At 38.6% G+C, this 288,358-nt stretch overlaps 1 protein-coding gene across 7 annotated transcripts; it reads left to right on the top strand.

Moving 5' to 3' along the window:
• Positions 1-102,459: 102,459 nt before the first annotated feature.
• CCDC85A (coiled-coil domain containing 85A) lies at positions 102,460-279,450 on the top strand. Of its 7 annotated transcripts, XM_081068065.1 has the most exons (7): positions 102,460-103,529; positions 111,005-111,965; positions 241,630-241,706; positions 266,149-266,283; positions 269,257-269,376; positions 273,178-273,276; positions 277,657-279,450. In XM_081068065.1, exons 1-7 carry the CDS (start codon positions 103,269-103,271, stop codon positions 277,744-277,746), a joined length of 1,743 nt encoding a protein of 580 aa, XP_080924191.1. In that variant the 5' UTR covers positions 102,460-103,268; the 3' UTR covers positions 277,747-279,450. The 7 variants fall into 7 exon arrangements, with proteins under 7 accessions (XP_080924191.1, XP_080924193.1, XP_080924192.1 ...); XM_081068067.1 differs by lacking the exon at positions 266,149-266,283; XM_081068066.1 differs by lacking the exon at positions 273,178-273,276.
• Positions 279,451-288,358: the final 8,908 nt, after the last annotated feature.

Genomic DNA, 288,358 nt, shown 5'->3' with positions numbered 1-288,358 from the left:
TTTGGACCCACTTTTCCAAATGGCAGTCAGCAGCTGTCCTCTTCAGATAGATAGGTGCTGCCTGAGTTACCACAGTCTCCACCCATCCCTAAAGCCTTGGATCTGGTCTGCCTTATTATTTGCATTCCTGCCTGGACTCTATGGTCATTTGCTTTTGTAACTTAACAAACTTAAATCCCAGAAGGTATAATTGAGATAGCGGCTTAATGAAATACATGACTTTCCCATGTTCGCCATATAGTAAACGTCAATATACGTGAACTGCATTTTTTTATACTGAATTAAGATGATGAGAAAAACATTTTAAACTGATGCACTGCCAGTTTATACTTGGGAGAATTATTATCTTTTCCTATATCAGTATTTGGATGATATATGAATCTTTGTCTAACTTTTACTTTTTCTAATTAAAAGTTATAAAAAAGGGTGAAAGCAATAAAAGTGCTAACGCTGATGTTACAGAGTTTGAAATCATTCAGTGCAATACTTGTTAGGCTTATTTAGCCACTCATTAGGATTTAAGCTGGAAACATAGAGAGAATGTGTCAAATGTAGAAAATATATCATCAAAGACCAGGTCTACAAGAAGAGGTGTATTTTCTAATACTTTAGTTTTCTAAGAATACAACCATTCAAAGAGCACATAAGTCTATTATTGTTCCACTTTTCCTCTTTCTAGTCTGGTAGGAGATTTTAGGAATATTGTATGCGTATAATACATACTGCCTGTGTTTTGTTTGTTTTTCAGAGTACTATTATAGACACAAAGTCTTACCCAAAGGGAACACATTTCATTGGTAGATTTCTTTAGGGTCTGACATAAGCCAATGGAGGAGATTTTTTGGGAACAGTTATTGAGTACCTAATCGGTGCCAGGCCCTCTTGAATTGTCAGATGAGTCTGGGAAGTAGATATTGTTCCTGTTTGGTAAGGCAGGGCAGTGTCTCAATCGGCCAAGGTCTATTTCCTGGCTCCTCCAGTCACTTGCTCTGGACCTTGGGCAAGCAACAACTTTTCTAAGCCTCAGTTTCATCATCTGTATAATGTTTTGTAGTATTACACGAAGTATTGTATGCTATCACAGTTAGTACAATTCCTGGCACAAAAAAGAACTCAACAAATGCTGTCTATTGTTATTTAGAGTAGAGTCTTGAAGTTCTTCCATTTTGAATAGCTGCCTACTCTTCCTCCGGGTAGGGCTGTGCTTAGCCTCCCAAAGCAGAGTTGGACACTTTATGTGTCAGGTGGCCCTCTCCTCCCTTCAACGATCATGCGAGGAAATTGCTTGGAACTGGAGATCGGCTTTTTGCCACTCTGGCTCCATCTTTGGTTGCTCCCTTGATTACCCCAATCTTCTGCACAGCTTGACTTTCAGTCTACTGACTCTTTCTTGCTTAAAATGAAATGAATTACCCCCCTGGCACCTTTCTCCTCAGCTGCCTACCTGCTATTTCCAAATAAAGTTCAAATGATTTCAGTGTTTCAGTGAACTTTTTAAGGTGAAAACATGGAACTGATAGTCCTCAGCCTGGCCAGCAACTTTAATTAGATTGACTGTATAGTGTACTATTCATTAAATGCAGAGTTATTTTTAGATGCATGTGTTCATTAGTTCTCCTGAGCGTCTCTTCCTTCAGATTTGTAAAAAAAATTTAAAAAACCCAAGTTAATTTATGGCCTGGTTAGAAGTCATTAACACTTTATCTTCACCTTCTTCAGCAAAATCACTCATGGGGCTTCTCTATTGCACTTGGGAAATAAAGCTGCCTTGCTTCCCCTAGTGCATTTTCTCCAATGATATCTCCCAAACACAGCACACTAAGCTGTGGAGATTTGCTCCAAATACTCTAATGTTAGATGCTTTTTGAGCATATTATAGAATTCAGTTCTCAGAGCTACTGAGCCATTTTAAAAGCACAGACCTCTGCTATCTGTGGGGGAATGATTCACCCTTCAGGCCACACTCTGGCAATTTTATCCCCAGGGCCATCTCTAATGTCTTGGATCAAATTGAACTTAAAAACGCTCTTATAAAATCTGACACAAGATTATACCAAGTAAATATATGTATGGGATCATGTATATATGAGCCATATATGTACCTTAAAAGGATAGGTGAATCTTCAAAAAAAGACACCTCCTGTATTATTCCATCTATATAACATTCTCAACATGATCTGGTTATAAAGATGGAGACGAGCTCGGTGGTTGCCCCGTGTTAGGAGTAGGGTGTGAGTATGAAGGGTTAGACAGGGAACACTGTGGTGATGGATCTCTTCTGTATCTTGGTTGTGGTGGTAGGTACACAAATCTTTACATGCGACAAAATTTCACAGAACTAAATACACGAACACAAAGAAATATGAAAAGGAAAACAATCTCAGCGAGATAATTATATGTTATAATATGTATTAAGTCAAATGTACGTAAATACAACAAATAAAGTAAAAAGCAAAAAAAACCATCTGCTAAGATTTGGAACAGACTTATTAGCTGTAGCTGGACAGGCAAATTAACATGCATTTAATCAAGTCGTATTTATACTCAATGTCAGTTGAAATAGGTTCACTGAAGTCTTCTGCTTTATTATAGTTTTCAGTATCTATTAATGAATAATAGTGCATTTGAATTCCGTACAACTATGTTATGGTTTCAGTACCTTGCATTCTGCTTCGGGCTTAGTCAGTAATTTTATGTGGCTCTTCCTATGATTAAGGCATACAAATCTTAAGTTAATGAAGGCTTTTATTTTTGTTGTTTTTGTTTTGCATTAGAACACAAGAGAGCCTTAACGCATGAGTTTATAAATGCTCATTCCTGTTGTGGACATTAGCCTCTGTGTGGTCAGTCATCAATAACGTAGAATTTATGGGAAATCTCTGTTTTTTCTCTCTCCCTTTATCACCATCACCCCACTTGGATACTACTATTGACTCTGATTGATTTTGAGGAGTGTGGGGGTAACTGAGAACACCACCTTCCTCTCTGCTGCTGTCTCTTGATTTTCTTGGAAACATTAACTCTTTACACATTCATACCCAGTCTTGATAGACTGAGAGGAGTTTAAGCTTATTTTGTGGCAACCCTCCCCCCACACACTTTGTGTACATTGTCTCCCTCTAATGATCTTTCACACAAAATTCCCAGTGCCTTCATGGAGCTGGGGTCCTATTTCTCATAGTGGAAAGTGTTCTGATAAATAAATAACATGACAACATGTTAAATCATCTATAGCCAATTCCATCTTAGGTGAGTGTACCAGAAAAAAATAAAGCAATCTATTGCACTAATTTATTTAAGTGATTCTTATATTTAAAATACCAGCATTTAAATATGCCCAGGAAAATCTAAATAAATAACCCATTGGTATTAAAAGGAAATTGGGGCAAAGATTAACCAAAAGGAATGAATTTCTAAAATATATAGAATTTTAGTGACTATGGCACCTGGGAAGAAAAGATACAATTTTTTTAGGGGTACATGGTTGTTTCCGTATTATTAAAGGTATGATAGTCAAGTAAGTAATTGCTTAAATCAAGTATGAAGCTCTTCTTACCTTTGTTCAATATGTTGAAATTGTACCAAGTATATGAAATAGACTTTGGGGAATATGTTTGCAAGTCCTCTGATAGCAGGGACCACGCCTGTTATAGGTTTGTGTCTTAGTGCTATTTAGTAGATCTATAATATACTTAACATATTTACTAGTAGATATTTATAAAAATCAGCATATTTAATGAGTATACTGATAGCATAAAAAAATTTAGATGCAAACTTGCTATTGTACAGGTGAGAGCAGTCATTGCTACATTCCTGTTCTCAGATGTCTGATTCTCCTTAACTAACATCACACTCAGCAATAATATAGCATTAGCTGCACTGTATTTTTGCCTTGATATTCTTTAAGAGATCACTTGGAATATTAATGTTAAACTTATATATATGTATAAACAATTCTGCTTTATATCCTTTTATCGAACGTGCTTCCTTGCTTAAGAAGAGAACATGTGTGCTTTGGGAAAATGCCAATCTGTTCTATAATGAACATCTACCGTTCTTGTTCAAAGAGAAAACAGATTTTTGATACACAACCCATGTTATTATCAATAATGTTTTCACTACATTTTGGGGTTTATATTTCCAAGTTTTATTCCCAGGAATAGAAACACAACCATACATTATTTTGCTCTAAAAATAATCCTAAACTCTGAATTCTAAAACTATAGAAGAAAAACTTTTTTCCGTTTTTATTTTTAAAAATCCATGTCACAAAACAGTTCAGCAAACTTTTTCTCGTAAAGGACCAGACAGTAGTTATTTTTGGCTTGGCAAGTCAAATGTCAGTTTCTGTTTTAACTACTCAGCACTGCTATTGTAGGGAAAACAGCCAGAAAACAGCCATAGACAATCGGGAAACAAACGGGTGTGACTGAATTTAGCCCACAGACCTTAGTTTGCTTACCTGTTCTACACACCATTAAAGGAATGTCAACCAACAAAACAACAACAAAATTTTTTTGCTTTATTTTGTGGAGAAAGCTAGTGTGATGGAGGAGATTCACCTGGAAGCACTATTGAGATCTCAAAATATTTGCAGTAATGGATGTTTAGGAGGAGATTAATAATAAACCTGTGAAATTTGCTCTGCCGGGCACATAGAGTGAGCACTACCTTCAAACAGAAAGACCAGGTCATCTGGGGCCCACGTGAAAGAATAACCCAGTTTTAGTGACATCACTTAGTCAATGTCTGTTGGTCTCTTCCAAGGTGATGTGTGTAGAACAGATGGTTAACTGCTAGCACAAAGCTAGAGCTTTTGTTTGGTTACTCATTGCCACCTATTTGGGTATCAAATGAGTATCAAAATGGATACCATGGGCACTCAATTACTATATTAGATAAAGGAAAAAAACCCAGCAATCCACGGTTCTTCCATTTAGACCAATCTAAATTGATTATCCTCATCATCTTCCATTTACTCTGCCACGTGTCTCTCTTAAACCATAATTTCAGGAGTAAAAGTATTTACGCAGTTTTGCTGAGTTCAAGGATTTAATAATGTGCTGAGCAATATATCATTCAAGGAGCTGACCTGCAATTTTCTGGATGATAATGGAAATGTTAATGTATTGTTAGCCTTCTTATTTTGGTCTAAAGTGAGCTAATAACTGAAATTATTATGTTGTGGCTATGAAGTGTGCAGGCCAAAGGGAAGGTGCAGAAGTTGAGATCTATTTTTCAAGGTAATTTTAATATTGGAAGAATGAATGCGAAGGAAAGAAAAATCCAATTTCATATCCTTTCACTGTTAAAAGGGGCAATGGAATAACCAATTTCTGAATTCTGTAATACTATTCTTTAGACAAGTTTATCTCAAAAAATTTCACCCATTAATCCGTGTCTCCTGTTTATTAGAATAAGACTTGCTACTGTGAAATCTAAGATTTAACTGAATGAAACACCCCATTTCTCTGGACTTGTTGTCAGTCTCTGCCCTGATGCCCTCCCATTGCCCTGGCATTCCATAGAGCTGTCACCTAGTCAGTCACCTTGGGGCTTCTAGCTCTGTACCTGTAAGGCTCATAGGGAGTTTGAAGGACATTAAGAGAAAAGATGAAAAAGGGACCCTGAGGTGGTGCCCAGGAAGTGTCCTGTTGCTTCTAAACCCATGGGGAAGGTCTGTGACATGCATTCTTAAGTAAAGGGTATCACCCCTGCCCCTGTCCAGGGGTGGAGGTGGGGGATCAGTGTTTGAGACACAAAAATTTGAAGCATTACAATGGCTCATGGCCTCCAACGAGTATATACAGATATACAGTATATCTGTGGCCTTAAATTGTCAAGGAGGAACAATTAGGAAAAAAGTTTAAAAAGACTTCTTGGAGGAGTGATAATGAAAAAGGGTTGAGAAACACTGCTCTATGAGGAAGGAAAGCCCCTTTTGCCTTTTTTCTCCAACCTTTCCAAAGCACCTGAATAGACCTGGTTCTTCAGATCCCTGTGTGAGAGAGCTGAAAAACCAGTCAAACACTAGTTGCAGTGTTTTGAGCTCCTGTATAGAATGGGATACATAGAGCTATTTTTAAGGAGAGACTCTAAAAGACATGAAAATTTTGGGAGCATTTTTATGCTGGCCAGTTTTACTGTCTTCATGAGAAAGGATCGGGCTTTTCTTTTCCACCAGAATAATCTCAACTTGAACTCTTTGCAAATGTCAAAATTCCAAATAACAGACCCCCTTCTCTGTTTCAATGTGAGGGGAAAAAGGAAAATCAAACACACAGCTAATTTTTCCTTGGTCCCACCTTCTCCCCCTGTAAGGGCGATAAGTTTAAGTGAAAATTGAGTGCCCTGGAAGAGTGAGGACATTTTCCTAATCCTGTCTCCTTTGCTTACATTATCCCCAACTCTCCATTTCTGGGGTAAACAACAGCTGTGCAGTGTGGAACTTGCGCAGCTGAAGGTCCAATTAACAGAGTCTCAGACTAACATGTTCACACTCAGAAACCTCTTTGGAGACAGGCTACTTGGTAGTTACTGAAAGGATATTCTCACCTCTGGGGCTGGAATTGTCAGTCAGGAATTGATAAAAAAAAAATAATAAAAAAGCAATGGTGAAATTTGGGAAAGACATTTGAGTCTAATGATCCCTTTTCTGTATGACATATTTTTGCAAAGTGAATTGTTCTATGGAATGGGAGAAGATTAATTTAAGGTCAAGTAGATATGTATCAGTGCCAGGCACTGCTCCCAGCATTACCGAGAAGTAAAAAGCAGACTGGGTGTGAAGGAAATAAGAAAGGATAAGTCCAACTGCAATAAAAACAAACAAACAAACAAATAACAACGACAAAAAACAGAAGTTGAGTGTGCCCTAAGAAAGGCACAAGAATTACTGTGGGTCATCAAAGAATAGTAGATCACATCTAATTGGAAGGATGGGGAGAGGCTTCCTGAAAGAGGTGACATGTGAGGTTGTCTGCAAACTTGGGTAGGATCCGAAGGCAGGCTGGTGGGACTCATATGCCAGGGGGAAGGGAGAATATAATCAGAAGCTCGATGCTGGGAAAGCACCAGGTGTCTTAAGGGAACAAGCAGCTGCTTTCTAAACCAAGCAATTCCAGGTGATATTTGAGAGCACAGTTTCCTCTGGGGAGGGCAGAAACTGCCTTGTAATTGTGGAGGAAGGAGCAGAGTTAGCAGAAGATGTGAGGTTAGGCAGAGCTCTTCAAAAGGGCTGGATGCAGTTCAAGGCCAGAGCAGCTCATTCTGCAGTGACCCCCATATGCATCTGAAGTTTGAAGGGCTGTGTGAGCTGACCCCTTTGATTGCAGTGCCAGACATTTTGATGTTCTTGTGACAGACCCAGGACTACAGGGGCAGACGCAGAGCCTCAGAGGGAAGGGCTCCTTTCTCTGTCGTTACTCAGAATTCAGAGAGGCTCTCTGAATCCAAGAGGAAGTCCTAGAGGAAATGTATAACTTCATGTTGGATGGGCCCTAGGAAGCCAATCTGGAGGTCTCTGGTCTTGCTGGTGAAGTAAGATTCATCTCCTAGTTTTATTGGGTGCCGTGATCAAGTCCTGACCTCTCGAGGCTTCCTTTTCCCAGTCTGGTGGGTGATGCTATTTATTATCTTCCCTAGGTACCCAAGATCCAGTTAGGATCTAAGGTGATCACATTTGTGAAAGCACTTTGAACATTTTTATTTCTAACATAGTATGAACTGGTAGTTTTGATTCATAGATTATAAATTTTTTTTATATAAGCTCTTCGTTCCATTGGTCTAAAATATAGAATCTGAGCAGTTAGGGGTCATCTTAAACTCAGATCGATAGAATGTAAACATTGAAAGGGATTTTGGTATCATCTAGTTCTCCTCACCTGTGAATGGCAGCTAATGATAGTGGGCAAAAGTGTAGATGCTGGAAATAGATTGTGTCTAAATCGTGATACTAGTTACATGACTTTGGGCAAGACTATTTTAACATTTCTTTGCCTCAGTTTCCTTATTTGTAAAGAGGAGATGCAAAATGCTTTCTATCTCCGCTAGCTCATAGAGTTGTTGTGAGGATTAAGTAAATAAACACGTGTAGAGACCTGAGAATCTGCACATAGTGCTATAAGCACTGTTATGGCTTGTTCCACTGCCTCGTTTTTCAGATGAGGAAACAGAGGTCTAGAGAAGTACAGTGACTTGCTCACGGCATGTATTTACTATGTGGCAGGACCAGGCTTAGAACATGTTTGTGTGACCCTAGTTCAGTGTCTCTCTACTTCCACTATCCTCGGTTTATTCAGGATTTGCTTTTGATGACAATTGTAAAATGAAGAAAAATCGCCAGAATCTTTCAGATATCTTCAAGGGGAAAAATAATCATGTGTCTTCAGGGAGAAGGAAAAGCCCTTCAGAAAGAACTGTGTAAAATCTGTCTTACACATAGATTAACACTGCGTACGTTGCCTGAGAGCCCATCACACTGAATCTCCTCCCTATGGCTGCCTTTTCTTGTCCACCTGAGGCACTTACATCACACCTGCTGATCAGGGTCTCTGGTATATTGAATGCAAATGACACAAGGTTCTCCCTGCGCTATTGGATGAAACAAATTGCAGACTGTTGCCTTAACAGTAGTCTGTGTTTCTTCATACTCATGTTCTAGACACCTAGCTCGGCATCTGATAGAGACTCAGTAAATGCCCACAGAATTGACGTGGAACAAAATAATGTTCAGCTTGTGACATTGAAGAAAAGTTGTACTCACCCAGGCTCATGGTTACCTCCCCGAGACAGTCATTTTATATTGTTTTTTAGCCTGTCCTGGGACCCAAACAGGATCATTCTTGTGAATGAAACAGGATCGTTCTAGTGAAGAACTCATTCTTGGGTCCCTGGGAAGTGCCTCTTGACCTCTTCGGGACCTTGATTTATGTATCCGTGAAAGGGGAATAATAACATGCATAGCAAATTGCACATAAATGAGCATCTCTCTGCAAAATGCTTAACCCATAAAGATGAGACATGCTGGGAGGCATGGGAGATGTTGGGAAACAGTAAAACAGCAAGAAAGCACCACCTGGCGGCCTGCCCCTGTTTGGATGAGGAAGTCAGCCTCAGGGAGGAGGCTGCACAACTGCAGAGAAGAAGGGCTTCAACCCTTCTACTCCTTAGAGGCTCAGGAAGGGCAGGTGGCCAAGAGGTCTGGGACCTGGAAGTGGCATATCCCTGTCCTGCTTGCCTATGCCAAGGAACAGGCACATGACAAAGAGTCAGTTGTGACTGTGAAGCTTCCTCTATGTTCTACCATTTAGTACCACTTTTTCTACAAAATGAAAACAAGAGAACCCAATGGCTCTGTGTTTCAAGAGAAAAGAGCTTTAAGAAATAGTAAGAAGCTAAGGACAAGTGCTTGAATTTCTTGTCTACAGAGGAAGAACGTTCATGTCAATTTTGAAATGAATGAAAGCATGTGACCTGTTGTGTTGCCAGAAGCTTTGACTTAATACATCTCAGGCACTTTGCTTTCGATTTGTTACTGGCCCGGAAAGCACTAAGGAGTGATCTGGCAGGAAGGTGATACTTACTTCTATTATCTCCCTCAGCCAAATCCAAAATGCCTACAATGCCATCATTAGAAATGCATTGTTTATGACTTTTATTTAGGTATCTTTCTTAACAGATCTGGGGAAAATATGATTTATTGACGTTAAAGCTCCTGTGTGAGATAAGACCCTGAGGAGCTGGCGCATCTGGTGATGATGGGGAAGGAATCAGAAAGGGGAGAAATTGTGCAGAAAGGAAAAAAAGAATAACAGGAAATTTCCTATGGTTTACGTTGTGTGAAGCCATCACTCTCCCTAATGCTTCTTAAGCCCCAGCTAACCAGGTTAGAACCAGCTTTAGGAGTTGACAGCCCTGCCTTCATGAAATGTCTTTCTAACCAGAGAATACAATTGATCCTTTTGACTGTAGTTTATAGTTGAGGAAAGGGTAATTTATTTTATTTTATTTTATTTTTTACCATTGAGGGTCACTGCTGTCAACCAGCTGTGTGGAAGATTTACCAGTAAGCTCATGAGCAGAAAAATGACTCAATATGAAGAGTGTGGGGGAAGAAGGGCTGGAGAGGCAGTGAGGTCAGTGCTGTCGAGGGAGACAGAGGACTGGAGGTAAATATGGTATCTGGTTGCTTTAAGATCACACATGAGTGAATCTGAGAAATGGGCAGAAACAATGTCACTACCTCTCTCTCGGGGTGGGGATCAAGGGTATACTCTCAATTCCCCTTATGGTCATCAAAGTAACTTGGACAAAGATGTTGAGATGTTCCCACTGGCTAATGCTGACAATGAGTCACGGGGCACTTTCAGAGGATCTTAGCTCCTCCCTCAGAAGAGGCTCAGGCTCTCTGTGCGTATGTTGAGATGAACCACCAGCAAAACCATCATGTCCAGGGAGCTGAAAGTCTCTTTGACTGTTGGTAGAACAATGGCAAATGCGTCCATCGGGCTGGTGGCTGGCTCAATTTTTGGAGCCCATAACAATAATTGTTTTTTTTAATTCCAGATTGAAATAAAGAGCTGAAATCTCGAAGTGGGTCTTCAAATGAGGGGGCAAAGTGTTTTCATTGTGTAGTTTCAAAACATCTCTGCTCTCTCAAATTATTTTAGAGTCTGCCTTTCTATAAGAACAGAGAAGCAAAGCGAAGAAACTAATTTTAATCTGACTTAACTCAAGGCCACAGTTGGTGTTTGAAGGGGAAAAATTAGAGCCCCAGAGACTTCATGGAGCCAGGAGCCAGAAAAGCTTCCATTTTCTTCTCAGTCTTAAAGAACACACTCTCAAAAAAAAAAAAAAATGATTGAAACCTGGGAAATTATGAATATTAGTTTAACTGAATAAGAAAACCACTGAACAACTACAATTTTCTGCCATTTTTTTTTTCTATTTAAGGGATAGGAAATGTTTTATGCATTGGGTTTTCCAGTTGGTTCCAAGAGTATATTATGCTAATAGATAGCAGCTTTACAAAATAAAAAGACATTTGGCTTTCTAGTCTGAATTTCATGCATGGGGATGCATTCCCCACTATTATATCTCTGATGAAAGAAAAGAAGATTGAACATTAAAAGCTGAAGGTCATCCATACAGTTGTCCCAATAGCAATCTGTGTACCTTTAACCCTGTGGAGAAAAAGTAATTACCCTTTGGCTTCTGGTGACCTCAACTAACCTTTGTTGAAGGACCAGAGAAAATAAAGGCTGACCATCAGCCTGCCCTGGCTGCCCTGGGCTTAACCTGCTGTGTGAATGAAGAACAACCCAACAATAGGATGAGAGGATGTTGCCATAGAAATAGCCTTGGACGAAGGAGCAAAAATCAGAAATTTATCACAATTAATTGTTTTATTAAGAACCTCCCATCTTTTGGATTATTCCCAGGGGAGGGGGGAAGATGTGCTCTCATTTAGATTTTACGAGAGAAAAAATCTGCTCGAATAAACGAAGCAGCCCATTCAGCAAAACCATCAAAGTTGTGGCTATAACTAGGCAGCGTTTGGAGAGATGAAAGGATCTATATCTCCATGTAATCTATAAAGATGCAAATACAAACAGCTAGGACGAGGGCCTAGAAACCTCATGCTACCAGGCGAGTCATTCAAGGTTCAGGTTTGGACATCTATCTTTTAATATTTTCAGTGGACTGTTGCCTGTGCTTCTGTGCTTTGGTAAGGTCTAGAAAGGACAGAGAATCACATTAGATAGTGTATCACTGAACAGAAATGCAATGTCACATTTCGTTGTCCTTATTTAACATTTCTGTTAAATAGAAACCAAGTCCTATGCGTTTTTAAGGTGAGCTCATTTAGATTAGAAAATAGAAACTTGCCATCCAATTATGATCAAATTAAACTACACTAACCCAAGGTGCTCTGACTGCTGTAGACTAATTGAAGGAAAAATAAAGTGAGTGAGAAACAGTTCTTTTATAGAGAGCCTACAAGATCTCTCTTAGGTATAAACAGACTTACTTAGACGTAATATTTATTTTAACAGTACAATGTTTTCATTTATATTTATTTTAGTTTTCATTTTTATTTTATTTTCATGCAAGGATAAAATTGGACTTTAGGAAGTAAAAGTGTTTGGAGTGGATGTTTTTGTTATTCTCTCATTTATTTTTATTAAGTAGATTGATGAATTGTTAAGTAAATGAGAACCTTTTCTTTCTTTCTTTCGAAGGATGCTAGAATAGCAATGTGAAACGCTCATTTGTTGTATTTCCTAAATAGTGAGTTTTTTATGTTAATCAGTTTTCAAAATAATTTGAGGTACTAAAACAAAGCAGGCGGTTAAGCTCAGGTATTGATTTTCTTTTTAATGGGTATTTCATCAGTGAAATTGTAAGCACCGATGGAGGAGAATAAACCATAGCAGGTGTTCTCTGAAGACCTCTTTTCCAATGCGAAGAGTGGCTTTTTTGTCATGGTGTAAGATGCCAACATGAGTGTCATTTATGTGTTTTAACTTCAGATGTTTATAGGAAATTTGTCTTGTATTAAGGAGAATGACTGTTCAGCTTTCGTTAGAACTTGGAAAGTTATGTTTAACGGATATAAACTTTTGAAACAAAAAGATGTTGTTGGCACTTGTTCACTAACAATGAAATCCAGTTCTTGGGCTTCTTGTTTACCCACCTCCTGCCTGCAGTTATTCTCTCTCTCATTTTGTGTGCCTCTCCTATTGTTAGGGCCAGGATTCTCTGTTTGCTAAAACACCAGGTACCTGTAGCCATAAAAGCTTTCTCAAAAAATATAATAGACGGCTAGACTCATTAAACACTCTCTGTGGCCTTTGTCAGGCTTTTAATCTTTTTCTCTGCTACAGATAACAGTTTTTCTTAAGTGGCAGCAACACATCTCTAAAAATAAACCTGCATCAAGGTCCGGCTTGTGCTTACCTTGTAGTTCAGGAGAACCTTGCCTGTGATCATGCTTCTTCATTGCCATGTGCTTTAGTTTTTTGGTGAGCCCATACCTGCTTATAAGATGCTAAGAACATTCCTTCCGGCTGAGGGGCCTGCAGCGTGGACCTTGGTCTTCAGGGTCCCCACTCTATTTGGACCATCTCCAGGTTTTCTGTATTTTTAACACTCAGCTGGGCAGCTTTACTGAGATAGCAGAACCAAAGGTGAAGGCGGTAAGGGGTTTCTGTTGTTTTACCTGTTTCGGCAAATAGAAGAGTGAGAGGGAGAATGAGAATCAAAATCAAAATGTGAAAAGAAGGCTCATCCATCCTTATGTGGAGGCAGCAGATATCTGCTTGGTTTTCCTATTCAAAATGATTATGCACAGTTTCTGCTGGTTTTGGCTTAGCTCTATATTACAATTACCGAAAGATATTTCACTACGTAGTTAACTTGTGGAGTGCATGTTTATTACTCTAATTTTGTTTAGAAAAAAGACATCATATTTATTTATTTAGTTTACACAGAAATCTTTCCAAAACAATTTTGTGAAGAACAAGGTAGATCAAATTTCTGAATGACTAGATATTTAAATTAAGACATGAGAGTATTTATGATTCATAGTTAATAGTGCTTCAACTTAACTGCTTTTCAATAACACCCATAAAATATGGTATTAAAGTATGAAGAGTCATTTAAAAAATGAGAACTACTGAGAATAGTGCTTTATATTTTTCTAGTTATCTACTCTTCTAATCGTTAATCTTATGTATGCACACTTAATTATGAAATAAACGTGCAAACTATGCAAGGTAAATGAGGAACTAAATACAATATGCCAGAAATGGGAAAGATAATTATGTACCAGATGAAAGAAAAAAATAGATAGTAAATACATAATGTGGAAAAATGCTAAAAATTACCATCCAGTACACTTTCAGTATATGTATTTAAAAACCAACATGGACTTTTGTTAAGAGAGTTTAAGATGATTTTTATAGGATTAACATAGATATTTAAAAACAACGTGGCATGTTGTCAACAGATGTGAACCCACTTTGAATAGGGCAAACACACATTTTGCAAATAACATGGCATTTTAACAGGCGAGTTTACAATGTTGAGTTGAATGGATACTTTCAACTGTAGGGGCAAAAAAAAAAAAGCTATTTTCCTAGCTTATGAGTGCTAAAACTGCCACTTCCAATTTTAAATAGACATTAATAGTATGGTATTATTTTGCCACATTCAGGATTTAAAATACTTTTTTATGCATTATGTACAGTGTAATGAATCACGTAGAATACGGGATGTTTTATGGGAACACCTAACTGTGACACTAACGCTGTGGCTGGGTTAAAGGACGCAAACACATAAAAAAATTGCATGGCATCAGTGTTCCTCAGAAAAGGACAAAATTCAGTCTTCTTCAACAGACTGATGGAAATATAATGCTGCCAAACTTCCTCTAGTTTCAAGCACAATATAGAAAGAAGGTAACTTATAATAATAAATTTAGATCTGGTTAAACACATCAAAAAGCAAAAATATTCAAAAGAAATTATCAAATTTGCCTTTTACAAGTCGACCACAGTTCACCTGACTTGAAACAGGGAGTAGGAATATTTGCATTTATACATTTATATCATGTGATTTTAAAGCAAATGATTAGCTTACTTTAAAGTCACAACCACCAGAATTCAATATACAACAGTAGCATATATCCAGCCGTGAAGTAGCTGGGTTTGGTGCTATTTGCATCTTCACACCACAAGCACAAAACTACTTAATATCGAAGCTCTGAGCAAGAGTTATCAGCAACCTTAAAGTTACCTTTAGAATTAAATACCTTTAAATGCTGCAGGGTCCTGGATTTCCAGTTAACCAAACTACATTTCCAGCAGAAACTCCTGAGGCATAGAGTAGTTCTCATCTGTAAGCCCTTCTCCGCTGGTCTTCTTATGAAGCGGTGCTGGAACGTTTTTTTTTTTTTTTGTAATCCTGTTGATAATTTGACTCTCTGTCAACTAGTGCTAGTCGACCCATCACTAGCCTTTCTTAGGGTGGAGATGACTGGATGGTTGAAGGACTGCAGGCCATACATCATTCTCTCCTTCTCAGTGTACCTTCATGTGAACATGGCATCATGACTCTGAGAAAAGGAGGGAGAGCTGAGCCATCACATATTCCACAAATTGCAGGCTTTCCCTGGGTCCTGCAGTGCTGGAGAAGGGGATTATTACCGCAGAAAAAGAAATCTGGCTACACTGTAAAAATTATCTCTGCAGTTCAGCTTGCCCCCCACCTCCCCCAGCCTCTCTCTCTCTTTCGCTGTCTCTCCCTCTCTCTTTCTCACTCTCTGTGCGAGTCCCCAGCTGATTCAGGCTGTATCCATCCATACATAAATCATTCCCCTTATTCTATTGGTTACATGGTACATGGCAAGTATTGATTTTTTTTTCCCGTTGCCTCATTGCTGGAGAACACTTGGTTTTTGTGAGACAGAACAAGAAAAAAACAAAACAAAACAAAAAAACCCCACAAAAACCCTAAGCCACACAAAAATATCTTTCCCAGAGTTTTGTCTAGGTAAAATATAATCAAGCAGATTTGTACCATGTTACAGATAAGCATGTTCTAAAAAGAGCATACTTTTGGGAGGCCCTTTACTCTCTCGTAGTATATCCTGTCTCCAAACAAAAAAGAATTGTTACCAGGTCTGAAGAGCTATGGGTTCAGGAAGTTGGAATGATATACAGTGAGGGAGAGGCTCTCTAATTGTGCAGGGCAAGGAGACATTTAATTAATCACTGTTAACTCAAGAAAAAAAAAGAAAGTTTAGTTTAAAACACAACTCACTCAAAACACAAGAATAAAGATGCAAAAATAATGCCCCATGGCTAAATAACATGTAGAGGACAGAAAGAAAGAGTTGTTTATCTAGGTTTATTTTGTGTGGTGATAAAATGTGCAAGTGTGCCTTGTTTGCGTGAAGTATAAAGATAGCACGTGCTTCAGCTGTCAAAATATTGTGTCTTTTAATACTCAGAGAAAGGACATAGCAAAAAAGTGAATGTCTTAGTTTAGGGTTCTGACATTTGAGTATGAGAGATAGAGCGCTCTTCAGAACCTAAGTTAAAATACACAGAAATCTTAATATCTGACTTGTCACAAAGACCAATTTGTTTTAAAGTGGTAGTGTTTCTGGGACTGTATCCAGCGGGGTTTATTCCTGAAATATCAAATTACTTCTTTATGAGGTAATACTATCCAAAGGATTGTCCCAATATACAAGGAGATTGTCAGAAAGAGGATATTGTTATAAGATGGTTATAGTGCAAATATAAGGCATGAAAAGACTATAAAAAGCTCATTTTTTAAATTTTGTAACCCTATGTGACAGTTGATTATCAATCTAACAAAGGGTGAGGTTTAGGAACAAAAACAAGTCAGCATGTTAAACAGGTGACAGGATATTTTGTTTTGGGTTCCACTTAGAGCCATCAACTAACAAATTTACTACGCACAAATTGCAGATGAGAAGTTCGATGGCTTCTTTAACCTATTTTATGGCGAAAATCTTCCTTTTAACCCAAAACATTTACTCTGTACATAAATAGAGTCTATTAAGTTAAACTGTCACCAACCTTAAAAATCAGACTAGGATTTCTCCTCTTTTGCCTCACAACAGCTGTGTGGGGAATTTTTTCTGTCTTTTTCCCTTGTCACTTTACATCATGGTGCTTGTTCCTTGGTTCACTTTAGTCTCCACGTTAGTGGAGGGGAGCGGCAAGGGGCATGTCTGTGTGATGCTGTGGCCACCCGTCTGGGTGTTGGGCCCTTCTGTGCACAGAGAAATACATCTGTCTCTTTTTATTGTTGAGATCCTTTTATTGAAAGATTCTGAGCGTCTCTTTTTGCATAAAGTACTGGTTTATCTAACTTGCCATTTCAAGGGAAATTCTGTGAAGATGTGAAAAAAGGCCTGCACGGAATTTTGTCCAAATTAATGTTTTGATGTTTTGTTTTGTTTATGTGGTTGTTAGAGTTTGGGGCTCCAGTCCAATTGCATGTGGTCTCAATCATCTCACATCCATGTAAGGTGCCTCTCTACCCTACCCATGTCGTGAGAGTCCGTAAAGGACTTGGAGCAGTTTAGATTTAAAAGGGAAACAGACAAGAAAACAACAACAAAAGCTGTCAGAAACCCTTTGAACCCAATCTCTTCCTTTTCTCTGCCTTATCCTTCCCTGACTCAATAACTTCAGCAAATGTTTATTAACCCCTTACTCGGGGCTGGTGATTTCCTGGGGCAAGGGGCAGTTGCCAAGCCCAGTGCTGAGGCCATCTCGCTGCACACGGAACTCCTGGGCAAACACAGGTATGCAAGGTGCTGTCCAAGCACAGGAATTTCACTGACATGAGAAGCTTCTGTGCTGCTTCTTCGTGCTCTCTATAGGTTCTCTAGTAAAATCATATAGTTACATCACGTCCCGAACACCCCAAGAGGTCTTTGTTTTAATGGTTTATCTTCATTAACTATAGAGAGATTTTAAATGACCAGCACAGAACCTCGCATGCAGTTGCACACTTAACAGACATTTGTTAACGTTAGTTTGAGACAATGTGGGCCCCAAAGGAAAAGTTTAGAATCAAAGCTGATAATTATTACATGGTGAGGGAGAGAGGTGTATTATTTTATATAATTCTCACAACTCTGTTTTTAAGTACAGAATTGTATTTTTATGCTCATTTTAAAGATGAAGAAATTGAGGTGGGGAGAGGTCAAGTAACTTGTCCAAGGCTGTTCAGTTAATAAATGGGGGATTGGGGTTTCAGACTCTTACTGCTCTTAACCATTACCCAGTGTGGAGTGGCAGTGGTGGAGGCCCTTTAGTTTCAGCTGGGATCCTTGAGAGAGGGCATCACTGTGGAAATGGCTTCTATATTAGCCCTGAGGTATGTTACATCCCATAATTTTTGTTCCCTCAGAGTATAGTTTAGTGCATTATGAAGAGAAAAAAACACCATATTTTAAATCTACTAGTGGAAATTGCTATTAGAAGGAATTTGTTTGTGAACTTTTTAGATATGGATATCACTTTTGGGAAAGAAAATATTTACCTATTAAGTGATCTGTTAGGATAGGTCTGGATGTTCGTGGATGGGTTTACTTAAGGTGAGGCTCTCAGTGGAAGTGATAGTGACAGGCCGCAGGAAGTGGGAATCCCAGGCAGGACCCAAATACTGTCTTTGAGGATAAGTGACTTGAACAGCAAGAGGCGAGTACACTCAGTTGAATTCATAGGTTGTTTTTTTTAAATTAAACTTATTGAGATTACATTGGTTAATAATATTACATAAATTTCAGGTGTACAACGTTATAATTCGGTATCTGTATACTCTATTGCGAGTTCACCATCAAAAGTCTGCTTTCTGTCTATTACCATATATTTGACCCCTTGGACCCAATTCACCCTCTTCCAAGCCCCCTAGCCCTCTCTTAACCACCATTCTGTTGGTCTGTATCTATGAGTTTGTTTTTATTTTGTTAGTTCATTAATTTTTTGTTTTATATGCCACATGAGTGAAATCATATGGTACTTGTCTTTTTTAATCTAACTGATTTTACTTAGCATGATACCCTCAAATTCATAGGTATTTAAGGGAACCAAAACACTACTCTTTCTTATTTCTCTTCTGCTCAAGCACTGCCACGTGAGACAATAAAAACAGTGAGTGGAATTTACCTGAGATATTCACCTGTAACATTATTTCTTGACCTCAAAATGTTTTAGGTGGGAGGAAATATAGTTGTGGAGTAGGTTGTTTACCTTGTTTGCAATGAACCTCTTAGAGGCAGAAGAAGGGACTGAAGTGAGATTTTCCTGCCCGTATCCCCTCCTTCTCAGGGTCCTCACTGATAAACAAACAAACAAACAAACAAACAAACCATTTATATATGTATTAAGGGCAAGAAGGTAATTTAAAATGTAGCAAATAATACTAATGAAATAACAACAGAGTGGAGGCATTATCCGGCATGCATTTTCCTTCCTTTCCATTAAATTTGTGTCATTGTTTTCAATCTTTTTTTGTGTCCATCTGACTGACATAGTGGCCAATTACAAAACTGAGATCTGTACCTTATGACAATAGCAACCTGTGAGCACACCCAAATTAACGCTGCTCCCAGCCATTTGCCTGCTCCCCAGCCCGCATGAAGCAGGAGACTTGTCCCAGTCAACAAGGGCTGTCCAAGTCATCAGCATGCATTTCATGGCCTGGGTGGTGTGGGCAGCTGGTGGGGGAGACCACCCAACCTATACCCTGTGCTTTAAAACTGGACCTATAGGAACTAGGGAAAGGTTATTTTACCTGAATTTACTGCTTAGCAACAAAGACTTTACCTCCAGAGAATGTTATTCTATGAGTTACCAAGTAACTGGCTGTGACAATTACCAAACAGCTGGCTAACTAATTTACATACCCTTTAACCCCAACCAGCTGAACAAGGAACCATGGACAGCTCTCAAACAATAGGCATACATCTAATATTTTATTTAAGAGCTAACAGAAGCCACAGCTGTATGAGTCCTGCAGCCACGTGGATTTAACTACTGTGTTTCCCCAAAAATAAGACCTAGCTGGACCATCAGAGCTAATGCGTCTTTTGGAGCAAAAATTAATATAAGACCCGGTCTTATTTTACTATAAGACTGGGTATAATATAATAATATAATATAATATAATAAATATAATAAATATAACAAATATAATATAATATAATAAATATAATAAATATAATAAATATAATAAATATAGTAAATATAATATAATATAATATAATATAATATAATACTGGGTCTTATATTAATTTTTGCTCCAAAAGACGCATTAGAGCTGATCGTCCAGCTAGGTCTTATTTTCGGGGAAACATGGTGTTATAATTTGGACATCCAGCTCTCCAGGATCTGTGGCATTTGAGGGGTTGTTGAAGCAGGGGAGACACAAAAAATAATTTCTACCAGAAGGCTACCTTGTGGAGCTTTTGGGGAAAATGCTTCTTATAAGTGAACACAAAGTGTAAGGTTTTGTTAGGAACGAAGAACCTGCAAGACAGTCATTTAGAGAAAGGCAAAACAAAATCTGGTGCTTCCCAGTTTCATACTGATAAATGTTGAGTTGGCCTGGCTATGGAAGTTACCACATGTACAATATTAGAACCTTCCAGCACTGTTAAATGTAGATAAGTATTTAGCACCATTAGATTGGATTTAGATAATCTTTTTCTAAACGGCCCTATTATTAACCAGGATTACCTACCAAGTAATTTCTATTCTGGCCTCTGCAGGGAAAAGAAAATGAAAAATAACAAGCTCCATTTGTTTGTATATATTATTCACATACACGGGTTTAGGAGTTTTACTTACATCTAAAAATACTTTCCCCTGTATCTGTGAACCCCCCAAATGTCTAAATTTTAACTTGCAGGCCTAAATGTTTTCTACACACGAACAGCTGTAGAAGAAGAGCATATTGGAATGTTGAGAATAATTTAGAGGAGACCCCATTACAACCCCCCAAGCCCCCCCATCCCTTCCACAAGACCTGCTGACGGCACCTGAGAGAACCTATTTCTAGGAAGTGGAATCACGAAAGGCTGAAACCTGTCCTTGAAACACAAACATCCCAGAATCTCCACATCAAAGCAATGAATGGTGATTTTTTAAAGCTTTGCTTCTGTTTCAGTTGTGCTGCTATGATGTAAGACATCTTTGGAACTCTTCAGAATTAGTTTATTATCACATAATAGATCCCATCATCTTAATTTATAGTCACATTTCATTTTGGACCAATTAGATAATCGAGCACCTAGAATGGTGTCTGGCAAACAGTCATCCTCAATATGTAACTGTGGAATGAAGGAGTGGATGAATCCAGCCTCATCCACCCATCTTATTAACCAGAAGCTCTAAGTGACTTTAGCTGATTCAAAAACTCAAAATCACATCCACTAGATGACGATTTGCCATTTTTGAGATTTTTTTCCAGAGGAATCTAATGTTCCTAAGAAAGCACTTCATTCTTTTATTCATTGAACAAATGTTTATAAGCTGTCTTCTATGAGCAGGTAATATCCCAGGCCTTGCATTACAATGGTGAACTAGACAGAAGTACTCATGACTTTCAGCAAGGGGAGACAGGAAATAAACAAATATATAATAAAGTTTCAAGTCGTAAAATATATCGTGGGATATATAAAACCAAGAGGAGGAGGAGAGAGGGAAGGATGGAAGGACAAGTGTCTCTGAGGAGGTGTCATGTGAGATGAGGGAGCAGAACATGTGAAATCTGGGGGAAGTCTTTAAGGCAAAGGAAGGGCAAATGCAAAGATCCCAAGGAGGGGAGTCATGTAACTATGATAATAAAACACGATTAACATAGGCAACTTAAAGTCTAGCATTTTGGGAGTAATTGCAGAGCCCCTAAATGTATCTATTTTGTACAAGAAAGATATTTACTGCATGCATATATTTCAGGAAGCATTTCTTGTAAAAATCTTCTTAATCCAATCCTAGACCACTATGATTGTTACTAAATAACTTCTCAGTAAGCATTCTGAAACTTTTTTCTTATAAAATAATCTTTGAGATGCTGAGTCCTTTGAAACCATGTAATACTTGCAGGGTGCTTAAGACATACGTGTTGTGTCACACTATCCTGCATGGCGCCATGCTGGAGTTGTTTGTGAGTTTGTCATGCTTGCCCAGTAGACTGGAAACTCCCAAGGGGCATAGACCCCATCTTCACCTTTGTATCCTGCCCACTACCCAGTGTGGAGTCTTCCACACAATATGTACTCAATATATATGTGTTTAAAAAGTGCAAAAATATAATAAAACACAAAATATTTAGCACGCAATCAAGCTGACTCCATGTCTTATCATAGATTTCCACCCTAGTGCACCCACAGCAAATGCTGTGCTGTTTCCTTGGAACCATGATTTTGGAAAGATTCCATTTGATCCAAAACAGTGTTGTTTTTTGGTTTTTTTATTAAGTATCTCTCTTCAGTACCTCTTACTCCATCCTTACTCCATGAATTTCTCTGCCTTTGATGGCTTGTTCCTTTCTCTTAGAGAGTTCTTATTGATAAGTAATCCTTTCTGTTTTGTATGGGCCACAGCTAACAAAAAAGGAAAAATCGGATGCCACTTACCAGAATAGTGCAATAGCAGAATTTGACAACCTGAGGTTTGTTTAAAATAATGTACTTTAATAGATCAATGGCCTCTCATCTGTAAAAGATTGTCTGAAATTGTGTGTTGAGTGCTAAAATTTGACAAGACAGTCCTAGTAAGTACTAATGTCTCTAGGATTTCACATAATTTTTTCAGACCTGTACATTCTAAAGATACTAGCTTTTTTTTTTAGATTTATAAATATACTGGTTACTTTTAGTGATAAAATCCCTTTTAACAAGTTTTGAAAAATAGTTCAAATATAATGTATTTTCCATTAATACACAAATCTCTGGGTGTTGCCTACCTATTTCCTCACCAAGTTAATAACTCCAATATGAATAATAGCTGCCATTTATTAAACCCCTACTCTGTGCCAGCCACTTTATTTATTTCACCTTTATTTCTTAAGCCAACTGCGTGAAAGATGGTCACTCTCATTTTAAAGATGTGGAAACTGAGGCTCAGAAAAACTTAATAATTTATTCAACTAGTGAGTAACAGAGCTGGGATTCAAAAGCTGTCTGCTGGGGTCTGAAGCCCATATTTTTATTGCAGTATGTTACAAACGTCTTATTCTTTTTCTTCGTAAAAAGTGTTTTGGTATGAGAACAATTTGAAGTCTCTAACCACACCCCCCCTCACACACACAAAGAAAGAATTCTTTGAATTTTCAACATTTATTCAGCAAAACATTTCTTGAGAACCTACCCTTCCTTATGTCCCATGGCTGCTGATGAAACGGCATTAATCACATAGAATACTTCCCTAAAAGGAATTGCAAGTGTAGTTGGGAGGACAGAGGCATCTACAGCCAATGAAAACACACTTGGGATGAAGATTATAGTAGAGCTACAAATTCAGGGCTAAAAGACACAGGTGAGGAGTTTTGTTGGGACAATGGGAGTTGAGGAAGGCTGACTGTTTCCTTCATGCCTTTGAGAGATGAGGAACATCCACTGGGCAGAGAAAGCCTGGAAGGATATTCTAGTCAATTGGACCACAAGAATGGCAGAGCAGAAGAATGTGGTGGGATTGAAAGTTGGGTCATGTCATAAAAAGTGACCTGAGAACTCAACTTAAATTGAATACTTGGAGATTAGTTTCCAACACTTTTGGCATTTCTTTGATCTTTTACTTTCTTTCTTTCCTGATTACTAGAAGTATGTATATTTGTTGTGGAAACTTTGGAAAATATAAACTAGAATAATAAATCAGGAAAACAAAGTATCACCCTTGTGTAGTATTGCTAATACAGCTGTGATTTTTTTTCTTCACGTATTGGAGATGATTTTGACCATAAAACTTTGCAGTAGGTGTTCTTGCTTCACTTGTGATTATGAACTCCATGTTAACATCACATCTATACACATACCATCAAATATACACATACCATTAAATGTATATAGATGTATCTTTGGTGCCTGCCCATCCCCTGTCCCTATCTGTGGAGTTGCCTTGTACCTGGACCTACAGAGTAATAGGTAGGCCTCACCAGTTATATGTCTGAGAGACACCCTTGTGTCCAGGGCCATACCTGGCTGAACCATGTGTAGATACTTCACCTGAGTTGGGCCTATTATATCTTCTTCCCAGAAGTTTGAGACTAAGGCACTAAAAGACTGAATTAGTACTGTGGTGACAAGTTCTGGAACCTGACTTAGCACCAAGGCCAGTTAAAGCCACATGTGAACTGAAATTATAGAGGAAGAGTAGGCACAGTTTACTTCAGAAGAGAGAGTGGAGGAGGTGTACAGAAAAGAGACCATGTGGACAGAGAGAGATGGAGATGAAGAGCTGCCTAATCATCTTCCCAGTCCCATGAGATCCAGCCATACTTCCTGTACTTCATTTCAGTTAGATTCCCCAAGTTTTCCTGGCAATCGTTTGAATAAATACTCATTCCTATAAACCAAAACATTCTTAACTAGAGCAATTTATTTAACTATTTTTTAAATCTTTAGGTTGGTTTCTTTTTTTTTTTAATTTTTACTTTTGGTGTTTTGAAAAAATATACATGTTTTAGAATTTTTGATAGTTCTATATTTGATCTCTTTTTTTATATAAATGTCTAACTATTACATTGCTTTGTGCACCTGAAAATAATAAAAAAAAATATTTGATCTTTTCCTTTGTCATTACTTCCATTGAATTTCAACTTAGATATTCTTTCCCTAATCAGGGGGCAGGTAAAAATTCACCTATTTTTTGTAGGGTTTTAAAAAATGATAAAACCTTTCACATTTAAATCTAATCATGGGGAATTAATTTTGGTATATGTGTGAGATGAGGCTCTAACTGAAAGATTTAAAAAATGCCAATAGCTAATTACCATGTTTCCTGGAAAATAAAACCTAGCCGACAATCAGTTCTAATGCGTCTTTTGGAGCAAAAAGTAATATAAGACCCGGTATTATTTTACTATAATGCAAGACCTTGTCTTATATGATAAGATATGATATGATATGATACGATATGATACAATACAATATAATATAAGACTGGGTCTTATATTAATTTTTGCTCCAAAAGATGCATTAGAGCTGATTGTTCGGCTAGGTCTTATTTTGAGGGAAACAAGGTAGTTGTCCCAGAATCATCCATTTCTTTCTCATTGACTTGTGATAGCTCCTTGATTGTGTATGTTGTTCATATATATTTCACATGGGTCTATTACTAGGCTATCTATTCTGTTTATTCAAAAGAAAATGTTTAAAAAATAAAGAAAATATTTCTAGCCTATGGACACTAATAAGCCCTAGAGAAATCAATTGGATTTAGAGAAAGATGGTATTAAGTTAGAGGATTTAAGTTACCAAGTCATTTGATTTCTTTGACTTTAGCTTTCAGGACTCTGAATGACAAGTTGATATTTATATTGGAATACTTCCATCTTCTTTCTGGGGCAGCATGGATAACTGACAATTTTGGTAATTCCTGAAGACTCAGTATAGATTTTATATTATATAATTTCAACTTATAAACTTGTGTTTTATTAAAAAAAAAAAAAAAACATGAAACTATCCAGCATTTTAAGAAGTGCTAGTTTTGATCACCTGACAGAGATGACAATCTCATACTGTCATTTTCTCTTTGTGCTTCCTTAGTAAATATGTTAATTGTTAGGGACTTTCTTACCACTGCGCTTGGGGCATTAGTATTCTTAACACTGTGCTCCACGCAGCTACTATTACCAATTGGTACTACCTAGTAAAATGTAATCTATTTTCAGATTAATTCTAGCAAGCAATATAAATTCCAAAGTTTAAAGTCAAATAGAGAAGCTACATTGTGGAAGTGATGGTGTACATTTAGGGCACTATTCTTATATATTTATTTATTTATTTATTTATTATTTTTTACCACTGTCCATAATAATGAAGACATTTTACATTTACATTTAGCCGTGTAAAGAGAAAAACAATTGGATTAAAAGACTGATGCATTTTAGGAATAATATGTTTTACGCTAATTCTGTAACACTGGAATGAAAATAGGTTAGCATTTTTAAAATATACTTTTTGTTCAGAAATAAATCACTCTGGTGTTTAATATTCTCAGAGATTGGTATAATCAGATGGAATGATTTTTGTCCCTACCTTTTTGTGATTTATCTGAAGGGAAAAATCCACATTGTTATTTCCTTGAACTTAAGTAACCCCTCAAAGCTGAGAATAAACCTCAGTAGAAATTTGCCAATATGTAAAAAGAACTTTGTTCCATCATCAATTTTCAGGTCAGGAAATACTCATTAAATTTGTGGTAGATTTATAGGTTTGAGGATTATCATTTCCCATTATGCCTAATCATTATTAGTTGAGAAAAAAATTCTGGGCTATAATCTAGTATTTGCAAATTGCGTGACTGTACCCAACTTATTTAACTTTCTAATTTGAAGTTCTACGATAGGTTTGTATTACTTAAAAATCTATGCACTTTTTAAACACTATGCCGAACTTGAATGCCTATTCTTTTAAGAAATTTTGATAATTTGAGTTTCAGTTTTCATTTTTTCTTTTCTCAGCATTATATTCTGTGTTCAACCAAATAAAATGAAGCGATGTTAAGACATATTAAACCAAGCAAAGCGAAGGGATGTTAGGGGACTGTTAAACCAAGCAAGGTCTAGTGAAGTTAGGGTTATGCTCAGAGGCTGGACGAAGATGGAGAGTGGAGGAAAAATATGGCAACCTGTTATCTGAAGCAGATTGCACAGTGTTACATTGTATCCTCTTGTTCTTTAGCATTTGGCTTTGGCATCTAAAGTGGGCAGAGGGAATATTTGTAGAATTGAACACCCATTTTTCCCACTCTTATTAGGATCCAGAAATTTCTAAGAGTGCCCCAGAAGTATTATCTTAAAAGTACATGCTCATGGGAACAGAATTTTGATCAACGATAAGGGTGACAAATAAAAAGGAAGTCTCTTTCCATTAAGAGGTATTATCAATTCCCTCTGCTAGAGGTCCAAGTTGAAATGTCTTATTGTCAGGATGTCAGTTTGGCAGCTTTTTCTTTTCTGGCAGTTCAAAAGTGAGAAACTCCTGGACTTAATCAGCACTCCTTATTAAAGAGACCTACTGAGAGATTTATGATGCTTGGTTCTAAGATAAGCTGATATCCACAGAAAAGGGGTGATGCTGGCAGGAAAAATAAACAGACAGTTGGAGATAGTTAAGAAGTATCTGCTTCTACAGCTAAAACGGTGTATATGCCAGACTTGGAGAGTTCCAGTGAGGTGGCTACTGACCTTAGGGTTGAAGACCATGGAAATTTGACCTGCTGTCAAGTTTTGGTCATTGTATGAACTCATTGCCTCATTGGTTGAGGATTAGAAAGTTGAAATTATAGACAACTAAAGGTGTTATATAATTCAGCATGTGAATGAGAATCTTAAAAGTACATGGTCATGGGAATAAAATTTTGATCAACGATAAGGGTGCCAAATAAAAAGTATGTCTCTTTCCATTAACCATAGACCTATTCCCAGAGGCCACCAGCCATGATATTTTCTGTTTTTAGCCCTTTCAGTGGTTATTATTATGACTCTAAATATCTATTTCATAGAACTTTACCTATCTATTTCTTTGCTTGTAAGTTCAAGCTGGTCTTTTAAGTTCTTGCTGTAAAAATAACTAGAATGACCGTTTCAGCTTGCATCTACCACCCCTCTTCCTTTCTACCCTGTACCTTCTCCATCCCCCGTTTTTTGCATTTGTGTCTTCTATTGGTTGTACTTCTTGTGCCATCAGCTATACTGAGTAACTACTCATGGTGTAAGATGTGGTGGAGTTGAACAATCACTCCTACATTCTCTCCCATCTCTTCCCCTCCTCTGACACCTGCTGTTAGTCAGTTGTACCGTTATGTTTGCATTGTCAAGGTTTAAAGCATGTACATTCTGAATGGTAGCTTTAATTGTTTTATGATTTGTCTATATATTGATTCTGAAAACCAAAAAATAATCACGAGCATTGATAATATTATGATATTGCTCAATATTATTCACTGCAGAACCAGATGTGACTATGGAGGCGATGTAATTTATGATCTTAAATCAAGGCTGCTTGAAGTAGAATATTTCAAGTTCCAAGTTCAAGATTTTCCTTCCAAAAATTCCATAAATTTCTTATAATCATGCTTCATATTTTTGTCATGAATTCTTGTGCAGTGTTATATTTTTCCTGGAATTTCTAGCTTCCTGTCATTTTTCTTGTTGACATCAGAAGCACAAACCTTCTTCATTATGTACTACCTAAAAGCCAGCCCACAGATACTTCAGTTGGCTGTATTAGTGTCTGTTCCCTTCCAGGTCCCTAATTTCAGGTGTTTTTTTATGGAGTAACAGCTCCCACCTTCACTGTAGCTTCTCTTGTACTCTAAGTAGTGCCTTTTCCTCCTTTCTGTTTAGAGTAATTTCATATACCATTTATCTTCAAGAAAATTTTCCAAATATTTGACCTACTTATACCCTAAATTCCAATTCTTAGAACTTTTATGATTTTTATTCTTTTTGTGCAATTGTCATTTCAATGGGTTTGAGAAAGGAAGGGAGGTAAAATATTTTTGAGGTCCAATGTATTGAATTGAAGGCCCCCAATTTTTTATTTACTGGCAGACATTGATATCAAAAGGGAAAATCCACATCTAAAATTTAAAAGCTTTTCCCCAGATCTTAACTTAGAGAGGAAGCATTTACTTTTATGTGCATGAAAGTTATGTTTTAAATTTGGAGTATCCTTTCCATGTATTTGATCTCATAACTGACTTGGAATTAAAATGCTACCTGAAATTAACGGAGCTATAAAAATTACTGGTGTTGCATTGGCCCTATGCAGGTATCACATCCTAAGAACTCAGAATAGGACCTCATAGCATCATCAAAAAAAATTCAATGTCAACAACTTCAGAGTTGTCTGGGAACAGAGTACAGTTCTTGATAGGGACTTTAAATGCAACATGTAAGTGGTTGGATTCTAGAAACCACGAGAGAGGGCCAAGGAGTTTGGCTTTTCTCAAACAGGGATCTTTACTGGAAAAAGAGCATGTGTTGCAGCTGGCAGTTTCTAGGGGTTTCAAGCTATTGAGGATTTTGTTTTCTCCACCTTCAAGTATAAAAACTGTGTCCTAATAATGTGGACATTATTTTGTAAAGTTAAGAGTCCAGAAGAAAGGTGATGTTAGCTGTGGGCTTGTTATATACGGCCTGTATTGTGTTGAGGTGCATTCCTTCTGTACCCATTTTTTGAGACTTTATCATGAAGCGGTGCCAAAAAAATGCATACACATTTTAAGAAAGGAAAAAACGGCATTAAAATTGTAATACTTGACATATACCGATAACAAAAAATGAATATAAGTCATGTTTGACTTCTGCAATTACAAGAGGTGCTCTAAGTGGTTACCATCATTTGTTATTTTAATGCAGCTTTTTTTTCCTTTTCTTAAAATATGTATACATTTTTTGGCAACCTCTGTGTGTGTGTGTGTGTGTGTGTGTGTGTGTGTGTGTGTATACTCATGCATACCAGTAGTCAATGATGATATGTGTATATATATGCACACACATATATATATACATGTATATAAGTACATATATACATGTATATTTACATATACATATACATGTGTGTGTATATATATATGTATATATATATATACATATATATATACATATATATTTCATCATTGACTCCTGGTATATACTTCCCACCTTTGGTTAAAAGTTATATTTATATTGGGCTGACAACAAGGTTAGTAACTGTGTTGGTTATCATACCACTATCAAGGAAGACAGAGGAATGTTCTTAAACAAAAGAGCCTATCAGTTGTGATTAACAGTATTATGTTTGCTCTGGGTTGAAGATTTTACAGTTTGGAAATTTAAACATTTTTTATTTTTATTTTTGTGTATTAATAATTACCCAAGAAACATTTACTTTTCCCAGTTACAGCTCATAGTTAATGAGAGGCTCATAAGAGACAACAGACATAGTTTTATATAAACAGATTATGCAAAAAATAGGTATTAGTTCTTTCTGAGAACAGTTGAACATTTTGTTCTTTAAAATTAAAGATTAATTTATCCTCTTTTCTAATTTAATGAAATAGTTTTAGGAATAGTGACATGAATTCAGTTTAATTATTAATAGGTAACATACATAAGGTATCAAAGAATCTCTCCATCAAATGTCACTCTCTTACTGACTTGGTGAGAAATGGTGATTTTGACTGTCATGCTGACTTCTTTGGAAAGCCTGTGCTGTGATGCAGTTTGCCCAGAGTTTCGCTTTCCCACAGACTCTGACATTTGTACGGTTTGTTTTCCTTGATCTTCTCCCATTCCTGACCAGTGCTCTCTGTTTGCTGAATGGAGCCGATACTGCAGATTTTAAGTGGGTCGAAGTGGGATAAAAATGCATCTGAAGCAGTGGTTCTCAGACCTGACTGCGCATTAGAATTACCTGAGGAGCTTTAAACACATGCTGAAGGCCAGGCCCATCTCAGAGATTCTGATTTATTAGTCTGGGGTGAGCCAGCTATTATTAGTTAACAAAATCTCCCCTTCTGATTCTAAGGCACAGGCACTACAGGAAACCACTGTCACATTGGTCCTCAAATTTTGGAGTGTACCAGAATCAGCTGGAGAGCACAAGGGAAGGCAAGCGCTGGGGCCTGGCTCCCAGAGACACTTAATCTAGAGCCGTGGGATGGGCCCATGCATTTACTTTTAAATATATCTGACTAATTTTGACACAGGTGATCTGGTGACCACATTTTGTGAAACACTGTTTTTAATAAGAACTTAGAAACAGCTAGTATCAATAGGGTAGTAGCCATGTGGGGACCACTTCATTACATGGATACAGAGCCCATCAGCGAGACACAGTTTTCAATACTCGGGAATTTATTTTTATTTATTCATTCAAAACAGTGTTTCTAACACCTCTCAGTTCAAGGCACTGCGTTGGGGCTGCAGGGGACACAAAGGATTCATCAAACACAAATGCTATTCACTAAGTACCTATCGGCAGATGGTACCGAATATAAAATTCTAATTCATAGATTGCATAAAACTTTACTTTTGAAGTTGGTTTATAAAGGTGAAAATCATAACTACTCACATTGCTAAAGAGGGCAACACTTTGGAGACCAATATATTGTCTTCAGTATACTCAGCACAGGTCATGGTCCTCCAATTTTGGGACAGAATGCTGCTTCTACAGTTGAGTCTCACGTGTGGCTGGCTTTCATTTAGGGATAATGTCTGAGAAAAATATTAGGTTGGTACAAAAGTAGTTGCAGTTTTTGCAATGATTTTTAACCTTTCACACTGCAATTACTTTTGCAACAACCTGATATGTCTTTAAATACTGGAATCATATTCAGTGCATGGAACATGGCAAATTCAAAGCTCCCAACTGAGGCTCATTCGAGCATGTGCTCCTTGGATGGGATGGAGTTGGGGGTGGTGTGTGTGTTGGGGTATTGCCTGCACTATTTAAATAGGGTTCCTTTCTCACTCATGCTGTCACTTTCTTCATCTTTTGTTTGTTTATCTAAATTTTCTTAAGGTCTGGGGGTGCCTGCTAATACGAGTATAAGGCCCTGTTCTATGAAGTGAAAGGTGATGAAGGCAGAAACAGGCAGCTCTATGTCAATTAAGAGAAATTTTAGCCAACTTCAAAATAACCGTAAAACTTGCCAAAGAGAGAAAGTTTACTAGGCTTTAATAATGTCAATTTATGAGGAATAAGGTACAATCTAAGAGTAAGGTTGTTTGGGGAGATTAACTGGAAAAGTCAAGAAAAATACCAAAAGATTCACAAAAGGCAAAGAAAGAGTAAGACATTACGAATGGAAGATTAATGCATTTCTCTCCAAGGGCTCTAAAATGAAAACTAAAAATAGAATAATTGTGTTTCACCATAGCCTTGCTGACACACTGCGATGAAACAGACCCACAGGAACCATCCCATTATGGCCAAGCAGGGAATTTCTAGGGCTCATCACCTTCAAGTCCCAGTACAATTAGGACATGGCAACTACTGCCAAGGCCTCTAAACCTGAAAATCCCTTTATTTTTGCATCCTTTGTACTTTATGTCACATAAACATAGATACAAACTACTTCCATCCACATACAGCAGTCTTCCCAGGAACACTTGGCAAAGCTCAATCAGTCTTTCTCTGATACTGGCTCCACGGACGATAACACTCAGTGTCCACGGTCTTATGTGCCTATGAGGTTCCACCTGACACTGAGAGTATTAAAGAAAAAGAGCCCTGACTTCAAGAAAAGGGAAGAGGCTTATTTTCCTACGTACCTTGTTGTCTTACTTTGGAGCTCAATTATTTTACGTTAACTTTGGGTGACTCATACAACTGGCCACCCCTTACATTTCAGCACTTGGGATGAGGGGAAAAATGGAGGCTCACAAACCATATGTCTACACACATGAAGGTTTTAAATCAAGCTAACAAACTGTTGCATATATTCTTTCTTTCTACTTTGACAGATATACCTTCATAATGACAAAATAGAAATAATGTGGGTGAAGCCATGGTTTTTACATAATAGAAAGTTGGCACCATGTTAAAAATGACTAAATTTAATTATTGTGCATGTTTTGGTATTCTATTATTGGCCAGTGATATCTGAATGAATAAAATATATACAGATTTCATCAGTTATTCTATATTTATTCCATAAGATAGATTTTTCTCTTTATTTTAGCAAACTCACTAATTATGTTGTTATATTTAATATCTTTTATAATTTAAGTGCTATTTGTAGAAATGAGCTAAAGTTTTAGAAATAAAATGTATCTGTACTCAAAAGTATATAATTTCATTATATTTTGGCAAAAATATCAATTAGAATAAATGTAAAGATAAAAAATTATTTATCATATATGTTTTAAAAGTTACATTTATACAAAAATTGAAAACTTATTAAAATAAGTGAAAACAAATTATAATTAATGAGTATAACAAATTTTAGGTAAAGTTGGCATTTAAATTTATTTTAAGACTTTGGCTATTTTTATAAATATAAAACTTCACAATTCTAATATTGAATGTTCTTTTGGTTGGCAATATAAAGAATTTGTAATATACTTCACACATAATTCAAAATAAGTTGTATTATGTCCAGATCTATGTAACATAAATTTAAGAGTAATAAGAAGTACTTAACATTATGAAATATTCTTTAACTTCTGTCTGTGACTATTGTAAATATAAGTGCTAGTTGTACCTCCAGAATCACAATTTGGCACCTGAAGAGAAGGAGTAACTCTTAGATACATGAGAATCTATTGCATGTGTTCTAGAGGGAAAGTTTGATGAGGAAGTTAATTTATCCTTTCTGTTGCCTAAGCTGCTCAAATACTCTGCTGCTCAAATACTCTGCTCTGAAGCAGTGTCCATTTTGACCTTTGCAGAGGCACAATCCATAAATCTTTACAGCATCTGTATACAGTTGCCTTTTGTTTTGAGGACATAGGACAAGAGACATGGAGAAGCCTAACCAGTGTTAGTCATGAAACAGCAAGTTCAGAGTTCGGGGTGTAATTACTGAGTGTCAAGTCCTGAATTGTGAGAGAATCTCACGTGTCTCTAATACATTTAGTGTGTGTGTGTGAATGTGTGTGTCTGTGTGTGTGTGGTATACCAGGCCCCTAAAGGGTCCTGGTTGGGGATTTCACAGACAGCACCCTGAAAGCAGGGAGAGATTCTGTTTCATTAATCTTTGTAGCCACAGTCCCAAGCTTCTTGCCTGGCATTCGATACATGCTCAGCGGACATTTGGTGAGTTCAGGGATGATGCACTGTCTGGGGAAAGCTTCGGGAAGTGTTGCCTTCTCCTTTTTTCTAAGGTCATGGGATATTCACATGCTAGGTCTATTTCGAGGACACAGATTCAGACCAGGGCAGGTGCAAATGTTCTATTCTGGAGCTCAGTTGCTGCAGACGATCTGACCTGGGGACAGCCCATCTTGATCCTTGGTTATAAATCTGAAACAGCTTCCTTATATCTCCTCAGCTGCATGTTATATAGATTTCCTTCATTTCTTCTCTTTCTTATTCCTTGTACTAAGTTTTTTGGCCAGGGTTTATACTTCTGGGAAGAAAAAGAAATAAAGCAGCTGGTGAATTGTCTCCCTCTTTCTGAATCCAGCTCAACTGCCAGTGCCTTCCCCAAGCCTCTTCATGAGCCTCAGAGATGAAACCTCAACAAGCTGCGTCTAGACTGTGGACGGTAAACCAAGCACTGGGCAAAGAGCAGGAAGGCTTGGATTCTATCCTTTCTCTGTCATTCACTAGCTGTATGACCTTGACTTAACTTCTTGGGACTTCAGAATCCTCATCTGTGAAATGAAGGGATTTATACAAGATCTCTAAGGTCATATCTGTGCAAAATTATGTGGTTTTATTTTAATAGAATACTTGAGTAAAATATCTTCTAGATTTTGCATATAATGATGAACAAGGGCAAGAACCTTTTAGGTAGACTGTTAGGTGGGTAGACAGTGAGTTGAACAGATACCTCTGATGTTTCTATGGCTCATGGGTTCTGGCTAAGTGATTTTTGTTCATTAACTTATTGCGAAAAAGAAAATCTACCTGAAAATCATCCCTGTGAGATGAAGAAACCAGAGTGCCTGTTCGCAAGGGGCATGCAGATCCTTTTAGTAGAGTGTGATGATTGGTGTTACTGCGAGTTTTTCTAAGTGCAGAGAGAGGCACAAAGAACAAAGGGGTTTCTGCCAAGGAAAAGGGGTGAGAGTGATGTCCGTGAAGGCCCCCGGGTGAGGAGATCCTTGAGAGCAGTACTAGGCTTATTTTCATCTTTAAGCTCCCCAGTAGCACAAAAGCTGTTTGGGCGCAAAAGCTTTTGATAAGTCAGCTCTTTTGAGTAAACCCATATGACATCAGAGATTGGAATTGCTACAGAGGTTGACCAGTGAGTGTCAGACTTTGTTGTGGGCATTTGATTCATTTCCTTTTCTATGGCAGCGGATGGTTCAGATTTCAAATGGTGCATGTTTTCCTGCAGTGGGCCCAGGGGAGGACATACTGTTGAGCAGAGCCTTAGAGATGGATTTACTGGCACACTGTTCAAGCTCTTAGATTGCTTGTCTCATTAGCAGTGGTGGGAATGGCTATGGGTAGAGGCAGGAAGAGGCCAGAGATGCTTGGTATGCAAATGATTTCATAGTCATAGGCTCAGAGCTTTTCGAGGGAAAAAGTTCCCATGCCTGCTTATGAATCATTTCAGCCATAGAATTTAGTAGTGAGTTTGCATCTATTTTCAAGAAATATTCTATGAATCCATAATTACTTAATGCCTACTATGTAACAAAGACTGTTGTAGCCACTTAACAAACATTTGTGGAATAAATTAATTTCATGTAACTAATAAAATGCCAAAGAACAACCGAATAACTTAGTGAGCATTTGGTTGCTATGAAATAGATATGAAAAATTGATTAACCTCTAACCACACATTATACAAATGCATTCCTTCCTGAATATGTAGCTTCCCAATGCCATCCAAGGGAACAATAACTTTTGTTTTTGTCAAATATTTACTTGTTAAGTAAAAGAGGAAACGAAGAGATTTGTTTGGCTTTGCATCTCTACTGGGTACTCTACTTTTAGTGACCTTTTCCTATGGTTTTTCTCTTACATCAGACATACATATTTGGAACCACCTATGCAATACTGCAGAACTGGGGACTAAAAATTAACATTTTAAATAGATTAAAGGTAATAGAACCTCCTTTCAATATTTATGCTGTGTGTGTTGGGGGGCGGCGATAGTGGTGGTTATAAACCAGGTGAACTTTCAAATAATTTTAGGACTATAAGAGGGCAAAAACAAACATAGAAATCTTTTGTTGTATTTGGAATATTGGAAAAGGAAGAAGAAGAGACATAAAAAGTTCTGATGTATTGTTCATTTCTTAATTTTTTTATTATAAGGATATAATATTATTAGTAAATGACATTTGCAAACTGAAGTTTTCTATTATGAGTACTTTACTTTTATTTGTCACAGAGTAAAGAATTTATCAGCTCTAGTTTTTAGCCACCTAATGTACAATTGCATTTGAAAATCCAGTTACGGCAAAAAAAACTCTATTTGTTGTATCAGAGAAAATTGTCTCCTCAGACATCACCTAGACCAAAATATCACAATTATGGGTCCAAGGTCTCCAGATCAATCCAAACTCTACCTTTTGAACCAGCTATTTTTCTTTCAAAGCACTCATAGAAAATTTGGATAGGACCCAGTGGAACAACATTCCCTATCTGAAAATGGCCAAAGCAATTCTCAGAAACATATTGGACAAAGATAAGTGTTACCTAGAAAATGAGAAATGGAGGTAAGGAAACCTATTTAGGTCATAGTTACCTCAACCAACTTGTGCTTTTATGGGCAAGGAAAAAAGCTGATTGGAATGGATTTTTAAGGAGCTAGTCTCATGTTTAGGTCAATTTACTGATGATGCTAATTCATTAAACTGAGCTTAAGGGCTACGTCTGGACCCCAAATTCCTCTACTTTCTTTGACTTTTGTCTTATCCTTCCTCATTTTTCTGAATTAAAAATTTCCCCATCCTCTCTGAGTTCTGTTTTCATCACCATTTGCAGCTGGCCTTTCCTTACCCATTGGGCATTAAAAACAAACAAAAACAAACAAACAAAAAACCACTCCCGATGTTTACAGGTATTTCTGGCTGAAAAACGAGGCCACAAAATAGAAACAAGGTAGGGAAAGGTAGAGGGAAGGACACGACAATAAGTAAAACAGTCTTTACTGATCGGATTCTTAAAATCAGATGTTTGGAAGATAATAAATAAGCTTCTAAAATTATGCAATTTAAATTAGTTGTGTCATGGTGGTGGAGGTGCTAAATCAAGGTCAAAGGTAATTTGTTCACCTGGGATCCAATTAGAAATTAAACAACGGGCATTTAATTTCTGAAAATAATTTATTTGTAACAAGTCTAACCTAATCTAAGCTAGGTTTTTACCTGCAAAAGCCATGGTATGAGTTAGGCTTGGTATGTAGTTTTAGGATCTATTCTTTTGTATATAAAAACCCCTAAGGGGGGAATAAAAACCTGTTCCCAGTGCCCTTTGCCCTGAATATAAACCTTTATAGTATTTCTCACTTGTGGATTCCAGGGTCCCCCGAAGAGAATGCAGTACATAATTTGATGTGGGGAAGAGGACTGTTAACTGATGGTGTCAACTGAGAAAAAAATGGGCATGCTTGGAGGAAGAGCTAAAGCAGCACTTCCGCATCAGAATTACCTGGAGGGCCCCTTAAAACATACATATTGCTGGGCCCTGTCTCCAGAGTTTCTGATTCAATGGGTCTGAGATAAGACCCAGGAATTCACATTTCTAATAAGTTTTGAGGAGAGACTGACACTGCAGGTCTGGGGAACCACTGAGAACCATTTCTCTACAGTTTAGGGAGATTTGAAAAGGTGAAAGGAGTGGGGCTGTTTGTCACAACAGAATGAGTAAGATCCATTCATGTTGTGTGCCAGCATTTTAGTACCAATAAAATTTCCCTACTTTTCTATTCTGAAGTGCTTTGTCTTAAGATGAAGATGGTTCCCTTTGAGGATCAGGTGCAGTGTGCCTTCTTGATGTTCCTCTTCTAGGAAAAGTTCAGTCTATTTGCTTTCAGGCTGCCTGTGCTCATAAGTCCATGAGATACCATCAGTGGGGGTCACTGATAACTTGGACACAACAAAGCTAAGGAAACTGGTACCCAACAAGGGGTCCAGAAGACTGACAGACCTTCTTTTTTGTATCCCTGTACTTTTAAGAAAGCATGTACTTTGTTTAAACAATTTTGTCTAGTTTTGGAATTCTCTTTTGAAGCTCAGAATGAGTTGGTGAGATAAACTATGTGGGGGATAATTTATAAAAGGTGTCTGATAATATAGGAGAGAAAAAAGAGCTCCTAGTGTGAGAAAACTAAGGGGAGGTAATAAATGTGTGCTCTGCCTTAGAGATGATGTGAAAGCATTGTGGCTTGAGGGGTTTGGTTTAGGGTGATAACATCTGTAACATCAGAGAAAGACTGAGTTGGGGCAGCAGAAAAAGTCTATTTGAAGAAAAAATATAAAATGTGAAATTGAGTGTCCTCTCCCTCTCTCTTTGTGAGTGAGTGTGTGTGTGTGTGTAGAGACTGAGCAGTTCTTGCTGTCATATCATAGTTGGAATGTCAGTACTATGCTGATTTCACCAACTCAGGGCTGTGATCTTCTTTGAATTCTTTCGGATACCCAGAGATCTAAGCCAACTGTATAAGGGCCTCTTTCCAAGGTGCATAGTTTATCAGTTAGCCTCCCAGGCACCTGAAATACTTGAATTTCTCAGTGTGTTTAGAGGTTTGAAGTTCACGTGTATCAAACCATGAGAAATTCCTCACCGCCGTTCCCCCTCCCACCCCGGGTGGTTATACCACCTGGGTCTCAGGTTGCAGTTCCCATGCCTGAAGTGGCACTGTCATCCCTTCTTTTTTAGCTGACCTTGGCAATGACCTAGGGGACTGAAACATTAAAAAGAAGACGTTATTTTTCCTAGAGGATTTGTGATTAGAAGAGTCACTGTAGCCTAGACTGGGAGGGAACTTCGCTAAGTCCGGTGACCCACATTCTGTTCATTGGAGTTACTTGAGTGAACAAGTACATCTTTTGAATATAAATGTACATTGGGATATTTGGGGCTATTGCCAGTCATCTTGATACTGTTTGCTTTAATCATATCAATGCTTAGCTTCGTCCATTAGGACACTGAAGTTTTAAATTAGATAAGAGAAGAAAGGAAAAAGAAGAGAGAAATGCACAAGCTTTTGAAATTAGTCACATTTTAGGTCTTCCACTGCAAAACCCAAACAAAAACAAAACAATTAATCTGCTTGCTCCCATGGATAGATTTTATTTCCTTTAGTTCTTTGGAAGGGATAGTTGAATGTGGTTCGAGTTTGACGCTAATCTTCAAATACTATCAGTATTCAAATATATCATGATTTATTTTGTTTTACAATCTCTCTTTATAAAGTACAAACATGATATTTTATCTCTAATTTAAATGTGTTCAAACCCACAAAATCTGAGGCACACACACAAAAAACAGCCCTTAAAATTCCAGTTAGTTTGTTTTTTCCAGAAAGTGAAATTGTGATGCTCATTCAAAATATCAGAAATAAATCCAATTCCCTTAAAACACAGAAGGGCATTCCAAAAATATACTAGTTAATAGATACAAATAAAATCTCAGTAATAAATTCCTAGGGAAAATACAGAAGGTAAAGTGTTTATATTAGTTGTTATTTATTGCAATCTAAACTTTTATTGAGAGAGAGAGAGAGAGAAAGAGAGAGAGAGAGAGAGAGAGAGAGAGAGAGAGAGAGAGAGAGAGAGAGAGAGAGAGACTGAGTCATTTTTCACTTCCCTGCATTTCTACTAGACCCAGAAATACCGCTTTCTCTCCCTAAGAGGCCAATATTGGAATATTGGGAGGGAAACGTCTGTCTTCCTCTCCTCACTCCACATCTGACTAGTGGACTTGGGAGGAGGATAGGAGCACTGAGACCTCACTGTGTCTTATTTCAGAACCACCTACCTGAGGGTTGTATACGGTCTCCTTTTCTGCAATGTGTAGCAGCCTGCCCTGGATGGGGATCTGTCAGACGATTTTGTCTCTATTTGGGCCAATTAATTAGTTACAAAATTTGGCCAAGATCCAACCTCATTTTTCACCCAGCCTTATCAGTTTATGACTGATATTGTATTTTGACTATTTGACTTTTGTGTCTTACTTCTCTTAATGGGTTCCAAATTCAGAGCAGATTTAGGGTGGTGAGGAGTCATTACTCTAAAATTCCTCCATGAGACAGTACTGCTGAGATTCCCCAAAGAAAGTTATTTTAAGAATTTCCCTTTATGATAAGGCTTTGATTTTATTCCTATTCCTTAGCTGTGTCCATGAGTAGAGAACAGAAGGGATGTGAGAAGCTCATTTTTCATTTACTCCTATTTCACCTCGTCCTCACGCATGCCCCATGACAGTTACTTAGATACAAACTGCCTCTCCAGCTCTGTCTTCCTTTCTCCAACTCCACACCACTTGGTACTTTCTTTTTCACTGTCTTGCCCTTTTCTTAATTTGTTTCTTTCCCTCTTAACCTATACAAATTTCCTGGCTCACAAGACCTTGTTTTGAGCTAAGTGTCATTATTTATACCCCTCCAATGGGATTTATCCAATAGTGCTTTTGCATAATTGCCTATATTGGATTGTCTTTTGTGTTGTCTTATAACATTCTATTGTTATATAATACAGCCTGAAAACTCTTTGAGGGCAGGCTCAAAATGCTTTGCAAATGTTACGTGCTTCATAAATATTACTTGGCCGATTTATCTTCTGGATATTCTTTGTAGTGTCATTTTCGGGTAAATATTGAAATGTGTCACTAGAAAAATGGGATCTCTGACAGGTAATTGATTAATTTCAGCCAATGGTTTTAAAATTTGCAAACCCTTATTAGATATACTCTCAATAAGTTGCTAATGGTGATTGACAAAAAGGAGTAGTTGCTTCTGTTTTGGCTTAATATGAATAATAGTGACATTCCTGAGCCACGCAAAACAGTAGTCATCAATCTAAGCATATTTTAGATATTATCTCATTTAATAATTACAAATATGATGCTGGTTCTCATTACCCTTGTTTCACTAGAGAAGCTGAGGCTCCAATATATCACCTACTTATAGATGCCAGAGCTGGGATTTGAACTTGAGGTCTCTTTACTCCAAAGCTTAAGCTTTTAGCCACAATGCCATGCTGCTATGTATAAAGTTTTCCCAAACTCATTCTTAAAAAGGTATTTGGCCATTCAGCAGGTGTTCTGTGCTCTTCAGCTGTGGTGCTAACCAGAGGGAATGTTAGGATGACAGTCTAGTGGTTGAGAATATTGCTTTGGAATCAGCTGCACCAGGGCTTGAATTTCATTTTCGTTACATAAAAGCTGTGCAATCGGGAGTGAGTTCCTTAACTTTTCTGATCCTCAATTCTATCATCTAAAATATGAAGATATTAATTGCAAGACATGAGATGATACAAACAAAGCAAAATATCTAGCACAGCACCTGTAAGTACTCAAGAAATGTGAGCTATAATTATTACAATTACAATCCTGCTTCAAACTACCAAAGAGTGCATCAGTGAAGGTTAACGAGGAAATTAGCCACTAGAATCTGGTGTAAAGGAGATTCTTGGAAAGACTGACAGAACTGCACTCTCTCCAGGGGCTTAGAAATATATTAGCACATCAATATTTTCTAAAAATTTTACTATTTTCTTTAGATGTAAGAGTAATTCCATGACACCTACCAGTGAGTCTAAGAAGGCTCAAGCAGATCAATTAAGTCATGTACATGTGGATGTGAGACAATATGGGGAAAGAAGTACTCACGAGCAAGTTAATGTGTGACTCACACAGCCTCCCCAGACACTTCATTTCCTCCTTATAGGGCTCTCTCTGGCTGAGCCTTGTGCACTGTGTGTGGAGAGCTCAGAGGCATTTGGATGGAATGCTGTCCACAGAGAAGAAGTAACAGCGCAGTCAGGACTAAGAGCTTTCACTACGTGGTACTGCGGAATTTTGAGAGTTTTTTGTTTTCTTTTGACACTTTTTTTGTGTGTGTTTCTTCAGGTTCTCTGCTTTGTTCATTTGCTAAATGAGCTTAGGGCGAGGATGACTTTATGTTTGAAAGACTCACACAAGAAATAGCATCATCATCTTTGGGGTAAGCAGGTCTGGCTTGGAATCCTTACTCTCCCCCTCACCAACCTCGTGACCTTGGGGAAATCCCTGACTGGGCAGAGCCCCTGCCATCTGTAAAGTGAGGATCATAATGAGGCTACTTCTCCTGAACTCTCAGGGTTGTCCTGAGGGTAAAGAAAGGTACATGTGTGAAATCCTGAGCTACGCAAATATTTTACTGAAAGAGCCATCACACAGCTGCTTTGCTCCTTTGTTCCTCCCTAGATTCTCTTTTCTCTGTACACTAATGAATTTATGAAATATACTCTCTTGCTTCCTGTATTATTTCCTCCCCACCTGACCCCCACCTAAGTCTGTGAAAAAGAATAGGAAAGTTTCACGATTGACAAATCTAACCAACATGTTTGTGCTGTTGGCTTTCATCAGCCAAGTTGAGCATCTTGGTTCAGCTACAAACCTGCTACCCGCTCTACCCACAATCCTTCTGGAGCTTCATTCTGTGGTTGGCTGGGAATGTAGCCTGACTGAGAACACTTAGTTCTGTTTCGTGCACCCCAGTTCCAACCAAGTGTCTTTTCAGGGTAATTTACTGAAGTGTGCTTATCAGGCAGGAGATAATGTGTTATAGATGAGACACAAGGCCTGGAAAAAGAAGTTACTAACCTGAGGATAAGTGAGGAAGTAGGATACCAACCTTTTCATTACACTTTTCATTACATGTTGTGTTTCCATAAGTCCACTGAAAAGGGAAGAACAGGAGTGAGCCACGGCCTGAAGAGAGGGGAAAATTAGAGGGGTAGACATTAAATGAGAAATAGGAGTGGCTACTTATTTCCTTTTCCAGTTGTAAAAACATTTATACAAACATACATGCGTCTTATAATATGCGCATGATAAAGTGTACAAATAGCTACACAAGTTTCTCAGCTGCTCAAAACAAAAATTCTTAAAGACTTACCTAAAATCAGAAATATCTGAAAAAAATTCTTATCAGGTATCTCTGCTCCACCTCTAACTCTTGCTTTAATTTAATTTTTTTTGAAATTTAAAATATCACGGAAAAGAGCAAAGATGAAATTATAATAATCTCTATTTCCATTACTTCAAATGAACTATTGTTAATATTTTGGCACATCTGCTTTCAGTCTTTTTAAAAATAAAAGTAGTTCATCATTATGTGTATAAAATTATAAATGCTATTTTGAAATAAAAATTATTAAATTTAATGTTACTTCAATGTGTAGAAGTAAGACTAGAGGAAGCACTGAACTTCAAATACATATTTCCTCATTTCAAGAAATATTATTTGATAAAAGGGCTTTCTAAAGTGAAGAAAACATGAAAAATATTGATGTTGTAATCAAAGTATTTTAAAGTCACGTGTTTTAATTTTCAACACTTTCAATTTACTCCCTGCTATGAAAGAATAGGGGAATAGTACTATCACACATTTTTACATTTTCTCCTTTACCTTTCATTTTTGTGTTTTATTATTATTTTTACGTTGTTTGGGTTTATGACATTGCATTTTATTCTGTAACCTCAATTTACATATATTTGATGGATAATATTTAAGTGGATTGAATTCTTATTATTAGTCTTTTTTTTTTTTAAATCATACATTGTCTATTTCTGAGTTTCTAGTTTTCTTTAAAAATGAACTGGCAGGTTTTCATTGCCTAGTTCTTTTTCAGACAGGCTCATGGGTAGTATGCTCCCTGAGTCCTTTCACAACTCATAGTGCTTTTACACTTGATTGCCATCTTGGGTATAACATCATTGGGTCATGTTATTTTCACCTAGGAACAATTGTTCCATTGTCTTACAGCTTTCACTGATCAAAGGCAGCCTGATTTGAATTCCTTGTAGGTTATTTGCTTTTTCTGTTCAGATGCCTGAAATTGTTTTATTCCTGAAATTCAGGAGCTTAACTAGAATCTTTCTTGACAAAGAGAATCCTGCATTATATTTTCTCATAACACATGTTTTTTCCAGTTATAGATAATTTTAACTTTTCTTCCTTCAACTCAGATAAATTTTCTTGTATTTTATTTTGAACACATAACTATTCTATATATTAGGCTTTTCCAGGAATATCAGTTATTCTGCGTCTTTTATACAATCGTCTTTTTGTCATTGCTTTAATTTATCTGTTTAAGTATGCATGTACACTAATTATCTCTAGCCTTTATTCTACGCCAGTAATTTGATTATCAGTGGTATTTTTTCAGCTCTTTGCTTTTCTAATTCATTTATTTCTTTAATTATATTGCTTTGGTTTTCCAATTTGTTTCCATAGATCTTCAGTTTCTTTTCTCATAACACTCTTTTTTTTTTTTAAGATTTTATTGGGGAAGAGGAACAGGACTTTATTGGGGAACAGTGTGTACTTCCAGGACTTTTTTCCAAGTCAAGTTGTTGTCCTTTCAATCTTAGTTGTGGAGGGTGCCGTTCAGCTTTAAGTTGTCCTTTCAGTCTTGGTTGTGGAGGGCACAGCTCAGCTCCAGGTCCAGCTGCTGTTGCTAGTTGCAGGGGGCGCAGCCCACCATCCCCTGAGGGAGTAGAACCAGCAACCTTGTGGTTGAGAGGACGCGCTCTAACCAACTGTGCCACCTGGAGCTCAGCGGCAGCTCAGCTCAAGGTGCCATGTTCAATCTTAGTTGCAGGGGGCACTGCCCACCATCCCTTGTGGGACTCGAGGAATTGAACTGGCAACCTTGTGGTTGAGAGCCCACTGGCCCATGTGGGAATCGAACCGGCAGCCTTCGGAGTTAGGAGCATGGAGCTCCAACCACCTGAGTCACCGGGCCGGCCCCTTTTCATAACACTCTTGTTTCATCATTTTGTCTTTGACCCAATATTGAATTGATATTCTTGTTAAGATGTTTTGTGTCAAGAAGCATTTGTGAGAAAAGTTCCTTGAGACATGTTTCTTATAGGATGTTTATTTTTGTTTTGCCTTTGGATGTTTTGGATAGCATGCTGCCTTCTTCTCACTAAAATAAAACAAAAAAATTCTCCCCGAATTGAATAGAAATAAAAAGCCCGCAATTATGTTGAGACAACTGCATGTTTTGATTATTACTTCCTAACCAAAATCTCAGAAACCAGGAGAGCAGAAGGGATTTGTACATAACCAAGGTGAACACTAGCATCTACACAGAAAGCTGACACCAACTCATCAAGTGTTTCCTCATCATGTTTTGTTAGTATTCTATTCCCACTCTGTTCCACACCCAGGCATCTGGTAACTTTTGTTCATATTGAATTAACCCAGACTGACAAGAGCTATGACCTTCACAAAAGGGGATAGATGGTGGATCTTGCCTGGCCTTCACCTACAACAACTCCTGTCACCCAGGCCTCATTTGATGGCCTTTTATGACACCGTCATTTGTAAAATTGTCCAATCTCTTAGATATTCATTCCCATTCATTTAGAGATCCTCCTTAGATTACCTCTTAATTAATGAGTCTCACACATTTATTGTTCTAAAATCACCTCCCTGAAATATCAAAGGCAGCCTCCCCAGCCCAGTGTTTGGGGATTTGGCTACCAAACTACATTTTCCTTTTGACTCATAATTTTATAGATTCTGCCCATGTCTTAGCTCAGTGGATCTTTATGCCACAGCCTTGCCTGCTTCACATCATTCATTCATTCATTTGTTCATTCAACAAACATTTATTTGGCTCCCTCAAAGTGCTGCTGCTAAGGGCAGGACCACAGGGGTGGTCCCTTTCCTCATAGTCATTAAACACTAGCAGGCAAACACAGACAAGTAATAGGTAAACAAGGAAAAAAATAGGTAAACAAGGAAAAAACAAGGAAATAAAAATAAAATACTTCCAGTGTAATAAAGTATGAATAAGTGGAATAAAGAAAACAAATAGAAGGCTGAGATGGAGACCATTAGGGAGAAAGTTGTCCACATTAAGGAAGAGGTCCTCAGCTGGGAAAGAGCTCAGAAGGAAACTGAAATATAACTTGGGTGGCTATAAACTAATGAGATTAAGGGAGAAGGGCAGGGTATGTGGGGGGTGAAGGGATGGGCTGGGGCCAGATCATGAAGAGCTTTGGAGCCTATCAAAGGAATTTGAACTTTATGTTAAACTTGTTAAGAAGTTGTTGAAAGGTTTTACTCATGGCAGTAACATAATCTGACCTGTGTTTTGAAAGACTAGATTTGCCATCAAGTGGAACATGGGTTAGATTTGGAAGAATTTAAATTGTTACATGCTAGAAATCTTCTTATAGAGTAAGCAATTTACCACATCCAACAATACTTTTCGCATCAGAAGCTAAAAAATATCTAATTGACTGAGATTAGGTGCCCAGAAATAAATGCAGAGTTAAACCTTCCTAAGGGAAACAGTAACATATTCATAGGGAAAATACAAAGACTTAAGACTTCTATGATATTTAAACTGTAATCAAGTAATATTAATAGCAAGATAATGAAATTAACCACCTTCATTTATGAGAACTCAATTCATCACAATACCCAGTGTTCTTATAGTTTCTCCTCAATGTTCTCACAGTTAGGAGACAATCCATTTTCATTACATGTGTTAAATTTTGTGCTCTTCTGAAATGATACTCACTAATGGGCTGTTTCAGCAAATATAATCAAATTGTTTCATTTACTTAGCATGGAAATTCAAGCTCCGTAGCACAGTTTTAAACAGAAAAAAAATTGCTGACTTGGCATATGCTGATGGCTTTGCTTGACTCTCCTTAGACTGAAAGCAGGTAAAGAGTTTGCAAATAATTTTTGTAATTTTATATGGAAAATATTACAACAGCATGCAAAATGTTTAGTAGTATAATGATTTTTGCTTAAAGTACATGTTCACCAGAATCTCCTTTATGACTTACTACCCTTTGGAAACATTTGAGAAAGTACAAAATTGAAATTTTGTGAAAGCTTGCCTTTGATAGAAAATTCTATGTACATTAGAAGGGGAAAACAATCCAACTTTCCTTTAGTTGTTAAAATAGGAGAAATGTAAAAGCTGCAATAAACTACCGTGTTTCCCTGAAAATAAGACCGGGTCTTATATTAATTTTTGTTCCAAAAGACTCATTAGGGCTTATGCTCAGGGGATATCATCCTGAAAAATCATGCTAGGGCTTATTTTCTGGTTAGGTTTTATTTTCGGGGAAACATGGTCGATGCATGAATAATGTTTCTTCTCTGGTAGCTCATGATTCATGGATCCCCTCACTCAGAATTATTGTGGAAATCTAGGCCCTTCAGGGATGCATGAAGAGGATAAAAAATGCCCCAGTCTCTTTTCTTGCCCTTTCTTGTGCTTATCAAATTTTATATTTCCTTTAATTTGGTGTCATAGCCACGTGCATATGTAATGCCTAAAGTATGTTGGTCTCAAAAAGCCAGGAATAATGGAATGTAAATTTAACCACCCAAAAGGATATGATATCAGTCAGAGTAAGAGGGTTTTACAAACAGAAATGGTCATTTACCTCCACTTTCAAAACCAGAACAAATATTTGCTTGAGTACCTGTTGAGCTGGCCATTTTGCCAAATGGTACATATAAGAACATTTGCAATGAGCCCTGAAGGAAAAGCAACCCCTTCCAGAACGATAGAAGTCAATGAGCAAAGCTCTTTAGAACTATGTGAGAGGGTGTGTTCCATAGGAAATAGCAGTGGTTACTGCTTCTCTGGGTTTTTGTTTTCCTGGACTCCTGGTTAGACCTGGAAATCTGTGGACCCAGCCCTGGTGGCTTCTTAATAAATAGAATAGCACTGGATTGTATCTCTAGGAACTGGAGTGTTTGGCAGGAGGGAGGTGAGCGGATGGCCCCCTGTGGATTATTAGGTCATCTTTATGCTATGGCTTCCAAATTCACGTCTGATCAGGTTTATGAGCTCCTGGCTCACATATCCATCCACCATCTTGACACATCACACCTGACAGACATCACAAAATTAATGTGTGTGTAAAAAAGGACATTTGATTCTGTACCCCCTGCTTTGTATCTTCCTTATCTTATTAATGACACCTTCATACATTCACCCAGTGACTCCACAGAGAAATTCAGGAACCATCCTTGATAATTCTTTCCCTCATCCTACTGCCTCCTTGATAATTTTTTTCCCCTATCCTATTTGCTTAGTGCCCTTCTATCAGCAAATCCTGTCAATTCTCTCCTCTAATTTGGAAATGTGGCTGGAAGCTATCTACTTTTTTCCACTGGTCCTGGCCACCATCATCTCTCATTTAGATTAAGGCAACAGCCTCCAAATTTTCAATATGTTTGCTTCTTTCCAAATCTAACCCATGTTCCACTTGATAGCAAAACTAATCTTTCAAAATACACATCAAGTTATGTTACTGCCATGAGTAACCTTTCAACAACTTCTCAACAGGTTTAACATAAAGTTAAAATTCCTTTGATGGGCTCCAAAGCTTTTCGGGATCTGACCCCAGCCTATCCCTTCACCCCCCACACTGCCTGCCCTTCTCCCTCAAGATCATTATGCTGTAAGGGGGGAGAGGGCTGGTAGATGAGGGTAAAGGGGATCAAATATATGATGATAGAAGAGAACTGACTCTGGGTGGTGAACACACGATGTGATATATAGATGATGTATTACAGAATTATACATCTGAAATCTATGTAACTTTACTAACAATTGTCACCCCAATACACTTTAATTAAAAACAAAAAAAAATCACTAGGCTGTAGCCACCCAAGTTATACTTCAATATTTCAGAGTCTCCTTCTGAGCTCTTTCCCAGCTGAGGACCTTAATGTGGACAACTTTCTCCCTAATGGTCTCCATCTCAGCCTTCTATTTGTTTTCTTTATTCCACTTATTCATACTTCATTACACTGGAAGTATTTTATTTATTTCCTTGTTTTCCTATTTCTTGTCTGTGTTTGCCTGCTAGTGTTTAATGACTATGAGGAAAGGGACCACCCCTGTGGTCCTGCCCTTAGCAGCAGCACTTTGAGGGAGCCAAATAAATGTTTGTTGAATGAACAAATGAATGAATGAATGATGTGAAGCAGGCAAGGCTGTAGCATAAAGATCCACTGAGCTAAGACATGGGCAGAATCTATAAAATTATGAGTCAAAAGGAAAATGTAGTTTGGTAGCCAAATCCCCAAACACTGGGTTGGGAGGCTGCCTTTGATATTTCAGGGAGGTGATTTTAGAACAATAAATGTGTGAGACTCATTAATTAAGAGGTAATCTAAGGAGGATCTCTAAATGAATGGGAATGAATATCTAAAAGATTGGATAATTTTACAAATGACGGTGTCATAAAAGGCCATCAAATGAGGCCTGGGTGACAGGAGTTGTTGTAGGTGAAGGCCAGGCAAGATCCACCATCTATCCCCTTTTGTGAAGGTCATAGCTCTTGTCAGTCTGGGTTATTCAATATGAACAAAAGCAGCCACCATGTTTTGTTTCGTTTTGTTTTAAACCGAGAGCTGAACTAAGTGTTTTATCTTCCCAGCTCTATTTCGTGGACTCTCCCTTTATCCTGGTTAGGGAGTAAAGACTTGAGAGGTTAAGCAACCTTCTGTAGGTCACATTAAATGAGGAAATGAGCTGGGGAATGAAAGCAGTACCATCACCAGCACCCTGCTCCTACCTTCTGTCCTGATTCTAATTAAAATTCAGCATCCCAAGCCCTAGGGAAAATGGCAAGAAAGAGACATTTGCCTTTAGCTTATATTTCTCCATCCTTTACCGTTTTAAGTCGTCCTACTGAGCACCCTCATTTAGCAGGAATGAGACCTTATAAGTCATTAACACGTTAGCATGAATTAGCCAGTGACCTTACAGGGAAACCACTGACCTTTGTGAGGTAAAAATATTTTGACCAGAGGCCACTTGTTCCCCCTGAATCCCAGAATCAGAGCTGCTACTCTCGGGTCCATGCTGGCTAATGAGTATGTGCAGGCAGAGGAGCTCAGTAAAGACTGACTGATTTATTGATCAGCGGGAGCGAGGCCCAGCTTAATCTTCCCTTGCAGCTGCTCCTTTCCTTCCCTATTTCTGGAGAACTGTGTTTGGCCCCAACCAACATCCACGCACATTGTGCACCCCACTCTTTGAACTGGGCTTAATGGGAGTTTGGTGAGAAACATCAGAGACCCCAAAGAGGAGGGGCCAAACCTGTAGCCCCAGTGCTGAGCTCCTGGCAAGGCAGGAATCTCCATATCACACTACAGGAAAGCTGGTCAAGGGCTTTCCCACTGCCAGAGAGGGGCAGGGGGAGCAACCTTAATCGCCCAGAGAAAGGACCCATCGAGGCAGCTCCAGATTCCCCGCATCTGTGTATGAAGACATGAAGGAGCTAGAGAGGGCTCACAGACCCTGTTATGTGAGAGGAGAGGTGGCACTGGCACTTCTGGCCCTTCTTGCATATGGGCTGAAAGGGAGAGATGCCAACATCAGGGTGACATGCCAGCTGGTAGGTGGAGAGTGCCTGGCATCTGGCATGGAGCTGGGCATGCAGAGCCTCATCTGGACTGAAGGCTTCCTGCCACCAGGTATAGTGTGGCTGTGGCAAAAATGGAAGTGATGGTGAGATTGCTCATCATCAGGAATATTTGTCTTCAAGGCCACACTGCACATTTTATGTTTAGTTCTGGGGGCTGCACTTTGCAAAGGACCCATAACAACTAATACATACACATACCATAGTCTGGAGATGGGGTTTCACACTCTGTCATATGAGCAATCATGGAAAAACTGGGGCTGTTTATGCTTGGCCCAAATGGGATCTAGAGAGTACCTGACAGCCAACTTTAAATACCGGTAGAATTGTCACACAGAAGATGGTTTTGACTTGTTCTCTCCCCGGTGGTTGGCTGGCATTAGGACCAATGAAGAGAAGGTGGAGAGAAGAAGGATGAAATTCTAAAGGAGGAGTTTTCTTATGACCAAAGCCATATGAAAGTGGGGTGGGCATTCCCACGGGTGTGGAGCTGCTCATCTCTGGGGGCATTCAAGAAGAGGCTGAGGGATAGCATGGCATTGTATAAGGTGCTCAACATCTGATAGGAGATTAGGCTAGACCCCCTGAGGGCTCCAGCAATGCTCAGGGGTAGTGTTCCAGGAAATCAGCCTGGTAGCAGCGTCTGTTTGTCTGGCAGGATCAGGATGTTGAAGTCAGGAATCCACAGAACTCTCTACCTGTGCACGTCCTTGGCTGTTCTGCGGGGAAAGACCAGCATTGAAACTCAAAATTAGCCTTTCAGCATTGGGCCTAAAAGGTGATTTCAGAGTTCATTTCCAAATGTCTCTAAACTCCAAGGCATGGAAAGACAGTCTCAGTAAAAGGAACTTACCTTTACTGAATATTTATCATGTTTTACCCCTGTGCTGCCCCATACTGTAGCCTCTACCCATAAGCACTTGGCATGGGGCTTGTCCAAACTGAGATGTATAAAAAACATATAAAATTTCGAAAGATTTGTTACAACAAAAAGAATTTAAAGATATCCCATATGTATTATATTTTATATTGATGTTGTTTTGTCATGGTCGTATTTTGTAATATAAGTAAAATTAAGTTCACTTGTGTCTTTTCTTTTTTAAAAAAAATGAAGCTACTAGAAAGTTTCTCAGGCTCTATCATATGTGTTTCACATTATATATCTGTGGGGCAGTGCTGCTCTAAATCCAGGATAAGTATTTCTGTTCGTTATCTTATTTAATCGTCACAATGATTCCATGAGTTGAGCACTGTTATTACCTCCATTTTATTCATGAAGATGCTGGGATTTAGGGCAGTTGACTAACTCCCCCAAGGCCACACAACTAACAGTTGCTGACTTGGGATTTGAACCCAGGTCCCCCAGACTCTGTGACCGTGTTCTCCTTCTGCTTTATGCTGCTATATTGACATCCTCTTTAGGGAATTGGTGCTATGTTGTAAAATGCTGAAGGAAGGAGCATGAGAAATGATTGTGGAAATGCTGACAGAGGCTAAACTACATGATTAAAAATGCAACAAGGCCTCTGAAGTGCGTGCCGTAAGGCCAAGAATGGACAGTGAATCTGGCTCTAAGTTCCACTGCAAAATCATATTCTCAGAAAAGGGAAACTGCACACCCGGAAGCCTAGAAATGCACATCACTCAGGGAATTTTAAAGTTTCAGAGAGTGAGGGGCATTCCAATGATAGAGGTTGCCCAGGTCTGAGCTCTGGGGGCTGCATTCAAGCTAAGGCAGGAACCCCTTCTGCCTCATGAAGAGCCTTAGTATGAAGCCTTTTGTGGTGTTGTTTCACCAAACAACCTGATGGAGCAGGGAGGGGAATGGTAATCAGGGGGTGTCCTGGGGAGAATTTAAACAGCCCCCTCAATTCTGGCTCAATAGTACTCTCATAAGTGACCATCCTGTATTTGGAATTGCTTTACCTGATTCAAGAAGGCATTTTCTTTCTTTTTTTTCTTTCTAGTTAGTGTAATGAGGGATAGTTGAACCTGTGTGGAAGGGTTCTTCACATTTCTCAGTACCCATAAATCCCTCCCTCTCCCTGTCCTTCCCCCAGTGCCTTCCTTGAGGAGAGAGAGACTTGCTTCCTCTGGCTTTGTTATACCCCAGGGTGTCTCCAAGCCAGGCTGTGGTGGGCTGAAAGCTGCATTTGGGGGGACCCTCCAGGGCTGTGCCTCAGGAAGCTTTCTTCCTGGAAATTGTCTGCCCAGCACTCACACTTAGGAGAACGCCATAGGCTGTGGAGGGCAGCGAAATCAATGACAGATAGGCCTTCTGCCATTCTGAGTTAAATAAATAAGTACACCCCCAACTCCCCAAATAACATTCAGTTGTGAAGATTCATGAGACATGAGGCAAATGGCCTGTGCAAATGTCTGACTGAGGGGAGAAAGGAGACATGGTAATGATTTCACCTGTCCAAAGGGAAGAGGAACTGGTGTTGGAAGGGAAGTGATTGACTTATAATTAAACTAACTGGGGACCGTGGGGTGTGATCACAGAAAATTACTCAAATTTCCATAGCCCTGGAGCAGCAACAAAACCCCTAAAGCCCAAGGCTCTGAAGCAAGTTGGCTACAGTCACCTCTGGGTCTCAGGAGGACGTGGGGCACTTGGAGCGGGCAGTGGGATGCTGGCTGGCCTGAGAGGTTCAGGGCAAAGTGGCATTTGGGATTGTTTTAGGGACCTAATCACCCAAGACCATGGAAGGAGGTGTGGGAGGCAGGGAATGAGTCAGAGGGAACATTTTTCAAGCATGAGCCATAAAGAAAACTTGAGGGTCTCATCCTCCCAGCTCTCGGACTCTGGAATGGTATGGTGGGGCCTGGCAGATAGAGCAGATGAGTGAATGACCCTTAGCTCAGACCCACAGTTCCTTCAGTTTTGCATTGTGGTCTGTGAGAGACAATCTAAATGGAACTTGAGGGAGTGTAGCTCTTCTCCTTGATGACCTCAGAAGGTTGGGGCTGTACCTGCAGACATGCCATAACAGACCTGCCTGCTAGACATTTATCCAACCATTTTAGAAGCCACTTTTATTTCTAGTGCGTTTCCACTAGTAATATTGTTAACAGTAATGGCTGTACCAATTAGGGGTCAGAGCAGGATGGGGTCAGTCCAGAAAGGCATCTTTTGGCCAAACGTTGCTGTACTAGATGTCCCCTATCATCTGTGCCTCTGTTTCAGGGGCATGGGGAGAACAAGGCTGGTATACCTCGGAAGATAACTCCCAACTCCCATTAGCCCCAGAAATTCCATCAAAGTTCTTACCAGAGACCTAAAGAAGAAGGTAAATTAATACACTTGACATTTTAGCCTGTGTATTTTCCCAGCCCACACAGTAAGTAGTTAATGCAAGTGGAAAAATATCTGAAAGATGTAAATGATGGCTTTGCAGTTATGGTTTTCCAAGGACCATTCATTGCATTTCCTCTGAAACAGGCAGGCAGTGGTAAGAGAGACTTATTGAGCTAAGTGCTCAGCAGATGCTCCTGCTTCGTTCAGATTTTTTCCCTTCTTGCCATCACTAGGGAAACACCCATTGAGTTATGTCAATTCAGCCAGAAAATACACAAGTCCCCCTTTTCTAATAAAGGGGGCACATTATTTTAGGCTGCATAGGTGAGGCTTCTAGCGTTCCAGACAGAGGCTGAGCGAAGCTTGTTGTTTGACCACAGCTCCAGTAAAAGAGCTGAAATAATAGCAATGCTTTGAAAGCCTAATGTGAGATGCCCAAATGGCATCTGGAATTCAAAAGGCCTTAGAAGTTAAAACTAGCTCATCATTCCCTCTCCCCCACACCTACCACCTCACCTCTTACTCAGAACTGTATGGAAAGTAAAACCCCCACGTATCCAGCTCTGCCACACAGTGTTAGAAAGAAATGTGCAGAGCAGGTCACATTATTTCTAATTCAGATGAATGACCCCATTCAGCCCTGTCTTCTTAGCAGGAAATTAGAAAGTGTAGGAAGGAGCAAATAGTGATTTATAATGTGTGACTCTGGTTATTGGCAGTTGTGCTCGTTAAGAGCTAAAATATTGTTTTGATATAAAAGAGTTGAGCTTGACTTATTTATGGGATAAAGTATTCTGCATAATGGGGGATCCCTTTTACAAAGCCAGCAGGTTATAGACCCATAAGCTTGAGGGACAGGAGAAATGACTTGTGCCCATTTTGTGCTTGCCGCAGCTCTGTCAGAAACAGTAATTTGGGGGTAACAGGCTGGTGGGGTGTTGCACTTTTCCTGTACTCTGCTGGTGATTCCATATCTCTATTTCCTTCCCTGGTCATTTCTCCCTGCTGGGTTTAGGTCTGGCCTTTCCTTCTCCACATTTACTTCTTCAGGGAACATATTTAATTTGGGGGCTTCATTTGTCACCTACTTGTGTACAGCCATGACCCTTTAACCAAGTCTCATTGTCTCCCCTACTCCCCCAAATGCACACACACACACACACACACACACACACACACACACACACACTTCCATTTGATTCACATAGACCTATGGGTAAATTCAGACTCATTGCTGTCTCCATTCCTTCTCTTAATTCCATTCCTTCTCTTAATCCCCATTCATAGCCACGCATATCCATTCTTTCCCTCCTTTGCCTTCCATGTCTTTTCACTGCTCCTTAATCTTTGGATTCAGCCCCTTTCCTCCATTTTCACACTCAATATATAAGGTGGCTCAGGCTCTTATTTAAGAGAGAGAAATAATTTTTCTGATTAAAAAATCATGCAAAGCCTAGTAAGTAAGGTAGGGTAGTAAGTAGGGTAAGTAAGCCTTACCCTACGAGGGTGTATTTTTTGTTTAATGCTCCAGAGGTGTGTCTACACTCAGATTACGTACCAAAATAGTGTGGATGAGAATTGAGAAAAGTTGGATGAGCTTTAGAAATAAGTGCATCTGAGAAGTCATTTCCAAACCTGGATGGGTATTAGAATCTCCTGGGGAGATTTTTAAAAATGCCGAGTCCTATTAAATCTGAATCTCATCTACCACTCTCCCTCTTACACGCCCACCTGTACCACTACTCTTGCTTTTCTTTGAACTCACTGAGTACATTCTGCCTCAGGGCCTTTGTACTTCCTCTTTGGAACTCTCTTCACCTAGATATCCACATTGGCAAAATAGAATCCTTCCAGCTGCCTACTTTTGTTTATTCTTTTGTCGTTCTTTGGCTCTCTTCTTACATTAAGGATTTATTGTTTCTGGTCGCTTTTCCCTCCTCTGTACTCAGCTCTGAGGGCAGAGATTTTGTTTGGGTTACAGCTTTATCCTCTGAGCTAGAAAGAAGCTTCACACATAACAGGCGTTCCATTAATGTCTCCTAAATCAATGAATAAAAATGGATCAGAATCCAGGAGGCTTGTTCTAGAACAGAGGTGTCTAAACTTTTTTCAACGTTTTTTACCAAGGGCCATATGCGGTAAAATACATAAACAGCTGGGCCACTCACTCGAGGTGAAGTATGTATTGCCTCACCTGGTTTATTTAAGTAAACGAAATATATTGTTGGAATTTGCTGCAGGCCAATAAAAAATGGATTGTGGGCTGCAGTTGGCCCGCGGGCCACAGTTTGGACACCCCTGTTCTAGAACAATGGTACTTAAAGTGTGGTTCCTGGAACAGCAGCTTTAGAATCACTTGAGGCATTGTTAGAAATACAAATTTTGGTCCTTCACACCATTCCTGTTAAATCAGAAGCTGGAAGGCAGCCATGTGCGTTTCAACAAGCCCTTCAGGTGATTGATGCTGGATAAAGCTTTGAGAACCACTGCTTGAATATACTGTTTGGGTACCACATTATCTTTTGCACTTGCTACTACTTGTCAAGCCAAAAAAGGGAAAACTTTGCAATACTCATATTTGACATTTACACTTATCTTAGACTCTTCCCTAATTGTTTCAAGTGCTTTGGTTCAGAAGCTGGCTTGTCCTGTGGCTGTCAAGCATCTAGGAAGAACTCAATACACATTTGTTGGCTTGTTTTTGTAGTATTCCTTGGGTATTCCTATTTTTGGCTCTAAGTGACAGAAGGAAAAGAAAGTTTAGACTCTTCCACTTAGAGTGAGTACAAGTATATCTTCTATTGGAATATAGGAAAGACATTGATTAAAAATATTTGTATGTTGGTTAATTTTGACTCATGTCTTATTATTTGTTAAAAGAGTATTCAAGTAGTGAAGACCATGAGTTTAGGAGTGAGATTTGGGCTGGATCAGGCCTTAATTGGTAAAATGGGTGAGAATATCTGCCCCGGAGGATTAATAACACTGGCACATAGTTGGTACTCAAAGTAGCTATTAATAATAATAATATTAACAATAATAATATTGATAGTCATTTTATAACACAATACATAACACTTATTAGGCTGTTAGGCTGGTGTGTGTATGTGTGTTTGTAATTATTAAGGCAGAAAGAAGACAGTGAAAATTATAGTTTAGAACAGTGATTTTTACACAGTGGTCCTAAGACCACCAGAAGCAGCACCACCTAGGAATTATTAGAAATGCAAATTTCTGCGCTGTACCCAGATCTACTGAAACAGCTCTAATAGTTGACCTAGCAATGTTTTAACAAGACTTCCAAGTGAATCTGATGCATGCTCAATTTTGGGAACCCTGCTTTAAAATCAAACACACACACACACACACACACACACACACACACACACACACACTATGGTATGTCTCTTCTGGGAAACAATATATTAACACATAAAAGGACCATGGTAGCCAATAACTAGAGAATTCCTGCTAAGGGACAAGTCAATAGGGTCCGAGTCATTTGAATTTGGGAAACAGACCGAATTCCTATATCAAACCCATTCAGTGGACTAGCTATCTGACAGGTCTTTGAAAAATGAGGTCCCCAATAACAGCCCTGTCTCCCTCAACTGTTTCCTTGGCTTGCAGCAATTAAACTGCGAGCAGGAAACTGGACCTGATGTCCTATTAACCCTTCGTCAGCTAAAGCACAGAGGAAATTTGTCTTGTTGGAGAAATTTTCTTCTCAACTGCTTTCCCTCCCACCACACTGCAAAGGAGAACTGTCTCCTAAAACATCTTGTCGAGCTTCCAGCTTCTGCGTCTGTGATTGAAACAGCTGGGTCAAAGATCAACAGAGGTGAAAGGTCCTTACACACTAAATGCAGCCGCTGAATCTCCTTGTGCTTCTCCTTGGTGTCATGAAGACAAATAGCATTAAGAAAAAAAAAATTCTCCCAATGAAGTAGTTCTCATTTTCATCACCCTCCAAGCATTTCTTAATGAACTACAGCTCAATCATATCTATGAACCTGATGGTTTTAAATCCTAGCGTGGCCTAGCTAGAAACAATCAGAACTAAGTCGATTAAGCCAGCTTTCTTTGTGCCTTTGTCCTTGTGTTATTCAGTTTGGGCTTCTACCTCAGTCCAAATCCTCATTGCTACCATTTATGACAGTATCAAACAGACGTGTAGTGATGTCAAGCCAGTCCTTCGGTGGAAGGCAGGCCTGAGACTCTGGGCAGACACTTCCTGATTGTCGATAATTGTGGTATCTTTGTCTTTTACAAACACTTATTGCTTTTTATTATGCACATGTGCTTTATAGATTTTTCTCTGTGAATTTTGAATTATAGACCAGTATCTCCCACTTGGAGGTTCCTCAGGGGACACAAGCTAATTTGAATATGAGCTTAAGCGAAAGGCAATTGGGATCAAAATCTTATTTAAGCCACATTTGTTAGAATCCAGTAACTCTTTATTAAGGAAAGACAATCCTGCTTTGCTGTTTCTCAGTTTCTCAAGTTGAGAAGAGTTTTGAATTTGGAAAACAGAATAGGGGCCAACCAAAAGTATCCAAACGATTACCTCTTTAATGATGATAATCCCTGTATTCAAACCTAGTTAATTTTTAATGAGGTCTGTATGGTCCTCAGCGTAGTGCTTTGCTCACAGTAGGTGCTTAACACCTTTTTATAATTCAGTATTGTTTATAAATGTGGGTTTTAGCCACAAAAAATGTAAAAACCAGAGTGGACATATGAAAGATGGAGATACCTGATTTTACAGTAACATTTAGTAATCAAATTTGTGTTTCTACTCTGTTGGTGCAGATGATGAAAGAAGGATTTGGATTTCTGATTTTAAATGAGAAAATGTAGGTAAAGTAGCTAATACAGATCCATTCCTATCACATAAGTGCTCGATGAATGTGACTTTCCTTCTCCTCTCCCTCTCAGGTGGGTGATGGCCCATCTATGTGCCAAGTGACAACCCCGCTAAAGGGTGGGCAGGAATTAAAACTGTGGTCAGTGGTTCCCCACCATGGCCTGTGAACCTCTGTGGGCAGGCATGATTGCAGGAGGGGTGGATGAAAGGTTTGCAGAGTTATCTACACAACACTTTAAATCTATATGTGCACTGAGCATTGCAGCTAGACAGATTAAACACTGTCTCTCACACAGAGTTCCTACTCTTTCTCAAATATTTATAGATACACTATTGTGGTAAATACAACACATATTTATCTGTAATCATTACAAAATGAATTACAGTTCTTTTGCCATCTGTGTTTTCTCAACTGGTATCAAATGATGTCTGAGAAATGTTTTGAGTAGAAGAGGTATTCTCTGATTGAAAAATAGCTTCCCAGGCATGATCTAAGACCTCATGGCCTCTGTGTAAAGAGCAGATTGCTCAGTTCCGTCCCTGACAGTCTGGATTAGAATCTCCCTGGCAAGGAACTGCAAATCTGCTTTTTAAGCAAAGTTCCTAATGCTAATTTCTCTGTGCATTGAAGTTTGAGAACCATGAGCTTAAGGGAACTGGAAAATACCTTCACACAATCAGGAGTCAGCTTCAGAAAGTTAAAGCTTTGTTTTTTTAAGTTTTACCCAAAGATGGACAATTTCTTTCCTTTTTAAATCCTTGCATACTGCCCAGAAACTTGCTAGATTATCTATCAATCATGTCAGATAGTCCACTGTCAATTTTTAAACACCGTATTTCTGCTGGAACTATAAAACCAAAGAAAAATGGTTTGGGAACATCTGTGGATTTGGTTCACAACTATTTGCCTTTGTTGGTGTACACCGAAATACCATGCGAATTAAATGACAGTGAGCACGGGAGCTGGACTACAGATCTGAAATCATTAGCAACTCCTGGGAGCATTCACCTGATTTGTGTGTATTTAAATATAATCTTCAATAAAATTAGGAAACCTATACCACCATCTGTGTTGCCATAGCAAAGTGCAGAGGCAGCAAATATCTGGACTCTGTTTTGACACCCCCTCTCTGCTTGCATGGCAGCTAGACATTTCTAATCAATTCCAGCAATCTTTCCCCTCAAGCCAGGATATTTATGCCTCAGAACCCTGTGGCCCAGACAGCTGTTAGCGGATGGGATGACTGGATGACAAAACCTATTTGCTATGTCTTGGGTGGTGAAGGGCATATGTTCTGCAGTCAAATGGGCTTAGCAGGTTCAAGTCCCAGTTTTGCCACTTTGAGGTTGTGAGACATAGAGCAATGTACTTACGATATTTAGGGTTGTTGTGAAGGTAACAGAAAGAAGGCATGTAAATCTCTTCATATTCTTAACATATAGCGGGTACCCGATAACTTTTAGGTGTTGTTATTTTTAATACAGTTTGAAAGGATGTGGTGATGAGGCCGAGGAGGAGAAAAAGCCCCATTTTGAGGGACCACTTGAGTTGTATAAAGCAAGTGTGGAGGTTTTTATAGCAGAGTGCATCTTTATTGCAACCACCGTATCTAATTATGGCTTATCTGGCCCGATTTATTGAGAGCTTAATAAATTCCAGAAAAAAATATGTTGCAAGCACTTTATGAGGAGTAACTACTGTGTTTCCCCCAAAATAAGACCTAGCCAGACCATCAGCTCTAATGCATCTTTTGGAGCAAAAATTAATATATGACCCAGTATTATATTATAAGACCGGTCTTATATTAAAATAAGACCGGGTCGTATATTAATTTTTGCTCCAACAAAAGAACAAGACAAACAAATGAGAAACAAAAACTCATAGACAGACAATAGTTTAGTGGTTACCAGAGGGTAAGGGGGGGTTGAGGGGTAGGAGATGAGGGTAAGGGGCATCAAATATATGGTGATGGAAGGAGAACTGACTCTGGGTGGTGAACACACAATGGGATTTATAGATGATGTAATACAGAATTGTACACCTGAAATCTATGTAAATTTACTAACAATTGTCACCCCAATAAATTTAATTAAAAAAAAATTTTTGCTCCAAAAGATGCATTAGAGCTGATGGTCCGGCTAGGTTTTATTTTCGGGGAAAATAATTTAATCCTCACAAGAATCCTATCAGGTAGATGTTCTTATCCCCAATTTATAGATGAGACACCTGAGGCATAAAGAGGTTAAATGACTCGAGAGGTGGAGTTAGGCCAGTGCTATTCAAAACGAGGACCCTGCCAGCAACAGTAACACTGAAACTTGTGTCAAGTGCAGATTCTCAGGCCTCACCCCTGACCCCCTGAGTCAGAAACTCTGTGGGTGGACCTGGAAATTGTTTTAACATGCCTTCCAGGTGATTCTAAGGCACATTATACCTTCAGAACGGCAAGCCGGAAGGCAAAGGAGATTTGCAGGATGAGGAGAGTAGGAGTGAGATTGTGACCCAGTGGAGAGCAGACCTGATGACGTTAGAGAAGGCTGGTTCTCATTAAGGAAGGGTAAGTACCTCCCTGTTCAGAAACTTTTTTTGATTCCTAGATGTATTTCCTTCAGTATCCATCCTGGAATTCTGTGTGTATTTTTTCCTGTTAATGAAGAAATTGGTTGATTTGGGCTATTGCTTTTTTTTTTTTAACTTTGTGTTACAGGTTCTAAGAAAACAGGTTCTTTCTCTCTCTGAATTATTTATAAGCTAGAGTGAAAGGCGCCTAGCCTTTTAAATCCATGCCACCTTTAATTTATACCGCAAATGTGAGTTCTTGCACGTCGCCTCTCACGGGTTCTTCCTTTTTTCATAGTCCTTCAATTCAGTTCAATAACTTCTGAGTCAACTAGAAAGGTTTTGAGCTCTATTTGCTACATGAATATGAAAGAGCCTTGTTGGAGGCCTGCAGCATATAATAAAAATTACAAGAAAAACTTAAATGTATATGAAGCCCAGTGCCAAGGATCAGTCATTTCTTCATTGAATCTTTGTAATGATCTTAATGCGGCCAACACTGTCATGATCATCCCCAACAGAAATGGAAACACTTAACAAACACTTAGCTTTGAACGGGACCTAACTGGCCCAGTATGTGAGCAGCAGGGCCAGGATCCAATCCCAGGTCTGTCTGACAACAAAGCCCATTCTCTTGGCTAAATGTTTTATGTGACAGAGGAGGAAGGGATGACTAGATTCCATCTGACTACTGTTTAGCTTTCAGAAAGAGAAAATCCATTTCCTTGTAAGAGGTTCTGCTCTTTCAAGTACTGTGGGAAGAAACTTAGCACTCGCTGACTTAAAAGAAGAATGCAAGTCCCAGTGCTCTTGTGTGACATCTGGGTGTTTATGAGCCTATGGTGTAGCTTGAGGATGAAGATGAACTATCCCAAAAGATTGCTTGTATTTCCCCAGTGACCTACAGTGTAACTTGTTCTTTTGAGGAGGAGGAAAGGAGAAAGCGATTTTTTTGACTTGTGTCTGCTGCTTTACTGTCACCTTTCCAACAGATTTGTTCTGCTCCTGAAAACATAAGCTAGTAATACATAAATACCTGGTCAGAACAAGTTAAAAAAGACAAACAAAATCCAGCCAGGTGTTGCCTTGTATCTCTGGAATTTAGCCAGACTTTCTCTAGTTTTGGCCATGCAGCCTTTCCATAGCTTGCTTTTTGTTTCTCCAACTCCAATCCCCTTATGACTGCATTTTAGCTTCTTATATTTATCCCAGACTTCCTTTTTCTAACAAACAATTTTGGACCATCATCTCTAAGCGTCATTCTTGGCACCCTTTGGGCATCCTTATGAGATTTGCCTCGTGCCTATGCACATCTGTGGTAGGGAATGTCGCTGAGTTGTAGTACCATGTTAGAGAAATAAATAACCCTCACCAGAGGGAGGGGATCAAGTGCCTGAAATGGTAGAAATTTCCCAGCTCTCAAGATCTGGGCAGTGGTTCTGAAATTTCAGAACCATCTGGGGTCTTTGTTAAAATAGATATCCTCAGGTTCCACTCTCTCCTAATTCAGATTCAATACGTCTGCAGTGGAGTCCAGGAGTCTGCATTTAAAAGCACCTGGGTTGTCCATATGCCTCACATTGAGAAACAGAAATGCGGTGGTGGTATTGTGGTGTTAGACCATGTCACATCCAGCCTTTGGATGGCAGAAGAGTTGTGGAGGGCACTACACTGAGACCCAAACTGGGACAGTCAGAGAGCAGTTCAGGAGCCAGAAGAAACAAGACAGCAATCTACATTCTCACACTCTTCCTCCCTTTTCTGTCCTTTTCCTACTTCCACAACCCACCTGATTGTAGTAAAAGGTTTGGGATGATACAAGATTAAGGTAGGCAAGTCAGAGCTGACCTGGGATTTTTTTATCGGAATGTTTTGGGACACCTATCTGTAAGAACAAGATAAATCTAAAGCTTCTGGTGGTCTTCTTGGCCTTACATAGGGAGACAGCACCTTAAAATGAAGCCTGGACCAAAAGGAGAGAGAGCTTAGAAATAGCAAGGGATTTCCGAAGACATTGTCTAAACCTCGGGGCCTATATTCCTGGAGTTAGTTTGCCCTTGAACTTCCGATCTATGTAAATTCCCTTGATGTTTAAGTGTGAGTTGAGTTTCCGTCTCTTGAAGCTGAGAGTCACAGCTCGATCACTATATGATTCTTGCTAATGGATGTTCTGAGAAGGGTTATTGGGGAAAGAGAAAAGAGTAGGGCCCTTCCTAGGGAAGGAACCAACATTGAGATGGGCTGCAGAGTTGTGAGGGCAGTTGGAAGGCACTCGACACCTGACAGGTCAAGAGGGTAGAACATGGAAGAGGAGTGAGGTGAGATGAACACTGTTTCTCTTCTTTGCCCTGAGATGTGACTACCTGTCCTTTGAATTCCTCACTCGTGGGTATATAAGACTTTTTTGCTTCCATTTCCCTGCACATCACCAAAGACCCAGCTAACATGTCATCAGAAAAGCCTTGTGCGAGTCAGTGTTTGAAGCTGTGAGCAACAGCTGGGGTGGGAAGTAGAGAGCGGTGTGTTCTCAGGGCCATTCTGAGGAGCTGGAGAGTTGTCTGTATAGAGGGTGTTCTGTCAGTGTTACCTGGGGCAGGCCTGATGGCATAAGAGCAACAGAGCTTGGAGGAGATTGCAAATGGGAAAGTGGTGATACTATTCCTGGATCCATGAGAAACAACTTCCAGGGGCAGCAGAAGATCCAAAGAAGCAATGTCACAAAAAAGTCAGTCTCTTAGCATTGTTGTCCATGCCAGTCTTTCAGATCTGGTGAGTTGATTAAATGATCCCTGTGATAAAACAGGTAAATATATAGTCACCAGAATTCAGCACTTAAATATTATTGGTATTTTTAAAGCCTACAGATTGAGGTGTTTCGGTTCTGACTTGTGCACCCAGCGTATGTTAAAACAATTAAAAATCAGTTTCATCTTCCCTCTCCATCACCCCCCCCCCATTTTTCCCCACGAGGGCTATATTATAAACCTAGTTTGCAGTCCCAAGTGAGAGCTCGGTAATCAGATTATGGGCAGGAAATGAGTGTCCTTTGTGAGTAGCCAGAATATTTCTGAGTTGCTGTTTGGGTGGGGGGTGGGGCTGGAGCATACATCATCTGAACGTGGGCTGGGCTTAGCAGCTGGTTCTTTACTGAGGCTATCGCTTATTGCCATGGTTCCCAGGGGCAGCTTCAATAAGATCTCAGGGAAGGATAACTGGGAATGGAATAAATGCTGCAGCTGATAAATGCAAATAAAAATCTGCAGGATCACCTGCCCAGGAGCAGGATTTGAAAGCAAAGATGGAAACTTGATGCATTTAGTTAATAGACAGGCTAGTTGTAGGAGGGTAATTCCATTGTTAGACATTCCCTATCATCACCCTCCTGACACAGTAACAACTTTTTTTATTCCCTCTGAAGCTGGATATATAAGAGACCAAAAATATCCTTAGCATAAATCATTCCTTTTCCAGCATTGGACAGCCAGTGTCTCAAACTCAGTCATCGAGCACGAGGAAAGTGGAGACCATCACAGATTTACATGTGTTTAATGGATAAAGCAAAAGTGGGGACAGATTTCCTCTGTTTAATCTCTGCTGTAATTAGATCATGTGGCTATTGAAAGAAATAGGCAGTGGAAGGTTTTGGGGGGCAGGGTTAAGCAGATGTGTTTTATTTCAAAAAGATTGAATGAATTTTATCCCAGAGAAATATAAGGAAGGCAGAGCAAATGAAAGAGGCACTGGAGGATATAAAAGGTGTTTAATCAGAAAGCTTGTCTCATTGCTTGGATGAGGACCCTTCCCACCAGGAAGTGTATTTCTGAACCTGGGGGTTGGAGCACTAGTAAAAAAAAGCGAGACATCGAGGTACCAAAGCGCTGACTCAGATACTTCTGGAGAAAGCACTGGGCAAGAGACTTGGTTCCATTGATACTAGAAAGCTGGAATTGCCTGGATCATTTCTATTAATCCCGTTTAGCATTTTTTCATGCAGTGATGTCTCCTACCTGTGTCTTCTCTCTTGAAGTGATAATAATGGTCATAACTTTATTACACCAAATGGGGTTTGTCGGAGCTTTCCAAATACTATGCTGCTGATTGGTCCGAGGCTGGAGATGTGAATACAAATAAGTCTGGGAATCAGTACCTGGGAATATAGTACCTTTCTTTCTAAGAATTCAAAGTATTTACTTAAATCCTTCTAATTATTTTGCTCGCCTAGGTCATGCTTGTCTGTTTTTCTTCTTGAAGTTGGAAATCATGGGGCCTATTTTAAAACACAGTTAAGGGCAGTGTTATGTAGGAAGAGGTTCTTATGATCATAACTGTCTTCCTCATGGTTTTATAAACTTGTTCTGAGGAGTCTGAATACCCTAAGAGGTGGGCAGGGATTACTCCCATTTTAATCTGGAAAGACTTAGGCTATGGGGTTAAACAGTTAGTACCAGATTCTAGATGACTTGAGTTTCAGTCCTGAGTCACTGTAGGTGAGGTGGACATTGCCCAACTAAGTAACTGGGGAATGGATGAGGTTTTACGGGGCTCAGGGTGAGGGCTGTGATTTCCTATCAGAGCCCGTGCAGGACTCTAGGAACCCAAAGGACAAGCCAGACAAAGCGTGCACTTAAACTCTTGACAATGGAAGATGTTTAAACATCATGTCTACCACGGCTAAAGGCTGGGACTAAACACAGAGTTCAGAGCCCAATGCCTCCCTTTGGGCTCTGTAGCTCCTGCAACAAGACCTGCCTGGGCCATTGTCATAAGCCTAATGCCTCTTTATGGACTCAGCAGCTCATTTGATTCACAGACTTCTGTGGATGAATCTGAGAAATGAATATTTGTTGTTCTCTTTGGCTTGTAGCATATGAGGTGGCGATGGCAATCTTTTCTTCTAAAAAGTGGGGATAATGTATCAATCCTATAGGGTTGTTTTAAGAATTAAATATGTTAATACAAGAAAAGTGCTTAGAACAGGAGAACAAGGATCAGCACACAGTAAATATCAGTAAATATTAGGAAAAAGAAAAACTTAACTATTACTTTAGGCTGTTGATAGAATTGTTGTCATCCTAGTTTGCCTGTTCCCATGGCAGTGTATTCTCAGGCTGTGGAGAAAACATATTGAAGGTTAAACTTAAAGTTATCCTGAGTCGGTGAGGGCTTGCCCAAGGAACCCTAACCTGGTAGCCAGATGGCATAGTGTCCCCACCATTTACCCGAAACCTATGTTGTCATATCCTTAGTATGTTCCAGTATAACATGCTGTGTCCATCAACTAGCAAAGCTTCTGAGCCCCTAATTTGTACAGTGGCCTGTGGGTGAGGCTTCCACCACCAGAGGGAGCTGAAAGAGCAAGTCACAGAAAACCCAACTCAAAGTGGATTAAGCAACTAAGAAACTTAATTGCTCATAGAAATAGAAGTCTAGCAGATCATGCAACTCGCTGATCTCCAGAGTTATCACGGCCCAGTGATTTTAGAGTATAATCCAAAACTCAGGGCTTCCCTTCCAGCAGGGGAAGAGGAAAGCATTCAAGGTAAGGATTCGGAATGTTTCTAGTTCCAATGGTATCAGGTAGCCAGTCCTGTCCCAGACCCTGCATCTGGGCTCAGGGCAGCAAAATCAATCCTGAGGAGACCTATACAGGTAAGACTAGGGTTCCTAATTGACTGCCAGGCTTAAAGCAGGGCCTGGTTCTTTATAACCTGAGTCTGGTGAGGACTTTGCTCACGTTCTTACTTTTGCCAGAAGGTAAATTCAGATTTGTAAGGGCTCATGTTTTCCAATGCTAGAGGCCTTTCCCATCTTATGTATTACTGGTTCTTTTGTTTGCCAGTGTACCAAAAAAAAAAAAAAAAAAAGAAAAATCTTCCTACAACGTGGGCCATACTCTACATACCATGGCAAAAGCAACCAGCTAGGAGACAGAACACAAAAGCTGAAAGTAAGTAATATGTCTTTGAGTTCTATTCTTTCCAAAACAATTAAAAGTGGATGATCAAATTTCAATGAGTGTGGGATATTTGGAAATAGCCTTTCCAAACTGGGGGGACCCACAAACAACTATTGAATGTGAGGATAATCCAGGAAATGGATGCTGTTGGGGAAGGATTATCGAAAAGGAGACACTGTTGTTTCTCTCATGTAGCCTAGAAACCCATCCTGGGAGTATTTTCCAGAAAATGATTTTCCAAATGGTTTTATTTTTCCCCCTTCTTCTGCTTCCCCTCCACCCTGGTTCAAGCTGTTGTTTTTCAGTCTAGTTATGTAGTACACAGCTCTCCCTGGCTGCAGGGAGAGCTGTTGTTCACAATCTTAGCTGTAGAGGGCGCAGCTCACTAGCCCACATGGGAATCGAACCAGGGACCTCGGTGGCATTAGGAACACAGTGCTCCAAACACAAGAGCCACTGGGCCGGCCCTCCAAATGTTTGTTTTTTAAATAGCAGTGTGGCAGCATCATTTGGATCAACCATAATCTCAAAATTTCATCATTTTGAAGGGTAGCACTTAATTTTAACATACAACAGTCCAACATGTCTGTATCAAAACATTCGAATTATGACTTTATACGTAGAACCTAATTGTTTAAAATTTAGAAAAATCAATGAGTATTTTAGGTGTGTGTTTCCTATAAAGTTCCTCTTATTTATCTGTGTTTGATAAACAAATGATTCCCACGTTGTCTTTGTTTATTTTCTGCACTTCATAGGCAGAAGGTAGTAATTGAAAGTTGTAATGGGGTGCCACCTACTGGGGAAATAAAACAATAGCTAAAAAACAGTCTCACTGCAAAAGAATGAATACAGTAGTTAGAAAAAGAGAACTTGGTGAATTGTGAAAGAAAAAGGAAACATGAAAAGAGATGGAAAGTTTACGTTTTGCTTAATACTGAAAAATTGTATTTGAGTTCTAATATGCTTCTTTGATCTAATATTTTATTTAAATATGAGATACTAGGAGAAACCCCCCAGCCTATGCTTAAAATCCCAAAGGTTCATGTAGATGAGAGCTTTGAGATCACCCATTCAATACCCTCATGTCATAGGTGAGAAACAGGCTCAAAGAGGAGAAAGAATTCATTCATGCTCTCCAGTGAGGTAATGGCAGAGGACTTGTGTCCTCTCATCACCAAGAGGTCTTGACTCAAGATGACATGGCTATTTGGACAAACACTATGATTTAAAGGATGCCAAGAGGTTCTCCAGGGCCCAAACCATCATCTCTCTTGCTGGCTAGATAAACTGGTAGAAAATCGCATCATTAGAGTTGCTTCTTTGAGTGGAAACCAGTGCTCACTTGTTTGCCCTCTAAGTCCCCATGATCTCCTTCACACAAATAGGGTTTTTCTGATTAGCTGTTATTTCTTTGCTTATTTAAAAAGTAACCATTTGTCTTGTTGATGATAGCCATTCTAACTGAGGTGAGGTGACATCCCATTGTGATTTTTATTTGCATGTCTCTGATGATTAGTGATGTTGAGCATTTTTTCATAAGTCTATTTGCCATTTGTATATCCTCTTTGGAGAAATGTCTCTTCAGGTCGTCTGCCCATTTCTGGTATATATACACAATGGAATAATATTCGGTGGTAAGATAAGATGAAATAGGACCATTTGTGACAACATGGATGGATCTTGAGATTATAATGCTAAGCGAAGTAAGACAGAAAAAGCAGATAACCATATGATTTCACTGATATGTGATATATGAACCCAAAACAACAAAAGAACAAGACAAACAAATTAGAGACAAAAACTCAGAGACACAGACAATAGTGGTTACCAGAGGGTAAGGGTGGGGTGGGGGGTGGTAGATAAGGGTAAAGGAGATCAAATATATGATGATGGAAGGAGAACTGACTCTGGGTGGTGAACACACAGTGTGATTTATAAATGATGTAACACAGAATTGTACACCTGAAATCTATGTAACTTGACTAACAATTGTCATCCCAATAAACTTTAAGGGAAAAAAAAAAGTAACCAGCAGAATGGCTGTTTCAGATCTAATTCTAACCAAGAGAGGATGATGAAGAGTGGGAAGAACCTTGTGAGAAGTGATTATGGCACCCTGAGGCAGTGAGAACCAGCGAGGAAAACGGGGCCTGGTGAGGCACAGACCCTGGGTTCTAGAGTTCAGACAAAAGTAGGTTCTTGGAGAGAAGGCCACACAGAGGGATGGGAGCTCTCAAAACCCTGGTGCTGACTGTGGAAATGCAAATAAACCCAATGAGGGGTAGTTATATGGGTGTTTAGGGAGACCTGAGTGGCAAGCAGGAGCTCTCTGATGAGTTCTGATTTCAAAGGAACACTTGCAAAGCATCAAAATGAGTGCTTGGGGCCAGAGGTAAGAGGCAAGACCTCTGAGAGCAGTATTATGCAGGTTTTAATTCCTATGAGCTTGTAAGAAAAGCTCAGGGCAACAAAACCCACAGAATTATGTTCAGAGTAAGTCCCTCAAGGAATGGGGTTGTTATTGGAGCAATTCCCATGTGCCAACCAATAACACAAAATATCAAATCTCCTCCACCTCCATGAGGTGGGATTTCCCTTGCTCATTTGTGTGTAGCTCTGCCCTGCTACTCATTATTCATTTGCTTCTTTCTAGGAGAGGAGGAGCAGCTTAATCTGGGTGGTATATTTGAGTCAACCATTTCTCCTCTGGCCAGCTGGAAGCTCTTTGTTACCAAGAAGCAAGCTTCCCTAGAGTGCTTGCTCCCCTAACTGGGTGGGAAAATCTGCTTAATTCTGGGATTCAAAGCCCATTTGGTTCTCACAACTAAACTACATTAGCCAATTAAGGCTTTATCACAAAGGGGGGAAAAGGTGATATTTTGATCTTCATCTGAATTCCTTGGTTTTATTTATCAAATTGTTCAAAACTTGGGTGGAGAAGAGGAAAATGATTTACTAAGTCGCTTGGAAGGACCCAGCAATTTTAATTATGTATTTCTTAATTTCCCCTTCTTTTCCTATAGAAACTTTTTTTTCCTCTAGAGCTAACTGGTTCTGTTTATTTGTTTACTTGCTTAGCTCTTCTCTAAATCCCTGAAGGCTGAAAACTCTCTATAAGATAAGGAATCTCTTTCCCACCCCTCCCTGCCCTTGAAGTCTCTCTCACCTTGGAGACATGCATTTCCTAACTTTGAAAATGCTCTTACCCCTGTTCCCATTGTTATGGTGGTTGTCCAGGCCTGCTGCCCAACTGGCACCCAGAGGCTCCCCTTCACCATCATCCTGGGAATTTTGCTTGCTCCTCTCTGGTGTTGAATCCCAATATTTTAGATTGTACAACTTCCTTTTTTTTTTTTGGTCCACATTCTACCCTTACACTTGACTTGATTTTGCTAAGTCTGTGTTGGACAGTTTTCCTTAGAACTTTAAAGGAACTGCTCCATGGTCTTCCAGAATCCTAGGGTTTAAAAGTTCAGAATGACGGGCATTTTGCAGGATACCTGGTAGGTCTTTTCAATTCAGAAACACATTCTTTTAAAATCTTAGAAATTTTCTTGCATTATTTCTTTTATAATATTCTCTCCTCCATTTTCTCTGATGTTGTTTTCCATCCATCCATGGAATTTCCACCCATCCATGGAATTTCTGTTACTCTGATGTTTGACCATTTGGATTGATTCTTCAATTTTCTTGTCCTTTTTTCTCTTGTTTCCCATCTCTTTGCCCTTTTGTTTTACTTTCTGTCAGATTCCTGTATTTTGTCTTTCAACACAGAGCATTTGAGATATATATATATATATATATATATATATATATATATATATATATATATATATCAGTTATATGGTTTGCAAATATTTTCTATTCAATGTGTTGTCTTTTAACTTTCTTGATGGTGTCCTTTGTAACAGAAAAGATGTCTAATTTATCTAGTTTTTCTTTATTCTTTTGGTGTCATAGAATGAGTTGGGAAGTGTTCCCTTTTATTCTTTGGAAGAGTTTGTGATGAGTTGGTACTAATTTTTTTTTAAATGTTTTGTAGAATTTACCAGTGAAAAAAATATTGGCTTAGACTTTTCTTTGTGAGAAGTTTTACAATTACTAATTCAATCTCCTAATTATAAGTGTATTCAGATTTTCTATTTTTTTATTTATTTATTTATTGGGGTGACAATTGTTAATGAAATTACATAATTTCAGGTGTACAATTCTGTATTACATCATCTATAAATCCCATTGTGTGTTCACCACACAGAGTCAGTTCTTCTTCCATCACCATGTATTTGATCCCCCAGATTTTCTATTTATTTTTGAATCAATTTCAGTAGTTGGTGTTTTTCTAGCAATTTTCACTTTTCATTTCTTTCATTCTTGTGTTGGATACTGGGAGTAGAAAAATCACAGGTCAAGGAAATATGGTGATGTGTCTGGGCTTCAGGCTGTTGTATGAGATTGTACAGGGTACAGTCCATTTGAACCATGCTCCTCTGAGTTTTGTGTTGCACAAGTTGTGGTCAGACATGGTGGTCCTAAATAGCAGAAGTGTTAAATGTGCCATCTTTGGAGACAGAACATCTGGGTTTGAATCCTGATTCCAGCACTTTCTAGAGGCTTTGGGCAAATTACCTAATCTTCTTAAACTTTTCTTTAAAAAGTTTGTAACTATATAGTTACCATGTTTCCCTGAAAATAAAACCTAGCCGGAAAATAAGATGCAGCTCTAATGCGTATTTTAGAGGAAAAATTAATGTAAGACCTGGTCTTATTTTACTATAATATAAGACCCAGTCTTTATAATATAATATAATATAATATAATATAATATAATATAATATCCGGTATAATATAATATCCGGTATAATATAATATCCGGTATAATATAATATAATATAATATAATACAGGTCTTATATTAATTTTTGCTCCAAAAGACGCATTAGAGCTGATTGTCTGGCTAGGTCTCATTTTCGGGGTAACACGGTATATATTTTATAACTATATAACTTAAACTTTATAAACTTTTGTAGTTTCCTTCTATACAGATGATAGTACTTTCCTCAAGGATATGTGTGTGTGTGTGTGTGTGTGTGTGTGTGTGTGTGTGTGTGTATTAAATGATACAATATATGTCAAGTGCTTAAATAGTGCCTGATTCAATAAATGTTATTTCTTATTAGATATCTTGGTAGCCTCGCTGTAGTCTTCATGAGGCTAGAAATTGGCTTTTTTTTTTTTTTAATTGCTGAAAGCTTAGTACCTAGTAAGATGCATGGTCCATAGTAGGAGTGCAATATTATTTGTTAATGTTTTCCTGTCAAAGAACTGGATTCTAGGGCTAACAGCTTGCTTGTTACTGAGTAGGGTACTGATTGATAATGAATGCAAACTAGAAGACCCCAGAGATGTGCTGAAGCTATCTTGGCCTTTGTTGGGTCTTACAGAGTCATAAATGGCTTGAATAAAGCCATGGAGCCCATACCTATAAAATTTGCACTTGACAATAAACTGTGGGAGAACAAAATTATAGATGTGTATGTATTTGTATGCGTATGTTCCTACACTTGGATTCTAAAATAATGACTGCATAAGTAAATAACAGAAGGATGTGGACTTGTAGCAACAAAATTTTCTGGGGGTTCTTGTCAATAATAAACTATTATGAGTAAAAAGCTCAGAAGCAATAGCAATCTGTAGCTACGTTCATTTTATGTGGAACGAGGGAGGGAACAAGCACACATATAGCAGAGATGTGTTGTGGCCTCACTCCTTTTCGATTTGGTGGTGGTGGGGTTGCTATCTCTTCTAATAAACTGGATGTAGACCCTCAAGCAACAGGCAACACACACTGAAACATTCTCTTTTATTCCAATGATAAGGTTTCGTTAACGTGAACTAACAATGGTCTTAGTAGACAGGTTGCTGTACCTTAGGTACAGCACTTCTTTCTGATTGATGTAAGGATGGATTCTCTTATCACTGAATTGTCACTGAACAGGAGTTGGCCTCCTTTATATGCATGAGTCTTAGGCTCCTTAGATCTCACACAAAGTTATCAATCCTATTCTCCCCTCTGTTTAACTGAAATATAGAATAAGGGTAATTGTCAGTACTCATTAGTACTCTATTGCTTTCAAAACTGGAGCTGAGAGAAAGACTATTAATGGAAAACAACAAACAACTGACAGCTATGTAATCCATCCTTCTGCACTCTAAAATTTGTCCCTGAATTAAGCTTATCAGAGAATTAGACTTGGAATACATCATAGCCTGGCTCACATAGAATTGCTTTTATTGCATTGTACGTAGGCATGAGGGTATCAAACTATATAACAGATTCTTCTAGGAGACAACCTTATGAAATATGTCCTTGGTTTTATATTATTCAAACTTTTTCATTATAACACAGTTTCCTAGACCAATTGTTTGAATTAAGCCTGGAAAAGAAAGGTTTTCCTAGGCGAAAATGATAGAGGAAGTAGTGTTGGGGAGCAACAAGGAAGAATTTGAGGCGAAAGTGTGCAATGTGTATAAGGGAAATGATGGTTATCTCAGTTTACCTACAGTGAGGCATACAACTAGGACTGAAAAATAAAATAGAGCCAGACTGTGCCAGGCAAAAGTAAAAATATTATTTGGGAACAAGCGGAGACCATTCATTTGTAAGAATATGATTTGAATGCTTACTATTTGGCAAGGGCTAGATGTGGAGTAATAAATAGAATGGACACGATGCTTGGCCCCCTAGAGCTATTATTATGACAGCAATCTAGAAAGCAAACAAATAAATGCCTAATTTCTCCCTATGGATGCAAAGAACAGAGTGCGAGGAAAGAACAGAGGGCACCAAAGGGAATAGTAGTTGCCAAGTCCTTACAGTGGGAAATGAGAAAAGTCACTGAGGAAGGAGTATGGTGAATGAGGAGGGAGGCAATGAAAAAAGTTGGAGAGGTAAGCCGTGCTCAGTCACATAGGACAGAGTATTGGGAATTATTCTAAGTGCAACGAGAAGCTTTTTACAAGTTTTAAATGGTGTGTGTGTGTGTGTGTGTGTGTGTGTGTGTGTGTATGATCCATTGGTAATTTAGGAGAGGGCTTTAAAAAGTAGGGAGAATTCAAAATAAATTAGAATTAGGGTTGGGCAGACCTTATGAAATATTATAGGGCAGGAGTTGGCAAACCTTTTCTGTAAAGGGCCTGATCATAAATAGTTTAGGCTTTCAGGGTCAAACAGTCTCAACCACTCAACCTTGCTCTTGTAGTGTGAAAGCACCCATAGATATGATACAGAAATTAATGAGTATAGCTGTGTTCCAGTAAAACCAAAATAGGTGGTGGGCCAGAGTTGGCTCTCAGGCCATCAGGCACTAAAGATGTGCAAGTGGGCATGAACACAAAGGATAGGCTAGGAAAGATGTAGGATGAAGAACCACTAGCCTTTGTGACTACATGCAGGGGCTGAGATAGAAGACATCTGGAGATGGGGGTTAAAGCTTGAGATACAGTGAGAAATATTTTTTGAGAATTTTACAGAAGTCAGGAAGAAAAACTGGTTTTAGAGGCAAATAATGCATTTGCTTTTAGTTTCTACACAGTTTATACCAAATATTCAATTAGATTTTGCCAGCGTGGAAACATCCAGAAGACTGGCCGTTAGAAATGATATTCAAGGTTCATATCGGTTGTAAGCAATCTGTGCATGGGATCCCTGTCTCTATTTGAAGATGGAGGTGATTTGTCGGATCTAGCCTACAAGACGGTGGGGAAATGGCTGCCCTCTTCCTCCTTTAATGAGAACCCTCCAGAAGCTAAAGAATCAGCTAAAAGAATGCTCTTTCCTCTAAAGGACTTTGAAAGTTTTATTCTCTCTGCAGGGATTCACTTGTGTCTGAGTGAAGGTGGTAAACCATTGCAGAGGCCACAGAAAGGTCAGTCGTGCCTCCAGCTCTATGCAATGAGCAGCCATCACCAGATACCACACGTGATTTTGGTGCCCGTCTCCCACCAAGAAGACTGTCTCCTAGAATGGACTTCCCATTTTCGGGTCACCCTTACTTTTCAGCATATTTGTGTCCTAAAATATATTGTCATCCATCACACTGACACATTTTGCATTTGTTTACCATTAGAATGCTAGAAAATATATTTGTTTAATGAAAGATGCAAAGCATGCCTGAAAAATACCGTGAAGCTAATATAGGAAAGAATGGCAGACAGGGCGTGGCTTTGCTTCGGTGGGTAGCATGGTTCTTACAGAGTGTTCGGTGCTCTGAGTGTTCGGTTTTCTGGGTGGGTTTGGCAAATTGGAGGCAATTGTCCTGTACTCTTCAAGGTAACCTCAGGGTTATAAGACTGGAGTTGAGTAGGAGAAGGACATGGTCTGGCTAACTTCAGGCCTCTTATAAATCTTGGGGTGATAGTCTGGCACAGTGAGACCTGGCACAGGGGATCCTTTTGCAAATTCTTGCTTCTCTTTTCCTCAAAAGTAAGTTCTAAGTACTCCCTGTATCCTATATTCCAATTGGGGTGGCTGACTACAATGTCCCCCCAGTGGTCTTATCTGAGCCAAATTATATCTTCCTTTCTTTGTCCCCTTCTTATGGGGGAAACTACTTTTCTCCCCCTAACCCTGATCATGTGGTCTAAATGAGGACTGTCACCATTTTACATGTCCCCAGTTCCTTGGCCACAGGGATAGGTCCAGAGATGGTCTATGAGTTCTCCTTGGGAGTTCTTAAACAAGAGCTGCCCTCTCTGGGGACGGGACCACAAGGGTGCAAGTTTGCAGCTATGGCGCCACATCCACAGGTGGGTGACAGAGCCTGTCTGCAGACAGAGGGGATGAGGAGCTCCCCAGGGAGAACAGCACAAATTGGAGGGGTCGGGGGCATTCTAAGGAAAGCCCAGGTGTGTGCAAGTCTGCTTTCCTCTGAGATCTTGAGTGCGGCCTCCCCTGTCCTGCTCAGAGCTTTGGAGACAGCTTTTTCTTTGATTCTCCGAGCCACCCCAGAATCCTACCAACACACCCCCTGTTTGCTTAATCTATTTAGAGTTGGGTTTCTTTCATTTCCCATTTTATAAGATTTTGGGGCGGGGATCAGAACAGAGAATCCTAGTAGTATTCTTCTGAAATCGCACCATCAAAACAGCAGTCGGTTCTGCTCCACATGGAGGGGTGCAGGCACCACTTTCAGGGGGTTCAGTAGGACAGCCTCATTTCTGCAGAATTTTCGACAGGCGGATCCCAAGGGCATAGATCCTTAAGCACTTGGGAGGAGTCTTGTGATGACAAATTACTTTTTGTAGCTTTAACAGTAGCTAAGGAGGGAGAAAAGGGGGAAAAGATCTGAAGTTTGTCTGCCCAGAAAGAGGTTTTAGTTCTGACTTTGTGCTGGTAGGGAGACCTACTTGACTTTCTTGGTTCTCAAAGCTTTAAGAGGCCCCAGCTCGTTTATACATCTTTATTGTCCACTGCAGAGAAAATCTGACGAATAAACCTTCCCCGTACATGGCTTCTGCTTTCTTAACTCTCTCAGAACTGAGTGCTCCTTCACCCCTTGCTTTTCCACCTACTGAAATCCTACATTTCTACTTCAAGGCGTTTTGAAGATGCTACCTCTTCCATGAAGCCTACCTATGGGCCTCAGCTAAAAGTAATCTCTGCCTCCTTAATTTGCAATAGGGATTTTATAGTTCTTTTAGTATTTATGCATTCCTTCTTCCAGTAATCACAGGTACACTCATCTTAGTTTCATGCTAGCTTGTAAAACATGAGGGCAGGAGGTTGTCCTATATAATTTCTAAACTCTCTTGCAGGAATTCTGAATATTAATTTTTCACACACTTAGAATACAGAAAAGGAGCATCTTTTTATTTTTAAAATGACTATCTTACTATCTCTTATCCCTTATGTTTTGACCTCTTATCCCTTTATTGCTCCTACAGAAAAGGAGCATCTTTTTATTTTTAAAATGACTATCTTAATATCTCTTATCCCTTATCTTATCCCTCTTATCCCTTATCTCTTATATCTTATCCCTTATTGTTTGACCTATAACATTGTGTAAGTTTAAGGTGGACAACATGTTGATTTGATATGCTTACATATTACAAAAGGATTACCACCCTAGAGGTATCTAACACATTCACCATCTCACAAACTAACTATGTTTTTTTGTGGGTGAGAACATTTAAGATTTACTGTCTCAGCAGCCTTTAAAACACAATGCTGTGTTGTTAACCATAGTCATTATGCCGTACATTCGATCCCTACTGTCAAGAGTTTAGGATGTCTTTCTTACTTGAGATTTCCCGTCTTCCTGAACCACCCAATAATTCTAAGGAGGCATTGTCCCGTAGAACTTTCTGCCCTGATCGTATCATGTGGTTATTTATAGCTTGAAATGTGGCTAGTGCAAATAAAGAACTGAACTCGTAATTTTATTTAATTTTAATTAATTTATATTCAAATTTAAACAACCACATGTGAGTAGTGGCTACCACACTAGATAACACAGTTCTAGGAGCTTCCAGAGTCCAAAACATGTTTTGCTCCAACCTCTATACCCCACTAGAGCATCACTGGCTCCAGTGACCACAATAGCTGGTGCTTCCCATCACCAAGTGATGGAAACCAAGTGTGAGCACCAAGTTTGAGCACTCCCTGCTCACAATTGCTGGTCTCTTGCTGCTGGGGAGGTGATAGAGCCCTGATTTCCCTCCTGCAAATCTTGGGGGAGAGTTATGATCCCACTTTCTTGGGTTAACTTTGGCCACACTGCCCATACTTAGACTCCAAGGCTGGAAGTCTTCTTATTCATGTTTCCCTGAAAAACTACCATCCAGGACTCCTGCAGCCACCGAGTTAGGACCAGAGTGATTCTGTTCATCATCTCACCAACCCAGAAATAGGGACCCTCTTCTCTGTCTAGGTATCCATGACAAGGAGTCAGCTTTTCCTTTGTATTCTCAAAAGCACAAAGGATTGCTTTTAGATTCTTCTGAAAATAGACCCTTAGACTATGATTCAACTGTAGGTAGTTCATTTAAGAGGTGATTTAAAAAATACCAGTAAAGGAATTGAAAGATAAAATAGGGAGGTGAAGAAAGCTGGTAAAAAGATGAAATATCAAACAGTTACCACTGGACAACTTAAGCTCAACCCTCCAGAGGAACTCTAGGATGCAATGTAGAACAGGCTTCAGAGGTATTCCAGCTGAGTGACAAATAAGATGGCATCTATCCACCAAACCCCCATATGTTGTTCTCCTGGAGGCATGAACTCTCCAGCACTCTCAGCGTGCTCCACGTGTGCTCCCACCGCAAGAGGAAAGCCCTTGGTAGAGTTACTGGCATTTGCAACTAGAAATCACTGGAGTGTAGAGGCAACAATACCTGCTCCAGGACCCTGGACAGTGGAGTACTCATCCTTCCCTTCAAAAGATTGGCTGTTGTAACTGAGTCTAGGGTGCTCACACCTCTTCTTCTAGGATCAGCACCTCCAGAAGTTTCTCACAAGAGAAGTAGAATCTGCCACAATTGTAAAACCTGGGGCAGGGAGCATCATGTGTAGTAAACTACCCCATTTCAAGTTGTTTTATCTGTTAGGTAATATACTGACCATCCAATGTACTAAGAACATCAAATAAAACTTTCATGTGGTCTGAAAAGCACAATAAAAGTTATATTAACTGCCTCCACCAGTTCTACTAGTAGCACCAGCTTTGTATAAAAAGAAAGGGGTTTATAATTTGAAGATATCTTCACATTTCAGATTTTAAATGTATACATTTTTATAAGCTCTTGCCTTTCTCACTTTCAGCAGGAATGGGCAGTATTATGTTGGTAGAAAGTGAGTAGGATATTTGAAGTCCCATGTGCATGAAGTGAAAAAACATTTTGTGAAAAGTAACAGAATTGATCAATGGACTTTGTTCTTAAATACAGCAAGGTGGAATTTAACGATGTGTGAGCTTCTCTAGAGGTGAACTCAGTATTCTTTCATGGTAAAAGCATTTGGCTTGGTTTAAAATGCATTATTTTAGAAAGCTCATTGTGACAACACATCCTCTGTATTTCCTGAGGCCTGAAATAGAAGGTTTTGACTTTAAATTTAATTGAAAATTTAATTTGGTCTATATGCAAAGATTTACACTCTCTCCAGATATGCAGGGTATCAATAATAGAGGAGCTATCAAGCAGTGTACTGCCTCTCATTGAATATTCAGTGTGTGATATGAAGATTTATCTTGTAAATATCACTGGTTAGAGCCTTGTAAATTCAGAGATACATCATCTACAGTTCGGCTTTGAATATAGAATGAATGAACGAAGAATGGATTTTTTAAATGAAAAGATAAAAAAGGGTAATATTTCATAATCTTAATTAACTTTTCCCCTGCACATTGATTTTTAATGTTATTTGTGTTATAAGGTGTGATTATTGCTTTCATAGCCAAATCAGATAATCTGGTCACAAACTTAATTGTTAAAAGGTAATGTGAACACATCTTGTTTGGCTTGAGAAATTAGTCATTAAGTTCCTTAATTAGCTCTTTACTCGTTCTGGAGAAATTACATTATGTAAGTGAATCAGACTGTAAACTTTTAGGTTATGAAGCAAGTTATTAAAGTTATTAAGTATGTTGGGTTGGAGCCCACTGGTGAGAAATGTATGCATTGCTGGGTTTTTGGGAAAAGAGAAACCCTGCACCAAGGAGCATGGAATATACCACATTTCCCAATGCACTAACAAGCATTGTAAAATTTAACAGATCAGTTAGCACGGCAGTTTGCTCAGTGCATCTGTGTAAATAGATAAATCTTGAAGCCAGTCAGAATTACTTCTGCAAACTCACCTGCTGACCCAGTATAGGTGAGCCATGTACACCAAACAGGGCTAGAGGGAATAGCCCAGAACCATCTAACGTTTGATCATGTCTCACTTTCTGTTTGGCTTCATCTTTCCATTCTGAAGCACTTGGCTCCATGACTGAACATTTACCCCGATCTCTGGGATATCAACTCTCTTTTTTTTTCACCTTCTTTGCTCCAATGATTCTCACTGCTTCAGCTACGAATTCCCTGCTTTATTCTCTATTCTGGTTGTTTAGCTAATCTCTAGCAGGGTCTTCCACCCTAGCACTTCCACCTCTTCTAGCTCTTCTTGTCAGGGTAGAAGTAGGACTTTCCTGGACAAGGTCAGGGTGGAAGTAGGATTTGGGGGAGAAAAGGGAAGAAGGGATCCCGATAATTGACTCCTGGGAGGTGACTAGAACTTCAAGCTCTACTCTTGCTGCAGAGTGCTAGGATCAAAAAGGCAAAATAAGAGCCAGTCTCGGAGCCTTGGAGAGGTAGCCAAGAGCAAGAGACCCAGCACTAAGATACAGGCAGGGATTGAATTTTGTATAAGTTAGGATATGCTCGCTTATGCTGTAATAACAGCCAGCCCCAAATCAGTGTTTTAACAAAACGAAAGCTTATGTCTTATACAAAGTATGCAGTGTGGTATGGTATGATAGCCTGCTCTACACATTCACTCAGGGATCCAAGCTGAGCAAGGCACTGCTACTTGAATATCTCTATCACCTGGGTCATGTAGACTTTATCCTCCATAGCAGGAGAAATGAGGCTGGAGAATCTGGGATGGGCTTTCATTGCCTCAGTGCAAAGGTGATGCATGTCAGTTGTGAACACATTTTACTGGCTAGAACTAGTCAAATGGTCTTGTAACTTTAAGGGGGTCAGGAAATGTAGGAGAGCTAGTGTGATATTTGGTGAGAATTCTGTCTCTACCACAAGATCCATGGGCAAGGATCCCATCAGGAGTGGGGCAGGGATTCTGCTGCTGAAGTGTAGGCCAGAAGTTTGTGGAATGAAATACAAGGGAACCCATCCAAGATAGAGGTGGAGTAAGGCAAGAGGAGAGCCTGGGTTAGCAGGAAAGGAGTTCCATGGAGTCTTCAGCTAGCTGAGTTCTTCTTCTTATCATTAGGAAGGCCTGGGGAAGGGACTGACATGCAATATCTAAAAGTCACTTTAAACCCCTTATTATAAAAGGGGTTTAATAAGTGACTCTTGAATGTGTAAAGAACGCATGTGCCTTTCAAAACCATATGCCTTCTTGTGTAATGTTTTGAACTAGTTAAGCATCATGACAGGAGGAAATGTGTCATTTTCTGGGTATCACTTGGTTGGGCATGTTACCTACTTTTTTGAGTCATATGTTTTATTTATAAAAAATCGCTTGTTTTTAATAAATTGTTGCTACTATTTATTACATTCAGTACTTAACAAGCATGACCTCACATCATCTTCTCTATAAACCTAGAAGGTTGTTATTATTAGCTACCTCATTTTCCAGATGAAACTACTGGCTTTCAGAGATGTTAAGGTCACACAGCTAGTAAGTGGCAGAGCTGGGGTTCAAATTCAGATCTTGTCGAAATCCATTGTATCATATCTGATTGCTAGAATTAAATACAATATAACAGGTCTGGCATTTATTAGGAGCTCAATAATGTTGATTTTCTTCCATTTTTTCTTTTCCTTCTTCCCTCTCATCCTGGGATGCCAGCTAAATAACTCTTTATTTATTCCTTTGGTGATTTCTCTTTTGAGAGGATCCAGAAAATCACTTACACAATGATTTCTGCAACTGAGCAGGTGATGAGAGAGAGCTGGTGGTATGGAGGATTGCACACACCTCTGGCCAGCCCTGCTGCTGCCCCTCTGCCCTCTGAGCTGGGAGAAGTAGGTGAAGGAAGGGGACAGAAAGAGTCCTGGGCTTATTTACGGCCTCAAAAATAAGAATAAGGGGATTAGCCCTCACTCCTTCATTTTTGGCGTTAGTGCTGTTTCAGTTTTTTTTTTTTTTTTTTTACACCTGGAGAAAGTGATTCACTTGGTAATATATATTTCTCCCATTTAAGCAGGGAAAGCTGTACCAATTCCGAGTCCTTCTCAAACATGAAGTCACTTTAACACTCAGTCTTAAAAATAAGTGACTTAACCAACTAGATTCTGGGTTCCTCCTATTCTGAGAGCCAGGTGTCCTATGGCAATGGGGCTGAAGCAGGGAGGATGTGGTTCTATATCTTGAGAAGAAGATTCTCTCTGTGTTCTTTTTTTTCTTTTTCTTTTTTTTTAATTTCGAAGAAAGCAGGCATGCCTCTTTAAGAAACCCAGTCTTAACGGGGTATTTCTTGTCCTTTATTTCATTTTGTAAAATAAACTGGATGGCCGCCAGGGAAAAATAATCGGGGACACAGTTTTCGGTGCCTCCATAGTAACCTAATCTGAAAACTCCAAGTTGACACTTGGTATGGTTTTTAGGGTCTTAAAAGGTTTTGAGTCTTTATGCCTGAGAAGTTTGATACTTTATCTTCTTCATCTAGTTTCCACTTTAAAAAATCTAATGGACTCCTAGAATGCTTTAAAATCTCTCTGTAATCAAATACTAACAAATGTCACCATCAGTGAAATGTACTGTTGGTTTGCTTATTGCTTACCGTGTGATGGGTGATAGGCTATTTTCTTGGCAATTTTAAAGATAATAATGATTCACTACCACTAGTCCAGCAAGGTAACATTTTTTCTTAGTTAAAAGTTTAAATTCTTCTCTCCTGACTTAATTCAGTAAATTAGGTGTAGTCCTAACAAGTGCCTTTCTGAGGATAGGAAACCAACCAGTTTGTTAGTTTTTAGAATTTTAGCCTTAAATGTGGTTTTGGAGCCTCACATCTTTTCTGTTGCTGTGCATTGCTATTGAGGTTGAGCACATCTTTCTTTAATCAGGATGTCAAGACTTTAACCATGGGTTACTGAGTCACCAAAGAGAGGATATGTTACATTTCCCAGGGTGCTCAAGGATTTAGAAAATGATTCCCCTCCATCTGCTTTGCATACAATGGGCCCAGGCAGTGTAGAAAGTATGCAGCTCTTTGGGGGAATATCCAGCTATCCTGAATAGCTAATCTGATAAGTCAACAGAAGACCAGAGGGGAGTTTGTTATGAGAAAATAGAGGAAGGATAATTGAACTCTGCAGGAATTAGTTCATCTATCGAATTTCCTGTTAGTTTTAAAGAAAAATCTTCCCCTCATTCCCCTGAACACTTACGCTCTTATTGTTAAAACCATTCACTTGACTGTGGCACTTCTCATATTCTGCTTGTATCATGAGTGAAGTTTCACGTGAAGCAGTCCAATATCTTAACTAGATGGGAGTTCCTCAAGGCAAGGGCCTGGGCTTCCCACTCCTTTGTGTACTTGCGTCTTCTAGCTTTGAGCTTCATACATAATGATGCATAATGCACCATTCAATATTATGAATGGTGCATTATTGTATTGAAGTATTGTTATGATAGTTATTATGACTCATATTCATACTTGATGAAAATTCAAAGTTAAAAGTACACATGATGGTGTCTTTCCCATGCGATTGTGTAAAATCAAGAAAAGTTTATCTTGACTCAAGCCCCAAAGCTCTCGTATAGGGAACTTTCTTTATAGAAGGTTTATACTCAGAAGGAAGTGTGTTTACTTCAGTGCATGTTTATTGAGTTTCTACTGTGTGAAGAGTTATAGTCTTTCAAAAGAAGGAAAATAGTATCCATGCACTCAGTGAGTTTATAGTCCAATATGGGAATGACGAATAGATTTCAACTTAAATGTCTACCGCTGTTAATTACCGCTGTTAAGTGAAGGCTTGGCTAGCTAACAAGGATTATGAAATCAGGTCTAGATTCAGTAGGAAAGAATGCTATAATCAGTTACTAATATATTTAGCAATGGAGAGTGGTAGCATGAGTGCCACATATTCACAGTCCCCAATTTGCAGAATGAATTCAAAGTCTAGAGAATAGAAGAAGCTTATATTTAGTAGAATCCAATCAATCCATACCTTAATTAAATTTGTTTGGTACAAAGTATACACCATATATATAAGTTGTATGAAATAATTATATGTTAGTCTGCTTGGACTGCCATAATAAAACAGACTGGGTGGCTTAAACAACAGAAATTCATTTTCTCACAGTTCTGGAAGCCAGAAGCCCAAGATCAAGGTTCTGGCCATTTCAGTTCTTATAGAGGCTCTATTTTTGGCTTATAGACAACTGCCTTTTGTATACACATGACCTCTTTTTGTGGTCTGGAGAAGAGAGGAGAGAGAGTGATCAAGTCCTATGATATTAGAGCCACAGCCTTATAATCTCATTTATCCTTAATTATTTCCTTTGAGGCACCATTTCCAAATACAGCCACCACACTAGGGATTAGGGCTTCAATATAGGAATTTTGGGAGGACACATTCAATCCACATACAGTATGTGATATCAAATATAAGTTTATGTCTTCTGTTTGGAGATGGGGATATCAAAGGAGTTATATATCTAGACAGGTTTATCATTTTTAAAAGAAGGAAAACATCAAAATCAATTTTTAATTAATGTTTCTTTACATTAGCTGCATTTATTAGTTTTAAACATAGGTGATCTAATAGGTTGGTCATTGTAGCTCAAGTAATCTACATAATTCAATTTAAAAAATTGTATCAAAGAAGCCAGTGGTTCAAAGTAACAGGTGGTAGATGGGTTTGCACATGTAACAACAACAACAAAAAATCACATACTTTTCTAAATCTTAGTGATACCTGAAAATAATAACTAACCATCAAAAAATACTGTCCTCCAAATGATACTAATTTCAACTTTTTGCCTTGGAACATGCCCCCCATTTCTCTACTTACCAGTATGCCTCATTTTTGTATTGGTGTCTGCTTAATAGACTGAAAATATCACATTGGTTTTATGGCTATATCCAATACACTGGCAATGTGATTTCTTTCTCTTTTTTTAAATTAAATTTATTGGGGTGACAATTGTTAGTAAATTTACATAGATTTCAGGTGTACAATTCTGTATTACATCATCTATAAATCCCATTGTGTGTTCACCACCCAGAGTCAGTTCTCCTTCCATCACCATATATTTGATCCCCCTTACCCTCAAATGTGATTTCTTAAGGTGACATTTACTCTCACTGAAATTTAAATCTGGATCTGGGCTAGTTTTTGTTGTGTGTGGGTTTTTTTATTCCCCCCACCCCCCAAAAAAAGGATTCATTTATTGAAGAAGCAAGGTACTAGAACTAGCTAGTACAGCTAGGAAAAATAGAAAGTATATCAGTGTTTTGATTTCAACCCCCTCCAGCTCTTGCTCATCTTTCCACCCCTCTAGGGATTTATATTTGAGAGTAAAATAAATTTAAATAACATTTATTTTTTATTATTAAAATAAAATCCAACCTGGGTTTTAATGTAACTCTTAACTTCAAATGGGTCACAATGCCGTGTCATTTTTGTCCTGACACAACTGAACTTAGAACACCCACATTGATGACAAAATGGATTCCCTTGATTTCAATCATGAACAGAACATTTGTAAAATGTTTAATGAATTCTTGGTTAAGGTCTAGAAAATTATAGGGAAAATTTTGTTTATGCATATTCCTATCTCAAAATGACTTTTTCTTTAATTATTAAGATGGGAATAATGCAGAGGCTCAAGGTGACACAGTTAAGTATAACTGAGCAATGACTGAAATGTACATGTGGAAAAAAGATCTGAGAATTCTGTCAATAGAGAGGCATATCATTTTAAGAATTTAGCCTGGAAATAATCTCTTTTTCGTGCCATTGAGACATAAATAGTAGAATGGGTGAAATTATAATCTGATATATTCACTGATGTTTGTTATTACAGTATTTTTCTAATTAAAATACATATCCGATATAGATCAGAAAAAGAATATAAAGTCATGCATAATTACACCACTCAATAAATATTCATTGAATTTTTATATTAATGTGGAGATATGTACCATTAACATTTTAATTATATCCTTTCTTTTTTCAAAATTGGAATTACATGACATATTTCAGAATGCTATATTTGTTTATAATATATTATAAACATTATCTTATATCATTACATACTAATTAAATATAATTGTATCATATAGATATATCTCAATTTTTTTTTTTTTTTTTTTAGTTTTGGAAAATTCCCTTTATACTCAAGCACATTTATCCAATCTATAGCATATTTTTATTTTATTTTTTATTTTTATTTTATTTTTATTTATTTATTTTTTTCTTTTCTTTTCTTTTCTTTTTTTATTTATTAGTTTCAGGTGTACAAGACAAGGTAATACTTAGATGTTCATCATTTATATCCCTCACACTGTGAACCCCCCCCCCATCCATTATCCCTCCGACCTCACACCGAGCCATCACATTATATATATAAAATTATAGTTGGCATTCATTAATGTTTAGCTTCTGGTGTACAATGCCATGATCAGGCATCCACATTATCTCTGAGGTGGTCTCCCAAATAGGACGCATGTCCATTGGATACCCAACAAAATCTTTATAATATCTCAATTTTTTAACTAATCCTTATTGCTGAACATTTATATTATTTGCAATTTTCTGTTATTTCAAGTTGTATTGCCTCAAACATCACCTTATATGAATATGATTTTACATAAATTATTTTATTATGATAAGTTGCTAAAAGTGCAAGTCATGGATTAAATGCTATAAATATTTTTATGGATCTCAATAAATATTGTTTTTCCGAAAGATGTACCATTTTATGTTCCTATCAGTAATTTGAACGTACTCCTGTTCCATACCTTTGCCATCACAGAGTATAAAATTTTTTATGTTTGCCAATTTCATAGACAAAAAAATATGACTTATTACTGTTATCAGCTTACAGACTTAACTCTGGGCTTAGATCAGAACATATAATAGAAGTATACAAGGAAGGCTTATCAGTTGTCTTACTGCTCTAAAGACTAATTTTAGATTGAACGCTTTTCATTAATTCATTCAATAAATGTTTTCTGAGTGCCTCTTTAAAAACAGAAAACAATTTAGAATGTAAAGTTTTATATTTGGCAAGTTAGTAATATTCTTCAGTTGATGGCATATTAGCATCACAATTCATTCCAGGATGCTCTCTTGTTTTATTTTATTTTATTGTTTCCTCAATTTCCACTCCTTTTCCCTTTTTTTCCATAGCAGCCATTCTAGTGTGTTTGACATATGTATTGGATATGCATGCTTTCTTGAAGAATATATAGTGTTTTGTGGTTTTTAGTTTAAGTGGTTTTAATTTACATAAATTTTATTCACAAAACTTGCATTGTCTTACATTTACTATTACTGAAAACTACATTAAAAAAATTAAACTCTATCCTTGTTGTGAGCATGTTAGATTTTTGCTTATAATTGCTGCAGAAAATTCTACGATATACACCTGAGGTCCAAACAAGGAGGAATATATCTGTGCTCAATTCGTCAGTCTTGGAAGATCAAATGAATATTTATGTGTTGTTATTTTGTGAATAAAGGAGATCATGATTAGTTATATGGTTACATATGTGTAAAATGGATCTGTAAATTTCTGAGAGTTGCAAGATCTTTCAGGAAATCTTACATTGGTAATAGCACCTCTTTAGAACATCAACACTTTTGGGAAAAGTAATACTGTTCTTTCCATCCTGCATATATATCCAGTGGGGCATGTGTGGTATGCCATTGACTTTGGGTGAGGGTAGTTGGTATCACATATTATGGTGTGCCTCTTGAACCTTGTCATAGGGTACTGCAGCCAGGAATACCACACTACCTCATGCCTTGTATCTTGACTTTCATTTGCAATGTCTGGCACCGAGGAGCCACTCAAAAAATAGATGTTGAATGAATGTATAAAAAGGAATCAATCAAAGATTAATCTTAGAGCAGTAAGACAGGGAGACAAGGATCCCTATTGCCCAAGCAGTGAGGGATTCCAAGGAAGCAACTTCTAATTCAGGGTACAGGATTCACACATGTCTTGTTCTCCTTTCCTTCCTGAACATTTAGAATATTACACTTCCTAGGTCTTTTGCAATGAGGTGAAACTAACTCGTTGAAGCTAATGAAATATGCATGAAATTGATATGTGCCATTTATATGTCCAGGTATGTAAGAGCCGGTGTGCCACCTCTGAACTTTCTTTTTCTTTCTCTGGCAATCCAGGAGGTCACATGTTCCAGAATGTGCAGTTACAAGACAGCAAACATTAGATGTAGCCTTGGGACTGTGTGGAGAGAGACCCCCCCACCCCCCATCCTGCCAATCCACATTGGGAGGGGTTTTGGAAGTGTTGGAGAGGATGTTACATGTTAAGTAATGTGGTCAGGGAAGCACTTATGGAGGTGTTTCAGACCTGAGAGCCTGAAAGAAGTGAGGGAGTGAGGCACCTGAGACAGGAATATTCTGAACAGAGGGCACAGCATGTGCAAAGGCCCTAAGGTGGCACTGAGTTTGGTGTGTCAAAGGAAGCAGGAAAAAGTCAGTGTGGTTGAAGCAGAGTCAACAAAGGGGAAAGTAATAGAGATAAGGCCAAACAGCTGACGGCTGACTGGAGTTGGAGAAGAATAGATTGTACAAGGTCATTATAAGGACTTTGGCTTTCACTTTGAGTGACATTGGGGAGGGTGGGCATTGGAGAATTTTGCACACTGGAGGGACATGATCTCATTTATATTTAACCTATGTTGAGAACAGATGTAGGGTGGCAAAGGGAAGAGGCAGGGTGTACAGTTAGGAAGCTACAGCCAGAATCCAGGCAAGGGATGACGGTGACTTAGATTAGGGTGATAACAGTAGAAGTGGTACAATGACGTCAAATTCTGGGTATGTTTTGAAGGCAGAACCAATAGAATAACAGATGATTAGATGAGGGGTATGAGAGAAAAAGCAAAAGGTGACTCCATGGTTTTTGACCTGTGTAACTGGGAGAATGAAGTTGCTATTTGCTGAGATGAGGAAGACTGCAAGAAGAGCAAGTTTGAGAGGCTGTCAGGGGTTCAGAGGCTGTCAGGGTTTGGACTGGGTAGGTTTGATATGCCCATTGGCATATCAGTGTCCATTGGCCCATTTGATGAAGGGAGATCTCACCAGGCAACATTGGCAAGAGGATTGGACTGGGGAGAATGACAGGGATGATGACGCTCTTCACCTAGGAAGTGGAGGTGGAGGTTCTCTAAGTGGAGACTCGAATACTAAGGGCATTTGGGAGCCATTTCCATGATTTCTGTTGGACAGGCTGGCCTGAAATTTGGTTTCCCAATTGTTATGATTAAGCTGAGTTTCTAAAAGACTAGCTGTTCATCTAGCAGCAACTACATCTCCACACGAAAGCCATCCGTTTGGCAGTCAAAAGGCCAGAATTCCACATGCTGTGTGAAAAATCAACTAAAACCACTTCTCAAAACTTCTGCCTTCTTGGGTCTGGGAATCATTTTCAGATTTTCAGATCTCAGGGATAAACACTGAAAATATATTTTAAGGCAAGGCAATTTATGCTTATTCTTCCAGCATAAAAAAATCGCATTTCCACATCAGAGTCACGTTTGGTTCCTAATCTGTTACCATCTCAAGAACTATATTCCGCAGCTTTCCCTGGTTGCATTGTTTGTATTTCTTAGCCAATATTTAGCCCCCCCCCCTTTTTTTTTACTCACTTGGAACTGTTTATTCCAAACCCTTTGCTTCATGAAACATTTACATGTTGTATGCATGAAACTTATATGGAAGAATTTTACATTCCCACACCCCTTTTTGGAGAAATGACTGATGTCAGCCCTACACCACTGTTCTCCAGGCGCCACACGTTCCACTCCTAATTGTCGCACATGTGTTGAACTTGACAGCACCCTATCCATGGCTGGTAAACAGTGATTCATTCTGTATGCTCCAGTTCTGCATAAGTGTCATTTCTAAGACTCAGAACTCACTGATGCTTTGTCAGTTATTATTTCTGTTTATCTCCCTGTTTGTCTACATGATTCCTTACTTTGTGGATTCATTTTGGTTTTTGACTTTGTCCTGCTGTTCTCCTTTTAATATTCTCTGTTTTCTTAGAGGGGAAATTATATGTGTTGCACAAAATCCACCATGCCAGTCCAGGGGAAAGCTGTGCTGCTTCTTCCACTGAAAGGGATGGTTCAGCACTATACCCTTGACCTATGTAAGTCACATAACTCAGATGCTTGTCTGGGTGGCCCCAAGTAAAAAATTTAAAGGAGGCTTCATTTGAACAAGTTGTAAGGTGAAATACCCTTTGCTGGTATAGTATATGGAGCTGAAAGCCATTATCAGTCCAGAAACTATGGTGGGATTGAGGGAGCCACGAAGACAAGACTCGAGGTCCCTGATTCTGGAGAAGAGAAGAGGCCATTTCTTAGAGCAGTTAATGTGGTGGACAGGGCCACTGCATGTGCCTGTGTAGATTGTCAGGAGATGATAGAGGCTGGAATGCAGCTTGTGGGCCACCATGCACCTTACTTGTGATGATTAATTTTATGTGTCAACTTGACGGGGCCATGGAGTGCCCAGATGTTTGCCCACACATTATTCTGGATAGTCTGTGAGGGTATTTCTAGATGGAATTAACATTTGAATCAGTAGACTGAGCAAAAGGAGATTGATTACCTTCCAGAATGTGGGTGGGCTTCATCCAATCAACTGAAGATCTGAATAGAATAAAAAAGCCAACTAAGAAATAATTTGCCCTCTGCCTGACTGGCTTTCAGCTGGATATTGGTCTTCTCCTGCCTTGGACTTGGACTGGAACTTATGTTATCAGCTCTACTGGTTCTCAGGCCTGGGACTCAGGCCTGAGAGCTACACTATTGGCTTTCCAGTTTATGGACTACATAATTTTGGGCCTGCTCAGTCTCCGTAACTGTGTGAGCCAATTCCTTCAAGAGATACACTAACATAGTACTTGAGATACCATACACGGAAGAGGTGCCTTCTGCTAATTCACAGTCTCCCTATTACTAATCAAGACTCTGACAGTGGATATGAAATGGGTGTGAAGAGGTAGGAAAGACGCTGATATATACAATTTGAAAAATTATGTCCCCCTCCACTCCCATGGAACTTAAAGTTTGGCTGTGGATTAAAACTCTTGGTCTCAGCATGAGTTGTATAATATGGGTGATTCTTACAACTCCGGAGGGATGGAAACAATTAAGGGCTTTCGTTCCTCTGCAAAGTTCATGGTGAACCCTGAGAATGTCATTGCTGGTCAGAGAGAGACATAGTAAAATAGCGATGAGTGATACTCAAATTTTGTGTTTTGGTGGTTCCATGTGTACTTTTAAAAAACTGTGGCCCTCACTGTTTTAATACAAAAAAGCACAACTGATGCTTGTTACCATTTTTTGTTTTTTAAAGGTGTGGAAACAGAGCTGCAGAGGGGACACTTGGATATCCCTGTGGCTGGGTGGTGGCTAGAGGTCAGGTGTCTTCTCTAGTTGAGCTGCTGTCTAGGCTCCTAGACTTTTTCCAGCCTTCCTGACAGGCCTGGTGGAACACTCAGATATTAGCACATTCTTTCTATTATTTAATTTCTTAGAAAAAGTAGACTAGTATGATCAAGAGCATACTTTCATTAAAGAACAAACATGGAGATGCCGGTGCAGATTTTTCCCCCTGAGAAAATGGCCATGTTTATTTGGGCTCTAATTATATATGTCAATCTCGTTCTTTACTCTCACGGTCCAAAGTCTCTCCTCTTCTAATTGTTGTAAAGGCAAGAATCCACACACACACACAAGTGCATGTGCATGCACACAGACTTACACACACTCTCCCACACATGTATCTCAGGACTATTTTGTTCAGTTGTTTTCTAAAAAAGTGCTCAGACTGTGCATACTCAGGAAACTGGTATCACACATATCACTGCAATAGAGGGTACATATGAGGTCATGTTTGCAGTGCCTGACATATTGTCCTCAAAATAACAACTGTTGTTGGCGCTCATCCACAGTGGGGTGTTGAAAGAGGAGCAGTGATATTATAATGCAGTCAAGAGTTCTTTGTGCCCTAAGGAGAAGATGAAAGTCAATGAACCGGAGAACCAATGTTTTGTTTTTGTTTTGTTTTCAGCTGCTACCCAAATTGGTTTCATAATTTCTTATACTTTTATGTCATCTTCCCTCTGGGGCATTTAATGCAAATTAAAGCAACACGATCTGTCACAGTTCCAACTCTGGAAAGATGGCCTCTGAGGAATGGCACATTATATTTATGATTATTAATAACAGATTCTTAAACCATTTTCTAAAGTTTTGTGATCCTCATATTCACACGTTGCCTGAAGTTCTAGGCCAAGAATGTTTAGGAGAAAATGGTAGAAGCAGATCTCAGTTAACCCTTCAGAATTATCTTAACTTGACATCATTACTTACCAACAGTCCAATTCTAGTTCACAAAGCTGCACCCTGTGAGAAGTTTAGTGAACTCTGCTTGGCCCCAGTAGCTTACATCTTCCATGAAGAGACAAGAAAGACATCTATGAATAAAAGAGTGGTAAGCCCTGTTTCCATGGTCACACAACCCTTAGATATGATTGAGACTTGACTAAATCTATAGTGGAATTTCCTGTAAGTTAAGGAATTCCTAAATTTTAAGGAATTTCCTCTAGTTCACTAAGCCTCTATTTGCCATTGGTTTAGGTCAGCACTTCTCAAACTTTCTTAATAAATCACCTGGAGATCTTTTTAAAGGGCCGATTCCCACCCAGTAGTTCTGGAATGTGGACAGAGATCCTGAAGTTTCCATGAGGTCTTTGGTGAAGTTAATGTTGTTGGTCCATGAACCACACTATGAATAGTAAATACCCAGAGTGAAGATAATTTCTCAGGTACTCGATTCCTTTCTTGCTCTTTCATTTGATGCCACCACTTTGTGACTGTGGCCTCTACTTCCTATTGCTACCATTTCCAGTCTCATTCCCACCTATTGCTAAAAGAGCCTTTAAGATTGGTCTCCTATTACTCAAGCCTGCTTAGAGTTCATTTGGCCCACTTTAAGGGGCCTAGCTTCTGGTTCTTTCACAAGCTCCCCAGAGAGTATGTCACATTCAAGTTTCAAGGAATTTAGAATGAGTTTTCCAAAAAGTGGAATTCCTCAGCTGCCCTGAATATTCCCCCAAAGGCTGTGGTAGTCTTTGTCTCTCCTTCTTGCTGGAGAGTGTTAACTCATGGTGTATAGGAGGTAACATTAGCTCTAGAATTTTATTCATGGTTTCTCACAGATAGACAAATGGTGCATATGCAAATAGGTTTCATCAGGCTTCCCAAAGATCCAGAAATTAGTGTGTAAATTAGACTGTTGCCATGACTCTCACTGCAGAGAACAAATAAAAATTGTGTGAGGAAGGCAGGCACGGGGTCCCACATCAGAATCAGTGAGGATCAGCCTCCAAATACACTTTTATAGGGCCTCACCTCAGAACAACTGAATCAGCATCCCTGGGCGGTATTTGTATTGTTATAAATCACAGAGTGGCTAGGAGCTTGGCGTGCTGCTGAGCAAATATTAAACACCTTCAATTTATCCAGTCACAAAGAGAGTTTCTGAATACCTACAACGGGTCAGGCATAACACAAAGACAGCTCCTCCCTTCATGCCTTCCCCAGCTGAAAGTGGAAAGTAAACAAAATAGAAATAATTGCAAATGATAAGTGTTATGAAGGAAACAGATAAGGTGATGAACTCACAGTGAAGGAGTAGGGCCTTTAATGACCTGATTAGTGGTGGTGTCTCTGGGGCAGTGGTAATAAGGCTGTAACTTGACAGGGTAGGAATTATCCAGCAGCATGGTGGTGCTTAGGTATAGGGCATCATATGTGAGTATCCCTGTGGGAAAGAACATGCTTTAGCTACTTCTGTAGATGCTACCAGACAAACCAAAGAAACAAGTTACAACGTCCTTCCATGCAAATTATTCTGAAGTTAGAAATTCTTTCTCAGGTGGCAAAAGCATAAGGACTCCCTTTATGTCACCTTCAAAGTTCTTCTTTGTTTGCTCTACTGCTAATGCCCAAATCCTGGATCTCAATGAATACACCACTAAAGATTTTTGGGCCACTCCTTGAAGGCTGTGTGGAACGTCAGGGCCTTGCAGAGTCCTCAGACTCCTTCTGCTCCTTCTGGTGAAGGTGATCAGAATGACACTCCAGCCCTCCATTGGGGACTGTCATGTGCAGTGTTCACACAGCTAATGGTCTTCGGTGGGTAGGCGTGTGTAGAAGGGTCAGCACATGCCAAGGTTTAAGCTGAAGGGGAAGGTGCCTGTGCAGGGTATTCACCGTGCTGGACCCCACCAAACAGCTGTCTCTGTACTCACCCATCCAGCCCTCAACATCCCTGCTTAATGGCCAAGGACACTAAGCACAGGGAAGCTGAGAAACTCTCCTGAGCTCATGTGAGCCCAAGCGCCTGGGTTCAGGTACCTAGTCCGGGTGACACCCAAGAGGTACTGTGCTGTGCCGGGTCCTACAACTTTAACCCTTAGAGAGGGATCACTGTGGAGTTCCCTATGTAACTGACACCTTCCATTCTTCCTGCAAAGTCCTTTCCAGAGCCTGTAAGTACACTATTATCTCTCTCATCATAAACAGAAAAAAACAAAACAATCCTCTCTTGGCCAAAAAAAAGAAAAAAAAGAGAGAAAAAGAATGACACTTCATGTTACCTGTGTGAGTCTGGCCTAAGTCGTGGACTCCTCGTCTTTACAGTGGGTAAGAAGGCTTGTCCCACAATTGATTTCAATAAGACCGTGTGCCTCATCCATGATAGTTCTTGTTCCAGTCACAATGTGACTATAGTACCTTGGAAGGTCCTATTCTGAAAGGCAATGAGTGTACCTCAACTTTTGCTCTGTCATTTATCCTTTTTAATGATATGGGGGTATATTATAAGCCAACATCCCAGGTGATACTGTTTGTCTGAGCTGCCAGACACTGTCTGCCAAAGAGCAGTTCTTCCTAATCAAACTTGCACGCCCTCAGGGCAGCTGATTTTTGTGCTGGGAGAGAAGTGATTTTATTGAGCAAATGTGTGAAGAGGCATTTTCACTTGTGAGACTCCTAACTATGTCTGTGTCAGGCAGCTTAGCAAAGGAACTGAGAACTTCCAGATCCTCTGGGGTGGGTCTGCATGGAGCCAAGGGATGGGCCAGTTCCATCGTAGTTTGTTCACAGGTCAGATCTGTTAGGCAGTTCCTGCTTTTAGCACTTTTCTTCCTTTTCTCTACTCCTGGGGTTACAGCTTCTCAAAGATACTTCAAGCGACCAGGGCAGGCAGGCACTACAGTGGACTTCTGGGATGTTTGTGATCTGTCGCTTTCCCTTATAGAGATCTCTTTAGGAGGCAGCCTTCCTTTCATGCTTTTCCTGAGTGCACACCAGAATCTGGGCACCCCAGAGGCTGAGCTTCAGATACACCTGAACAACCTTTGCGGTGCTGCTACAACGAACATTTTACTTTCCACGTGTGTTGGAGGGTACACTGGTGAATAAGACAGGTCCCTGCTCTCCAAAAAGAAAAAAATCAATAGGCATCCAAATAGTTATAAAAGAAGAAAGACTGTGATAACTACAACAAAGCAGATAAAAAGGAAGCACTTTGTTATATGGTATTGCATTAATTTCCTATCGTAGCCACAAATTTAGTGGCTTAAAACAGCACAAATTTATTTTTTCACAGGAGGCCAGAAATCTGAAATGAGTCTTATGAGACTAAAATTGAGGTGTTGAAAGGGCTGCGCTTCCTCCAAAGGCTCTGAGAAAAACCTGTTCCTGGATTCTTCCAGGTCTAGTGGCTGCCAGCATTCCTTTACTTGTGGCCTCAACATTCCAGTCCCTGCTTCTGTGCTTACGTCACCTTCTCCTCCTCTGTTTGTGAAATCTCCCTCTGTCTCCCTCCTGTAAGGATACATATGATTGCAATTGAGGGCCCACTGGGATAAGCTAGGATGATTGCTCTATTTTGAGATCCTTCATGTAATCACACCTGTAAAGTCTTCCATTGCCATATAAGGTAACATTCACAGGTTCCAGGGTTAGCATGAGGATATCTTCTGGGAAGATTATTCAGGTGCCACCTTCTTTCTTCCACTCCCCCCCCCCCCCCGCAACCAAATGGTCTACAACTGTGATGCCCAGTATGATAGCCACTCATCACATGTGGCCCTTGAGTGCTTGAAATGTGGCTTGTCTGATTTGAGATGTTCTGTAAGTGTAAATTTTGAAAATGTACTACAAAAAAATGAAAAGCACCTCATGAATAATTTTTTGTGTTGATTACCTGTTGAAATAATATTTTCACTATATTAGGTTAAATGAAATATATTAAAACTAGTACCACCTTTTTTTATTAGTTTCATGTGCACAAAACACTAATATTTCGACGTTTATCATTTATACCCCTCACAAAGTGATAGCCCTCCTCCCCCCATCTACTACCCCTCTGATATCGCATACAGCAGTTACATTTCCGCTGTCTCTACTCCTTATGCTGTACTCTATTTTTTGTGATTATCTATCTATCTATCTATCTATCTATCTATCTATCTATCTATCTATCTAGTATCTACATATAGATATTAAATTATAGTTGACATTCATTATTATTCAGCTTCAGATGTGCAGTGCAGTGATCAGGCATCTACAGCATCCCTGAGGTGGTCTCCCTAATAAGACAAGTGTCCAACCATCTTTATTTTATTTTTTTTTTAAATTTTAATTGCAACTGCTAGAAAAATTGAAATTGCACCTCTGGCTTGCATTTGTGGTTTGTACTATATTTCTATTGGACAGTGTTCTGCACCATAGTAATTCTCAAACTACTGCACAGCAGAATCATATGGAGAATTTTTACAAGCCCCACTGTGCACAATGCACTCCAGACTTATTAAATCAGAAATCTCCAGGGAGAGGCCCAGGCCTCAGCATGTTTTAACCCCCCCAGGTGATTCTCGTGTGCAGCCAAGGTTGAGAATCCTTGAAGTAGAGACTTGGAGGACGTTTAATAGTGGAAATAGCATTACCCACAGAGTGCAGCTGTGCACCTGGAAGTGGGCAAAGGGACAGAACAGCTGTTTCCATGAGCCAGAAGACACCTGGGATTGCAATACTCTGAGGCTGGCAGCACCTCTCTCCCTTGGGTGCTTCTGGTAGTTAGATCCACCCTTTCCTGGCAGTTTCTGTCATAATACTTGGTAGAACAGAGTACAATAAAGGCCAACAAGCTCCTAAATGTTGCATTTGGGGAGCACGATCAAGACAAAGCACTTCCACAGCTGCTTACAGTGGAAGTATGTTTTGGAGGCATCCATTAATAATATTTACCACCACCAGAGTTTCCTGCAATGACTGGGATTCCCAGCTATTTCCAGCTCCACACAATGGCCATGTTCTCTGGATCTACACTCAGAATGAGGTAACAAAGCTAAAATTCAATGTACCTCCCTTGAGTTTTGAAATATTGCCCAGAAAATTGGTTCTCGGAGCAAGACAGGATGTTTCAGGAGCTGCTGTGTTACTTGACCCAACACACATACAATGAGATAAACTTCAGCCTTGTTTATGCAGTATGATTACTTATGTCTGGCATCATCAGTGAACAAAGCCATCACCTGAGTGCATTTTGCAGCAATTTGAGGCTAACTTATTAAAGGACTGTGGGGACAAAGCCCCAAAAAGCAGTTTCCAGGCTCTCAGCCTCACATAGAAAGGTGCTGGCTCAGGTAGTAAATGGCCATCAACTGTGATTGGATGGCCATCAGCTATGGCTAGTTGGCCATCAGCTATGGCTAGACCAGTGGGCCATTGGCCACTGATATAACTGCCGTGGCTGGGCTAGCAGAAGAGAATGGGGGCTAGCAAGAGCGGATTGCAGAGAGGCGGGTGCCACTGGTGAGAATATAGTGATATGACTTCCCTATCAATGGCTCCGTGGGTGTTCCTTTTGGGCCTAGCCACATCCTGCATTCTTATGTGGGGAGTGGTAGCTGAGACCCCGCCGGATGCCACGCACGACAAGGACCATATTATCCTACATTTAAACAATTTTGAAAATTTTTGAAAAAATTTCTAAACTGCACAGCACTCCTCTGACTTCCAAAACAGCATATACTAAACATTAATAAACATTTTAAGAAGAAAAAGGTCTTTGTAAAGTAGATATAACATGAGTTAGGTGCCCCTTTGTGCCTTCCACTTGTTGCGTCAGGGGAATGCTCTGTCCGGGTGGCACCTGGACCTTGATTTCCCAGTGAGCAGGATTAAACTTAGGAAGGCCTTGCCAGACCCCCTGGTTGAACAATAGCTGAGCCACTGGTGGAATGCAAGAATAGGATCACATAGATTGCCCTATTGCCATAGTAACCTCATGTACATTGTGAAACTGCCGAAAGTATGTACCCTGCCTTCTACCCTAGACAATTATCCTGAAACTTGTGATTTATTGTCCCCATCTTTGCTGATTGTAATCGTTATGGCATAGCATACTTTTTAGACTGGTAATCTATTGGAAAAAGCTCTATAAAATTAGTTTCCTGGGGGAGCCCTAATGGAATTCTCCGATGGGAATGCTCACCGGACACACCTGAAGCCAAGACGCTGTCTCGGTTCCCCAGCGCCTTGGAAACACTCTTCTGGTGGTGAGAATTCGCTGTTACTCTTTGCCTTGCTTTATTCTGTCTATCTTACTTATTGCCTCACTTAATAGTGTTTTGCTGCCTCAACTCCGTCTCAGTATGCATGATGAATGTGTATTTGACACCCAAATTCTGTGGGTGTTGACACCCAAATTCAGTTAAAACGTAGCCCCTTGCTGCTAAAGTCTTGAATATGTGTTTCAGGTGGCAAGGCATTCCAAACAAGGAGGGTAAAAAAAAAAAATCTGAACAAAAGCCTCTAGCAAACTTGTTCCCTCCACCCTTTCCTCCTTTCTTTATTGAGTGTTAACTCTAGGTTAGGAAGTGGTCTTTGTCTCCGTAGAATGTAGGGGCTAAAAGAGGGAGAAGACATCAAGGTAACTGAGAGAGAAAACACTATAGGGACTGTGATTGGAGACAAGACCTCCCTTCTTCTTTAGTCCTTTCCTTCATTTTCTTTTCTGCCTTGTGTGTGTGTGTGTGTGTGTGGGTGTACACACATACACACACAACTGATTCTTGAACAACATGCATTTGAATGAATGGGTCCTCTTACATATGGGTTCTTTTCAGCAATATATACAGTACCATAAATTATTTTCTCTTCCTTTTTTTTAAATAACATTTTAAAATAACATTTTATTTTTTCTAGCTTATTTTAAGACTACAATAAAAAAAAAGACTACAATATATAACACATATAACAAACAAAATATGTGTTAATTGACTATGTTGTCAGTAAGGCTTCCAGTCAAAGGTAGGCTATTAGTAAAGTTTTTGGGGAGTCAAGTTATACTTGGATCTTTGATTGTGATATGGTGGTTGGTGTCCCTGACTCCCATGTTGTTGTTTATGGATCAACTGTGTATATATACACACGTACACATATATGTATATAAACATACATGTACATGTATATATGTATATACACACACATATATGTATGTATCAGGTAACTTACGAAGAACATACAGAGCAAGGTGAAAAAGAAGAAATTGGGAAATGGAAATGTGAAAGAAAATTATGGAAGTCAGATTAATCAACAAATTGTATTTCTTAAGTCTTGTCTAACTGGCTGAATGTTGGCCATAAGTGTACATCTGACTTCCTAGCAGCCAGTGCAAACAGGAATACACAATCAATTGCATAATTCATAGCGTCTATATGATTAAAACTTGAATTACCAAGAAACTACATGGATTAGGGTGCAGTGTTATAAAAAGGCATTGTGGGATATACTTAGCAATGTCCTTAATAGCATCTCTCATTGTACCAAAAAGTTCTGAGGGCATGACAGAAATGTATAGGGTTGGGGAAAACAGAAAAGAGAGAATATTAAATTCTAGCTGCAGCTAAACATCCTGTCCCTGGGATTGGGCTGGGTTAATCTGAGCCCCCACCTATAATTTCCATTAGTTCAATATTCTAAGTGCTGCATTGGAGGTTATGGGAGTGGAGAGGGATACTCACCTCTGCCTGCACTGGAGAAGATGCCAGGGGCCAGTAAGAGATGATGCCCGTGGAGGAATCCAGTGGGAACTATCCAGGGGAAAAGGCAGGGAAGGCATTCCATGCATGATAGAATAGCATCGATGGGGCACAGAAGTATAGAGAGTGCTGATAGGAAGCTATGGGCTGTTTGGCACTGGAAAAATATGAAATAGGAGGCAAAGTATGATGGGAGGTGGAGCTGAAGAAGTAGGCAAGGGCTAGACTGTACCCATCTTTTGCTAAGAAATGTGGCTTTGCTCCGTGGGAAGATACTGATGTGCCACTGAAAGAGTTTAGGCAGGGGAGCTGTACTGGCTAACTACTGCATTATAATGTCCCCAAATAATAATGTGTCCCCATATAATAATTGTCCCCAAAACTCAGTGGCTTAAACAACAATCACGTATTCTGATGCACATATCTGTGAGTCTCTGAGGGGAATGAGATTATACTTCAGGGTGCACATCTTCAGGTTACATGGGGTGGACCTGTTTGGGGTCCAGACTGAAGGAATAGCAGCCCCCCAAGGTTAGATCTTCTTCCAGTGACATGTGGAAGTATAGGAGGGTGAGTAGACAGACAGATGTCTCTGGAGGCCTCATCAGAGAAGGGATATGCCCTCATGTATACCTACATTCCATTAGCAAAGAAAGTCCCATGGCCAAGCACAATGTTATCAGAGAGGGGAAATAAACTATCTCCTCAGTGGGAGCTATTGCAAAGTCACATGCCAGATAATGGTATGGATTATACAGGGAAGTTTGTTTTTCTTGACGAACAAACCTGTGATGGAGTTAAAAAAATAAAATGAAATAAAAACCAGATGTAGAAATTCCTATTTTCAGATAAGGGGCTGCCCAAATGTAATATCAGTAATGATAAAGCCGCATTTCTACAGGTAACCTGATAAAGCACTTCATATACATTACCTCATTAAGTGCTGGAGGTTAGATGATTTGTTCAAGAAGAACTAACAAGTGACAAAGATGGGACTCAAATTTTTCTGACTTATATTTTCCCTTTCTGTGCCAAAAGTAGTCTTAGGAAGTGTGTTGAGGAGAGCCTTCTGTGTACATGAGAGAAGGGGCGGTGTCAAAGAAATATTGCACTGGACATAGTTAAACAGGAAAGAAAGACTTTATTCAAGACTATTGCAATAGGAGAGAAAGAGAGAGACTGAACTCACCTCCACTGACATAAAAAGCAGGAGAGTTTTAAGCTACTACTGGGAAAGTACTGGAGGGCAGTGGGAATGGGAGGGGAAGTTGGTCAATATGTTTAGGCCCCTGTGTTTTCTGATCAGCACTCATTGAAGTTAGGCTTCCACTCTCCCAGACAGACTGGGATACAGGGGCCCTATCTTTGATGGTTCCATTTCAAATGGATGGCTTCCCAGTTCTTGAGAAACATTCCTGGGTAGTAAAATTGGTAAGAAGCTGGTAGATGATTTACATCTCAAGCAAGCAGAGAAATAATTTACAATGTCAAGTTTTCTAAAGTAAATGCTCTAAGAAAAGGATAGTCAAGGACCTACAGTCAGGAAGAAACCTGTCTCAAGTTTAGTCAAGCTGAGGGGAACTTTAAGGCCATCTAGGTCAGAGGGCAGCACCACCTTTCCTTATTCTCCAGGAAGCCAGGTCTCAGATAAAGCTGTCTAACAGGTCACCTAACAGGTGACAGCTTTATCAGAGGACACATGCTAAGTAGCTGGTGGAGGGACTCTGATTTAGATCCTCATCCAGGTGAAGATGACTCCCTCTGCACACTGATATCCCCCTAGGGGGTAAATCCCTGCTGTTTTCTGGCCCTGTCTCCATCTTAGAGGAAAGCATTTACCTAAACGACATGCCTAGGACTAAATGCACCCGCTTCTTCAGGCAAAAACAAGTGTTCAGCTCAGAGACAATTCCATGTGACTTCACAAGAGGGTAGAATGGAGAAGGTGGAAGGGACTCTTGCAGCCTAAAGATAGAACCCAGGGACACAGAGTACCCCCCTTCAGAAATTACCATCATAAAAAGCCCAGCCAGTAAGTACCGGGAAACCTGCCTCATAGAGGAAAATGGAAATCTCCTTGGCTGGCAGTTCAGCTTGCCTAAGGGGCTCTGCATTGCTCAAAGGGGAGGTGACCTGCCCTTAAAATCCAGGCCTCGGAAAGCAGGAGATGAAGGTATTTTATTTTTCCCTGAAGGCTTTGATGTTTTTCAAATAAAAATTTAAAAGATCCACTTCCTTCCCCTGAAGCTTCTTAGCAAAGCAGTGGATTTTCAGAAAAGACTTAGGCCTGGGGGTAGGTGGTCCCTAAAGAGCAGAGCCCTGAAGCCTCTCTTCCCCTTTCAAGCATTAGGATTTTTTGAAACGTTCCTTCCCCAACATCACTCCCACCCCCCTTTTTTTCCCACAGACCTCTTCTTTCATTCTCCAAAGGACGTTACCCCTCAGGTCCTGCTACTCATCTTTCCTGAACCCCAATCCCTCCAAATACCAAGCTTCTCTCATTTCAGTCGGTAGCTGTTTCTCCAGCCTGCTGACTAACTTGGTGTGTGGCAGAGGAGGGAGCTTCTTTGGCCACACGATGGTGCGCGCGAGCCTCCAAAAGCCCGGGCGGCTACTGCTTCTCACACTTCACCCCCTACCCATCCCATCCGTGCCCCAGCGCTGAAGGAGCCGCGCCCCTGGCATTCCCCGGCGGGATAGCGGGGAGCGCGCCTCCGGAGCCTGGGAGGCGGTCGAGCCGCAGCTGCGATCGGCCCGCCGGGGAGGTGCGGCCGGCTGCGGGCGGCTCCGGCTCCAGGCTCCTCCTCCTGCGGGTCCAGCCTTTACCCCCGCACCAAGCCCCCACCCCTCTTTGGCTCGGCTCTGCAAATCCGAGGCTTCCCCGAACAGCCTAGGAGCGGCGGCGGGTGCAACGAAGGGGGTAGAAGGATCGCAGCCAGCCGGCCCCGCCGAGCCCTCGGGCGGCGCTGGAGCAGCCCCGCAGGCGCCGCGGAGTCCGACGTGCCCTTGCATGGCTAGGAGAGGAGAGTAGCCTCGGGAGGCTGCTGGGCAAGGAAGAGGAAAGTGTGCGTGTGTGTGCGCGCGAGAGAGAGTGGGGGCGACAGTTTCTTCTTAGGGCGTAGGAGAGGGCCGGGGAACCAGGGGGCGGCCCCTCGGCGCCCCCCTCGGCGCCTCCGCGGGTTCCCTAGGTTCTCCCGGGGCGGCGCCAGCTCCACTGCACCCTCACCATGGACTTGTGCAGAGTTGGGACGCGCCTCGGCAGTAGTGCGCCGGTGGATGCCCGGCCCTGGGGGTGCGCGGCCGCGCGCGCACGGATGGCGAGGTAGGATGGCTGCCCAGCGCGACCCTTGTCGCCCCAACCCAGCGGCCCCTGGCCGGTGCCGTTGACTCGCCGGAGCGCACAGGAGTGTGGGCGGAGGCGGCCCCGCTGCGCCCGTGCCTTTGGGTGTCGCTTTCCCTCTTCCACCCACTCGCACCTGCCACCGCGCGGATATCATGTCGAAGGCCGCCGGAAGCGCGGCGGCGGCGGCGGAAAGTTGTCCCCCGGCCTCTGCTGGACCATCCGCGGCCGCCGCGGTGGAGGACCTGTCCAAAGTGTCGGACGAGGAGCTGCTGCAGTGGAGCAAGGAGGAGCTGATCCGCAGCCTACGGCGCGCCGAGGCCGAGAAGGTGAGCGCGATGCTGGACCACAGCAACCTCATCCGCGAGGTGAACCGCCGTCTGCAGCTGCACCTCGGCGAGATCCGCGGACTCAAGGTGAGCGCCGGATGGAGCAGGGAGGCTGGGCTCTGCGGGGCAGGGAGCGGGGCGCTCCGGGGAGGTGGGGCCAAGCTAACTTTCCCTCCCTCCCTCCCTCCTTCAACAGGTGATTCTCCCCATTGTCCTGGTCAGCACCCCTTGCTCCCCATCCCCAGCTCTTTGGAAACTTTTCCAAACTTTGGATTTGTTTGGTTCCTTCCTCTTCCCCATATGGTGCGCGCCAGCGTCCAGTTCCCTCTCGGGATCCTCTGTGGGCGGAGGAGCAGGCGCCTAGGATGCTGAAAGGCTGCGGGGAGGTGATGGGCATGCGGAACCTTTAATTTCCTAGGGAGTCTGGAAAATCAGTGATTTGGGGAGCCGGGTGACAGCCTGGAAGGGGAAAAGGAAAGAGGGAGCGAGCGAGGCCAGGACATCTTCACCCTTGGGGTTCCGGAAGACCATAGGGCTGCTCTGGTGCCGCGTCTTTTCTGGAGGGCAGAGGGTAAGGACAGGGTGCTAATGCTGGGCAGAGGGACGCCCAGCAAGAAGCTGCAGGCGCCATCCTCGGAGCTGAAGTGTATCACCCGGTGCAGAAGAGCCTAAGCTCTGCCTTCACGTTTTCTACCTGCTCCTGTGCTTTCTTTCTCCCGAAATTCGGATGGCGTCATCTGGGGTTGCTTGTTCCCTCTGCTCCCAGTTTCCTCCCCAGATTGATTTTAATTCCTTCTAGCATGGGGGAGGGGGAGCAAAGGGTTTGGGAGGCGCAGGGCTTTGAAAGGGTACCCCAAGGGTCAACCTGCGATGCTTGCTTTTTCAGCCAGCACCTCCCTCGTTGCTATTAGGAAAACGAAAAGAAAAACAACAAACAACCGAATCCCCCCATCAACTTTCTCTTCTCCTCGGAGAGCTCTGAGAGTGCCAGCAGTGCCTGCCGGTTGGCTGCGGCATACCGGTGGCGGGGAACCGCCCTGCCGGCGTGCACCACAAAGTTCCTCTCTTCCCCGCCTGCGCTGGTGCCTCCTCGTATTCCTTCCTCTCATTGTTCTGCTTTTGTTTATAGGAAGCCGGACACAAACGAAATCACTGCAGGGACCTTAGGGAGCAAATTCCCGCAGGCACATGCTGTTCTTATCCCCGGTCCACTCCCACCCACTTCTCAGGCGGTAGACACTCTCTTAATTGACTCAGCGCTCCAGCTCTGGGACTCTGGGGCAAAGGGAAGGGGGAGGAGCAGAACGCGAAATGATCACCTGGGTGCTGCGCCCTCTCCAGGTGGAGTCCCCCACTCCCCCCCTTCCCAACTGACTGTCATATAGTTCCTAGAGTGGGTGCAATTAGGAAGGTCCCACAGTCAGAAAAACCCCAAGGCTTACTCTTTTCCTTGGTTTAATTCATTACCAATGGAGTATTTATTAAGTACCAGATTCTTGGGGGATTAGAGACAGACTAGTGTAGCGGTAAGATCATCTCAGAGGTGGGTTTGTATCTAGAATCCTCATTTACCAGGAGGGTGAGCTTAGGTATTTAATTTCTCAGAGCCTCATTTTACTCATCAATAATATGCACATGATAATAACCATCTCCTAGGGGGTTGTGATAATAAGCTATGATAAAGTAGGGGAAGGTTTAACACTGGACTTGACTACAAAAAAATTGTCGTTATTCCCACCAGGAGAGGACATGTAATTGTAAAGCTGTGTGTCTCCAGGATCTGGGTTTCTCAGGCAAAGTTGGAAAAAAGTATAGTTTATAACCCTCCAATTTAATCTCCCACGATTTGAACTATAATGTGACTTGGAAGAGTTTTAAATTAATCAATTAATACTATGGAGCATTGACATAATAGTCAATACTTGAAAATTCTTTCAGTTTGTGTGGATTGACAGTGTGTGCATGGGTGTACCATGTTTCCCCAAAAATAAGACCTAGCCGGACAATCAGCTCTAATGCATCTTTTGGAGCAAAAATTAATATTAAATTAATATAAGACCGGGTCTTATATTACATTATATAAGACCCATGGTATAATGTAATATAAGACCCGGTATTATATTATATTATATTATAATATTATATTGTACTATATTATATAAGACCGGGTCTTATATTAATTTTTGCTCCAAAAGACGCATTAGAGCTGATTGTCTGGCTAGGTCTTATTTTCAGGGAAACAGCGTATATGTGCACTCACATATACCTGGTGCACTCACATGCACTCACATGAGGGGCCTGGTCTTCATTCTGCTAGCCTTATTTAGAGAAATACCTATTACATCAGTTAAGGGTGGTTACATCCCAAGTACAGGTGTCTCCTGGTTGTCTAGGTTTGTGACCGACATTAAAATTTTTCCAGTCCACCTACTTAATGAAGTTCAGAAATGATGGGGGATGGTTACTTTGTGATATAGCCTCTACGACTACTTCCCATTGTCCAGAGAAGCTGCAAGGTGGTATGTCCAAGACCTCTAACCCACCTCTCAGGGGGCTGTGGCAAAGCCCTGCTGAGAGGCCAGTCTTCCCCTTCTCTTCATCATCTCAACTCAGAGCTTCCCTGGACACCCTAGTGACCTATAAATGCGGTTGACTGAATAATTCTGGAAGGAAGGGATTGTTTTTCTTTTCTCTCTCTCTCTCTCTCTCTCTCTCTCTCTCTCTCTCTCTCTCTCTCTCTCTCTCTTTCTTTCTCTGAGGGTTTGGGATTCTCAGTTGAGGACTGTAAATTTAGGGTATTAAGGCCATAACACTTTTTCTTTTTTATGCCCCTTTGTATGAACTACCTTTGAAATTACATCTAAATATTTTCAAGGCTACTAGTTGGTACTGCAGCTGTAGACATAGGAAATGAGAGCATCAGTTCTTTTCCTTTCAGGGGCTTGTGATTCTGTCCAACCACTGGCAAACTAGTTTGTATTTAAACATTTAAAAGGTAGTGCAGTGTGGGACAGTGGAAAGACAAACATTTGGAGTCTGACAATTTTGGTAGCTTGGGCAAACTGTTAACATCTTTAAGCCTCAGTTTCCTCATCTGCTAACTGGGGATATTAATTCCACATTAGGTTTGATGAGGATTAAATGATACATAGATAAAGAAACTCCAGTGAGGTTAAATAGTTTTCTCAAGGTCATACAGATATAAAATGCTCAAAATAGACTGACTTTCTTTTGGCTAGTTGACATTCTCTGGTTCGAATGTGTGGCCCTGAAAGTGGTGGAGAAAGGTGATTAGAGTTCTGATGTTGTGAAGAACTGGATTCCTGAGAACCATATTTGTGCACTGCTGAGCATATACCAACACTTAAGCTGTTCTGGCCTGGAATATCAGGGAGCAGGGAGTGGTTTCAGGGAACTGGATTTCTGTAGATTTTTTATCTGCAGCACATTAATTTTCCTCCTTGCTCCCCAACACAGCAATTCCCTGCCCTGCAATGGTGAAAAATAACAAATTAAAACATTCTTCTTTAACCACAGATACAATACTTGAGAGTCCTACGAATGAAATTTTGGATGATATGCTATGAAGTGGGTTTAATCTTTTAAAAGTCCACTTTAGACGGATAACATCTGGTGGCCTGCGGCAATGTTAAAAAGGACACCTGGTGTTTTGAAAAAGAAGGCCCGAGTCTTAATGTGGCAGATTCGAAGAAGCAGGCTCACAAGGTTATTATTAAGCTGGTTGCTTAGCTGTTCCTCAGAAGGCAAGGGAAATAGCTCAAAAAGTTGGAGAGTTAATAATATTCCCAAGAAAACTGAATATAGGAAGATGGAGCTGTGATAAAGAAAAATGAATGGGCCAACCAACACCCACTCCTTTTTGCCCCGACTGGAATTTTGAGAAGCATATGTTTGACTCCATTTGAAAGTGCATTGACTCCTTTAAGCCCACAGCAGCACAAGTCCTGCTTACTTCCCAGTTTGGGAGAAATCAGGAGTAGTTATAGGATCGTCAAAAGGAAGTATTTTCAGATGGAAATTTCGTTAGATGAAGAACATGACTTGAACTTTTATGAAATGCCAGGATGAAGCTAAATGTGGAGCAATTTCTGAAGCTTAGAAAGATTAATTTTGTTTGAACATTATTTTCTCAAAATATCCACAGCTTCTCATTTCCCCTAAAGCATCCATGTCAAGGGATCATTTATTCTCTTATTACTGTGGACTCTCACGTAGCAGGGGCTTGCTGAAAATAAGTCCTTTCTCAGTAGCTAGAGCTGTATCCTGTTTTACGCTTACGGATTGAAAGGGTTGGTCAGTCTATAAATGTATATTAAGTATTCAGTGTATGCAAGGAACCATGCCAGGTGAGTTAACAGTGCAAAGAGAGATATTGGAATGGACTCTGCTCTCCAGCAGCTAAGACATCTACATTAGAAAAGAAATAAAAATGATGCCCAATACGTGCTCTAGCTCGTGCGTCTAACAGGCATTAAGCAGTGAATGGGAAAGTTCATTCATTCATTCCTTTCATTTATGCCTGGCACTGCTGCATCCCAGGTGCCATTCTAGGGTTGGGGGAGTCTTCTCAGAGGAATCTCTCCTTTTATACGTTCATACGCTGGAGAAGATAGTATTTTCTAGTTGGAAAGCTAGACAAAAATCAGGGTTCCTAATTAGCTGACACAGAGGGGCTAAAATTGGAAAGGCAGGAGAATGCCTTTATTTATTTATTTTCCCTGGCAAAGCGGAGGTGATGGAGGTTGATATGCAGGAGAGATACACATGCAGAGAGTGTTTTTGGAGATCAGTCCGGCCAATGAGAGCCTGGCTTGGAGTGGGTGAGGGAATGGGGCAGACCAAGGCAGGGAGGCCAGGTGAGAGAGGCTTTTAGAAATGCCAGGCCTCAGGTCAGATGGTGGCAATGAGAAGTAAAAGGCATAGATAGGCATTAGAGACAAGGAAACAGAGTTGCTGGTAAAGTCAAGTGTTCGCGTTGGAGTTGAACGCTAAGCTGCACAGAGCCTCTTCTTTCTCAGGCCTTGAACATCACTCCCACCTTCCGCCTCGTGCCTGTCAGGAGGTGCAGGACTTGGTTGGCAGATGTTTTCCAGTTTATTTTCTAGGCAATAGTGGGCAAAGTGTTGGAATTAGTCTGAGTTTAAGAGAATTAAGTCCCCTCTCTGAGTACCTCTGGTTCTGGATTGGATGATGGAGTCAACAAGACCAGAGGTTTTCAGGCTTTGTACAGCAGGGGAAATCTTAGTTAGCTGCCCGTGTTTTACTCCCACCAAACCATGGTGTTAAGAAACTGTTATCTCTTTTACTACATGTGTGAATGGAGAATCAATGGGGACTTCATAATTAATTTAAAAATTTCTTGGTTGCAAGTATTAGGTTGGTACAAAAATAATTGTGCTTTTTGCAATTATTTTTAACCTTTTAAAACGCAATTACTTTTGCATCAACCTAATATCTATCGTAGGGGTACAGTGTACTGGATAAACAGAGGTGAACAGAGTATGTGGTTGGGGGTGGGGGTCTCCATTGTCATGACTCTAGTGTGGTGAAGATGGAGACATGAGTAATAGCCACATTCAACCATATGTCATCTAACCATATGTGATTACAAATTGTAATATGTACAATGGAGGGGAAGTCTAAGGGGTACGGGTAGAGCATAGAAGGGAATTTCCTTTCGATTAGGGATAGTGGTCAGGAATGGTCTCTGTCGGGAAGTAACATGAATTGAGACCTGAAGGTTGTGTAGAAGGCTGGGGTAAGGCAATGCAAGTGAAAAAGGGGAAGGGCTTATCCCTTGAGACCCTGAAACAAAGCCAGTGTTGGTGTGGCTCAGTGAACGATGGGAAGGGAATGTTCTCATCTTCTCCACTGCTACCATGTGTCCAAGCCACCATCATCTCCCTCTATCTGGACTAGCCTAGTAATCTCCTAGCCGGTCTCTGGGCTTCTACCTTATCCTGTCTCCCTGTCTTTTACCCATCCTCCCACTCTCTCCCCTCCACCCCAAGCTAGTGTGTTTTTCACACAGAACTATGGTGATTCCTTACACAATGAATCATATCATGCCACTCTATCTTGGCTTGTCGACAGTCCAAAGTACTTCCCGTGGCCGACAAGGACCTATATTACCTGGTCCCTGACACCTCTCAGACCTCCTTTCCCAGCTCACCTTCTTCCCCTTCTTGCTCACCTCACTTTTAGCATGCTGGCTTCACTGCAACTTGAGCCACATTTGTCTTGGGGCTTTTATACTTGCCCTTCTCTCTGCCTGGGATCATCTTCTCTCAAATGTTTGCTCCTTAATTTCACCCAGGTCTTTGCTCACATGTTTTCCTTCTCAGCAGAAGTCCCTTCCCTTAAAAAATACTATACTTTAATCTGCTTTAGTTTTCTTCCCAGCACCGTTCACCACATGGCGTCATGTTCTATTCCTGCTTTTTGCCAGTCTTTCCTACCGGAATGAAAGTCATAGGATATCAAAGTCTTTCCTGTGCCCACTGATGCATCACAGCATCTGAACTGGTACCTAGCATATAACAGAGGCTTACTAAATGTTTGTGAATGAACCAATGACTCACCATTCATGCTGGAGAAGTAGGCTGGGTCATAGGACTAGGGCCTTGTGAGGCTTGAAGGATTTTGCACTTTATCCTAAGGGCAGTGAGAAGCTATTAAGGGTTTTAAGTCTGGGAGTGATGAGATGAGATAAATGTTGGAAGTAGAGTTCAGAAGACTTGTTTGGCTCGGAAGTAGAAGGCAAGGGAGAAGGAGACGTCAGGCATAACTACAGGTTCTTATGCAGAGCAACAGGATGGGTGGAGGTGGCATTTGCTGAGAGCTGCAATTTGGGGAGAGGAGTCTGACTATCACTCAAGAGCTCAGCATTGCTTGTGTTGCTTGTGTGATGCCTGGGAAATGTGCAGGGGGTATAGCAAGTGGGGGTTAGATGTGCAGGGCTGAAATGCCACTAGAGGGCAATTGTGCTGTTCCCTTGTGGGGGGGTTGGGGCTGCGTATCCCAGTCATGGTCCGAAAAACTAAGCGGTGCTTGTTGTTTGTGCTGATCAAAGGCCTGTTGCTTCAGAACTTTTCAGCATTTCACAAGTCTCAAGGAGCCATCTTTCTCCCTTGATGGTGAGACAGGGGTGAGACTTTTTTTTTTTTTTACTGATTTCCTGTTAATTAACAGGCTGCTCCTTAAATACTGACAGGATGACCTTGCACAAGAGAAGCTTTGCTGAGGTCCACTTTTCTGTAAAACAACAGTAATAATCTTTACCCCTTAAGTGTTTTGGTGAAAAATAGATGCAATAATACATGTACAGCATTAATAATTAGACAGGAGGATAACCAATACCTATTATTTTTATTTTTATGGATAGCTACAAACCTGAAGCTTCCTCTCACCCTCTCACCTCCTCTCCTAACATTACAGAGAATTCACTTATTCTAGGCTCTCTCGTTTTAGGGTGGGAAAGTCTAAGCCTGACAAATCTTCATATGTGTACCTTTCTTGCATGGTTGTATCTCTTTTTTCAGGATATCAACCAGAAGCTCCAGGAGGACAACCAGGAACTGAGGGACCTCTGCTGTTTCCTGGATGACGACCGGCAGAAAGGCAAGAGGGTGTCCCGGGAGTGGCAGAGACTGGGCCGCTTCACGGCTGGAGTGATGCACAAGGAAGTGGCCTTATACCTGCAGAAGCTGAAGGAGTTGGAGGTGAAGCAGGAGGAGGTGGTGAAGGAGAACATGGAGCTTAAGGAGCTCTGCGTGCTGCTGGATGAGGAGAAGGGCGCGGGCTGCGTGGGCAGCCGTTGCTCCATCGACAGCCAGGCCAGCCTGTGCCAGCTCGCTGCCTCCACAGCGCCCTACGTGCGGGATGTGGGTGACGGCAGCAGCACCTCCAGCACCGGCAGCACCGACAGCCCGGACCACCACAAGCACCATGCGAGCAGTGGCAGCCCCGAGCACCTGCAGAAGCCCCGCGCGGAGGGCAGCCCAGAGCATGCCAAGCACAGGAGCACCAGCCCCGATCATCTGCAGAAGCCCAGGGCCTCCAGCACTCCAGAGCACCCCAAAGCACTCAAAGGACCCAGCCCTGAGCACCACAAACCCTTGTGCAAGGGCAGCCCCGAACAGCAAAGGCACCCGCACCCAGGGAGCAGCCCGGAAACGCTGCCCAAGCATGTGCTGAGCGGCAGTCCGGAGCACTTTCAGAAGCACAGGCCCGGGGGCAGCCCCGAACACGCCAGGCACAGCGGAGGGAGCCCTGAGCATCTTCAGAAACATGCCCTCAGTGGGAGCCTGGAGCATCTACCTAGAGCCAGGGGCACTAGCCCAGAGCATCTCAAACAGCATTATGGGGGGAGCCCTGATCACAAACATGTGGGCGGAGTTGGAGGCGGAGGCAGCGGAGGAGGCAGCAGAGAGGGTACCCTCCGAAGGCAGGCGCAAGAGGAAGTGTCACCCCATCACCGGAACCTCTACAGTGGCATGAACGGTGGGTCAGTACGTGCTGGGGAAGTGCTTTGGCTGGGGCAGCTCTGAATTTGGCTGCATTGCTCTGAACGCTGAAGGGCTTTCCAGACAGATTAGAAGGAGCAGGCTCTCGCTAGGGCGTGGGTTGAGGGAGGTGCAAATGTTTTCCCTCAAATGTGTGTTTCTTCCCTTTGATTTGTTTTAGTTTATAGTTATCAGTCAAGTTAACTTGGAGAAGATTAGGAATGAAGGGTTAGGGGAAGGAGAGGGTCAATAATTACGTGGGACCCTGAGTAGTCAGGGTGATATCTGTGGCTATTGTAGATAAAAACAGAACCTTTGGAAGGTTCTTCCGTCTTGAACTTGAGCATTTTCCAAGTTGTGTGCAGTTTCCTACTGGGGCTCCCTTGTGGAACAGATGACTAAAAGATTTTTGAATCCATTTAACAGTTTATGTATAGGAAGAAATGAATATTTATTATGAAAAACAATAACATCATTAAAAAGGAAATATGGCGTCCCTAAACAGGCTTGCTGATTGTTATCTGAATGCCTATAAATATGCCTTACTTGACCTTGGAGATTTTTTTCATGGTGTTGGGGGCCTTAGTGTGAATTTGTCACTTTATTTTGCACCTAGAATGCATCAAATGATTCTCTTCCCTACTCATTCCAAACCCACCCAATTCTCTTCTAAACTCCCTGAAACATATTCTGAAATGCATGCTCTTTTACATTACAAGAGACATCTTTTCCGGATGTTTAAATGTTCTTCTTTAAAATATACAGATGTGTTTGGACACTCCTTTGGTTTCCAAAGCATAACATCCGCTGCATTTGCTGATGTGGCTCTAAACCTGAGTTTTTCAACCTTTTGGAAGAGGCTTAGTTTTCTGCATCTTGGTTTTGAAACCACTTGAATAGAGAGAAAAAAATACTTTAAAAACAAACAAAAACGCCCCTTACAGTCCTTTCATGTTACTTACGGTTGAGTTGGAACTAAAACGATTGGTTTTATACACTGTGGGTTTTTTTTCATTTAAAATATCTGAGGTTTTTCACTTTATATAAAAGCTGTTCCAGAGTCATGTGCAGTCAACTCTGAGCAGTGGCGGCTTCCAATTTTAGCAGTGACACAATGGGGTAAATTTTCAATATTGTCCTTGGGGATTTACCTGTTGGATTCCATTTCATCCTAATCCTTTTCTTGTGGTGCTGAAAATTGACTCTTGAATCCTGGCTTCTAATGCATCCAATGTTCTTTTATGCGCCAGTGGAACTAGAAAGAAAGGGTGGGAGAGATAGGATGCTGCTTTCTGGGTTGTGTGTGCTGGGAAGTGAAGGCTGGGAGAAGCCAGTTCACCTGTTGTGTTGAAGCCTCCTGGCTGGCTGGCTGGGGCTGTTACCAAGTTCATTGGTCCTTCATTCACTCTTTCCAGGTGAGGCAGAGATGCTGCCCCAATTGCTGTGGGCAGCCTTGGCTGCACAGTTCTCACAGGAGACGAATGTCATTTAAAAAGATATTTTGGTTGTGTTGCTATGTGAGATGGGTCATTGCCATGAAGCTTGTCTTCAGGGGGTAGGGGGTGAACAGGAAGGTAAAGTTAATGACTTTTCCATTTTTTGATTACTTTTTAATGAGCATGAGAAGTAAATGTGTGCACTATTTTAAGGAAACTTTGTATCTTGAACCAAAAAGAAAAAAATGACTTAGGAGCAGGAGGTTCACTCACTATAAACAATTCTTTACAAAAGGGCTTTTTAAAATAAGGAACTCATTTAGTTTAATCAACATGTAATTTAACGTAGAAGCTTTTAGGTGCGACTTTTAAAGAATACCTGGTGTAAAGTAAGGTATGTCGCTAGATAAGATGACATTATATCGTGGCTTATTGTCTGGATTCAGATAAACTTCGTGGGTCAGGCAGATGTTTTTTAAAATTTAACAATTTTAAGTTAAAAAGTTTGATGTTGCAAGGTGCATTATTAGAATGACACTCTACTGCTTTACTTTTCTCAATCTTGAGTGACAAATCTGTTGACAGTTGATATCCTCACCAAAGTATATTTGTAAGTACATTTGTATTGCATTTTTATTTGAGTAATTAATTGGAAAATGAAGTGGCACACTGAACTATTTATGGATCATCAGTCTATAAACTTGGGCATTGGTAGCTTGTATTTATGCTGCCATTACAAATTAATTTTTGGTATGAATTATAAGACATGAGCTTTTATATTTATAAATCCCCATACACGTTGGTTGAATCATTGACTTGTAAACAAATAGGAATCAGTAGCAAGGTTAATCTCAAATTGCAGATTTGCTGAATCATTTACAGAGTCATTCTGTTTGGAGTTGGTGTGAGATATGAGTGTTTTGGATGAGCACTTGCATGTGTGAGCAAAAAGCAGGTGAAAGCAAGTGGGAAGTGTGTCAGGATTATGGTACAATGAAATAGAGATGGTGGGATATTGTCCTGCTTGTAAGGATATGCATTCCCTCCAGAAAGACACACATATACTCACTGAGGACACATTAGTGAGAACGATTGCTATTTTAGTTGACTGTGCCTTGGGCATCTTTAAATCTTGTGCCTTCAACTACAAACGCAATGCAGGAAGTAGTTGATGAACTTGACCTCCAAGAATATCCTTTGGTTAAAACAGTTGGCTTAATTTCCAACTGGATGCAAAGATGAGTTTTAGGTATTTTTCCTCTCTTAAAAATATCCAAGGCTGTAGATAGCCATTTTTAAATTAGTAGCTGATTAAGAAAACAATAAAAGCATTGACAAAACAAACAGAAAAAAGTCTCTAAATTGAACAAAATGCTCATGAATTCATTTACTTAGTTAGAAGTTATTAAAGTATTTCTTTTCAATTTGTAGAAAGTTCCAGTTGCAAAGAGGAAGTAGATTCAACCCTTATCACATCTAGACATTAAGGCATTTGTTCATTCAGGTTCTTGCTGTATTCCAGATTTGTAAATTAAGTAATTGAATAGCCACTTCTAGCTATAAATGTACAAAAAATGATAACCTTTTTGAGAATGGGGGATTCATTTACCTGATTCCATTGAAATCTGAGGTTGGATTGAAATTTTTTAGATGAAAGTGTTCCCTTCCACAATGTGATCAAAGGGTTTTGCTTCTAGATCTCAGCGGGCAGGTCTTTATATTTTAACAGATAACTTTTTAGCCAAAGTCATGGATGTTGTGGATGATTCAGGTTCTTCGAGCAGTAATGACTCTACTTTATTGTTAACCTTCCAGACAAAGATGAGTCTGATCATCAGATCCTTACAAATAGTCCCCACATGGACCATTAAGAATCCAGAGGAAAAATAATAAAAATAGTTTTATTTTAATTCTAGAGGCACATATTTCTGGTTATCAGCAACTGAGCAGGAATAAAGAGAAGAAACATTACTCTTTATTTTATTGTCTTTTTTCTCCTAAAAACATTGCTTAATTATCTTTAATTTGACATTTTTGAGCATGTTTCACTGAACAAATAGCTACAGGCCCTTGTTCAACATCATTTTAGTATATATACATGAGGAAATTATTCATTTGTGTTAGACAAGGTCCATTTAGAACTACATTTGGCCTTGCCAGATGGAGTGTCAGAGTTGTAAGTCTTCCTCCTGAAAGCTTCTTTCTGCTTCTTGTCTTCTTTTGTGAGAGTATCCCTAGAGATAGAAAGAGCAGGCTGTTTCTCCACCAGCTCTTTCTCTAGAGCAGGATTTCTCAGCAGCAGCACTATTCACATTTGGAACCACATAATTCTTTGTTGTGAGGGGGTTGTCTGTGTTTTAGGAGATTAAGCAGCACCCTTGGCTCTAGCTACAAGCCACCCCCAGTTGTGACTAATTAAAAATTTCTCCAGATCTTACCAAATGTTCCCAGGGCATAGGGAGTGGGCAAAATTGCCCCAATTCAAAACCACTGCTTTACAGCAGTGCTTTCTATCTGGCTGCAGATTAAAATCACTGTGGTAGCTTTGAAAAAATACCAGTGCCTCAGCCCCACACTCAGGGGCAAATTGAATTAGTCTGGCACTGGGCCCAGGCATGTTGCAAAAAGAGCTCCTCAGGTGTTTCTAATGAGTAGACCCCGTGAAACCCACTGCCCTAGGTGAGTGGTGGTTATATAAGATGGGTTTGTGTGAGGGAAGCTCTCAAACACCCAAGCTTCCTGGGAACAAGGAAGTCAACTTTTTTCTTTGCTGAACTCCAGGACTCAGAAGGACTGACCCCAGAAGGTATTGTAACATGTTACCCCTCTCAACCCCAGATTAAAGCTATCTGATAATGCACTTTGTGGGGGTATGTGTTGAAAATTTGAGTTTTGGCGGGTGGGATTGTTAGGGGAATTTGGGGAAACTCTGGCATCTAAGTAGTTCAAGACTACTTTTTAAAGCCTTCACATCCAGATGGTAAAAGAAGAACATGGGTTTCAAGCCCATATATAGTAGATGCCAATGGTGCATGTATATCATGCGATTTCTGCAATGCTAATGCATATTTCCCACAAGAGAATACTGCATGTTCAATCTCTCAGTTTACAGGTTTTACCCTGGGTTTTAAGACTGCTCCTTATTCTCTGTTGAAGTTATTAATGAGTGAACAAACAATGCTGATAATACAAAATGGCCTTGTTTAAGGGCCATTTTGTTTAAGGGGTAGGAAGCTGTGTGTGGAAGAGCCCAGCAAGATTTCTCTGAAGCAAGGCTGTCTGTGAATTAAGTAATGGTGCACTATGGCATGAATAACTACTCTCATAAATTTTGTATTTTGCTTAGAAAAAGTCAGAACATCATTTATGAATGAATTTGGACAATAGAAATTGAATGTCTCTTGGGAGAAAATTTTCAACAGTTACAGTTTACTGGAACTGATTTTGATTGAGGACTTCTGAGGATATTTTCTATTGTGTGAACTGACACAGAGATAGTTAAAGAACTAGATAATAGTTTTTGATCTTAACTTTAATGTGGTGATTTGGTAGCCTTATATCCATTTTGATAGGACATCAATTTAAGAAGTTTTAAAAAATCGTAAATTATTATATGATACTTTGTGCAAATTGCAATTATCATAATACATTAGAATACACTTATTTAATGACATAAAAATTAATATTGAGAATATTTTGTAATTTCTTAAACTATATCTGTAAGGCAAACTGTAATTGGAAAGCCTGGATGGCTTAAAAGGTGTTTTCTAATAGAATGTAAGTTTTTCAACTCCACTGGCAATAATAGTACAAAGCTGTAAGCATTCTTTAATTTAGGGGATTCTTTTCACCTTTCTCCAAATGGGATTTTCTATATCTATAACCTATATGTTATATATATGTCTGTACATATATATTTTAATAACTTTAATATTGCATCTGAACAAGGTCAAACATTAAGTTGACTGGTTCTGTTAAGTTAAACAAATGTTCAAATGTATCCAGTCACATAAGCCACTTGTTGCTATGAAGTCAACCCGAAATCCTATAGTTGTGTCATTTCGACTCAATTGAAATAAATGTTTGTTATATATATTAGGCTGGCACAAAAGTTATCGTGGTTTAAATGGTTAAAAATAATGCAAAAACCGCAATTTCTTTTGCACCAACCTAATACATGTTTTAAAGGATAAGGCTTTACTTGTGTAGCACCACCATTGGGCCAGTGTATGCTTGAAGTAATTTTATCAGACTGAAATTTATGACCTTAAGCTCTAAAACTTCTCAAATTTTAGCCACTTCTAATGTTTAGAGACCCCAAGGACTCTTATGCTAGATGGAACTGTGAGTCCCTACATTAAATAGCCCCAGGTGGCGATTCTTTTTTTAAAGATCTACTTTTAGATAATAGATGTTCAGTTACTTCAAGTACCAGTGTGCTGTTAGGAGTATTCTTTGCTGCCTTCAGCTGGCCTGACTTTAACTCACCTTCTCACTGTTGTTTCTAAATTCCATTCTGCTGTTGCTAATGGTTGGTCTGGAAAGTGAATACCTACGCTGAACAGAGATGTTAAAATGTCCTTCTCTGAATAAAGTGCATGACCTTTAGTGCATGGTCTATGTGTCTTGAGTCTGTAAGTATTCTTGCTTTCTAAGGTTCATTTTTGCGTATTTTTTTGGGTCTTGAGTATGCTTAAGAAAACTTAAGTATTTCTGTAAGAATTCAGAACTGTTTGCTTCTTGGGTCCTTTGGCATAACCAATTTGCCTTTAATAATACTTTAATACATAATATGTAGGGCAAGCATTTGTGTACATTTGAGAAAATTATTTTGAATTTGATTCTGGGAAATATTAAGAATAGTTTCAAGTTCTGAAATGGGCTGATTTTCAAGAATTCTGGGAAATTTGGGATTCAATATCAAGAATAGACCATGAGACACTTGAGAATACAGATATGAAATCTCAGCTCTAATTTATAAGAGTCTCTAATCCGCAAAAGAGTTACCGCTCCTCCTGACATAAATTGCCTCCTTTTCAGAGTGCTATTCAAGAGTTCTCAATAGAAAGAGTGGCTGCTCTTTCGGAGTCAGAGGATCCTTAAGCCACAGAGAGGCAGAAGAGGTGTTTAGGAAGGGAAATGGCAGAGGAACAGCAGGTTGCATTATCGTCCTTATAAGGGCAATACTGGTTTGTCCTCCCTGGGTAAAAGGTGATACCTGAGTTATTCACACGTGGTTGAGTCATTTACAATTTTCACGTAACAAAGAGATATGCATTATAGAACTTCGTACTTGAATCTTTATGGAAAGGTATAGCAAGTCTGGGAACTTGGTCTTGGCTCTGGATTGAAACTAGGCACATATTCAATTACCAGAGGAAAGTATTTATTAGTTTTTTTTTCTTCTTCATGTCTTCAGTTATTTAAGCCTTCTGTAGGCTTTTTTATGAGCCAGAATATGTTAGGGATAAAGGCTGGGTTTGGTGATTGCTCAAAGATGATATTTCAACTGTTCATGTTCTCTCTCTACATACAATATTTAGTGTTCTTGTATGTATATTTAATAAAACATTAAATTAATTGAATTTGAAGATATTGAATGACTTTTTAAATACCTTTTTACTTTCATTTTCAGCTACATAAAGGAACGTGAATTCTTACATTTTAAAATCTTGCAAACAATATTTGTAGCACCATTTATGCCTGTTGCTATGGTTGAAGGGTGAATGTTTTAGTTAACTTTTGATAACCAAGAAATCAAAGGTGCTCTCTAATGCTTCCTGAGTGAGCTGGCTTTTCTGCTCAGGTGTGTTTATCGTTGCTTTAAACTCAGGATTTTGTCTTCTAGCCTTGATTATAAAGGAAACTAAAAGGTCTTCTTATCTTCTATTGTGGAGTCTTTTGGATTTCAGGGGAAATTCCTGATCTGAGCTGTGTGTAGCTTCCTGCGTGTCCATAATAGCTAGTTGGTTCAAAAATGATGAGAAGCATCAATTGCATTTGGGGTAAGGTTTGTGTTTTCTTACCAGTAGAAAAAAAATAAACAATTAGTGAATATTTACTATATACACACATATACATGCATGTGTATAGGAATGTATTAGTTCAGTTAATTGAAAATGGATTTTAATGCTAAAGCATAGAAAGAAATTAGGACATTAAGTTGAATTTAGTTCAAGAAGTCATGGAATCAAGGTGACTTAAATCTGTAATGTACTGTACATTTTATCCGGTTCCAGTTTCCCATTTTCTGAATGAGAACATGGACTTATTTTCAGTGAACTTCCCAAGACCAGTTGCCAAGTTAGTAGAAGACTAGAATCAAGATGACTACCAGGGAATGGAATCAGTTTTATAAGGAAGACATTTAATTTTCTAGATCTTGAGGCCACTTGAAGTAGGGGTAATGTTAATAATAAAGACCCTAAATGGAATAAAGAACCATTCTTTTCCCTATACCTGTTGGAAATTCCAGAAAACCAGAGACTTGCAATGATGAGAATGAGACAAGAAGAAATGTCAGTAGACACTGGCCTGGTGATTTAGGAGGTGAGCTTGCGTCTATTGCCTGGGAATCCCTCGTTGGGCCAGATGGGGTGTACAGTTCACAGCTAGTGGACAACTACTGAACTGTGTTCTTAGTAGGAGGAATATTTGTCCTATTTGCCTGAGAGGCCAGCAGTCTCACTACCTGTTTTCCTCCCACACAGACGCTTTCCACTCTAAGACCACATTCCTTCCAGATAAACATTCTGTGAAGATGGACTGACCTTAGTCCTGTCCTCACACATCCACTTGTACTCATAGCCAGAATGCTGGGAGAAGTGTCAGCTCTGGACTGCTAGAAACAGAAGGGAAAGAGACCAGGAGCAAAGGAATGGGCCAGATGGCAGCACCAACTGCTCTCAAGGAGTTGTGTTTTTTAATAACTCAGCTAATTGCAAACAAAACTAATTAAGCCAGTTATTCTGATTTATGCTACTATAGACAGAAGTAAAGTATACATAACATTACACTTTTGATGGCATTTAAAAGGTCAGAAAATCTGAGTTGGCAGATTTCTCTGCAAAGCATGCTGGACTATTGAACCACTTTTGAGAATTCAAATTAACCATGCTCGTTAATTCAGCATCTCTTCTATTTCCCTAGACAGCAAGTGCCAGTTTACCATTCACCCAAACAGAATAATAAGACCCTGAAAAGCGAGTCATTAGTCATATCTGTAGATGATGGATTAGACAGAACTAACAGGGAAGTGAGCTAAGAGTCAACTTAGAGTGAGAAAGAGAGAATGAAAATAGCAGACTAAGGTGGTGTGAGGGAGACAATGCCATGAGGAATTTTAAAGGATCTGTCTGTTTGGCAGTGCAGGCTGTGAATGGGCACCTGTGTTATGTTGAATGGCAAGGCAGTCTTCTTCATTGTTACAGGAGCCAACCAGAAATGTCTTGGCTCTACAGCCAAGGAGGAAACTGGCTGAATTTAGCTGCTCATTTTACATATGAAGGCACTTTGGGAAAGAACACATTTACAGTTATGATCAATTAAAGGTCTAGATATAAATATTATCCAGGTGGTTTGCCATGAATCTCTCCCCCAGTATAGTGACTTTCATGAGAAACAGTTTGGAATTAAGTTTCTCAAAATTTGTAGAAGGATAGGCTTGAAAATTGCTTATTTTTACAGTGTTCCTGTAGCACTTAAAATGGAGACCAGTACTTCAGTCCTTCTTACCCTAAAACTATGTGCCGTGTGGTTTTCACCCTTAATTTCTTTGGCTTTATCCTGTTGCAGTTTCAGAATTGTCCACTTTGGGGTTTATTGGCCTACCACAGAAATCTATCTTTGATGGAAACATTATCCTGTCCAGAATCTGTACAGCCAAGTATATATACAATAGGCATTCATTTTTAAAAAGAGAGCAAGGCTGGTACTATTGTATCTATTATAGAGCATATCTAGTTATTTTTCTATTTGTGGTATCTGGAATTTCACACATATATTAAAGTAATATATAGATAGCTATCCTTAAATTGGCATGTGGTATCCAATCTTTATTTATGGTTGTAAAGCAGTGAAACAATTTTATAAACCTCCTTCAGTCAAAATCCATTTTAATTGTGAATAAAAGTGATATGTATCTTAAAATATTTCAAAACAATTTACATTTTTCATGGAGTTAAATAGTGTAATGCACTAACTTTATTTTATTTTAATTTTTTAAATTTATGGGGGTAGCACTGGTTAATAACATCATAAAAATTTCGGTGTACAACTTTGTAATACGACATCTGTATAGTCCATTGTGTGCTCAGCACCTAAAGTCGCCTTCCATTACCATGTATTTGACCCCCTTTACTCTTTATCCTCCCCCTACTTGCTTCCCCTCTGGTAACCACCATTCTGTTGTCTGTATCTGAATTTGCTCTTTGTTTTGTTTGTTGCCTTTTGTTTTATGTCCCCCATATGAGTGAAATTATACGATTCTTGTCCTTTATCATCTGATTTGGCCTAATACTCTCAAGATCCATCCATATTGTTGGAAATGGCAATATTTCACTTTTTTTATGGCCGAGTAGTATTCCAGGGTATATATGTGCTACATTCTTTATCTAGTCATCTGTCAAAGGACACTTGGGTTGTTTCCATGGCTGTTGTAAATAATGCTGCAGTGAACATAGGGGTACATGGAGCTTTCCGAGCAAGGGTTTTCAAATTTTGGGGTAGATACCCAGAAGAGAGATTGTTGGATCATATGGTAATTCTAGTCTTAATTTTTCAAGGAACCTCTGTACTGTTTTCCATAGGGGCTGCACTAATTTACATTACCACCAACAGTGTATGAGGGTTCCCTTTTCTCCATATCCTCTCCAACTTATGCTTGTTTTATTGATTATAGCCATTTTAACAGGTATGATGTGGTATGTCATTGTGGGTTTGATTTGCATTTCCTTTATAGCTAATGATATTGAGCATTTTTTCATATATCATCTGTTGGCCACTTGTATGTCTTCCTTGGAAAAATGTCTGTTTAGGTCTTCTACCCACTTTTAATCAGATTATTTGTTTTTTTGTTGTTGAGTTGTGTGGGTTCTTTATATATTTGGGATATTAGCCCCTAATTGGAGGTATCATTTGTAAATATCTTTTCCCATTTCGTTGGTTGCCTTTTTTATTTTGTTGGCAGTTTATATTGCTTTATGTTGCAGAAGTTTTTTATTTTGATGTAGTCCTGTTCATTTATTTTTGCTTGCCTTTAGAGTGAAGTTTGCACTAACTTCTTAAAGAGCATCATGGCACACTCTGCCCAGCTGGAGATTTGGATATAGAACTGGCTTTGCCTCTTTCTTGTTGTGTGACCTTTAGCACACCACCAACTTCTGTGGGCAAAACAGTGTAAGGAGCTGGAAAAAGAGGTATTCTAAGTCAGTAGTCCCAGAATTTGGATTTCACTGATGTGTAAACCCTGAGGAAAAAAACCTGGGATTGCCAACTTTTTTACCTTTGTTAGATATGGATAGCAAATTAATAAATTAATAAAAATTAATCTTTATCTACTGACACCATTCATAAAAGATCATTTGAATATTTAAAAACAGAAAAAAATATATATTTACTAAAGGTTAGTCTTTCTCCCCAAAGAAACAGCAACACTGGCAACATTTATCTATTAAACATTTTTTTTTTTTAAATAATAATGATAACCTGGGGTTCAGAAATGCAATACAAAATGAGGTTTTGAGGCCTTATTTTTATCCCAGCCATTGTAGAAAATCTGGTTTCACACAGGATTATATGTTGATAAACAGAATCCACGGTGTTAACTCAGTTTCACTTTGTCAGAGTCTGGGCGAACGGATGGAAGCCAGGAATCACAACCCATGTACTGCTACCAGCTTCTCTCTCCTCCTTTTACAGGACAGAAAGAAAGGTGATTCATCCATCAGCTTTTGGGGTCTGACCAACATACATTGGGAGCTCTTCTCCTTGTTTGCTACCCCACCCAGTTTCCTCCAGAGGTTTTGCAGTTGGGCCGAGGCTCCTAACAGGAAGCAGTGAAGACATTATCTAAGAGGGATTCTGTGCTTAGGTGACAAGTTTAATGTGCATGGCTCGACCTGAGACCCATTAGGCTAACTCCTCTCTCTGCGCCACTGTGCCTTGGAGGGAACTTGTCAGGAAGGGTTGCCAGTTCTAACAACGTCAGAATGGACCCAAACCCTTTGAAGTGGCAAGTGAGTGGCAACACCTCATCACTGAACAAGAAGCTGAAGAGGCTCTAGTGGAGGTGACTTGGGATTTGTAGAGTTCTAAAATCCGTCTGATGTTAGGTTTCTTCTGCTTGGGCAGGTCTCAGAGGGCAGACTGCTAACGTGCTGGCTTTGTTTGAAACACACAGTCTGTGTTTAGACTCTTATGTATTTTCCCATGCTGTTCAGTGGGGTCGATCTCTTGAAAATCAGAATGAAGGATTCCATTTTCTACTCTACTGTAGACTGGATATTCTTGAGTCTCCTTCCCAACCTTGTATGTGATGGGAGAGTGTGTCTGTCAACTAAAGTTTGGAAGACAGTAAGCCAATGACAACGCATTTGCACAAAGCTTTTCATGTGCTTTTGTTATATCCCATCTAACCACATTTTAATGGTCTTTTCCTTTGGGCGGAAGATAAGGCATTCTCTTCTTTCTTTGGCACTTTAATTCTATTACTTTGCAGCTAGTGTTTGAACTGGTGTGGAGTAAGGCTCTAAAGTGAAATTGCAAGTATAACATGAAGGGAACGGCAAAATCTATAGCAATTTCCTTGTAAATCATTGCCTTGACTCGTTAGGTAGCCATGCATTTTAAGCAATGTCAGAGATAATAGAGATTTATTATAACAAATCAAAGGCTAATCAGAGTGTGTTCTGAGATAAACAAAATAGTAAAACAAACATAAATGTCAGTAAGGGGAAGAATGACCTGGTAGAAGACTAATGAGTGTGGGTGGTGGTAAAAAACAAAATTCTGCTTATATTTCACTTTGTATAAATTTCTGCACTGTTCCTTGTGGAGATGAGAGGTTGAGAATAATACATATGTAGACACACACTCATGTATTCAACAAATATGTATTGTGTATTCTATGTGGGTGCAGTGTGGTGATGACACTATAGGAGGTAGAGCAGAAGAATCAGTCACAGACCCTTCATAATAGGAGTTCATGATCTGACATATCCACGGAAGGAGATAAATAACAGTGAAGGTATACAATTAAGAACCAAATGGACAGAATGAGCTTTTGGTGCCATGGGCCTTTGTGGACCTGGGAGGTGGGGGTCACAGGATCCCTGTCTGGGATGTCCACTCAAAGGACGTGTTGTGAAGTTAAGTCCTGGGGTGTGGTTGGACTTGGATAGTTTGGCAAGGGAGGCGAGGATGTCGAGGAGAGGTGGACATGAGCAAATGGCATGAAAGGAAGATGAGGACATGAGTAGGTCTGAAGTCTTTGTTAGGTTGTGCCAGATAATTTTGGAAAGTGGATAGAGGCTAGATTACATAGGGTGTGAAATGCTATCCCTGGGTGTTTCCTAATAGCAACATTAGGTTTTCACATGGGGAGGAATGTAAACTGCTCTCCATTCTTTAGACCTTGTCATTAAACTAAGTGGACTGGGAAAGCTAGTTCCTTACCATTGGGGGTAGGGGTGGGGGGTGGGAAATCTCTTGCTGGGATTTTATAACTCAGTTTAATTCTAATAGTTTTTCATTCCTTTTCTTAAGGCGTCCTGAGCTAAGAGGTTTTACAATGGTCAGTGCTTGAGGGCTTTATGTATCCAGATTTATGCCATCATTTAATCATCTATTTTATTTTTCTACCAAAATTTATGCTGAATTACTATTCTTGTTTAGTGGGGAAGTTTTACAATGAAGGCCGTCAGTTAAGACAATCCATCTTCTACGGTGAGGGGATTATGGAGTACAAATTGGTAGTTACGAAATATGTAAAGTAAAGCATAGGGAATATAGTCAATAATATTGTAATAACTATGTATGGTACCAGGTGGGTACTAGACTAGTCAGGGCATCACTTTGTAAATTATGTAAATGTCTAACCACTATGTTGTACACCTGAAACTAATATAAAATAATATTGAATGTCAAGTGTAATTGAAAAATTGAAAAACAGGGAAGGTGAAAAGGAATGAGGTTCATATTTCCAGGTATAAAACAAATAAGTCATGGAGATGTAATGTACAGCGTAGGGAATATAGTCAACACTATTGTGATAGTGTGGTACGGTGTCAGATGGTTGCTGGACTTACCATGGTGATCACTTCTTTAGGTGTATAAATGTTGAATAATTATGATCACCTGAAACTAATATGATATTGTATGTTAACTATACTTTAATAGAAATCTTTTTAGAAAAAAGAAATGAAGTACTGTTACATGGTACAACGAACTAAGTGAAAGAAGCTTATCACAAAAGACCACATATTTATATGAAAAGTTCAGAACAGGCAAATCTCTATAAACAGTGGTTACGTGGCATGGGGGATGACAATAGAGTGTGACTGCTAATAGTACAGGGATGCTTTTGAGGGAAATGGAAATATTCTAAAATTAGGTTATGGTGATAGTTGCACAACTCTGTACATACACTAAAAACTGTTTAACTGTATAGTTCAGAGGGATGAATTTTATGGTATGTAAATTATATTCCACTTAAGTTGTTAAAAACAAAATAAAATAAGACTACCCATCTTCTGATTAATTCATATCTCCTGAGTCGGTAATGAAGACGTTATAAGGTTTTAGGGAAAATATGGCCTGGTTGCCTGGCGAGCAGAAATATACTGCTAAGTGAAAATCAATGAACTAATTCTGTTAAACCAGTAAAGAGAGAAAAATATTCTTGGAACCCGTTGACTTTTTTGGTTGGTTTAGTTTAGTAAAATTAACCTAATTTAGCCTTTGCATGTCATCAGTTTTTGTTTTTTCACTTTAGCATTTTGACCTCATTTTAGCCTGTGGTGTGTCATATTAATTCTCAGATGATTTTCAAGCTGTGCTCCATTGAGCCTTCAAGGGTTTGTGGAGCCTACTTGCGGGGAGTAGAGGGGGTGAAGAAGGGAAATAGGCAGGCTCTGCTGCCCTCTGCACCCTGACCACAGGTACCCTTCACCTGGGCAACTTGACAGTCATTTGAGTTGGTCACACTTCTGCTTAAGCTTTTACATGAACAAAAGTGACTATACAGAGTTTGAAAACCTCTGATCTAACCCAGAGACACCAAAAGAAGCAAACATTTTGGATGTCTGAAATGGTTTTCTGCACCAATAAATGAATGGTCCCAAATAACACCATTTCTTGATTCTTCTTGTTAACTGAGCATGTCCTTGTTCTCAGCTGTGATGAAAGCCATGTTATGAAAACATACAATCAAGTTAATTTATAGGCATGGGAATTTTATTTTTCAGAGGTAGACATTTAAATTGGCGCATCTTTGAAAACTTTCACCTTCAGTTTCTCCTACTTTGTTTCCACCATCTGTTCTTTATTTTGTGATGCCTTCTGGGGCTGGAGAGGAAACAAAATATAAATTCTTCAAAAGAAATCAAGTTTTTGCTAACCTCTACCTATAGCTGCTGAGGTGCTGGTATTTTTTTCATGGTTTTTATAGGAAGTAACAAACTTTTCTAGAGAAATATAACTTAAATGTTTATCTTTGAATCTACCAGCCCATCTCTTTTTCTTGTTTAAACCTCCCCTTTTCCTTTCTTTACTAAGGAACTGTTTAGGCAGAATTTGTGTTTTAATAGCTTAATTAGATAAATGTGATCTTTACCATGACATCAGCGGGCTGTCATTTCCAAAAGACTGAGTTTGAGTTTTAAGTGTCTTTAATTGACTGTCTGCCTCAATTCTGAGTTGTGATAGGAAGCTTTATTTATATAAAAGCTAACTTTTAATAGTATTTAGGATACTGAATTTTTTTAGCTCAGAAAAAAACCTAAGTTAAATTGGTAATTTTATTTATAAAATGAAGTTTTGTTCTAGATCTTGCCTGTCTCTCTCACCTACTCACAAACATGCTTTATCTTTTATCAATGCCGACTTTAACTTACTGAAGATGTAGTTTCACTGTAGCAGAGTATTTTGAAGCAATGGCATATGTTATCGCAACACAAGATCCTTTTCTTCCATGAAGTCAAGGCTCCTGGGATCCTGGGTTAGTGTAAATCAAGAAGGGCCTGGATTGAAGAGTGGAATCTAAGAATTTATTGGCGCATGGTGAACCACTTGCCATAGGGCTCAAGCAATTGTCTTGAGCCCAGTGTGATTTCAAGAGAGAAATTTTTACAGTGATTGTGTAGACTTTAAAATGATAATATGTTCAAGCTTCTACCTTGTTCTCCTCTTTCAGGCTCATCCAGTACATGAGATACGAGCAAGGTGGGAGAGAAGGGAACGTTAGAATTGGAGGCCTTGGCTCTTTGTCTCAGGACATTCCTTCCCATTTTCTTGTAAACTCTTGGCACTTCATGGTTTTCACCATCGACTCATAAATACTGAAGAAACCAGAATTTCCTTTGGCACCCCATACAAAATCTCAAAACCCCCATTTATAATCCTGGAGGCAGCAGGCATTCTCATTCGTCTCAAGGACTTTCTTGTGCACACAAGCCTGGGGTATAACTCAGGCAAAAAGAAAGGAAGGAATCTTTTGGTCATGGGATCAGTTTCTGACTATTTCGAGCCATCCTTCCCTGAAGGCCTGCTGAGCAGACTGCAGAATGGTGGTGGATTTGAATTTGCTATCAGAGTTATATCCAAGCTGTCTTTAACATAATTATTTATATCATAGCCTACTCCTACAGGTGGTTTCACAGTGATTTCACAGGAAGTAAATAGAATGCTAATGTGATGAATGCAACTTATTTGAAAGTGAACATTCTTGTGAACTCTCATGTGACTTTTTTCTCTGTTCCTTATAAAAAAGAAGTTAAGACAAGCAGACAAACAAAACCCTAGTCACTTACAAGAAGATTAATTTAGGCCTGGGTGATATTTGGTAAAAATTACGGAGATGCAAATTGGAGTCTGTTTGTTTTTGTTTTTTTCTTTCATAACTAAATGTTGACTCATATATAAAACTCCCTGATTAGTAGTTTAAAGAAGAATGGCCTTTTTGAGTTGTTGTTTGTTTAATGCTTTTTTTTTTGGCAAAGGTTTTATTCTATAGTGTAATTAACTAGCTCTACTGTTTCGTCTCCATCAGATATAGAAACTTAGGAGAATTGGTCATTTCTGTTTCAGAGACTTAACAGTTTACATTAGTTTAAAACCTAGATTAGGTTGTGGTCTTCTTTGTGAAGATGCCAAAATACAGTGTAAAGGAATATCAGACAAATCATCTGTTGAGATGGTTATTTATCCATCCTCCCACTTAACATTTACCTTTTATTGATCTACTGTTATTTACTAGGCTTGATACTCACCTTTTATCCCACAACTGAGTTTCTGCTCTGCTTTGGCAGGTCATGGATCCCAGACATGCCACTTGAGCTCGTATCTATGACTTTCAAACTTACTGGATCTTGACTTCTATTGTCCTCAGGACTTGGAAGTGTTAGAATATGGACCTTAAAATCCGTTGGAGATATAAAAATAAGGCAAATTCTAGAGTATTTTTATGAATACTTCATGGGCATTTCTTAGCCTTAACTAAAGCTGACTCTTGTCTCAGGTGGTCTAAGGAAAAGCAACTACACAAGCTGGTGTGGTGCAGAGTGGCGATGGCAAAGCGGTCTGAACCACTGACTCTGTGATCTTTGAAAGTGGCTGTCATCAAGGGCACGTCTCTTTGCCTCGAAGAACTCTGTATATCACATGAGGAGTTGTAAACTGGTGGTCCAAGGGCTGAATCCAGGCACAATCATGTTTTATTTGGCCCACATAGTGCTCTGATAATTGGAAAAGTTACGTACACATCTTAGTTTCTGGCTTCTGTTGATAAATGAGAGGGTCTTCTGACAGTGGACCTGCATCCCCTCATGGCAACAGTCAGTGGGACAATGCAGTGGCTGCCTCTTTAGTGGAGGTGTTCTAGTTTTTTATCGCTGTGTAACCATGTTGGCACTTAGTATTGGAAAACAACAACCCTTTCATTATGCTTATGGATTCTGTGAGTCAGGAGTTTGGACAAGGCATAGTGCACAGGATTGTTTTTACTCCACAGTGTCTAGGGCCTCAACTGGGGATTCTTAAATTCTGGGAGCCGGCATCATCTGGCAATGTTGTTATTCACGTATATGTGTTTGAGCTGGTATGGCTTAGAGCTCCTTGGGGCAAACCCTGAATCTATATGCAGCTCTTGTTCTCTCTGTGTGATCTTTTTATGTGTCTTCTGCAACATGGCTGCCTCAGGATAGTGTGGCTTGCTACATGACAGCTCAGTGATCCAAGAGTAAACATTGCAGAAGAACAAGGAAAAAGCCACCTGGTCTTCTAGGATGTTAAATTCAGCTGAGTAAATTTGAAGATCTAATTGGCTTTATTAAGCAATTCATGAATCAGGGAACATTCTTTCTAAGGGTGCTCCCAGGGCTTGTATAAAATGGAAGGATGTTTTAGGAAAAAGAGTGGGACAAGGCAGCTATTAACAAAAGAAGAGAGATGATTATTTTTAGACCAGGACATATTTGGAGGGGAAGGGAATGGCAAGAGTTTTTATCATGCAGATTGCCTCCGCTTCCTTGAGGTGGGGGTAATGGAGAGGGCCCACAGTGACAGATTACCTTACTAGTGCTTGACCAGAAATTTGCAGACTGGTTGATTAAAATTATGTTTCTAAGAAAGGTTGAATCTGAAATTAGATCAGTTATTAAATCTAGGTTTTGTATCATGAGCTTTTAGCACAAGTGGCGCGATTTTTGGCTTGTGATTTTCTATTTATTAAGGACCTGTCCTGGGGGGTTGTACTGTGTTACTTTTATTGTATTCTGTTGGTTGAAGCAGTCTCAAGCCCATCAAGATGTAAGGAGAAGGACATAGACCCCACCTCTCCTTGAGCTAAGTATCAAGGAATTTGCAACGTTTTAAAACACCACGGGGGATGGGGGCTCTATGTTTCCATTTGCTGTAGTCTTCACCATGCCCTATTACATTACATCCAGGCTACTTTATGGATTTCTAATATCTGATTGCCTCTAAGGGCATTTGAGTTAGGAATTAGTGTTTTTCCTCAATATTTTCAAATCTAGATGGACCCTAAATTCTAGTTAGTTTATCTTTTGTCAACATTCATAATGATAAATCTGAGTGTTCCCTTTGGGGAAAAGAGTGGAAGGCAGTGTGGACTCACTGCAAACTCCTTCTGGAAAGCTGTGCACGATTTTTACCTGAGGGAGATAAGCCACTGAGGTATGGTTCGTGCTCGTGTTGGCCATGACCTGTGTTATCTTCTTCATGTATTCATTTCCTTATTTCTTATTCTTGGGTATGTGCATTTCCTCCTGCATTTCCTTATTATGGGAAATATGGGCCAAGCTCCTTGTTTGATTATTTTCAAAATAGCCTGTGGGTGTTATCACTGTCCCTAAATAATGAAATCTTATTTAGTGGTGCTACACTACTAGGAATGTTACAAATAAAGCAACCACAGTTTTAAAAAATAATTAAGGAAAAGTATCTAAAACTAATATTATAATTTTCCTTTTCATTTTAACCAAATTGTCTTCTAGTGAAGGTAGCACAGTTGCCTTGGTTGGAATATCGGGTGTCACCTGGTCTTTTCTTGCCCATCATCCTAGATGGTCAGCAAATTTGGCAATTAATTTATTCTCCTAAATATTGCTTCTATCTGTCCCCACTGTCACTTCCTTAGCTCAGACTCATAATTGGGACTTCTGGTAGTGGGCCACCTATGTGGATATTCCCCTTCTCTCTAATCTCTCCCCATTCCAAACTATGCTCTATTTTATAGTGACCTTCCTAAAATCTCCATCAGATCATGTTAATTCTCTGCTAACAAGCTGACAGTGCCATATCTATACACCCGGATGAAACTGAGTCTCTTTTTGTCAACGGCATGGCAGGTCCTATAGGATCTGGACCCAGCTTCACTCTTCGATCTCATACCCAATTGTCCTTGTCCTTTCCAGTACATTCACACCCTAGGTTGGTCTGGTCATAACTTGCTTCTGAGTGCCTGCCAGGTAGGTCTGGCCAAATCCTACAGTGGGAGCCTTTGTTGATGTTCTGTCTCTCCCATTCTGTGCCAAATGCTTCACCGTTGGGTTTCTGGAATGTCCTAGAGCATGTATCCAGTAGGATAATTTGTTGACCAACCATCTTTGCCCAAATCAAATTCAGATTCTTGAGGGCAGCCACCATCTTTTGTGTCTGTGCATTAATGCCTGGCATAAGTAGGGCTCTTGGTAAGTGGACTGGCTGACTGACTGAAGCCCACCAGTGATTCCATTCCAAAATTACTCTTGCTGAACAGCAGTGTTCAGAGATTACTTCTAATGGAATAGAGGACCCTATTCCAGGTTCCTGTTTGATAGGGGGAGGCATCATTCTCTGTGCTCTCCACACGGAAAGGGAAAATATAAATATGCTTAACGGGAGAACAAATGAAAGCTCTTTTTCAAAATTCTGTGTATCCTGATGATATACTTTATATATTTTAAAAGTAGAAAAATCTTAAATCTAGCCCTCCCTGGTAAATGTCAAGGAAAACCTTCCTTTGTGTGTACCTGTGTTGTGACTCGTTTCTTAGTTCCCTCAGTGAGCAGCCCGAATTTTCACACAAATTCTGCCCGAAGCATCCTGGTAATAGTGGATGGGTCATGAGTTTGGAACCAGACACACATTGTAAATTCTGTTTCTAGTTTCTTCCTAAGCTGCATGCCCTTTGGGACGGCTTATTTCACTTCTCAGAGCCTCACCTTATTTATTATTGTAGACAGCATATGATGGTGGCAATTGACAAATGTTAGGTCCCTTCCTTCCTCCAGAGGAGAAATAATAGTGTACCTAATTTTATACTTGAGAGCTGGATAGCCATCTCCTTCACCTCTTAGCTCCTTATTTTATCATTTTAATCTCAGGAATTTAGAAGCTAATAAGCCTAATATTGGAAGCTAATTGTCACTAACTATGTGACAATTAGACAAGAGGGTATACCATCACAGAATCAAGGGAAGGAGAGGTGAAGAGCTCTCAACTGACTCTGCAGCCTTGGGTTAGGGCTCTACACTTTTATCAGCTGACAGCTTTCAAATGAATCAGCTGGGTCACTATTGTTTATAAAAAGAAATAAGCACTTGAATGTGATTTGAATGTATCCAAAGTATCACGATTTTCAGCTCACTGCTTAGTCCTGGGTTCCTGTTGCCTGCTATTCCGGTAGTAGGCCAATATGTCACATGTACCTGTATTTTCTCCCACCTTATAGATACAGGTGTGGGATGGCTTGGATGGCAAGGCAGTATAGTATGGTAGTAATTGGGACCCACAGTCTTGTTTTACAAAGAGTTTAAATTTGGCTGTAATTGGCATCAGTGTCTATGTGTTGCCAAGAGCTGTAGCTAAAATTACCTATGTGTCAAACAAAAGGAGTTCTCTAGGAATTGCCTTTTTCTAGGAGGTTGGAGGAAGAGGAGAGATAGATGACTTGTCTGTATACCCACACTCTGGGATCTAGGCCAAACGGGGATTGAGCGGCTTCTTAAAATTTTTATTATCATGCACTCTAGGAACCTCTTGAAAAGAGACTAATGCACTTTTAATGACTGGATATTAAAGAGTATTTATTTCAAGTATAAAAACGTTGCTATTGAAGTGATTTTCTTTTCTCCCTAAAAGGAACAATGTCTAATAACAGAATATAGAACAACCAAAAATAATCTGGTCTCATAAATGTGACCCGATCATGGATGGCCCAGTTTGGGTAGGGCAACTCTTAATAGTGAATTGGAATTTTGGGGGAGAGGGTACACCGTCAACAGTGGGATATGCCAGGTGGATGGAAGGCCAAGATGCAGCGCCACATGTGTCGAGGATAGATAGGCACTGGGGACTGTGCTGGGCTGATAGTAGGTGGTGGTCTTTAACACTATACTGAGATAGGGCTAGGGAAACAATTGACATTAGTATATATTAGTACATGTAAAGAGTACGGGCTTTGGGGCCAGATAGGATTTTGAGTCTTGGAGTTTCCATTTGTTACATGTATGGCCTTTGAAAAGTTATGTAACCCCTTTGGGCCTCAGTTTCTCATTTATAGGAAGAGAGTGGTAAAAATTTCTACCTTTTAGGGATTTTGTGACATTAAGGGTCAATGTGTTAATATGTAAAGCACATAGATTGATATCTGCCCATGGTACATGCTGCATTAATGTTTAAGATGAGTTGTTAGGATTTCCCATCAATTGCCATACTCCTTGGAAACTGTAGATGAGGATCAGTGGTAACATAGAAGGCTTTACCTGGGTGCCAATTACCTAGTGGGTGAATTTTTTTTCATCTCACTGGGCAAATTCCTGTATTTATTTCCTACATCTTGGTAGCCAAGATGAGCTGAAGATGGTACAACTAAACAAAAAAAAAAAAATGGGAAAGGAAGAGCATGTGTAAATAAATCATGGTTAACAGTTGAATTAATTTTACTGGTCCAGGGCAGACCTGAATTCAAACTCAGGTAGTTTGAGCATACGTTCTGCACTTTTAGCCTCCTCCAAGTAAAAAGTGATATGCTTTCCCCCGTCGCCCCCCCCTAAGAAGAATGATTTATTGTTTTTGTAAAAATGGCACATGACTATACTAAAAATGTTAAGCAACGAAGAAATTAGGAAGAATAAAAAAAAAGCCAAAATTGTATCATCCAGAAATAAACACCTTTGGCATTTGTGAACCTTCTACACATCTTCCCATGCATAATACAGATGAAAGGTAGACAGATAGAAATTGCTTTACAAACTGAGATAAATGTATCCCTTTTTATTTTGACAGTTGCTGTGGAGAGCTATAAGGCCAATCTGACTTTTTCCTCCCCGTGAATGTGACTTGCTTTTTCTGCCTAGAGAATTTTCCAATAAAATCCCCGGTGTATGTCTTGACATTGATGCTTCAGAATTGTTTTTCCTGGGGTGGTGTGGGCCCCAGGAAAAAAGTGATGTAGTCACTTTTTAAATTTCGGGACATTATATTATCTTTTAAATATTTAACATGTTTACTATAACATATCACATAGAGACAAATGGAAATAAACTGAATTGTTCTAAGAATTGTTTGTAAAGCAAAACCCCAAAGAAAAAACATCACCTGGGTAAAGACACAAATCATAACTGCCTCCCCCAAAACTGCCTATTATTCCTTCCCAGTCAAAACCTCTTCTTTCCTTGGTGGTATCCTTCTCCTGACTTTGAGAGTGACCATTTCCTTGCTTTTCTTTATAATTTTACCACTGGCATTCATTTCCTGAAATGACACAGTATGAGTTCAAGTAGACTAAACTGTATTCTCTAAACTGTATTCTCTAATTACAAGTGATGTTGAACATCTTTTATGTGTTGAACTGCCTCTTGTATATCCTCTTTGGTAAGATGTCTGTTCAGATCTTTCTCCCATGTAGAAATAGGGTAACTTTGAGTTTTGAAGAGTTCCTTATATATTTTGGTTACAAGTCCTTTATCAAATATGTGTTTTGCACATATTTTCTCCCAGTCTGTGGCTTGTCTTTTCATTCTCTTAACAGTATCTTTAGCAGAGCAGAATGTTTTAGATTTAATGAATTCTAATTTACCAATTTTTTTGTTCATGGATTGTGCTTTTGGTGGTGTGTATAAAAATTCATGGTCAAATCCAAGGTCCCTTAGATTTTCTCTTATGTTATCTTCTATAAATTTTTTACTTTTATGTTTGAGAGTTAGGTCTTTGATACATTTTGAGTTAATTTTTTGTGAAAGGTGTCTATATGAAATACTTTACTTTTTTTGGCATATGTACATCATTTGTTGAAAGCACATTCTGTCTCTATTTACTTTTGCTTCTTTGTGAAAGATCAGTTGACCGTATCTATGTGGGCCTATTTCTGAGCTCTCTATCCTATTCCATGAAGGTGTGTGTCTATTCCTTTGCAAATTCTGCACTGCAGCTTTGTAACTGTAGAAATTGGGTTGTATGAGTCCTTAAAGTTTGTTTTTTAGTATTCTGTTGGCTATTCTGGGTCTTTAACTTTTCATATAAACTTTAGAATCAGTTTGTTGATATCCACAGAATAATTTTCTGGGATTTTGATTGGGAGTCTATTGAATCTATAGATCAGATTGAGAAAAAATGAAGTCTTAACAATACTAAATCTTCTAGTCCACAAACATAGACTCTCTCTCTCTCTCTCTCTCTCTCTCTATTTATTATAATTAGTACTTTTTAAAATTTCAAATTCCAGTTGATTTCTGGATATAGGAAAGCAGTAGACGTTTACGTATTAACCTTGTATCCTGCGACCTTTGCTTTACTGGCTTAGTTCTAGAAGGTGTTTTTTTCCCTCCTTAGGTATTTTCTACATAGACGTCATATCATTTGCAAGCAAAGGGTCCAATATGATGATAGCTGCAGGCTTTTTGTAGATGTTGTGTATCAAGTTGATGAAGTTTCCGTCTGTTCCTAGTTTATTAAGAGGTTTACCAAGAATGGGTGTTGGATTTTGTTAAATGCTTTCTCTATATTGACATAATCATGATTTTTGTTCTTTAGTGTATGATCTTTTTGAACTTATTCATGTTTTAGAAACTCAGTCTTATGTTTGAAGATTCATCAATCGACTACGATTTTGTGCTTTCTACTCTTAATTCTGTTTAGCAGGGTTTGGTAAATTCTGGCCTGCAGGCCATGTCTAGCCTACTGCCTGTTTTTATGATTTGCAAGCTGAGAATGTGTTCTTATATTTTTCAATGATTGAAAAAAAATTAAAGAAAAATATTTTGTGATGTAAACGTATGACACAGATTTTATTGTCCATAAATAATCAGTTGTAACACAGCCACACTCATTTGTTTATGTAATTTTGTGTTTCCATGGCAGAGTTGAGTAGTTGCAGCAGAGATCATAGGCTCTCAAAGTGGAAAATATTTACTCTGTGGCACTTTACAGGAAATTTGCTGACTCCTGCTGTTTAATCATCTACTGCATGAATATTTCACAAAGTATGTACCTATTTTACTGATGGGCTTAAGGTGTTATGGTTTTTGGCCGTTACGAGAAAAACCTGTCATGAGCATTTTTATACGTGTGTACTCCTGCATGTAAGCATGTGTACCATTGCTGGGTATATACTTTGGCATTGCTGAGTCATTGTACTGTGTCTATCTTCAGCTTTACTAGGTACTGCCATGTGTTCCAGAGTAGATATTTCTAATTATATTTTCACCAGCAGTAGATGAAGCTAGCTCCTTGTTGTTCCATATGCTTACCAATAATCACTATTTATGTGACTTGAAGTTTTTGTCAGTTTGATAGGTGTAACCTAGTATTTAATTTAGGTGTTACTATTTTCTGACCACCAATGACGCCTATATTTTGAGTATTTTTCTGCATTAATTTTTTTTTCCTAAATGGCAATTATATGTCTGTTGTCTTTTTTTCCCCATCACCCTTTTTTTTTGGTGACTTACTCAATTCTGTCCACCTTGTTTGTGATTGGGATTTTAGATGAATTCATTCCATCTGTTTTATTCTCCTAGTGTGTTCATCTCAGTAATATTTTTTTAAAAATCTGGACTCTGCCATCTTATTTTTTGAATGATTTGCCTGAAAATTTCCTCTGCTTCATTGTGTTTTTATGTTCATCTTTTGTTCATGGGGCAAGGGGAATGTGAGCTGGGATATTCTGAAGTTTCAGTTTTGTTTTTTGTTTCAAAAGACTACTCACCAAATCGGTTATTTTCTTTGCCCTGTAAGTTTGTCTTCCCTTAGGTCTTTAGCCTTTAATAGGTGATGTGACTCACAGCAAAACCATTGAAGTCAGAGACTGTGTGTGTAATCTCCCGGCCTAGCTGCCGTTCCTCTGGCAATCTCCCTCCTTTAAGGTTAGGTCAGAGGTAATAGAAATGTGGATATAAAATAGGGTTTCTGTTTTAGCTATATCTCCCATGACATTCTGTGGCTTGTTCTGTGTCTTTATTGTTTCCAAGTATATTTCCTATAAACATCCCTGCGCATCTCTCCGCCCCCCTCGCCCCCCACCCACACTCCCCTAGGCAGACACCACTCCATTAGGTTGCTCCAGTCATTTTGTAGGCCTCTATCGGAAGGCCTAGTCTGACTTGAGCTTTCAGGGAAACCTTTTCCACCAATGTATGAGGAGATACGGGTAGTAACATTGCCCCCCATTGTTTAGGTATAGTGTGCATTTTGCAGTTGTCACTGTGTCCTTATTCCAAAGAATTTTCTTCCATATTTAAGTTTTGGGTTGTTTTTGCAGGAAAAGAATTCCTTTGCTTAGCCGTTTTGATCTGGAAGTCATAACCTATCATTTTGGTGCTGTAAAATACAGGAATGTTTGGTGTTAGACAGATAAAATAAGTAGATAATTATTTCACTTTTTTATGCACATGTGTTCTTGCCATGTAAAGAGAGTCAGCCGATGTATGGTGTTTTCTTCTCAAGGGCAAAAACATCTAGAATGGAAGGAAATTTTTTTTTCTATATGGAATAAAAACAAAATACTCAAAATGTTCTTTCTATAAGCTTAATGTAGTGTATCTTAATTATTCAAGGATTAAAGCATACAGCATACAGTTATTACATTAATTGTACATGAAAATCATGGCAAACATCTGAATATACATCTCTGAACATGATTTGTCAATCCTTTTTGTTAGTCATAATTATCTCTTAATTAGGTTTGCCTGATTATTGGTTTCTTAAAATATGTGCATATTTTAAGGATCACAGGGAAGTCAATTTATGGAAAAGCATCATTAAATTTGTTTTACAGACTCTGAGTTGTTCCTGCTGAGGTTTGGGGACATATGGCATCTTGTCTGATACAACATCTTGTGTGAAAAATCTTACTCAGAAACCAAAACAAAAACAACAAAAAATTAGAATAAACTTCAGCATCGTAAAATTTTTCTTAGTCAAAATGCTTTTAAGTAATTTTAAAAACAAACTTGAACATGGAAACTATCATCTTAATATAGTTATCTAAAATATTTTAAAACAAAACTATACTTGAGAAAGAAGCAGCTAAATTATTCCCTACTTTTTAAAATTAAAATAACTTTTTATTATAATAGCAATAGTGATACATTGTAGAAAATTAGAAAATATAAGAAAATGAAAATACCATCTTTCCACACCAGAGATTATCATTAACACATTGTTAACATTGTACATTTTTTATAGCTATTTCTGTGTACATGTTTTTTAACGAAAAAACCCATACGATACATGCTGTTTTATAATATTTTTTCCCAGTTAATAATCACCAGCTTTTTATGTCAGTAAATTTACATCTTACATGTTATGCAGTTGACATTCAAAATTTAACAATTGTCTCCAAAATACCATTTAGAACTTGTTTGTCTAGTCAGGATTCTATCCCAGTCCACTCTTTGCCTCTAGTTATTATGTCTCTTAAGTTTCTTTGGTCTAGCATAGTCCCCATCTTTTTTTCCTATGACACTGACTTAAGAAGAAGAAATGGGCAAATTGTCTTGGGGGTCATAGATTTTGAATATTAAATTTTTGGAGATACTATTTAACTTCTTGAATCATTAAAAATCCACTTATGAGGTTTAGGGAGGACCAGAAGCAAGAGAGGAGGTAAGGTACACCTAAATATATTACTGAACTGCAAAAATCCTTTTATCTGCAAAGGTATGCCAGTTATTTATTGTTTAGTCTAGGAGATGTTGTCTCCTGAATTGTGAAGCTCTTAATTCACCAAGCACTTCCTCCATTTCTTACTCTACGAACTGGGCCGATGATGAGCGTCAATATACTAAAGAGGCGGTTAGTAATGCTGGGGTCCCTTTGTTGAATTTAGTTTAGACTGTAGTTTGTCTTCACACTGACTTGTGTGCATGTATGTATGCATATGTGTGCATGCACCCTTGTGTGCACTTAGACACCCCCCTCCCCTGCAGTTTTATATTTTTTGTGGGCCAGGCCCACTGCTAAAAGCAATAGTATAGAGTATCTATAATGTGCTGTGCTTTGTTAGATGTTGTGGGAGGTACAGATAAGTGAATGACACAAAGATGAATAACACAGTCTCTTCCCTCAGAGATCTCTACAGAATAATTATGGAGAAAAGATCTATCAGAAATATGAAAACATAAATAAGTGCAATGTTGGAGGACACCCTTGGGACAGTAAACAAGATGGCATTAAAAACACTCCATGGTCTTGCATTTTAAAATTATCTGCATTGAGGCATTATTTATATACAGTAAAATACACCCATTGTAAGTGTCTAGCCTCAGTTTTTGACCACCCCGTGCTTCATCCTGCTGCAATGACAAACTGCTCGTGAAGTCTTCCACAAGTTCCACATTCTCCAGGCCTTTCCAAATACTCAGTTTTGTGGGGGGGCCTTTGCTGCTTTCCTCTGTCTGGAATGGCCTTCACCTCACTTTATTAACTTGATTCACTCCCCAAACTTTAGCTTCACACTGTGTTCTCAGAGGTCTGTGTGTATAATACCATTTACCAAAGGAAATATCTGCATAATATTCTTCTACAGTATCTTAACTATACATTTGCCTGCTATTAACAAACCTTTTCCTTTTTCCTGTTTCATCCATTTTGTAAATATTTTTTCAATATCCATTACATATCAGGCTTCATGATAGATCCTGGGGTAGATAGAATTTAGAAAGACTTTGGCCCTTTCTTCATAGGGTAGAGTATAGTTGGGGTGACAGTCAGAAATGATAATGCAACATGATAAATGTCATAGAGATAAGTGCGGTGATTTATGGGAGCTAGAAGTAGGGAGCAGTCAATCGTGGGGAAGAAGGAGTACTTCACTGAGGTTAATTCTAGATTTAAAGTGTCTGGGATTTGCTAGATAGAGAAGAAAAAAGCCATAAGAGTATAAGGAAAATTACTAATATTTATAAAAGCGTGGTGTTCTGAAGTCAAGACATATTCAGGGAATTCTGAGATGTTAGTCTTCCTGGAAGACCCTCTTTGCATATATTTGTATCAACACAGATATTCTCTTCTATAATCCCTTTTATTCCATTTGTATTTAATCTTAAACTCCATTGCACACTATTACTATTTCTTTAAGAGGCTGGTAAATCAAGTACTCTTAATGTGCTAAATAAATATTTTAGGGATTAAATTTTTCTTTAATATTTAATATATATAAAGACAAAATGCTAAACTATTGATATATCAGAACAATGTGGTTATTTGTAACAAGTCAGTAAGCTATCACTGAGTTTTTGCAAAAAGATTACCTGTATAACAATGATTCTGAAGAAAGACAAATTAATTTCAAAGAATAAACTAAGACAAAAAAAAAAAGGAAGCCCATACACATAGAGGGAGTGGTGCTTTGTTTTCCAGAGACTTTATCACTTAATATTCTTTTCATTGCAGACAGATTAGCAGGTCAGATATTTCTGAGAAGGCAGCTTGTATTTCACCATTTTTCTTCTCAGTAGCTAAGTGGCATTTTGGAAGATCACTCTTCGGAAATGTCAGTATGCATAATGATAGGACAAACCACAAATGGATTTTCTGAAAGCTAAGTAAGGCTGGCTTTACCTAACAAAATAGCAATAAAGGTTGATCTTTATTGATAACTTCTTTGTTTCCTGGCTACCAAAAATACCGTATGATAACTTTATCCATGAATCTAGAAGGAAAGAAATACTCAGGTGGCCAAGGAGGTAAGGTCTTTTGATTGGCTATTATGTGGCTTCACCACCTCTTTTCGCCATCCCCATGACATTGGGCCTACTGGATAGGGCCACATATCCCTCTCTTCGAAATAAATTCCCATTTTGTGAAAACATCTAGATTTAAGGTGCTGATTCTCTTGATGTTTTCTGTGGTTCTTCCCTTTTCTGACTCCATTTCCTGGCACACCAATAAGAAGCACTAGCTTATGAATAAGAGATGAGCCACAGATCGTTTCATAGAAATGCCTTAGATGGGATTGGGCTCAATAGGTGGCCACTCAAGAATAGAATCAGGCTGTGTGTAAGGTTTCTCTTGGCATTTGAAACTATCAGCTGCCAAGGCATATATGTCCCATCATGAAGTTGTATACTATGTACACATTTACTATGTAGTAGATGTGCACTTAAATAGCTTTTACTTAACCTACTTAACAGACTAGCTGATGGCTTGCCACTTGTTGTAAAATATACTGACTGATGCCCATAGTACTTGAGCTGGAAGTATACTTTTTGGTAAGCTTGTGCACTTCTCACTCGTTGAATTGTTTGCTTATTAGGAATTATCTGTGTGTATTCCCAAACCTGTTTGTCAGTTGCACTTGTTATTGTAACCTTGAAATTTAATGAAATATTGCATTGATCGATGAACTATGACTATAAACTGAATTATTTTTCTATGAAAAATAAAATACTATGGAAAGATTCAGTAAAGGTAAATTGTTTAATGAAAATTGCTGTTAAATTAGAGATGGGCAAGAAAATGGAATATTTGGAAACAGTCATAAAAATTTAGATTTTTCTAGATTACAGATTTCTTACTCTATTTTTAAATGTTTAAGTTAATTTCTCACTACACTTTAAAGAAGAAAGCAAAACTAGAAAATCTAAGTGATAAATTTTGCATTGGCTTTTGTGAGCCATATGGTATGGGCTCTGTGAAAAGAGCTTTCTCTATTTATCATTTAAAAATGATTCCCAACCTTTGGGAATCAATGGAATACCTGTTTTGCTGTATCTTAGGCTAAAGACTTGGGAAGCATCTGAAATACAGGAACCCCCGACCCCTTTTTATGTGCAATCATGCAAAGAGTATTCCCTGTTAGAACCCCTGAGCTGGAACACTTCTCTTTCATAGAAGAATGAATTTCTGGACATAGTCAGGGAAGGAGAGGTACAGACCTTCCAGCTATTAGAGAGCCCGGGAAGGAGAGGTACAGACCTTCCAGCTATTAGAGAGCCCATCAAGGATAATTGAACCACGGAGAGTTAATGTCTTTGTAAATCTGTTTTCCTGGCACATAATATTCAGGGGCATATCAGACAGATTTTTCCCACCCGTTGATAATAAATGTATTCTTAGTCCCCAGTATGAGATGTGACTGGGAAGTAAAGAGACAGATTTAACCAATATACCAGAATTTACACATCCAAATGAGCTTTCTTTTTTAAAATAATGACAGTAGGAGGTTCAACAATTATCCCAAAGATGCTGTGTCTACTCAAAAATCGTTTTTGGAACTTACTTGAAATTGCTTTTGAAGGCAATTTACATGTTTCATGGTAATGCTGAATTGTTTCAGAGTCATACCTGAATTTAAACCAATGATAGTTTTATCCATCTTGATTTGCCACCTTGGGTCCAAATAGATACCTACCTACTTATAAGTGACAAGGTTTTCATTGCTAGGATATTAAAAAGCATGCATTTTGGGTCTTAAAGACAGAATTTCAATAAAGCTTTGAGCAACATGGCATCACTAAAATAAATATAAACTGTCTCATGCGGTGAATACTTTGAAGAGGATAGTATTAACTTGGATGTATAAATTATTTGTTTAAAAAGTCAAATTAGTCATACTGCTCTGGAGCAGGAATCAGCAAACTTTTTCCATAGATAGTAAATAGTTTAGTCTTTGCAGGCCACAGGCCTTTGTCATCTATTCAACTGTGCAGAAAAGCAGTCATTGACAATATGTAAATGAATGGTCGTGGCTCTGTTCCAATGAAACTTTATTTACCAATTCAGGCAGCCAGTTGAATTTGGCCCATTGCTCTACAGAGTCCTGAGTCCTGAAAAACAAATGACCCTCAGTGGTACTGTCAGTCCCATCTCCTGAAAATATAGATTGGAATCTTTGTTTTCATCTTTGATGAGATAATCACCATTTTAAAGGATAGCCGCTTACATCAAATAATAACAAAATTCTGACCATGTGTAATTACATCTGATATTCTTAACCAGTAGCCTAAGGAAGAAGTCTAAACGGGAATTTACTTCTGTATCTAGTAATCAGCTGAAAGTGCTCATTACCACTGTATTATCTGATCATCACTGTTGCTGCCCCAAAGTCTGGCCATACAGACGTCTGGAATGGCTATATCAGGGACGTAAGGAAGATGTGATGAGAAGGGTTTTCCCATTTCCCTAAATAATCTTCTAGAATCCATTTCAGCTGTTTTGTGGCACTTTTAGTCTCTCCTTCCCTCCTTTCTTCTCTCCCTCTGTCTCTGCCCTTTGCATTTACCCTTAATATCTTTCTTCTCCCTCTCTTTCATATCTTTAACATATAAAGGTATAATTCACGTATCATCAAATTCACCCACTTAAAGTATAGAGTTCAATGTTTTTTTTTTTATATTCACAGTTGTACAACATCAATGCAAACAATTTAGAACATTATCATCACCTCAAAAAGAATTCGTATTTAAACCATACTCTTTAGTAGTTAGTTGCTGTCTTCCCCACAACCCCAAAGAAGCTACTAATTTACTTTCTGTCTCTATAGATTTGGCTATCGTGGATTTCATATAAATGGAATCATATAATATATGGTCTTTTGAGTCTGGCTTCTTTAACATGTTTTTAAGGTTCACCCATTTTTTAGCATTATCAGTACCTCATTTCTTTTTATTGCTGAACAATATAATGTTGTAGGCATATACTACATTTTTTTAATCCATTCATCACTTCATGGACATTTGGATTTCATATCTTGGCTATTATAAATAATGCTGCTATAAACATTCATGTAAAAGTTTCATGTAAAAGTTTTTGTGTGGACATTGTCATATTTCTTGAATAAATAACTGGAAGTAGAATTGCTAGGTCATATGAAACCCATAGTTATATGTTTAACATTTTGAGGAACCACCAGCTGTTTTCCAAAGGGATTGCACCATTTTACATTCCCATCAGAAATGTATGAGAGTTCTAATTCTCTACATCCTTGCTAATACGTGCTGTTGTTTGCTTTTTAAAATTACAACCATTCTAGTGAGTATGAAGTAGTATCCCATTGTGGTTTTGATTTTTCTTTTTTATGTTTAATGATGATTAACACTTTTTCATGTTATTATTGATCATTGTATATCTTTGGAGAAATGTCTGCTCAAGGCTTTTGCCCATTTTTTCATCTGGTTTGTCTTCATTATCAAGCTATAAATGGTCTATATGTGTTCTAGATACAAGTCCTTTATCAGATATACAAATATTTCAGTTTTACAATTTTCTCCCATTCTGTAGATTGTCTTTACTTTTCTTGATAGTGTCCTTTATAACACAAATGTTAATTTCAGTGAACTCCAATTTATGTTTTTTGTAGCTCATGATTTTAGTGTCATAGCTAAGAAGCCACTGCTTCACCAAAGCTCATGAAAATTTACATTGATGTTTTTTTCCCTAAGAGTTTTATAGTTTTAGCTCTTACATTTAAATCTATTATCTATTTTGTATTTATTTTTGTATATGGTGTGAGGTAGGGGGTCTAAGTTCATTGCTTTGTAAGTAAATATTCATTTGCCCAGCACCATTTGTTGAAAAGACATTCCCCATTGAATGGATTTTGGACCCGTGTCAAAAGTCTTTGGCCATAAAACTAAGGGCTTATTTCTGACTCTCGATTCTCTTCCGTTGATCTATGTATCTGTCCTTATGCCACTACCATACTGTCTTGATTACTGTAGCTGTAGTAAGTTTCGAAATTGGGGAAATGTAAATCCTTCACATTTGTTCTTTTTCAAGATTATTTTGGCTACTCTGGGTCTCTTGAATTTCCATATGTATTTTAGTATTCGCTTGACAATTTCATCAAGTATGGCAGTTGAGATAATGACAAGGGCTTACATTGAATCTGTACATCAATTGGGGGCATGTTGTCAGCCTAACGATAGCAAATCTCTGATTCATTAACATAGAAAGTGTTTCCATTTATTTAGATTTTTAATTTCTTTCAATAAGGTTTTGTAGTGTTCAGTGTACAAGTCTTATGTTCTGTTGTTAAATTTCTTTATACAAGTTTTGTTCTTTTAGATGCCTTTGTAAATAGAATTGTTTTCTATCATTTTTGCTAATGTATAGAAATATAATTGATTTTTGTATATTGATTTTATATTTTGTAATTTTACTGAATTCATTTATAAATTATGATATTTTTAATGAATCCCTTAGAATTTTCTATAGATGAGATCATATCATCTGCAAATTAGGTGTTTATTTTTAAGAATCTATTTTTTTGGACTCGGTTAGCATCCTTTTTCATTCCCTTCTGTAACTGTTTCAGACTTGCATTATCGTAGTTGTCTCCTCCTCAGAAGCTGTACCCTCTGCTCTCAGCCGATGATCTTCTCCTAGGATGACAAAAAGGTAGAAAGACAAATCACACTGTATGTATGGGAAACCTCAAGCAATTTTGCACTAACAGGACCTTAACTGCAAGTCAAGGAATGGCCAAAAATAAAAACAAAAAATTTATCTTTCATAACTAGTTTGTAAAAATTTCCAAGGTCAGAATAGTAGTGGCATCTTTTTTTTTTTTTTTATTTTTTTTTATTTTTTTTTTTTTAATTAATTTTATTGGGGTGACAATTGTTAGTAAATTTACATAGATTTCAGGTGTACAATTCTGTATTACATCGTCTATAAATCCCATTGTGTGTTCACCACCCAGAGTCAGTTCTCCTTCCATCACCATATATTTGGTCCCCTTTACCCTCATCACCCACCCCCCACCCCCTTACCCTCTGGTAACCACTAAATTATTGTCTGTGTCTATGAGTTTTTGTTTCTCATTTGTTTGTCTTGTTCTTTTTGGTTTATATACCACATATCAGTGAAATCATAGGGTTCTCTGCTTTTTCTGTCTGACTTATTTCACTTAGCATTATTCTCTCGAGATCCATCCATGTTGTCACAAATGCTCCTATATCATCTTTCCTTAACGCCGAATAGTATTCCATTGTGTATATGTACCACAACTTCTTTATCCATTCATCTATCGAAGGACATTTTGGTTGTTTCCATGTCTTGGCCACCGTAAACAAAGCTGCAATGAACATTGGAGTACACGTGTCTCTGTAGAGAAATGCTTTTATATTTTTGGGGTAGATACCCAGGAGAGCGATTGCTGGGTCATATGGTAATTCTATTCGTAATTTCTTGAGGAACCTCCACACTGCCTTCCATAGCGGCTGCACCAGTCTGCATTCCCACCAACAGTGTATGAGAGTTCCTTTTTCTCCACAGCCTCTCCAACACTTGTTACTATTTGTTTTGTTGATGAAAGCCATTCTGACTGGGGTGAGGTGATATCTCATTGTGGTTTTCATTTGCATTTCTCTGATGATTAGCGATGTTGAGCATTTTTTCATATGTCTATTTGCCATTTGTAAGTCCTCTTTGGAGAAATGTCTCTTCAGGTCCTCTGCCCATTTTTCTATTGGGTTGTTTGTTTTTTTGTTGTTGAGTTTCATGAGTTCCTTGTATATTTTGGATATTAGCCCCTTATCAGAGGAACTGTTTGCGAAAATCTTCTCCCATTCAGTTGGTTGCCTCATTATTTTGTCAATAGTTTCTTTTGCTGTGCAGAAGCTTTTCAGTTTCATATAATCCCATTTGTTTATTTTAGTTTTTACTTCCATTGCCTTTGGAGTCAAATTCATAAAATGCTCTTTGAACCCAAGGTCCATAAGTTTAGTACCTATGTTTTCTTCAATGCAGTTTATTGAGTCAGGTCTTATGCTTAAGTCTTTGATCCATTTTGAATTAATTTTGGTACATGGTGACAGATAGCAGTCCAGTTTCATTCTTTTGCACGTGGCTATCCAATTCTGCCAGCACCATTTATTGAAGAGGCTGTCTTTTCTCCATTGTATGTTTTTAGCTTCTTTGTCAAAAATTATCTGTCCATATTTATGTGGTTTTATTTCTGGGTTCTCAATTCTATTCCATTGGTCTATGAGTCTGTTTTTCCGCCAATACCAAGCTGTTTTGATTATTGTAGCCCTGTAGTACAAGGAAAAATCAGGGAGTGTGATACCTCCAGTATTGTTCTTTTTTTTTAATATTGCTTTGGCTATTCGGGGTCTTTTGTGGTTCCAAACAAATCTGATGATTTTTTGTTCTATTTCTTTAAAAAATGCCATTGGGATTTTAATGGGGATTGCATTAAATCTGTATATGGCTTTGGGTAATATGGCCATTTTAACGATGTTGATTCTTCCAATCCATGAGCACAGAATGTCTTTCCATTTCTTTGTGTCTTCTTCAATTTCTTTCAAAAATGTCTTATAGTTTTTAGCATATAAATCCTTCACATCCTTGGTTAAGTTTATTCCTAGGTATTTTATTCTTTTTGCTGCAATTGCAAAAGGAATTGTTTTTTCTATCTCTTTTTCTGAGATTTCATTGTTGGTATATAGGAAAGCAATGGACTTTTGTACGTTGATTTTGTAGCCAGCAACTTTACTATATTCATTGATTGTTTCTAATAGCTTTTTGGTGGAGTCTTTAGGGTTTTCTATGTATAGCATCATGTCATCTGCAAAGAGTGACAATTTAACTTCTTCATTCCCAATTTGGATGCCTTTTATTTCTTTCTTTTGCCTGATAGCTCTGGCGAGGACTTCCAACACTATGTTGAAAAGCAGAGGTGATAGGGGACAACCTTGTCGTGTTCCTGAACGTAGAGCAAAGGGCTTCAGCTTTTCACCATTAATTATGAGGTTAGCTGAGGGCTTGTCGTATATGGCCTTTATTATGTTGAGGTATTTTCCTTCTATACCAATTTTAGTAAGTGTTTTAATCATAAATGGATGTTGTATCTTATCAAATGCTTTTTCTGCATCAATTGATAGAATCATATGGTTTTTGTCCTTTATTTTGTTTATGTGATGTATCACATTGATGGATTTGCGAATGTTGAACCATCCTTGTGCCCCGGGGATGAACCCCACTTGGTCGTGATGAATAATCTTTTTAATGCATTGTTGTATTCGATTTGCTAGAATTTTGTTTAGGATTTTAGCATCTGTATTCATCAGAGATATAGGTCTGTAGTTTTCTTTTTTTGTGTTGTCCTTACCAGGTTTTGGTATCAGGGTAATGTTGGCCTCATAAAATGAGTTAGGGAGTACTGACTCTTCTTCAATTTTTTGGAAGAGTTTGAGCAGGATTGGTATTAGATCCTCTTTGAAGGTTTGGTAGAATTCACTGGTGAAGCCATCTGGTCCAGGAGTTTTGCTTTTGGGAAGGTTTTTGATGACTGATTCAATTTCGTTACTGGTGATCGGCCTGTTTAGATTTTCCACTTCTTCTTGGTTCAGCCTTGGAAGGCTATATGTTTCTAAGAACTTGTCCATTTCTTCTAAGTTATTAAATTTGGTGGCATATAGTCCTTCATAGTATTCTTGGATAATCCTTTGTATTTCTGTGGTGTCCGTGATAACTTCCCCTTTTTCATTTCTGATTTTGTTAATTAGTGTCTTCTCTCTTTTTATCTTAGTGAGTCTAGCCAAGGGTTTGTCGATTTTGTTAATCTTTTCAAAGAACCAGCTTTTTGTCACATTAATTTTTTCTATTGTCTTTTTGTTCTCTATTTCATTTAGTTCTGCTCTGATTTTTGTTATTTCCTTTCTTCTGCTGACCTTGGGTTTCGCTTGTTCTTCTTTTTCTAGTTTTTTAAGGTGTAACATGAGGTTATTTATTTGGGATTTTTCTTGTTTCTTGAGATAGGCCTGTAATGATATAAATTTCCCTCTTAAAACTGCTTTTGCGGCATCCCAAAAATTTTGGTAGGATGTATTTTCATTGTCATTTGTTTCTATGTATCTTTTGAGCTCTCCTCTAATTTCTTCTTTGACCCAGTCCTTCTTTAAAAGTATGTTGTTTAATCTCCATGTATTTGTGTTTTTTCCTGCTTTCTTTTTGCAGTTGATATCCAATTTCAAAGCTTTGTGATCAGAGAATATGCTTGGTATGATTTCAATCTTCTTAAATTTGCTGAGGCTGATTTTGTGTCCCAATATATGGTCTATCCTTGAGAATGTTCCATGTACACTAGAAAAGAATGTATAGTCTGATGTTTTAGGATGAAGTGCTCTATATATGTCAATTATGTCCAATTCATCTAATGTGTCATTTAGGGCTGCGATTTCGTTATTTATCTTCTGTTTGGATGATCTATCCATAGCTGTCAATGATGTATTTAAGTCCCCTAGTATAATTGTGTTTTGGTCAATTTCTCCCTTTAGTTCTGTTAGTAGTTGCTTGGTATATTTCGGTGCTCCCTGATTGGGGGCATAAATATTGATGACTGTTATGTCTTCTTGTTGTATAGTCCCCTTTACCATTATGAAATGTCCATCTTTGTCTCTTGTTATCTTTTTCACCCTGAAGTCTGTTTCATCGGAAATCATTATGGCTACACCTGATTTTTTCTGGGTACCATTTGCTTGAAGTGTCAATTTCCACCCTTTCACTTTGAGTCTATGCTTGTCCTTGTAGCTGAGATGTGTCTCTTGTAGGCAGCATATGGTTGGGTTTAGTTTTTTGATCCAATCTGCTACTCTGTGTCTCTTTATTGGTGAGTTCAGTCCATTTACATTTAGGGTGATTATTGATATGTGAGGATTTCCTGTCATTCTGTCTTTAGTTTTCTGGTAAGGCTGTGTCTCCATTGTTTCTTTGCCTTTTTGTTGTTGTCTGTTATTTCTGTGTGGTAGTATTCTATGATGTTTCCCTCTGTTTCTTCTTTTATTACAGTATATATTTCAGATTTGGATGTTTTTTGAGTGGTTACCCTTGAGTTTATGTAAAAGAAAGTTTGATATTTAGAGTATTCCAGTTTCTTCAGTCCACTTACTTTCTCTATTCCCATATTCCAGTTCAGGCCTTTACGCTCCCCCTTTTTATGTTTTGGTTGCCACAAGTTGTCCCTGTTGATGGTGGTCTAATAGCCTCCTTTAGTATTTCTTGTAGTGCAGGTCGTGTATTAGAAAATTCCCTCAGCTTCTGGATGTCTGGAAAGGTCTTTATTCCTCCTTCATATCTAAAGGAGATCTTTGCTGGATATATTATTCTTGGCTCATGATTTCTCTCTTTCAATAGTTTGAATATTTGGTTCCATTCCCTCCTAGCTTGTAGAGTTTCTGCTGAAAAATCTGATGATAATCTAATGGGCTTTCCTTTGTAAGTTACTGTCTTCTTTTCCCTGGCTGCCTTGAGGATTCTTTCTTTATCATTGATTTTAGACAGCTTCAATACAATGTGCCTTGGTGAAGGCCTGTTGGGATTGAGGTAATTAGGTGTTCTATTTGCTTCTTGGATTCGAGGATCCAGTTCTGTCCACAAGTTTGGGAAGTTCTCATCGACGATTTGTTTGAATATATTCTCTGTTCCCTTCCCTCTTTCTTCTCCTTCTGGTATGCCCATTATTCTTATATTGCTCTTTCTGATGGAGTCAGAAAGTTCTTGTAGAGTTCTTTCATTTCTTTTAAGTCTCAAGTCTCTTTCTTCTTCCCTCTGTGTAAATTCCAGGTTCCTATCTTCGATGTCACTGATTCTTTCCTCCATCTGGTCAACTCTACTACCTAAGCTGGATATTTTATTGTTAATTTCTTCTATTGAGTTCTTAATCTCCAGAAATTCTATTTGGTTCTTTTTCAAGATTTCAATCTCTTTTGTAAAATGCTCATGGTGTTCTTTGATTGTGTTTCTGAGTTCATTAAACTGCCTTTCTGTGTTTTCTTGCATCTCGTTCAGTTTTTTCAGAATTGTGATCTTGAATTCTCTGTCATTTAAATCACAAAGGTCCATATCTCTAAGTTCCTTTTCCTGAGACTTTTCACTTTCTTTCTGAGCTATCTTGTTGCCTTGGTTATTCATGGCAATCACTGATTTACTATTTCTCTTCCTAGACATCTACAGGAGTGTCTTCTGCAACAGGTTGATAGGTATGCGAAGAGCTTTTGGAGTTCCAAAGCTCTTTCTGCACCAGATTCAGAGCCCGTTTGTTTCAGCAGTTCTGTTTACTCCTGCAGGGATCCGCCCAGATAGGTGGGGCCAGGGGCGGGGTGAGTTGTGAGAGGTGGCCCAGAGCAATGGCGGCGACCACCACCACAGCCAGTCCTGCTTCCACAGCTCCCTCCCCTTTGCCGGAACTAGTTGAGCTGCGAATCTGTGTCTGAGGTCCACAGTTCTCAGAGCAGCAAATATTCTGTCCTTTGATCCGACACTGCTACTTTATGGCTTCTAGCACGGGGCAGGTGGGGGCGGGGCGAGCTCTGGGAGGGTAGGGAGGGGGCGGCTAGTCTCCCTGCCTAGGGCTTCCGTTCTCCGCTCAGCAGTGAGGGCTTAAACCACCGATTTCAGCCCTCTTCCCTCAGTCTTTGCTCCGAGGTCTGCCGTGAGCGAGCGTTGGGTTCAGCGGTTTTGTATGCTGCCCCCTCAGCCCTGCGGGCCGTGAGCGGAGCCCTAGCAGTCCGAGTCCTTCCCTCTCCCGCAGCGGCGGTAGTTCCGGGAGCAGAGGGCTCCGAGCACTGAGCTAGGTCTGTGTCCTGTGCCCGCGCGGCTCCGTCTCCGCACTTCTCCTCTCCCTCCTCCCCCGCTCGCGCGATTCACCCACCTGGAGGTGAATTCAGTAGTCGGCCTCTTCGTCTTGCCTGTCTGCTGTGCAAGGAGTCCTTTGTGGAGTTATTGTTGTCCGATTCGTTGTAAATTCCAGGGGAGCGTTACAGGGGCTCACCTCACGCCACCATTTTTTTCAGTATCCAGTAGTGGCATCTTTTAAAAATAAATTATTACCATTTATTATTGGTGAGTGTTTTCTTTTGTGTTTGTCTATTTGCTTTGAGCATAACCAGACAAGGTGCTTGCTTATGTCATTTACTTGGAGCAGTGGGCCAATGAGATTAGAATCATTAATTTGATCACTGTGTTCAGCCAGTTTTATAAATAGGTACCATCGTCTGTCATAAGATGGAAGTAAAAAGGTAAATTGAACTTGTGAGGCCTTTAGCACCAGTGGAGATGGAATTCAGTGTGTATATTCTAACTGGAAGAGGGTCAGTCATTTTCTCTTGGTTTAAGAAGGACAGGCCTGGTTGGGACACATGGTTTGGCCAACTCTGTATTGAACAGCTCTAGGGAGTGCAGTTCATATAGACTGAAATGCACAGTTATGCTCTGTTGGTCCTGTAATAGCATTACATGTATTATCAGAATTGGAAGCCTTTCAGATTTGCTGGTAGAAAATTCAGAGTTTTGAATATTCATTTATATTCAGCAGCTCATCTTAGATTCCTAGTGCTTGGGTTGGCTTCAGCCCACTCCTTCCATTTCTTGGCGATTTTGTTGTTTGGGTTCTTTTTTCCCAGCAAGTGTTCAAGGGGGGTTTTAAAAATAAACTGGCATCTAATTGTGTAAGCTTTTTCCCTTTATGTACTCAACATAGTTTTAAAAGAAAATAATAAAAGGAGGACTTTTTTCCTTCTATATACAGAAATATGTCCAGTTACCTGAATTGGGTATGGGTATATGCGTCATAAAATAAAGTATATGAATATCATCTAGTAGGATAGGATGGACTTTTAGAAAGTATTTCATCCAAGTTTAGCATATATATTATCCATATTGCCATCAGTGGTTTATTGGCCATTCTTCACTTGAGTAATCTTAGTTCCTGGGATCTTATTTTATGTTAAAGCCACCTATAATCAATTTTGGACAGATTTTGTGTCAAACAGCTTTTTTTGTTTTGTTGAACTGAAATTTGCTCCCTTGTTGTCCTCCTCCTCCCATTATATTCTCTCTTTGGTTCTACTCTTGTCTTAAGGTTTCTTAGGGTAAATCTTATACTTTTTCTACATAAAACTCGTTCTATTGTGTAAAAATGCTTATCACACATATGCTTAGATCTCTCTCTTGGGTAAACAATCTGGAGAATATTCCCGACATACTTTCCAGATATTCCATTATCCTAATTGACAAACTAGAAGGTATCTGGGAGAGCTCAGTGCCTCTCTTAAAATGAATCACAGAGAATGGAATATAGGTTTACAGGTGTGATATTATTGGAAGATACAGTGGAATCAACCACCTTCCAAGTCAGGGCATGTGTTATAAACTGCAGTTAGGACTCTAGGCTTTTGGGTCAAACAGACTTGAGTTAAAATTCCAGGCCTGCCTGTTTTTAGCTTTGTGGGGAAGTTCCTTGAATGTTCCTTAATTTCCTCATAAACTAAAGATGATAAGCATGAGAGCTCCTCTAGACTGTGGTTTTTATGAGGGCAGGAACTGTATTGCTTTGCTTACCATCGGTTACCCTGTTCTTAGAACAGTGCCTGTAGACAACAGTCTGTGCTTATTAAATATCTGTGGAATGGATGAGTGAATGGATGCCTGTCACACAGAACTTGCTACGATTGAAAGCACTTAGCACAGTGCCCAGAACTCAGCAAGGATTTAGTCATTTAAAAAAAAATGCTTTTTAAGGAACTATGTCACAGTTTATCTGATACGTTGTTGTTTTTTTTTTTTGTAACTCTTAAAGAGTTGTTATAGATGGACACCTAATTGAGTGAGCTTTTCTCCTTTATGTACTTAACATAATTTAAAAAGAAACTTAAAAATAAAAGTAGATATTAAACTTCCCATTTACCTAAAAGTTCATGATATTTCACTCATGAACTCGTTTAAAACTTATTTTCCCAATTTGATCTTTTTAACCTCAATACACAAAGTTAACAAGGTTTGTTAATTTTGATATTATGAACTTTGTGTCTTTTGTTCTATTGAATTCTTGCATCTTCGTTTTATCTCCCAACCGTATTAGTGACAGCCTTTCCCCAGTCTTCCCTCTCTCCCTATTGGCTTTATAAGATTAATGAATTCAATGACTATGGTAGTCACACCTTTAAAATCTCTCTAAAATTCCTGTCCACAGTTTTGATATCGGACTTCCTAGCTCACATAGAAGGTTGTTAAGATGGACTGGGTGTGCAGCTTTGGAGTTTTGTACCTAAGTATTGGGGGTTTTTGTTTGATATATGAATACTTACTCATGGGGATGTATCCTGAACAATTTCAACAGCCAAATTCTAATTGTCCAAGGTATCAAAGCTAACAAACACCATTCAGTAACTGAACATGCATGATTATAGCTAATGTTGTAAGAGTGGCATTGTTACGTTTTTACACAGCCGCAGCAATCTGAGTAGCTGCATAGAATCCTCCTTTATTATTAGCTCTGCACACTGAGTTTTCTGAAATTGAGAAATCCATGGCTTGCTGTTTCCAGTGTAGAAGTCAGATTTCATGAGTCCTATTTTTTCTCTTTTATTTAGTTTTAAAAACTTCATTCTGTAATCAAGATACCCTGTTTCTATATCCTTTCTATACAACTGAGAACGTTGATCGAGATCTCAGATTGTAGCATAGCAAAAGTGTGTTGCTTGGCAACAGAAGGAAACATAATATTTTCAGATTTTAAAAATAATTCAGGGTTTTAGTAATCATCTTTTTATTAAAATGATTTCATTATTTGCTGAAAAATAGCCTGGAGGGAGAATGAAACAGAATGGCATCAGTATCTTTCTTGTATTTGTTTTCTGAGAAATGTTTTAAGCTGGAATTGGTTTTTGTCCATTTGAGTTGTGTAGATACTCTGGTTGGAAGTCAAGCTCATGGACTGAAGATTTGCCCCTCTACCCATTCATTATGTGTGAGGAATATTCTTTTATTTTCTTTTCATTGTTTCCTTCCAAAAAATTAAAGCCCGCATGCCCTCTTTCTCTAGGAAGCCTTCCTGGAATTACCCATGCCCGTCCACTGTCTGATACATCAAGACCTGCTCCATCTTATCGTTGTGTTTTAGTAGTTGTAGATTCATGGTGATTGCATATTGGTCTAACCTCTCTCTCCTCTCAGAGTTCAAGGAACTTGAAAGCCTTTTTTCAGGGCCCCTACCCCAGGGGGTTTGTAATGAGGTTTGTTGATGGCCTGATCACCCTTTTTGACATATGCTCACCTTGATTTCAAGAATTGTGACTCAGTACTGGGGACACTGGTGCTCTTCACACAGCACTTACCCTTTGTTGTGAGCTTTCACTGTGACTTATAAGGTAGATCCACCTTATTTCAGCATCCTAGAAATGACTGAGTTGCTGAGAGATTGAGATGGTTGTTTTTCAAGGACATTGCGCAGAACAGAGTTGAGGACTGAAGTTCCTCCATTGAGCACAAAGATAACTAGGTAACTAAGAATTTCTTTGTGAAGCCAGACAATCCAGTATCACTTTCTGGCTCTGCTACTTGCAAATTCTGTGATATGAACAAAATTCTTAACTTCTCCGTGCCCCAGTTTCCTTATCTGTAAACTGAGGGCAATGATAGTACCCACTTTATAAGATTGTTATCAGAATTAAATGAGACAACACACTGCCTGGCACACAGTAAGTGCACTATATGTTTGCTTTTATTACTTATGTTAGCATTTAAAGTCAATAATATAAAGGCTTATGCATTATCTTCCCCCTCCTCCTTTTATTTCTTTAATTCCACTCTATTTGACCATATTAAGATTCAAAACAAATTGAGAGCTTTTATCTACCCTCTAAACTATGTATCATTAGATAATAATATATTTAAAAAATGAGTTTTTACGTTAACTGAATACCTAAGATGATTGCAAAGGCTTCTGAAAACCCTAAACTTTTTCCTGGTTCAGTGTCCCTCCCCCTCTGCCCCTCTGCCCCTCTGCCCCTCTGCCCCTCTGCCCCTCTGCCCCTCTGCCCCTCTGCCCCTCTCTTCCTCTCTTCCTCTCTTCCTCTCTTCCTCTCTTCCTCTCTTCCTCTCTTCCTCTGCCACTCTGTCCCTCTGTCCCTCTCTTCCTCTCCCCCTCTGCCACTCTGTCCCTCTCTTCCTCTTTCCCTCTGCCCCTCTCCCCCTCTCCCCCTCTGCCTCTCCCTCTTCCTCTCCCTCTTTTAATGCAAAACCAAGCCAAGGCTTTTCCTACCATAGTGCAGGATTGCTGTGACACAGGTACTTTTACCAGCAGAATTAGGACCTATCCCCTCTGTTTGGAAATTTATGATTTTTTTTGGATGGATGGATATATTATATCTAAAATTTCATTTGTCATTTCATATCCAGATTTTTAAAAATTCTTCCAGTATTAGTTTATAAGGAGCTTAATCTTACATGATCAAGGCTCAGATTTACATCTGTGAATTTCTGTACTATTTTTCATCCATTTTATTGCCTCCTTTTGATTGGCTGAGATTTTTGAACATGTGTAATGTTTTCTCTGTTTTTTAATAGAGGACCTTAAAGAAGCATTTTTTTTTTTTAGATAATATTATTCATTTTTTAGCTAGTAATGGTGACAAAAGCTATGGGGCAGTGACTGCTAGTCATTTTAGATCTTAGGTTTGCTAGGTTTTTTAAGACTTGGATATTGGTGGTAAGCTTGAAGTGTAGAGAAGAGGAGAGAGAAAGTGAGAGAGGACAAGGAGAAGAGGGTAGGAAAAAGAGGAAAAGGAAGAGCGTATTTGCTGGTATCATAGACCTCTGATTTTTGCTCGAGGTGACCATCAACTTCTTTTTTCAAGAAGAACCATGTTGAAGCACAGTTACAGCCAAATCTATAAGTCTAGATTTTTTTTAAAAAGTGAAATATGAAAAGTGATCGATTTTTTCAAAACAATATATGGTACATATTAGGCTTACAGAGCCTACTCTTTGTCTTTCATCTGAGGCAAAGATGAATCAGTCCCAACAAATGGGTTTTCACTAGCGGATCAATATAACTTTGACCTTGAGCTAAACTTTGCTTTAGCAGCAAGATGTATCTGAATTTTGACTCTGCTATTACACTAAAAGAATTTGTTTATTGTAAGAGAATTTTGGTGATTTTGATACAGATATTCATGTTAGTAAAATTATGCTTAAATAAGTATTGCTGGGCAATTTTTTTGTTTTTTAATACTGGACAGTATCATTATCAGAATCAGCCAGTGAAATTTATCAAGGTATTTGGCAACATCGAACCTAGCGTATTCAAAATTCGATTTTCTGTATCTCATGTTCAGTTTCATTTTCTGTGTTTCAAACATTTTCTTGAGGCTGGATGAAGTTTGCAGAATAACATGGGTGTAGACTAAACTATACCCTTCTCTGCTTGCTCAGTATATTAGTAACTCACAACTGATCATTAAGGACCATAACATTACTCTAAGAATAGATACCTGGGGCAGATGAAGTGATTCCTGGACACAGGTTGTAAAAGTACAGCAGTTGTTATTTTTTGGTGCTCTCTGATCTCATAATTAGTCACTGAAAGAGTCATAAAAGAAGTAATGACTCCTTCCTTTATGTAGGCAATCCCAGGAATTCATATTTATTTTCCTATTAGAAATGCTGCTGCTAAACTTCAAAGCCTAGATTATTTCCCAGTGGTTTTAAGTTTGGTGTTGGAAGTGAGATTTTAAAAGCATAAATGAAGACTCTTCCTCAGCTGTTTCCGTGGCTGGCACCACCTCCTTCAGGTCTCGGCTCATGTATTACGTCTTCTTAAAGGGTCCTCCCCCGAGCCCCCACCCAAGCTAGACAAGCCTCTCTGCTTTTGACTCTTTCTAATTTTTTGAAAGTGATTGTTCCCATTTGAAAATGTCTCATATGTTTGTTTATTTTTACTTGTTTATTGTCTTCCATCTGCTACAATGTGAGCTCCATGAAGAGAGGGACCTTTACTGTCACTCAGCATTTGGTTCTTGGCCCCAGCCCTGATACTGGCCTTCTGAAAGACCATGTAAGTGCTTGGTAGAAAATGCTGGAGGAAGTAAGAACAGAACAAGAAGGAACTGTTTCTGGTTCAAATACTCCTTTTGCTGTATGTTTTTGCTATTGAAAGTTTGCTGAGGTGCTTAAGTGAGTTACAAAGCATCCAGACAAGACCTGCTTCTGTTTCTTACATCTCAGGATTGCTGTAAAAAATCAGTAAACTTGTCATACACAGGCTGGTATCTTTCCCTTATATGAAAAGGCAACACGTCAACTAAAGTGGAGATTTAGGAGCAAAGTAGAGATAAAAAAAAAATGAGTTCTTCCATTACAACTTTATCTTTCTCAGCTTCTGACTCTGTGGGGTCTGATGGTGGGGTACGTTAGCTGTTCACTCAGCATGACCCTAGAGTCTCTTCTGGAAGAATTTGGAAAATAACATCACAACTGCCTTCTGGGTAAAACACCATATGCTAATCATAGTCTTCCCAGCATGAGTTGGAGGGAAGAGCAAGTTAAGTAACAGGGTAAGGCATTTGAGCTTGGAAACAGTCTCTTATGGGCCTTGGCTCCTACATGGCCAGTACTTCAGTTTAACAGCATCTCTTGGAGAATCAGTGAAACAGCTGGAGTCAATCTGACTCAACTGCCTATAATTAAGCCTATGGGGTCTTTCTGAACCTGGATGACTCCATTTTATGAGAAAGAGACACATTCTAAAGGGAAAGAGCTTCATGGGAAAGACAGGGGACATCACAAATAACTGGAATGGTCTATGAACTCACAATTATTGGTTTCAGTTGGGTGAAAGAAGTTAGCCTTGGCAGTATGTTTACACTGTAGATCAAGGTTTTTTAATGGGTGCTAGAACCTTAGGGGGTCATGGCTTCAGAGAAGTCTGTCATGTAATCCCCCCTAATGTTTGATGCTCCATGTGTTAGTGTGCATTCTTTTTGGGTCTGGGACAAAGGTTCTTAGGTTCATCAGAGATATTTAATTAGTTTGTTCACCTCCTCTCTTCACATTCTTTTCTTATCCCGATCCAGTAGTTCTTTAGTTCCCATCACTTCAATGAGATGGCTCCGTTAGAATCTCTCATCACCTATATGTTGGTGATTCCAGAGGTCACTGTTCTGATCATTCAGCAGCATTGGACAGGAAAAGTCATTCTCTTCTTTGAATACTTGATCTCTTGGCTTTTGTGACATCGTGTTCCCCTTGCCTAATTCTTTGGCTGTTCTTTCTTTTACACTTGATCTCACTTCTCTGCTTGACTCTCAGTGTTGAAGGGCCCCAGAGCATTCTCTGGTATACCTCCCTTTTCTACATGCACATTTAGGTAATTTCATCTGGTCCCATGGCTTTAAATATTAATTTAATACAGAGGATTCCCAAATCTTCTTATAGCCAGGACTTCTCTGCAGGACTTCATACTCTGATATCTAAATACCTATTGAACATTATCACTAGGATGTCTAATTGGTATTTGATACTTACCTAAAACTGTACTCGACTTCTTCCCCATAACTGCTTCTCCCATGGAAATACTGATCTTAGAAAATGGCAGCAGTTCCTCAAGCCAAAAATCTGCTTGCATTTGACTTCTTGCATTGTCTCACCTTCCACATCCAGTCCATTGACTTATTATATATAATTATATATAATTAAGATATATATGAATGAATGTGAGATTCATGTTTGTATTTGTTGTCTATTTCCCCTGCAAAATGTCAGTTGTTAATGCTGTGTCTCCATCATCAGCAGTGTGCCTGGCACACCATCAGAGCTCAATTATTTGTTAAATTAATGAATACATGATTATATGCAAAGGGATCTGTGATTTGAAAAGGGATTAAGAATGACTGATATCAGCAAAACAGTTGATATGTGGTTCAGGATTTGTCTTTTGTATCCATTCATAGTGTGACCAATGCCTTTTGTGTTGTACAAATATGTCTCAGAAATGTGCATGTGAATGAAGAAAGACTTACATGTGAGCTAAGACGATAAGGCAAAGAAATCACCAGCCTGTCCAGTTCCTGGTAGACCTAGGCTACTGACTAGTGGGTGTGGATTGTAGTACTCTCCTGGACAGGCGAGGAAACTGAGGCTCTGACAAGTTAAATTAATTGGCCTATTGCATAGCTGAGGGAACAAGACTGGAACCTTGTCTTTCTGACTACAGAGCCTGTTCCATAACAAGGAGACTACACAGCTTTCTTGTGTCATCCTTTGAAAAATAGGAGAGGAAATGCAGGCTAAACGTTTATGTTGAAAAACCCTGGCACTCTAAAGCAGAAGTCAGCCAACTTTTTCTGTAAACTAGATAGTAGATATTTAGGCTGGGTTCTGGGCCAAAAGGTCTCTGTCATAACTACTCGGCTCTACTGTTACAGTGCCAAACAAAGTGTAGACAATATGTAAACAAACGGTTGTGACTGTGTTCCAATAAAACTTTATTATGGATACTGAAATTTGAGTTTCATATAATTTTCACATGTCAAAATATATTTTTTAAAAAAATTCTGTTTAATCATTGAAAAACATAATACTCATTCTTAGCTTGTGGGCTGTATAAAAATAGGTAGTGGGCTAGATTTAGCCCAGGGGCAATAGTTTGCTGACCCCTGCTGTAAGGGATGTTATTGAAGTTTTCATAGACTATATTTGTGAATCTAAGAATGGTCCTCGTGACTAAGGTAAACATGACTAATGCCTCAGTTGCATTAGTCCTGGAGGGAAGGCCTTGGTGATGTATTTCTCACCACATTCTTTTACTGGTGCTTGCTTGAGTTGGTCCCATCTTGTTGAGTCCTGTCTGCATGGAAAAAGCACCCTCCCTACATTTTAGGTCCAAAAAGGGGGAAAGTCAGCTGATGCATAATCAAGTTGGAGGTGCACCAAGGGCTGAGTTGTTTTTCAAATATTATTTTCAAACTTCTGAGCTAAGGTCTTGAGGGATAAAATGTAAAGGGTGTAGCATAGTACCTGAAAAATGCTCTCTCCACCAAGAGGCTAGCTAGCACGTCTTTCGTTTGATGATACTATTCTTCAGCATTTAAAATGGAGGCTATCTGTTCATATAGTTAACAGTATATGCACAGACAGTGTTTTTTCTGGTCTTCTTTTATTTCCAAATTCTTTCTTCCCAGCCTAATCCCATTGAAATGAGAAAGTCTACTTTTTATTTATTCATACAGGGCTTTCTTCCATGTTTACTGAACTTTTTTTTCCCTCCATGAATGAAAAGAGCCTGTATGCAAATGATGAGTTGCTTCTTTGACTAGAGAGCTTTCTCTTTTTCCTCATTATCTCTCTGTGCCTCTCTCCTGACAGTCATCTCAATCTGCCGTCTATCTTGGTTTGTAGGTATAATGCTGGCATTGTTTTTGTCATTTCACCGGGCTTCTGGAGGGTGAGGTTTTTCTTTTGTCTTCGTGGGCTCAGCAGCTCTTAGCATGGCATCTTGCCTTTGGTAGGACCTCAGTAAATAGGTGTCGAATTGAACCTGGCCCCACTCTGAGCTTGCTTAGCCTTTTATTTTTAGCTGTTGATTTTACCACTTCAAAATGTTTGGCTACAGTTATTTTTCCAATATTAAAAAAACAAAACAAAAAACCCAAAAACCCTTAATGGATTTTCATTTTCTCTCATATTTCATGCTTATTCCCATCTTGGTTCATCTTGTTATTTCTCGGTCTTTTTCTTAAATTTGCCTGTTTCATTTTAGTCATTCATTATTTATTATGCACATTTTTGTCTTCTTTGTGTTTCATTTCCCTTTCAAATATGCATGTTCTCTAGAGTCAGCTTAGACCTTTCTTAAAGATACCCAGAATTGATCTCATCTTTCTAACCTTTTGGATAGGTATTCATCTTCCTTCACTGGAGTGTTTACATATTCTTTTCTTGTCCTGTCTGTTTGCTGACTTAGGGAAGACACTCTCTGTTTTAATTGTTTGAATAATAATTGACACATTATGAAAAGTTGAACAATTTTATCATCTCTGCTGATAAAACTTGTTTTGTAAATGTTCCCATATGCCTATAAGCCTGAGCATAAATGAGCTGATTTCAAGTTGTGAAAAACACTTTACTAAAATCTGAATCAAATCGAAACAGATGTAAGGTTTTGGTATCATTAATTTCCATTAAACTTCTGTGGAGACCTATGAAGAAGCTAAAAATACCTTCAGTGTATTATATGAAATGCCATCTTCCAGGGTGTGCAATGTAATAGGGGAAAAATGTGAAGCTAAATACTAATTTATTACTCCTAAAATACAAGCTTGTCTAAATGAAAATGTGGATAATCTTATTGCTTGGAACGGTTAGAGTAGGCACAGGAAGTTTTCTGCATAGATTCCTTCCTTAATTGATTGTCAGGGTCCACTTACTATAGAACCAACTAGAGCTTTGATTAAATAACCATCATTAGATGTACTTAAAAAATAATATAGTTATAGGAGGCTTATTCTGATATTGGTTTTTATACATGAATGAAAAATGTAAATTAGGGAAATGACAAAACTAATCAATGAGGGAAGCAGAAAGTATAAGACACTAAAAAGAGATGAAGATTTCTTCTCAAGGTTAGTATTTATCCATAAGCCATTCCTTGAGCAAACGTGAGTTGTGCATTTAATGCTGAGCACAGGCACCGATGTCATGATATTCAATCTCTAAAAAAAATGACAGTCCAGCAAAGGAGTTGGCGGGGGTGGGGGTACAAAATCAAAGGGAAGTTCCATAAAGGTGGTACAAAACACCTCTGTAACATATAAGAGAAAATATGATTTTTGACTAAGAGGTATGAGAAGTCCTTGTGGAGGAGGTGTGTTTGACATCAGCTTTAAAAAGTGGGTACATGATAAATAGGAGAGCATTCCTCTTGGAGGGAAAGCTGTAGCAAGAACCAAAGGGGAAGAATTAAAAGACTTGAGTAGGAAATGGTGAGTTCAGTTTTATTGGTGTTTAAGGAATGATGCTGAGAATGTAGGTGTGACCACATATGGAGTTTGAATAATTTGGGGGACAATAACAAAAATAACAAATAGCAGCTTCCTTCTAGGGTTAGCATTGAGAATGATGAAGGAACCATCCTTGTGTGGTACCTGTTACCTACCAGTGTGCGCTCTGAGTTCGTATGTCTGGTATTAGAGGGGCTGTAGGGCGCTGTTCTGTGTTTGAGCAGAGAAGTGATATAATCAGGTACCTGATAGAATGGAGTTCAGAGAGACTTGGGGCAGCTGGGAGAGCAAGAAAGATGACAAGGTGTGATCTGAACCTGACCTCTGTTATCCATTTCTGGACTTGGCCTCTTTCTTGAATTGGAAATCAGGTTCAGATAATAGAGAGGAGGTGAGGAGAAGATTTACTGTAGAGGGAAGAGGAGGAGAAACTAATGAAGGATAGAGGAGGCCTGAGATCTCACACTTCTTAACCTTTTATGAGATGTTCATTTAAAATTTTTCTTGACTCTCCACCCCCATTTCACACATTCCATTTCAGAATCTAAAAATGTCCTGCACTGTGTCAGGACCAGGGGTGGTGACTCAGGGCAGATGAGATAAAATAAGCATCCCATGTACCTAGTGATGGGATAAAGGGTACCCAGGTCTCTTAAATGAGTCCTTTTCTCTCTGAAGACGGCTGCTTCAGCATTTTGGTCTTACATTGGTGCGTGTTTATCAGGCCTCTTGTGTCCCAATCATTCTCATTCCTGTTCTCATGCCTGAATGTGTGAAGGATCCGGGAATTACTCAAAAGGTAACTCCTTATTGTCTTTCAGGCACGTAACAAGGGCCCCTCCCCTGCGAGAATGTTGATTTTTATCATATTCTTTTGGTCTTGTCCAGATTTCCTATGAATTTATTTACATGGCTCATCCAAATGTGTTTGGTTAGTTGCTAATCCAGGTAAAATGCTGCTTTGATGCCAAGGGGTATTTCTAAATGGTGCTTATTTCAGCATTTCTGTGACATTGGGATTTTCACTGGGGATAGACCTGGAATCTGATTGCCTCACTAAGAGGTCTGACCCTCAGTCCTTGCCGTGTGTGGAGTGCCACTTGCTCCAATGTGGCTTGTATGTTTCGCCAAAGCTGGATGGCCTCTCCAGATTCCTGGCATGACTTAAAGAGCACACATAATCTACGATTAGTTCTTCAAGCTTATTCTTGTTACAGTTGTGATTCAAGTAACAGGCAGGCCTAGCTCGTTTGGCTGGGAAGGTTGGGTATAGGAAGAAGAAAGCAGGTGGTCTGCAGGTGTTTCTGTCATGATGTTGTTTTTGTGTACTGTGATGGAGATTCAGCAGATTTATACCTAAAGGGATTCAATAGAAAAAAAACCATAGAATCTTGAAAAGTAATAACAATAATCACTAATGTGTGTCAAACACTGCATTAAGCAATTTACATAAATATCTCATCTCTATTTTAAAGGAAGCTGAGTTTGGGAGGTTCAGAAATTCAGTCCAAATTCACTCTACCAGCATGCAGTGGAGCTAAGGTTCAAACTCAAGTATCATCATTGGTTTTCTGGAACTCTTAACTGTGATGCTATATTCACGCTAACCATTGAATACTACTAAAAATCAAACAAACAAAAACAAACAAACAAAAAACACCCAAATTTTGCTGTGGTAGAATGCTTAATAAAGTGTTACTTCTTTTCTAAGTGAAGAAAAGAATGTTGGTTAGGTCCCTAGTACAGTTGATCTAACCGGAATTGGGGGCTTGCTCTATGTGCCACGGGCTGTGTTGTACAGGGCATACTTATTTTCTTGTTGCATCCTAATGGCAACTTTAAAAGGTAGACATTGTCTCCATTTTCGTGTTGAAAGCTGACGTTTGAAGAGGTAAAGTGACTTTTTCAAGTTCACCCACAGCCAGTTCGTGGAAGAGCTGGGATTTGAACTCAGGTCTGCCTCACTGTCCTATTCATTTTTGCTTTTTCCACTGTTCCATGCTGCCGTGAGGTAACAGGTTAATATAAAAGCAGCATTAGCATTCAACTGTTCAAAATTACAAATGTACAAACATAATAGATGGTCTATTCTTTTGTTAAAAATAGGGCTTATTGGGAGGCCGGATGGCTCAGTTTATTAGAGGGCGAGCTCTGAACAACAGGGTTGCCAGTTTGATTCTGACATGGGTCAGTGAGCTGCGCCCTCCACAACTAGATTTAAGGACAACTTGGAGCTGATGGGTCCTGGAAAAACATACTGTTCCCCAATTAAAAAAAAACAAACAATAGGGCTTATTATTTGTGACTGATTCCTGGCATAGTGCGGGTAGTCCAGATGTAAGTTTGCTAAACATTGTACAAATAAGTACATTTGAAAATTATTTAGAGGCTTTGTGTTTATGCTTGGTTAATTGGGGTGACCAAATTGTGCAATTTGTTCACATAATCAGAGGTTTATTTTTCCTTCAAATAATGGATCATTTTCTTTATACTAGACCACTCATTGGGTACCATGCAATAGTGACAAACTTGTACTATTTTGAATCATGGGTTCAGTCTACACAAAACCAACTCTTTTCATGGAGGATTGACTCATTTGACAGGTATCATGTATACATGTAAACTTGGTTGTATGGCTCTGAAATGGGTGTTTCCTAAAGGTTATTTAACTTCTTTATTTCTTGCTTTTTATTTTATATTTTCCCTGGGAGATGGAGTATCATGCTCAAATGTTTGGTACTCATCCAAGAGCAACATAGATCTTTTTACTTAAGATTTTCCTTGGCAGCTGAAAATAAATGCAAAGAAGCTTGAAAAGAGAGACAAGTTTCCTCTGAAAGTGCATTTACATTTAAAATGTTGAAGGGAGAAGAGTGCTGTTAGAGGTTCCCTGAGTAGATGTTTCTGTCTTTTTATTGAGCCAGATGTCAAGGTCACGATGTGGAGTCTCACAGACAGCCAAACAGGCTTGTTTGGGTAAGAAAAAGGGATTAATGTCCTCATATTCAAGGTACAGTTCCTGCTGTTTCCTTTGTTTAAAAGTGAGCAGGAGAGAGAAATCTCTGGATGATGAATCCCCAAAGAGAAATAGCATAAAGTGATCTATGCTTATGAGGCCAGGCTGACTAATGCCTTGTATTGGGTGACAAATTACTCTCTGTAGGTTTTATGTAGCTTGTTCCTGTTTCCTCTTCAAAATGCCTTTGTAGGAAACTACACGTTGCTGGGGGGCAGCCAAGAACATTTCAGTTCAGATGACTTGGTAGGTTAGGGTCTGGAGCCTCGAAAAAGAGCTCTGAAATACACTGAGGCACAGTACTCACTTGAGACATAAATCTGAAAGTATTCATTTTCATGCTGAAGATTCATTAAGCAATAATTTTGGTGTGAATTTTTGCTTTACTAAGGGCGTTCATCAACTGTTACTGAATTTGATTTTTAGACCAAGTTAAAGATTAACTCCAGGTTTTGGATTTGGGAAAGGGCATAGTCTGGCCTCATTCTGCAAGCACATTGTCCTAACCATTCAGTGACAACAACTTGCGATATGATGTAACCATTTCTTGGAGAATTCCCTTGGAAGGCTTCTGGAATCATAATTTTAAGGACTGGAATCATACTTTAAGGACTGTCATAACTTGAGATTTTTTTTTTAATCAACTTGCCATTTTATATATTTCTGTTCCATGGTAAGTTTTTACTGGAATTCCTTGATATTTTTTTAAAACAAAATTAGCCTGTTCTTGAAATCCACATACCAATAAAATTAAAAATGTATATATGTATAATTGACATACCATAAAATTCACTCTTTTAAAGTGTGCAATTCAATGGTTTTAGGTAAATTTACAGACTTGTGCAACCATCAACACCATCTAATCCCAGAATATTTTCTTCATCACTCCCATTAGCAGTTGCTCCCCATTTGCTCCTCTTAGAATCCCTAGCAACCACTTATATGCTATCTCTATGAATTTGCCTATTCTGGATATTTTTTACAAATGGAATATGTCACATTTTGTGTCTGCATCTTTTATTTCATGTTTTCAAGGTTCATTCATGTAGCAGGGAGGTATCAGTACTTTAATCCTTTCTTAAGGCTGAATAAAAGTTCTTGATGTGGATGTACCACATTTTATTTATCCATTTATCAACTGATGGATACTTGAGTTGTTTCCATTTTTTGGCTTATGAATATTGCCAATGTGAATATTTGTGTATACGTGTTTGGACATATGTTTTGAATTTTCTTGGGACTGGAATTACTGCACCATACGGTGACTCCATGCTTAACTTTTTGAAGAACTGCCAAACTGTTTTCCAACGTGGCTGCACCATTTTACATTCCCACTAGCAATATATGAGGGTTCTAATTGCGCCACCTCTTTGCCAACACTTGTTATTGCATGTCTTTTGGATCATTGCCATCCTAGTAGGTGTAAATGATATCTCTTATAGTTTTGATTTGCATTTCCTTAATGACTGATAAACATCTTTTCATGTCTTATTGACCATTTGCATATATTACTGGATAAATTTCTATTCAGATTCCTTACCCATTTTTATTGGGTTGTCTTTTTATTTTTTTTTTTTATTTTATTAGTTTTAGGTGTACAAGACAAGGTAATACTTAGACGTTCATCATTTATATCCCTCACAGTGTGAACCCCCCCCCCTCCCCCCATCCATTGGGTTGTCTTTTTGTTTGAGTTATCAATTCTTTATATAATTTAGATATGAGTTTTTGTATAATTTAGATACAAGTTGTTTATCAGACATATATATATATATATATATATATATATATATATATATATATATATATATATATAATTTGCAAATACTTTTTCTCATTCTGTTGGTTGTTTTTTCAGTTTCTTGATAGGGTCCTTCGAAGCACAACAAACTTAATTTTGATGGAATCATGTTTCTTTTTTTTGATTGCTGTGCTTTTGGTGTCATAGCCAACAAACCACTGTCTAATCCATAGTCATGAAGATTTATGCCTATGTTTTCTTCTAAGATTAGTAGTTTTGCCTCTTACTTTTAGGCCTTTGACCCATTTGAATTAATATTTATATGTGGTGTGAGGTAGTTTCAACTTCATTCTTTTGCACGTGTATATCCAGTTGTCTCAGCACCATTTGTTGTTGAAAAGACTTCTTTCTCCATTGAAATGTTTTGGCACCCGTCCTTTGTTGAAAATAAGTTGACAGCAAGTATGAGAGTTTATTTCTGGACTCTCAGTTTTATTCCATTGATATATATGTCTAGTCTTATGACAGTACTACACTGTCTTGATTACTGCAGCTTTTTAGTAAGTCTTGAAGTTGGGAAACGTGAGTTGTCCAACTTCTCTTTTTCAAGATTATTTTGGTTATTTTGGGTTCCTTGAATTTCTATTTGTATTTTAATATCAATTTACCAATTTATGCAAAAAAGCCACTGGGATTTTGAAAGGAATTATGTTGAATCTATTGGATAGTTTGGGGAGTATTGCCATGTTAACAATATTAAGTGTTGATTGATGAATGTAGATGTCTTTCCATTTATTTAGGTCTTCTTTTATTTCTTTCAGCAATGTTTCATAGTTTTCAGTATATATATTTTGCAATTATTTTGTTAAGTTTATTTTAATTATTTTGTTATTTTTGATGCCTTTGTAAATGGAATTGTTTTCTTAATTTCATTTTTGGATATTGTTCATTGCTAGTGTGTAGAAATATAATTGGTTTTTGTATCCTTCAAACTTGCTGACCTCATTAGCTCTAATAATGTATTTCTGGATTCCTTGGGATTTTCTATATATGAAATCATGTCATCTGCCAAGAAAAATATTTTTACTTCTTTTCCAGTTCGTATGCTTTTTATTCTATTTTCTCACCCAGTTTCCCTGACTAAAATCTTCAGTACAGTGTTGAATAGCAGTAGTGAAAGGGGACATCTTTATTTTGTTCCTAATTTTAGAGGGAAAATATCAGACTTTAACTACTAAGTATGACATTGGCACTGGGTTTTTCATAGATGCTGTCGATCAGGTTTAGGAAATTTCCTAAACTTTATTTCTAGTTTAAGTGTTTTTATTATGGAAGGTATTGGATTTTATCAGATGTGTTTTTTTGGTTCTTTATTAGTGGGATTTATTACATTGATTTTTTTTCGTATGTTGAACCAACCTTTTATTCCTGTGGTAAATCCCACTTGGTCATGATATATAATCCTTTTTATATTTAAATTCAACTTGATGTTCAGGCTGTCTTGAGAAGAAAAAAGTTTTACATTGGAATGTTTTCTACATTTTTTAACATAATGTAGTAAAAATTGGGCTGTGAGGAGAGATGATGGAGGTATGTGATATGAATTGGCAAATCTTAGCATCAACAATGGGTAGCCATTAGAGGATTATTGCTTCATTTGGTAAAGCCAGACTATCCTGATAGTAGAGAGAAACTGCTGTTGCCCAGGAACTTTTTCCTAGTTTATGTGTTTTCTTCTTTTAGTCTTCACCTATCTTTTAAATCTTAAGTGGAGACATTTGGAGAAATCCAACTTCTTGGAAAGATGGTAGAGTCAGTGTTAGTTATGAAAGAAGGAAAACACATAAGAGGAAGAGGGGACTCAGGGAGTGATAGGATAGTTAGCTCAGGTTTGAACATTGTACTTCCCATTGTACAGATAATTTCTTTCATTGAGATTAAAAAATTAAAAAAGAAAAAGAAAACTTGTTGGATATGTTTCTGTCCTGTTCTTTTTTGTGAAGGTTGATGGTTTTAAGACCTTTAGCTTTTTGAGAAAGAACAATTTATTCCAGTCATCTTACAGCCCAAATGTTTGTGATAGACTTGGAGTTGTGATTTTAATTTTCAACAATGTTATTCTATGCAAATTCAATGAAATCCTACTCTGTAATATTTTTATTACGAGGATTTAGATATGCTGCATGCTAAATGGCGCCCTATCAAAACATGATTATGCCATAGTACAGGTTCTGTCCAGGGACCAAGACTTGCCTGGGTCTTGGTGACTTTCTTATGAAGAAAGATGAAGAGGGTGACTTTCTTATGTGGGAATAAGTTGAAGGTGACCAGAACACAATGGGTTTCCAGATTTTTCCTGTCTGTCATGGATCCTTTACTTGGGTTGACACTGGGATTCTCTGACATTGGGTTGCAATAAAAATATGTTGTTTGGGAAGAGTAACAACAACGCACTGGTATCCAGTGATAGCTAGTACTGAGAGATTTAAAATTTATTTTAATACTTTCTTGAGGAGTACAAACATAAAACATGACAGGTACATTTTTTTTGTTCCTGGAAGGAAAAGAAAAGGAACTTGGAAGATACATTTTTTTGCCTGTAATTCTGCCTTGCATAGATCACACCTGGTATTATTAAAAGGGTATTTTTCTACAACCTTAAAGTAATTGGAGTGTTGTCCTGCCTTTTTTCATTGAGAGTCCTGAGGCTTTTAATTCAGTAGGAGCCCACAAAGGGAAAAGAGGTCCTCGAAGTCACCATGTTTAAATTTGAAGTGTTTTGTTTGGGTATCTCCAAGCTATGACTTGTTTTGATAGGAACAAGTGTCTCCTTTTGTGCTTTGATAAAAATATGAAATGAAAAAGACTCGGCCATTAAAAAATGGAAACCGAAAGACAGCATGAGGATATGAAGGACACTGTAGATAGAAGATATATTTTTCCTTCTAATACAGTTTTGTAAATTCTCTTCTGTTTAATTCTCTTCTTTGAATCACAGGAAAAAAGAAGGAATGTACCGATTTAATAAATAAGTGAAAATCTGGGGATATTGGAATCGGGACCAATGTTTTGCTGGTATCAGAAGCTTCTTAGAGAGGTACAACTTTAAGAAGTACAACTTAGAGAGGTACAACTCATTCAGAGAGGAAAGAGAGAGTGCTTCAGAAACTCGCATTCCACGCATTCACTGGGGAGTAGGGAGATATGTCAGGTGTATTCAAGCTTTACCAATTCAGCAGAAAGTTTCAACAACTTTATCTTTCTCTCTCACACTTGATAATTTCAGAAAGTGACAGGGGACGTAAGTGATATTACTCAGATGGCTGTTTCTAGATGTCTCAATTTCTGGAAGTCAGGATGTATCACTTTGATAAATGCTTCGGCTCTCTAAATATTCCACAGAAACGTTGTCTCTGATGGGAGAATACCCTGCCACCTGGTAGGACGGATGATGGGTTTAGGGTAAAGGGCCTATTCAGGGCATAGCTGGCCCTACCAGGGGCTCCCTTGCTCAGATCTTTAGCCCTAGTGACTTCTGTTTGAGGGATAGCCCTGGTCTCTGATCAGGTGCTAGGATGGGATGACATACTCAAAAGATTCACGTGCTCATTTGACGGTATGGCTTATCCTCAGGAAAGTGGGGAAGCAGATGATTTTCCCAGTTATTATCTATGTGATTTTGGATTAGAGATCTGCCCTTGGTGCTATAGGGGAGGAGAAATTTAGGGTCCTCTAGACTGGACTAATTATTAAATTGACATGAGACACTTCAACAGGAGAAAAACAATCAAATTTCAGTTTGTATGTATGGGAATCCCAAATATATGAGGCTCAAAAAGTGACCAAATCAGGCAGCTTTTGTATCTTTTAGACAAAGAAACAATTGTGAACATTGGACGAAACAGAGCATTTTGCTTAGGATAGGTAATTAATGAAAAAGTACCAAAATTTGTTTATACAACTTTCTCTGCCTTGAATTCCCCATCTCCGGCTATAAGGATACTTTTTATCCTTCTGGTTTAGGGAGATTTATTTCCTGCTTTCAGGGGAACAGAGGAGTCTCAGAGTGTTCTTGTATTGGCTGTTGATCAAGGAACTTTAACTTAGAATAATCAGTGTGCCACTTTGGCATATTTGGGGCAGTTTGTCTTGAGCCTCATCGGTGCTTGCACCGCCCTTCCAGTGCCAGCTTCTCTGCTTTGTAGCCAGCTTGTGCCTCAGGCCTCAGTTTCCACTTGAAGGCCCTGGCATCCCAGGGCCTCCATTGTGACCATCCCCTCAGTCCTGGCTGTCGAGGCCCATGTGCTGGTCACTTCTGGGTAGATTCCTGCTTGGGGTGATAGACAATCATAAATTTTGAATGTGTTATGTCTACTTGAGGTATTTCTATTTTTTTTTAACAGACGTTATTTTTTTTAGAGCAGTTTAAATGAGATTCACAGCAAAATTGAACAGAACGTAGAGATTTTCTTTATGCTCCCAAGGTGTTTTCTGTTTTAACAAGTGGCTTTTAGCAGTGCAGGGACTCATCACAAAAGTGGGAACTGCAGGGAATAGCAGTGAGTGAGGGAAGAGCTGGGAAGTGATCACTGTAAATCATAGCAATGATAATAATGACATTTATCAAGCACTTTTATATGGCAGGGTCAGAGCTACATGTCACAGACATTACTTAAATGTCATGACGACGCTCTGAGCTGGGTTCCATTAGGATCCCTTCCATGAGGACGCTTGACGAGGACAGATCACTAATCCAAAGTCATGTAGATAATAACTGGCAAATTTGTATCAGGGAGTCCCACATGAAAATCCACTCTCAGCTTAGTTGTTGTCCTGAAGATCATGTCAGGTAGGTGGCAGTATCAGTTAGTATCAGTACCTCAGTACCTGATGTTTTGTTGCATTGTATTTAAGTTACCCTAGAAGTGAATTTGAATGAGTTGAACCAACATATCTTTCAGGGATAATTATATTAAAACCTACTTTCTCATCATGAAAAAAAAATAAAAATCAATAAAGAACAGGCGGCGCTCTTTGCAAAGCTAATGGCAGGGTCTGTAACCTTCAGGCATGGGAAGAATGCACCAGCCTAAGGTGACACTGGAGAGAAGAGTCAGGGTAGTAAAGGCCAGGTCCTCACTTTCTTCCGTTGTCCAGGATCCAGCACATGCTGCTTCATAGTAGCCCAGGGGGAAGTCAGAGGCTGGGAGCACCCACTGCTGCAATCCATGTAGATCAGACTGGCAGCGACAAGGAGACGAGGTGGCTGTCACCATGGGAGAGAGGCCAGCAAACAGGAACTCTGCTTTAGGGAGGGGCATGTACCTCCTGCCAAGCTATAGCCTGACAGGGAGAAAAGCCATTTTTCTGTACTCCCGTCTCTTGCCAGCGCCTTTCATTGGCTGAGCCCAGTGACAAGCTACAGGGCAGGGGAGCCGGGGTGATGCAGCCTTCTGGGGCACAGAGCAGGATGGAGGAGCGTAGAGTGAATCTGGAGGGCCACAGAAAAAGCCTTGCTCACAGCCCATCTGTGACTCCTTCCCTGAAGACCACCCTCAGAAGACACACTGTGGCAGCTTCGAGGTCACCGAGTCATTGGCCAGCAGTTGCCTTTGTATATACAGCGTCTTTCACTTGACCTTGTTACTTAATCAGTTTTCTCTGAGCCTTCTAGAAGAAGCCTGCATCAATTTACTTTGCCTTCTGCATAAAAGACAGCATGTTTGCAGAGGGCTGGTCTCCCCACATCTGGATGTCTGTGTAGTTTGCAAATTCTTGACCTTGAGAAGGCCCTGGCATGTAGTTATCCCTCTGAGTGTACCCCAGGGCCCTCGGGCATTCGTGTCCTTCAGATGCCCCTTCCTCTGATACACTTTCCGAAGGTTCAGCATTTTCCTTGTCTCATTAAAATTTAATTTTCTGTAACATTGCCAAGGCCAGCCATAGCTATATTTAAATGGCTTTATTGCCTCATTCTTTGCGTTGCCTCTGCTTTTGAGGATCGTGAAGTGGGAAATGCCTTCAGTGAGCGTGCCAGCAGCCATGAAGGGCAGGCGGGGCTTTGCAGATGAGATCTCTGTGTGTACAGGTTTTGCTTCTCTGCAGTATGCATGGAAGGACTCAGGGGTTATTGTGAGAGTGACGTGAACGCGAAGGGCTTTGTGGGACAGCAGGAAGCCTCTGGAAGCAAGTGTTAATTTATTTAAGGGCTTGGTACTTGTTTGATTTGGGGGAAACCCACTTAAGCTATAGTAAGATTTTAAGTCTGAATGATCTTCTGAGCCTCAGCAATAGAAATGTTTCCTGGACCTATTTTGTAATTGACATAGAAACGACAGTGGATTTTTATAATTATTTCCATTTACCCAGACAAGTGTAGATGCAATCTTTGGGAAATATTTACAGTTTGAAGTTAGTAAACAAAGGAAACTTTCTGTTGGGAACATGGTTGACAAGGATGTCGCAGTGTGTCTCAAGAATAAGATGATACACACTGACCAGGAAAAAGTAAGGGCAAGCCCTCGTGGCTTTCTGGCATAGCAGTTGACATGGCAGGCAGCTGAATCAGGGAAGAACCAGGAAGGATGGAGAGAAAGTCCGAGAAGGTAGGAGGGGCTGGTCCAGGACATTCAGGCTGGGAATTGAGGCTCCAGGTCTCCTGAGAAGTGATTAGTAGAGATTTCTTCTCTCGGTTTTCAGAAGGGAATGTATTACATTAGGGAGAAGATTATACTGTGGGTCAAGTTTCTAATGTATGCTTCTTAAAAAAAAAAGAAATCCAGGAAAATTGCAGCATTTGATTAATAAACCATTAGGTCTGTGTTCATTGAGTGACCATTTGTCACTGTCAGAGATAGTCTGTTGAACGAGTAGAGAATATTAGAAGTGCTTTTGAAGGATTTTGGATGCAGAGGTCTCTTACTGTAAATGTCATTATTTTTCCTTTCTTTCATGCCATGTTCCTAATATGTCTACCTGACCTCACTTCTCAATCCTGTTTTGTTTTTCACTCTAAACTCTTTTTATTTGTTGTCTTTCCACTTTTCAATCTTTGCCTTTTGTGGTTTTATTTTCTTCTTTTTCTGTTTGGATGGTTTGGGTCCAACACTCTTCCTCATCTGGTATTATTTGTGCCATGCGTCTAATCAGTTTCTGCCCCCAAGCACCTCCCCTGACACCTGTAAGTATGCAATATTGTTGATAGATTCGGGGGAAATGAGGCAGTTCTGCCTTGAGATGGCGTTCCTTCTTCCTGGTTGGTAGCAAATGAATTGTGAGTCTAGGTCTGCCTGGCACATATTAGGTGCTCAGTGAATATTTATTAAACAGGTCGCTGTGTTCTCTAAAAAACACTGGGCCGGTAGACGTAGAAAGCAAGGGTTGCTCTTGGGAACATGTTGGGTTCCATTTGGATTTGCCTCTGGTGATGGTGACCTTGTGGCTGCCTTTAGCCTTGGCACCATTTCTTTTGCAATTGCTTATTTTGGGTGGGTTCTGCCCTTTTTTTTCCCTTCTTTGTTTTTAATGTTGTTTACATCAAGTTGTACACTCCTCTTAGCTTAACCTCCCTTGGGCGATGCTGCCGCTGGCCGGCTCTGTGTGCTCCTTCCTTACTGGCTGTCTCATGGCCAGCTTCTTGCTTCCTCTTTGTGCTGCATCTTCTGCTGTTCTTATTGTTGAGATGCCTCTACTTCCCTCCCTTCTTTCGTGCCTTTATTGATTCTTTCATTCTGCCTTCCTGAGTGACACAGGTTTTGGTCTTTCTAGGATAAGGAGCTTCTGCTTTGTCACACCAGATGAGCACTGAGGTGTGGGAGGGACCCTGAGAGAGTAGAATGTCCACAGCAGGAGAGAGAGAGACTATTATTTCTCCTGTCAGAGAGTCTGTGACACTCCCTGTGACCTATGCTTTCATTTTTCCATGAGATCCATCTACTATTTCTTGAGGACTCACCTAGGCCAGGCATTGTAAGGTGAACGGTCAGCAAACCCAGCCTGCTACCAGGGAGGAATGTTGAATTAGATGAATATGAAAGGAGGAAAACCTAGTTCCTGTTCACAGGTCATAAAGACGGCTTGGTGAACTGGCAGATGAGCCCTAACAGTCCCTTGGTGATGCTGTGCAGGTTGTATTGCTGCTGTCTCCCTGTGCCTTGGGGGGTGGGTGGTAGAAGTGGTGTCAAAGAGAAAAATGTTGATCCTTCCCTGAAACAATTGAATAGAGGTGACCAGACATTTATGCCAATGTCTATTGTGTATGAGAGTGCCATATTGATGAACTCATGCGTATTAGAAGCTAAGTATGATACCAAGCACTGGGTTAGACACTGTTGATACAAAGATGAGCAGCACTGATAGAGTTCACAAGTGCTTATTAATTTCTTCATGCTGTGCTGAATACTGGGTTTCATGGCGAATGAAAACAATGGTGGTGTCCCTGCTCTCATGGAGCTTATAGGCTAGTAGAAAAGGCATACATTGATTAAAGAGTCAAAAAATAACAGTGATGTGCACCATAAGGGAGGAATATACCGTGTTAAGGGAGCATATAAATCAGCACTGGAGCTATCCAGGAACATCAGAAAATGCTTCCCTGCAGAAGTGATGATTAAGTTGCAGGAAGAATAGTATTATTGGGATAAGAGAGGGTGGTGAGAAAAGCATTCTGTCTAACAGGGCAGTTTGAAGAGGCTAGGTTATGTGTGAAGAACACATTAATTCCTGGATTCCAGGGACTTAGCGTTACAGAGGTTGGTTTCTTCCTTTCCCTACGTGAATGATGTAGCTTAGTGAGGAGATTCTATTCTTCATTGATACTAAGGAACCCAGGCTGATGGGAGCTTCCCCTCTGGAGCATTGCAGGTCACTGTGTGCAGCACAAGGAGAGAATACATGGAGTTCTCATGCCTTACTTTTCTCTGTTCCCATCCAGAAGTAACATACTTCTGCTCATGGGCCATTAGCTGGACTGACTGCATGACCCCAGCTAACTGCAAGGGACTTACAGATATAGTTTTCTACGTGAGGTGATACTAATAATCACTGCGGTAATGATTTTGGTTACATCAAAGGAGTAAAGCATATCAATGACCATGCAAACAATGTCTCAGAATGATTTGGTGGCTGATAAATTGTGGGAGGTGATGGAAGGGAAAGAGTCAAGGAGGAGGAGGTGACTTTTAGCACCTGGGTGAATGTAGAATTAAGGTACAATTCATAAGGTTAAGCAAGCAATGGTTAGAGGCTTTTCAGAGAGGAGATAAGTTTGGTTGAGGTTATGTTTAGTCTGGGGTGTTACTTAGGAAATATCAACAGTGTAGGACTAGAGCTTGCACAAGTGAGGATTGGTGATGGCATATTGCGAAAAGCACAAATAGGAGTGATAGGTGAATCTAAAGTACAGACAGAAGATGGTAAGGATGGTACCCTGGGGTACACGTCCATGAAGCTGACACCAGGAGAAAAAAGTCATCCAAAGAATTGGATAGCACATGGAGTTAATGGTAGCCTGTAAGGGGCAATTCAAAAGGAATTGGCCTCCACTGTCAAATGCTATAGACATGAAAAAAGATGAATGAGACCAGGTCATTGGGTCAGGGAATGGAGGAGATCATTGGTGGTATTCTAGGAAGGAGAAAGGAACGGTGGAATCATGGGGGATTTTTAAAGTCATGGGTCAGGGTTTTTGGTGGGGTAGAGGGGAAGGGAGTACATCCTGAAAATGATGATAGGCATAGAATAGGGATTATGCGGAGAAAGAGAAAATGAAAACACAGCAAGAATAGGATTTAGAGGACACAAGAGCATACTGAGTATAGAGTTAGCTGAGACTCAGTTAGCCTTGAGAACAAAGAAGTGGCAATTTCATTCTTAGAGATAATAGCAGTAGATGGGAGGAGAATTGGAAAATACAGAGAAATAGTTGAGATGAAGAAAGGGTTGTTAGGAGAAATGAAACGATGTACATAGCCTCTATAGAATTCAAGATTAGAGTTTCCCCATTTGTAATCCTGAAATGTACAATAAATTACATGTAGGACTAAATATTCAGGTTAGCTCACAAAGATCAGAATTCAAATATATCTTGATTGGGAGCCACATATTGAGGAACCTGTGAAAGGGCTATTGTTGGAAAATTAAAAACAATAGTTTGCATTTTGAATAATTGTGCATTGATTATTGTGCTGTTTTTATGAGAACATAAACCAACCTGCTGGGTGTGGAATTGACTACAGATCTTTTAAAACAGAGTCAAGGTACCTTGTAGGACTATGTTTAAGAATTAATTAGTGAGAATGTCTCTCAAATGTCAGGCACTTGCTTATTATTACTATTTTTGAAGTGGGCACAGTGTGTCCTGGGTGGCCTATTGATCATTGTTATCAGTGTAAAACCTGTCAGGCAGCCTAGCTGTGAATTGCCTAAAGAAAATTCAGTTATAAAGTGGTTGACTAAAATAACTTATCCATAAAGAGGGAATGAATTACACCCATCAGAATTCATTTGCAATATCAAGTCAGATATTTTTTAGAGGATTAGTTCTTCAGTGTTCCCTTTAAATGTTGGGCAGACCATTTTTATCCTGATTTAAGAGCCAGACTTAGGTGTTGTTGGCTGGATTCAACTGTCTTGCCCAGCCCTGCTGAATATAGACCTGCTGGCCCAATGCCTACGCTGTGTGAATGACTACCCCATATATTCAGAGTAAGCTCCTTGTGACTTCAGAAGTTGGGAAAAGAGTGAAAAGCCCTGCAGACTCATCTGAGAAGATTAAAAAAAAAAAGAAAGGCACCAGTTGTAAAATGTTGCTGGATGAATGCCGTTTATTTTTCATTTGTGCTGGAGAGTTTTAAAAATAACTTTTGGTAATCTCAAACAGACTCACCTTATCAAAAATTTTGAAAAGGAAAAGGAGAGAGTTCACTCATAAGGGGAATATTCAACTGAAGTCCACATAGGCCTGCCTTTCTAATACCATGAACGTAGAATCACTCAAATTATGGTGGGATCGTGAACCATAATTTGGGGGTGAGGGTACAATGAAGAGCAGAAAGCAGTGGTAGGAAAACAGGAGGTGGGAAAAGGTGGGGTGTATGCAGTCATGTATTCTGGCAGAAGCAAGGGGTAGGAGTGGAGAAAGCATAGGAAGAAGCATCTGGGAGGAAGGTAGGATTGGGCATAATTAGGAGACTCTTCGATGTCTGAGTGAGAAGTTGGTACTTTTTTGAATGGAGGAGTGAGATAAACATATTTAAGTTTAATTAGGTTTGTATTCAGGTGTATATAAGATGGATTAGAGAGAAGAGATAAGGAGGCAGGGAGATGAGTTAGGAAGGTGTTGTGATGATCTAAATGAGAAATTGTAAAGATCTAAGTAAGGAGAGTTGCTCTCTGAATTGACATGAAGGAAAAGTTACAAAAGATGTGGTAGATGTCAACTTTTTTTATATCAGCTACTGACAGAGAGGAAGAAAAAGGGATGGGAGATGGAGATAAGATGTTGACATCCTTTCCATCAACAGAAGGAGTTAAATCAGGAGGAAGGACTACTTTTCATTTGGGATCAGCTAATGTAACAAGTTCAGATTTCTACTTCCTTAGTCACAGACATGTTAGAGTTTATCAGACGTGTTCTTCCTTGAGATGTCCACTCAGGAGCCATGGACATGACATTGAAGGAGAGAATCAATTTTTGAGGAGGGAGTATGAGCATGTAAAAGTAGAGAGCAGGGTTCAGCAGCATACCTACAATTAAGAGGTGAGTGAGGAAGCGTGGTTGTAGGAAAAAGTAGAGGAGGATCAGCCAGGGAGGGAGAAGAAAAATGAAGCCAAAGAAGGGCTAGAGAAGTCAAAAGGCGATGTAGAAGCCGATGGAAGAAGGAGTTGGCAAAAGGAGGGTACTGTGGAAAATGAAGAATGAGAAAATATCTGTGGATGTATCCATTAGGATCTCCCTGAAAGCCAGGATGCAAGAAATTCAGGGGTGAGTGTGTGATGGGAAGCTAGAGGAAGGCAGTGTGTTTAGTGCTCTCACTGCTGCTTCCCTTCCCGGTCACACTCCACTGTTGGTGTGGCCTGACCTTGGCTTGAGTCCTTCTCCACCGACAATTATGGATAGTCTCTACGAAATAGGTGGCCATGCGGTGAGACTGTTTGGCACCCCAGGATAGACTCTTCCATCTAGAATTTTGGGAGAATAAGGTCATCATTTAAAAGGGAAAATGGGGTCAGGAGAGGCCTGAATATAATTGTGACAGGATGAAATCAGAAAAAGATGAGATTGAATTACAAGAAAAAAGAAATCACTGATAAAATTACATCTTTGCAAAGTCAGGTGGGCAAGAGATCAAGTCTGGGTTTGGCTTGGCAAGGAAAGCCAAGAGACGTGAGAGATTTTTAAAGCAGAATGGAAGGAATTTGGAGCACTTTAAGTTGGATTTCTTCAGCCTTTTTATGACAATTTGAGATAATCCTCTGTGAGAATGAATGGGTGGTAAGATGTGGAACTAAGGCCTTTGAGAATGTTTAGAATAATTGATGAAGATTAGGTGATTCAGAGTCGATGTGAGACGAATAGCATAAGGATTGGACAACCCTGAGGGCCAGGTGAGGTTGGATGTCATGTATTTGTAGTAGCTTAGGTTATGGCTTTTTCCTACAGTGTTTGGCACCTGAGGGGCAATGCTGGGCTTACCAATACTGAGGATGGATAGAGCAGGAAAGTTGATGAATTGGGACCGAGGAACGTGGGATGGGAGGGATACATTACTGATACTGGTTTTCGATGTGGCTCATTTTTTATGAACGGGATCATATGCACTGATTGTTTTATTCCTCCATACTCCTGGAAGCTGACATATTGAAATTATTAATATCTTGAGATGGTAGACAACAAAGGAGACATGAGAGAAAGCTGTGGCTCTTCCCCAATTCTTGTCTCCTATGCCTCCTTTCCCATGAGGCTCACCCAATCCCTTATCACCCTGAGCAGGGCGGGGAATGTGCACACTGGGAGCTTCTAGTCCACTGGTGGGTGGGAGTGGAATTAGTTCTGCTCTGTACTCCCACGAGTGATACAGATGTGAATCCTGGCCCTTGGATGCCCACGGAGTTGTAGCCTTCGCCTTGTCCCCTTGGCTTTTGCAGACTCCTTCTGGGAATCAGCTGCAGTTTCTGTGTAGTGCCCCCCTGAGCTTGGGATTGCCTGAAACTCTGCTTGCATGGCTGGTCCTGTGTCACCTTCCTGGGTCTTCTTAGAGCCTGTTCTTCAGGGACTAGATGCCTAGACATTTGCTGAAGTCCTACCCTTAATAGAAAACCCACATAGCTCCTTTGTCCCTCTTGTCAAATTGGGCCTCTTTAGATACTGACGATGGCACAGATCAGATCTGATTTCTCCTTGCCTCTTTGGATACTGAATGCTGAATTTCCCATTATCATCTTGGGAGCCAGTCTGATAATGATAAGCTGGATCATCTCCACCCAAGTGGGCTGCTTCTTTACAAATGTGTGGTGCTGAGACCTCATTACTCCCTTGGCAAAACCTGCATAGATGTTCATACTGAGTTGGCAAATTTAAGGTGGTGGGTTAGTAACCAAACTGGTATTGAAGACAACAGAAGTATGGTATTGAAGACAAGAGAAGTATATTGTGAAGGAAACCAGAGGGTCAGAGAACAGTAAGACTGATGGGAAGTGGCGAAATATCACAGTGAACATCAGCGGGCATCATGAAGTCTGGAAAGACAGCTTGGAACCAAACAAACAATAGGGAAAAATGAACAAGGCAACAGACAAAAGAAGGTGATTAGTAACTCATGTTCTCCCCCAAACGCCATTGACCTCCTCCTGGAGAAGAGATTGTCTCAAGCTTGGCTTTCCTAGGGAGTTCAGCTAGAATCTAGGTCAGCGTAGGGGTAAAAAAAAAAGTAAAGGTAAATCCTGACAAAGAATCACAGAATCTTTCCTTTGATAAATGCTTGTCAAGAAGATGTTTGTCACTGGTCATGTTGTGAGAAGTCATGCTCGAAATAAAACTTTAGTGGAACCAATTTATTCAGTGCTGGGTTTACACAAACGTGATAAATCGGTCCATTTTTTTCTTAAGCTGCTTTAACGTGCTGTGGCTCTGTAGTTCAGCCCGGTGAGTAGGATATGGCTGTGTTAGTAATCATGTTGCTTTCATGACCTGAGTAATCTCTTCACTAGGTGCTGCTTCCAGGAAGCATCTTTTGGAGGTGAGGTTGCCTGGAGTTGGCCTAAACTCCGCTGGTTCTGGAAGTGTATGCACCATACCTGCCCAGGTTATAACTTTAGTATAATGAAAAAGTCTTTTGGACATAGAGAAAAGTGTCATTTAGAAAACATTTCTAGTAGTTCAATTTGTTGCCTAAATATCTCATTTAGCCTGAAGAGTCTCTGTATTGTTCTAGAATGTTTCACCTTTTATTATGAGACTTCTGTTTCTCATAGGTCTTGCACTCACAAAAAATTAACATAATTATTGAAATGTACTTTGATGTTACAAAACCAAAACCATCTTGTACAAATTTAATTTTGTTTGTTTTTTTTTTTAGTGATGAAGTTGACAGATCCCTGAATAGGCATCAGGACTCTGGGTTTGCTTCCTAGATCAGTCTTGTGGTGATCTGGGGAAATTTGCTAAGCCTCTTGCAAATGGAGTTTTCTCATCTCTTAAATGAGAAGAATGAAAACTCCTTCATCAGGGAGATTGTCAAGAAACCTGCGATAGCCTTTTGAAAACCACAGGGTTATGCAAATATATAGTGCTATTCTTGGACTGAAACTGAAACCCTAAGCCTTGCACAGAGAAATAGAGCAGCAGAATTGGTTATTTATAAGCTTGGGTATTACTATCCTCTTTCCTTCTTTTATGGATGTTGTTTGCTTATCCTGCTGCATCCAAAGTGACTCCGGCACAGCCCTGCTGCCATTTTGAACATTCATACATCAGTTAACCAAATTCATATGCTAATATTTATCTAATTTAAGCCAATCTGAAATTCTGCATGCATTGCACCCCTGTGGGATCACTTTGGTTGTCTTCACACAATCTGTGCCTTATTTTACTTAGTCCAAGTTACCCATCATTTACTGAGTGAACATCAAATCTATGTAAGGTAGGGTGTATGGCATAGCCCCTGTTCTAAAGGACTTTCCCTCTGGTGAAATGAAAATGAGCTAGCTGTAAATTTGCTGTATGAAAAGTAGAAACATCTAGTGATTTGAGGCAAACTGTGCTGTAGGTAAAATGAAGTTTGGAGCATTCCTCACATGCCCCATTATGATGTTCTTTACTCATGTACAGTAGCTCTCAATTGCCCAGAGGCCCAATCCAAGCCATGGCTGGCCCTTCTCCCTTAATGCCTTTTTAACATCTACTGTCCTAGCTACTCTGGCGACTAGGTAAGTGCTAATATGGTTGAAATCAATCAGCCATATATTCATTTGATATGTACTTTGTGAACATCTGCCATATGATGTATTGGGTTTTGAAATATTTTGAAGCTCAGAGGAGAAAACTGCATTAGCGGAGTTTTATTCTAATGGTGAAATTTCTCATGCCAGGAATAGGATTGTAGAGGAAATTTGAGAGGGTCAGTGGAGGTGTCAGCTAGTTTCCTATAGCTGTGCGATTACCCTTCTTACATGTTAAACTGATTTTTAAGTCATTTTTTTGTTATTGAACTTCACTAATTTATTGCAAATTTAGTGAGCTATGACATATGCTTAAAGTCAGTGTGACTGTAGTTTTAATATTTTTGTCACCTTCTGATTATTTTTTCCATTTTTAAAATTGTATTATTGAGGTATAATTAGCATACAACCGTATATTAGTTTCAGGTGTATAACAATGATTTGGTATTTGTATATATTGCTAAATGACCACCATAGTAATTCTAGGTAATACCCATCACCATACGTAGTTATATAATTTTTTTCTTGTGAAGAGAAATTTTAAGGTCTACTCTCTTAGCAACTTTCAAGTATGCAATATATAATATTATTAACTATAGTCTCCATGCTGTACATTACATCCTCATAACTTGTTTTATAACTGGATGTTTATACCTTTTGATTCCCTTTACCCATTTTGCCCACTTCCACACTCCCCAGCCTCTAAGCAACCAGCAATCTGTTCTATGAGCTTGTTTTGTTTGTTTGTTTGTTTGTTTCAGGTTCCACACATAATTGAGATCGTGCAGTATTTGTCTTTCTCGGTCTGACTTATTTAGTGTAATGCCATGTCTATCCATGTCACAGATGAGAGAAGATTTCATTTTTTTATTTTTTTTTCACCTAAATCTTGATTGAGGTTTGTATAACTGAAGGGTGGGTTAGGCAGAACTAATTTAATGTTGATTTTGGATTTCTTAAAAAAAATATGAATAGGAATGCATCAGATATTCTGGGGATTTATTTCAAACAGAAGAAGGTTTTCTCAGAAAGAGTTGTTTTACTCTTTTCTATAACTAATTGTTGGAAATGTCTCAGGCTAATACAAAACTGGCTTTTACCCATTTTCCTTGGTTTCTAAGGGTTTTTCTGCATGAGAAGGCTAGGATTGGGTGATTAGGTACTGCTAGATAAACTGGTATAACTCAAATACTCCCAGGTAGTCAAGAATTGTTGTCACCTCACTGGGAGACACTCATTTCCGCAGGCTGCCCGTCAATAAACAATCCACACATTGCTAAGGGTTCATTAAATTCTCTGTGGTATCTGGTAACTAGTGGTTGTGTTTGTGAGAGACAGCAGCGAGGTCAGACCTCATGTTCAAAGTCAGGTAAAGGCAGGGCATTGCTGTCTCTCGCGCTCAGTATTATGCTTTCCCAGAGAGTCATCGCAGGCAAGCTCCATGCAAAGAGAACGTCCATATGATGCCAGCACAACAGCTCACAAATACAAAATTTAAGTACTCAGCCATGTGTCTCTAAACAGGGTATTTGGTGGGTCCTCTTCTCCCCTGAATGGATCATTCCATTATTTTGGCAGAATATAACTACAGCTTCAATTACATTGCTTGGAAAATAAGAGGCGCCTCAGAGAACAATTTTTTTTTCAAGGCCACTTAAAGCGTTGATTAACAAAGACACCAGCAGGGACCAAATGAATACTTAGTTCACAATAGCACTAGAAATATTGCAAGCAACACAAAGCAAGCCAAAGAAAGTACTTAATTAGAGTGTGTAAAACTTGACCTTTCCCGGGCACTATGACATCTTGCAGAAAGTATAATTTGGAGGCACAGAGTTCCTGTAGAGAGCTCAGCACCCTTAGGTTTGCTAAAGTTCTCATGCATAAGGGGTACTGATATCCTGGAGCGCTTTGTCTTGTATTGCTACATACGCGTACAGAGAGCTTCTAGATTGTGTTAGTTTCTGTACATACTAAAACATGATTAAGAAATAAATTCTTTAAATGTGTCTCCAAACATTCATTCAAATGTGTCTCCAAACATTCAAAAAAACTTGCATGAATGTTTGGAGACAAGTAGAATAATTTACTTTTTGAGTTTTGTCCCCTTTGGGAAACATTCAATGTAATTGAATCAAAACATGACCTTGAAGTTCACAGTGCATTTATTATTCGCCCCCGCACCCCCTTCCCACTCTGCCTGCATTCTTAGGTGAAAGGAGTGATGCTCTGGGGTAGCAGCCACAGAGCCCTAACCAGGGTAATTTCAAGTGTGTTCTCCTAAATTTGCACTCTAGCTGTAAAACGGGCTGGTCCTGTGGATGTGCAACCTGGATGTGAGTGTGTGTTCTTGAGAATGAGAGAGACAGTGTATATCTATGTGTATAAGAGGAATGTGCATTGGAATGAGAGATGCGTGGGACGTTGTAGACACTTTAGCAGCCTTCTTTCTGCCATCGAGAACATGGCTCTTGGGAACTGAGAACTGACTCACTCTCCTCTTACAATTGGGCAAGTAGGGTAATTTATGAGGGATTCCTTCTCAGCCCCTTTCCCTGATTCATTTCATCTCTCCCAATTTACAAAGCCCAATGTTTCAGTCTTTGACCCTCTTCCCTTTTCTATTTCAACTAATTCCCTAGGTGATTTCAACCTTGCTGCAGAACTCCAGATTCTTATATATATTAATAATTGCGTATTTGATATTTCTTCTTGAACATCCAATAGGTTTTCATACCTAACATGTAACATGTCCAAAACCAAAAGTCTAATATCTCCATTCTCCCCAAACCTAGCTGTATGATCAGTCTTCATAGAGAGTAATGCCCCCTTTTCTGTTTCTAGGCCAGGCACCGTGGAGTCACTGTTGACTTTCTCTGAAATTTCATATCCAAACTACCAGTGAATCTTATTGGCTCTGCTTTTAAAACATCCAGAATCCATCCACTTTCCCCACTTATCCTCCTAGCACTCTGGTCTAAGCCACCATCATTTCTCTCCTGGATTATTCTGATAGCTTCCAAACTGGTCTCCCTGCATGGACTCTTGCTCCTGAGTATTTATTCTTCACATAGCAACCAGAGTGATCGTATCACTCTATCACTCTTCTAGTTGCAATGCTCTTAATTGCTTCCCTTTTTACAGCCTGAAAGCAGAAGTCCTTACAGGACTGAATAGGTGGGCCCTCTGTGATCTGGCCCCTGCTTTCTCTCTGACCTCACCTCCCAACACACTTCACCTCACTTCCCGCTATGCCATTCTTGGTTCTGTCTCTTCAGTCACACCTAGTAGGCTTCTGCCTCAGGGCCTTTGTGTGTGCTGTTCCCTGTCTTTCACCTTCAGGTACTTTGTATGTTTTATGCCCTAATTCAGGTCTCTGGTAAAATGCTACCTCTTTAAAGAGGACTTCTTGGACTTAGCTGTATAAAATAACATAACAATAGTCTCCTCATGCTACCGTTACCTCGGTCCTTTATTTTTCTGCATAGCACAAACCACTATGTATTATAGGTTAATGAACCAGATTGTGGAGGGAAGGGGAAGACATTGCTTATGGATGCTACTGGCACTCCCAAGTCTTACTCAAGAATGAGGAAGAGGGAAAAAAAGAAAGGAAGAGGCATTGGAAGGGGAAGTGCAAGCTATAGAAAGAAAGGAAAACCTGCCATTCAATGTCACTTTGTCAGCAGTGTCCAAGTTGCTTGTCGTGAACCAGTTTCCCAGAGTAATCTCTTCTGTGGAGAGCAATTCTATCAACACAGCTGCCAGTAAAGATGAACCATAATTTATATGAAATGGAGAAATTCTGGAAATTTATAATTTAAGGTTCAGGCCTTTGAGTTTTTCCTGCGAGGCTTACATGGGTTAAACAGGTTCCTGATTCCTGTTATTCAAGCTTCTCTGTCTCTTTGCCTCTCTAGCTCCTGTTGTCACCTCCTTACTCGTATAACCCTACCCTAGTTATGTTCTCATTGAGAAAGACTATTAGCAAGTTGTACAAATGAAGGTGTTTAAAATACATTAACAGTTAATTAAGGCTTCTCTGCTGTTACATGTAGAGTAGGATAAAGACCATTAACACTAAAGCGGGGGCTGGAGTAATTTGCCTTAAATAAAAAGTGAGGCGCTAAGCACAAGATCTTTGACGATTTTTCTATTTGTGAATCTCCATGTGCTGCACACATGAGGACAGCCTTATCTTTTTTTTAATATGCAAGGTAGAGGTCGTGTAGTGTACAATTATGGACAATGAAATATGTTCATGGGCTTGGTTTGTGGTATTTCCAACTGAGAAGTAGAAGCTGTTCTAAAATGGAACAATTTTCGCCAGCTCTAAAAATAGAGATTAACTCCTCCTCCATCCCCCAGGCCCCACTTTCCTGCCAGTTCTCCAGTTCTCACCCGCCCTAGCCAAGGCTGTAGAACAGGAATCAAGCCAGCTCCCTGGGCAGATTTCTGTAACAACTAGTACTGCTATTTCTGATCTTTGTATCTTTTTTTTTAAAGCAAAAATTCATATCTGTGAAAAGATTAAACCTATTGGGAATGATAGTGTTTTTTTACATATGGTGCACACCTAAATCATTTTAACTGTTTCCCCTCCCCGCGTAGGTTTTGATTTTTCTTCAAAAACGCAATTGGTGTAGCCATCTTAGTGCACAGACCCTCGTGCACAGTCCATTCTGACTGGGACCAGATAGGACAAATGTGAGACGCCAACATGGCTTGGGCATGTTGGCACCCAGGGTGAGCTCAGGGGGCTTCTGAGCAGGTTTATTCACAGCCCTTATGGAGCATAAAACTGCCTATGTTTTACATAGTTAACCTCAGAAGACAACCAGATAGACCCATAATGCACTAGGAACATAGAGGGTGAGATTCAGTGTAACTCAGGACTATTTTGAAGATCCTGTCCAACCCCCACCAGAATTTCACTGACAATATTAGCTTAGTTAGCCAAAATTGAACTACCAGGATGTAGAAGTACCTGGAATTTCTCCTTGAACATAATTTAGAGACTCAGGATAAATGGGTAGGGGTGTTAGAGCTAGTGATGTTCGGTGTGAAATTTGGTAGGCTCAGAAAGCCTATTTACATTTTCCTAAAAATCAATTTCAAGGATAAATCTCATAGACTTTTTTGTGTTGACTCTTATGCATGATATGAAATGATGCCCTTGAAGTGTCACATATAAAATTAAAGAAATCTTAGATCAAATTTATCTTAAAGATAAAAATATATATGTATTGTCTTTTAAATATATATCAGGTTAATGTATTCAATATTTTTGGAAGATTTCCATGAGCTACTCAGGTTAACACTGATTTAAGTGACTAAGTTTCTGGGGCTTTCACATATATGTCGGAAACGATATTTAATTATCTTATGGAATGTTGAAGACAAGGATCTAACATATAAAGGCAGATCCAGGTTTTGTGGGGCCTAAAACATAAAATTTGGAGGAACTCTTAAAGGAAAACAAAAGTTTAGGTACACATGGAATATTTATAATGAGATAAGCAATTGCAATCAATTACAGATTAAAAAATACTGACAAATATCACCATTATCATGTAATATCCAGAAAAATTATGTAACATTTTAATGGATTGCCTCCATTGTTCATTCTTTGCAAAACATTTTTGGCTGCATCGTCTTTGATTTCTTCAACAACAACAATTTTTGTGATTTTTCTACAGAGAGCTTAAAAAGATAATTGTCTTCCCTCTGTCAAGGTTGATTGGACTTTGTTTTTTATTGCTAATTTAGGAACATTTTAGATTTTATTAGTAATGTCATATACTTTTTTTTTTTTTTTAGCATTGCTGTTAAATTAGGGAAACTCAATCAAATTTCTTTCACTGTAACTTTCTATAAGATTTCAAAGACTTTTCCATAGACTGATTTCTGGCTCTGAACATTTATTTCAAGCCTTCTTTTCTCCTTCCCCACCCCATTCCTTTTTGGTGCTGGGAAATGAAGGCCACATTTATTTTGCAATCTCTCCCTGCATCTTTGGGTCATGACACAGGGGGAATTGGGACAGTGTGTGGCAAGAGCTTTCATGGAAGCCATTTCTCTACTAGGACCCCTAGCAAGAACTAGCCTTACATGGAAGCGCATAAATGTATTCTGCCAAATCCCAACTAAATGTACTTACTCCCAACTCAGTTGCTGCTTAGCTGGGTTCCAAAATGCCCATAGATGTTACCACACCACCTGGGAGGTGTATGTGTTTGACAGAGTGTGTGCTGGAGGAAAAAATTGGAATTGAAGGAGGCAATCTTAATGGTAGTGGTAATAGATCTCACTTTTGCAGAATTTACAAAAAACGTAAGTCTGTCTGAACACATTGCTAGGGCTCCTCCCACGTCCTTGGAAGAGGCCCAAGCAAGTGACAGTCCTAAAGCTTAAGCTTCATTATCATCACAGTAAATCTGCCCATTGCTAATATATATTAAGGATTCATCAAATCCATCACCAAGAGTGCTCTCCAGAGTAAGAGTATGGCACTTTCCCTCACCAGCAACTCCAAACCCCCAGGGTCACATTCAGTTCTCATAATTTAAGCATGTGATTTAAAATCTCCTTGTGTTTAATGATGCTGTCTCTTACTCCTCCTATTAGCACCCTTGCCTTCATTAAAAAGTACTGAGAAAGAAAGTCTTTTTTTTTTTTTTGAAGATATGCAAATGTTGGGCTGACTCTGGGCATGAGATGGAGTTAACACCCATTCATTCCCTTGGATTAACTCAGATGAGCTTTTACTATAAACAGCACTATTATATTTTCCTTCTGCATTAGCTTTGCTGGTGATTTTAATTTAATACTCAACGTGGGATATGCAATCTATCAGTCGGACTGCTGTTAGGAGTCTTGTCTGCTAAATGCTTTGTTACAGTAGTGGCATTCTCAGGCTGCGTGTCAGATTCATTTTGTGCAGAAATAGCCTGTCAAGTATACCTGACCTGTTTTCCTTCCACTGACGGAATTACGATCTTGACTGGTGAATGTGTACATGTGTTTATGTCAGTCCAGATTGGTTGGCTTGCATCTGTTACACGTTACACTAATTAGTGGTAAAATCCAGAAGGTTTAACTGTTTATCTTCGTGATTGGAAATTTACATGTTAGGAATTGTGTAAGAATTAGCATCATTTTCTTAAGTATTATTCATGTAATTTCATAATTTGATAGCAAAGTACAATATGATTAATGATACTGAGCATCTTTTCATATGTCTGTTGGCCATCTACATGTCCTCTGGAGAGATGTCTATTCAGGTCCTCTGCCCATTTGTTAATTGGATTGTCTGTTTTTTTGGTGTTGAGTTGTATGAGTTTATAAACTTTGGATATTAACCCCTTACCAGAAGTATCATTGGCAAATATCTTCTTCCATTCAGTAGGTTATCTTTCTTTCTTTTTTGTTTTTTTTTTGTTTTGTTTTATGGTTTCCTTTGCTGTGCAAACACTTTTTAGTTTGATGTAGTCACATTTGTTTATTTTTTCTTTGGTTTCCCTTACCTGAGGAGATATGTCAGACAAAATATTACTAAGAGCAGTGTCTAAGAGTTTACAGCCTATGTTTTCTTCTAGGAGTTTTATGGTTTCGGATCTTATATTTAAGTCTTTAATCCACATCGAGTGTATTCTTGTATGTGAAATAAAAAGGTGGCCCAGTTTCAGGTTTTTTTGTTGTTGTTTTTTTTAATTAAAGTTTATTGGGGTGACAATTGTTAGTAAAGTTACATAGATTTCAGGTGTACAATTCTGTATTACATCATCTATAAATCCCATTGTGTGTTCACCACCCAGAGTCAGTTCTCCTTCCATCACCATATATTTGATCTCCTTTACCCTCATCTACCACCCCCTTCCCCCCCTTACCCTCTGATAACCGCTAAACTATTGTCTGTGTCTATGAGTTTTTTGTTTTTCGTTTGTTTGTCTTGTTCTTTTGTTGTTTTTGGTTCATATACCACATATCAGTGAAATCATGTGGTTCTCTGCTTTTTCAGTCTGACTTATTTCGCTTAGCATTATAATCTCAAGATCCATCCATGTTGTCACAAATGGTCCTATTTCATCTTTTCTTATTACCGAATAGTATTCCATTGTGTATATGTACCACAACTTCTTTATCCATTCATCTATCGAAGTACATTTTGGTTGTTTCCATGTCTTGGCCACCGTAAATAAAGCTGCAATGAACATTGGAGCACACTTGTCTTTATGGATAAATGTTTTCAGATTTTTTTGGTAGATACCCAGGAGAGGGATTGCTGGGTCATATGGTAATTCAATTTGTAATTTTTTGAGGAAACTCCACACTGTCTTCCATAGCAGCTGCACCAATCTGCATTCCCACCAACAGTGTATTTTTTTTGTGTGTGGCATATATCTGTCCAGTTATACCAATAATATTTATTGAATAGACTGTCTTTACCCCATTGTATATTCTTGCCTCCTTTGTCATAGATTAAATGACTGGATAGGCGTGAGTTTGTCTCTGGGCTCTCTATTCTATTTCATTGATCTATGTCTGTTTTTATGCCAGTACCATGCTGTTTTGATTACTAAAGCCTTATACTATAGTTTGATATCAGGTAGCGTGATACGTCCAACTTTGTTCTTCTTTCTCAAGATTGCTGTGGCTACTGGGGGTCTTTTATGGTTCCATATAAAGTTTAGGATTATTTGTTATAGTTCTGTGAAAAATGCCATTGGCATTTTGATAGGAATTACATTGAATCACTAGATAGCTTTGGGTAGTATGGACATTTTAACTATGTTTTTTTTCTATCCAGGAGCACAGTGTATGTTTTCATTTATTTGTATCTTCAGTTTTTTTCTTCAATGTCTTATAATTTTCTGAGTACAGGTCTTTTACCTCCTTGGTTAAATTTATTCCTAGGTATTTTATTTATTTATTTTTGATGCAATTATAAATGGGATTGTTCCTTAATTTCTCTTTCTGGTTTGTTATTGGTGTGTAAAAATGCAACCTATTTTTGAATATTAATTTTATATCCTACTTTACTGAAGTTATCAATTCTAGTAGTTCGTAATGGAATCTTTAGGATTCTCTATAGTATCATGTCATCTACACATAATGACAGTTTTACTTCTTCCTTTCCAATTTGAATGTCTTTTATTTCTTATCTGATTGCTGTGGCTGGTACTTCCAATATTATGTTAAATAATAGTGGTGAAAGTGGGCATCCTTGTCTTATTCCTGATCTTAAGGAAAATTCTTTTAGCTTTTCCCCATTGAGTATGATCTATTGAGTATGTATAAACATTGGTATATACATTGTATATACATTGAGTATGATCTATGAGTTTACTAGTCTTAAAGAGATTTGGAGTGCATCAAGAAGAGGATGCTATAGTAAAAGAACAATTAAAGAATAGACAAGAGGTCTTGTAAATAAAAACATACTTAGCTAAAATTAAGAAAACAAAAACAAAAGACAATTTGGAAGATAACTCTCCTAAAAAGTAAATAAAAAGAAAATGTGAAAAATAGAAGATGAAATATATTTTCTTCTTAGTTCTGCATTAATACAGACTAACAACACCAGAGAACTCTAGATTTGAAAACATTTCTTTAGAGATAATTTAACCAGTCTTTCCATTTGACACAGTAGACAAAGAAGCATAAAAACATTCGCATGACTCTTTTAAAGTCATAGGGCAATACTCAAAGTTTGACTTGCTATGTGATGATTGCTTCATATATTATATTTTAGAATTTTCTGGAAGAAATCCTTGACAGAATTCATATCATCATTGATTCACTCTTTTATTCTTTCAGCTAACGTTTTTTTAAAACACCTTCTATGTACAAGGCACTCTGCTCAGCATTGGGAATGCTAACCTGAATAAGATGAGGCTCTAGATTGTTGGATCAGAGTCTACTAAAGATATGCCCCTAAATATTTTCTTTTTAGGAATTACCATAATCAGAGTAGCACTTACCTCTCTTAGGTTTCTAAGAGGTGGTGACTCCTGCTCTGAGTTTAGGAAGATGAGTTGGAGTAATTCAGACAAAGATATTAGGAAAGGACATATTGGACAGACAGAGTAGCATGCAGGGAAAGTAACTCAGGACGGGTCATGGAATTCCAAGCAGCTTGGCATGGCTGGAATTAGGTAAGCCTGTTAGGACATGTGGGAGAGAAGCAGAACCCATGTCTTCACGGCACCAGGAAACTTTTGAAGGATGGAGAATAATACATAATTATATTTGCTTTTTAGAAGGATCAATGTGACAGTAACATGGAGAATGACTCTCAGAGCAGAAACTAGGGGGCAAGGGATGTAGGGAAAGCAGTGGTCTAGGCATGAGCTGATGAAGGTTAAGGGCACTAGAGCTGCATGGTTGGATCAGCTGAGGTTATAGTAGGAGACAGTGAGGTGAGGGTAGGTGCTTATGATTTCAATCTTGAACTTGCTGATTGTGAGAAGCTTGAGATGTCCAATAGGCACTTGGATATGCTGGTCAGGAGCTCAGGGCATGAGTCCTGGCTAGAGGCATAGGTAGGTTATTATCAATGTACAAGTGTCATAGAACCTTTGTGTCTTCAGTTTCTTTCCACCATTCTAGAGTTTCTAGATCCTTTTTATTGGCTTGGGTATTTACTCTCTTCCATTCCCCCTTTTTGACAATAAGATCAAGATAATAATTTTCTTACAACATAAAGTTGGTTTTTGAGTCTGAACAGGTCTGGGTACATAAATGGAATTGTTTCATTTTTCTGTAATCAGCGTTCAACCATGTTGTTTTGAATTGATATTTGCTATTTTTTAATGATGTCATATGTATATCCCAGAGCTTTCTGGTCACTGCTTGGTATCTATGGAAGTCCAATCCAGTCTGATCCAGCTGAATAATTCAAATAATTCTGATTCAGCTGATAATCTGGCCAGGGGCTCACCTCTTTCTCCAATCCTTCTAAGTGCTGCCCAGTGTTCAATCTGAGGGGTGTGGCATGTTAGCACATGATCTACTTAGTCTCACTTCTTCCTCCTTTTTATGACTCACAATTTTTTTTTTTTTATTGTGCGTTGGACATCTAGGGTAATCCTCATAGGGAATCTAGTTTATGTTGTCTTCTTTGAAGGAGACTGGATTTTCTTCTGCCCAGTAGTAAAATTGCTGGTGGATCCTTTTGACCCTGTCAGACTTGGTTTCATTCTATTTTAGGACAACTCTGTTTTAGGTTTTGTTCTTAGTCTGAGGGCATAACCCTTACTTAGGGAGTGGTGTTTTTGCCAAAGGGTGGCCTCTCTGTGATCTTAGCTGAATGCTAAGGTGTTTAGTGAGGTGTCTTCACTCTGGCTGCTGCAGAGCTCCAGTGTTTCTTAGCATAGTGTAACATCTGGTGTCTTTGCTCATCTCTCAGCCTTGCAACAGCTTCTTTCTCTGCTAGGCCTAGGACAGAGTCTCATTCCATACTTGTACAACTCAGCCCTTAGTCAAGGACTTGTGGGAGACTGCCAAACTTCTGGGTTAACCCCCAGGGAGCTCCCTCCTCCCCAGTTCCCAGCCCCCAAAATTCAGTTGCTTCAGTGGCTGCAAGCTCCAATGTCTATCTCCTCTGTTCAGGGACACAGTGCTATGCTTGGTTTCCACCTCTCAGTGCCAGTTCTGGGAAGTGCTCCTGGCAGAAGACCAGGGCAAACAAGGGCTCACCTTGTGTGCTTCTCTTCTTTCAAAGATTACTGTTTTCTATTGCCTGTTGTCTAATGTCTGAGGACAGTTGCCAGTATCCCATTCAACTTTTTCGTTGTTTATGTCAGGAGGGCAAGCCCAGTTCCAATTATTCTGTCATGACTAGAAGGAGAAATAATAGCCTCTGTTGAATGCATGTTAGAGTTACATGACTGAAACTCTGTTAGCCTGTATTTTTTTTCTACCAGATCTCTGCCAGGCTCAGCCTTTCAGACCCAGTGTTTATGTGGCTCTTCTTTCTTGGTTCCAAGACTATTTTCCTTTATTTTCTCACCTTCACCCTTATTGAATTATTTCCCTTTTCACCATTTGCCTGAATTTAAGAAATGGGACATTGTAGCATCTAACACCCAAAGTTTTGTGCATATAAATGTGAACTACTTTTGGGAGTGTGCAGTTTCCTTCCCAATTTGGAGACGAAATTCAGGCTTCTTCAGTTCCCTCCCTGTTACCTTCAGATTTCCCTTCTTCCCTAGAGAGCTCCCCTGGGAAATCTTTGGGGTCTATCTCCTTCCTTGACAGAACCTGGTCAGTCTCACTTCTGAACACGATGCTTTTGGGGATGATTGAGAGTTTTACTCCCTATTGCTGAGAGGGAGCAGTAATATACCAGGGTGTTCATATTCATTGCAGAGGGATGGAGTGGACAGAGGGAGAGAGAGGTCTTTATATTAATGTCATGAATAGTTTTATATTTGGTCATAATCCCAGCATTTTTATTTAAAGCAAGCTCATCATGACTTACCAGGTTTTATCTTCACTTGCCACCTCTCCACACTTAAACTTTCCTTTTGTGTTTTCTTCTCCTTTTAGCATCAAAACAATCAGATGTTTATATATTACCCAAAGAAGAAAACAGGAATAAGTTACAATGAAAATTACTGCTAGTTTTTAAGCTCTTATAAAAACAAACTAGTTTAATGTTTTTGACTGACACTTTTCAATAAATTAATAATGAAATTATTAAGAAATAATTTAGAATTAGTTATGTCTGTCTGCATATTTTAGCCTCAAAGAGTGCTTTAATGAAGTACTTTTGATGTGTTACACATAATTATGTTTACCTTTAATTTGGCATGAAAATGACATCTCCAGAACCAAGTTCAGTGATTTATTTTAGAACATATCAGTAGAGGAATGCGTTTCATTTCTTGAGACCCTATTTCTTTTTCCCCATACCATTAATAAAGTCTCAAATCATACGTGTGTGTGTGTGTGTGTGTGTGTGTGTGTGTGTGTGTGTATATATATATATATATATATATATATATATATATATATATATATATATGACAAATCTGGTTGTGCCTAAATTTTAGACCCTAAAACCAGAGCACCACAATGAACACCATTTTCCTATTCAATGAAACTTGCAGATTTGTAGTTTCATGTCTGTACTAATAGTTCAAATGACATCTGATCTCTGTAGTGGAAAAGTGATAATTATTTCTAAAAGTCTGTGTGCAGGGAGCCTTGTGTCCATATATAGCAACCCTTTAGTTGCTGAGGGTTTTCCTAACATGGCAGTGTCTCAACAGTGTAAGCAGAGGTGGCATAAGAGTTGTGCTAGGAGAGGATTGTGGCCTGGGATACAGACAAGGGTTCCCAGGTATAGGCAGAGCTGCCCAAGCTGTGATTAGCATGTCAAATGAAAGTACATATATTCATAAGTCAGTAGGCATCAGGGCCATGATTTCTCATTCCTGGCTGAACTCGGTTTCAGATTATCACTCTTTTGTCTCTCTTTTTGCATATACATTTTTTCATGTATTTAGTCATTCTTCCTACACTTATCAATCACTGTTTACTATTCACTGTGGCAGACATTGGGGATATAGGCCTGACAAATAAATTGTCAAATAAATGGACCGTACCACATAGTATAAATATTCTGATACAGTTACGTGAGCACTGGGAAATGCAATTAACTCAGACTGAAATGGAGGGGAGTTTATGGAAGGCATCTGAGGCAAGTCTTGAAAGGTAAATAGGAGTTAGGTGAGCAATGAGGAGGTGATGTGTGTGGTAGAAAGGCATTCTAAACAGGGAACCTGAGAGAACAAGGCATGTTCGGGAAGCTATATAGTTTCATATGCTTGGACTGTAGAATCCAAAACAGGGTAGAAGTAGAGGTGAGGTAGGGGACAGTGAGAGATGGAGCTGGAGAGATAGACACACACCAGATTCTCGAACAGCCTTCACAGTTGTCACCTCTACCACCTTCTTCCCACCATTCATCATACTCTTTGCAGAGTATGTAAACTTCAGCTCTGTTGACTGAATTGTCAAGAAGTCTCATTTAGTGAAGCTTAATTTAATGTTTTTATTATTTTTGAGGGATACTGTTAAAGCCCACCAGGGCATTCTGGTCATGTAGGAACATGTTGGTAATAAAATATAATCTTTGTCAGGTGCTTTCTATTTGAATATTTTATAATTCACCTATAGACCTAAGTTGAAGAGATTATTCTGATACTAGGCTTTCAGACTGTATTCCAGAAGAGTAGGGGTAGTGATTGTCCTGGTTGTGACCAAGACCCTTTTATTTGCTATTATCTGGTTCTCAGTTACTCTCCCACCTGCTTCTCTGCTCTGCACTACTGTGGGCCACAACCTTGTACAGTTCCTTTGTCTTACCCTTGCGTCAGTGCTGACATTTCAGTTGTAGTGAGTTCCCAGCCTCTCTGTCTATAATCACTCAAAGATCAGTCTTAGAATTAATCCGTTATCTGTCTTGTCACTCTAGCTATTTTGGGTCTTAATTATTACCTATATAATACATTGAAATGCCAGGGGTGTAACTTTTTGCCAATACTAACATGAAATCTCTATTTTTTTTTCAGTGCTCCTTTTTTCTTGGATTTGGTGGGAGGGTTCCTATCAAGATCCATCATTTGTGGGGGGAGGGGAGAAAGAAGAGTTTTTGCCATTTTTTGTGTGTTATGATTAAATATGCCTGACTCTTTGCCCTCTAATATAGGAGATGAGGTCAAATGAATTCGGTTTGCATCCATGATGAAATTTTGCTCTGTATCTCTTCCAGACTTACTGAGCTTTGGGTTGAACTCACAGTAAGATCACTGATGGTGATCATTTAATTATCCTGAATATAAACAGAAGAAGGAAATAGTGTCAATAATTTTGAAATTATATATTAGCCTCTGGTCTATAGATCATTGACTTTTAACTATCATTGTTAGTGTTCCAAATTATGTCACTAACATATTTACTTTGAACCCAGCAAATGTCTGTTAAGAAAACTATATTTGACATTTTCTTATATATTTATCTGGAATTGTTTCCAAAATGTATCCTGTGAAAAACTGGTTCTTAGAAATGTCAATTGGTATTAGTATAAAAATTGGTTCTGTTGTCAAATTAAAATGGAAAATCTTGGGTTAAAGTTAATCAGACTTCTTTACTGTAATTCTTTTGGAGCTTTTAATATGCTAATGTGCATTGTGAATCCCAGGCAAAAAAAAAAAAAGAAAAAAACAATGTGCAGTGTTTGACCGTATAACTGTTTTGGGGGTATAATTTTTAGAACTAATATCATGGGTTTCATGATAGTCACTATTAGCACCACTGATAGTAAACTGGGAAACTCCGATCTTGGAAAATTTAAATATACAGGTATAGCCCCCATTTTTTGAAAGTTCTCTTTACACCACTTCACTTTTACAGAAGATCTACATTAGTACCTGTGTTCACTAACTGAAATGATTCCAAGGTGGATTTTTTGCTTTCATGAAAAGGCAGAAAGCAAAAATAGCATAATGTATCCTAAGGTAATCCCTTCTTCACTGTGTACCATTTCGGCTTACAAAAGCTTTCATAGGAATGTTCTACTTTCAGGTAGCAGAGAATACCTGTATTGCTTTCTCATTTAGAGACCAATATTAAAGAGTACAAATAGAATAGTAAGAGAATTAAGAAAATCTTGATGTCTTAATCTTTGAGTAGAGACTCAATAACAAAATAGGCATAGATGGATCCAGCTATATTGTGGGTTCTCAATTCATTTGTCATTCAGCAAGTATGGATGGAGTCCTCCACTATGAGACGGGCTATGCTGGGTACTAGGGACACAACAGTGACCAAGATAGCATTAATGAGTGAGATAAAGGTATAAAGGAATGGACACATCAATAGATAGTGGTGGTAAGTGCTATGAAGTAAATGAGAGACAATAACAGGGTGGGGGCTACTCTGGCTAGAGTGGTCAGAGAAGGCCTCTCCCAGTAGGTGATGTTTAAGCTGAGACTTAAAGGATGAAAAGATGCTATCCCCTTGAAAATGGGGGAGAAGATTGGAAGACTAGTGAGAACACATACCCCGGAGAGGGAAAGAATGTATCAGGGGCCATCAGAGCCTAGTGTGGTTGGAGCATTACAGACTAATGGGTGCAGAGCATGAAATGAGGTTAGACATGTAGATAGAACATGTCAGGCCATGTAGACTGAGTTATATGTCTAACTTTTATTTAAAGAAACAGAGGAAGCCTTTGTAGAGTTTGAAGGAGGTCATAGCCTGATTTACATGTTGGGAAGGTCATTGACTCCTGAATAGAGGGAATTGTAGGGGAAGGAGAAGTATAGAGGCCGGTTAGAGGCTGGTACAGGCCCAGGTGAGAGATGGCAAAGGTTATCGTGGACTAGGGTGAATTTATGGAGATGGAGAGAATTAGGCAGATTTGAGACATACACGTCAGAAAAATCCATACCTCGATAAAAACATTTATTGTAGCAAAGGCATATATTGAGTTGCTGTATGATTCTAAACTTGTGAGAGGATACACCTTTTCTTTCATTTCCTTTTGGTTCAAACCTTTCCATTATGGCCTTCAGAGGGAGCTGCAGACCCATCTACCTTTCATAACCCTCTCTTAGACCCCAGGGAAGGGGAGGGTTATATGAACAATCAATTGGATTTAAGGTAGGATGAGGGACAAAATGTTAGTCTGGCCTATTTTTAGGATTGGAGGCCACTTGTACCTGCCTCAGATTTAATTAAAAATAAATAAATAAGTACTAAATAACAAATACTCCATGTGATCTGTTTTGGGTTACCAGCAGTCTGCATTGGTGTACAAGTCCCTTGGAGTTGTTACATATACCTTCCAAAGGGGCCATGAAGGCATTGTAAGTATCATAGGGCAAGATTTCAGTGTTGTGGATTTTGGTTCCTGGCTAAGTATCATCCCATCCCATTATGACTAACGTTAATGAGGTCATCTATAAAAAGAAGTTGAAAATGAGGTAGTATGCAGACCTATAGAGGTGCAACTTCCTCCAGATATTTAAAATAGAGGGGATAGTCTTATGAAGCCAATTGGTTGCTCATTTGGAAGAGAGGAGGGCAGAATAGCACAATACCCCAGCCTTCTCATGCCATGGCACACATAGAAAATGATAGCATTTGTACAGCACGGTGGAGTGAGTGGGCCAGACCACTCACGGCTGGAGAAGACCAGAGTCAGGGTTTGGCCCCCTTGGGCACTTCGTGGCTGCTCTGATGGGGCTAGCATATTAGTGACCCATTTCATTTGCTGCCCACCAGATGTACCAGTTGGAATGTTCTAGGCTGGAGGGTTTCATGAAGAGAAAAACTGAAGGTTTATCAGAAATGGGACTTAAAAATCAATTTTCCAGATGTGTGTTTTTAATTCTGTAGGAATGGTTATAGCCAGTGCTATCCAGTCACTGACATTCTTAGTTTGGGAGTGGCCTCTTGGAAATAGTTTATTTTCTTGCACATCCCAACTAGATAACTCTGGTGGGAATTAAGGATTCCCATCTGTGTTTTTGTTTTTTGTTTTTTAGTCGCTTACTCTATGGTAGGGACTGCCTGATGATGACAGATAAAATACTTAAGCCCCATCAGAACCTGGTGCTGGGGATAGAGGAGAGACTTCCCGGAAAATCTCACATTTCAAACTCTTAAGTTCAATACAAGACCCGCTGCTTTTTTAAAGAAGAGCTTTAGCTGTGAGGAAGTACATGGTGGTACCTGAAATCCCCAGCACGGGTTGGTGTTGTTAATAGTAGGAATAATTACGGCAGAGATTTCCGCAGTCCTAAGGACTAAGCACGTGATAGCAGAAACTCGAGTCATTGAATTGTATGTATTCCCTGATGTGAATGTGGGTTTCAAGACATTGTATTTACAACCTCCCGATTGCTGAAGAAGTTGCTAGGCTTTTTCTGCCCCAATTTTTTGAATTGAATGAATGAATGAATGAATGAATCAGACACCTCCGTAAATGCCCCCCTCAAAAAAGAAAATTTGCTCACAGCCTCAAAGAAAGAGGTCGTTTTGATTAGCATACTAATTGAGTTACTATTTATTTTTTCGCACACTTTTTAAAAGATCATTAGATCATTGTTTCTGAACTTTATCCTAATTTTTTTCTCTTTTGTGTAGGGAGACCTAAATCAAGGTTTCCTTTGTGTTTCTTAAACAGATCTTCCAGTTAGGTTGGTTTCTTTACAAAGGGCCAGATTTGCATATGGGCCATGGCATAAGTATAACTGGTTAATAGAATGCTGATAGCTTTCACTCTTTGTGATGCAGAAACTCAGCCTACACGTGGCTAACGGATAGGAGGTTGGCCTCAGAGGGCTGGCAATAGCTGTGGGTGGGAGGTGCCTGGCTGCAATAACGAGAACTGACCCTTCTCTGTGGGAGTGTGGGATTCTGCTGCCACTCGCTCCGGTTCCAGATCATTTTTGTCTCTATTAAGAAGGTGATGTCTGTGTACGGTCTTCTTCCCATGAGCTTTAGCATCATTATCTACTGTCAGGAAAGTCTTTGGCGACAGAACAAGAATAAGAAGGCTGTGGCTGGAGGAATCCCTCTCCCTCCCCACACCATGCCAGCATTTTGCTTGGGGCAAAGTCCTGGTGAGAGGGTGAACAAAGGAAACCCGCCAGTGTCACCACCCAGGTGCCACATGCCTGAGGATTTCTGTTGTTGATAGCAGATCAGAGTGTCTCAAACTCTGTTGTTCCAAATCTAGTTGACAGGGTTTTCTACTGCTTTCCAAGTAAGTCTGTAAAATGTTGACATCCTTTTTGCATATACAATAAGGAGAGGGGAGGCAGGCAGCCCTGAAAATGGAAGAAAAAAAAAGTCAGTTTTTAAAATGTGAAATCTAAAGTCAGTGATTTTCCTTTCCTCTATGTGAAAATAATATCAGGAAATTCAGCACAGGAACTTCAGCACACCCGCAGGATCTCATTGCCTCTCTTTATTTTCCTCCTCAATATTTCCCACTTACTAGAAGCTTCCAAATGTGTCTAATTTACGTGTGTGCCTCTTTGGCTATCATCACAGCACCTTTGTAAAAGGTTTATCTCAAAGTGTCGTTAATAGTTCAGAAAAGGATTTCTTTTTGCTGAACTGTGTCAGGATGTTACGAAATAATTTAAAAACTGTTTATAACGTATCTACTGAGAAGTCCCTGGAATACGGTAGTTTTCCTCTGTCTCTTTTGCCTACACAGCAAATGAAAATGAGAGAAGTCCAGACTGTTGAAGCTCCCCTGTCACCACGCACCCTGTCATTAGTCTCTGGAGGTGGTCAGGTGATCCCCAACTAGTATTTTTTCTTCAAGTAGGGTATTAGTTTGTAGAGGAGGGAAGGGGATTTGGGTGGATTTTGACATTGAATGAGCATTAAGCAGGCATTATACTGAATGCTTTTCATTGAGGTTATTGCTTATTCTGTAAGAGTCATAGGACAGAGCACCTGGATTTTATACCTTAGACATGAGGGAGGAAACGGTTTATTTTGGAAGGGAATTTTCCATTTTCCTTGGGAAGGAATGAACCATTTCTAATTATGGAAAGAGGAAAGAGCAATTTAAACAATTTACACAGCAGATTAATAGCATAATAATTATCCATTTGCTTATTTAAAATGGGCCAGAAATGGGTGCTTTTTTCATGCAAGACTATTTCATTGCACATACTAAAATTGAATAATACCATACAGAAAAGCAGTAAAAATGAAATAAGGCTTTTGAAAACCTATTAATATATAAAATATTGATTACAGAGGCTCGGTAGTGTTTGCATTGAATCATTTTTATTGTGTATCATGGGTTAGTCACTTCATTCTGAATTCTGAAAAATGAACATGAGATATTTTGCAAGCACAGCTTTTTCTGGAGTGCACTCGCAGTGAGGTTTACTGAGTAAATACTTATTTGTTGAGAGGTGGCGCATGTAAGCACATTATAAATGCTTCCCACAGTGGCACTAAAATCTTCAGGGGAAATGAAAAGCAAACCAGGTGAGGTCACTTCATTGAAATGGAAGCTTATCATCTGATCGGTATATTAAATGGAGTGTGGATGAGTCGGGGAAACTTACTCAGGACAACAGAGAGGCGGTGCCTCTCTTCTAGCTCTGTAAGTAGAAAACCACATGCTTCTCTCAGGTGTTTTTGGACACCAGTCTTTATACTAACCTGTGTTTCCCATTGTGTGGCCTTTATGTGGCATACATATATTTTTCTGGTTCCCAAACATGCATATATGATTGTTTGAGTTTCAAAGCCAAGAGTTGGAGCATTTGTGACATAGCTACTTAATAAGCATCTCCAAGGACAAGGGTATGTTCTATTCTCCGTCAATTCCAAAAGCATGGGGCAATGGGAAAAATACTTGCTCGCTAAATCCAGGTGAGTGTCAGAGCTTTCTGTTTGAGATGATTTGGGGGTCTTGGATGCTAGTGCATGGAACTGGGTCCAGAGTTTCTTTCTCCTTCAGCCATTTGGCCAAACTGGGTGACACTTGGCAGATGGTTAACTGCAGTTTGGCACCAACCACTGGCAGTGTGTTTAGGGTTGTTAAAAAAAAAATTAACTGAAATAGTAATACCTTCTAACCTGTTCCATGTTTCAGACACTCTGACCTTCTATCAACAACATACCCATCTCTGGGAAAGGTTTTAGCTGTGATTCTGAGACTGTGTGTCCCACACAAACTGCAGGAGATTTACAGGGTCATATCCTGGGTACCAAAGCCATCTTTCATAGCCATGGATACGTCCTTGGGGTTTGTAGTATGTCCAGAAATGAGGCCTTGCTTGTGGATGTACTAGCTAAATGGCAACTTGTTCCAAGAAGGTATTTTCATGTAATTTGAAGTTGAATAAGTAATAGTGGTTGTGGAATGGCAGCAGGAGAAATGGCAGAAGAAAAGAGAATAGGCAAGACTGAAATGATACCCAGTGCTCTGAGTTTGTTACAGAGTTAATTGCAGACGTGAGGGTTCTGGTGTATGAATAAGTCCCAGACAGACACCTGCATTGCCTAGGAGCATCATGGAATTTTAGATCTGAAAGGGACCTAAATCCAGGAGAGTCCTCCTTTTAACCACATGATGGTCTGCATTATGGAGAAAAGATATCTTGTTCCACATTTGATGAAAGGCATATTACGATTTTCATAAGTAGTTACATCCTTTACATCCTGAATTTTGTTTCAGGGCTTGGCTGAATTTTTCTTAATTCAGAAATTCTTAAGGGAAATCTTTCTAATATGTATAGTATCATTAATTTCTTGAGGATGTGATGAATTGACAGAATCTTCAAAGCCTACTATCCCTTTCCTAGTTTCAAACTTTCTTCAACTCTTTCCAGGACGACTGGAGTCCAGGAGGTCACTTAAATGGTTTGTGGTAACACCACTTATCTAAAAAGTAGAGAACAGTTGGAAATTAGAAGAGACATCTAATTTAATTGCAAATAAGCTTTGCAAGGTTGGACATTTGGCGGTCTTACTAACAGAGCAAGTGTTTAACCACACACATCAGTTCTCTTTGTCTTTTGTGGCCTTTGGAATTCTGTAATTTTATTAGCTAGCCAAATTTCAAAGGTCTGGAAGGGAGAGACCTGGGACAGGATTGCAATGCAGAGTGGACAGAACAGCTGGAGAGAGGCGAAGGCCTGGATCAAAGGTACAGATCCTTCCTCAAGTCCGCTATTTTCATTACCATTTCGGACACACAGAGTAGCAAATCAGTCACACTGTGGCAAATGCCAGGCTTAGGCATGCATTAGTGTGTCAGGTCTGAATTAAGCTTTCCACACCTGTAGTTCCCATGCATTATTTATCGCTTGTACCTCCTCTCTTACTCCTCTTATAACTGCACTCAGTCTGAAAGAGTAAAGGGTACACAGGAAATCTTCAGCCCTTGGCCTGGTGCTTAGACAATATTGCCTGCCAATTTTCTAACTGTGATAACTGCAGCAGTATTCTTGGGTAGCTTGTTTTCAGGGCATCGTTAATGGGAGGAGAGGATATAAGGAGGCTATTAGCCTTGGCTGTGCTTGAGTTCAGAGTGCTGTCACTGATCCACTGTACTGATGCCCCCTGCTGATTTCTTCCTTGATTAGTCTTTTCTAATATTCTTGCCTGGGTGCATCTGTGCTGCTATTGAGAATTAAAATTCATAATCTCTGTTTGGGATCCTGAGGCTGTCTTTGGTTCTGGAGCCCAGACATCCTTTGTTTTCTAGCTTTGCCACTGGAAACAAAAAATTTCCTGGCGAGTTGGCTGATTGTTGGATGAGTAGCATAAACCTGAGAAAGAAAATGCTGGGCATGGAGGATGGTCAGTTACTAACTGAGAAGAGGAGATTAGAAAGGACAATAGCCAGTGAATAATTGTGAGGAATCAAGAAACTGGGTAGGGTGAGGAATAACTCATTGTAAGCAAGAAGACTACATAAGATCCCTGAAGTAGGATTAGCTGTGATTCCCTGCCATTGTCCTCATGAAATCAATTGATGCTTCCCTCCCCTACCCCCATTGCTTTTTACAGCTGTGTTAGTCTGTTTGAGTTTGACATGGGACTGGGGAGTGAGTTTTTACTAACTAGGTCTTGAAGTGATTCATTTCAAATATGCATACAAAGAGTACACATTTCTTCAAAGTCCCAGGTGCAGTAACTCAAAAGGCATAGTGGAGACTAGAAGAGTTAACTCAACTAGGTTGGGAAAAACTAGAAGAGGTGAGCAGCTGGACAAGTGACGACTTTTGGCATGTTCAGTCGGCAAGAAAAGAAAGGAGTGTAGTATCTGGAGAAAATGGTGGCAGGTAAAAGGCACCGGGTTACATAAAGGTATCATATAGTGGTGGTCTGAGGAGGGACCAGCATTGAGAAGCAGATAGTCCACAAATATCCAGGCAGACCAGGCCCTGGGTGACTCTGATTCAGAGAAAGGACCCATAGGTCCCAGCCTAGAGGAACTGGCTTGTTGGACAAGTTATCACGACATAGCATCAAATATTAGGGGAATAAGATAGGACATATCTCCTATGGGGAAGGGATGGGTGGAATTTGACTTTAATATCTACTGGGGGTGCCAAAAAATGTATACAGATGACTTGTATTCAACTTTTGTTATTGGTATATATTGAGTATTACAATTTTAATACATATTTTCTTGTGTATACATTTTTTTGGCACCCTTTGTAGATCATAAGACCCTTGAGGGGTATACAAAATAGGCTCTAAATAAATATTTGTTGAATAGGTAAATGAATGTGGGAAAAAACCACTATTTCTCAATGCTGAAAATAGATTCTGATGTAATCTATCAGCAAGTATAAGTTAATGATAATTTGTTAGTTAGTTGACTTAGGTATTCCCAGTATTCCCCTTTATCCTCTTCCCCTACCATGAGACAACTTTAGTTACCTGGGGGCAGGGCTGAGCTTAGTTGGGGAGAAGGGAGTTTATTAGAGGCTGACCAAGTGGTCTGAGGTGGGTGGAAGGGAAATACAGGGGCAGATAATGCAAGTTACTCTAGCAGACCACTGCCTGATTTTTCAAGAATGGACTACCTTTAAGTTTGTAAACTCAATAAATTTATAAGTTTTTGTTCCCCTAAAGGATTTAACGAAGCTATCCAAATAAGCTATCCAGTTATTTAAAACCTGTTGTAATAAAAACAGTTACAGTGTGGATGGGGGGCCCACTCTTGTCATCTCCCATTTGTGGGGTGATTTTTCATTTTTTTCTTGTTGTTTTTGTTGTTTCTTTTTTCTTTTTCTTTCTTTTTTTTTTTTTTTTTGTAGTATGCTTGTGTTTGTGATGTTTACCCTGGAAGGTTAGCGAATTAATCTTCTTTACAAGTTTAAATTTTGAGTCCCATTAATCATATTAATTTTTTCTACAAACACAAACTTCAGTCTAGAGTACCATGTAAGTAATCTGGATTTTGAAACCCTGGTTTTATTTTATAAGCAACACTAAATGAAAAGAGTAATATTTGACTTCCTCTAGTATTTTTTGTTTTTTAAATCTGTCCAAGCTGCAAATAAGTTAATTTTTTTGCACTAGAAATTTTGTAAAAGAAAATCTCTAGATTTTGGATGCTTTACTGAAATAATAAAAATCTCTACCCTAAAATCTTTTCCCACTGAACATAGTATTTGTTTGTGTCGGACTAAGTATTTATGAGGCAAATCAAATTACTCAGTGATCACTAAATGTATCCTGTGTTTGTGTGGGTGAGTGTGAGTGTTTTGTAGAGTGTGGTGTGTTGTGTGTGGGTGTATGAATGTGTGTTGTGTGTGTGTGTGGTTGTGAATGTACACATGAGTGTGCAAAGTTCTGCCATAGGATGAATTTACAACAGGACACTTTTCTCTGAGTCTGACCTTCCTACCACCTGAGCGAGAATCACCTAGAGTACTAATTAAAATATAATTTCTTTGGCCATATCTTTCCAGTCAGAATTCCTTGAGGTTAGAGTCTGGGAATCTCTATTTTAAAAAAGTACACCCCTACCACCTCTGATTTTGTTATACGGGATATCAGGCAATATAATTTTGTGGGGCAATATGTGATTAACACCAAAAGAATAGGAAGAAAGAGAAAGGACATTAGAGATGGTGTTTGGAGGGTTGAGAAAAATCTTCATAGATAATGTGGAATCTGAATTTTGCTAAGTGCTGAGGCAGGAGATAGACATTTTATACATAAAGAGTTCCTTAAAAGAAAAGGTGACATTTAAAAGAAAGTAAACAGATCTCCTCCATCAGCTCGAAGGCTTTGTTTCGCTTAGGGCAGTAGAAAAAGATATTTGGATAGGTAAGAGGAGGCAAAATGAAGGGCTTCGGAGAGAAACTGACTGGTGTTGAGCTCAAGGGGTAGGAATGAGACTGAGAAAACCACTGAGAATAACATGCAATACTTTGGCCCACATAGGTTTCCTTCCTGTATCCCACCTGTCAGAAAATGAAATAGGCATGGCCTCCAGAATTCTGGACCGGAAAAACGAATCACATGATTACAGGACGAAAACTCCTTGGGAGAAATGTATTTGGTTTTGTACTATTCGCTTAGTACAAAGAGATCTGGATAGAGATTAGTGTGTCCAGATACCATCTTTCCAGAACAATGACGTCTTTGTTTCTCATGTTTTCTGGTGTGAATCTAATCTTAGACTAATCTGGTAATTTCAACATAAAGCTCCTTTTATAGCCATCTAAGTCAGATTCACTGTGTTGCATGTGCATTGTGCTTATTTGTGAGTGTTAGGCTGGCTCTTCTAAGCCTTCCTTTTATCTACTTCTCTACAGCCAGCCTAGTGTAAGAACTCAGAACAAGGTCTTAGGATATTGCATTTCTTTTTCCTCTCATCTGATGATCATATGAACCCTTTGAGACAGATGAAACTGGCAGGCTGTGTTAGAGCATTTAAGCTGATAACCTGAGTGGGGGAGAAGTTAGGCCATGGGCTCCGTTTCCCGGGGTGTCATGTTGTCACACAGAGCTAAGTGAGGGAGGAGTCAGGCCAGGCTTCCTGACCAGTGACTGCTTTCCCTCTCTACAGGCCATGCCACCTTTGAAAGGACATACTGATTTCTTTTTGGGAACTCTAGGATATTATGTCCTTCATGCAAATGTAAAGCTTGTAGGCTGCTGGCAGTAAAGCAGATTTGGTTTTGAATCAGAGGTTTCTCACAAAATTCAGAGACTTAGTACATTCTTTGGACTTTTGTCATAGGATTAGGTTCATCGTTACAAACAATCATAGGAAATATTGAACACTTATTGTGTTTTTCTAAACACTTTATGTAATACATATTGACTTATTTAATCTTATGTTAACCCTCTGAAATAAGAACTATTTCTATCCCCATTTTAGAGAAAAAGAAACAGGCTCAGAATTGATAAGTAACTTGCTTAAGATTGTACAGGGGCAAGGAAGTAAGGAAAAACAAAGGAGATTGTTTGGAGCTGTCTAGGCTGGAATAAAATGTTGCTAATAGGAGCATTGAATGGGCCTTTACTTGTCTTGTGTGACTTGGAAGTGTTCTGTTCGTCTCCTGAGATGCTGATTATAGTATCTAAATTGCAGGACATGCCGACAGTTGCAAAGTGGATGAACTTTAGTGGGTTTAGAGATTTCTAACTGCATTTACTTCTGATAATTGCAGTGTCACAGAAATCTTTCATCCTTTTACTTAATAACTTCCATATATGAGGCATTTAGGGCACACACAGGATTGTAAATTACAGGTCCCCCAAAGTTTACCATCACATTTCTTATGTATATGTGTGGGGCTGAAAATAAGGAACGAGGTTTCAACTTTCCAGGGAGTAGTTTCTTTCCTATTTAAAATAAAGTTTCAACCATTTGGAAATGATATTATTTTTCACTATCTTATTAGTACACTTGACTTTCCTCATTATTTTTATTTCACCATATCTTGGTTCTTTTGTCTTCTCTTTGGACTTAGCTCAAACCAGGTAAAATAAATGTTTTGCTAGTTTGTTTGCTTCAAAGCTCCGCTGGCTAAATTTTATTGACACCTTCTCCCCTGTGCCGTGTACTGCAGTAGGTATGTGTGTGATTGATACCAAAGAAGTTTGAAATATGGCGCTCATCATGAAGGAATGGCAAGTACTGATGGGAGTACAGGTCTCTCGCATGTATCATCTTCCTGTCACCCCTCATATGGACTGTGTCCTCATTCCCATCAATTCTCTGCATATTTAATGTTCACTTTCTCCCCATCAGCTTTTTATAGAATTATACTGTCCTCTTAACTATTGTACTAGTTTCTTGTTATATGGCATCCCTATCCTCCTGTGATGCAAATCTGGTCTAGACTTCTTCCATGTGTTACTTTGCAGTGGCTTTCCCCGTTGCCCTAGCCGAAGGACAGGGTGAAGGTAGGTAGAGGTTCTTCATTACTTGGCCTCTGCCCACCTCCCTGGCACTGCTTTTGCTCCCTGTATCTCCGTGCCATTGCTCTCACATCCAGATATAGTGCCCCCTCCTTGTCTATGTGCTACCATTCTGAAGGCATCTCCAGCCGTCTCCTCAACACAGAAAGGATCTTTCTGGTTTTTTTCATAACACCTTATACCGATAACTTTTACAAATGTATCTCATTGCATCATAATTCTTTGTTTACTTGTGTGTCCATCCCCTGTACTAGACACAGAGTAAGCTGCTTAATGCCTGGATTTAAGTCTTCTCTGTACTTTATACTCCCTAATCCCTGGCACAATCATGTAATGTTTAAATGAAAGACTGTGCATGATTTTGTGGTTCAAATTAAAAGCAGGACAAAAGACCTAATACTGGACTATAGGAATTCAGAGGGTATCCACTGTTGTTTTCTTCTCTGTTGCACCCTCAGTTCTTAGCTCAAGACATGGCCTAGGGTATGTGCTTAATTAGCATTTGTTGGATGAAGAAATGGAGGAAGATCAGCAGGGACTCTCACAAGTAGGAAAGAAGTGGATTTGAATACTGAACCTGGAAGGATAAGAAGTTGAAGGGCACCAAGGAGGAAAGGCATTCTAATGATGGTAATTGCTATGAGCAAAAGACTTGGGAGAATGAGAAGTTTGTCTTTACGGGGAGCCCCATCATTGTTTTCTCTCTCTGAATGATTGTTGTATTTATAGTGCAAATGAGAAACCACCAGGCTTTTTTTTTTTTTTTTTTTGAGGGAAGAAAATTACTATATTCATAGATGTTTTGAAGTATCTTTGTTGTATGCAAGGAGCAATTAGTTGATAGTATGGTTTAGACTGTTATGCCCTGGCATCATTAATGGACAAGCAACACGTTGGTTGACCTGAGTATCTCCTAATGAAGTTTGCTTAGAAGCTGTATCTGCAAGGACACTTTGGGGAACTGACACTATTTGAGGAATTTTAGCCTATCAAGTAAAGCCAGGAGAAGCTTTGAAAGAGAAAAGATTAGAACAAAAAGAGGAAAGAGTGGAAGTTACATCTCTATGTCCTAGTGATTTTCATCAAATGAAAGCAGTTCCTAAGTCATTTTAATTAGATAGTAATTGTGATGGCTCCTTGCATTGCCATGAACTAGGTTGTTGTAAGTGCATTCTAATTAGGAAATATGATATGTTATCTGAAATACCATCCCATTCCATAACCAGTGCCACTGACAATAAAGTTCACCTTTTATTCTGTAGTTCTATTTGAATATGGCACATGTTATCTGGGCTTTCTGGACTTAAGGAAAATTCACAGAACTGACATTTCAAATAAATAATTGTCTTTGAAACACTCATGCTCACACTAAACAATGGCACCGATGACGAGTGTTGAGTAGAATTTTCAATCACAGGAATATGATATGCATGCAAGTTTGACTTTTGTGCAGTGGCATTGATCATTTCCTCTAGGACTGGTGCATTTATAAGAGAGTTCACGGAGCCAAGTAGACTTAATTAAGAGGTAAAATAACACTCATTTTATTTGCATCTATGCTTGTGACAGAATAGGAAATTAAAATTGTGGGAGGAATCGTTAGGCCACCCACATTAATATTGTGATGAAAGTGAAACGCAGAAATGTTGAAATGGAAAACAGTTCTCAAATATTTTAAAGAAAATGTCTGGCTTCAATAAACATCCTTAAAATACGTTCATTTTTTAAAATGTTTAAAATGTTTGTTTTAATAATTCATAGAAGATTGTCCTTATTAGGAAAATAAAAAAAAATGAGGAGTAGTAATGGTTGTCATGAATATATTTAGGAAATAATGCAAGTGTCACATTGTCACTGTAAGTGAATATATGTTTATTGGTAATGGCTAACATTTACCAAACAGTTACAATTTAGCAGATACTGTTTTAAGTGTTTCATAGTTATTAACTTGATCTTCCAACAAGGTTGTGAGGTAGGAATTATTATTATTATTATCACCATTTTATCGAAGCACAGAGAAGTAACCTACCCGAAGTCACACAGCTGGTAAGTAGTGGAGTTGGGATTTGAACTTGGGCAGTCTCTAGTTCCTGTGTTTTTAAACACTAAAACATACTGCTCTTCTTTGCAGTTGGGGTAGTCCTTTTTGTATTACACAACCTCTGCTGCCAGATTTATTCAAAAGGCCAGGGCACAGCCAGTAAATAATGACTCCAAGTGATTCTGTCATTTGTCTATCTGCCTCAAAGGCAGCAAGATCAGGCTTCTTAAAGTTTTGAAACAAGGAGGCCATTAGACTCTGGTGGCTCTGATGCCTTGTTTGCCTGAGTAAGGTAACCAAAACCTAGGCCAAAGTCAAGAAGCGAATCACAAATAGCCAACTAGACTTTCCCAAATCAGACAATGGCTTAAGCTCCAAGCGGTCAAATAATTTGCTTGGCTCCCACTATCTTCACTATAAAAACCTTGCTCTTGTTAATGAAGCATGCCTAACCACTTTTGATTTGGTGTTGCCTAATTTCAATCAATGTTTGCTCAAATCAACTTTTCAAAATTGTATTCTGCCTCAGTTTACCTTTTAACAGGCTTCAACAATGACTCAATTTTCATTACTTGCAGAATTCAGCAAATTGTTTCTCAACACTTAAAGTCATGGTCTTGGTTTTCATTGATTGGCTAGTTTATATGCTTAAAATTCAAGATTGATATTTACAAGCTGGCACACTTGCTTTGATTAATTGCTGAATTTAATTCAGTATAGAGTCCTTCTGATTCTGTATTCAGCATTGCTGATTTAATAATCAAGTACTCCTGTTTCCTAGATAATGACATTAATTACCAAAAATGACAATTTGAAGATTGACACATTTCTTTTCAGTGGATCTATAACCTTGTTCCAAGAAGAGATTCCGTTCAGTCTTGGGCTATCTTCCTTCTTTCTATTCCTTCATAAAAATTGTAGTGAAATACTTGCCAGGTCCTAGATCTGTGTTAAATGACATGGCTACAGTGATGAACATCAGCAAGAAATTGGTGGCCTCTGGCCCTATGCTATAAGTTCTGTGAGACTTCCAGAACAACAAGAAGAACTTATTAATATGTCTTCCTAAACAGCCATTTTCAGTTTGATTGAAAATGTTTTATGGAAATGTTCAAGTTTTAACTCATTATATAACCACTTAGGCAATAATACATCCAATTTAATTAATTCAGAGGAGGTATAAGTTTAAGTTAGTGAAAAGTATGAACTAGAATGCTTTATTTACTGTATGTTTATTGCATGTAGTAGCCACATGTTGTGATCTGTCTTAGCTCGGGCTGCTATAACCAAAATATCATAGACTGGGTGGCTTCACAACAGAACTTTATTTCTTACCTTTCTGGAGACTGATAGTCTAAGATCAGGGTGTGAGCATGATCAGGTTCTGGGGAGGCCCTCTTCCTCGTTGCTGGATTCTTACATGATAGAGAGAGAGAGCGATCATCTCTCTAGTAATTTTTTCTTGTAAGGTCACGAATCCCACTCATGAGGGCCCCACCATCGTGAATTACCTCTCCAAGGCCCTACCTCCCAACACCATGACTTTGGGGGTTAGGGATTTGAGGGAACACAAGCATTGAGTCCACAGCACGGCCATACTGTTCCTGGCTGGAGATCTGCCGATTATACTAACATGTCAAGTAAGCATGTTCACCACTTGGTCAGGCACTAGATATTTATTGAATAGCCACTGTGGGCCAGGCCCAGGCTGGGTGCTGGTGATAGCAGTGAGCAAAATGCACCGCCCGTCTGGAAAAAACTTTCTAGTAGGATACTGCCAGACTCCCTGAGATTATCATCCGAAGTGGGTTATGTTTTTCCTTTCGCAGCTATTATTATGTTAGGAAGACATTTTGTCTAGTTCAGGTTGATGGACTGAAAATTCAGAATGAGTGGATTTATTAGATTCAGAATTTATGTGACCATCTTAATAACTTAGATTTTTTTAAAGCTGAAGATAAGGTTAAGCATTTAAAAAATTTCTAGAACCTGCAGCTCAAGCCAAAGAAATCTAAGGAGTTCTCTTTATAATTTACTTCCTGTGCTTTGAGTAGATGAAATTTGAGTCTTTGTAAAATAAATAGTTTATTATAATGTTTTGGAACTCATTTTTCTTCATTTTCTTGCATGTTTACCAGTTAAAGGGATGGCCTACTTTTAAGTATGCAAAGCAAGAAAAATGATAGATGAAACAAATTTTACCAAAATGAAATACAGTAATTTTATAGTGCAGAAATGATTATCTGTGCTTAAAAAATAATTGGATTCCAGCCCAATTACTGGATTCCAGTTTTTCACTGGAGTCAAGCTCCCTGTGGTCCTCTCTCATTCCCAAGACTAACCCTAGTACCTAATCCAGTGATAGGAGGTAGAAATTTAATGAACTAATGTCTGTGGAATAAATAGCTGTTTTTCCTAGATTGAGTGACACTTATACATGGAGACTTTGAGTTTTCTCTTCTTTATTGATGTATACATGTGAAAATAATAATTAGTATATCATTGATTGAAGTTATATATTGTGCCAGTTATTTATCCTTACAGCAATTCTACAAAGTATTTTTGTCCTCATTTTACAGGTGAGGAAACTGAAGCTCAGAGAGATTAAAGACTGCCTAAAGTAGTGTACCCAATAACTGACAGCACCAGGATTAAAACACGTCTCCATGGCTTCAAAGCCCATATTTTGATCATGTGCTGTTTTATTTAGTGAGGCGAGATGGTGGGTCCAGTGATGGTTTAGGTTGGAAAACAGAATGCATACACAGCTAAAGGACATTCCAGCACTAGCCTGCAATGAAGTGAAGTTGACAGAATAGCCTGTAAGTGTTATTATTTTGTTTTACTTCTTCTAATGTCAAGATGTTCCTGCCTGTTTTTGGCATTACTACAGAAGATGTAAGACCTATGACTAAAGCAAACCTGATATAAAATTTGATTTACACAGACAAAAAATAAAAAAAAGCTTTTCCAAATATAGCTGTTACATGCAAACTAGTAGATATGATTTACGTTTGGGACTGACTTCTTGACGCGTTGAGCAGTGGCTATGGACAGGGAAGGTAAGCGCGGCTGTGCGTGATAATGCAGGAAAGAACTTGCTGAACAGTCACGATGACATCATTGTCGGCAGCAAACTCTTAATGTCTTTAGGAAGCACATTTTACGTGACTCACTCCCATTCTGAAGTTCCTTCACTCAGAGATCATCCTGTTTTTACTCTCATAACATGACTAGGCATTTCAAGACGATCTCTGGTGACCTAGTGGTTTAACAGGAACCCAAACCATTTTGGGCAAATCTGGACATTTTCTCGAACTAGTCATGAGAAGACACTGCAGTTCACCATTTTCAGACATTTTTTAAAGTGAGACTTTTCTTTAAAGACTCTTTTTTTTTTTTTTTGGAGAAGTTTTAGATTTACAACAAAATTGAGAAAAAGTTAGAGGTTTCCCATGTCCCTCTCCTGCCCCCACACGTGCACATGGGTGAACCGATGTTGACCCGTCATAATCACCAGAAGTCCACAGTTTGCTATGGTTCATTCTTGGTGTTGTGCATTCCATGGGTTTGTACAAAAGTGATGACATATTATCCATCATTATATTCTATAGATTATTTTCACTGTTCTAAAAATCCTCTGTGCTCTGTTTGTCCTCCCCATTCCTAATAACACTGATCTTTTTAAGTCTCCATTGTTTTGCCTTAAATGTCATATAGTTGGAATCATATAACCTGTAGCCTTTTCAGATTGGCTTCTTTCACTTAGCAATAATGCATTTAAGGTTCCTCCATCTCTTTTCATGGCTTGGTAGCTCATTTGATTTTAGCACAGAGTAATATTGCATTGTCTGAATGTGCCACAGTGTATTTGTCCATTCATCTCCTGAAGGATACCTTGGCTGTGTCCACAAGAGGGATATTTAATTGATGGTTATCAGAATGTGTCTGTTGTGAAGCCCACTCGGGCTATTTATTCCTCTGTAGAAAGAACTCTGCACTCCAAACTCTCAACATGGAGGACAGTGTTGGGGGAGCTGTCATCACTAGATTTATCCAAGGGTTCTGGATTCAGCCACTGTTGGTTTTAGGGAGTTGGTTGTATTTAGAGCACTGTGGAACTGTGAAGATCTACTTAAGATGGCAGTTAGCAAGATTGAGCTTTCTTTTGGACTCAGGAAGACTTAGATTCAAATCCTGGGTGTGCTACCTTTTTCTGGAGAAACATTGGTGAGAAGTAGGGGGTAGACTTAGTTTTTCTGAGCTTCAGTTTCCCACACCTGGAAACTGGAACCTCATAAGATGTACCAGGAATGTTTTCTGTAAGTTTCTGACTTTGTTGATACTACCATTCACTGCAAACAAAGAGAGCACTTCAGCCCAAATGGCATTTATTTGTGAGTGGGACCAAAGAGAATGTCCAGTGAGCCCAGTGCATTGGCACATACTGTCTCATTTAATGTGTATACTCTGCTCTCGCCAATCCAAGCTACCTTCTTTGGCTTTGGAGTCACAGAGACTTAAGATGGAATCCTAGCCTTGCAACTTAAAGGCTACTGCAGGGAGAGAGAGAAAGTTGTGTTTGGGAAGTGAATGGAGTCTTCTTTAGAAACCAGAGCTCACTTTCATAAAGGTAGAACGGAAAAGGCGGTTTCCCTAGCTCCCAAAGTTCCAGACTCAATTTGAAACTGCTTCCTATAGAAATAACAGGAAAATATTAGTAATGTGATTGTACTGTGTTGAGAGTTAATAAGGTTTGGTCAGGTGTTCCTTCTGTGGGGGGCAAAAAAAACAGCCATGTGAACTTAACAACTTTTTTCATAAGCAACTGCAGACAAAAATATTAGATTTTATTTCTTGTTCAAGGACTGTACTGAAAAAAGAAAATAAGTGGGTTATGACATGAGTCCTGGTAATGGTTAAATTTTTCTTTGTTGATATCAGACCCAGCTCTTAAATTCAATAGGTAGCTACTTGAATCATAGTTTTGTAAATGTTTTCTGAGACTCAGCTCGCAATAAGTGACACTGCCAGTTTAATTATTATAAAAGCTTCACAGACCCTGGTTGGTATTATGAGCTCAGTTTCTAAAATATTTTATGGTACAGTGATAGCCTATTTAATGCCACAATGTAAAATACTGCTCCGAAAGTAATGGTGACGCTGATGTGAGAGGTGACAAGATAATGTGCAACAATGGTTAACAATAAAAGTGATTTTTAAAATAAAGTTTGTGGCAGTTTGGTGAACTGGGGAGATGAGTTTACTTATTAATGGTTCACTTAGCAAACAGCTTTGGGAAGGATGTGAAGAAATAAAGAAGGTGTCATGTTATTCCAACGTGGAAGTTTATCCATGACTTTGACCATCATGCTCGCTGGGGGCCCAAAAGGATGTTAGCTGAAAAACTGAATGCTTCCGAGAATGTGCTAGGATTTTGGCAATGGTTTGAGGCTAGCTTCATCACAGCGTGGTTGGCTGAATGTTAGCAATTTTATGATTGCCTCTTAAAGTGTTACAACATTAAGTGCTCTATGTCTAGTAGAGAAAAAACGATTGTTTTCCTTTCTCCTTCTGTTTTTAGCCCTTTATGCATATCCACAAGGCCCTGGAGGAGTGACACTGTTCACACCATCAGGTTTTCCAGTTTGTTCCATATAATAAATGAAGAACCAGAGGCCTAAAGACATGACATACTCCAGATCCCATCCAACATGTGACAGGGTTAGAGACATTTGCCATCTCCAGTCCCAGTTGCTATTTAACCTACACTTATAGTCTTGGGGGAGACAGTGACATTTCTTGGGTGAAATGTCACGACCATGTTCATTGATGTAACTGATTGTCGAGCAGATCTTTGTTTATTTTGACAAGGAGAAGGGGGTCCAGAGAGGAGGGCTGCCTCTGAAAACAGGAAGCAGTTTCTGATAGACTGAGGACCAGCTGAGAGTGCTGAAGAGGTTAGCATGTATTCTCACTGGAATCTAGCTTTCTGTTACTCAGTCCTGTCAATTGCAGCTATGAGAAGCAACAAGAAATCTCAGTGTTCATCTAGGATGCAGCAGAGATCTCAGAATAATTCTACACAAAATAAATTTCTTCTGTTCTAACTTATAACAGGTCCCTCGCAAAGTTAGACCGTGATGATGATTATATGTTAAGAACCAAATCAATCCAACCAGACCAATCAAGCAAACAACCAAAATAATCGATCTACTTTAGCTTTTACTTTATTGGATGGTCTGAGCACGTTCTTAATTGATTTCATTTTCCGTGGGCTTAGTATTACTGTGATTATTAGCAGAATTAAAAAAAAAAAATATGTGGCTTCATCTGAGAATGCCCATTTAAGAAAGTACCCCAAAGGTGGAAAGAAAATGGGATTCCTATTGTTAGAGCTGTTCCCTTCACATGTAACTGTGTAAGATTGATAGCACTTTTAACTATTGAAAAAAAGAAGTATCCAGGAATTCTTCCAGGAAGCACAATGAAAGCAAGGTTGTATGGTCAATGCTTCTCAGGAAAAGAGGATTAGTTGGTTTTATTTCCTACTTCAGGTTTACCGGTCTGAACAGATAGAGGACATGAAGACTGCTGAATTCCTATTCCTCCCACAGCTTGAGCCATTTCTCTCTCTCTTGAATTCAGACCTTCAAGGAACTCTTGATCCTTGCAATGCTGATAACGTTTAGGGAGAAAAATGTCAAACACGATTTTTTCCACCCAAATTTCCTATAAGTGTCCTTAAACATTTCCATGGACGTATTATTCTTACATGTTGGTGTTTTGACTTACAACGTAGGAGGGAAAGAATTTTGATTAATATTGTTGGTCCAGTTTTAAAAATTCACCAGAATTCTTGGTAATCTCTGGTGATGAGGCTGAGGAGAAAAGAGAGAAAGAGAATATGAACTTGTCAGTCGTTTGGGGCAGCCTTCCGCTCTGCCCTCATTCACACTGCACTCATTCCCACCATTCCTCAGGAGTCTAAGCCTTTCTCCACTTGACAGTTTCCATCAATGCTCAAACATAGGATTTTGGCTTTTGCTGGATTTTATACTAGCAATTCTGGTAAGAGTTGTTTGAGACTGCTTCTAAAAGCTCAAGCTAATGATCTGTTAATCGTGGTGGTGGTTGTTTTTAATGACTTTGCAATAAAGGGAAGGTAACTAACATTTTATGAGAATCAAACTATGTGTGTCAGGAACTGTGCTAAGAGCTTTTGTGTGAATTCAATTTGCCTTTACAATAATTCCAAATATCTAGCAACAGACTTTCCCTTTTGCAGATGGAAAACCAGCTCTGAAGGCTGTGTAACTTGCTCAGGGTCTCACAGCTGGTACAGAGCAGAGCAGGACACAAGCATCCATAGTGTTCTAATGCCTTCCTCTCAAAGGGCTGTCCGGGGAGTAGCAACAAGAGTGCTAGCAAAGCCCAAATCTCCTGAACCAAAACTATAGCTGAAGGCGATTCATAGGTGATGTGAATGCACAGTAATGTTTGAAAAGCACTGTTTGAATCAGAATTTCAGACACACTGGAGACTGCAGTAGGTACAGAGAATCAGGGACTCTTGCTTCATCGTGGCACTGTTTAGGTGTGTGATGTTGGGCATCTCCTTTTCTAGCTTTGACTGAAGCTGGAGGTAGGAGAAATGACAAGGAGAAGCATGGCATTAATGGTGATCTACAGATTAATTTTTGAGGTGTAGAAACACCACCATCACTACCATTATCAATGGTAAACATCTACCAGGCACCCTTTTCTTTAACAGTAGCTGTCAGTTGTTGAAATGATTTAGAATGCCCTTGTTTATTATAAGACATTTATCAGGAGAAAATGGGAGTCAATCAGAATTTCCTGGAGACAGTGCTAAAAAAATTAAAAAGCAAGAAAATCATTGTTTAATATTTGTTATAGTTTTGACAGTAGTCTGAGTTTGAATTTATAATAGGGTTGTATTTGTGATACGGGTGCAATGTATGATACAGTAGGGTGCTTTGTATAATCTGTGTGTGCCATGTATGATGTCCACATTATGGGATTTGAGGAGTAACTTTAGTACTTTACATGATTATAAAGATGTATAATTATTTTCTTTTTGCTTTTATGGCATTGTAGATCATATTTGTGACAGCTGTAATACTGAATCCTAGGTCAGAAACAAACACCCAATTACAGGATAGTCTCAGTGGGAAAACATGATCTGCTTTATGAATGTCAACTTTATAAAGTCATTTTAAGGATTTCAACCTGACAAAAAGGAAACAGTATCTGCACAGCACTTTCATGTAGACATTCCTTTATTTGACATTTACTGAGTGCCATCTATGTGCTAATTACATTCATTTCTAATTTTGGAAATATGACAATATTCACAAGTCCTGAAACTGATTTAGTGTAATATTTCTGGAGTTTTATATAAAAAGGATAGTTTTGTTAGTCTAGGTTTTAATTCTGATAACGAAAGCATGATAACTAAGTTTGTAGAGCTCTTTATGCTTCCAGAATGCTTCATACATACCAACTTATTTAATCCTCACATGGGTTAGGTCTTAACATGCCCGTTTTTTGGAAGGATGGATGAGTCGGGTGACCTTATTGCCCTTTTCATCTTGAAAGTCTTTTATTATGTTCATAGATGAGGGATTGTCATTTTATTGCTCTGAACATTTGTGGCTGTTATTGTTTGTACAGTTTAGTTGGCAACTAATCATATTCCTGTTTGTGATAACTGTCTTCTATTTTTATCTTAATAGTCATTTAAATCATATTTCTTATACGTTTCATTTTGATTTTCCCAACTGGACTATGCAAATCTCATGTGTTATATTTCTTTATATTCCTAATAGTACCTGGCACGTCGTAGGACCACGATAAATCTAGTTGAATCTGAAGTGGGAATAAAGACTGATATCCTGATTTGCATCCTGCCCTCATAGTTTCTTTTCCTAGGCAGGGTTTCTTCTTTAGGCCAGTCAAGCCTGGAACCACTGCCTCTCCTTTACAAGCTCTCACTTTAAGCGATGTCTCTGCCCAGCAGACCGTGGTACAACAAAGATTTGGAGCCCAATATATTCAATTTTGCCAAATGTTCACTACTCTGTTAAATCATCTATTGGCTAAGCTAACTTGGGGGAATTATCTGTGGACTTTAATTCTATTATCCAGCTCCATCTGGTTGCCATGGATACTTGCTGTGGCAGAAGGTTGTCCTACTCACACTGGTACAATATGTTGCCTGTGGCCACAAACAGCGTGATGGGCAGCAGAGGAACAGGGATGGGACATGAGAACCAGGTATTTATTATACAAAGAGGGAGGGAGTTTGGTTGGGCCCAGCAGAGGCGATGGGGTCATTCTAGTCAGGTGGTCAGGGCTGGGCCTGTGGAGGGAGCATGTGGTGTCAGGAGATGGTGTTGCTGCAAGCAGTCATTAGCGTTGAAGAGGCCCATTAAGGGCAGCAGGTGTGTTTTGGCTGATGACCAGCCCTGTTGTGAGGGATTCTGGTGGCAGGTGATCTGCAGAGATCCCAGTGAGCTGGCAGTTGAGATTGAATTTTGTATTGAGTAGTGTAAATTAGGGATGGAGTCAAGGGCAGTCTCGAATGAGCCTGGGCATTCAGCCATGGAGGGAGGGAGAATGCAGAGCCTTAGGATCCTGAGGAAAGAAGGTGGGGCTAGGGCACAGGTGCCTAACACAATTGAACCTATGGTCTGAGCTGGAGTTAGAAGCTGTGTAGTGCTGTAGAAGAAAGAGTACTAACCTAGAGTAGGAAAACTCTTGAGTTCTAGTCCCTTCTCTCCCACACGTTAACCCTGCTATCTCAAGGAATTATTTTGCCTCTCTAGGCTTCAGTTTTTTCATCTGTAAAATTGAAAGAATGGGTTGATGTTCATTTTCCAATGTATTACCTCTATAGTCTTGTCTTTTGCAAAAATAATTCTGTTTTAAAATAGTTTGGGAAATGCTGCATAGTATGTCTTTCCCCACTATTGCCAAGATTTACAATGTTCATTATTATCTTAAAGTAGCCAGTGATGACCTGGGATTAATTCTGTTTAGCCTAGTGGTTTGCAAACTGATTGACCATGAAATATCTTTTCTCCAGAGCATCTCTTCACTTGGTGAGGGAATCTAGAGTTCGCAAGCACACAGACTGAGAAAGACTGGGCTCAGCGATTTCTCAGATGCCTGCCATTTGAGCGTACCCTCAAGTACGTCTACCATTCATTGCTGAGGCCGCTGGTACACAGATGGCCTTGCAACTGGGGAGCCACAAGTGGGCCCTTCCCTTCAAGTTTAATTTGGTATTTCCTTTTCTCCTTCCTCTTGACAGTTATAGTGGAGACTACTGCTATTTGGAATTTCCTGTCCCCCAGAACTAGTGCATTGGACCCCAATTCCCAGATCACAACACACAAGAAAGGGTGTGGCGAGTACCTGTAATTGTTATCATTCCGCTCCCAGAGACTTGGTATTGGGGGTACAGTCATCCTTCTCAGATCTGCTTCTGTTCCCTTACTAGAGCTTCTCTTCCTCCTGGTCCCTTTCACTTCATCTGTTGCAGGCTTCTGGAACACGACCCCCCACATAGAGCATTATTTCTGTCCCTGGGAAAGTGTTTCCTCTTTCCAAACAGCTGATTTACAAATAAACTTTTGGAATTCTGCCCATCCACCCCACCTCCCATGGGGTTGGCTGAGGTAATTCCTTAAACACAATCTGTTTACACATTTTGTAATCCAGAGTGGGGAAAAAAAATACTAATTGTTTTATCAGACTTCATTTTGCATAAATACCTTAAGAATAGCTTGACTTTTCCCCCCAGCAGCCTTTTGGGAATGGGGAAATTTCATAAAATAAACTTAGTGGAAGTAAATGTGACTGTTTTTTAGTGATGGCATCTAGTTATGGTAACGACTTTAAGGCAGAAAAATATTTACCCAAGTAGCAAGTACTTATGCAGTTTATACCACATGTCTAAAACTGTGCCAGACACTGTGGGAGATCATCTAAGCTCCTGCCCTTAAGGAACATAAACAAGTGGGGAGGTGAGGCCACAGTCTGGATGCACTAGGATGGAATCCATGGTTAATCTACATAGTATTTCATTGAGTTAAGGGAAATTATGGTATGATTTCAGAGATGGGAGACCAGCACAAGCTAACTTAGTCGAGGGATGCTCTGATGAGGTGGAAGGACTTGAGGGCAGCTATTAAAAGGTAGTTGGGATTGGTCAATTTTATAAAGGAAAGGGACAGTGTTTAGCTGGGCAAAAGCATAAGCGAATGAAATCTCACATAAACTATGTTTGGAACCCTGGTGTGGGGTAGGCAGGGCATTTTGTACCAGGATGATAAGGAAAACTCCCTCCTTGAGGGGGCAAGCGGATGAGTAGGACCTGAGAGAATGAGTGTGTGTAAGTCGGTTAGGTAACTACAGACTGAAAGAGTCAGGAATCCCAGCTTCCCTGCTGAGTTTTAAGTTGGAACTTTCCTACCTTGGTTGGGAGTGTGCAGATCAGCTTGAAGAGTCCGCTCAGTGGCGGACTTGGTATTTGGAGCCATTGGACCAGATGGAGTAATGACAAGGCACCATAACATTAACAGTAATAATAATACAGTACATTCCGAAGACATATTTGTTAAAAGAATTTAAGAGCTTTTGATTAGTTGACAGCTAATGAGATTATGAATTTCAAATACAGTGTAGGTAAGTTTTCATTTGGAATCATCGCAAGGATTGCGTCAGTGCCAAATTTGGTTTGGACAGCTTTTAACCATCAATCTTTTCCAGGACACTTACGTTGTTATATGGACACTTATATGGTTCTCCTATAACCTGTTCTTGACTATCAGGGGCAAAATCGATTCAATCCCAGCTGGGATTTCACTTGTCTCACATATTTAGACAAAGCATCAGAATTTGAGTTCTGCTTTTGACATTTGGTCCGTCAAGTCACAAAGGATCTTGGTCCCATTGAATGAATAGAAAGATCAGTGATTCACCTACGTTTTGATTTTGGCTTTGTTACTTACAAAAATTGACAGGCTGTTGATGAAGCTAACTGGTCGATTCTATTGAAGCCTTAAGCTGTTTTGCAGGTGTGGACACAATCTTCGTACTTCACTTGGAAATGTCACTCACCTTTGCTAAGTCCCATCCACATCTACCCTATCTGTGGACTAGTGATGACACTATCATGAGGATAAAACACAAAGTGTCCAAAAGGCACACTATAAGAGGATTATAAGAGGATATTCTGTTAAATATACTCTATTAGGATTTTTTTTTTTGTACAGACACATGGTTGACTGCTTACACATTTTGTTGAATGAATGCAGGATTAAAGATTCATACTCCGGTTTCAGGCAGTTACTCACAAAATGGCAAAATGTCACTTTTTTAATTAAAGTTTATTGGGGTGACAATGGTTAGTAAAGTTACATAGACTTCAAGTGTACAATTCTGTAATACATCATCTGTATATCACATTGTGTGTTCACCACCCAGAGTCAGTTCTCCTTCCATCACCATATATTTTGATCCCGTTTACCCTCATCTACCACCTCTTCCCCCCTTACCCTCTGGTAACCACTAAACTATTGTCTATGTTTATGAGTTTTTGTTTCTTTAAAAGGTCACTTTTCTATGGTCAATAGATATCATTGACATTCAATAAATTAAAAGTATGAATGATAGTTGTCAAAGGTTTTTAAAATGTCATGTGTCTGTGCATGCATGTCCATGTCTGTGTGTCTTATTCATGCCTGGAAAAAGATTCCTAAAGCAAAGTCATGATTTTTCTTCTATTTTTGTGTTCAAGTGGACTTTCTACTCATAGAGCATATTTTAGCTTCATATGTTGAAGAATTAACTCAGTCTATCTCATGTTGTAAGAAATGCATATAGTAAATGGACGATGGCAAAGTGGAAGATTTTTCTTTTCCCGTTATTAAAAGCCTGTATTTCCCATAGCTAAGCCAATTCAGCAAAGACTGGTAGGAACTGATTAAGATTTTCCTTACAAGCAGCAAGCTTTAATTAAATATATATAGTTGCTATGGTTTCCGAGGCACCCATTTGAGCAATATAACTGAAAAGATATTTTCACAAAATAAATTCCACATTAACTGGAGGTTTACATTCTGTATTAAGGAGCACACCTACACCAGCCAGTATACAGCAGTCCAAAAAGCCTAAGCTGGCATTGCTGCATGGAGCATTTTCCCCAAATCTTTCCAAATGAAACATTATACCATTTTTCATAAATATTAATGTTTGAACTAAGGCTGTCTATCTTGTCTTGCAAAACTAAGTGGGAAATTAAATACTTAGCTGGGCAACCCAGTTCATCTGTCCCCAGACTCTTTCTTTCCTCATTAAGAGGAAATTTTACCTGAAATATTGGAGTTGTGTTCTTAATTGGAAACGAGTTCTTCAGAAAGGACTTGCAAAGGGTGGTTGTTTCAAAGTCCCCTGCAGAGTGTTTGACTGATGCTCTTGAACAGCCTTGGAATTTAAACTTTAAAATCTCCATCTCAGTTTTTAAAAAAGGAATTACAGTAATATTTTAAACTCCAAGTCATTCATGGATCTGCTTGCCTGTTGTTATGTAATCTCCAGTCCCCATGTCCATCCTCCAGTCTTTTGGTCCTTTCAATGTGAAGATGGGGTATTATCCATGACTACTCTTCTTTGACTAACCTGATCATCACAAAGTTTCTAAAGTTCAGTCCATCTTCTTTGTTCTTGTAGTGAAGGCTGATGACTGCCGTGTATGTCATCTACGGAAATGCCTTCCTCTGGCATTTTTGTCTTAGTCAATGCAAACTGTTACAGCTAGTGTAATCTGCCTTATCTGTGCTTATCGATACCTAACTTCCTATAGAAAATTATAGAATTTCAGAGCTGGAAGGGATTCCATAACCCTCATCACCAACTGGTTTGAAGCAGATACAGACGTGAGGTTTAACACTCTTTCTTATTGTACTTTCTACTAAAAAAATACAAAATACTGTGCTCATCTTCATCACGGGCTTTTGCATGTGCTGCTGCTTCTGTCTAGAAGGCTCGTCCTCTAACCAGGCTGGCTCTCATTCGGTCACTGTTTATCAATTTACATGCCCTTTCCTCAGAGAAGGCCTCCCTGACCATCCAGTCATTCCTTCATCCCCCTTCATACATTTGAAATGATTTCATTTGCTTATGTTCTTGTTTCTTATCTGTCGTTACATATTGTTTGTTCTCCTTTGCATTCCAGTATCTGGAACATTCAGATATTTGTTGAATCAGTAAATAGACTGCTTATCTGTGACCTTTGTTTGGACCTCACCTCAGTGTTTATTAACAGTCAGGGTATAGTTGGTTAACTAGCACTAGTCAAGCAAATATTGGGCACATTTTAGTCATTTTGTCAGTGTTGCTCCAACACATAGGCATTCACTGTCTTTTCAGTCTTCTAATCCACTTGGATTCAGCTGCTTTTCACTTCCATTTCACAGAGTCCTCTGCTGAGGTTCAGTGCTCCCTGCTGTAGTCAGGGTGCACTCCTTGAAAGCTGCTGTTACTTGGCCAGTATTAGGGTGGAGGGCTGAGCCGAGCAGCGCATGAACATCTACGACAGGAAGCCAGGACCGAGACTCTGTGGGCTGCAGTGGGGTAGATGGGTGCACAAATGGTGAGCATAGTCCTATCTGCCATCATGGCACTGGAGTAGGAGGGCAGAGCAAAGCAAGCAATCTTCTACTCCACTGGCGAGGGCCAGAGACATGGTGGTGGGGGTATCCAAACCACATTTAGCACTAGAAGGGAGGCAAGTAATAATAGCCTTCCTATGTGCCAGGCACTGTCCTTGGTGCTTTACACATAGTAACTCACTTAATCCTCTACTCGTGATGTAGGTATTGTTACTGCTCCATTTTACAAATGGGAAAACTGAGACCCAGGAGTGTAATAACTTGCAGAGTAGGGAGGAGAGCCAAGATTCAAACTCAGGCAGTCTGGCTGCAGCGTCTGTGCTCATGACTACCGAGCTCTACCAGATCCCAGATGAGCATCTTCAGGGAGCTGATGCTGAGCAGCATAAAGGGGACATTGCACAGACAGAGCAGGGTCGGCTAACAGTTGGAACTGTCTGGAAGATTTGTAGTTGAAGTTAGTAGAAGCAAACGGACAGGAATGATGCCTGGTCCTTGAAGTCAGGCACAGGCCAGTCACAGTAATCTCCACACCTGAACTTGGTTCCTAAGGGGTGTCCTTGAACGGTCTAGTGTCTGCCTCCCTGCCTGGCCCTTGCTTTCCTTAAAGTGCAGTGTTGTTCCACCATCTGTCCTGACTTTGGATTTGTGGTTTGATTCCAGGTCTGGATCCTCAGGCCAGAATCTAATTTGTCAGAGCAGATTTAAAGCATCCACCATGTGCAACTTCTCAAGAGCACAGTAGGTTGGGTTAAGTTTGGCTGTCTTCTGGCCCTAGACCATAACTCTTTTTCCAAGAAAGAATATCTTAAGACTATGGATCTGACATGCTCCATTTTTCTGTAAAAACAATACATAATAATTTTCAATGCAGTAGCATAAACGAAGTTTTTTCAAACTTAGAAACCTTTAAGAGTAACTTTTAAGAGGCCAGACAAGTTTTTGAAAAGAACACATGAACTCTTGGTAAATGTGGTTTTGAAATAAATATTACATGCGCGTTGCAGGTGCTAGTAAAAGTAGAATACAATATGTGGAAAACAGTAGAATAAATGAACAAACCGTGGGCACAGCTGATGCCATTCTGATGCTGCACTTATGAAGAGAGCAGGCCCCTGGGGAAAGTCCTGGAGATTGGCTCGGGAATTCACTGGACCCCACACTCGCAATGACGGAGCCGTGAGCACTGAGTTCAGGTGCTAAGAGACTCACCAGAGAACAGAACTTAGCTTCTGAAAGTGTAAGAAATGGAGGCCAAATCCAACCACTGTGCAGGATATTCTGTGATGAACTTAACTTTGGAGCTACTGTACCACCTGCCTGATGTTTCGAACAGAGTGAACGGAAGATAGTAACAGGCAGTTACTGACCTTGGGGGTTTGGGAAAGTTCTGTCTGATGCTCCCTTCCTGAGGTAGAGTCTTCTGTGACATGATGTGAAGGACTTGTCTAAGCTTTTAATTTTGTTTCTTCCTATATATCAAATATGCAATGATGGTCGTGAGCACATACACAGCAAGTCCTTTTCTAGGCCTCTATAAAAAAAAAAAGGCTGATTTAATCTTATTTACACAGAATTGAGGAGCACTGCCTTCAGAATTATAGTGTGTACTCCTTCCAGGTAATTCATTTTATTCCCCATGTATATCAAGAGCTAAATTCTTAGCTTGATTGCCGTGATAGATAAAGAGAGGTCTGTTGTCTCTTGATGAGAGATTGATTTGTCAGTCACCCCGGCATACACAGCAATAAGAAAATAAATTTCAAGGGTGGTGTTATTTAGACAGAGAAGACTTATATATAGATGAGTTTGCTATAAAGTGGCCGTTGTTGAAAGACATATATTTGTAAATGTAAGCGATATCCATCATTTTCCATGGATTTGAATTTACATGGGCCATGGGCCTATTATTTCATGTTCCTGGGTACTTCTTAAGGACAGACTACCAAAAAAAAACAAAAACAAAAAACAAAAAAACAAACAAAAAAAAACAATCATCTGTCTTATTCCTGGGTCTAATATGATTTAAGGAGCTCTTTCTCAGTACATCTGCTAAGCTAATAGCCTCCAACGGAGGCCCAGTTGAGTTGTTGGTGCTAATGCAGAAAGCTTAGCTGTCCACAGAGGGGAGAAGAACGGATATACATATAAGCAATTCTGTTGGCAGACCCGCCACTCTCTTGCATTGTTTTAAGTTCTCACATAACTTTGTTTATTCCCAGGGAGAAAATAGACTCATAATTCTCTTATACAATGACGGTGTCCCCATAGCTATGTACTCCCAGACACGTCAGGGTTGAATAACATTGATTATTAATTGAAAGAATACACAGACAGGAGGAGCTCCCTCTTTGCCCAGCTTCTCCCACCCAGAAGGCCATGAGATATCTTACTATAATAGAATTTTCCCAAATATGTAAAATCATCATTTATTGTTTTTTAATTAGAATGCCTCAAGCCATTTGGGACCAGGTAGACTCTATTTTTATCATAATTTGTCCTACAGGGGAATGTTTTTATTATTATCTTATTTGTACTTCTACTTAGTTTATGCACAATTATAGCTCAAGTCAACTGCTTGTATTTTCTTTCAGCTCTCATAGACTTGAACTTTATAGAAACATTTTTAACTCTTACATACTAGTGCTATTTTCATGCTGAAGAGGCATGCACCTTAGTTTAACAACTATTTGGGCTTTCTATAGGTGCCAAAGATAAATAAAATACAGTCCTTTTCTTAAGGGATATGGAGTTTGCAGTCTACATTACGATTTCACATTATTTTACTCCTTCTTTTACTTTTTGACTTATAAAGTTATTATTTATAATTTAAGGTTTTCCCTAAACAGTTAGGAAGACTAGGCACTGACAAGAGGTAACTCAAATGAAAACTTAAAGATTTTCAATTTCATCTGCTCTGAAAGTTAAAGAAGCACTCTTGTACTTTGTGAGAGTGAATAAAAATCATTGATAAGAATACCATTTTATAATACAGCACATATCTAGGGTAATACATAATTAATCTGCAAATTACTGTAAGCAGAACAGAATTTAATACATTCATTGTTTGGCCAAAAAAGAATATAAAGTATCCTTTTGATTGTTGTGTGTATAATTTCAGGCCATATGTAGCTTGAGAAGCCATTATTTGAAGGTTACCATTACTTTAGGTGTAGAAATTAATTGGACCCACCTCAGTTTCTCATGTATCAGAAGTATTGATACATGCCTTCAGAGTCCATAGGATTTTGTAAAAACAGTAGTATATTGAGATATTTGACTTCTGTCTAAATGCCTGTGATTACTTCTGTTGGGTGATATGCACCCAATTCTTTTATTATCACATTAAATTAAACAGAGTAAACACTTAACTTTGTTCCCCAGCTGTCCAAAAGAGAATCCAGGAGAGATTCAGGAAAGCAGCTGCTTTGAAAAAGAAAATTAGGCATTTACAAGTGAGCAGAAACTGCCCTTTGTCTTTGCTCATCATCTTCTAAGCCTGTAGATTCCTGAGACTTGCGTTGTTAGACGTGTGTGCAATTTTCCAAAGATTGCATTATGAATGTCATCTACATTAATTAAGTTGACTAATGACCTAGCTTGGGGTAGTGTGGCTGTTGGTGACGGAAAGTTGCTCTCTTCACTTTGGCTGGCTCTTGTTTACTTGAAGGCACCACCATATGAACTGAAGAGGTGATGCACTTATTTGCATCTTAGGAAAAATACGGTTTGCATTTTGTCAACAAAGACATCAATTGAGTGATGGCATAGTGCTAAAGTCCAATGGTAAGGAAGAGCATTGAAATCAGTAAGACTATTGGCGCTGATCAAATGCTTTGATAATTGCTGAAATAGGGCCATCACCCTTGTCTCTCCACAGAGTCTTTGTCCTCTAGCAGTGAGAGAACTCATAATACTGCAAATGGTGGCTTTTGCGGGGCAGACCTCTGGTTGAGTTCCAGAACTGAACTCGATTAGTTTTGTGACTTTGAGGAGTTAATATCTCTAAGCCTTCAGTCTTTCATCTCCAAGTTGGGGATAATAATACTTGCTTCTTAGTTTTGCAGTGAGGATGAAGTGCATTAATGCATGTGAAAAATGCATATGCCTTTTTAGCAGAGTGTTTGATACATGATAAATCATGTTACAGTTAGTGGCCATTTTTCGTGTCATCTGATTTACTTGCTTGACCAGATTGATTAGTCTGTTGCTGCCTAGTAACTGTTTGGCAAAGACAAAATGATTGAATATTTGTGAATCTAGAAGGGCCCAAATGAACGTCGAAGTCAGCAGGAATTTTCCTGATCAGAAGATGCTCTCCCTATTGCACCATTATAAAGTACGCCCAAAATCAAAGGGCATGAAAATCAGGGTAAACATGTCCAGGTGGCCCTGTGTTGGCTGTATTTATAGGACTTCTGAGATTTATTTCCTGTATCAGTTTTACTAATGACAGGAAAAAGAATCTGGTGTCTTAAATTTAGTTAGACTACCATTGTCAAGTAAAATGCTAAGATGAAGTAGTGCTTTTACAGTTTTTTGACTCTTTGCTTTTTGCGAGCATTCAGTAATTTATTCTCAACAATGGCATAAACTAATATTCCTTTATACTGAATTAAGATTTTTTTTTTCTTAACCTGATAACTTTCTTTACTGGCGGGCGTTCTTTAGTGTACAGAATTTAGGAGAGAAATCTGTAGCCATTCTCTCTGATTTCCTTTTTTCCGTAGCATCGCACATGTACTGTACCTATCTTCTTTGTTGTCTCTCCCTTTAGGGTACACACTCAGTGGGGCCATTTCTCTGTACCACGGCTGTGGCTCACTTACAACCCACAAGTAGCCCATCTGCTACAGAGGCTCCCTCAATGATCACCCTCATTTCACTCTCATTCCTTTTTTCTCTGTCCTCCACAGCAGCCAGAATGATCATTGGAAAGTATAAATGAGATGATGTCACTATCAGGTACCAAGCCCCCATTCTCAAATATCTCTCTACTCCAAACAGTATAAAATCCAAGCTCCTTACATTGGTTACCTGACACTGTAGGCCCTGCCTCCACCCTACTACTCCAACTGAATCATCTCCCTTCTCCCTTCACTTTCTTCACCTCACTTTGGCCACTGCAGCCTTCTTTCTTCTGTTCTTTGAGTGCCTCAGGCTTATTCCCATCTTGGGGACATTGCAAATGTAGGGGAACTTGCTCCTAGAAAGCTCATTCCAGATTTTTACATTCAGGTTTCAACTTGGATGCCCCATATTTTCTCTGATCTAGATCTAAGCTAAAGTGGTGAAGGGTGTACAGGAAAGTAGTGGACGTACTTATGTGTCTGTATGTGCATGCCAGTGTATATGTCTTCCCTACGAGAATGTTCCTTGAATGGAGGAGCCCTTTTCAATTGTTTTCAGTGGAGTGTCTGTGGAACACGAAAGAGTAAATAAATAGCACATAATAAGTACTCAATAGGTTAACCGACTGTGATTACAAAGTGCTTGTTGATCAATACACCAAAATAGCTAATGTACAAAAAAATGTTCCAAAGCATATGGCCTTTCCCATTTTGTTTATCTTAACTAACTAGAATCCATTATCAATCCACATTGCTTTATATGTGGATAAGTAATACTAAAACATTGTGAAATTTTGTTTTTCTTATGTAGGGGAACTGTTTCTTAATTGTTATATTGTGAGTTTGTTTTGCCAACTCTTGTTTCATAGCCAGTGAAGACATTATATTTAGCCTAAATTCAATGAAATTTTATGAATTCCCAGTTGATGGAATCCAAATTAATGATGCTTTGCTATATAATTTGATAAAACTTTTGTTGAAAAATATGATAGTAAAAAAGCAACTATATTTGGCTTTTAAAAACACCTAAACATACATAAAAAATTCAAAGTTATATCCTAAGAAAAATAAACATTTTTATAGGTTTACTATCTTTTGAAAATTTGTTTTTACAGATTTATTTCCTTGTGCATTCATTGACAATACCGACAGATACACTTACAAGGAGACCACATACATTTAAGAAAATTGTTACATTTATTAAAATTACATCAATTTTTATCTTCTGGCATTAGAAAAGGCAGTTATTCTCTCAGAAAAGACAACAACAGCAGCAACATAACAGCGGAAAGTAAGACATTTTGACCCTAAATAGCTGTTAAAATGGTACTCATGTTAAACAGCTCTTTAGAGTTTGAAATATTTTTCATATAGTTCTCAGTTCTTTAGCCCAATTTATTGCTACTTACTTAGTACCTCCTTTATAGGACTGATGCTTTCAAAGGAAATAGTAAAAGGGAAGGCAATTTTAGGGAACAGAAAGATCCTGTAGGCCAGACTTCAGAGCACAGAACTCTGAGCAGCAGGTTGAGAAGTTGGGAAAAGAATGACAAGGCCATTCATTTATTTGTTTCTTCAACAATCAGTTATTGAACACCTTCTAGCATAGAGCTCTGAGCTAGTCAGAGCTCAGAAGAGAATTATAAGGCGAGGCCTTACCACACGGAGCCTGTACCTTAGACAGAGAGAGAAATGGAAAAAAATATAGCACTTACATGTCATTAGGAGAATAGCATCCATGATTTTTTTCTGTCAAAGCATTCTTGGAAAGTTATTCAGTAGTTCCAGTCTTCATTCTAATTAAAATAAACAGGATAGCACATTACTCTGTCCCCCCCGCCCCCCCCCCCCCGGAAATGAGATTTTTTTCCCCTTTTAACAAAGAAACACAGCCTGTGTTGATACGGACCACCGCCCGCCACCCTCCTCAGGCTGCTCTCTCTGACAGCTCAGAGCTCCTCAGGGCCCAAATGACACCTGCCCAGTGCCCACAACTCTGCTTTCTCCTGGCCCTCAATGCCTCCCTCATAGGGAGTGGCTGGAGGAGGGTGTCTCCGTGAAGTTTACGTTCCTTCTGGTGGGTATCTGTACCCAAAGAAAACCTTATTAAGCAGATATCCAGCTGAAAGGTCTTTATATTATATTCCAAGATACTAGTGGTAGAAATGGTGGATATTTTGTACACCCCCTACAACTTTTTCCTTCTTTCTTCTCTTTCTCGCTCTCTTTCTCCCTCCAGAACCCCCCTACACACACACTCACACACACACACACACACACACAAACACACACACACACACATTTTATGGAGCCTGGTGAAAAAACATTTCAGATTTTCTTTTGGAAATTACCCACCAGTGATTATATCGGACATAATTTGAGAACCTCTCCAAGGTTTCCATCCAAAGTTTAATGTTCCATAGAATGTTTTTCAAATGGCCCAACTGAATTGCTATTAGGCTCCATTTAAATACAAGTCCTGTCTTGACTAGAATGATTGAAAAGACCTGTACTATGAAATGATTTCCTTTCAGGGCACTATCTACATAACTGACTTATTGATTGACTCATTCAATAAATTTGTATTGTGCCAAACTTATTCTGACAGTATTCTAGGCAATGAGAGGACATACTTAACGCAAAAAAGATCCCTGCCTTGTGGAGTTTATATTTTGATGGGAGAGACAGCTCTTCTACAATAAACCTAATAAATCAACAAGTTAATTTATATAATAGAAGGTGATAAAGTATCTTGAAGAAAATAAAGTATAGCAGGCTAAAGGAGATCATGGGCTGGAGGTGGGGGGAGGTTGTAGGATTAAATGAGATAGACTCTGGTGAGTCTTACTGAGAAGCTGAGCTTTGAACACTTATAGGAGGTGAGTTAGCCAAGCAGGCAATGGCAGAAGAGCATTCCAGAAAGCGGGGACAACTAAGCATGCCTAGGTGTTCAGGAACAGGAGGAGGCTGTGTGGCTGGAGCAGAGGGTGTGGTGTCATGATAAGGGAGGTACCAGGTGGCTAGATCGAGTGCCAGCACTGTTGGATTTTTTAAGGACCTTCAGCTCTTATGTGGTGCAAAATGTAGAGCTACTGCAGGGTTTTGAATGGAGAATGATGTTCGGACTTAGCATTCAGAAAGAAAACCTGGCTGCTATTGGTTAAAATAGGCTTTGCATGAGAATACACCTGGCGGTGAAGGCAAGCATAGAAGCAAGACATCTGTTACGAGCTGCTGTGAGGTTGGATTCTTGCGATAATTTGGAGGTAAGGTCAATAGAATTTCCCAGTGGATGGGAAGTGGGGTGGGTGGGAGTGGAGCCAAACATAGACTAAAGTTTTTGTCACAAGGAAAGACTAACAGAATCTAAGACTAGGTCTAAGTGTAAACAGAACGAGGACCATAAGGTTTTAAAACTTTAAGCAGTGGAAGAAGGTGACAAGACAAATAGATGCCTGTCTCAAGGTGCTGTCACTTGCCCTTTCATAGATTCCAGGATACAAGTCTTCCCAGCAGCACCTGTGCACTCGCTTTCCTTTTGCCTGGAACTCTCTTCTCCAAGATTTTTGTGTAGTTGGCCTATTTGCAGGTCTTAGTCCTCAGGCAGCTCTTCCCAGGCCATGCTCCCCAATGTAACTGTACTGTCCCCATTCTCTCTGGGCTAGTAGTCTGTTTAGTTGTCTTTATGGCCCACAGTGCCTTCACCAGATATCCTATTTGCTTTTCATAATCTGTCCTTTTCCCTACTGGAATGTGAAGTCTATGACTGTACAGATGTTATTGCTCTTGCTTGCTTATCCCCACTTATCCCCGCTATCTAGAACAGCATCTGACACACAGCAGATAATCACTATAGGGTGAAGACGTGTTGACATTAAGGTAAATCAAGTATGTGTTTTAAAAAATGAAGTAAAGAGAAATCACAAGGCACTCAATATATGATTTATTGGCAGATGAGTTGAAAAGAAAGAAAACAAAGTAATCCATGGCGTAGGAAGAATTTAAAATCGTAGAATTATTGAACTTCAGGTTAAAAGGACCAGCCCAACAGCATACACAGGTAGAAATCTTTGCAGAATCTCATTGATCATTCTCTGAACAAGTCTAGTAACATGAAGCACATATTCGTATTTTCCAATCTTTGCATATTCTAATTATTAGAAAGCTTTTTTCCATACCATGCATAGAAGAATAAGAAGTATTATTAGACTAGGTAGAGTAGATTGAGTATTTGGATGGAGAAGGTGTGGGCAGAAAGCCAAAGCTAAAAGAAGTTGGGGCCAGGGAACATTTAGCTTCATAGATAATGTACTGGAGCAAGACCTGGCATCATTCTCTGTCAATAAGGCAGTCTGCATTAAATACTCAGGCAAATCTGAAAATGCTGATTCCAACAAGATTTTTTTTTTTAAATCAGTATCAAATTATAGTGAGAAATGTAATCACTTATACTTGTGGAGCTAATATAAATTTGAAGTAGGCTGACCTTTGCTTGCCTGAGGAAGGAAGAGAAAAACACTTTTAGTCAGAACCGTAATAATTTTTGAAATGTAATTCTGAATGAATTTCCTTAAATGTGTTAAAGCCTGTGGATGTGACATTTATTTTGAACTAATACAAATGACGTTTTTTGAGTTTGGCATTTATTAAAGAGATTGCCTCCAGATTTGAAGTCATGTGGACACTGGACTCTCTCTGGCTGAGGGAGACTAATTCTTAGAGAACCACAGAATAGCTAACATCAATAAACCTTTGGCTGCTACAGTCTCCAAATGATTTTCCTCTTGTACATTCTTGAAAATGCTGTAATTTGTATTAGAACAGACCATTACCAGATTTTAATTGAAATTTGGAGACCAGACAGCATTTCGTCTAATCAAAACCATTAAGAAGTTTGACAAACCTTAGTTGCAATTACCAATGATAAACCTTTTATGTACAATAATAAGAGCCATTCATGGGTGACTTCAAGGATGGGTATTTCCCTAGGGAGAGAAACACTGCTTTAGAAACCAAGGGGAAAGAAGAAGGTTTAATGTTGTGATCAGCGTATTCTCAACGTAGCAAAGAACAATGATTGAGTGCATTTCAGGTAAATTGAAGTGTGAAATCAAGTCCAGGATAATATCAAGTTATTGTAAAGGTAAAAATCCATCCATAATATCTAAAGTCAGGAAGCAAAAAGAACTTAGAATTTAACGGTTTATATGAGAATCTTGAGGCATTAGTGATTAGTAGATCAAGGTGGGAATCACTGTGACGTACCAGCAGTGAAATGAAATCTTTTGAATATATTTGACAAATCCCCAGTGTTGGGCCACGATCACGACCTTCTGGGCTTTATTCTCTCAGTCGCCAAATGAGTTAGGGGATTGAGGACAAGCTGAATTAGGAAATCTCGAAGCTGCATTCCAGGTCTAAATTGGGATTATTTAGAAGATGTGAATTTAGTGGAATTCTTAGGACCATTTACACTTGTTTTATTGCAAGAGGTGGACTTTTGCATGTAGGTTCAAAGAAAGGTGAGATACATGGAGACAAATGGTTTCTGCTTTGAAAATATGCCCACAATTTCCCCAGAGAACACCTGGAGAATCTCGTTGGATTTTCACATTGGTATTGTTTGCTTAATTTTGCTTTTCTGATGTGTAGATGTCCGTAGGTTTCCCACAGTGGAAAGAGAAATGAAATACCTTTGCAGGAGGTGAAAAGCAAATCACCACCTTCATAACTGTGTTTTGACATTGGGTTTTCAGATCCGTGGTTGTGTGAAGAACTTGGCCTTTCCTTCTGCTCCCCAGCAAGTCCCTTTCTCTTCCCTCCTTGTGCACCCTTCCTCTCTTCCTTGTTCACAACAGGATTATTCCTGGCTTCTGGCCCTTGTCCACCCTGTGGCTCCACTTGTGTCTCTCTGGCCTATCCAACTGCTGTTGACACATTAAGCCTGAGTTTCTTCTTTGTAAGAACTATGGCCGATATTGGTCTCTTTCCGTACTGCTGTTTTACATGATTTAGCATTGAATTTCATATCACCTTATTGTTTTCTTTATTTTTCCCTTCTCTACCCCCAACTGGTTATGTGCTTCTCGAAGATAAGGTCCTCCTTTAACACTGCATATCTACATAGAGTGTAGCATAGTATTTGGTGTTTTTGGAGGGAGCCTTGAGGCTCTTTTGGAGCTGCCTCCTCAGAGTTCTGAAAGCCTAAATGACATCCTGAACTCTCAGTTTTAGCAACTGTCAGCCACTGGTATAAAATGATCAATTCAAATTATAGTACATTCTAATGCAGTGTGTGTGTGTGTGAGAGTGTGTGTGAGAGAGTGCATGCATATCATTTTATAGTAGAAAATGCTAGATTTTGTCAGATATTTCTTTTAGGTCAGTGCACAGCTGTACTCCACATTCCCTGGGTGTAGTGGAAGAACAGCTTATTTTGTAGTTGACACCACTCTGGAAGTCCCTTGATTAAGGAAGTAAAAGGAGGCAGCATTGTGGGAGAAGTGTCGTCGAAGACATGGCCAAATATATTCCAGAATGCAAGGGGCTACTTTTCTTTCTTAACACAAGATTTTATCAGTGTTTTTCTAATGATCACCTAGGACTGAAATGTGGATTATGATGTGAATATTTTAAAAGCATGGTGTTTCTTACACTTTATCTTATGTTTTATTTAAACATATTTACACATTTTCTATCCCATTATCTGTTATGTACTTGTAGTTAGGCTTGGCTAGCTTATGGTGCAATAACAAACATTGCAATCCTAAGGGATTAACAAATTGGTTTTTCTCTCATTTCACAGTTGAAGGATTGGGTGGTTTCTTCAATGGCTCTTCATAGAGGGATTTGAGAACCCAGTGGTGATCTTACAGTATATTCCAGAAAAATGTTTGCTGACTCCACTCCCATTAAAGGATTGTGTAATCAGTTTCTTGATGAATAAAACAACTAGCAGCATGAGTTCTCTTATTTATGCATACAGATCAGCTAATTTTACTGCCCCCCAACCCCAGGAGATTTTTCATTTGTTCTATCCCTTCATTGTTAATAACTGCAACTGAGAGACTGAAGAACAACAGGACCTTCTGGAATGTAGAACATGGGCATATAAACCTAAAACATAATTTGTACTCTGAGGAATCTAAGACTTGCAATAACTGGTCATCTTTTCCTCTCAGCCCTAGAACAATGTCTAACACAAATCAGTGGCTTAATGAATATTTGTTGAATGAATGAACTCAAAACTCTCCTTAGCTTTGCCCTCACCATAAAGCTATTTTTTTCATTATTTTAAATGTCTAAAATATTCCCTCGCTTTTCCTGTCCCAGCTTATATTTGTAGTGAATGCTTTGAAATAAATACATAAACTTCATCTATTGTAATTTGATATTAAAAATTGGAGAAAGGAATGTTGTCCAAATTTAGGAATTTACCCCTATTTTTTTGAACTGACATGATGTGACTTGAAATATAAGGAGAGACTAAGTGAAACTGTCACATCAAATATATAAACTGCAAAGATTTTAAAAGAGAAATTAAAGTGACTGAGGATAGTTACCGAATTAAAATCCAGTCAGCAGCATTTTTCAAATGTAACTTGAAAAGTCACTCTGTATCGTAATCTCAGCTGCTTTAATTATTACAGGGATAGTGCAGTATAGGGATAATAAAGAGAAGATGCAAATTGTGGACAAAGGAAAAAAAGAATTGCATTTGTTTGTGGTTTAAATAGAATATTTCTGAGCAACTTTTCCCTTGAATGGCCCTATGAAAGTGGTTGTTTTTCTAGAGTGAAGAGCGGGGCTTGCGAAAGTGTAAATCAGGCAATCTACATTCACATTTTGATGATCTGCAAATCACTTATTCATTTGCTAGAGTAAAGCAGATTCATGAAATCAATAAGTTTGTTATTCATTTATGCCTTACATTTTTCTCCCCATTTGGAAGAGTCCATAAAGCAAACTCATAACAACATTTCATTAAGCTAAATAATGAGTCTATTTTTAGCAAATGTCTTCAGTTTCCTTTACTTGTGTTTCTGTCTTGTATGAGGAATGCTCCAAACTCTCTTCTCCATTGGTGTGAGATCAGTGGGTGATTATATGAATGTCAGTGATAGGGACTTGCTGGAAACTGGTCAGGGAGGAGCTTAGTTGTTACATTTATGAAATAGCACCTGAAGTTTCTTAGGTATTTTAAAATAATAAAATGTTGCTTTGGAGGTCACAAAAATGGAATTGAGTTCATACAATGAAATAAAATATAAGCTTACAAAGTAGAGCTTCCACGATGAATTTCAGATCAAAGTATTAATTTGCATCAACATTCATCCTAACTTCAGAGTGTCAGGCATCAAACACGCCTCTTAAATGCACTGCCATCTTGCCTCTTGCTCTTTGGTGTTTCTCAGGCTGAACATACACAGAGGAGGATCTGCTGCTTCAATATTAACTATGGAAATGTTCCGGAAATATGCTCTATTGTCATGTACATTTCACTATACCTGAAATATGTTTGTTCTTGGGTAATGAAGGAATTGCAGCTATATAGATGTATGGTGTGCTTGAATGTTTTCACTTTAATGAAAAAGAATTACTGTCAAATTGTTCCTAAAAATAAAACTACACTTTTCTCTCTGTGTGGCCCCTTTCCTGATGTAAAGCTATAAACTTGAGAGTTTCACTAGGCACCAGAAATTAAGCATGATGCCGATTCTGACCTTTCAGCAGACACCGAAGCTTGTGAAGAAATGAAAACAAGTCAATTTCAAATCTGCCCGTGGTGTACCTGGAGATTTGGAGAAAACCTGGGACTCTTGTCACAGGCAGCCAAAATCAAAGTTAAAATTCAGCATAACTAATTATTTAGTCCTTTCATGGCCGTTCTCTGAATTATATCTTAATATCTGTAGATTTGTGACAAGAACAAACATTGCTCTTAAACCTTGAAATATTTATTGGGAAAAATGGGCAGAGCTGGATAATTGAATTTTTTTTTCTATTAGTATGACCTTGTAATTTATTTTGGTCATAATGAACATTACAAAAAAGTCTTAATGTGTGGGACACTGATTAGAAGCTCAAAATGCAAAACAAAATAAGTCGAAAAGAAGAAATACCATGTTTTCCTGAAAATCAGACGGGGTCTTATGTTAAGTTTTGCTCCAAAAGACACGTTAGGGCTTATGTTCAGGGAATGTCATCCTGCAAAACCATGCTAGGGCTTATTTTCAGGTTAGTCTTATTTTCGGGGAAACATAGTAACTATCTTCAAGATGTTTAATGCTCTGAAGACTGCATGGTGTGCAAAAGCCTGCAATCTTGCTCCTATAAATTTCTCTAATTTTCCTTAAAATTGTTCCAAGTGCTTGTAGTTTCAGTGGCTTCTGTTACTGTTATGCCGGGGAGAAATCTTTTTAAAAAAAAAAAAAATAATAATAGAATAAGTAGTCACTACTTGATTTGAATAAATCAAGCCAGAAATACCCTGACAGTGTACTGAACAAGACCTGTGTGTATAATGTGAGTTCTTTCTTTTTAATTTTAGAATCAACCTTGTCCTATGTTAGGCAGCTGGAGGCAAGAGTAAGACAGCTGGAGGAAGAGAATCGCATGCTGCCCCAGGTGGGTGACTTCAGAAGCTCACAGCTAGTCAGTGTCTTTTGAGCTGTAGTGTTGTATTTGGAATTGAAAGTCTCAATTACATTTTCTCCTTTAAATGATAGAAATCATTTTGTAAATAGCCATTCATCAATGTGGAGTGTCATTACTTTCCATAATGGCCATCCTATTATTCAGATTCTTAAGAGTGATACTAACGGATGCAGATGTCTGAAATAAGAATGTAAAATAACTTGGGAAGGAAGAAGAGAAAAGAAGTAGAAAATACTTTGATAGTACCACTCGTATATATCATGCATGTAGTTGGTGAATATAGAGAAGGGTCTTGTATTTAAATAGAAAAATTGGCTAATTTATGAACTAGGGAAAGCTGTAGGTAGTTTGAAGATTTCGTATTTTAATCAAATTAGTACTTTCTAAAATTCTTTGTGATATGATTGAATTCTTTCAGCACAAAAAAAAGTGATGACAGTAATTGACAGTTTTTACTTTGGGGCTTCATTTCTTTTCCCTAGTGAATGTGAAGTGGCATTTTTGTGGATTTAATGCTTTGCTATATATTTAACTTAACAAAATTATTGCCACGGGCTGATATCTTGGTGAAAATGATGTTGGTCCTTTGAGGTGGTGGTTCTTGGGAAATGTTTTGTAGCGGAGTTGAACAATTCTACAGTGTTTGGGTTGTTTCCTTTCTAGACATGTAGACAATAATTATTTTAATATTTTATAAAGAGTTTTTTAAGCATTAAAAAGAGTTTTCTAAGTTTCTAATGTTCTATCTACATTTTGGTGATTATTTGTGTTTCATAAGTGACCATGGGAAAATCAAACCTCAAACAGCTAGTAAACAGTAGTTTAAATGAAAGTATAAAGGCTGGTTTTAATGCAGGAGAAGATATATAAATGTTAAAGCAAATATGCTTTAGAAAGACATTTTAGGTGTTTTTAGTTTTGTTTTGTTTTTAAACTACTTTTGTTCATTAATGATGATTTGGGGTATCAGATAGTGTATGTAAGAATGCTTTTCTCTTTCTTCCACTGGCTGGCCAACTGTCTAGAAATCATGAGATTAAATGAAATGAATCTACTTATCTCCCTTCTCAAACCATACATATCTTAAAATTCATGATGACAGAAGGGATTATTTGTATCATGAAATAAAGTACTACTGGTAGAGTTTTTTCTTTGCTCTCCCTATACTTTTCATTTTTAAATTTTCATTGACATTTTTCCTTTTATTGGATTCATAGTATGACTGTGCTAAGACCCTTGACTAAAAACGTCTAATTCTTTATTCCCCCAAGCTAAACATTATCATTACTTTATTATGAACATTATATATAGTTATACCATCTCTGAGGCAACTAGGAAAGGAAAAGAAAGAGGGAAAAAAAAGATATTTCTTAGTTTTACTCTGAGTAAGAATTGAGGCTCTCATCAACATTGAAATTCTAGCATGTATGCTATCTTAGTGAAAAAGAGGCACAACGAATGTGAAAATGATTCTAAGATTGATTTTTTTAAAATTCTATAAAAGTGAGCATTAGAGATCTTATAGGGAAATCAGAAGAGTCCTCAACTATACTTGATGTGCGTGTATTTAAATACACAGAGCTTTCATAGTTAAGAGTAGAAGAAATTTAAAAAATTTTTTCAAGGTAAAGTGTTCAAGCATATGTTGTTAAATACACTGCTATCTTCTATCAAAGAAGATTGTTTTGTTTTGTTTTTCTCCACAAGAAATGGCTAGGAAAGGTCATGTTTTATTGAATCTACAAGTAAGATGTTATTGATGTGGGATGCCACATTACCATATGTACCATTAAGAAAGAAAAAAATATGTCAGTGATTCCATGTCAGACTCTTGCTGATTTCAGAGATGTTAAAATGAAAAATGTTTTAGAATTGAACAGCTATGTATGTATCCAAATTACTTTAATGCAAAGAAGAATCCATTGTTTGAAATATGCTGTTGAATATGTGCAAAGGATAATAGCTCTGTCTCAGTTTAAAAACAATATTTGTTTTAAATTTCTGTATTTGAGAGTGATGCCTCCATTTACAGCTAAGATAGATATGATAGAAGCATCAGTTGTAACTACTTGTATAAACACAATTTAAATGAACATAGACAGTAAGAATCACCTAAAGGGAATCCTTATGGAAGGCTAAGATTTGGGCTGGATAACATAAAGGATTTGCAACTTCTTAGATGTTACTGGGACTATTACAAATAATCATGAGATTTCCCTGCAGAAATGATTTCTGACTGCATGATGTTATCTGATTTGCAAGGTCAGTTCAGTGCCACAAGCTGACTTCCCTGCATAAATTAGTCTCAATATCTGAATATTTGGTTTTCAATTGTAAGAGCTAGCTCCCTGTACCTTGATTAGAAGGTATTCTTTTTTTACTGCCAAGTTTTTAAAAAAATATGTCCATTTGTCTTTGGATAAATGGAAATAAGAACATAGTTGGCAACTGGAATTCCATGTATATCAGATATCTTTTGTGGCTATGACGAGGTTCTTTGCCCATAGTTTAGTGTTTAGATTTATTATATAAAGCATTTTCCCAGAGGAAGAAATCTCCTTTAATGCTCTTATTTATTCTTTATGTAAAATTGTAAAATGAACAGAAAGTCACAACTTTGCCCTAGCAATACATAGTTAAAAATAAATAAGGTGATTATAATAAATGCTTGTGGATTTCTCTCTGGATAGGCGCAAAGGTTTCAATTTTTAAATTTTTAAATGACAAGGTTCCTCCAAGTTCTTAAATTTTGTAGGTCTAAGGGTAAATAAAGCTTGGGTCCAGTCTTATGCAAAGTTGCCAAGTCCCAGAATGAAGGGTTTTTTATTCAAGAACCGATAGAAAAATGCAGTGAAGATTAAGTTGTTTTTATCCAGTGGTAGAAAGGAGCCCATAGAAAGTGTGGATGAAATATCAGTATAGAGGCCACAGTATAGAGGTCATCTCCAGTGAGCACAAAGCTCTTTGCCTACAAGGATCACTGAGCTATACTTTGTATCCAGTTTGTGAACACAATAATCAAAGGTGTCCTAAAATCAGAACAGTCTCATTATTTTCAGAAAATGCAGTATTATTGCTTGGTATTATTTGAAAAGAGAATGCTTTTTTATTTTATTTTTTGGATAGGAAGCCAACATGAGATTGACCCTCTTAACAGAATTTGAAGTGTTTAATAGATTATTGTTATCATTAGGTAGGATGTTGTACATTAGATCTTGAGATATCATTCATCTTGCATAACTGAAATTTCATACATCTTAATTATTAGCGCCCCACTTCTCTCTTCCCCCAACCTGTCAACCACTCTTCTATTCTTTGCTTCTATGAGTTTCACTGTTTTAGATACTTCATATAAGTGGAATCATGTGGTATTTGTTCTTTTGTTACTGGCTTATTTCACTTGGCATAATATTACTATATGATCCAACAATCTTACTTCTGGATATTTATCCAATAAAATTGAAATCAGAATCTCAAAGAGATACCTGCACTCCCATGTTCACTGCAGCACTATTCGCAATAGCCAGAATGTGGAAGCAACCTAAGTGTCCATCAACAGATTAATGGATAAAGAAAATGTGGTATACATGCAATGAGAGCCTTAAAAAAGAAGGAAATCCTGCATGTGCGACAACATGAATGAGACTTGAAAATACTTTTTTTTTTGGAAGTTGGTACAAATGTACATTAAAGATCGCCTGCACTTAGGGCATTCTTTCTTGAACACGTAAACTTAACATGAACATTTTTACAGATTAGAGTATTTCAAAGTATTGCATCATACCTCTAATAATACACATAATGCTAAAATTGCTCAGACAGGTCTGTCAGCTCCACTGTGTATATATTTAATGTGATATAAACCCTTAATGAATAATGTGTGTTACTTAACTAAATGTAGCTGGTATCTATTAAATTTACTACCTTTTAAATCCAATGAGGTAAAAGTCACTCACAATGACGTTAAGTAGACATTTATGAGATAAAGGACACAATATGGTGTAAAATTTTATTGTAAGGAAGTTTGTGTCAAATTTCAACGCCTGTTTCATGTGTACATTTACACACAAACATAAATTTTCTGTAGCTATAGAGTCAGAGTTTCAAAGTTGGATGATAGAAACTTACATATTATATTGGACAACTCCCTCATTGATAAAGGTATATAAGATTCACAGAGGTTAGCAGTGTTGTCCTGACTAGATTGCGAATTAAGGGCGGACTCAGGCCAAGATGTAGGCCTACTCAGTGTTCTTTCTAGCATGCTCACAGTGACTCCGTTAATCACTTTCTACCATTAATGTAATTCGGTGAAATTAAGCTGCTAAATCTGTTTTATCTTATTTTTATCTTATTTTATCTTATTATTAACATTTATCTTAAAAATCAAAACAGGATCTGCTTAGCCATCTAAGGTTTCTTAGACATTTATTCTATTTCTGCTTTAAGGGAAATGCTCTGTTTTTCTTAAAACCAAGGTATCTATCATACATTTTAACAAATGCGTTTTATAGTGTCTTCTCTTCTATGACACATTTTAAAATTACTTCAGAATCATAAAGTTTTATTGTACAAACACATATACTCACATCTGCATAAAGAATTCATACTTAACAGAATGTGTTCCTAGAGGGCCTTTCTGTTCAGAGTAAGCTGGAGGTAGGAGGGTAGGGGAACGGATAGTTACAGGAGTGTTTTTAAGGTATATGTACATACATATCCATGAAATTAGATATTTTAGTCTAAATTCAAAAAACTTACTTAGATCTCTCTACTCACTCCATTGTCCTTTTCTTAATAGTCACAAGGATTTTTAATTCAGACTTAGCCAATATATTTATGTACTATATTTGCAATGAAGTCTATTCATCTAGAAAAGTGGATGATACAGAATGCCTATCTGATGATTTTATAGATAATACTGCCCTTTGAAGACATCAGCCACTATTCAGATGTAACCATGATGTAAAAAGTTTTTAAAAACTATTCTCACTGATTCTGTATTGAGTTTGGATTTGGCATCATTAAGAGGGCCCGAGACATGAAACAAGCAGTTTGCTGAGATGCCAAAGTCAATTAAGTGCATTTGTTAGAAGTCCTCCTGGGAAATCTGTTCCCTTTATCCAATTCTCTGGCACATGTGTGGAAAGCACGGTATGTATCCGGTGTACCCCAGAGACCCTCTCCAAAACCACCCATCTCTGGAGACCAACATTTTAGAGAAGTTTACAGAATCAGCAAAAGTGTCCCGACCTTCCCAGTGTCCTACGCCTGCCCGGGTGCTGTGGGTTCAGCAAATGGGCTTGAGAGCCAGGCACCTTGGAACACCATTGAGTAGGTTCCTTTTAGCAAGTGTTTCTATTTCAGTTGTGCTAGCACACAAATAAAAGCCTAATTTTAGGAATGGGAAGGAAAAATCTCCCTCTTGTGTCATTTAGTTACAGTGTGGCCTCACAATGCAGTCTTTCAGTGAATGGGAAAGAGGCAGGGCTGTTTCCAGAGCAGTTTCTGAACAAAGGACAAGAACCTGTCACCATTGCCAGAAGTGCTGAGCAGGGTGCACAGGAGCTAAAGAAATCGAGTTTCTCACTTCCATGGCAACACACCCCAGGTCCATATCACATTGCTGAACGGCTCCCTCATGTGCTTTACCTTCTGTGTTGTGGAGATATTTATTATGGTTATTGCTCTTTCTCCTTTTCACATTTCCTGACTTCATATTTTACAAGTCATTTTTGTCTGATATGTACATAAATATATGGCTGTTAATAGGGTTTGAAAAATTATCAGTAACTGTTGCACAAAAAGTAGGCACAGAGTAATGTTTTCCAGGATGCTTAAAGGAGATGGTGGGATTCTTCAATTGTTATTTGCAGGGAAATTACCCTTCTGGTACTCCTGAGGAGTAACTTGTGCAAAAAAAAAAAATTTTTTTTCATGGATAACTCCATGTTGCACAACCTGATTAGATTCTGGATGCTGCTGATAGGAAAAAAGTTAAACCCATGAAAGGTTGGCTGCGGCTAGGGTCATATTTGGGGGGAAAAATTTGAGTCTACCAAAGGAATAGTGCAATGAATTGTCATTTTCTCTAAATCACCATGATTTATATAGTTAAAGAAAAAGGAAAAAAGCTTTCATGTATAGTTCAATAGAGTTTTCGAAGGACAGATGGAAACTACACAAGTGGTATGGGTATATTGGAATAAAAGACAAATAGATATGGAAAATAAATTTATGGGGGAAAAGTTAATGCTGGAAAACCTAAATAAATGGAGACTGGATTAAGGGAAAAGCTAAAGACTATCAGAGAAAATATTGAAGAGAGTAAAATTCATAGGAAAAATGTGTAAGGCAACATGGAATGCTCTCAAAGTGAAGAGATTTTACAACATTCTGTGATCCCGTCATACTTGAGGTTTCTTGTTTGAGATTCTCCGATAGACATTTCCATTCTAAAGAGAGAAAATAGGTGAAATAGTAATGTAGCAGAAAATATAATTGTCACGTATTAAGTTTATTAATAGAATTATTGAACTTAAAAAGTACTCAATTGTTAGGGGCTATGGTATTACTAATTCATATTTAATTCATGTTGCCTTCTTATATGTACGTTGGCATTTTAATAATTCTATCACTAGGGCTTCCTAAAATTTTTTTTTTATTTGTAGTAGACGTAAAAATAGTAGCATTTTTATTACCTGTCCTGGGCAGAATTTGTCACAAGAAAATTATAGGACTCAGCATCAAGTTTTGTCGTGTAGCAATATCAACTAGAATGATAGATACATATATGAGTGAGAAGCAATATGGAGGACTATTTGGGAAAAATTTGAGATGCAACTATAAGAGCAATTAAAGTTGCCTTGTTGAAACAGTTTTCTACTCTTGTATTGCATTTTTTTTAATCCGAAGTCAAAAGTTAAAAAAAAAAAAAGAAAATATGAAACAGTCTTTCCTTTTCTAATAAGGTAAAGAAACAAGCTCATAGAAAGTGCAGGAAATATTGTGTTGTGTTTGATTTGGAAATTAAATTAATATGAATTCTATTGAAATATAGATATCAAAACAGGAAATTATGAAAACTTGGCCTAGTTGAAGCTTGTAAAGGTTTCTGAGGTTCCTGTTTGAGCAGTCTCATTTGATCTCCATTTCCTGCTGGAGGTCACTATCTCTGGGACTGACGTAAAAGAGGCATCGAAACCACGCTGTCCTCGTTGTCTTCTGGTTCAGATCTTTCCTACAAGAGGGTTTATGCATATTTCATTTGAAAGTATTTGTAGTTTCTTTCTTTGCTGTAGCCCGAGCAGTCTGAACATGCTTAGAACACAAAATGAGAGTTGATGCCTCTTGATAATTGGTAGTTACCTATATCCTTTAAATATAAAGTAGACAAATATAAATGTAATACAGGCAGTATTTGTATTGCCTAAATATAAATATACTATATATAACAAATGTAATACAGACAAGTAATTATATTCTTTGACAAAATAAGACAGTTTAAATATATTTTAAGTGATTTGAGGCTTTACTAAATTATATTTAAAGAGCTATCATTGTGTAAAAGATAAGCAAAATATAACGGAGTCATTTTTTGAAAGCTGAGTCGTAGTCAGCAGTGACTTTGGACTCTGTTAATAATCAAGGGCTTAAAGGAGGCCCTGTGAGTATGCTAGACCAAACACTAAATAGAGATAAGGAGAACTAGGTTGGTCTCATTAGCTGCGGACCAGGATGGTGCTTCTAACCTCTGTGAGCCTTGTATGCCTTGACTGAAAAAGAGAACTGTCCTAGGTGATGTGGAATGTTCTACTAAGTTCTGCAAACCTATGGCTCTGTCCAGAGAAAGTTTGTGTTTATATGTAATGTACACACAAAATAGGTGTGCCCCTTTTCATTGGGGTCTAAAATTTCTTAAAACTACAACTTTATATCATATTGGGTCTTTTATTTACAGGTGTTGATTTACGTCACTGTGGGTTATTCTGCCTTATTGGATTCTAAAGTTAATTAAATTCCATCAGTTATTAAATTTATTTAAGTAACAGAGGTATGGGTATATATCTTTAAGACTCATATCACATCAAATATTCATACTAGTGTAAGCAATGTTAGCTGATGTGTATTTTGAAAGAGAATGTGCAAGCCCCTAAACATTTGTTTATTCATTACATAAAATTATGTGTAATGAACATAAGGACACTAGTTTTCCCTATCAGTATACTTATTTTTAAGATGAGTGGGATAAATCCTTTGGGTTTCTCTCTGGTCAGGTGCAAAGTCCTCCATTGCTTTATTGGTTAGTGTGGTTTCTTCCAGCCCTGAACATCCTGAGTCCATGCATAGTTACCAGGTCTCAGAATGAAGGTTCTTGACTGAAGAACAGATAGAGAAACTCAGAGAAGATTGAGTTGGTTGTGTCCAGTGGTAGACAGGAGCCCACAGGAAGTGTGATGGAATGTCATCATTGCTCAGTGAGCACAGCCCTCGCTCTTTGCTCCGCCATGGTTTCTGTGGTCTCCTGGAGCTGAACTTAAATCCAGTTTGTAAACACAATATTTCAAAGGGACCCTCAAAGTATGAAGTCTTAGTACTTTTAGAAAATATGGTGTTATTTATTGGGTGCTATTATTTGAGAAGGAAATGCCTTTTTAATGTTGGTACATATTCTAAAGATCACTTGGACTTAAGATGTTCTCTTCTGAGTACATAAACTAATGTAAACATTTTTATTAAAATCACATGTAAAAATATTTCAAAGCATTTCATGTAATATATGGAGACATGACATTTCACAGAGAGAATTTTAAAAATTATGAGAGAATCACAACATAGGAAATGTTAGAAAATTAGTTTTTATTTACCTTTAATTTATACCAAAACAATGTGTATTCTTTATTTTAAAATATATATTTTAGGAATTCCATTCTGAGATAAGTCAAAATAAATTACTATGAAAAAAAGACATGAGATATCATATGTTAGTTTTATGCAGTGTGACTAGACTGTGAATAACAAAAGAGTGCCTGTATATAAATCAAAGTCAGCTGAACAGAAGAAACAATGTCCAGAGGAAGAAATATTTTTCAAAGGATATCTGATTTGTTGGATTTATTCTGTAGACTAAAGCATCTAAAATAAGAGCCAGCAATAAAGTGGACTAGGCCTTTCTTTAGATGCTCTTATTGATATAGAGAATGAAAGAGAAATTGTCGGAAGTATACTGTGAGACAGTGATCAGTGTCACTTTTACACTTTATGTGGGGTTTTTATATAGTATCTTTTAAATTGCGTGCTATTGAGCCTGTATAACCTGGTAGCATGTTAACACATAAAGCTAATTAAAGTATGTGTAGAGAAGCAGTCCGAAGAACATATGAAATAAGTTACAGACCTTGCCTTCTTTTGACTTAAGAGCCTTTGGTGGTTGGGTAAATCATTCTTAGGAGAAGAAGACTTAGGATTTATTTTCGAGTATATTATAGAAATTCTACAAAATAGTTTCTACGTCAATAAACAGTAGAGTATTTTGAAAAACAGCCCACCCCCCTTTGTAACTGCGGCATTACTGAAAGGGATAGGTTGTACACAGGCTGGTTTCACAGAGATGGAATCAGTTCTCTTATCCCCCATAAGCCTACCTGTGGGAGCTGCTCCCTCATAAAGTATGCAGGTTTTCCTAAAATGTGTTCCTGACGTAGGCTGTTAACTGGAGCTACAGTGATGTTTGTCCATTCCTGATAGCTCCGAACATTCCCTGGGCTGAGAAAATCCCCACTCCTGGCTTGGGTTCTACCTTGTTCCAGGCCCAAAACCTATAGAAAAAGAACTCCTTACCCAAAGGGTTCTAGTATTAAGTCCAGAAATGGAGGTGTGAAGGAAGAGTTACTATTAGTAAAGGGACAATCCATTCAAAGATTGTGCCTTGAAAAATACCTCCTTATCCTTAATTCAAGTGTATCTACCTAAGCTAACATTTTCCTTTGGGAGAGCTTCTTATACTCAAACTTCTCAGTACCTGAGATATTTGTATATGTGCTGCCGAAGCGAGCACTATACCTGAGATATTTGTGATTTCACGAGTGCTTAGTCGAGGCACACAAATGATCAAACCCTCTTTCAGAAAGTTTATCCTCTTTGGAAGTTTTGGAACTTCCATAATACAGGGTAGCAGAGTAGAAGCAATTTTAAATTATTATTTTAAAAAAAGAAAAATAAAACAATAAGGCGGCAGCTAATCTATTTGCGTAAAACTCTTGGACTAGTTATTATTTGAGTGGTTTTGCTCACCTAGTTATTACTCTTAGCAGTTATATTAGGAAAGAGATTGAATACAGAAATGGAAGGATCAGAAGAAATGCAAATCTGGCTCAAATGTAGTATAGCAAATAAAGCAATTTGGTAGCCCCCCACCCCCCTTTTTTTTTCCACCTAAAATGCCTCTCATTTGCAACAGAACAACATGTGAGGCAGAAGTTCTAATGTTTGACAGATAACAATAAACCCAGGACCAGATGGGAGCCATCCTGGGCTTATATAAAAGCTAGCTGTAAGAAAGGAGGTTTTTTAATAGCGAAGATATATTGGTTGTTTTGACACCCAAGGCAGGTATGTCCCAATGTCAAAAAGAGGCAATTTTTTATTTATATACTTTCATACTCCAGGAAATATAATATCCATAACTACAGAAATCTCATAAAAGAAACATATAAAATACATGCTCAGACATAAATCACAATTCCAGTAAATTTGATCACAAATAATTGTGTGGGAATGATGGGTCTTTATCCTTTTGGGTGCCAAGCTCGTCAAAAGTTAACAGAAGCTACAGTTAGGATTTGGATGACATCTTTCTCACAAAGAGTTTTTTAAAAAAATGGGGCTTTAGCAACTTTGCATTTTAAATTGTCTTATTATTTTGTTTGGGACCAGCCTCATTCACTTTCCATTCCCTGTTCCCACCCGGTGCTATTTGAATGCTTGGTTCCTTAACCAGCTAAATCCGCATACTTTTGTCCATATGGTAAGAGAGTTGGTGATGACAGCTTAGGTTCTTTGCCAACTTAAAAGGACTTTGGAGAGGTCTATTTAAGACTGGACCCTCTAAATGGTCACTTGTGGAGAAGGTGGCTCATGTGGCTGCTCATTTCTTTGAAGAGAATTCTTGTGGTTTGGGAAACCAGTTAACCTGAGCCTTTGGCACTTAGAATGAAATCAAGATGGGCATGAGAGCAGATAAGGGCAGCTGCCCCTCCAGTGTCTTTCCTGAGTACCCTGCACAGCATCTTGACATTGACAAAGTTCTTCAGAATCAGTCATGTGAATGTGAGGAGACATCTCGAAATTCTGGGTGGTTTCTCAGGGCTATAAAGTGATGGAGTAATTTAGGAATAAATAAGACTTTAATTGGTCTTTAAACCAGTAGAAAATGTTCAGTATCATATTGATTTTTAATACTTTTTGCCTTATGAAATTATACTTTTCATTTTAGATGTATCTTTTATGTTAATTCTGTTTGAAGGCATTAATCCTACTGGTCTTAAGTGTTCAGAATGTGAAGTCTTTAGGGCCCAAGGAGAGACACTATTGGTCATGAAAAGGATAGTTGTTGTCCAATGCTTTTGGAAAAGGATAGGTGTTCCTTTTTTTTTTTGGAAAAGGATAGTTGTTGTCCAATTCTTCTTTTATATGCTTTTTTTCTTTTAAATGATGGGGTTGCAGCTTGAAATGGACCTTTCTCTCTGAGAAACATAGCTTGAGACCCAGCAAGATGGAAGATTTATAAGAATGTGTACCCCTTGCAGCTGGGTCTGCCTCCAGGTGTAGACAGTGCACAGAGTGGAATAACTAAGTCACCTACTCCACTCTGGAAGTTTTAGTCACAAGCATTAGCTACAACCTGAGTATCAGTGGAGGTCTGGGACATTGGACCAACATGGAGTCCATCTTGACGCTAGTTCCCATTCTGACACTGAACCCTATGATTATGTGTTTTGTAGGTGAGAGAATGTCCAGTAATGGGAAGAGGCAAGGTTTGTGTCCAGATTTTCTGATATCACTAGTCTTAGTGATTTTCTTCCCTCCTGAAATGTGTCATGAGTTGTGTGTTTCTTGTGAAGCAACATAGTTAAGAAAACACCACAACCACCACTGTCTCCACTACCATTGTCCAAACCAAGCCTCGGGGATGGTACCATTAGGGTCTGCATTGGGACTTAGCCAAGAAACTAAAGCCGAGAGACACAGTTTAGTTTCTAGTCCATCTGTTTTGCTATTCACTGAGATTGTATCATGCTAATAAGGATTTTTTTCAGCATGGGAAGATCTCATGCTTTGTTATTCTTAAGGACATTTCTAGCTCCTAGATAAAAGATTACATGGGAAAGAATATTTGTCTACCTATCACTTATCTACTGGTTCCGTTATAGTTTCTCTTTAAGCTGCTTGTCTCCTTCTAGAGAACCTTCGCCGACTATTCCAGGCTGCAATGACCTTTTCATCCTCTATAGCAGGGGTTGGTACTTTTTTAGTAAAGGTCTAGGTAGCAAATGTTTTCAAATTTGTGAACCAATGGTGTGTTGCAACTACTCATGTCAGCAATTGTAGCAACCAGACAGCTGAGAACAGCCACAGAGAATGTCTAAGTGAATGGGTGTGTCAGTGTTCTAATAAAACTATTCACAAAACAGGTGAAGGGGGCTGGATTTAACTCTGGCAGTAGTTTACGCCTGCTCTACATGAAAATAATTTGTCCATGACTTGTTATCTGTTAATATATATTTGTTAATTGGTCTCATTGTTACATACATTTTTATTTGTACCTAAAGAATTTATTATACACAAATACTTTTCTCAATAAGTATTATTTTTGCATTGGTTTAAGTTTTTGTCCTAGCATCCCCAAACCTGCCCTAAGTTATCAGTATCTAGGTTTTGAAATGTGCTGTGATTAAACCAGAGGAGTAGTTGAGCAAGAAGTAAAGGTATTTTTTTCCTATCAAACCACTTATCTTTGGGATGAAAAGTTGTTGGAGATGAAGACGCTTGCACTTGATTTGAAAAGGCCAGTCCTCCCAATACAGGAAGGACAGGTGTTGTGGTACTATCGGAGAGGAAATTTATACTTTTCTGAAACATGTATGGTGACTGACGCTGTACTTTAGTGAGTGACTGATTATATTGCTTTTGTGTCCTGGCTATTTTTGCATGTCTTAGACAGATTACTGGGAAGATAACATGGGGCAGGCTTGTCTCTAAAATAGATACCACATGGCTGACAACTTGGAAAGAACATGAATTTCTATATAGTTCTTCAAAGACAAGTGAAATTCTAAATCCATGTTTATCAGTGAATGAGGAAAACCATTTCCGGCTCAGGAGGAGGTCAGAAATCAATCATCCTTTCCCCTTAAATGAGGGCATTTCGTGAAAGAATGAGACATCAGGAGATCATTGGTAAGAATTAAGTGAATTCTGTGCTTTTCAGGTCCTTCATGTTAATATTCTCCTCCCCCATGGTTTTTGTAAAATATGTGGTTTTAATTATGTTGTATTTCCTTTCTGTGGAAAGGAAAGAAAATGAAGGAAATGCCTTCAACTGGCTGTTGATTCAGTGTTTCTTCATCAGGGACTTGAGAAGTGCTCTGGACAGACTAGAGGACAGCAAAGGCTAGGTGGTGTCTCCAGCACGTGTGTGTCCTGTGAATCAGGATGAGACCTGTAGGAAAGTGAGAAGGATCCTCACTTGTCCTTGTCACTAGGACTGATTGACTTCAGACAAGCCAAAGGGTAGCAGAGAGCTTAAAAAGAGCCAAATGCATTCACAGTGCTTAGACAGTGACTGAGAGCAATCTGGCAATTATCAAGCCTCTCTATAGCACTTAATTTCTCAGAGAGCCTTGCAATCAGGTTTATTAGCCACTCTTCACAGCCGCCACATGAAGCTAATTGATAGACATTGAGGACAAGTGACTTGTCCTCATTTTAGCATTGAGGACAAGTGACTTGCTGAGGGTCAGGCAGTGAGCTGATTAGTCCCTGGGTCATTTTTCTTGAGTAGGCAAAATACTTGTTATATGTTTTATTTTCTAAGACAGCTCTAGTCAATGTTAGAAAACTTATTACTACTAGTTAACCTGATTGTATTTCAGGATGATACTATTACTAAAATTCTAATTTTAAAAAAGTTCCTTTTAAAGTTTGCCTTTCCCAAAGCATTACAATATCTCTGTTCAGAATTTCTCAGTCAACTTTTCAGAAAATTTTAGCTGTGCATTTTATAGTTTAGCCAGATCCTGTAGTTGGGTGAGATTCTCAGAATGTTGGCCCTTTTATTACTCTTAATTCCTTCACCCAGAAACTTCAAGAAAATAAAAATGAACCAGGAAGACTTGGTTTGTGGCATTAGCTATGATCAAACTTATACAGAGGGATGAGGTAAAACTATTTTAAATTTCAGTTATTTATGCTTTTCATCCCCAGAATCAAGGCTAGACAAAAGCAGTAATCTTGCTCTTTGGAAAGAAAAAGGTTGACATTTATCATAAGATTGGTACAGAGATATTCATTCAATCGGAAATGATTAGTGGGTTTCCACTGCTTTTCTTAGTATAACCAAAACAACCCTTACCTCACATGGAATGGGATTTCTGTAGGTCATGGGAGGATAATGTCTTGGCCACTCACTCAGTATTTCACCCTTTGAATACGTTTTGTGTCTCTTAGATACTGATTTAGATAATAGGTATACTGCTTTGAATATAAAATTTATGCAGCTTAAATTTTAGTAGGTGGATCTTTAAAAAAAAAACATAAATATGTAATACCTGGGAGTAATAATCAGTATGAAGAAAACAAAAGCAGGGTACAGAAGTGGAGAGTGACTGGAGTGACAGGGTATTTTACATGGAGTTAGAAAAGACCCCTCAGAGGAAGTGACATCTGCAGGGACCTGAAGGAAAGAAAGGAATATGGCTGGAAAGACTATTACAGGAAGCAAGAACAGCAAGGACAAAGCTTTAGGTAGGAATGAACTAGTCATGTGTGAGGAAACAGGACCAAGAAGGGTAGTGTGGCAGTGAGTGGGATGGGAAGTACCAGGAGAGGAAGTCAGAGTGGCAGGCAGGGAATAGACCCAGTGGGCTTTGTTAACCAAGGTCAAGTATTTAGATTTGGGTTTGAGTTGATAAAAGCCACTGGAGGAACTCGGCAAGGGTGTGATATCATCTATTAACATTTTCAAAAGGTCACTGTCAGCGTTGGGTAAAGACCAGACTGAAGCAGGTAGAGGCAGGGAGAGGGGATGGACAGAGGTACAGTCAATTAGGGAGATAGTTTGCTAGTCTAAGAGCAATGGTGGTAGCCTGAACTAAGTGGTACAGTGGAGCCTGTGAGGAGAGGGGTTGGATTCACAAATGTATCTTGAAGTAGAGCTGAGAATGCTCTATGACAGATTGGATGTGGAATATAAGGGAAAGAGACCCATATGGCTTCATAGGTTGGGCACTGACAACCCCTGGAGGAACTGTTCACATAGACTGCGCAATGAATGGCAATCCAAGGGTGGTGTTCAGTGTGGTGGCCATGGGAAGAATCACGGACGACTCCTTGGATTGTGATCTAAGCAGCTGTATGATTGGTGGTGCTATTTACAGAGATGAGGTGACAAAGACTGGGGGGAACAGGTTAGGAGGTGCAGGGGAACCAAATTCTATTTGGGGCAAGGGAGATGTCACATACAGTTGGATATATACGAGCTGGAATACAGGGGAGAGGTCAAGGTTGGAGATAAAAATTTGGAAGAATACACTGCTATGGGACTGAATTAGGACTTCCTGTGACTGAGTACTGAGAACAAAAGAGAAGAGGCTGTGGACTGTGCCCTGGGACAGCCTAAGATTTAAAGATAGGGAAGGAGAAATGAGGGCAGTGAAGACCGAAAAGAGAGGCCCATTTAACATTTTTAATCTCCCAAAATGATGGATGATTTTTGAACTTATTTTGTGTACTAATTCTGCAAAATTGTTTTATATTTTATTTTAACTCTCTGATGGGTCCTATACTTCTTTTTTGAATATTGTTTACTTAAATGAGCATATATAGCTTGAATCTAAAATTCAGTCTTATTTTCCATCATCAATTATTTATGTTAGGAGGTAGGGCACACATAAACATATTTTTAAATCACTTATTTTCTTTCTTCCTAGTAGGAGTTGTTTGTAGAAATAGAGCTCAGGCTTTCATGATGCTTCCTTGTATGCTGTGATGGTGTTCTCACTAATGGGAGATTTCTCCTGCTGCTGATTTTATTGCGACCGCATATGCAGAGGCTATACTGCTTAGATCGTTTTGGCTACTTGTGTTTTTGTAAACCTTTCTGGGTGAGATCATTGGGAATATTCCAAGATAGAGCTTCCACCAAATGGCATGGATGGAACTGTCTAACAAGCACCTGTACTTATTCGTATTATTAATCTGCTTCCTAGAGAGGTCGCTGCCCTTGTATGAAGCCCACTCTTTCTGCCTCTTGTTGACCTTTCTCTTATCTTGACCTTCCCATTTTGTGTGGGAGCTTTGTACACTGGAGCTTTGTACCTTAAGAACTGAGGACCTTTCCTTTTGCTAAAGCCGGGGCAGCAGAGACCACCTCACAGTGTAGTGTTTCTTAGTCAACTCGACAAGTATTTATCTTAAATAGCTGTTTAGTCCCTGGGACTCTAGCTCCGCGTGTCTTCACTGGGTTGTGAAGGAGTCCTGAGGTATTTAACACCATCATTAATAGGCTCTGCTCTACAAGCTGAATGCAGTGTGGATCAGCAGGACCTTTTGCTTTTGCATCTACACTGGCGATTCAGTTCCCTGCCCTGACTCGCAGGTCTACTCATGTCCACTTCACCCCCTTGTATATAAGCCTAAGACCTAAAAGTATTCAGATATGTTTCTCTCAGCAACAATGTGTTAACTTTTATTAGTGCATGTCAACCTGATTGGAAACGCATTTAGAGGTATCATTCTTCCTTGCTTCCAGAAATTTCAGTGCTTCTCACAGTGGTTAATAAAAGACAAGAATTAAGCACATCAGCTCATTACCTTGAGACAGAATGTACGTAAACGTAATTGTCCACATTTCCTACCTATTGTTTACCAGCTATTTCTTACCAGGCCTTCACTGTTACTCTGTCTGCTCTCACTGACTACAGATATAGGGTATTTGCTGTCTTAGCCCTTTCAGGATAATAATTCTTTTATTCCTTGGGTTTGCCCTCTCTCATTCTTATAATAAGGCATCCTGCTACTCTCTGTAATTACTTTTATTTGTTTTTCTGGGGACTATATTTATATATCTGCAAGTTTTACCTGGAGTCACAGATATTTCAAAATTATTTTCCTTCCAAGAACGTTGTATCGTTTGATCAGCCACTATCATCATAGCTTGAAGTTAAAATTATTACAATTTGAATATTTTGCAGACTTTTACATGTCAGAAAAAAAACACATTTGTGTGGGTATGTGTGAGAAAGATGATTTGGGCTTTTTAGTTGTAAATTACCTTTTCGATCTTGATTTTAAAATCTGATGAAGGAGTTAGATATATTAATTTCCTGCCATTTCCTGTCCTGGTTAATGGCATCACAATTTAGCTGGTCCTCCCAGAAGGCTGGGAGCCATCCTGGATCTCTCTTACCTACATTCAAATAAACATTAGGGCTAGTAGGGTCCGGTCTTTTAATCCATCAGTATCATACTTTTCATTCCTTCTGCTATTGTCCAGTGTAGGCAATAAGTAAACATTTTTCACTTGAACTTCCTTCTTTGAACTTCCTTCTTAATATCCTAATTGGATGTCATCCCAGTTCGTCTTATCCCACCCAAATCATTCTCCACATTGCAAGAGCAATCTATAAAACACAAATCAGGTCTTGTCAAAGCTCATGCCTCAGCACAAAAAAAAATTCAAATCCTTCATATGGTGTGGAAGGGTCTCGGTGATCTGATTCCTGCCTTTCATGATTGCCTCAGTTCTGCTACTATGTCCCTCACATTCGACACTCATGTCCTTCTGTTTCCCTCAACAAGTCAACTGTCTAAAATTCAGGTTCTCTGAATTGAAGCACCTTACCACCTCTAGTATGCTTCTACTACAGACCTCAATCTTAGCCATTGTTTGGCATAATAAGTGAAGAGTGAGTAAATAAATATTACCTTCTGTCTTCCTTAGCTGGGAATACTTCAATATTTATAGATTGGCCTACACTTAATAAAGCTGAAAATATCTCTTTTGATAATTTTTTATTTTATCACTTAATGTTTGGCATTACGTAATGATTTTGATGGGAATCAGCATATACTTTGGACGCCCCATTAATAAAGTCTATTTCTACTTTCGGTCTGCTAACTATCCTTAGTGATGCTTTCAGTTACTGTTTTAACATTCGAGGTGTGATAGAAAATTATGGTTAGCTAACTATCCTTAGTGGTGCTTTCAGTTACTGTTTTAACATTTGAGTTGTGATAGAAAATTATGGTCAATGTTTACATAAAAATATTACAGTAAAAGACACATTGCCATTAATCCCCCTCAGAATGCTCTCCTTCACTTTAAACACACTTGCTCCATCATTCTTGCCACTTTCTGAAGCAGGTCTGGAAGGCCTCTTTTGTATTTTTACTTCATCTTCCATCATGACAATGTTCCATGTCACACATCGCTTCTGGTACAGCAATTTCTGTCAAATAAAACCATTACAGTTTGTCCTCATCCACCTTATTCACCAAATCTGGAACCATGTGACTTCTGGCTCTTTCCCAAAGTCAAGATGACCATGAAAGATAAATGTTTTGAATCGATTCAGAACATCGAGGCAGCCACGACAGCACAACTAAAGACACGAAAGAAGACTTCCAGAACTGTTCCGGCAAGAACGATGGGATAAGTGTGTTCGAAGTTGAGGGGCAGTATTTTGAGGGGGATTAATGGCAATGCGTCTTTTAGTGTAATAGATTTTTTTTACTTAAACATTCACTGTATTGTTTGATCACACCTCATACTTAGCTGGAACCCTACTGTATTTCATTTTTAGCACAACTCATATAGTATTCCAAAGTGAGCTGTCAGTAATTCTCAACACATTCCTTAGGCTGCTTTGTAAAATGCCAAGTTTCAGAATCCTTATGATATTATTATAGGTGCAGATTGTATGTAACTGTCACAACCATAGTTATGTGCCTGGAGTAGAGAAAATCAAACGAGCACAGAGCTGATGTTCAGCTGGTGTGCACCACTTCTGTATCAGTTATTAATATTAACACACTTCTCTTCTGATCTTCCCGAGACCCCTGGGCCAGGGGATCTCCTGGGTCTCCTTGTGGCCCAGGAATTACATGATCAGAACACAGAAGAGGAGACCTTGAGGGCCCAAACCCAAAAGAAAAACATCATTATGGAGTGTAAATTATTGAGAACAGCACCAGGCCAACCGTTACTGTCTTAATAGGTATTAACATGTGATGGGAGCTAATATTAACTCATCTTAATATATTATCTTCTAATTGATGGCACTTAGGGAGAGCCCTAACACGTAATAGGAGCTTAGTAATTGAGTTACGACTAAGACATGGTCTCAAAGAGTCTTCTGTCTATGGAGGAGGCAAACATGTAAACAGACTATAACCCTTAGTCACGTGTGAAGGAGACAGTGGTCGCTGTTCTGATCCAGGTTTCTTTCTGATTTCCCTCTGCATGTCACACACTGTTCTTATCTGCACTGGGATGTTGTTTTCATGTGTCAGAGCCCTCATTTCTATCTGTTGGCAATTTTATTCCTTCTGAGTGTGACTACTTAAAGTTAAGAGCGGGATTTTTACCTGTTGTGTTGCTAAGAAAGGTTTATTTTCTTCCATAATGTGCACATGGTACCGTCTGCCAATTTCATTCTCTGTGGGATTGGTGTCTTAATTTTCAAGGTGCTGCAGTGTGCCATCTCTCTCCACTCTGAGAGCGCTTTGTTCTTTGAAACACTGCCCTGCCCTGCCCATTTTATGTCCTGATTCTGCTAGCATTGTTACAGTAGGATGTGTTGAGTATTTTTTAATTCTATTCCTTTTGTTAGAGTAATTTCCTACTTGGTGGGAATATGGATGTCTTTATACTTAGACCACCCGAGGGCAGCAGCTTAGATTTTTCTTTAAAATCATCGCAAGCTCAGAATCATGTGGGTGACCTATCCTCAAATGCAAAATCTGCTACGGAGCTGTCACCATAAATTTTGCTTTGCCATTTTTTTCTCTGAATTGGGGTTTCTCAACTTTAGCGCTACTGACATTTTGGGCTGGATAATTCTTTGTCATGTAGAGTGTCCTGAGCATTGTCAGATGGTCACCAGCATCCATGGACTCTACCCACTAAATGCCCATAGAAACAGACTAGTTTGGACAACTAAAAATGTCTGCAGACATTTTGCCAAATGTTCCCCCTTGGGGGGTCAAATCACCCTGAGTTGAGTGCTGCTGCTCTAAATAACAAACATGGAGAAGTAGAATGACAAACAAGTTGTGAAATGTGTTGACAAACAAAGCAAAAACATTCATGATGATGACAGCAAATATTTACAGAGCACTGAACATGGGCCAGGCACTGTTTTAAGAGCTCTGTTCATATAAAGAACCAAGCCCATCAAGTGAGGTATCATTGCACCATTACTACCCACAATTTAAAGGTGAGGAAACTGAAGCACAGAGCGGTCATGTGGCTGCTAAGTGTCAGATCAAGAATCGGAACCTAGGTATTGTGACCCTAGAATCACTGATTTAAATTTATTTTGCTTCTCTCTCAACACCAACTGGAGTAGATACTTGCCTGGCATAGCAGGGGATATCATATTACTTCTGGTAGGTGCTGAGCAAATATCTGTTAAGCGAATAAATGACTCTAAATCCGGGAAATGGTCTTAAAACAGTATTGAATAGATTTCCTTAGTTAAATAAAACAATATTTTTCTTTGAATGCAATCAACTAACATTTCCAAGAACAAAGCAGAGGGTCTCTTAGCATGTCTAAGCCCATTCACAGGCATCTTTTGGGAAAAGTTTGTCAAGGTGACCTTGAAAATCTCTTCTAATCTGAGCTTCTGTTTTTATGCTAGTGCAGTTTTATATGTCAGAATGAAAACTGGTCAAATTGAACAAAAGGATTATTTTCCTGATGAGATTAAGCAAAACATCTGCCATTGCCCTTAATAAGGAAAAACTGAATTAATCCTTCCTCTTTAATTAAATTGGGTTCTGATGAGGGAGGATGCACTATATGACAGCATGACCTATCTTCGGGACTTATAAAAAATTAAACACTTTTAACTAACAGGAAACCACTTTAGCCAATCAATTTTCAGACTTCCATAGTTGGCTTCCTATAATAGATAAGAGGGCTGGGCTCTAAAGTTTCTTAGAAATGCACTACGTCTGATTTATATTTGAGTGGGAAGCCTGTATTTTACATAATAAAAATATAAAAACAGTATTCTGTTATTCTTAAAGACTTTTTTAAATGTATGCTTCTGTAGGGCAGAAAAATGGAAACTTCCAAAGTGTTAATTAAAATATTACTATTATAAAATATCAGTAAATAAAATACAACTATAAAATAGAAGACAACTTATTCAGAATAGCTTCATCTTGCCAGTTCCCTTAAAACTCAAATTATGAATAATTATTTCACTCAATGAGACTATAAAGAATATATTTTCTTTTTGTTTAGATAATCTTTTAAAAAATTGAATGGCTTCATTTTTTTCTTAGTTCTGAAGAAGTCATTTATTTTAAGGACAATATTAGGAAATGTCCCACATGTCAAGTTTCATGCAAGAAGATCTTCCAGATATCATGTGATAAGAGGGATAGTATAACCAATATATTTTATCTTCTTCAATGATACAAAGGAATACTTTTGTTTCCTGATCTAGACTATTTGCTCACAGCATTAGAATTCAGGATTTCTATAGAAAGAATTTACCACATGGTAAGTAATCTGTAATTTACCTCCCACACAGTCTTGTTGCAGAGCATTACTTTGCTATCAGCATTTAGGGTGGACTGATACCTGAAATAATTTATGGATTACTCTACGTGCCAGTATATTAAGTAGCTAATGAGTACACAGATTTCTATTGGAATGTAGGTTCATTCAGGTATTCCTTTTTATATACGTGGAATTTTGAAAAACTGCAGAAAATAAAACTAAGCAAAATAGAATTACTCAGAAAAGAAAAAGTGACTTAAGGTCATTTGGAATTGTTCTCCCAACTGAGGGCCAGAATCTGTTTGCCCCATATTGAGCTGCACAGTTCCCAGAAACAACTCAAAACACCAACTTACTGGAGGCTTAGTATGTTTTATGAAACTGTCTTCAGAAAATAGTGTGATTGACAATTGTAGGGCAAGCAAAGATCTAAACCTTTATTAGCATGTCAATCCCACTCAGATACAGTTTACTTGAAGGTCAAAAATGATGGCTGGTCCAGAACACACTTTTCCATGATCAGGATTACACAACAACAACAACAACAAAATGTTTCTGACATGAGTAGAAAGTCAGTAATCCTGATTCTGGAGAGTACCTTTCCTTTCAAATGGTTATATCATCAAGTAGTTTATTCTTCCACCAAAATCTGGTCCATGTATGTTGCCCCCCTCTTATGAGATTAATAATACTATACAATCACATTTTATGTTTGAAAAGAACCTTTTACAATATCCTAAAAAGTATGTCTATCATTTCATATATCTACTTTCTGAAAGTGGGAATATTATGTACATTATTTACATAGCAACTAAATGGCTGCTCTTTCTAACCGGCTTCTAAATGGTTATAGATGTTACCTTCAATACCATGGTTATGATAATGAACTTGGTTACAATGGAGAGACATGGGGATTTAATTTCACCACACATTTTAAAGAAGAATGACAGTAGGGATTCTTATGTTTTACTCAATTGTTGAATCTGAAAAACAAGATCTGAGAGATGTGTAAGTCATAGAGAGAACCTAATCCTGAAGATAGAACTCATTAGTAAAAAAATTGCATTACTCATAATGATCTCAGAAATAAAACTATGCAGATTGGGGTGAGAGGTGAATTTTAAGTCATTGGCCATATCATAAATTACTAGATATAATTCTTTTGATGGTGAAATAAATTACTGACATGTGAAGTGATTGCTAAAAGCAATATTCAAATTAGTGTTGCTATGATGAAATGATCATTATAGTCCAAGTGCAAATATATAATCCATTATATGTGAGGAATATGCGTGACTTATTTAATAGGTAATTGGTACTGATTTCATAGATTCAAAAAAGAGTTTTGTGAGTAGCAGCTGCTACTCAATAAGAAGCATTATTGCTTCTTAAGATCATGGTATATTTTCTTTATTGTTCAGTCTATAAAAGTTAGAGGAGAGTGAAAATTAGACCAGTTCTATTCACAATACAGCACAGATTTCTAGGCAATGGGTCAATGAGAACTAAAAAATTATGTTTTCATTTTTTTGTCTCCTAAAATTAACTTAAATATTTAGACACTGGCATTTTGGGAATATTTTGTGAATTTTTCATATTATGTTTTTAAATATTTTATTATTCCTTAGGACATAGCATTTTTAAAGATCTTAGTGAAAGCTGGCAGGGAGAAGAAATTATGTTCATCTTGCTTCTGATCATTTTAACAGAATTACACAGTTTGGTCATGGAAAAAAACCTCAAATTTAGGAACTTTTTTTTTTGTATTTTCTTTTTATTTTAGTTATGTGGTATCTAGTTCCCACTAGGACAGAAATTTGGGAATCAATGATTAAAAGAAATTTTGATAACTATGCATAAGTCCCATGTGAAATAGTTATTGTAATGCAATAGTGTCCTCTTAGTTCATATATGTATATTTTTTTCAATATGCAGAAATTTTGCTGAGAATTGATACAAGGTCAATTTTTCTATTAAATATACCTACCCAACTTGTATTTCTTAACAAAAGGGCACAGTTCTCCCAAATACATTTCAAGTCATTTCTGTTAAGTTCTGAAGTTACACAGTTTTAAATCCTTAGAATTATGGTAATTCTATATTTCTCATAAGTAAAACCCACAAAATAAAGTTGTCTAAATAGCAGTACCTTCTACCACTTTTTGATAGCTTGAGAATGTTACACCTTTGCTAAAAACTTAAAAAGTCAGTATTAGTTCTAATTTTCAGGACTTCAGTTTGTTATTTTAATGTTTTCCCTAGTTACAGGTGCATGCTTCAACTTGCCATTGTGGTCATTGTGGTTTGTTTCATTCAGCTTCTTGTTCTATCTGCTTTCTTGAGACTTGGGAAACAGTATTTTTCTGAGTGATTGTACTATATTGTTCCAAATATAAGGCCACCCAGAATAGAAGGCAACCTCCATCTAGAAACAGCTCAAATATGGAGAAAGGCTGGGGGCCCAGAGCCCGGCGGGTCTTGCAGTGGTGGCAAGGGTGCCGAGGAATAGGACGATGCCTGCCCACTCTCCCGGTGAGTGAAGATGAGTCAGCTGCTACATTTGCTTGTGCATAACCAGATGGCCTCTGTTGCTAGAGGAAAAGTTATTCTGGGGGGGTAAGAGGACAAGTCTGTATACACAAAAGAAAGTTGCTGTGTGTCTAAATCTTGGGAGGGAAGTTGGGAGTAGAGTGTTTCCTCTCCTAAACAGTCATCTTCAGTGTTTTGGTTTTTTTCCCCCTGAACCTGAGGGTGAAAGTTGAGTCACTCGAAACACTGGAGAAGAACAAAGGTACCCTGCACCTTTCATGAAAGGGAGTTTGAAAGGTCAGTGGAGATGGATTGTTAGACACCATCAGGTGTCTCCAGCCCAGCCCAGAAAATTGCCCTTTCCATTTGACAGCTGACTCAAGGGACGGGGATGTGCTGTATGATCTCATGTAGCTTGAAATAATCCACCCTGAAGTTGGAAGTCACATTTCCAATTTTATTAAGATTTTCTTGTTTTTAAATTCCCTGTCTGAGCCAGCCAAGTGACCATTTAAACAGACAGGCTTACTGTAATAGAAATAAAGTCCAAGAGACTGTTCAAAATCATTTGTTGTATTTCACTCAGCACATTAAAAAAAAAAATACTTTAGTAAACTATTAGTCAGTCAACTGAGAGTAGGTACTGATTGAACCTAGATAATTCTCCAAGTATTGGTTTGATTCTACTGAGAACATAAAAATCTAGCCTTTTATTTTATAGTAACTAAATCAGATGTGTTTGAATGAGATGCTTGCACAACTTAACCAGACATTTGGTTAATTTTGTGGCCTCACAAAAGTCACATAAAACATGGATCTTGATCTTTCTAGTGATTACTAGTCCCAAGGCTCACAAAGCAAATTTGAAGTACAACTTAAATCCCTAAATAGTAAGTTTTCCTCCATTGTGTAGTTCCTATTGTACCAATTATTTTATTACTATCATTATTATTATCATTAGCATCATTGTTTTAAGGAAGCTTCTTTAATAAAATAACGTTTGTTGTTTTCTGAATAGATAAGTGTAGAAAAGAACTGCCCTTAAGTTTAAACAATGCTAAATTGTCCAGGGATTTGGTTTCGGGAAGCTACCTATCATTGATTTCAGAAATTCCCTTAAACCAAAATACCCTGAAAAATAGAGGCCTGATGTCCAAGCAAAATCACGTTAGGATTAATACGCTTGCCAAGTCTGGGAAGGGAACCTTTGAAACAGAAGGGCTGGGCAGAAAAGGGTTTGAAAGAAAGAACTGGAAGGAGGGTGGCACAGAGCCGGAAATGAGATTACCAGTCAGAGGAAAGATGGTGCTGCAATGGTAGGTCCGAAATAAGAGGTTTGAAGTTAACTGCATAACCTCAGAAGCCTTTTCACAAGAGTTCAAAAGGGTGGTAAATAGTAGGGAAAGAAAGTAATAGAGCACCAGAGCTATGCAGAGAAGAAGAGCTTCCTTTATAACTCCTTTGTTTTGGAGACATTTGATCTCTAATAGAGGAAAAGAAGTGTTCAAAATTTGGTGGTGGGTTTTAACCATCTTTAAACTTCAAATAGTTTTCCTTCTGTTATTTGTATCAGGTACTATTATGTCTGATTTACTGTGAATTACAAATACAGGAAAACAAATCTTACAAATATTTTTTTCTCAGAGAGAGTTGGGGCTATTATAATTGGTTGTCCTCCCCTGCTATTAATTTAATCATTAGTAGCAATGATGGACAGAAACTAGAGAGGTCACCTAAATGTCAGATTCTATGGCTGCTTCTCTCTGTTGGCTTCTGAGGTGGCAAGGATAGCCTTCAAGGACATAAGAAGTGACAGCAACAAGGGAAAGGAGAAGATATTCTAAATTACACAGTGTATACATGATAATTTTTATAAAAATCAATGAGAGTTATCAATTTCTCTAAAAAACATGCCTAAAACTATTGGGAAACTCAACTTATCCTTCCCATCCCTAAAATGCACAACATAGAAACTCTCCTATAGATGCAGGAAAACAAATGTCCCAAACTATAGTTGTTTCTTCCCTTTATTAATCCACACTTGACGCTCCTTCAGTGGTTCCTTCTCAGAGGATTAGATTCACAGGATCAAGATAAATGGAGCAGTTATTAATCTATTAGGCATGAGAAAAATCTGTAGGTTTGTTGATGGACAGAAATTAAAATCTCAGGTCCTCTGTGTTTGGAATAGTCCCGTTAGACTGCCTTTTCTAGAGGGTAGATAACTGCTGTTCCATTTCTTTCCTGATCCCTTAGTCTTTCTCTAAGCAATCCCTAGAAAAAGCCCAGTTTTCATTTTTTCCCCAATTCCTGTATGGGTGACTGACTCTCACAGGTCAAATTAGTAATGCCTAGGTTCTGATTTCTCAGCAATTCAGTTTTAGTGTCGCTAAACTACAAATATGTAATTTCTGATATATTTTGTTTTTCATTTTTAAAATGACTGCAAAATGCTAAATTAGGTTGCAAAATGCTAAATTAGGTTAAATCTCTTTTGAAAATGTTCCCCTATAGGTCTTTCCCTCAAAGGGTTTTATAAGAGACACAGTTTCTCCAATGCAAGAATGTGATGTGTCTGCATTTTCTGAGACATATGGAATATGGCATTTGTCTTGCTGAATGAGCATGTTTAACTCAGCTGTGGAGTAACTCACAAGTTCCCTATTCTTGAGTATCTTTCCGTTTCAAAAATCTCTCTTAAAATGTTCTTAATGGCCAATCCTCATGAGGCACTGCTCACTTTGGTAAATCAGAAATGACACCTGGACGTGCATAGTGATACTTCTTGGTTGGCTTTTCTTACTGGTCAAGCAGCAAGTGTATTCCAATTAACAGGTTGATAGTATCGTAGGACAGGCTCAAAAAAATTAAAAACTAGTTAATTCTCATTTGACAGTGAAATTGAGTATTGAATTACATCTATGCAGTTATAAACGACCTTTGTTTTAATAACAAAGTTGTTGATTTTCTACTAAGGGTTCTTTTAGGTTGTCATCAGGGGCTGATGGGAATAGCAGTTCACCCAACTCTCCAGCTAGCTTCAGTGGACATACCACACCTTCTCAGCAGCCTGAACCGGTGGTACATTCTCTTAAGGTAACCAACTGTGTCCAATCATTTATCCAGAAATTCAGTTGTGTTGTGGTTTGTTTGCTGTAGTACGGTGGTCCTCACAGTCTTGTGTTAACCATAGATACTTTGTTTTTTGAACCCTTGTGGTATAACTTTATCTGATTTTTAAAGTATGATTTTAGTGTTTAAAATTAACAAGGGGTTTGAGTGCTTATGGTTGAATCTCTAGTGTGACCATTTTGTTTTGAGTAATGTGATTCATTATCTGCATCGAAGTTTAAATCTGGTGTGCATGTATATTCATATGTGTAAAATATTGTTATAAGTATTTTATGTGCAATGTTTGTAGCATGGATATCTTCAAATATAGGGAGGTCATCGTTGGCCAGAGGAAGGAAGGTTACCATATTTTTTCTTTCCTTATGCAGTTGATGTATACATTGTGCAACTTACTAAAATAAAATATTGAAATAAGCATAAACCCGCTCTATCCTCCACTAAGTAGAAATTAGGTCTTCAAACTCTAGTTAATGCTCATTTAGAGACTATTAGAAAATAGATATATGGTCTTGTTCATATGGTCTTGTTCATAAAGCTATTTTATTTTTGACTTTTACTTCAGATTCTGCCAATGACTTAAAAAAAGACTTGGCTGAAATTTATCATTTAATTTTCTTTACCAATAATGAGCTTCCCAATAAATAATAAGCACCATACGTAAAATTAATGGTAAGTGACAAGCAAGCCATATAAATATCTAAGAGAAGAAACTGATGCAGGTAATAAAAATCATCTTAAAATTCAGATAGTTCCTTGAAGTTTTATCAGTTTCCAAGTATGAAACGTGTCCTTCATATTATGTATAATTCCTAACATGTAGCCTTAGTGAAACTTTGAGCCCTGAAGTAGGTCAAATGCTTCAGTCCTGCCTTGCCACATGAGTTTCACAACTTTTCTAAAACTGTTTTTGTTTCAGAATGTTTTATTAACAGCCTGCAGATGCATTCTTTTGGAGTGGGCCACACTTTCCCTGGCATGCATTAAGAAAATCAGTAGATGAGAACTTCAAAATATTTGATTTGAGTATGATTTGGTTGTAGCAGGAGATTTAGCTCCCTCATTATATTTTGTTGTAACTTCGATTAAACGAGTGTGCTTTTTCCAAGCATACACTGCTGATAAGGGAAGGTAGCAGAACCTTGCTTGTGGCCAGGGGCAGTGCACTGGACTGGGGTAACTCACAAAGTGGGCAATGGAGAGGAATCCTTGGGAAGGCACAACAGAATGAGGGGTGCTGCCCTCCATCTAGTGGGTGCCAGTTTATCCACTGATGAACATCTTGCTTTCTGCAACAGCATTTGAATGCTGTTTAACACGAATGGCATGTTAAACATGCTGTTACTTTAGCATGAACTAGGTAGGTTCTAGCTGTTTGAAAAACATTTTAGAAATGAAAAATGAGAGCATGGTTTCAATCCTATAGCGTTAGTGTCTGTACATACTCCCAAAGCAACACATTGCTCTGCTTTTCATACTGAAAGCTGATTTGGCCTGTTGCCTTATTAAATGGCAAGTGCAGTTTGACTCAGAGCAGTATAGCGGGTCGCACTGCAATCTTTCCCCCATTTCTCAATGCAGCTGGGTTAGTATGGCCTAACAGGAAGGGAAGGGCAAGGAAGAGTCTTCAATTTTCTCTGAATTCATTCTCCAATTTTCATATAAAATTTTATCTCGAGAGGAAGATATTATGTTATCAGGACACACACATGTCCTCAACTGGCAGATGGGTAATACTGAGCAACTGAAGTATCTTTATTGGATAACTGGAGGTTTTGAATACAGAATGTGTTTACTTCCCTGAGTTAACTGTGTCTGAAACAGAAATATGTGCAAACATAGCCTATGGGAAGAAATGTAACCACTCAACATGTTTTGTTTTGGAAAGCCCAGTATTCTAGAGCTGATTTATGTCATAAGATTTTTCTATTCTGAATGGAATAATTAGAGCCATGGCTCAGTTTCTCATCTGTTGATATATATCCCAAAAATCTGTAGGGTTTAATAAACTTTGGTCATGGTTGAGGTGAGGGGGAAGGTGGGAAGTGTTGTAAATCACTGAGAAATTAGCTCACTTATAATAACACCACATTTTTCTTGCTTTAAAATTCATAATTGGAGCTTCACTTCATCTAGGAGAAATTAACTGACTTGAAATGAAGCACACTTCTCCAAGGTGCATTATAAATTGAATTTGTAGGTAAATGAGCTTGTTCCAAGAGTTCTTTAAGTTTCCTATGAATATTCACTGAGCATAGTCAATGATTTCCCTTAAGAATATAAACTGACTCTAATCTGAGTTAACCAGGTGAGGCTTTTATTCACTACCGTGTTTCCCCGAAAATAAGACCTAGCTGGACAATCAGCTCTAATGCGACTTTTGGAGCAAAAATTAATCTAAGACCCGGTATTATATATTGTATTATATTGTATTATATTGTATTATATTATATTATATTATATTATATTATATTATATTATATTATGAGACCCAGTCTTATACTAAAATAAGACCAGGTCTTAGATTAATTTTTGCTCCAAAAGATGCATTAGAGCTTATTGTCCGGCTAGGTCTTATTTTCGGGGAAACACGGTACCGCCATAGCCTATGTTAAAGAAGTAGTATGTACATAGTAATAATAGCTAGAAGTTTTAAGTTAACCAGAGAGTAGTTTGTGAATTAGAGTATTCATGACAGGGTTGAACTCTGGTGAATATCAGTGTCATCTCTATCTGTTCACTTGACATGAAGGTCCTACTTCATGCTTCAGTCATTTATTTTGGCCTGTTCATTGGTGGTAATGCTCAGGTGACACCTTTAGGTGTGGCCATGAGCATTGAATATGAGGACAACAGAACAGGGAGTTTAGCAGGGTTGATTCTACAGGAGCTTTCAGGAAAAGGTTTTTTGTTGTTGTTGTTGTTGTCTAATGCTACGTTAAAAATGCTTTGATTATAAGCTGATATAGAGAAAAATAACAAACCGCACTCGAAGCCAAACTTTTGTCCCCTTTTGTACTATAGAAAGTATTGACATGAAAACTTTACAGACATTTTTAAAGCAATATTATTTTCAGTCTATTTAGTGGTAACTTAGAGAAATGGAATCTAATTTAAAAACATCTCATCCCGATACTTTGCTCTAATGAAAAATATTTAAAGTGCTCCCCAAATATTTTTACTATAAGGAGGCAGTGTTTTTTGTTGCTACTATCAAAGAGCCATCTGCATATTACATTCCTAACACTGAGAATGTCCAGGCAAGTACTGTGAGGTCGGGAGTGTTAATGTTAACAAAAGTTCTTATGTACATATTCCTGGGTTCTGATCAGTTTCACTTGTCACTGTCATCTTTTCTACAGGCCATGTCTACATATCATTTGGACTGTTTGGTGTATAATTAATTATATTGCTCATCTTCACAATGGAGCAAGAATTATCGACTGTCTCCAAATGGTGGACACAGTCAGGTTATCTTAATGACCCAATTAACTAAGTGCATCTAATTATTTTAGACATTAATGAATTGACTCTTAGTGATGCAATTTATTGCTGTTAACGGCCATCTGAAGATCAAGCAGAGTTGATTCCAAATAGTTTTCACAACAATCAGCTATTTAAAAAGGTTTTGACATATATGTATCCACTCTGATATGCAGACATGGAGAAAACTAAAGGTTTTACAAAGTGGAGCTCCTTGATGGTTTTATTCATAACTAATAAGTTTTTCTCCATGTGAAATTTGCTTTTTTTCCCCAACAAATCCAGGTCTTGGATGTTCAGGAAACTATAGATCGTCAACAGGGTAAAGAGTATGAACATGACCTTAGTGAGACAGAAAAAGCTATAGTCAGAGAAATGTGCAATGTAAGTTTAATGTGCTTTGTTGTGTATTCTGTGTCGAAAGCCTCATTACAGCTTAGTTATTGCTTTATGAATACCTATTTTTTAAAATGCTGGTCAAATGCCTTTATATTTTTATTTGAAAAGAAAACCTACTCCCTTTGTTCTTATCTTTAATATATCTTGTTGGAGTTTTATTAACACAATACTCATGTTATAAAATATTCAGGTAAGCAATAATTACCAAATTCTATATTCCAAAATGAATTATGAAAGTATCTAAATAATAAATTTATTGTCTAAAATGAGTTATTAGTTTTGATAAAATAAATGGGTTTCTATTTCATACTTTTAAGAAGTTCCTTAAAAATCACTGTTTAGAAACCTCTGATAAAGAAAACACAGACTTCTTCCCATTTATTTGTAATTATACTTAGGGAAAAAAATCATCTTAATAGGTAATATTCTTGGTTCTTCATGTATATGTGTGCTTTATGTCATGTGACCTAGTATCTTTACCTTTCAGTGGTTGACACAAGCTCAGAAAATAGTAAGAGGAGATAGATATGAACTTAAGAGATAGTTAGACACACAGAAATCTATCTATGAAGTCAGAGGAATTCAGTAAAAAAAGTTGACATTAGACACACAGAAATCTATCTATGAAGTCAGAGGAATTCAGTAAAAAAAATTGACATGCTATTTTCATGATGCATATCTTATGTAATCATTAATGTGATTTGGATTTTATTAATCCCTGACTAAATTCTAATTTTTTGAGTAGTATGCTTAGATGTATCACTTAATCAAGAATATAGTGGTGAAGCTGATTGAAAAAGCTAAATAGACTGCACACATTTGTTAAAAGCAAAAATCATGGCAGATTATATTAAGGACTGGTTTTTTAATTGGCTTTATATTTTACTTTCTCCTCATATTCTTTGTCTACTAGGATATAAAAAATGCTTAGAAATCCCCTCACGCTTTAGGTTATTAGTATCAGATATTCTCACTTAACGTACTTATCAACCTCTTTGAAGTCTTCCTGGAATCCAGTAAATGTTACATAGTAAGTCCCGTGGGCATTTTATATTTGCCAGGAAAAGAGTTTTAGTTTCCTGCTTGCTTGTGTTGTGGCTGTTTTTTTGTTTTTTTTTTCATTTCTGCATATATGTTTTTGTCTGTTTGCAAAAGGTCATTTTAGATGGCATCATTTCCTAGATGCATCACTGTTCACCTTCTGTAGCTTTTTCAATGTATTTCCCTCAGATAAATTTAAAAAATTGAGCCACACACCTAAGAATGCCTGCCTGTTTCTTCTCATCTGTTGACTATGGAATGAGAAAGTTAGACATTAGGAACTATAGAACTAAAAGGGCTCATCCTCTAAAGGGTTGTATTTGGAGCTCCTTCATAATTCAGATATCTGAGTTTTACCATAGACTATGGATGATTGTATAGGAACAACTACTGGGTAAGAAGACCCCACACTCGGTTTATGTTTGATAAAAAGAAACCTCCTGAAATTAGTCAATGACTAAAATTACTTGTTCAAATTGTTCTCTAACCAACAGTGAAGTTAGCAGGAGTATACTGAAATCTCCCATAAGGACTAGCTCTTTCCACTTTCTCAAGTGTGGTAAATCTGGGAACTTCCATACTCTTTCCTGAAGAATGACAAGCTATGCATCTTACAGAGGGGATACTCTCCATTATGCCTAATGACAGAATTTCTGTAAAGAAATGCCAGGATTGTTTCTTGTCTCTTTTTCATAAATGATTTCTAGACATTAGAAAATCTTAATCACAGAGGAGACCTACTAATGGACTGACTCTTGGTTAGTTCATTTTGATCTTTTTGTTTGCCTGCATTTTCATGAAAACAAGAACTTGTCCTCCTTGTTTACCTTTAAAAGTTCTCTAGGACACCTTTTCTATGTGTCCACTTTTGTCTTTGATCCCCAAAATTTGAGAAAAAATACAAGCCAGCCCAAATATGATAATTAGCACTCTTATATTTGGAAACTATCTAAAAACCAAGAGAAAAAACTGTTGAACTAAAATGTTTGTCACCATTATGAATTATATGAACATTGAAAATAGTGAATAGTGGAGAATAAATATTTTTATTTTCAAGACATTTTCATAGATAACTAATTTCTTACAATTTTAGCTAGTTTCTGAAACCTATTAGAGAAACTATGCTTTTATAATAATGTCACAGAAATATAAAGGTTTCTCATAATGTGAGATCAGTTATAAGACTCAGCTAGAACTTAATAGAAGTTTTGCCTCAGTTCCTGGTATTGCTCCTGAAGAAAGTTGTTGACATCTATCCAATGAAAAGACTGTTACTCAGAGCAGTGTCATGTTGATTAGTAAGTATGGAGTGCTCTTATTCTCTTCCCACACTGTGCCACAGACATATACTGCCCTCTAAGAAATAGTAAATCTTTTTGTAGTAATGGTTTTATCTTAGGTTTGTCTGTTTCATTCTTACAAATTCCCTGAGAACAGGTGAAATTCGTGACTGGTCATCTAGGCCACAATCTCAGACACCGCCCTATTCTGCTCTTTTAGTTCACGGGTTACTACTCTATATTCATGTAAGCATCACTGGCTGATTTCAGGCTTCTCTTGAATTTCCTTTCACCAGAGTGCGCTCAGGATTAAAGCTCATTGCCTTCTACATTTGAGTACTTGAAGAGGGTTGCACTTTTGAGTTCTAACCATCTCATGCTTTGTGTCTACGGGTATGATCCTTTGAGGTTTTCCTATCCTCTGCTTCTAAACCAGAAATTTAAAGTGTTCGGGGTGGATGTAATTGTATATATCTTGTTTCCCCGAAAATAAGACGTAGCTGGCCTATCAGCTCTAATGCGTCTTTTGGAGCAAAAATTAATATAAGAGCTGGTCTTATGTTAAGATAAGACAGGGTCTTATATAATATTGGACCGGGTCTTATATTAAGTTTTGCTCCAAAAGATGCATTAGAGTTGATGGTCCAGCTACATCTTATTTTCAGGGAAACACGGTATATCCCTTGGCTTTCTGATTAGGTGTTTGTACCTCTTCTCAGTCAAGAAATGAGACTCTCCTATCTCCCTTCTGTATAGTTTGAGCTATCCATTGCTATATCATTCCTTTCCAAAGAGTTAAGGACTGTAACTACAACTCCCTTCCAATATGATAAGACATTTCTATAACATAATAGTGTCTGCTAAAACAGGGAGATTAATAGTTACATTGACTTACAAATAAAGGTAGACAGAACTTTATATTCTTACTAGGTTTCCATGGAATATCTATTCTAAAGGAAAAAAGAAACGGTCTATGAATAATTGATGAACCAACTGGTTTTGTGTTCATGTTAGAGCCATGTAAATTTTTGTGGAATTAATCAATCTGAACATAACCCTTATAGTGAAACACACTAGGAGGGTTATGACTGTTACTGTGTGTGTGTGTTTGTACACAAGTATGGCTTCCAATTAATGTTAGTATTTCATTGAATTCAGTTGTTTTACTGTATACTTATTCTTAAATTAAGAATATAAATGTAAAGTAAAACACCTGATTTTTTTATATTGTAATAGTATGGTATATTATGTTACAGTATAGTATAGTACAGTATGGTATATTATGTTCTATAACACCTTTGCTGTTGTCCCTCTAATATGGCTCAATTTTTAACGTTGTATTTGTATCTATTTCAGTGATTCTTGATTTTATTCTTATCTTCTCCCTGCATTTGGATGCTTTCTATTTTGGTAATCCGAGAGATCATATACTTGGTATACTAAGACTTATGATGACTGAGGCCCTCACTCTGCAGGAAAAGCCAGGGAAATTTACTGGTGGCCCTAAAGCTATTAGCTCAGGACTTAAATAGCTCAAGATCAAAGACTTTTCTTAGTGGTTTAAACATTTTGATATCCCTGTTATAGATGTGTAATATAGGAACCAGGATGATTTTGTTTAGGGATTCTGAATTCCAGCTACACATTAGAATCATACTGGGAGCTTTTAAAAAATACCTATGCCTGAGCTTTATCTCAACCAACGCAGTCAATCTCCAAGGGTGGCAGTTACTATTTAAGGGTCCTCAAAGTGCATAGTGTCCAGCTATTGCCGAGTATCACTCATATAACTACAGTAAGTTGGCACATTACTCTTTAATTTTGACCCTGGTTGCTCACAAAGTTAAGTGGTCTCATCTACTGAGCAGTGCTGGTGAGTTAGAAGCTTGCATCACATTTTGTTTGTGTTTGAGCTCATTCATGTGGATATTTTGTCTCTTGTCTTCACATTCCTCTTTGCCCCTCTCATAGATTTCCTTTTCAAAGAACACACCCATCTTTTTTGTGCTAGAGGACAATTAAGATTTTTTTTTTTTTTTTAAAGGTTGTGTGGAGGAAACTTGGAGATGCTGCAGGTTCGTGTCCTGGAATTAGGCAGCATTTGTCTGGAAACCAGTACAAAGGACCAATGTGAGAAACTCTCAAAAACATGAGATCACCACTGCCAGAGAGGTAAAAGAAGAGTGGATTTCCACAAATCTGAACTCATGGAGTGATTGTACATGGCACATATTTTCCCTTTAGTGTAACTAAAGCTGTATTTTATGTCTCTCGCTTTGATGTCCACAACAGTCACTTTTGAACAAGGTAGCTTTGAAAATCACCATTTTGGTACCAATATTTTCATTAGAACTAAAATGTTTTTGACTCCTCAGATCTAAGACTATAATTGGGAAACATGCATCATTGGAAAAGTCCAGTAGAGCCTCCATGGTTTTGATAGAGCTGACTTTAATGGTGGGAGTTTTTTTTACCATGTTCTATTAAAGATGGGAAGCTGGAAGACACCTCTCCTTAAGTTTGAGAATTGAGTACCTATTTTTCATATTTTAATCCACAAAGTACTAGTTCCTGATACATAATTTAGATGCAAGATAAGATTAGGTTTCTGGGGTTTTGTTTTGAGGTGCTAAAAATACCATATAAATTCTCCTTACCAGATGGTAGCAAGAATTTATAGAGTGCTTATCAGAGTACCATTTCTTTCAAAGGATCAAAATGTATATTTTCTTTTAAGCTTATTCATAAAGACATCTTGGGGACATGTCAACCTTTATTCCTTCAGTGTATCCATTGATGTTAATATTAACAATTTCAATTAAAAAATAAGCAAAACAATTTTTCTAAGTGTTTTTGACTGTGAGATGTCTATTTCTACAATATAGTTTCTAGACATGCTGTTATATTTAATAAACTTCATGTAAACTTTAAGATATTGCACTGCATTTATGAAAAAGCTTTCTTTGTCTACGCAGCTATCTAATGGTTTATGAAACTGACGCATGTCCTTCATTGAAGCTAAAATCTTTGTTCAGACTGCTTGAGGTTTGAAAAAGAGGTGTGCTAGCTTTGCTTAGTTTCATATTTTTGGTATATATATGTATATATATGTGTGTGTATATATATATATATATATATATATTAGACTGTGTGTATTGGAAATGCTATGATAGGTATTTTGTGTTTATTCTAATGCAATGATAGTTCCTTGTATGAATGTGCAAGAGGCCTGTGACAGAATGCTAAGTTTTTACTGTAGTTTATAAAAAGTAGGAATGCAACAATTCCTAGTTTTCAGATTTCTAAATTACTCAGATTTGATTCATAGCAGATACTCTGGTGGTGTTTTTAAATGGGCTCATTACATAGTGTATTAATTGCCATTGTGCAAGGAATTTTGTTATACTTTTAAAAATGTTATTGTGATGAAAAATAAGCCCTCTGCTTTCAGAAAGTGTTTGAGTTAATTTACTATAGAATAATCTCTAATTATTGTAATTGGGTTACCATTTAAACCAATCTTTCTTTTAAAATGTTATATATTTTTAAAATATTACTACTCTGTAAAAGAAAATTGCTTGCTATATTTACACCTTCTCTTGTGAGAAAAGCTTTCGTCCTTAAATTGTTGTATTCCTACACTCTGAAGACATTTAAAATAAGCTTTTGTGCCTGCAGTAGAGCCTGCAGAAGCTAATACAAGAAACACTGGTCTTTTGACAAAATACTTGTGTAAATTTTGATACTGTATTAAAACTATTTTTTTAAAGTTCCGCATAAAATTGAGTATCAAGTATATGTGTTCATCTTAGCAATGGTAATAAATAATTTAATCTCACAGTGTTTTTTTCTTGAGATTTCTAATAGTCACTAAATATTAAGTATCATAATACTGCTGTATGATGATAATGATAGTAACACAGATCATGAGCTGCACAGATGACTTATCTTAAATATAAAACAAAGGTATGTTTTAAATATGCTTATAAGGGATTTAATATTTAGAGATTCAATTCACACCATTCTCTATTATAATGTAGTCAAAATTGTAGCGTAAGAATATTTTAAAATTAGTTATACGATCTTCATTTGTTTCAATAGTGTTTAAAATTATTTTTGAATCATCAGAGGAAATTTACTACAGGGGAAATACTAAAATGAAAAACACCCTCAGTATTTAGAAGCTTATATAACTAAGTCATAAATTGGAAAACACATGCATGATCGGAGAACACATATACTTCTTGGAAATTACTAATAAGGTGGTAGAATAAGGCTTCCTACACTTAGCATTAGCCCTAACATTTAATGACACAATAGATGAACAGCCCAGAGCCTGAATCTTGCTATCACCTACTGTATTTATCAATAAAAATAAGTGGTACTGTTCTCTTATGTGAGTAGTTTATTAGTTTATGATCTTATTTTCCATAGAAAAATTAATTTATGCGAACATATCTTGGCAGAATATTGTTTCCAGCTTTGAAGCTGGTAGACATCAGAATCTAAGCTTTTAAAATGAATGTCTTAAGTTTCTAGCACATGCTTAAGGCACTATGAAAACTTAGCTCATCATATGTGACATCTGGTAAAATGGTGACAGTTGATTGGAATGATTGTGCCTTAGTTCAGTGAACTTTTAAAGGATGCCTACCACTATCAAATAAGTAAACACAGTTTTGATTCCTAACTCATAGAGCTGACTGCTCTCAAGAAAAACATGGAAAAATAGTATCTTGGATGCCAGCAGGAGCTTCCCTTATGCTTAGGATCTAGATAAGATTGCCTCACACTTCCATTTTCATAACCTGAGGAAGCTAATGACTCCTACTAATTTCCAGAGTTTTCTCTCTGTGGTAAGCTTCCTGTTGCTTCATCGCCCCCTCCACCCCAAGTGCAATCTAATTCTCCATTAGAAATATTGTCATCTGGAGGAAGATGAGGGTAAGGGGGATCAAATATATGGTGATGGAAGGAGAACTGACTCTGGGTGGTGAACACACAATGGGATTTACAGATGATGTAATACAGAATTGTACACCTGAAATCTGTGTAATTTCACTAACAATTGTCACCCCAATAAATTAAAAAAAAAACAAAAAACGGGAAAAAGAAATCTTGTCATCCATTCCTGGAAACCATCTGCCGACCCTAGAGTCGTTTATCAAGGTAGATTACCAACAAGCTCAAGGCACCTCTATGAAGAATTCATATATTGACTTCTAAAAGGTCCATCCTGGACATCAGCATCACAGAAAAGTGAGGAGACTTTCTTTCTCCCTGTAAATTTACAACAAGTTCGACAACTATAACTCCACAAAGGATCCTCTGCTTAACACACAAACATACCTGAAAGATCCATACATCAGAACATCTGAAGGTGGGCAGACTAAATGAGTAGGGGAGGCAGGATAAGGGTAGTAAGGACAGGGATATGCATTTTGGTGCCCACTGAGGCTCCACTGAGTGCAATAGCAGGGGTAGAAGGTGGGCTACAAGTGCCACACGATGGCCTGGATTGTAAGAGGGACAAAAAAAAGGCATCTTCCTCCCTGTTCCCATTGTAGCAGACCCTGGTAGAAGTGGCCGGGAAGCTTAAAACAACACAGCACTGCCAATAGCCATTATTGGACAGAAGGTGGCACTGCAAATTGAACACTTGCCTCTCTAGCATCACTCATCCCAGTAGAGCCTGGTAAAGAAGGTGACAAGCCCCAGCAGTGCAGGAGTGCTAATGGCCATTGCTGGCAGGGGAATGGAGCCATAAGATCACAGATTTGCCTCCCTTGCCCCACCCAAACTGACAAACCAGACAGAAAAAACTGAGGTGCCTTAAACAGTATAGTGGAGCCACAAAATGATGAACTTGCCTCCCTGCCCCACCCATCCTGAAAGAGCCCAGTAGAAGTAGTGGAGAGACATCCAAAAACAGCAGGTCCAGGGACCATTAGTAAAAAAGAAGTAGCACTGGGGGCTTGCAAAACCAGTTCTCTGCCACCCTCCACATGCCCCCCCCCCACAGTAGTGCCCTGTAACTGAGGCAAGCTGGTCACAGACGGGACACCCACCATCCCAGTGGATATATAGCATTTTTTTTAACTGAAGTGGTGCCACTCCACTGCATTCCAGAAGTGCAAATAGTACACGTAAGAGAAAACAAAAACTTCTGCTATAGCACAATTTACTGGAAAACAAACAAAATGTACCCTGCCTATGAACCTGAATCACTGATAGCAAAACAGTATATAAACAAGAAAATATCTCACCACCTCAAATGTGCAGGCAAAAAAACAACCCATCAAATAACCATGAAAAACCAAGGTAACATGGGACCGCAGAAAGAAAATGAAGACTCCAGAAACCAAACTCAAAATCATGGAAGACTGAGACTTTAATGACAGAGAATTTAATATTGCAGTTATGGAGAAGCTCAATGAGATAGAAGAGAACTCAGAAAGGCAGTTCAACGAGTCAGAAAGAAAATAAGAAAAAGAAGTACTTTACTACAGAGCTTGAAACTATAAAAAAAAACAACAAACAAATTCTGAAGCTAAAGAACTCAGTAAGTGAGATGAGGAATGCATTAGAGCACAGGAAACAGCGGACCATATGAAGAGAGAATTATTGAGCTATAAGACAGAAACCTAGAAATGACTGAGAAGGAAGAAGAGAACTAAGAACTCTTTAAAAATGAAAGAACTCTGTGAGAACTGTCTAACTCCATTAGAAAGAGCAATGTAAGTATAATGGGTATGCCAGAAGGAGAAGAGATAGAAAAGGAAGCAGAGAGCCAACTCAAAGAAATAATTGATGAGAATTTCCCAAATCTAGGAAAGATGTGGACTCTAGAATAGAGGAAGCTAACAGAACACTTAATTATATCACTGTAAAAAGACCTCTAAGACACATTTTATTCAAATTGTCAAAAATTAACGACAAATAATTCTTAAGGCAGGCAGGTAAAAAGAAACTGTAACCTACAAAGGAAACTCCATTAGATTATAATCAGATATTTCAGCAGAAATATTACAAGCCAGGAGAGAGAGGAAATATTCAAAATACTGAAAGATCAGAACCATGAGTCAAGGATAATATAGTCAGCAATGTTTACCGTTAAATTTGACGGAAAAATAAAGGCTTCTCTAAATAAAAGCTGAGAGAATTTACCACCACAAGACCTGAATATAAGAAGTGTTGAAAGGAGGGCTTTACTGGAAACAAAAAGACAAAAATAGACAAAACTAAACTTTGAGTTAAAATGAGTAACAGACAGACAGAAGCAGGAAATTGCAACTCTACTTCAGAACAGGATATTAAACACTTAAATATAAAATAAAGGTTAAAGGGGAAAAAGTGAGCATTAAAAATAACTACAATTTGGTAATGAATGCACAATATAAAAAGAGATAATCTGTGAAAACAAAATCATAAAAGGGGAGGAGGAAAAAGACTGATTGTGTACAGTTAAATGACAAAGATAGGCAATAAGAAAAAGGGCTATTGTATGTATGAGACATTTTATACAAAACTAATGTTAACCACAAAACAAAAATCCATTGTTGAGAGATGAAACATAGAAGAGGAAATGGAGGGAAAAAATCATAGAAAACTACAAACTAAAATAGAATCACAAGGGAAAAGAAACAATGGACCTACAGAGCAACTAGAAAACAAAAGAAAATGCTGTACTAAGTCCACATATAGCAATAATCACTATAAATGTAAATGTACTAAATGCACCAATCAAAAGGCACAGAGTAGTGGGAAAGATTAAAAAAACAAGATCCAATTATGTGTTTCCTGCAGGAGACTCATCTCAGCTTCAGATATAAACGTGGGCTCCAACTAAAGGTGTAGAAGATGATAGTCCAAGCAAATGGTACCCGGAGAGAAGTGAATATAGCAGTATTTACATCAGACAAAATAGATTTCAATATAAAATATGTGACAAAGGACAAAGATAGATATTATATAATAAAGGGGACAATTTACCAAGAAATGACACATTAATACATATGCACCCAACCTGGGAACACCAAAATATATAAAGCAAACAGACATAAATGGAGAAACTAACACATACAATTATAGTAGGGGACCTAAATATCACACTCATAGCAATGGATAGTTCATCCAGACAGAAAGTCATTAAGAAAATACTAGCCTTAAATGACACATTATACCAAATGAACTTAATTGATACTTATAGGACTTTCCATCCCCAAAGGACAGAATAGACATTCTTAAGTGCACAAAGAACATTTTCAAGGATACACCATATGTTGGGGCACAATGAATTTAATAAAACTGAAATCATATCAAACATATTTTCCAACCACTATGGTATAAAAATGGAAATTAACTACAAGAAGAAAGCTAGAAAAACCACAAATATGTGGAGATTGAACAATATGCTACTGAACAACTAACGAGTCAAAGAATAAATAAGAGCTCAAAATATAAGGACAAATGAAAATGAAAACATGGCATACCAAAATTTTTGGAATGCAGCAAAAGCACTACTAAGTGGCAAGTTTATACCTTGCAGTCCTACTGCAAAAAACAAGAAAAATCCCAAATAATATTACATCTTAAAGAACTAGAAAAAGAAGAACAAACAAAGCTCAAAGTCAGTAGAAAGAAATAATAAAAAATCAGAGTGGAAATAAATAGAGAACAAATAAAATAGAAAAAATAATAAAACAAAGCATGTTCTTTGAAAAGATCAAATTTACATACCTCTGGCTAGACTGACTAAGGAAAAAAGAGAGACTACTCAAATGAGTAAAATCAGTTTTGAAAAGGGAGAAGTTACAATGGAAATCACCAAAACACAAAGGATATTATGAAGGGCTATACACCTATAAGAAGTTGACAAATGCATACAAGTATACAACCTTCCTAGCCTGAATCATGAAGTGGAAAATCTAAGTAGACCAATCACTAGTAAGGAAATTAAAACAATAATCAAAAACCTCCAAAAAGCAAAAGTTCAGGACCACATAGCTTCATTGGTGAATTCTACAAAACATTCAAAGAAGATTTAATACCAATCCTCAAACTGTTTCAAAAAGTTGAAAAAGAGGGAATACTTCCTAGCTCATTTTACAAGGCTAATGTTACTCTGATACCAAAACTAGGCAAGAACATACACACAAAACGAAAATTACAGGCCAATATTTCTGATGAACATAAATGCAAAAATCCTAAACAAATCACTAGCAAATCAAATAGAACAATATAGTAAAAGGATCATACATCACAATCAAGTGGGGTTCTTTCCAGGGGTGCAAGGATGGTTTAACATCCTCAATCAATGTGATACACCACATTTACAAAATAAAAGATAAAAATCACGTTCATATCAATAGATGCAGAAAAAACAGCTGACAAGATATAACATGCATTTATGATAAAAAATACTTGATACAATGGGTATAGAAGGAAGGACCCTCAACATAATAAGAGCCACATAAGACAAACCCTTGGCTAATATTATACTCAATGGTGAAAACAAAGCTTTTCCTCTAAGATCAGGAACAAGATAAGGATGCCTACTCTCACCACTGCTATTTGACATCACACTGGAAGCCCTTGCCAGAACAATTAGTCAAGATAAAGAAATAAAAGATATCCAAATTGGCAATGAAGAAGTAAAACTATCATTATTTGCAGATAACATGATTGTATATATAGAAAACTCTCAAGACTCCACCAAAAATAGATAATAAAACTATTAGATACAATAATACAGAAAAGTTGCAGGGTACAAAATCAAAGATCTATTGCATTCTTATATACTAACAACAAAAGATCAAAAAAAGTCCTATTTCCACTCAAAACAAAAAGAATAAAATACCTAGGAATAAACTTAACAAAACAAAAGAGGTGAAGGACTTGTACAATGCAAACTACAAGACATTCTTGAAAGAGATTGAAAAAATAAAGAAATGGAAATACATTTTATGTTTATGGAATTAAGAATTAACATTGTTAAAATTGCCATATTACTTAAAACAATAAATAGATTTAATGCAATCCCTATCAAAATACCAATGATATTTCTCACAGAAATAGAACAAAAAAATCCTCAAATTTGTATTGAACCACAGAAGACCCCAATAGGCAAAATGATCCTGAGAAATAAGAAAAAATATGGAAGTGTCACAATCCCTGACTTCAAACTATACTACAAAGTTACATTAATTAAAACAGTGTGGTAGCTGAGGGCAAAGGGGATCAAGTATATGGTGATGGAAAGAGAACTGACTCTGGGTGGTGAACACACTATATATATGATGTATTACAGAATTGTACACCTTAAATCTATGTAACATTGCTAACAATTGTCACCCCAATAAACTTTAATTAAAAAAACAACAACAACCACCTAGTATGGTATTAGCAGAAAAACAGACATAGAGACCAATGAAATAAGAGCACAGAAATAAATCCATACATATATCAGCACCTAATTTTCAATAAAGGAGACAAGAATATGTACTAGAGAAAGGAAAGCCTCTTCAATAAACAGTGCTGGGAAAATTGGAAAAGTACATGCAAATGAATGAAACTAGACTGCTATATGACCGTATACAACTATTAACTCAAAAGTGGATTAAAGACTTGAATATAAGACCAGAAACAAGATACACTGAAAAAAACTCAGGCTCTAAACTTATGGACATTGGTCTCAGTGGTGTCTTTGTGAACTTGACCCCAAAGGCAAGGGAAGTAAAGACAAAAATAAATAAATGGTACTAAATCAAACTAAAAAGCTTCTGTACAGCAAAAGAAACCATCAACAAAACAAAAAGGTAACCAACCCAATGGGAGAAGGTATTTGCAAACGATGCCTCTGATAAGTGGCTAATATCCAAAATATATAAAGAACTCAACAACAATAAAACAAACAACCCAATTAAAAAATAAGCAAAGGACTTTTCCAAGGAAGAATATAGATATCTAATAGATATGAAAAGAATGTTCAACATCACCAGCTATAAGGAAATTGCAAATCAAAACCACAATGAGATACCATATCACACCTGTTAGAATGGCTATTATCAACAAGAAATAAGTGTTGGAGAAGCTATGGAGAAAAGGGAACCCTTATACATTTCTAGTAGGAATGTAAATTGGTACAACCACTATTGGAAACAGTATGAAGGTTCCTCACAAAACTAAGAATACAGCTACAGTGTGACCTAGCAATGCCTCTTCTGGGTATCCACCTGAAAAATTTGAAAACACTTTTTCGTAATGACATACATACACCTGTGTTTATTGCAACATTATTTATAATAGCCCAGACAAGGAAAGAACCCAAGTGTCCTTTGACAGATGATTGCATAAAGAGATGTTGTACATATACCCAGTGAAATATTACTTGGCCATGAAAGGATGAAATATTGCCATTTGTTACAACATGGTTGGATCTTGAGATTATTATGCTAAGTGAAATAAGTCTGACCAAAAAGGACAAGAACCATATGATTTCACTCAAATGTGGGCTATAAAACAAAAAATAACAAACTGATAAATAAAACAAAAACACAAGCTCATACAGACAGCAGAATGGTGATTACCAGAGGGGAAGGGTAGTGGGAAGGAGGGCAAAGAGGGTAAGAGGGGTCAAATACAACATGACAGTGGTTACCAGAGGGGAAGGGTAGTGGGAAGGAGGGCAAAGAGGGGTCAAACACAACATGACAGAAGGCGATTAGACTTCAAGTGGTGAGCACACAATAGAGTATGGAATATATAATTGTCGCATTATAAAGTTGTACAACTGAAATTTACATAATGTTATTAACCAATTTTACCAAATAAATTTAATTAAAAAATGTCTCTATACCACAATTGAACTATATGAAATTTCCAATATTTAACCATTTTGGACTATAAAACAACAATTTCATATAGTGCAACTTCATATGATGAATAGACTTTTTTTTTGGTGGTAATTAGAGAGTAAATACAATAGAAGTTAGAAAAGAGAGTATCATTACCTAGAGATGAAGGCAATGTAAAATATGCCGTACTAAGTGCAGCATTGCATAAAGGCTGCCTGACTTAGGCAGACTGTGGCCCAGCAAGGTCAGCATTTGATTCTATAATTAGCTCTGTGAGTTTGAACAACTTAACCTCACTGAGCCTCAGTTTCCTGACATGCCAAATGGAGACACATCTATCTTACTGAATTGTCATAAGGTTCTTTATAGTCTCCCTAGTTCCAAATTTCAAAGGTCTTGATAGTCCACAATGAATGATAACATAGGAGGATCTCTAGGCTCTAAGACATAGGAGCCTAGACCCATGGTCTGTGCAACTTATACTGTCAGGCTGGGGGAGGGAACCACATCAACATTGAAGGGTCTATGTCTGCCATGTAAAGAGATTATAGCTGCACAGTTACATACTTTCAAGCTCTGTTCTTTATAAATTATTCAGCCTACCATAGGCCTTGGCATGGCCAATCACAGATGGTGACTGTGGGAATAGAGGAAAAAAGAGACACTGGTTTGATTCTCACATAGGAATAGTATGTTTGGAAAACAATTTCCAAAATTATTTTTTTATGTCACAGTGAAAACATTTGAGAATGAAGACTTTCATTTCAAGATGGCAGAATGAGTACTTGCTGCACTTCCTCCTCTTGCCTCAAACCCTAAAAATATATTTTAATAAATAAATTTCTATTTATATTAATAAATAAGCAGGGAATAGTGTATCTCATGGACCAG

The sequence above is a fragment of the Rhinolophus hipposideros genome, assembly GCF_964194185.1.
Source record: "Rhinolophus hipposideros genome assembly, chromosome: 12".
NCBI lineage: Eukaryota > Metazoa > Chordata > Mammalia > Chiroptera > Rhinolophidae > Rhinolophus > Rhinolophus hipposideros.
Note: the sequence above shows the minus strand (reverse complement) of the source record. Positions and strands in the feature narration are given on the sequence as shown.

Excerpts from the sequence above, each read along its gene's own strand:
- CCDC85A (XM_081068065.1), top strand. The coding sequence starts at position 103,269 with ATGTCGAAGGCCGCCGGAAGCGCGGCGGCGGCGGCGGAAAGTTGTCCC. Across the intron at positions 103,530-111,004 it reads GCGAGATCCGCGGACTCAAG|GATATCAACCAGAAGCTCCA; the intron begins GTGAGCGCCGGA and ends CTCTTTTTTCAG. Across the intron at positions 111,966-241,629 it reads CCTCTACAGTGGCATGAACG|AATCAACCTTGTCCTATGTT; the intron begins GTGGGTCAGTAC and ends TTTTAATTTTAG.